Genomic DNA, 288,358 nt, shown 5'->3' with positions numbered 1-288,358 from the left:
ATAGCCGATAGATATGTACGACACTTTAAGGGCTCAGGTGTCGGAAAAGACAGAGGGTGGGAGTCACCCGAAGTGGATTGCTGGGACCCTCCTAGTTCAGTAGAAAGCAGAGCGGCTGCAATAGCAGCAGAAGCAGTATTACCAATATGGGCTGACATTAATGGAGGAGCAGCCAGGCATGAGAAAACAAAAGTAAAAAATCAACGAGAAGAGACGGATGTATTCCCGCCAGGGGCACAAGGAGTTCCGTGGCCATAAGGGATTGGCGAACAAATGGAGAGGGGCAGATGTCCGGCAGGGAAACCTGGGGCTCCGCGGTCAACAATGGCTGCCAATCGGCGCTCCGCACAGGAAACGCCAGAGACCAGCAGGGTTGCAGCAGAGTCACCTTTTCAGGAATTGGCACCCGCGGCACTAGAGTTACATACACAATTCCCCATAACAAAACAAACTTACCGTCAAGATGGTTGTGCAATTGAGCAAGGGAACACAAGCATTCATACTCGAACTCCACAAGGCGAGACACTACGGTGGACTGGGTCAGGGAAAGAAAGGGGCTGGGCTTGGGGAGTTTTTATAACTTTTGTGAAATACTTGATTGTGATTGGCTTATAAGACACCAGCCCCTATTTAAGAGTGAGACCAAGGAAGGACTAACTAACATGTTCTTTTCCCTACCTTTCCAGAGAAGAGAGGAATCCGAAGAGAGAGCACCTGCGCTGTGTTGGGCTTATGAAGACTAGGAAGAAGAGGAGCCCTAGAGTGCACCCTTATACTGGAAAGATCCAGAAGAGACTCTGAGCATTTTCTATTTTTGAACAGGAGTTTATTTTTTAAGACTTGAGTTTTCTTATTCTTAAAGTCCCTGTTTTTTCTTTAATAAAGACAAGAATTCTGCAAAGCATTCAGTGGTCCTGCACCTCCTTACATAATTGATTGAATGTTAACTCCTGTCGATGCTAAGCAAGACCAAACAGATAGGATATTGTTCAAAGAAGGATGAAGAGAGTTCAGAGAGTGCTCCAACATAAAAAACATCAAGGAGTCAATTTGCCTTTATTCTGGGATCTTGTTGACTGTTTCCTTGCAGCTTGCATAATAGCCATGTTATCATTTCACAGGCCCAACCCAGCAAATTCTAACTGCTCAGGTAACAGATGCTAATCTGAGCGATATCAGGAAGGGGCTGGAACACCTTCCCCTCCTTCTTCGACAGTAGGTCCTGAGTCACAGGGAGTAGACACGGGCCGTGAGCATTGAGGAGTAGCATGTCAGAGCACCAAATTCAGGTCACCCAGTTTGGTGCTATCAATATCAATCAATATACTTTCTGTATTTTGAAAGGATTCTCGCAATCAGAGGAATTGGGGGACATGCATAGCACGCTCCATTGTACCAAAGGATTTGGAGAGTATCCCCTAAAGATTCTGGACTCTGATCCAGGAGAGCTGCAAAATGTTTAAAGTTGCGGTTTTAAGAAGTTGCAAAAAGATCTATCCGAGTGTGATGTCATTTTGGGAAAATCTGGTGGAGAACTGAGTCGTTTAGCTCCCATTGTGATTGCAGTGTGAGAGGGCTCAATGTGTCTGATCTCATGTTGAGGTATCCCGCTAAATGAACAGTGTGGGGATATAGCTGTCATACTGCCGGTTTTTATAAGGACTGTGGAGCTCTGAATCAAGGGACTAAAATAATTTAGAGTTTAGAAAATTGCCAGAAGCGCCTGCATATTTATGTGCCATTGGGATTCCTCTGGAGACCAAAGTGCATGAGTTTGGAAGTGCCCCAAAGTGGCTCCCCATCCCGTCATTGAGGAGGAGCGTCCTGAAAGGGAACTCCTAACTGTAGATTCATTTAGTCCATCCACCACAGTAGATCAGGTCTCCAGCTAGGGTGAATTGGAATTATTTTTGATTTTGACTCATTCTTTTGAATCTAGGAGTTTGCTAAATGCAACTGAAGATGCCTCATCTTGAGGCGGGCCAGAGACAGGACCCGAATAGGTGCTTCCATGAAGCAGAGAAGGTGATGAAACCACCACACAGAAGTGGCTTTCCACACTAGAATGTGTGAAATCGACTGCTGTATGTCTTCTATCCTATCTGCCCGCTCTTGTATCCCATCTGAATCCTATACAAGTGATGTTCTGTGTTGGGACCAGACAAGACTTCGTGTGGTTGGCAGAGAGCCCCAGACTGAACAGTAACTGTATTAGCTGCTCCAGGGAGGCTTCTGTTGTCCGGTATGTCTCATGTGGTGAGCCAGTCGTCCAAGTAGTGATAAATGAGTATACCCTTCATCCTTAGATGTGCCGCTATGGGATCCATCAGTTTTGTATATACTCTGGTGGCGGCATTGAGCCCAAACCGGAGAACCCGATACTGAAAATGCTGTTGTTCGAGGGAAATCTGAGGAATTTCTTGTGCGCCTCATATATTGGAACATGAAGATATGTGTCCTTTAGATCCACTGCCCACAACCAATTTCCCTGATTGAGTGTATTCCAAATATGAGCTGGTTTAACCATCTTGAACTTTTCTAGGGGAAGATATTGGTTTAGATTGGACGGGTCCAATACTGTCCGGAGGCCTGCCTTGTCTATCTTGGGTACTGTAAAAAGTGGAAGCCACTGCCTCTTTCCTGGATCACACTGATCGTCAAAAGGTTGGCAATTTCTAGAAGGAGAGTGGCACATCCTATTTGAATTTGAGGAGGAGAGGAAGGAGTACTGGAGGGCATGGGTAATCTGTCTGTACCCTCTCCTGACCACTGACATGGCCCAGGAATTCTCCAAGATGGTGCGCAAGTGTCATGCATGCTGGACGCTACGCTCGTAGAACAGCTAGACCGTTCTATTCCAAATGGAGGTTATTCGATACGTTACCGGGAAAACGACGTTTGCACTTTTCACGTCGCTAACTTCACGTGACTTTTGCTTCGTCACGTGAACTACGGTATTACGTATTTAAGCAGCGTAGAAACTTCACTCACTGCTTCTGATCGAATCTATTGGCGTTGTGTAGCTGAACCTCTGATCTGCATCCTGGCATAATTCTACAGCTACTTTTGGGCCTTCAATAGCGTGTGTTCCGCCACACGCTGATTCCTGGAGCTATTCCTTCGCGTGATAATTCACACGCGTTCTCTGTCTTCAAGCGTGGCTGGTCCGGACTGCGGGAATCCTGCCCGCGTGTACATCCACACGTACACTCTGTCTTCATACGCGGCTGGCCCGGACTGCGTAAATCCTGCCCGCGTGTAATCCCACACGCGCACGTTGTCTCTAAACGCGGCTGTTCCGGACTGCGGGAACACCGCCCGCGTGTAATTCCACACGCGCTCTCTGTCTTCAAACGCGCCTGGCCAAGGCTGCGTAAATCCTGCCCGCGTGTAAAATCCACACGCGCTCTCTGTCTTCAAGTGCGGCTGGCCATGGCTGCGTAAGTCCTGCCCGCGTGTAAAATCCACACGCGCACGTTGTCTTCACTCGCGGCTGGCCCAGACTGCGTGAATCCTGCCCGCGTGTAATATCCACACGCGCTCTCTGTCTTCACACGCGGCTGGCCCAGACTGCGTAAATCCTGCCCGCGTGTAAAATCCACACGCGCACGTTGTCTTCACACGCGGCTGGCCCAGACTGCGCGAATCCTGCCCGCGTGTAAAATCCACACGCGCACGTTGTCTTCAAACGTTATTTTCTTCGCGGCTGTTTATAACCGCGTGTACTTTGTTTTTCCTTAAAAAGTGCGCTATTTCTAACTCCTGCATCTGTGGAATTAACAGAAGGATTGACCCCTATAAGTGGGAAGGAAGCTTTTCAAGGATTATTGGAAGGTGACATTGAACTGAACTTTTGGACGCTATCCTGTGGTGAATTCAACCCGTATCTAGCGTGAGCCTCGTTCCGTTCGGGATAAGTCTCCCTTACTAATTTCCCCTTCCTTGTCGTTTGTTCTTCATTCAAATCCATCAAGAGACTTCTGGATTATTCTACCCTAAACTAAAGGTCAGTGTGAACATTCCTGTCATTATCTAATTCATCATACTCAGGTTGGAGCAGTTATTCATGATACTTTAATTTGTCCTAGGCTGGCTTTCTATACCTTACCCACGCCCTTTCCAGTGATCCATCGCTCTGCCTGTTTTATCAGCCAGAGGGTTGTATCATTTGGAAGGTCTTCAATTGACTTCACAACTATCAAATCGTGTGAACAGGGATCCGGAAGACCCTACCTCCTGTATCCTTTTGAGTATTGTATCCTTTTCAGTTAATACTTTGGTACATTCTGACAGAAAGTCGTGATTAAACTTGAAATTCTGTCCCCGATCGGGAATGAGTGGATCTGAAGGCACAAATCATTTTTTCTTTACATCGGAAGAACATGTTGGGGAGGAAGAGAAAGCTCGGCTCTTGGAGATGTTTTGCTGCTTTCTTCTCTGAAAACTGGGTGACCTATCCGGTTGCCTGCCTTTCCTCTGCTGGTAACCTCGAAACTGACCAAAGCTTTTACTTTTGAACTCAGATTGTGGTTGCCTGGATGTTTGAAAAGGTTTTTGGGGTCCTTTTGTAAGAACGTTGAGGGATTCAGCCGTAGCTGTGGAATTTGTTGTTTTTTTGATAAGCTCCTCATCAACTCATTCTCCTCAAAATGTATGTCCATAATCTTAACTGGAATGTTCTTATTGAAATGGGTAGCTCTCGCACAAGCTGACCGTCTTAGATCGACACCAATAGCTAATGGTCTAGTGGCTTGTATCACTGTGGTGAGCAGCTGACTCTCTAAGGTCTTGTGCAGTGAGCTTAGCTTTAGCCAGTCCAGATTTAAAAGCAGCTATCCCCTCTTGTGGTAAATATTGCTTAGAGTGTGCAATTTCTAGCCATAAGCCGTGATTAGCCGCTGACAACAGTGCATCAGAGTTAGCATGTTGCAGATGAAGAGATGTGTTAGCGTATACCTTTTTGCCATATGTCTCTAAAATGTTGTCTTCTTTAGAGAGTGAGCTGCAGTCTGGAGCAGCAAATGAAGTCGACGCAGACTTTGAGAACATTGTTGCTAATGCCTCCGATGACTGAGGTTGTGGACTTGAAGATAAACTTTGTGAATCTGAATACAATTGCCGTTATTGGTCCTCACAAGGTAGCCGTGACTGAGTGAGGATTGTTCCAGATAAACTTGGCCTCGGCCAACACATCCTTCTGTGAAGGAGTTCCGAATCTGTCAGACTTGGTTAGTGACAGTACACCTGAAAGTACTACGTGTTCTGAATCAGCCTTTTCTAGCACCAGGAACCCTAAAAAGTAATGAACCACTACCATCCTATCATAAAAAGCATTTGCTGATAACAAGGCTTCTTCGTCATTACCTGTGCCTGTGTCTGTTTGTGTATTCAGGTCTTTGAGTGGTTCATGTAACCCTGTTACTCAACCCTAATGCACATCCTGCAAAGGTGTAGGTTGCGATGGATCTGAGACCATGGCAACTGGAGGCGTAACAACTGGAGGAACTAGGGGAGGAACAGGTGGTTGAGGTGCTGGTACAGTTTGAGGGATTACTTCCTTTATCAAGTTTTTGAAATAAGCCTTCAAAGTTGGTTCAGAGTGCCTGATCCTTTGACATTTCTTTTTTTAAACTATCTTCCAAGGATGCCGAAGGTGCCACAGTTGAGGGAGTCCAAGATGAGGAGGCAGATAGAGACCAAGATGAGGGTGGCCTAGGGTACCAAGTTGGCTAGCTGACTGGATGAGGTACCCCGATTCTGAGGGATGAGGATGGCCAGGTTGACCAGGTTGACATCAGAGACCATTCCACTCTTAGAAAATCCTTCCTGCTAACACTTGGAGGAAGAGGGATCTCGGGTGGTCTTGAGGGAACCAAAAGTCCAGACTCTGGTGATGACATTTCTGAAATATCCTCCACTCATCGGGAAACCAGGATAGAGGATTTTGTACATCTGACCTGGTCCATGGAAGTCATTTTTAGGAGAGTTGTTTGCTGATCCTGTGATGGCGTTCCCTCCTTGGAAGGTTGTAATTGTTTTGGAACCTTTAACTGAATGCAGGCTAGAGAAACAGACAGTCTTGCTTAATGTAGAGCTCTGCTTCTTCAGAGGACCTCTCGGACCCTCCGGCGAGCCCCAGTACATTTTAAAGAAAGAGAATCCACAGAGCTTGCTCCGGTAGGTTGATGACCCTCAGGCTTCTGTTTAAGCCTGGTTGATTTTGGACGCTGAGGTGTCACCTTGGATCGCAATGACCCGGTACTAGACCTCAGAAGGTCCAAAGTGCTTGCACCGGTATGAGCCACAAGGGCCTCGGAGACCACTCCGGTCAAAGTTCCTGAAGAAACCTCACTGCTCCTGACACCGGATCGCACTCCAGTAAAGTGGTGGCTAAGCACTCAGCACTCTCGGCCATCCCGCTTGAGCGGTGTGCCTGACTTACGTGATGTCTCGACGAATGTGAAGAAATGCACTCCTCTATATGCCTGGGAGGTGAAGCATTGAATTCTTCCATCCACCACAATAATCTTCGCCGAAGAGCCCTCAGTAAAAGCGTGTGACAAGAGGAACAGACCACCCAGCTGTGTTCGGGGCTAGACACTAAAACAGCGCGCATTGGAATCTGCTGCCACAAAATGCCTGCCGCATGAAGCACACACTGTAAAATCTTTGAGGCCCGTCATGAAAGACCAACTGGAGTTGCCGGGGGGCCAAGTAAACTATTGAAAATGCCTCATAAATGGCCAAGGAAAACCGATGTGCAGTAAAAAACTGCATGCTATGCAAAGCGTTCAGCCCCGTCGATGTGGGAAAAAAAGACTGATGGGAGTTGCCGGTGGGTGCAGTCAGTGAGGCTGGCCACGCCCACACCCTCGCCTCCGAAGCAACACAAACATTTGTTAAAGGGAAATTCATTTTGTGCTATGCCACAAGTGTACTGGTCCCGTCCAATAGGACACCCACCCATAAGTATGGTGGAAAGGGGGCGCGATGTAAGACTACAAGTGTGCAAACAGGCCTGCTTGGGTGGCCGTTTAGACACTGGTGCATTGACACACAGGGCAGTCCGAGTTAAGTGTAGGAAGGACCACAGTGGCAAGGCGAAGCTTGTCTGAAGAGTCTTTTCTGTATTTAATAGCGGCATCAACAGGTTTGTGTGACTGAAGTAAGATCATCCAACTTAATTGAACTTCAAGACTGCATGCAGCACAAGTGGAGGAAGCAGGCGATGATGCTGAGGAAAGTGATGATGAAGGGGAACAACATGAAAGATTAAGGTGTTATCAATGTCTCTATTGCAAATAGACAAGTTGATAGTGCACTATTATTTTTCATGGCAAAGTACAGTTTTTCCATGTCTCGGAAGTGAGACAAAAAAACATCATGCCATGGTCTTACTTCAATGATTTTGTGTTTCTGCGCTGCAATATTTTTAAGGTTGCTTTTGGAGCATCTGTCCTCTTGAATCAGAATGCAATTGGTAAAAGTCTAGTTCAGGGATTCCAACCTGGTTGACTAATACCAAGAGCAGCAACACGGCTAGCCATGTGTATGTGAGCAGGATTAACAGTGGAGTTGCATGCATGGGATATATCCATCAAAACATATAACATATGTGAAGGGACCAAACCATTACTGAAGTCTAAGATGATTTTTTGTAAATATGCAACCACTTAACAGCATAACTATTACATGGCTGAACTGATGCACATTAATGTTTTGTGTCAGATGTCATCTAAATGCCTCTCTCTTCTACCCCATAACCCTCACATTGTAATGAAGTGTTCCAATGATGGCTTATACAATGCTCTCCATCAGAGCAATCACTTCGCAACAAAACCTGAAAAAAATATGTATTTGTATGACAGGTTTGGCTATATTCTTGTCTTTAAACAACATGGCGATCAGCAGGGGACAAACTACTGCAAAGTAGGATCTTGATGAGGCTGATAAAACAACTAGTCTGAGATCAAATTGTGACAGCAACATCATCTCAAAAGCAAATAACTCAGCTGCAATTTTGGTTCTTGCAATAAATGAATGTCTTTACTGATTACGCCTTTTGAAATGTAATCCTCGCAAGCCACCGCAGAATCGATTATAGGAAGAACAGCAATGCCCTTCTCAAAGCATGATAACCTCCGAGGTGCAGGCACCCCAGTTCACCTGATTACTGTTTCACCACGGTCTTCCCCCCAATACAAATGAACTATGGAGGCTATCAATGCTATAGAAACATTTAGGAAACCAGTGGCCCTTTGGTATTGTGAAAGTCTTACACCTCTGAAGCCCAGTGTCACAGCCTCACAGCCTCGGGATGGGTCCAACATGTTCGTTTGTTTTAGCAAGCCAGACAAAATCCGTGGCTCAATGAAGACCAGAAGGGCAAATCAACTCACACCCATCAAAAGGTCCCAAAGGCATTACACTTGCAAACATCCAATATAGCACCTGTGCCTGACTGCATTGCAGTCAATATGTAAAACGACAACCTTACAGAAGGGAATCCATTTTCAATTACAGTCTATATAATTGCATGCTAATGCAAACTTGGAAAATGTACATAAAAGTTCTCAGTTTAAAGAGGAATAGGATGAACCCTATGGCGATTATCTAGATTCTAGACCCATCCTAAAAGGCACAATGAGAAGCCTAGCTGACATTCTGAGATGAACAGGTGGCTTTTTAGGCGGGCACTAGTAAGCCCAGGCAAGATGGCTGCGAGCTTGTGAGCTCCTGTGCACCCAAAGTAATCCAGAACAGATCCGGATGCTTTTCGACCCGTATTTATGTCGGTTAATAGGGCATCTGCTGTGTGAATGCTTCGTGCTCACTCCGCGGCTGAGATATATGTGGGGAAAGCTGTGCGATGCCTGCAGCAGAAAAGTGAGGCGAGGTGGAGAGGGAGCACCTCTGCCAAGAGGAGGCCTGGCCAATGGGGAAATAAGGAGGACGCTAGATGGGAGGTTACTTCTGCAGGACCAATGGTGGCCTACCAAACAACCCATTTTACACCCGGTCTACAGCCTTTCAAATGCAAGCCTGATAGGTGAAAGTGACTTTCCAAAGGTGCCAATCTCCTGGAAAACTCCAGTGTTGTCTATTTGGCAGTCCACCTCTGACAGCAAGATATATGGCTGCCCAGCTGGAAGTACCTTTGGAATGGTGATGCAACAGGCCACATCTCTACCTTGCTCATCACTTGGCCTCTCGATAAACCTAAGTGAAACAGACACACAGCAGAGAGAACAGTGACAGCAGCAGTGTGCCGACATTGCAAAATCATGCACGTCTTTAATGCCTGGCCCTTGTGCGAAAAGTTGGCATATTGTGACCCCACCAGACTGGCGCTAGATTAGTCTATGGAAAAAAAAGAGTAGCCATAATGGAGGGTAATAGTAAATGGGGATTAGATAGAACGGCCCGATTAAGAGGATGAAAACATTTGGAAAGAGGTCGATGGGATACGATTGGTGTGTAATAGGGATGCGTGTTTCATTCCTGTGGTTAGTTATTGGTATGTATGAGTAAAAAGGTCTAAGAAATGTGCCGCTCATTTTAGAGCAGAACTTATTGTGATGGCAATATCCAGACCCGGTGAAGCACGGTACGAGATGTAGTTGATGAGTGGTGGTGTGAAGGACTTAAGAGGTGCTCAAGCTCACATCATCAAAAAAGTTTATTTATAGATTGCAAATCTTAAAGATTTGTTTGTAAAAGTGCTTTGTGGGGGGCATGGCCAAGATGGTGGGCTGAGTGGACGTGCATCGGGGTAGCTCCGCCCAGGCCCGGTGAAATAAATGCAAATCCGACATCAAGCATGACAAAAAACACACAGAGCAGCAGCGACGTAGCGGGAAGGATCACACATGAGAATACTATCAGGGATATAACGCTGGCAAGCGGAGGGAGAGAGGAGCCTCCGGAGCCACGGCAGGGTGGGAGAACTGAAAGCAAAAAATGACGGCTGGCTCCGACTGGGAGTAGAGAGCGCCAACGGTCCCTGGCCTGCAGGTCCAGGAGCAGTGAGGGAGAAGAGATCGGGCAAGGTGCACGCACTGCGGGGAGCGGAACACAGTAAGAGCGAGACAAGCCCTCTTCGGTGAAGCCAAGTGACTGTGCAAAAGTGAGGAGCTGCGCAGTGATCGGCTCGAGAAAGGCGGGAGGATGAGAGGAGCAAAGGACCCAGCACCCCGCAGGAGCCCGGCAAGTGAAGAGCGGGACGGACGAGAACCAAGAAGGTACGGAGCGTTGAAGTGGAGGTTGTGTGGGGACCGCAGAGAAATTGTCCAGCAAGAAGAGCAGGAAGCGGAGCCAGGAGTCGACAGCCCCGGCAGAAGGCGGAGAAGCCGCTGAGGAGAATGGACTGCATGGCAGAGCACGGGAGGAGCGGAGACCCATTTTGCAAGGTACGCAGGTGAGGTCAAGGCAACGAGAGGACCCACGGGACAGAGGGAAAGAGGGAGAGCCACCAGAGCACCAAGAATTGGTTGCCCATGAGAGGAGCGGCCGTGAAGAGTCCCGGTAAGCAAAGGCTGGCTCCCGACTGACCGGGAGAGGCAGAAGCGCTCTAGGAAGCCGCGACACTGCTGAGGCCGACAGGCAGGGAGCTGGGAATCAAAGAGGGGCACGCAAATGAAAGCCCAACTACTCGGGGTGGGGGGACGGTGAAGGGGCCCCAAGGAAGCGGTGGCAATGCTGGCGGGCAGGGGCAAGGGACCTCTGCAGATCATAGCACCCACGGGGAGCAGGCACGCCAGAAAAAAAGCCCAGCCCCAAGTAACAAATAACGTGGGAGAAGCAAGGCGAAACGGAGGCATGAACTTGGGCACCCCCCCAGAAAACCAGAGGAGTGGGGGGGAAACAGGAGAGCAAAACCGGCAGAACTGCACACAAGACCTCCAAGGGGGAGAAGCCTCAGGACCTAGAGAGGGTGAAGGTGATCCAGCACAAAGAGTAAAGGGGTGTCCCCGAGGGCCCCAGACGCAGGCAAAGAAGGCCCCAGGGCACTGAGAGCCACAGAAATACTACATCAGATGCAGTGGTGGGAAAAGGAGCATCGGCCTGTTAAGAGAGGACGGCAGAGGAGGGGGCAACAGCACAGACAGGAAAACAGCGGAGGTACACGAACGGGGAGGGGGGGTGACGTGCTGAGAGGAAGCCAGGACAGTTGGGGCAGAGAGGCAACGTGCAGAGAGAATAGCAGCAGTGGAGTAATGAGAAGCTGATGGGACCAAAAAAGAAGAATCTTAATCTGGGTGAGCAGGAAGGGCGCAGCAAGGGTCAAGTACAAACACAGCTTCCCTTTGGCAATCCAGCAGAACAGAACGCTGGCGCTATGGCACTCACCAAGGAAGTTCTGCTTGCAGCGCTGGCCAAATTCAAAGGCGAGCTAACAGACATTGTTAAGGTGGAGGGCGCGAGCATAAGAGAAGAGCTCTCTCAAGCTATCACTAGCAACAGGATGGATGTTGATTTATTGGGAGAGAGAGTGATGGTGATGAAAGAGCACCTAACAAAGCTAGGTGTAAAAGAGCCCGAATGGTCGCGACAAGCAAAGGAAACAGAGGAGAGGCTAAGGGCACTTGAAGAGAAGTTCGAGGACCTGGAACCTGGAAAACAGGTCAAGAAGGGACAACATTTGGATCAAGAACCTGGGGGAAGGAGCGGAGGACTGCGACCTTGAGGCACGTTTAAGGGAAATATTCAAGGAACTAGTGGATTGAGAGGCAGCTCGAAACATGGGGATAGAGAGAGCCCACAGAGTGGGGAATAGGAGAATGGACCCAAGGGAGAGACTCCGAGACATCTTAGTTAAGATGCACAACTACAAGGACAAGGCACAGTTAATAGAGACGGCCCGAACAAAGGGCAAGATCTGAGTGAGAGGGCACGAAGTGCTGATATATTAAACCCTATCCCAAATCACACTGGAAAGGAGAAGCACCTTCACACCACTGACAGAGGAACTTAAGAGGAAGCTAAGATATAGATGGCTCCTCATGACGCGGATCCAATTCCTCATGGGCAACGAAGAAAGGACAGTCACCCAGGTTGAGGACAGGCTGAGGGCCCTGGGGATGAACTCGAAGGAGATGGGAAGCAATAATATGGAAGCCCATCAAGAAGCATCAACGTCTGTAATTCGACCCGGTCCACAGGGCTGGACTACAAAAAAGGCGAGGAAGACCTGAGGAGGAGCAGTAAAAAAGGAACCAACGCTCACAGTAAAAGTACACACAGACTAGAATATAGCCTGATGTTCGGTAAGAAATGGGGGGGGGGAGGGTGGAGGGGAGTGATACCATACACGGTCCACCAAGGAGGACCACGTTGAGAACCTGGATGAGTATCCAAGGATAGTTACAGGAGGGGAATTCATAACCAGGCCGACGGGCGGGAAGGCGATGGCTCAACAACTCAAATGGAACTGACAGTGCCAGAGTACACAAGGGGGCATTTAATTAAAGCGGGATGTATAAACTGAGAACATGGAATGTGAGGGGACTAAACAGCCCCAACAAGAGGGTAGCAGTCCTGAGAGAACTAGATAAGGAGGGACCGGAAATAGTCTGTCTACAGGAGACGCACCTAGTGAGGGGAGGATGAGGCAAGAACCACGCGAACAGGGGTGGCAATCCTAATCCATAAAAGCATAAAAATTGAAGGAACCAAGGTTAAGCGGGACATGGAAGGGAGGTATGTGATGGTGAAAGGGAAAGTAAGGGGCCAGTTATATACATGGGCATCAGTATACGCCCGCAATAAGGGACAAGAAGCCTTCCTGGGAGGATTCTTGGAGGGGCTTGGCAAATTTGGAGAAGGGGAAATGATTATAGCCGGCTATTTTAACCTAGCAGCACACCCCGTATGGGATAGGTCGGGGGGGGATCAGGGGGCATGCGACGGGGATGATGCCCAGACAACTAGTGGGCAGGCTTCGGGAGGAGGGTCTCTGCGACATGTGGAGGGCAAGGCATCCTCAGGAAAGAGATTACTCTTACTATTCCCATGTTCACAAGACCTATTCCAGAATAGATTATGTAATGGCAATCCAAGGTATAGTCCAGGTGACCAGTAATATAGAAATGGGACACATGACACTCTCAGATCACACGCCGGTCACACTAGAGTGGGAACGAGGTAACACCCGGAGAGGTACGGGGGGCTGGAGACTGAAGGAATACCTGCTCAGGGACCACGAGGTGAGGCAACGAGACTGAATGAAATACGGGAATTTGAGGGGGAGGAGCAAAGGGGGACAGCCCAGGGGAGAGATGGGATGCGTTTAAGCAGCATATAAAGAGGTTCTTCATAGAGGTGTTCAAGAAGATTCGAGAGAAGCGGAGGGAAGTGGGGGAAAACCTGGAGAGAGAGATAAAGGCACTTGAGGAAAGACACAAAGGGAAAGCTACAAATAAAGTGGCCAAGGAATTAGCTCACGTGAGAGGCCAGCTGAGGCAAATAACGAATAAGGCGGTAGAGAGCACTCTATTAAGGAGCAGACAGAGGTTTTACTAACAGGGCAATAAAGTTGGAACAGCGCTAGTGAGTCAACTGCGAGCTAAAGAACAAAAGGCATTTATATACACGCTGGAGGATAAGGATGGAAATCGAGTGGGGGTGGAGGGGACCATGAGAAGCATTGTAAGGGATTTCTATGCAGATTTATATTGGGAGGACCCAGTGGAGAGGGGGAAGCAAGCGGCATACTTGGAGCGCTGGGAAGGGTCGAGGCTAGCACCTGAGCAAAAGGAACAGTTGGAAGAGCCCATAGGGTTGGAAGAGGTGCAAAGGGCAGTATCCCAACTAGAGATGAACAAAAGCCCAGGGGAGGATGGACTAACAGCAATATCTCATACAACATTTATAAACCTATTGGCAGGAACTCTCACAGACCTATTTAACCACTTCAGAGAGACAGGTGAGGTCACGACATCCATGAACATGGCGCATATCACCCTGATTCCAAAAGCGGGGAAGAACCCTTATGCGTGCACCTCATATCGGCCCATAGCACTTATCAGCGTGGATGCAAAGATTTACACAAGTGTGCTAGCGGCAAGGCTAGAGGGGATACTGCCAGGGCTGGAGATGCAGGACCAAACAGGGTATATACAGGGCCGTAAACATTTGATAACATAAGGAGGGTACTACATGTGATAGACAAATCGGGGAGGGGGGCACCCATACATGCCTAATGATGTTAGACACCGAGAAGGCATTTGATTTGGTCAATTGGGCCTTCATGGAACAAATACTACAGAAGGTGGGACTGGGACCAGAATTCGTGAGAATGATAAAGGCTAACTACCAACACCCGCAAGCTAAAGTGAAAGTCAATGGGTGCCTAACCGACCCATTTTCAAAGCAGGGGGATGAAGCAGGGGTGTCCGCTGTCCCCGCTTCTCTTCGCTCTAGTGATGGAGCCCTTTGCGCACCAGATAAGGGGAAATTAGGAGACTCGAGGGGTTAGCTGGGCAGGGACGCAACACATGATAGGGCTGGTTGCAGATGATGTGATCCTAATAATCCCTGGGAAGTCACTGCCAGCGATATTGGGGGAGATAAGAGCATATTCAGAGGTATCAGGGTTTAAAGTCAATCTTGGGAAGTCAGAAATCTTGAACTTGTCCGTAGGGGAATCCGAAAAGACGCAATTGGAAAGAGGTAACCCTTTTAGGTGAGCGTTGGACCAGTTAAATACCTGGGGGTGAATCTAACTGCTTCCATTAAACAAAGAGTAGGGACCAACTACCATCCGCTGCTCAAATAATTTAAAGCAGATCTAGCAAGGTGGAGGAGTCTATACATATCCTGGTTCGGAAGGGTAGCTGCGATTAAGATGAAAATGCTATCTAGATTTCTGTACATATTCCAGGCAATTCCCCTAGCAATACCTGGGAAGCTTAAGAAGGAGATCCAAGAATGCATTAAGAACTTCATATGGGGAGGGAGGAAGCCGAGGATTGGAAGGAAGACGCTGTTCAGGATTAAGGCACCGGGGGGAGTCGCTTGTCCAAGCATAATTAAATATTACCAGGCGACGCAGCTGAGGGCGCTTGCAAAGTGGGGAAGGCTAGAGAACCAGAAGCACTGGGTAGGTATGGAACGAGCAGTGGTGGGAGGGCACCTGTGGAAGGTGATGGGAGAGAGAAAGGGAGACAGGCCGGTGGGTTTATATGGGAATCCAATCACGAGCAATACCCTGAAAATCTGGGGAAAGTTCAATTGTAGGCTTAATCTGTCGCCATGGCCGTCCCCGCAGACACCTGTATTCGGAAACCCTGCCTTCCCACCAGGTAAAGAGTATGGCAGGTCCAGGAAATGGATGGGGGGTGTCAGGGTGATTAGCGACCTCTATGAAGGAATGCGGTTCCGGACATTTGCAGACTGTAAAAGGGAGCTGGGTCTGAAGGACGAGGACCGGTTTGCATTATCAACAGCTGAGGCACTGGGCTGGGACACCCACAGTGATGGAAGGGGCCACGAGGGAAGATACAAAGTAGGAAAAACTGATGACATCTACAGAGAAATATAGGGGGCTGATCTCAGCAATATACACGATCTTAATGAAGGGGGAGAATGAAGAAGGAGGAGCATTGAGGGATAAGTGGGAAAGCATAAAAGGGAAGGCGTTCACTGACCAAGAGTGGGACAGGGTGTTAAGAGGCTGGAAAACCTCATACATGTCGGTACAACACCAGGAATTGCAATACAAGCTCCTCCATCACTGGCATTACACACCAGAAAGGCTTCATAAAATGTTCTCCACAAGGTCAGAGCAGTGCTGGAGGGGTGTGGGGGAAAAGGGTACGATGGTGCACATATGGTGGGGTTGCCAGCGATTGAAACACTTCTGGCATGAGGTAAAGTCCAAGGTGCTGGAGATAATGGAAATAGAAAGGGATTTTGAGGGGTCGGAGATACTCCTGGGCACCTTGTTTGACCAGCAACAATGCGTAGGGAGAAAAGCAGGAAGGCTATGGGCGAATCTCATGATGGCTTCTAAGCGATGCATAGTGAGACAGTGGAATGAGAAGGAACCACCATCCCTCATACAGTGGTACTACGCGATCTGGGACACTATAGATGTGGAGAAAATGACAGTGATAGCACGAGGGGCGTTGAAGACTTTTAGTAAAGTTTGGTCTCCTTTTATACAGTATGCAATCAGGGACACGTTGCATTTATATATCCAGAAGAGACTCCAGACACTGGGAATTTTGGAGGAAGAAGAGGAGTGAGCCAGAACCTGAGCGATACTACTATAAGGCTGCCCGTGAGGACTGGGGAGGAGGGGGGAGAGAGGGGAAGTTATTGACTATTGAAGTTGGAGTTTAAGACTTTGATGGAAATTAAACATACACTGGGGCAAAAGGATGTAAGTTATCCATGTATGTGAACTGAGATGTTAAATAAAGTTTTGGTTGGAAAAAAAGTGCTTTGTGGCAAAATACTACACCACAGTTAACACTATCTTGGCCTCTTCGGTGCAACCTACATGCTTTCATCCAAAGCCTAGATATGTCCCACCACACTATATGCGAGTCAAAGAAGAAAATACCAACATACCACATTGCACTGTCCATCTCACACTATTCCCAGCAGCAGCACAAGACCTTTCCAACCAGGACAAGAAGAACAAGTCAATCACAAGAGCGATCCAGCTGTGATTACCTTCTAGCGCACAGCGATTCCTGCCGGTGAGAGTCATTTGCTTCACAGCCGAGTAAATGCATGCTTTGTGCCCCCAGGAGATCAGGAAAATAAGGCATGGTTCCCATGCCATGAAATTAAATAAAAGGTAGTACAATTTAACAGCCAGCGATTCCTTTATTGTACAATTTCTAATGCCAAACTTCTGAAATAATAGAAGCAGATGTTTACTCATGGGGCAAATGTGTATTGGGCAGAACGACGATAATTGCTGTAATGCTTCATTTGCTATACAATATGCATACTTTCTCTGTTCCATTTATCTGCAAAATCATACATCATGCATAAAACCTCCCCGCTCCATTTCATGTAGAGTGACCGTAACTCCTGCATTCTAGGGACAGAGATGTACTCTTCCTGCAGCCAGTCCTCCTTGGTTTTAAAATAACCCGCCAACACCTTTTGACTTGGAACCGGAAGGAGGAATTCCAGTCGGGGGACTCAGACAGAATTCCAGTCCCAATAGTTACATATTATCTGAGTTAGTCAGTTTAGTTGGTTTCTGGCATCAGGCCTGTAGCAATGTCTTCACATACAGACACAGAGGAATGGATAAATAGTTGGCCTAGCAATAATCATCTGCATTGCAGTTAAGTATATTAAAGCTCCTCATTAAGCCATAGCCTGACTTTAGGGCAGCTTCCGCAGAGGTCACCCCAAAGCCTTATTTCTGCTCTCAGTGGTTTATTTGGGGCGGACCTCTGTAGATTAAACACATTTTCAATTGAATTATGTTCAATTGTTTCCAGCAACCAATTCCTTGCATGGCCCCAGATTGCAGTTCCAGATGAGGCTACTGGTACTGCTGTAGCATTGAGAGGCCGTAGGTCCAACTGTGAAATTGTATGCTTTTCTCTATCTCTGGAGTACCAATAAATGTCAGATAAAAGGCAGACCCCTGGATATTCAAATTATTTGACAAACTATAGTCGATTAACACTTATTTTGAGACGTCTCCATGATGACTTCAATGTTCCCATAATCATAGCCTTTATTTTCTGCTCATCAATCTTCTGAGATGTTCTCTATCGTTCAGGACATGTCAAGTGCCGAGCTAGAATTATGTACATTGCGATTTCAGTTAACATTAGCAATGGGAAGTGCTGCGCTTGCCAACCAAGCTGGGAAGATAATTAGCCTAATCATTTAAAAAGCTTGCCAGATCATTTATGAACAAGATGAATAGGGTTAGTGATAGCATGCCACATTTCCTGACTCGATTTTCTATTGGGGGATTCCTGGGACGACATCTCATTATTCCCTATTCGCACAGCAGAACATCTGTTAGTGTTGGAGTATTCGGGGACTGAAGTATGTGAATTATAGCTCCATCCTGCTCTAGGGGTCTCCACTGTAAAGTGATAGTCGCTACGCTTAACTCTGCCTTGCAGGCAACAAATGCCACATAGAACTTCATCTTCTTTATCAGGCACACTAGTCTACCATCTCTATTTTGAGTCTAACACTAGCTTCTGCATCAGATCTGATGGGCTGCAACGCAATCCAGTCCTTTATACAATTCCAAAGCAGTTTTCAAAGATTTTACCAGTCCAACTAACAAGGAAATTGGTGAACATTTTCCTGGGAGCACTTAGGGGGTCTTATTAAAGGATGGCTAGTATCTCAGCCAGTTTCAAGGAACCTGGTGTATGGCATGGTCTAAGGACGACTGCTATAATAGGAACTAAAATTAATGTTTCTGCCTTGAGCAGATCAATCGTTAATTAATCGGAGGCTGGAGCAAGGGGCATTAAGGTCACACTAAATTGTCCTAGGTCACCTTTTCAAAAATCGAGCAATGAAAACAAACCAGGCAAAATTGCAGTAATGTAGTGCTGTGAATAATCATTGTTTATTGAACTGTAAAAAGAGGATGCACAAGAAAAGGCATGGGCAGGAATGGGTGTGGATCTTAATGAAATGGCGGACAATGGCAGGGAAGCTTCAAAAGAATAGCATTGGATTTAGCAAGGAAGATTGGCAGACCTTACAACAAATAGCACTGGATTTAAGTGAGGAACACTGAGGAGTGAGCAGCTTGACCCATTTGATGGTGTATTAGAGCACGGGACAGCGGCAGACCCATCCCTGCAGATAAGCGGCACATGAGACACTTTAATTTCCTACAAACAATGAAAAATAGGAAACTACGGACATGCAAGAGCTTGCTCAATGAATCCTCCCACACAGATATTTGGATCAGTAGTACCAGAAGAGCAGTGCCATAGGAAAGAGCACTAATGCTATTTTCATGGTGTTAATAATAGTGTTAATCCCTGGGTTCTGTTTTACTGCAACAAAAAAAAAAACTTTCTTGGAGGGAATCCTACGCCAGTAACTGTGGATTAGCTCTTTATAAGCCAATCTAGCTAAGCTTAAAGCTTTAAGGTTTAAAATTCCTCCTTTGTGGACATCATACTTAATACTAAAAGTGTTGTCCTTTGTAGACCTACAGTTTCTAACCAAACCACCCATTGGGTGCTTTTCCCTCTTGTCACACTTGTCTTCTTATTAAAAAATAGGCTTCAACCCAGTAAACAATGTTTCAAAGAGAATTAAGGCAATTTTTATTGATTGAATAACATTCTTTTTATGAACCTGGGAACCCCAATTCAAAAATATTGATATTATGAAAGGGAACTTTTTAAACGTATACATTTGAATTATCCTGAGCACACATCCCCCATGCAATGAACAGTGGATGAGGGCGTAGGATAAAATTATCATTTTATACAAAATCAAATTTAATCAGAACATCCCTAGTTATTTCAATCTCTCTGCTTCGTATTCATGGACAATAAACCCCCCCACCCCGCTCAATGAACCTTTCAGAAACTCAAACTGCGTCGTAGAAAAGTCAATTACAAGACAAGCTATGTAAGATTCATGCATGTGAATCCCTTACAATATGAAATAAACAAATATATGTTTGCTAAATTTCCTTCAGTAGCGTTTCTATTGCATTGCCATGTGAAAGTGTTCATTTGTCATCTTCAATGGAAACTTAAAGACAAGAATATAGGTGACAGTTAATCACCCTTTTCCCATACGCTTGAATGGATCAGCACCAGTAACAGAGCTCTGTATGGTGATGTAACCAGGAAATGACTTAAAATACTTTTTTTTCTATGTATGCACCCAGTGAGATATCCTTTGCTCTTCTGTGCTTCTACATTGTACAGAAAAAGATTAAGGGGATGCCCCAGCATACACACCATAGGCTCCATTACATCAAATCTAGAATTCCAGAAGCACATGCACTTCTGACATGTTTGCTTATTTACCCCTACCCCTCATTAATTATACATGGCAGGGACCAGGGTTTAATCTATTTCCCTTTAGAGTATTGCTTCCCTCAGGATTACTTCCTCTTTATATTATACTTGCATCTGAGTTTCTTTTGGATGTCTCACAGACAGATGGGCACCCCTTAAGGGCTGGTTCAATTCTCCCCCTCTAGAAAGAGGTGGGCATCAGTCAGCAAGATGGGGTAAGCTTCCATCCACAGCCTGTTCTCCCTCTTTCTGTATTGGGACATCGCTGCTGTCTCTTCCACTGAAGAAGGTCTGGGTCTTTAACTCCAAGTGGGCCTCTCTTACCGTGCTCTGCTGGTAATCCATAAAATGGGTCCAAAAAGAAAGGCAATCTATTCCATTATCTTGTCTGTGTTGTCAATTCTCCTTTCTCTACTTCCTTTCCATCAGGCACTGAGTGAGCCAGTGTCCCAGGATCGATGGGTTTGAACTTCTTTAGAGGAGAAATCACACCATTTAAAGGTGTGTCCTCTTTCTCTAATCTAATTGGCCAATGTATGTGATTGGACAATATTCCAAAAGTGACATCACACTGAACCGACCCCTGCATGGTCATGGGGCAAATTAATGAAGGGGGCAGTCTGATGGGAGTAACTTCTAAACCCAGTATCCCTCCCATTTGATGTGATGTAATCTTGGAACATTTGATATGAAACAATAGTAGCTTTCTGAAACAGCATATGCCACATATATAAATCAAGTCACTAATCGGTTCATCAAATTGCTCTCACTCACATGAATTAAATGATGCTAGTCTGATCTCATCACGATATGGGATATGTGTGCTACAAACTTCTGTCTTTTTCATTCTGATACTTTCACACACACATTGTTTTTCCCTCTCAAAGTAAAATGCTCCGGCACGGACGCCAGGATATATGAATTACTGACATGTGCCGCTCCCATGCACATCTATCCACATTTGCCTAATTTGCATAGTTATCATCATATGAAAATAAATTGTTTTTCTATCCACTTGATAGGACTTTTTAATAAAATATTACCTCAATATGACCTTTCGATCAAAGGTTATAAGCAATAAAGTGAATCCAATGTAATTTAAAGGGTTTCTTTTTTTTCTTATTTACAAATCTTGTATGGCAGCTCCATTTAATCTGCCCAGCAACCGAACATCTGGTGACCCATCCTGTTGGTTCAGAGCAGAGAAATGTTAGGACTCCTGTGAATGCTTGGTCATGTTGAAAGTTCTTTGTAGTTAAGCTGGCAGGGCTTTTTTATGGCCCTCCGTTCCGCCTCCTTGGGCAATTCCTGGACCTGGCTTCCCCGCCAAGGTAGACATCCAATGCAGAAAGGTGTTACATTCCTTATTTCAGGAAAGTCCTGGCTGATTGAAATATCAATGTGAGGAGGCTGTGATGAATTCAAGGATGTCATTACTTCTTTCCCTGGGCGATCCCCCTCCTATGTGGCTAAGGGGCAGCAGCCGCTACCTGGTCCTGATCGTGGGGGCTGCTATATGAGAAGGGGCCACCTGGGGGGAGATCGTTCTCAGGTAAACCCGATGACATCAAGTGAGGAAATGAAATATCCTCCTTTTCCCATAAAGGGTGCTTCCCCAGTTCCCCATGCCTTAATAGCATGTTGCTACCCTCACATTTCATCTCGGTGTAAGGATGAAATGTCTGGCCATCATAATCCCAGTAGGGAGACTATGTTGGCCACTGGAATGAGGAAGATGCATGGGGTGCGGAGGATTACTCCTCAGGTAACCCGTTGTTCTTCACCTTCAAGTTATTTAAAACCTGATTTGCCATCTGAGACTATAGGAAATGCTTTTCCCACTCTATAAATAACTTGTCAAATGCCACTTCTAAAATTACTGTAAACATCACTTCAACCCCTAAACATTGAAGGTGAAACTTGCCCTAAGACTCCCAAAAGGCATATGAAAACTCTGCCTGTAACATAACATCAGCTAACTTTCTTTTTTTCTAATACTGAAACCACTGCAACAAGGAAGATGAGCTGAGTAAATAGGATAATGAAAGTCCAGGAATGCACGTTGCATTCTAGTTGTTGTGAGCACCTGACTGCAGGTGGCACATTTAGACTGAGAGATCAGCTGTGTAGGAGAGCTTGCATAGAGGACGAGATTCCACTCAGGACCAACCAAGGGACTACCAGCAAGAAGCAAGGTCTGTGGAGCCAGGCAGCTCAGAAGAGGAACCGGAGGAGGAAGACTGCTCAGCTCAGCAAGCTGCGAGAATGCCAAAGTGAGGAAGTCAGCGTCCCCGATGAGCAGCTGTACTGAAGAGCATCCTCCGTGCTCTGGAGTCCAGGAAGGCAAACAACAAGTGAGCTAGACACACAGGAAGGACAGAAACTGCAGAGCAGAGACGGTGAGCTCCAGACAAGATACTGTGACGACTGCAGGCTATTTGCGGGTTACCTCAAGAGATGCAATGCCCATTGCAAAAACCTCTGGAGTCCGCCCGAGGCAACCGGAGACATCAGTTCATGCAAACAACGGTCTTGAAAGGAAACCAATGTAAATATAATGAATTCAACAGAGAGGAAGGTGCCATATCATTTAAAGAAACCAAAACATATAATATCAAATGACTGTCAAAGTTGCAAGAGTGTGCATTTGTTTAAACAATGGTGCGGAAAGGAACATAAAGCAAATGAGCTGAATGAGATGGAACAAAAGACACCAAAATACTTAAAGAAACCAAACAGTGTTACAACAACAGGTTGGCAAGTTAACAAGTGTGCACAGTACAAGTATAGGAAGTCCTGGCAGGCGAGTATACCAGGCAGTGCAAATCACAAGTGTTTAAGAATATGAGAACAAGTGTATGAGAACATGTGGTTTACATGGAACGAAGCCCTGGCAGGAGAGTATACAAGGCATTTGCAAGCAAGAGGTGTTTAAGCAAAGGCAAGTCCTGTCAAGAGGACTTTCCAGGCAAGGTCAGATTGGACAATGTTATATATGAGAATCCTGACAGAAAGAAGTGTCAATAAAACATATCCCGGAGTAAGAGGAAGTCTGGCAGGAGAGTACACCAGGCAATACTTTGTATACTCATGCTATTGCTATAAAGGCATTCAGTGCTGCGAAATCCAGGGAAAGGTAATTGCCCTTTGGAGTTGTGAGCCATATCTATTTTGTAATTTTTGCATTGGAGTTAACATTCTCTTCTTTTGAAGTTATACAATTTTCAGGGCCAGAGGCATATCCCTTTCACTTTACAGTTAATTTTAGAACGTGAGGGTGAGAATAGTACTTTGGACACATGTCTTATTGTTTTGGATGTTCTGTCAAAGAACCAACCCATTAGTTTTGTGTTGCTAGGGAAAATACCTCTTAGAGCAGGGGCAGAGAGGCATTTTTCCAACCCATTTTGCTTAATAAAAGTTTATAGCCAAAAACATGAATCCATTGTGTCTGAATTTCATTCACAGGAACATTACTGAATGCTGCTCAGAATCAATTCAATGTATATTTAAGGATTTAAGTCCAGGCATAGAGGCAGGTGTAAGTTGTAAATGGGTACCATTTGTTATATTTGTATGACCTGAATCATGTGAAGTAACTCCAGGCACAGTCATGAAATGTTATGGTTGAGACAGGTGTAAGTTGTAAATGGGTACCATTTGTTTTATTTGTAGGGCCTGAATCATGTGAAGCAACTCCAGGCACAGTCATGAAATTGTATGGTTCAGCTTCGTAAGCCTTAAGTTTAATTTCTTTCATCGGAAGGCAAACCTCCACACTCAGTCCTGTTCTTGCTGTGTTTCTATGGGTTGGAAGAAGGAAGGAATACCATTTGGGGGTACAGTCTAGTTTCATTCAGGTTGGTTTCATTCACAATTGCAGCCTTGAAAAGGTCCTTTTATCCTCCATGTTGCAATTGTCACCTTAAAACCAAACATTTGAGCTGTTTCTTTGTAATCAAATTTCTATTAAAAAGTCCCCATTCTCAACAATGACGATTTCAAAATGCACATTCTTAATCCTGTAAAGGAAATCAAAACAAACACCAGTGGAAAATGCAAGATCAATTCTATTTCTCTGTCATTTTAAATGCTGTGCTTTTTATCTCAGATTGGACTGTTTTTCATTTTAATAAACGGTGTTGGATACTTTCTGGTAACTGGTAGGACTTGTTTTCTTGGCGTTATCAGATACTTTGGGCATATAGTCTTTTAGATGGGCTGCTTATGTCACACATTTCCTCACACATGTTTTTCAGATGATGTGCACAGCCTGCAGCTCATATGATTGTCTTTAAAATGGCACTTATTTTTCTTTGCATGAGCTCATTTCTGTGTAGATGTACGGAATCTAGTTTTGTACTGGTACGCTTAACTGTCAAAATTCATGAACAGAGTGCATGCCTTCCACATAAGCGGCGCCGTCCCTCGCATTACACCCTGCACTCCTGGCAGTTGCCATGGCGCTTATACCAATGCCGTGATTTCACGCCGATCATCGCACGTCGGCTTCCGAGCATCTCCCCTGTTGTCATGACTATGCGGCGCAAAGCGAATACACGGCGCACGTCTGTACCAGTATGTGATACAGAAACAACACAGAAGTATAAAGAAGTGAACCTCCATGGCGCCAGTGCTTCTGATCACAGTAAGTCCTCCTTGTCACCTTTTCCTGTAAACTTAAACGTTCCTTGTTTACCTTTGCCGACTCCTGCCTTGTGATTATCTGACTTCCCTTGGATCATGTTTGTTGGTACTTTACTGACATCTCGGATTGCCTACTGGATTTCCCTTGCTGAATTTTTGTTTGCTTTGGACTGGGCTGCACGAGTATTGTGCAACCTACCAGCCTTTTGCTCGACATTGTGCACTGAACTTTGAGTGCTACGCTGTGGCATTAGAGTGCATTTGTCTATCGTTAGTGTCTCCTTGTGCCGCCAGGGAAACAGGTCCCTACTAACCCTATTAAGTTCCTCTCCTTTTGCACCTAGACTTTTTTCCCTTCCTTTCTTTTTTCTGTTTGAAAATCCCCTACATGAATCCTCAACCAAGTTTGGAGTTTTTTTTCCACCAGCCAGTCTCCTTTATATTGAAGTCCATTCCAGTGCGACTCTGGTTAGCGCTATATAATCCGGTGTAATTTTCTCTTCATTGTACTCAAATACTAAACATGGTTCCTCGTTTTCTCATAGCCTGTCGAATACCTGGTGGTATTTGTGCTCTTTCATCTGAACCTTAGTCCTGTCCATAAAATCGAACGGACAGGGCAGTGTTTCACAGGGAAGGTCTCCCTTTCTGAGGAGGCCCAAAGTGGGCTGGCCAGCTGTAGCATTATCAATGACAGGTCTTCCCTTCCCTTTGAGGATTCGCTGTACTCACGCATTAGTCACGCGAGTACTGGCATTGACAAATATACTTTCTACTACTACTACGACTACTAGTGCACCTACTACTTTTCTTTCAAACAGAGCCAAATTTGCCTTGCAAAGGGAAAGAAAGACTTATTACAAGAGTGGGTAACAGTCCGATAGACTGCTATATTGAAGAAATAAGAACCACAATGACATTAAGTATATTTAGGGCAAAGGGCAAATTGGAGGATTTCTGTGAATTTCGTCTAAGGCTTATGCATATTACAGTCACAGGGATTCAGAGCTAGAGGAACACTTTATAGAATTTGTTTATACTCAATCACGAAGGAGAAGAATGAATCATTCTGACATGTTACCAAGGAAGAATTAATATGCTGATTATAGGGTCAGTAAAGACTAATAAGGAATGATATTCCCTTGCCAACCCTCAAAGACAAAGCCCTTTAAAAGGCAGGGAATGTGGCAGAGGAAGGGGGAGGTTAGGAATTAATTTGGATCCACATGGTGGAAGGGGCAGAAGCAGAGACTGACGCTTAACCTGAACAAGGAGACTAAAGACTGGAGGAGATGCCAAGGAGGCTGGGGATCCCGGAGACCCAAAGTTGAGGAAGAGGACCAGGATATCCCATTTGGAAGATTTTATTTTGAAAGTTTGCACTTTAGTCAAACACTTTTGGTCGATTTGCATGGATATGTTATGTAGGAGAAAGGAAGTGGGGCCATGGGGTCAGGATATAGGATAGGGATGGGAGGCATAAGAACAAAAAAAAAAATGGAAGTCGGGTTGACCAAAACTAGTGAACCAAACTGCAGATTTTCAAAACAAAGTCTTTTAAAAACACGTAGAACTAAAGACCAGGAGACTCAGGAAACAAGCAAGCCAGATTTTCACCAAAGGAAAGTGGGGGGATACAGGTGGCTTAAAATGAAGAATAGGGATTTTGAAAGGCTAAGAGAGTGGTTATCAGGAAGAGAAAAAGGGATAAAATTAGGGGGCGGACAGAGGTGATTTTGCGATGGTGGTAGGACATAATTATCAGGAGGCCAAAAGCCGGGAGCATCAGGAAGTAGAAAGGTTAGGTTTCAGGAGATGACGAACAAGAGGTTGAGGGAAGTGAAGATGAGGATTTTGAAGGAGGGAAATATGAGGGGGACGAGGTAAATTGTCTGGAGTAAGAAGAAGTTGAACCAGAGAAGATAGACACTAGCCTGTCAGACAATGGAGATTGGGAAGAAGAAAGTGGCCAGAGGGGTTAAGAATGAGGTGCCCATAGGGGCAAAGAAGGAGTTGTCCAAACATTAGAAGGAGTAAGCATAGAAGGTAGCAAAGTGGGCAAGAACGAAGTGGAGAAGGAAGGAGTGGAAGATCGAGGTGCGTGAGGAAGAATTCATTTAGAACCTGATAAGAGAGGCCTAGACTAGTCAGAAGGGAAAGTGGAGCTAACGGTAAAGCCTAAGGTTATGGACAATCCTGGTAAGAGGTAAGCTAAGCTCAGTTGGTAGCCTCTTATCCTGCCTCCCTCTCATGGCCTGTATCAGAGGTACTAAGAACTGCCCCTACCCTTTCCCATTACCTAAGGTCTGGAACAGTTCTGTTCTTCAAAGAGCCAGGAAAGACACTAGAGCCAGGCCCTGTGAAACCAGAGAGACTTGAGCTATCTTTGAAAGCATGGCAATTGAAGAGATCTATGAAAAAGGGTCTGAGCCATGCTCAAATGAGAGTTGTAGAATACAGGTGAGGCAATCTAACAGAAATGGTGTGGGTAACCCTGAAGCTAGAATCTGTAAATACTTGGTCAGACCCTGATCTAACACAAGGAACCGCAGCCTGTGTGCTGACTTTGCTCACATCCTTCCCAGGGTGGAGAACCCTAAAACAAGCTTGTACAAAGGGAACGCTACCTAGACTTTTAGTTTACTTTGAGTTGGGACCTTTAGTTTTCCTTGTACAGTCAGTTGATCGCAACACTTAGTTGAGTTTATTCTACTCTTGTTTATGTATTGATCATCCCCTGTAACATTTTCCAAATTAACACTTTAAACTCGAGTTCAAGAGTTTGTCTGCTCTGAAAACTGTTGGGACTGGACCTGTGATCACACAGGCTAGCCCAATCAGTGCTGGGGGCACCCAGCGGGTACAGATGGTGTTGTGGTCCCACAGCAGGGGCAATTGCAGGGATTACCCTTATTGCCTTAGTGGCACGCCAAGACATCAGCTATCAGGGACTCCCATGCTCGCAGCTGTCCTGTGGTTACACAGCAAGACAGTCGCCTGAGGGCTACCAGGTTACACATGCTGATCTGGAGGCAACCAGGTCAGCAGGGCTGCAGTACTGTGATCACAAATCCTCAGCCGAAAGGCCAGTGTAGCAGGGCCATGTTCATACGGCATCGGCCTGCAGGCCCAATAATGAGATACAGAGACTAAAGTGCCATTCATGGAGTCTGCCGCTGTTCTGGCGCATGTGCCAGCTGAGGCTTCGTTTAGTGGCTGGCTTATAACTTTGGCACCTAGGATATTTTGGGGAAGGTTTTATGTAACTTCATGCATAAAACAGTTGTTCGCCCATTCATTCTCCTTCCTGAGGTGGGTTTTTGGTCTGACCTACATTGGTTTGGTGCAAAACTATCCAGTGTTGTATATAAATACACTCAAAAGTGGCTAAAAATCAATTACCTGTACCGTGGTTTGTGCAGTACAATCTTCCAACCCAAACAGCTATTTTGGACATCTTCATTGGATACCTGGGTCCAGATCCACGGCCTTCTACCATGAGCCATTCTGGTTGGTGGTCAGGGGTCAACACATTTTATGGTGCCTCCATTGAGGCTTGTGTTTTTTTTTGTGTTGCCGGTCCGACAACTCACATTTCTTTGACAAGAGGCATACTTTAGCACTGTGGGGGTTGCCTTGACTCTAGGGAAGGTAGGTTGGAGGAGGGTCAGAGGGATACAACATACCCCCACATTTAGAATATTGGTCCACCATCCATTGGGTGGTTCACCAGGTTACCACTGGGTCATCAGGCTTTATCCAGATGTCATTCCTCATTACATGAGCCATGCCACACTAGTGGAGTTATTCTGACCACCGGGCATGGACAGGTTCAGGAGGCTACTCACAGAGATTTTGAAAGAACCCTGGCATGAACAAAGGGAGGGCCATTTCTGTACGGTTGGGTGTGCCAGACGCATTGTCAAATGCCATGCCCTGTGTGCAACTGGCTGGGACTGTGGGCCATGACCAGTAGCCACTTCATGGATCAAATTGGCCACTGGTAATGGCTACTGTACCATTTGCTGGTAAATCAATGAAGAGTCACATGGTCGGTTGACAATTTTATGACAAGAGCATTTTGTATGTACATATGTCTGTTTGTCTCCTCTCCATTCTCCTCGAATCCCATAATGGTATGTAGCATTGAGCTTTTTCTACGCTGGCAAACATCCGGTGCATTTTTTCACAATCTATTTCTGTTTAAAAACTAATTGGAAATTACCATATGGTAATCACATGAAATGAAATCAATTGTTGTGCTAACAGCCTTGAAAAGGACAGAAAGTCGAACCAAGTGTTGGCTGTTGAACACATGTCTCGGGAGGATAGCTCAGGGGGGTAACGTGCTCGCCTTGGAAGCAAGATGACACAAAGCAATACAGGCAACACAGGTTCGATCCCTGGGTCTGCGCTTAGAAACCTCTGGGTATTAAGCGCGTTATAAATAACCTATCATATCATATCATGAATTGAGAGTGAATAAAGTCACAGATCAAAAATACCACAAACTTGAACATTTTCTTTTAAAACTAGTTTACAACTGCAATTCTGTACATAATTTGTGGCTATCATTGTATATATGACACCCTTTTCAAGAGTGAGCAATTAGAGTCTTCTAATTTCAGGCTAAGCGCGCAGAGATATTAGTACACACACACTTTTTATATGCTCTAGGGTTTGCCACAGACCATTAGCAACGCGTCTGGCCATTTCTTTTTGAAATTTGCATCTCAGTGCAATTAGACACGGAATACCCCACCTTCCATTAACATAACTTTGTGTCTGGCTTTCATTTCTGGCTCCTCACACAGAGGACCTTGAAGAATTGGGCCTGTGCAAGTTTGTGTAACCTCTCTAACACAGGTCCCTTTCCTACATGATGACAAGCTCTGTCTTTGTTACAACAACTTGCAAAACCGTCCCTTTCAATCCAACTCGCTTGACCCCTTCAGGCACCAATGATGAGAACTCGAACAACAGAACATGTTCGGATCTACTCAGCCTGCTCCCCTTCAGGTTGGTTTTAACTCCACACCTAGCAAGAACCAGCAATAAGCAGATATCAGAAAAATGGGGATGAAAAACAAATCACAGCTAATGATATTTTCAACATCAGACTTTCTGTCCAAGAAAACCTGAATACAATGCCACCTGCTGAACACTCAATTAGAGGTCTACATCCCTAGCTCTACCAGCCCTCAAAATACACCACGCAAATCTTAAGATCAACTCTCAGGGTGAAATAACATTCACTCCTGTGTTCTAAACAGAATCATGACTTTCCAAAACACTAAGGAAAGAACAGAGACTCCTATTATGTTACGTTATGGCAATAGTATGGGCTACACCGGGAAGTAATGGCCAGGCAGCCCGAGTTAAAGGCCAGAGCGAAGCAAGGGAGTAAACACAGTATACGCGAGTGTAACCTTTCAATTGTTAGTAAGACTTTGTATATAACAAACAGCTTTCACTCGTATAAAGCAATACGTGAGTCACTTAGGAGCTGGCTACTGTTAATGGCAAGGCTCGTTCAGTGTATTTGTTTTCGAACACTGCTTCACTCACCGGCTTCACTGACACTGATTTTTTGGTTTCCCCAACTTCCTCTACCACTTCTACTGCATCTGGCTTGCTGGGGACCGACACCCTTCTTGAGGACTGGTGACTTCGGTCCGGCCACTTGATTTGGAGTGCCTTTTCCTGCCGAGACCCTTGGCTTGCCTTCTGCTTCTGGCCTTAGTCTCCAGCACGTTCACAGCTCTAAAATCACAGCAACATTGCTCACATGGGGAAAACACCTGCACTTTTTGCGCTGCACAGCCTCTGCACTTGAGGTTTTGGGAGGACAGGATTCACTCCGAACTTGTAGGTGAGACATGCTGTCTCCATGTTCCAGCATCCCTTCTGTGCTCCCACTTCCTTGTGATTTACCAGCCTTGTTCCAGCTCCTTCTGCCCTTCCTTTCTTGATGGGGCCTTTTATGCCTCACCGGTTTAATTATTGTCTTCAGGTGTGGGCTGTTAGCCTTAATTGCCAGCTACTGCAATGGCTACTAGGCTCAATTGCCTGACTACTACATCGACATGCCTCTTCTGCCCTATTCCTCATCTCAGTGCCCCTAGGATTCTGGCACTTGTAGTTTCTTGTACCAAAGGTAGGTTTTTCAACTTCAGAATTCTTTGTAAGGGTAGATTTAATTCTCTTAAGGTTTTTAACAGAAGGGCTGTGAGCATTAGCTATTTCAGAGGAAGATAGTTTAGTGAAGAGAAGGTTTGCATGATACTTCATATTGTACCCTTGGGATTGAGGAAGGTATTTAGTTTGAGATACCAAAAAGGATCTTTTTTTCGGTATAGGTTGCTCTGATTTTATAATCTTAGGGTTCACACCTCTAGATCTGATATGAGGTTTGGATACATTGAAATCACAATATGCCATATCCTTTTAGGTACATTGGGAATAGTCTTCCTGTCAGAAGAAAAATACTGTGTCTCATCCGATTGGAATCTCCTCACCACCCTGGGCCCCGTCTCCTCCCAGGTGATCCTCCCGCCATACACCACCCCCAGGATTGAAATCAGAAAGCGTCTGCCTTCCCCCAGCCACCTGGGAGGAGACTTTAGGCAGGGTTTCAGTGAGGGATTCGCAGGATTCTTCACAGGATGCATATCTAAGAATGATCCAGGTCCCATCTATGAAGGCATATTTCACATGTTATTCAATCAGAATTGGGTGTGCTGAACACTGATCCCACAAGTGAATAGAAACTATGACCAGGGTATTGAAAAATGACCAATAATCCAGGACACAGATCCCAAGCATTCTTCTGCTGCTGTATTTATAGATGGGATATTTTGGAGGTTTGCACTCTGCCCGAGTCCCATATCTTAAGCCTGATTGAGATGGTATGGGCAAACCTCAAGAAACATCTAAAGCAGGTTTGTACATCCATGAACAAGGCAGGCAGAGCTCATTGAGGCCATCTACATGTTACAGAAGACGATATTAAAAAGGTGCTACCAGTGGCCATCAAAAGAAATGAGGAAGTGGCTAATATGTAATGTTTGTGTGTTTTGTTTATATTTTAATGCATGTCCTATTTATGATTTTTCTCAACCCACAATTTTCAAAAACTAAAAACTAAAACAAATATGTGACACTGTATCATTCTCATTTTGGACATTATTTCTTGGTTTTGCTCCCAAATGTGCACTCCAAACTCAGTTAGATGGGAACAGATGGGGGTCAATGAGTGGAGGTAAGGAAGTGAAGAGAGAGCTGACCTACCCAAAATTGACTTCGAACAAACTGTTGAGATGTCACACAAATCTCTGCCAGCTTAAACATTAAACATTCAATGTCAACTGGTACATTCCCCCTAAATAAGCACATTTAAAGACTACACTACACATTTCACACAACTGTAGTGCAAAATGAACTGAGTCGTGAATTCTGAGAAGAAAAGGGATGAAAGCACTGGAGCCTGATTCCCAAATAATAAAACAAGGATTTACACTGTGTGACGAATCCTTGGATATTGTCCCTTCTCCTCTACGAGGAGCCCCTTCCCATGAGGCCAGGGGTGTGAGGCTGTTACCAGATAGTCCACCTGGGGGTGGTACTCAGCTGGTGGATCTCATGGGGAGCGATCCCCTTTACTGGATTAGGAATGACTATCTGGGGAGAATGCCGTATACCCATACTTTACCACAACTTCGCTCATCCTTTTGCCCTGTGCAGGGTGTCATAATTGCCCATATTTCCATGTATGTATGTAAAGTAGATAATTGAACCTCCTTAAAAAGCACTGAGATGAGGAAGAGTAGGGACTACCTATGTGAGCCATGTAGGAAGACTGGGATGAAGAAGAACCCAAGTAACTCAGTTTAGAATAATAACATCAGCACTAAAACGAAGAAGAGGCACAGAATAATAAAGAACACTCTGCACAACCAAACACAGCATTCTAGTCAATATAGGCAATCTTTGCGTAACTGGAACATAAAAAGGGAAGAAGCACTGAGAGTGGCGTTCAGCCCTCAGCCCTCCATTGAGGAGCCGCAAGCAAGTCAGCGGTGCGGCGAAGGGAAACCTGGGGAGCCGAGACGCAAGGCGAGAAGGTGAAGCCTATGAAAAGGGTCGAAAAGAAAGGACCCTTCACCTGACTGGATGTAGGCTGCCGATGCTGATAGAAGGAAAGGGACCACGCATTCCACATCGGAAAGGCAGGCCAGGGGGTAGCAGCAGCAGCTATGGAGATGCTGCAGCTGTAGCAGACCATGCAGGGAGCGTGGGACGAAAGAGAGAGAGTCCTGGAACTAGCCAGAGCCCGAATGGGAGCTCCCTGGAGGTAGGGGCTTGATGGGCTAGCTGGTGGGGACAGAAGGAGGGCCTGGGGCCATACATAGAAGGGTAGAAGTACCCTAGATAGCAGGGCTGAGAAGGGAGCCTGGGAAATAGATATTGAACGAGTAATTACACCTAAAGTAAGGTTCTGGGACCCCCCCACCCCCAAGTACAGAAAAGAAGGTATAACAGTTATATGAACAATAGCAGTACATGGCAGGATAGTGTACCAGTTCTCCTATACGATCAGCAGAGAAGCCTGGGAAAGACGAAGTAAAGGGAGCAATTACCCCTGGTGTCTCAAGAAGCTGGAGAAAAGCCAGGGGAAAAGGAATTATTTCCTCTGGCACCGTGAGAAGCCTGAGAAAGACCAGGTGAAGGGAGCCATTCCCTCTGGCATTGTGAGAAGCCCCTGAAAAGAGCCAGGGGAAGAGAGGCATACCCCCTGAGATAGATGCAGTCCACCTGGAGAGGGGACAAACTCTCCAGGGATCCAGCAGTTAAGCCTGTGATCATGGTCAATAAGGAGTGCTGATGTTTTGGGACTTTTAGCTTTGAGCTGATGTTTTTGGACTGAGATGAACCAAGAACTTGTAGTTGTGAGGAACTCATGGTGGTAACAGTAAAGAAACACAAGTGATCACAGTTCAAGGGTGTTTATTAAACTGTATATGTAGTTTGGAAAAATGCCTATTCTAGACCTAAATTTAAGATAGGAGCAAGCTAGTGCCATCAAATAACAATAAGGCAGTCCTACTGGCATCTTGTCAAATAAAAGGACATATACTTAAAAAAACAAATGCCAATCCTTGGAGCTAAATACAAAAGAGCGTGGCATAGGGTTCACAAGAAACAAAGAAGTGTTCACAAATGATAAGTCAGGATGTTATAGCCGGGGGTCTCTCTTCCCCACAGGACAAGGCGGGACTCCTGACCAGAGCACACTCTCAGGCTTTCCCAGTATGAGACTACAGTTCTGTTCTCAGGTATCAGGATCTTCGGTGGTTAAATCTCTTTTTCTACAAAAAAGTTTCTTGCCTACGAGGACCTGATGTGTTCAAAATAACAAAACAAAAGTTCCTCTTCCGGATGTACGTTGGGTTATGGCTTTCACCACTGGGTCCCCCTCTTCTGGGCTTAGACCCCTCTCGTATGGCAGCCTCCCTCCATCGGGTTCACTACAGTTTTTATTCAAAAGATTTCACATGTTGCATTCACAAGTCTCAATGTCTTTTTAAACAATCAACTGTGGACATCCCTCCGCCGGGTTCACTCGTGTCAACACAATGTTCATTGGGCCATCATGCTCCACCACGTTCTGCAGGCATCCTTCAGCCGGGTTCACGTTTGCCGGTCACACAGTTCCTTCTACTTTATCACAATATGTGATTTTCCCTTAGCTTTCCAATTACTTGACGGTCAAAGACTTTCGACTGTACAGGGGGTTTTAACCGACCCCTGTAGGACCACTTTGACCTTTTCTTTGCGGCTCTCCTAAGGCCTTCTGGTATCAGTAGTTTCAACAATAAGGGGGATCAGACAGTGTCTTTCAAGAGCACCCATGTGGCGATGGACAACTCTGCAGCTGGTTTTCCCCTGCAGTTTTAACAGTTCTTTGATTTCACTTAATTTGCCATTTGCAACTTTCGCTCAACACAGTTCGGTTTCTTATCGGTTCTCCCTCATGATTCCTTCTACGGAGGCTTCACAGGTCTGGGTCCAAAAAAGACAAGGCCACTTCTCTCCATGTCGCCCCTTCGGGTCACGCTGCTTTTCTCCTTCTCTTGAACTGCTGTCCTGGAATCGCTGTCTTGTCGTGCAGTCTGCCTTGCTCGTAGTGTGCTCTCGTGCTCCACCTTTTATCCCTGTGAGGAAGGGAAAGGGCTGTAGGGTGTGTGTGGTTATTAATTGCCTGACTCTGACTGACCCTTGTGTTGGGACAGATCAGGTAAATGGCTCTGGAGTTAGTCTGTTGTCTTTCATGGTGTAGCAAAGTGTTCATGTCGAAAAGGTGGTGTAGAGTTTCTGAGCATCCTACATGGTAGGATGAGGAAAAGGTGTTGTAAGAAAGGGGATACTGCATCTCAGCCGTCGGTGTCCCACTTCCACTCCTGAGGACACCCCATGCAGGTGATCCTCCCACACTTGTACACCCCCAGGAACTGGATCCAATAGCGATGGCCGTGTCCTGGCTACCTGGGTGACAGATCCCCGGGGACTAGTCAGGGAGACACCTTCAGGTTTCTCACTTACTCTAGATTATTTATTTGGAACTTTGTCTTCACTATGGAAAAGGATTGTGACCTGGGGAATGGAGTCATTCCCTCTGGGAACAGTCCTTGTTTCACTTGAACCATGGTCCACTCTTCAGAAGAAGGGAGCCACTCTTATGCACCAAGAAGACTCACCAGTCCTTTAGCTTAGTTATAAGTGTAAGCGAAGGAAATAGGTTTCTGACTCCGGACGGTGGACTTTTTATTTTCCTGGATATCTTGACAGTCTCCTTAGAGTTTTGGATGAGGCAGGGAAACCCCTTGTAGAAGATAGGGAAGTTAGGGTTTTCTCTTTTATTTTAAACAAATACACGTGTATAGCCAAAAGAAAGCCACCTGTGTGTCAGTCACCTCCTTCCACACCCTTACAACGGGGACAAAGCTACAGTGAGGTTTTACTAAATTAAATGCTCATTAAGGTCTAAAAGGGTGGGAGAGGTGATGGCAGCAAGGAAAGGGCAGGTTCAGGAAAGGTGCTTTTTGAAAGAGATGGAGCTGGTGGTGGCGAGGAGGGAGGTTGATTGCCAAGTGCAGCTTGTGTGTGCGTCACAAAGAAAAAGTTAGGGATTGTCTGATGTGACAGTGGTCTGTGTACTTACTGTCTAAAATAGAGCACCCATTCCCTCCGGCTCAAACTTGAACACAGTATTACAAAGCACAAATTAGTTTCCAAAAATTGATTAGCAGATTTCGCTAATTAAAATGTTCTTGATTAGCAAACAAACCCATTTAAAGAACAACGTTGTACTGATATAATGTCACGATAAGTTACTTGTACCCAAGACACAAAATGAGCAACAAAACATCAGTTCAGTGTACCACTGAAGTAAGACATTAGTAAGAGCAGTCAGGCCAAATTCTCTAAAATTCTGCCAGGATTGCAAATTCAGTAAATTAGTTTACCAACTCAACCTAAGAGAAGTGCACTCGGCCCATGAACATATTTAAATGCGCCTTCTCTAAAACGGTGCATGCCACAACAAACACACTTTATTTCTGCATCACTGCTTCCACCCAGAGACAAGCCATGCACAGTGAAACTTGTATTTTACATTTACTGCCAAGTAAATGGTAATTAAAGGTTTCAAACACCCCCTGCAAATGGAACTCGCTCTTCTTAAAATCTACACAACTATGGAAGTGAGCAAAAAGACTACGAGCGCTGGATGAGTGTCTATAAAACGTAAAAGGTTAGCTGCATGAATGGACACAAATAACCAGCTCTCTCCTGCAGGTGCATTCATAGAGGAAAGTGAGCTCTGGAAGCTAACTACCGTGAATGGTACTGCAGTAGATCTGCATATGTAAAGACTGAATTGAACTACTAATCAATACTTTGCGTAAAAATCTAGTTAGCTTTGTGTATTCATTATGTAAGCAGAAAGAAGGTAAGACTAAGAGTGGCTGGCTTAGCAAGCCGAGAAGTGGGCAAACTAGGGTGAATATTGTAGTTTGCTGACCCTCTCATTTTCAGGATAGCTGGTATAAAACAACAGGGTGATACGACAGAAGGTCAAGGAGTATTGGATCAGCTCATGGGTTGAGCACCAGTTGCACAAAGGCATGCAACCATCAAGGTACAGAATTAGGTTTGCCATCGAAAGCATCTGGCCATGTGATCATGTACAGTTTCAAAAGTGTTCACTCGTCAACATGATGCATCTTCCCCAACAAAATAAAATCTAGTTGGCACCATGGGTTTTGGACACACTAAGCTAAGTTTTACTGTAAAGCATGGATGATGCAGTGTTTTGCAGTATCAATACTGTCATTATGCACAATCTAACAACTTACATTTTAAGGGATGGAATTGCATGCCTGTCAAATTAACACATACCAGACAGGATATAGTTACCTTAATACAATTATCATCCTGATTATTTCTGGTTTGCATACATTCTTGCCTACCACACCCATTGGCACTTAAGAGTGGAGGAAATTATTACTGCTGCACTCTCTCCTCTCTCTCTCTCTCTCTCTCTCTCTCTCTCTCTCTCTCTCTCCCCCCCCATTAGCCCCTTTTACTGCTGCACTCTCTCTCCCCTCTCTCTCTCTCTCTCTCTCTCTCTCTCTCTCCCCATTAGCCCCTTTGAACTTACAGTGAATAGAGAAAAGAAGGTGAAGAGAGCGTCAAGGGCAAAAGAGGAATGCAGGGCAAGCGCTGCTTTCATTGAACAGGGTAACTTAAATATCTAGCTTTGCTACAGAAGTGTCAATTTGATTAACAAACCTACATATTTGCATAGCAAATTGCTATGGGACACTGCTTATTTTATTCCTTGAGTATTTGGTCAGACCTGATCTGGCAATGGCATTGATCTATGAACGGAGACCAAATAGCTGAAGACGAACCAAGTGCACTTAAAGGCCAAGGCTAAAAGTAAGAACAAGGTCCTCTTCATCAGCACAAAATGAACCTTAAAGAGTGTGTGTGTATATATATTTCTCTCTCATCACCAAGCCTCGCAGCAAAACGGCTCCACAGTGAGAATGATAGACAGCATTCTATTCAATGGGCACTGGCAGGAAACGAGGAAACCACAAACGAGTACCAACAAATACTAAACACATTGCTTATGTCACACTCTCGAGAGGATGGTATTGCCATGCCAAAGAGTAGGCCTTGGCACTCATTCAGGAATGAACATGTTGGAGATGTGAGGTATGAATTACACTTTTGAATTGGGGGTTCATCGCGAAGTGGAGCAGGCAAGCTCAGCATGCATATTCTGTGTAGTGCGTACATAGCAATATATTCCATGCATTCTGGGACATGTAGTCATCAAATGGTAAAGAAAATGCATCTGTGAGTCTGCATTACAATAAAGCAAGAAAGAAACCACTAATTCTATGTACTGAAAAAAAAGAAGAAAGAAAAACAAAAACATGTACAAGCAGAAGGCGAATTTAAACACTAAACAAATGAAGAACATGTGTAAATAGTACTGTTTAATAAAACAGTTCAAAATAGTAATACTGGATTAGATCAAAACCTGGGACCCATGTTAATTTAAGGGTCAACCAGTTAACGAGCCATTCGCCTAGTCAATGAGGTGCACACCGTATTTGATCCCCAGTCCTAAATCTATCGCAGGTACATTAGGTAGGCGAACAACTCCGCCTCCACCACAGTTACAAAGAACAGAGGCCTGAACACTTATGTGCTGGAAAGGACAAATACATCACACACCCCCCTTCCTCTTTAAGGGGCATTTGTGGGCAGGATCATCGAACTCAGGTACTAGAGACTTCACCCCCCAATTAATTTGGCGTTCACCCCTTCACCCCTGCTGTTGGGGGGGGATTATATGCATAGACGTCTTTATGGGAGAGCAAAAGGGGCACTTGCCGCGGGCACCCACCTTATAGGGGGGGCCCACAAGGCTGCCTGAGCTAAAGAAGTCAGTTTCCTTTGTTCACCAAACTTAAATAGCACACGTTAGGATATTTTATGGCATGCTGCTGAGGGTCTAAACCTATTGCCTCTCGTGTTGACAAATACATTCTGCTCTTATCAATTCATCCTGTAATGCTTTCTGTGTTCACCTTGGTATACATAGTTTGTGCATTCAACCCCGCTCATTTTCATTTCTATGAGGCAGCATATCAAGCTATGGGTTGTGAAGGTGACGAGGGGGTGTGTGATCAGATATTCTGGATCTCTTCATTCATTCGGTTCGGTGGAGGCCCCAAAAGTGCTTAAGATGGCCCTGATTACATGGCCTTTAACGGCCCTCTGCCCGAACCAAGAAAGCCCTTAAGGTTCTCTGCGAGGGCTGGGGTCGTTAAAGGCCATGTCGCCCCTCACAGCAGTGGTTAAAGCCATTTACACCACAGGTCACATAGTCACCATCATAGGGTAAAGGGAATAAGTCCCCTTTTCCATTACTGTGGCGGTGGCCAGGAGATTGGGGGTGCGTCAGGACCGGAGCACAAAGCTCCAGTCCAGCAGGTAAGTAGGGAGCGAGGGGATGGAGCGAGGGGATGGGGCGAGGGTTTGATTGTTTTTGGGGGTGGGGAGACAACAGGGAGAGGCTCCCTGTTGCCTCCCACATTAAAAAAAGATGGCAACACCAGAGAAAGGGCCTCGGGTGGCTGTAACAGAGGGTGGAGAATGTGTATTCTCCCCCACTGTCCCAGCCACCTGATTGGCTGAGCACCCTTCCCTGGGCGCGAATGGCAAGGAGCGGCCTAGTGGTGTAATGGTAAACAGTGTCTTCTATGTCCAGCAAGTTTTAAAGATACATTGGGCTCAAAATAGTGCTGAGATGTGTAGGTGTGGTGGCGAGTCCCTGGATTACAAAAAACTATATGTGTGGATGTCGCTTTCGAGCACTGTAGATGGGCTAAGTTATTTTATATCGCACAATGGTGTTTGTATAGAGGCTCTAAAATGTTTTGGGATCATCAAAAAAATCATTACACCAGTAATGCATCAACCAGATGTGTGCCCAATGTACAGTGCCGCATTGTGTATGATGAGTAAGGACAGAGATCTCGATTGTGATCTTCTCACAAATGAAAGTGAGATATTATGTAAACAAAACAAACACCATTACGGGTTTGTTTTGTAGAAGCTAAATCCATCTCATATTGGAATAGAAAGTGAATATAATCTTCATCCGATGTGAGGGAGAATGCGCAATGCCGAATCGACGCACAGAAGGATATTATTCTCCAACATGTCGGCGAAAGTTATTTGTCTGCAGTACATTTTTAAGTAGTGATGTCAAAGGTCTACGCAGCTATTATGGAGCGGGCCTGGGAAATAAATGACTACGTGCCTTTGAAAAAGCTCAGGTGCAGAGGTTAGTTGCAGCGAGACATGATTCTCGCAAAACCTCTGCCACAGTCCCTATAATTCAGCACATCTGAACGCCGCTGCGGCGCGCATCTGAGACTGAGCAAGGCAGGAAGAAAAGAGACAAATGTGCCCTGGTTTCCCTTTGCTGTGCTCCCAGGCTGCACAAGCTCTGCTACAGTCCCTATAATTCAGCACATCTGAACGCCGCTTCGGCGCGCATCTGAGACTGAGCAAGGCAGGAAGAAAAGAGACAAATGTGCCCTGGTTTCCCTTTGCTGTGTTCCCAGGCTGCACAAGCTCTGCTACAGTCCCTATAATTCAGCACATCTGAACGCCGCTTCGGCGCGCATCTGAGACTGAGCAAAGCAGGAAGAAAAGAGACAAATGTGCCCTGGTTTCCCTTTGCTGTGTTCCCAGGCTGCACAAGCTCTGCCACAGTCCCTATAATTCAGCACATCTGAGCGCCGCTGCGGCACGCATCTGAGACTGAGCAAGGGAGGAAGAAAAGAGACAAATGTGCACTGGTTTCCCTTTGCTGTGTTCCCAGGCTGCACAAGCTCTGCCACAGTCCCTATAATTCAGCACATCTGAGCGCCGCTGCGGCACGCATCTGAGACTGAGCAAGGGAGGAAGAAAAGAGACAAATGTGCCCTGGTTTCCCTTTGCTGTGTTCCCAGGCTACACAAGCTCTGCTACAGTCCCTATAATTCAGCACATCTTGTTAGGCAGAATCCTGTGCAGTGCCCTTAGGGACCACTACACACAATTAAGACTACAGGTGGCAATACAAGTTTTACCTTTGGTACAAGCCTATACTACTATGTCAGAGTGGTAGCAGTGGCGGAGCAGCCAGGCTTATCTCAAGAGTATATGAGCAGTAGCAGAGATTACACAAAGGGACCACAGTTACTGTGACTCAAGCAAACACTGACTCGAGGTTTCAGGTAGAAAAATATAAGTACATTTATTTTTAAACCATTTGTTATAAACACAACACTTCTATTAAACTTAAACACAAACCACACGTCAATTATACTACAACTAACCAATTCACTTTGTACAGTATGTCTCAAGGTAAGTACCCTGTGTTACGAACAAAACACGTTACCGCGAATACGATTGCAATCACTTTTTGACAGTTCGGTCTACTAATTAACCGCGTATCCGTGACATGAAATGCTACTGGGGCAAAAACACAATTAGCACCTGAGATACGCAGAGGGAGTTGGAGGCAAAAATCACAGGCAATATTTTGGTTAGGCAGACAGAATCGAGAAACACTCAGAGACAGGAGTTCAAGAGTGAAAGGGCCAGAGCCAGGGTCAAGTGACACCGGGGGCCTGTTGCCGAAGATCACACAGTCAGACAGTTCACGATTCAACGTAGCCAAGAGTACTTCGATTTTGTCAATGTTCGTAAGCAAAAGTTATAAGAAGGAGGGAAGACAAGGACAAGCCTTGGAGATGAAGAAAAGGGGTGCACCCAGTTTCCTTGAGCAGAACACAGTACATTATTCTAATGGTGCAGCTGGTGCCCTGGCAGTTGTTCCTGTTGGTTTCCCGCAGACCCACGATTCCTGGAGCTTCGTTGTGAAGGAGGACGTCTGAAGGGGGTCTGCACCACACAGGGATGAAGCCGGCAGCAGCGACAATGAATAAAAGGTGCGCTCCTTAAAAACAGGAGAGGCTCTTCAAATGGCTATCCGGACCACTACAGAGGTGTGCAGCGATTTCGACCAAGGAAGAGGATCCTCTGGCTGTGGAAGATGAGCTGGTTATCCCCACCAGGCTCAAGGGAAGAAGACTCCGGAGTGGATCTTCTCTTAGTCGTTGAAGGGTAGATAGTTCAGGACTGCAGCAGGGCTTCACCAGGACGGGGTAGTTGCAGCAGTCATCGTTCTCTCCGCTTCTCTTCGGTTCCTTGTAGTTCCAGTGGCGACTCTCTGACTTGTAGCCCAAGAGACCTGCCTTTTATGCGCAAAAACCCCCATTCACACAGCCTGGCTGTCAATCACCCAGCAGGGGGGTTGTCCAGCCTGGACAAGCACCTCAGCCAATCATGGCAAAGTGCGACTTGATACCCTGTGCAGGGGGTGACTACACCCCTACCTGGTGGAGGGCTTCTGAGCAGAAGCCCGCCAAAAGACGGTGAACAAAGAAGGCGAACCTAGTTTGCAGCGCAAAGTAAAACACAAGAAGGACTTTAACAAAAAGAAATGGCGAAATAAACCCAACCGCAGCCAAAAGAAAGACCATTTGGTCAAGCCGGTTTATGTTCGAGGCTAATATAATAGCCAAGAACAATACCACGTTTATCTAAGATAATCGCGGTAGAAATGTTAGGGTAGATACCACTGCCACCAGCCAAGCCTAAATGTTAAAAGAGCGAAACAATGCTCTAGGATGTACAGATAAAAAGGGATATGAATTAACCCTTTCCGGTACTCCATGGAAGATGGGGTGTACTGGATCTGTGGTAGATTGACTAAGTAAAGTTAATGGCAACGTTACCCTTTTCTTGGGGACTGTAGTCAGCCTCAGAAATGGAGTTGGGGGGAAGTCTCGAAGACAACCCTGTGCCACGGCACTGAAAGTGCTGGGTGACACACAAAAGAAGGGTGCTACTGAAGTGGTGTACTTCAGAGTCCACAATCACAAAAACAGAAAAATACACATGGCAAAACACAGGTAAGAGTGGGGTAAAAGCTCACACTCTTGCCAAGTGGAAAAAAATAAACTCCAGAAGTCCAGCAAAGCTGCTGGGGGACTCACTAGGTGAGGGAAATTAGCCATAAATGAGAATTCTTCCTAACACATCTGAACGCCGCTGCGGCGCGCATCTGAGACTGAGCAAGGGAGGAAGAAAAGAGACACATGTGGCCTGGTTTCCCTTTGCTGTGTTCCCAGGCTGCACAAGCTCTGCTACAGTCCCTATAATTCAGCACATCTGAAAGCTGCTGCGGTGCGCATCTGAGACTTAGCAAGGGAGGAAGAAAAGAGACAAATGTGGCCTGGTTTCCCTTTGCTGCGTTCCCAGGCTGCACACGCGCGCACTCTCAGTGATCTCCATGTACAGCCCTCTGCAGTGTGCAGTAGACATCTGAGTGATCGCTCTTAAGAACCAAAGAAGAACATGATGTTGTCTACCTAATGCCAGGGTGACTGAGTTTAGCACAAATAATGAGGTGCCACACACCACATGCAGCTTAGTGGATTGTTTGGTTTGATCCACAAGGGACAATCCATTTTGTGGTATTCAGTGCTACATGAGAGGCAAAAGTTCCAAATAAGTGTGTGAGGTGTCAAGCAATGATACAATAGATACCATCCAATCACATCTGGTGATGAACAACTTTCTTATTCAAAGTTTGTGACAAGGGTGGAGTTTAATCAAATGCTTATAGAATCTATGGACTGCTCTCAAAAGCACATGGTCATTTATAGTATTAAACGTGTCAGGGTTAGAGTAACACACACACATATGCTTTACAGGTTTCTAGCTCCTCCAACAAGGATTTTCAAATCATATAACTCTTAATCCTGCAAGTCCTTGTCCTTTCAGGGACAACCTATTGCAAAAAAACAAATCAGAATCTGTGGCCAACAAAAATGTCCGAACCTATTGTTCCCTGGCCTCCTTGCTACACTGCTCTATAACACAACAGTTGAAAGATGTGTCCAACAGAAAAGTCTACAAAATCCGATCTGAAAAGTACAGGCCTAATCGGATGTTATAAAAGGAAGGTTCACCTGGGAAGCCTGTTGCAGGGTCTCTCTAACAGACTGACTCTTCCTCAGTTGTCCTGCTTTCACAGGGCCTTGCCAGACCTCCCTCGGCTCATCTCGTCTCAGTCACTTACCCTCACCAGCTCCAACTAGTGGCTCCAACTGCCGTTTCAGTAGATTCTGTTTTCTCAGGCTTTACCTCAGCTCTCTTTCAATGATTCTCACCAGCTCCACCTGGTGGTGCAACCCCAGCTCCAACTGCCGTTTCAGTAGATTCTGTTTTCTCAGGCTTTACCTCAGCTCTCTTTCAATGATTCTCACCAGCTCCACCTGGTGGTGCAACCCCAGCTCCAACTGCCGTTTCAGTAGATTCTGTTTTCTCAGGCTTTACCTCAGCCTCTGTTCTTAGCAATGGCCACTGGCAGCTTCACAATTGGTCAGCAATGGGTATCCGGTCCCCCTTACAGCGTCCTTTTCAGGCAGACCATATTTTTTTTACTTTCCTGCCAGAGGTATTCTTTCTGTGATTTATCAAGGAACAACCCAACCCATAGGTCTTGATTATTGATGAATCTTTCCAGAAACTCTTGCAAGCGTCTTCTTCCAAAGCGCCACTTTGCCCATTTGTAATATTAGTGGCATTTCTTAACCATACAATCCTCTGTGCCATCTGAAGAATCTGAGCTACCTCTGTCCAGATAGCGGTTTCCCCAGGTATCCAGGAATTGGTATGAAGCACATCTGCTTCTTTCCAGTCTTTACTGCCCCCTTTGAGGTCTTCCCAACCTCATGTATACTTCTGGGCTGGAGAGGGATCGTGTGGGCAGCCCCGGTACTGGTGTTTAAGATCTGTGTTCAGTGTGATTATTTAAACTATTACAGCATTCCTATTCAGACTGCTTAATTTGTTATTGTTGATTCACCCAACTAATGGTCAGTTCTGAGGCCTTAAGGGTCGACCAGTGCTTGGGCACCTTCTTGGTATTCCACTTGGACTTAGGCATGGCCCTGCAGTATTATGTGTTGCTTCATCGGTGAATAAATCACTGGAGCTTGCTGTTGATCTTGACCCCAAATGATTTGCTTTCTCTGTGATAAATAATAACTCTCCCTGGTCCCCCCGCGGTTCACGCTGCATCCACACCTGCTGGTCCTCACTTGCTAGTCCGCGGACCACAATAGGCGAAGGTTCGCCAACTTTCAAGTCAGAAGAGCTTTCTGTTTAACCTGTGCATTCTAAGAGCATTTATTCCTGTTTTGGGTGTTACTTGTATGTGGGATATCATAACTTTGAAAGCATTTATACTTACTTACTCCTTTATTATTAAGAAAAGGGCTTGCTGAGGCATGCCGAGACTGGTTAGGCTTTACCTTTTCTGGTATTGACCTGCTTGGCTGGACCAAACAAACAATGCATATCCATGATTGTCAGACCCCACAGGCAGACCCATGCTGCCTGTTCTCTGTATGCTCATTGGAGATGCAGACCAACAACTGTCATGACCGTCATGCAGATTCCCACTTACTGGCACCCATCACACATTTGTGATTTTACCACAATTGTGATGGCAACCACAGATCAAGTTGCCAGCTCCTCTAGGGAGATTGTACGCATCACCAAACCTTCAATGCCCACTTCTGCTGCTACACCTCTTGCCTTCTTACAAAGGCAACCATTCCAACGAGCCCAACATGGGTGCCCAGTCCAAGAAGAGTTTTGGAGGAGTTCAGAGAGGGGTGGGAGAGGTTGAGGTTAAGTGGATGCTCCTTTTGTTTTTTCGATTCCAAAACAGTGTGCTCTGATGAACAATATTGTGAGCTTCAAACCAAAATGGCTGGCCGTTTTCCAACTTTATGACCCCCCTTTCACTTCCAGGACACTACTCACTATGTAAGAAGCCCTGAGTAACATCCTAGTGAATCTCAAAGAGTTGTGACATACCAAATATTATAGGCAGCTGTGATGAAACCAGTAGGATCCCCCCTAAGGCTCTCCTCCCATGTGGCCAGGGGAAGGCTGCCGCTACCTGATCCTGACCCTGGGGCGGCTTTATGATGAAGGACCCCATGGGAGGAGACGACTATCAGGGAGATGTTATGACTTCATTGGATGAAGTACAGTATCCCCTCTTTCCCCCAAGGAAGACTCTCTGACACCCAACACATTAATGGCCTATTGTAATTTAACAGTTCCCCCTTTTAGAGAAAATAAAGTAACATTACCTTTACAGTGTTCAAGTCAGGCCCCCATCTTTAACCCAAACACCCACTACTCACACATACCACCCTCTGTTTCTAATATGCCCTATTGTAGACATCCTGAGAACGACATTTGAGAAGTAGAAGCCCAAAGACATTCATGGACTCCAACTCCCATAATCACTCTGGTACTGAGATGAGGAGGAGGATGAGGGAGTTTGTGCAAAGTAATATATGCCTAAAGTATAACGTGCAGGCTAGTTGTTTTTCAAAGCCTACATTGCACGAGACATTTAAACTGGCGATGGCACTCAGAAGTCGAGCAGTGCAGGAGAGGACGGTGAACTCCAGGCGGAGGCTTGCAAGCGTGAGACACACGAAGGTTGCAAGGACAGAAGGAGGGAAACTGCAGACGAGCACGAAAAGCCCTGGAGATGCGAAGAGCTGCGCAGAAGTTCCTGCGTGTCAGGCCGCTCATGGAAGCAGTGTTCATCCATCCAGAATGAGAGTAAGCCAGCGTGTGACTGAAGTGCCTGCTGCACAGAACGCAGGAGAGACCTCTGCTGACTCCAGAGTGGAAAGTGAACAAAGCAGCTGCTCCACAAAGGCACGGGCAGAGTCAGAGATGTAGGGAGAGACCAGTAAGTCTTATCAAAGCAGCTGGGGACCCCAGGGCATTCTGACAAGTGTGTCAGCCCATATTTGATAAATATGAGATTGTTAACGATGAAAGGCGCATAAGAAGAATGTTTGAATGCAGTCAAGACACAGTACTATTGCAACACCCAATAAGAAGAATGTTTGTATGCGGACAAGACAGAGTTCAAAGAAAAACCCCAAACCGATCCAGGTGCATGAGAAGCCAGCGTGAGGGAAAGGTTTGAACAGGTGTTACCATAAGCAACTATACCAAGTACCTCATGGTAGAGGCCACTTTGGTATAACCGAGGAACTGTGAATCAATTAAGAGAAGACCTGGCAAACAACTACACCAGGCAGTTGAATTTAGGTAAAGATCCCTGGCGGAGAGTATACCAAGTGATCTGAAATTGACTATATAAGAAACCCTGGAAGGCAAGTATACCAGTTAATTCAGATTGATTGAAGATTCCTGGCAAGCGAATATACCAGGTGGCTGAGATTGATTTAACTATAAAGGAAATCCTGGCAGGCGAATATATCGGATGGATGAGATTGAATAAAAATTCCTGGCAGGGGAGTACACACGGCATTCGACAGATTTAAAGGAAATCATACACAAAGACTGTTGCAAAACTTGTGATTTAAAAAAGAACTTTGTGATTCCAGTGAAGAAACAAAGGAACTGTTAATTAAAGTGAACTTTTGTCATCCTATTTAAGAAACCAGGGGAAGGGGACCATCCTCAGGATCCAATGGTATCTACCTTGGAGAAAATTTTTGTTGGTGTTATTACATTTTGGTTTTGAACACCTTTTGCTAACATCAAGAAAAAGACATTTCCTTGCAACCTTTATTGTTTTGTTTTAGTGTGAGGGTCAGAATACGATGTTTTGGACACAAGGACGGCTTTTCAGTTACAGACTTCCAGACATAGACTGATCATTAGTTTGGATTTTTAGGTAGTTAAAATCTTTTGGGAATAGGGTCAGCTAGGCAGTTTCCCAGCCTGTTTTTGTTTTAATAAATGTCTTTATTTGAGAATATGAATACCTTGCGCCCAACTTATTTCTGACCCCTCACACAGCACCCCCTTGCATTTATGTCCCTTGTTTCTCAACTTTACTGGGTTCGACAGGGTTAGATGTAGGGATTCCTGTGGGGATTCCTGTGTTTGTTTTTTTCCACTGGAAGTGTTTATCTACATATTTTTGTTCACATCATGGGAGACACATTTTTTCCATTGTGGTTTTCTTCTCTGAGATCTTCCCCAAACTGCCAGTGTTCCAGCATTTGTTTACTCCAGTGGCGCGTAGACACTTACTGATGGATAGGTAAACCGCAGTCACATAAGGGAAAGAAGGAGTTAAAGCAGCGTTCAGTTAATCTTTATAACGGATTTCCATCTGCAAGGGTCTGAGTTTTTTTTAATCTTTATTGATATAAAATGATGCAGGTAATTCTGTTTCTGAACGGTGCACTTTCAAAATGATCAATGTCAAAATGACAAAGCACAGAGGTGCCTTGCTGTAGGCAGTCTACTGACAATTAAAGTGCCAGCTTTGCTGTGTAAGAGAATCAAAGGTCACATGTGCATCCCTGACAACTGCTGGGACACAAAGTCACTGCAGGCAGAGGTAGCAATTTAACCTCTTTACCTTTGATCTAAATTATAATAGTTTTCTGCCTTAATCGGTCTAATGGCGGGTAGACCTCTAATTATAAGCCATTCCATCTTATTTTGGCATGGTAATTTATATGAGCACACCATTATAAACCACAGCAACTTGTCCACTCTGATCAGGTCTCAGATCGAACAGGGTTGATGTGTATTGGAGTTTAGGCTAAATGTCTCTACAGCTGCCTTGTAGAACACTAGCCATGATGCTGCTTCCTTTGATTCACAAGTAGGAAGGGAAACACCTTCCCCAGGGTACAGAAACATCTCCAGGAGAACTCCTTTAACCAGTCCTTCAGAGGCATCACTGACATAACAAAACATGCCTCAAACCAGGGTGCTGAACATTGGAATGCCTTTAAACCAAGTAGGCATGGGAAGGAGACACAGAGTAGTCAGAGAGTTAAGGCAGGCCTGGAGAGGGGTCCAACATCTTGGTTTCTGTTAGGGCTCTCTTCCTTGTTCCTGTCCCCTCCAATTCCTACAGCAAACACACTTTGGATGTGATGTGATATGAGGCAAAAAGCACTTGTCACAACACCAGGGTTCGACCCTTTACAGCAGGCTTACTTTGGACCAATCCCATGTGGCATTTCGGCTATAAAAGAAGATCATACCTTCTCATTATTTCATTCATTTTTGGACCATCAAGAGAAGAAGACGGCTATAGTTTTATAGTGTATTCCATTCTAAAGTCCCCTACAATAATGGTGAGGACAAACGGCATTCAGGGAAGAGGAGGGTTGTGTCTCTAACCATCCCCAGGGAACAGTGGGGGTGGCTGCTGGCTACACTGGAACCCAGACTTTGTTTACTGGGGGTGGAAGAAACCCTGTAGCTGCCAGCCAAGCTCCATGAAATAGGAAGGCAGAACAGCAGGACCCCCTTAAGTCTAGATTTTTATAGAACCTAAATGGATATGGTTTCTTTTTGGAACCGTTGTATTTAGGTTGTTTGGTTTGCTACGGTTATGAGCTATAACAGGGCCAGGGGTGTGGCCCTGTCAGGGGGAGGGAATGACCCATGGAGACCGACAGCCATGCCACCAGCACTAACACCACGGGACGTCAGGAGAAGCGGAGTGCATCCTGCTGCAGAGGGCAAGAGCAACACAACACCGGCTGCCCAACGTCGGAGGACGCAGCAATAGGATGGGCATCACTCCTTTCCTGGGCCAACTCTTAAAAAAGATGGCCATATTCCAGCTTAATCTACATACTGAATCTGTTGGTTGCCTCCATGACCACCAGTCTGACTTCAGATCTTCCAGAAGCATAGAAACTGCTCTCCTGAACACCCGTGAAGACTTGCTCTCGAATCTTGACTCTAATCTCCCTTCTGTCCTCATTCTCCTTGATCTATCCTCTGCTTTTGACATGGTCAACCATGCCATCCTGCTCAATTGTCTCCCAGACAAACTTGGTATTGCTGATCAGGCCCTGGCCTGTTTGACCTCCTTTCTCACCGACCTACCCTCCCAGGTCCAACTGGGGTCTTCCCTCTCTTCTATCCCTCTCTCTACTTGTGGTGTTCCCTAGGGGTCTAAGCTCTCTCCCTGGCTCTTCAACCACTACCTGGCACCTCTCGCCCACCACATTGCTACTTTCTGCTCCAATTTTCAATGTTATGCGGATGACACTCAGCTCTCTTTTAGGATCCCCCCAGTCACCTCTGTTTCTTCTCTCATACCAGACTGTCTGGCCACATTCAGGAATGGTGTGCCACCAATGATCTGTGCCTTAATGCCAGTAAGACTGAGATCCTCCTCATTGGGACACCCGCTCCCTCCTTTCTCTCTCTCTGGCCACCCGTTCTGGGCCCTCTTCCTGCTCCTTTCTGTGAGGCTGAGAATCTTGGTGTCATCTTCGACTCCACCCTATCCTTCTCTCCTCACATCTCTGACGTCTCTAAGAAGTCAAACTATCAGCTGCACCTCCTCAGAGGTATTCTTCCTTTTCTCACTTTCACCCAGAAGCTTACTGTCACCAGAGCTCTGCTCCTCTCTAGGCTGGACTATTGCAACAGCCTCTTTCTAAATCTTCCTGCCTCTATTCTTCAGCCTTTACAACTTATCCAGAACAGGCCTGCGAGACTTGTTCTTGGCGTCAAGCCAGGGATCGTATCTTTCCAGCTCTGAATTCTCTTCAATGGCTCCCCGTGACTGCAAGGATCAACTTCAAGACCCTCTGCATTGTCCACAAGGCTTTCTGGGGCCTGGGTCCGCTCTACCTCCAGCTTTCTCTTCCAAAACATCTTCCTTCTCGACCTCTCGGCTCATCACCTCCAACTCTCTGCGGGTCAGACGCTTCTCCACGCAGCCAGTTGGGGGCATATCTACCTACTGGGCTGGGGACTGCATCGGGAACAGCCTCCCTGCCTCCCTCAAACTTGAGCAGAACCACTTCCGTTTCTGCAAGCAACTCAAGACCTTCCTTTTTGCTTCCGCTTTATCTCTTCCTTCTCCCCTGCTGATGCACCCGACTGCTCCGCGCACTGGCCACCTGGTCACCCTCTGAACGTGGGCCCAGGCTGCTGCATGTCCTGTTGCCCTCACACTGTCTCCAGGCTCCCCAGAACTTATGGGTCTGTATCTACAACCCTACAGTACCTTCTCTCTGCACTTATGAGCCACCCGCTGGCTGCACTTGTGAGTTAACTGCACTTCCCCCCTTCCCCTCCCCCTGCCACTTCTCCCCTTCCCTCTTCCTCACACTTGTGCGATCTGAATGACACAAGGGCTAGTAAGTTCGATATTTTGTCCTCCCTTTATTTCCCCCTCCTTGTCTTGTCGTGCCTATAAACGCTTGTGTACAGGCGCGTTATAAATGCCACATCATATCATATAAGGGGTGCCGTGACACCCACAACACCGGCCATGAAAGGAGTGTGGCTCCAGCAGACAATGAAAGCTGAAGCCAGCGCTGGGACAAGTCTCTACTAAACCACCAGGGAAATATTGTTTAAATAAAGGCCCCAATGAAGGCCTTCACCCCACTAAACCATGAGTGATTGTATAATATTAAAAGGCCCCTTGGAAGCCTTTCACACCCCACGTCCATGCACCCAATCAGGCTCCATGTTGGAAAAGGGGTGGGATTTACCAGCCCTTTTGAAGCCTCCCAAGCACCACCCGCGACACAAGCCTGGAGCCAAATAAGCTATTGGTTAGGGAAAGTAATCAATCCTGAGAGGATGTGGGGTATTTAAGTAGGTGCGTGTGAATGATTCAGTGTGGGTTAGTTGGGTGAGGACGTCAAAGAGAACAGAAGCAGTGAGAGTGAAAGGAGGGCAGAGGCTATTAAAAGGAGGGGGTCTGTGGAGTGTCTGTGTATGAGAGTTAGAATAGAGGTAGAGTAGTGGAGTGGTAGTAGTGGCAGAAGTAGTAGTAGTTGGGAGTAGAGATAGTAGGAGTAATGAGTGAGAGAAACCGGCAGTGGAGTGGTAGTTAGTAGTAGAGAGCGATAGTGTGCACTAGTGAGTAGAAAGATAAATAGATTTACAGTAGTAGTAGAAGGAGGAAGTACAGGGATAGTGTTAGTAACAGAGTAAGAACAGTAGTACAGTAAGAGTAGTAGGAGTGACAGGGAATGGAAGAATAGGAGTAGCTAGTCTTAAGAGTAGAGAGAGAAAATAGAAGAATAGCAAGAGGCAAGGAAGTGAAGTGGTAGGATAGGAAAGGAACAATGGTAGTAGCCGTAGGTAGCGACAGTAAGAAAGGATAGAATTGAGAAGTAAGAGGTGAAGTCAGATCAAAGGGTGGAGGTGGAAAGGCACAGTGAGAGATTGGAGGGACAGTAGTGCAGTGGGAGGAGAGTATCTTGGGACATAGTGCAGGAAGGGTCAGGCAAGAATGTGTGTGCAAGACGAGCAGGTGGACCTGGGTGGAAAGAGACACCATTCTATAACACCCATAGACCACTAAGCGGGTCAAGGAGAGGGAGAATTAGAAGATCCCTAGGGAGTCAGGTAGCTAATGCCTTAGGGAAGCCACACTTAGTCTTAAACATGAACAAGAGACATTAGGGGTCACCAGGCACTAGCTATTAACCTCCCGTTACGGATGCATGGGTTAGAGAGGTGGGAAAGATTGGGGAAGCAAAGAGAGAGAAGGATGGCCCTAGCGTCAAACTTCCCCGGAACCTGTTAGGTCCAGAAAGACCTTGGATAAACCGAAGCCACTCTGACTACCTGAAATTTTAATAAACACCCTTAGAATGTGTTCAGTCTGCAGAGTGGTTATTTGGTGGCTGCCCCATCACACACCTCACACCTCTCCTGAAGATTAAGCTGACCAGGGTTTGTTTTACCACATAAGGTGAAGGAGATAAACTTTTTGGACTGTCCATGTTTTGCTTATATGATTGGTATAACTGCTGGTTTAGTAGTATTGTGGGGATGAGTAAGTGGTTTAGCAACCACTCATCCCTAAACTCGTGAAGAGCAGTAATCTTTTTGTCACATATCTGCTATTTACATTGAGGGTTATGTGCAAGTGGGATCACGCTCCTTCCACCCTCTGGGAGACGCATTGGATACCGGCTGGTCAAAACCATTTCATGAGGCTCGATCCCCTTAACAAAAGTAGTGGAGAGTTCCTCCATCTCATCATAGTTGTTAAAGTGTATAAAATAGAGTAGGGGAAAGTGAATTCAAATGTGGGCAGCCTCGATAGAGATTAATGGTGAATGCACAGAAATGTCACTCCCACCCTGCAGGAAACATGCTTCAACTGGATCTGCTGCTTTGTGGAATTGAGAGTTCTCGCTATAATTGTACAGTTGAGGGGCACAGGTTTCCTGTAAACTTTTTAATGTAGTTTGTCACTGGGCACAAATTCAGAAAGCCCATGCTTTCCCTACTGCTAGTGACATTGTACTTCAGATTATAGTTATTGTTAAGATGACGGACAGACGTGGTCAATGCTTCTTCGGTTTCCTCCCAAATAATCTATATGTCATTTATCTAGCGGGCCCATAGTGCACCATCCAAGATGCTGTCTTTCAAAATGCCATTCTAAGCATTATTCAGTTAAAATGCCCACATGAATGAAGTTGGGAACGTGGGAATATGTGGCCTCCACCACAGAGGATGTAGTTGTTTTTGTTGAAGAGAAAGCTTTCTTTGTAGTGTAAACTCTACTATTTCAGTATGCTGGAGAATACTGACAGAATAGGTGAGGAGAAAGAACTTGACTGCCTTAATCCCTTGTACATGGCCTATCCATTTTTACAAATATTTGACATCCAAGGTAATCAATATCAAATCTATATGTCAATGGCTGTGGGAGAGTCTATCCAGCAGGCTCATGATGTCCTGGATGTATGAGGGGAGAACTGTAACATCATATCCTTCTTGAAGTTCATACGTTCTTTCATGTCTCCCATCGGTTTGGAAATCATTCTATTTGCTTGAGAATCACCACTGAAAGCTCACCTTAGTAAATTACATTAGTACTTTCAGAATGGCCTTTGTGGCGTTGCTTCGTAAGTGGAAGGGTTTCGGATGTCTGGTTGCATAATCCATAATAACCATTCTGTACTTGTTCCCAGTGAACATGCTTGGGGGTACACAATATCCATACCAAGGCGATGAATGGGTACCTCTGTAATGGTTAGTGGTTGCAATGGTCATCTTGGTACATCTGGTGACGTTTTGTGGCACAGGGTATAGGTTGCACAGAACTGCCTGATATGTGTGTATACTCTCCCCTGCTCTACTCGCCTCTCTCCAATCTCCCTCTTACATTCACTTCGTTCACTCCCCCAATCACCCTCTTTGCTCTGTCACTCATGTGTCCTGCTTCACTAAACCCAACACGCTCCAACAAACATCTACTCACTCATAGCAACACTCTGAGGTAACACTCTCTCTCACAACTAACACCTGACTTTTAACATGCACCTCCAAAATCTCCAAATCACTCTGCTCCACCATCCTCCAGCATCCTTCCTTGGCTTGGTGGCTTGGTCCACCACTGCTCCACCTGACCTCATCCAAACACCTCTAACCATGTCTAATTCTCGTGGGGTTTCTATACCAGACTGCCTTTGTCTGTTGTGCTTTCCTTTCCCCATTGGTTCCCTAGATCACCTGTTGAATTGAGCTAATCTAGATTACTGGTCACCCCAGGGGTTGTGCCAGAGCAGCGCAAGGTTTCAGAAACGTTTAGTGGGCCACTACCCTTCATGCGCGTAACATGTAATGCAGGCTCTTTGTTACATGTTCCTGGGTGTATGCTGCCAACAGAGAGATGCAGGGAGTCTGGAATAGGTGGTGAAATGCCTCGCTGAACTAGTGAAAATGTTTTTCTTTCCTCTCCTGAGCTTGAGCTTTTGTTCCCCAGAACACAGTTTCTATAGTGTTGCCTGTTGGCAGTACAGATGTAAATACAGGATGTGTTTCAGGTGGTTGCCTAGGCTTCTTCTGGTATCTCTGTACATATCTCTGCAACGTGCCTCCAAACTGGCCTACATTCTGACGGGATGGATTAGTTTCACAAAATGGACGTACTGTAATTCTTGGGTTGTTCATATGAGAAATATCTTATCGTAGTATTTGATTCTTATTTTTAGAATGTCTAGTTGCAAAAATCCAAACTTTTGAAGAGATTGACATCTTTTCTGTGAGGGAGAAGATGAACGATCTTTATTCAGAACTCTATTTTCTAGCTCTCAGAGGTTATACTGGATTATATTTCGAACTATTCTCGGTTGTGGTTTCGTTCCAGGCTAGTGTTTACTCTGAACAGACAACTTTCTTCTCAAAAATGCTTATTGTAGGAGGTGCTGTATCTGAACTGTGGACACTGGAATGCATGTCTGAGCAGGACACATGGGAACTTTCAAAACGTTAGACTTGCTAAAATAATCCTATAGGAAGCGGCATCAAACCTCTTGACAAAACCTTTTTGGTAAACAAGGTCATCTTTCCTAAATTGACCACTGTGGTTGTGTCCACAGGAGGATATTTTGACTTTGCCCTCGTATTAAGTAGCCCTGTTCGCCGTAGACAGGGAGGAAACTTTTTCTTTCTTTCTTGCTTTTGAGCACATGCCGCTGCGAGCGGAGTTGCTGGTTGTCAGGATGTTATAGGACAAGCAGTAGAGTGCCGTGCTGGGGAAAGTTGAACATACATGATGGGAAAGCTGTAGCAGTGCTAAGATGCTGAAGATTTCCAACACCACTCGAGCAACAAAATACCAACATGCTCTAGAATTGCCAATGGAAACGAGCCCAACATGGGTGCCCAGTCCAAGAAGAGTTTTGGAGGAGTTCAGAGAGGGGTGGAAGAGGTTGAGATACTGGTTAGGAGCTGGGGAAGTGGAGCTTTTACAACAGTGAGCCTGAAGGACAGTGCAGGGACTATGCTGACAGAGGCCCAGGAGAAGAATCAGATTTTGACGTGTACTAGTAGTGGCTCTGGTAAAGTCAATTGAACCAGAGAAGAATTGCTTATTGAGAGTTGGGATTGTAACACTCCTTCAACGTAGCACAGGAACACTAATAAAGCCACTAAAACCAAGGAAGAGCTGCACTCTATGCGTTCTGGTTCTTTCACTCCATCATCCAAGTACAGAAGAGCAGATCAACCCAGAATTACCATGGAAGAAATGGACGTGGCTCCCAGAATTATCATGGAAGAAATGGATGTGGCTCCCAGAATTACCATGGAAGAAATGGTTGTGGCTCCGAGAATTACCATGGAAGAAATTGATGTGGCTCCCAGAATTACCATGGAAGAAATGGATGTGGCTCCCAGAATTACCATGGAAGAAAAGGATGTGGCTCTGAGAATTAACATGGAAGAAATGGATGTGGCTCCCAGAATTACCATGGAAGAAATGGATGTGGCTCCCAGAATTACCATGGAAGAAATGGATGTGGCTCGCACATTACAAGTGCCAAACTGAGAGACGCGAACTGCTGAAGAAAAGTAGCATCTGATCTGAGACTAATAGCGCCAAAGTAAACGTTAAAGTGCAAATACAGTAAAGGAAAGGAAGAGTTGAATGTTGAAGTCGTGGTCCCTAATGACACAGACCATGGCCTTAAGAAACCCAGAGGAAACAGGGAGGCCACTGATTTAACACAAGTACAAAGACAAATGTGCAATGGCTCAGATTCAAAAGAGATCAAGGTAGACAGACAATGATTTAAGACTGTTTTCCACAAGGACAACACACAAGACAATGATCCTGGCAAACCTTGAAGATAAAGGTTGAGTTGGCAATCCATGGGACAAAATACAAAAGTTCTTTATAAAGCCTAATAAAAGGTTGACTGCTATATATGATAATACATTGTATTATACACCAAAATTGACACTTTAATACATATATGAATACAAAAACATCAAAAGAACAATAACTACAAATATCTATATAAAATGTACACCCATTACCTACTCCATCACCCCACCTCTGGGGCAGAACGGGCTCTGGCAAGCTACCCTGTTTGTCCTCCTGCCCCACATTGAGTGGGGTCACTATCCCCACTTGACAGAGCCAAGATCCTGTTACAGTAGCTTGACAAATGTGTGCATATGTGTTCATAGTACCGTATTGAAACAGTATCTCATTACACCAAAAAAGCAAGGACATATTAATCTCATGGATTCACCAGAAATCTCATTTAATATGTATAAACTACCGTATAATAAGTCAAATTAACATCTCAAAGATGTGGTGGCCTATCACCCTGAAGAAGGCCCTTTACTTTCTTGAGGTACCCAAACATCTATGCCAGGTCTGTTGTACTGGAAACAGGCTATTTCTATTTGATCATGACCGAATTTTGCACAGTTTGTGGTGTGTTGTGCAAGTAATACATAACAGATTCTGCGTGTTAGAATCTTTTGAAACATTTTTAATACGTTTCTCCTTTGGGGTCTATGTGGTTGCATAAATATTGTAAACGTATTTGTAGTAATTGTTAGTTTAATATTTTTGCATGTGTGTATGAGAGTGTCCATAATGGTGTGTAATATAATTAATTATAATCCATAGCAGCCCATCTGCTTTATGCTTGGTAGAGAGCGTTTATATTTTGTTTGTATATTTGAAGCATAGCTGAAGCCCTCTGCTAACAGATCCCCAGGAATCCCTCTGTGTTGTTGGTGCTGATAATTCATCCACTACACACATCTTTGTGTCCAAGAAACATAAGGAAAGATTTCTTACTTTTTTAAAGTTAAAGTCAACACCTTTATCTGACAAATGTTGCAGCTCTTGAGGCCACTCTTTTCTCGTTTTGTGTCCCCCGGTGAATCAGCAATCACCTTAGCATGTTGAACCCACACGATGCACCTTCCTGTGTGGCAAACACCGGTTGTGCTCCAACTTCCACTTGAAAGGATCTTTGGGTTCTCCTCTCCCACTGTGGCTGACGTCTGGTGCACTTCTGAGCCCCATCCAGTGCGCCAGCATTGTCTTAGGTGGCACCCCCTTCCATGCACCTGGTCAGGTGTTTGGGATCTCCAGTCCCACTGTGGCCGAAGTCTGGTGCACTTCTGAGCCCCATCTAGTGTGCCAGCATTGTCTTAGGTGGCACCCCCTTCCATGCACCTGGTCAGGTGTTTGGGATCTCCAGTCCCACTGTGGCCGAAGTCTGGTGCACTTCTGAGCCCCATCCAGTGCGCCAGCATTGTCTTAGGTGGCACCCCCTTCCATGCACCCGGTCAGGTGTTTGGGATCTCCAGTCCCACTGTGGCCGAAGTCTGGTGCACTTCTGAGCCCCATCTAGTGTGCCAGCATTGTCTTAGGTGGCACCCCCTTCCATGCACCTGGTCAGGTGTTTGGGATCTCCTCTCCCACTGTGGCCGAAGCCTGGTGCACTTCTGAGCCCCATCCAGTGTGCCAGCATTGTCTTAGGTGGCACCCCCTTCCATGCACCTGGTCAGGTGTTTGGGATCTCCTCTCCCACTGTGGCGGTAAATCGGTTGCACTTCGTAGGTGCAGTGCTAGAACTCCCTCCTGCCTTCAAAGCAGCTCACTTACATTTCCCAGTGGTCTAGATTGGTAATGCGATTTCTCTCTCGAGGAGTGTTTTGTGCCCCTTGCCCTTATTTCACTTGGCAGCACTGCAGCAATTCTATCTGGTGTTTAGAATTCAGCCCCTTGCACTGCATCCCATTCTACTCTGGAAGTGCACCCTTTCCCCTCCTTTGAGTGCATTCACCTTTCCTGTCGATCAATAGACCAACGCATATTGGGCCTTGGCATCCTGAAGCAAGGTTGCATGCACGGTTACATGCACATAGAGCGCTCTAAAACTCCAAGTAAATAAACTATTTATGACAACTCATTCGTTTTCACTTACTTCTTTTGACAAATTCACTTCTTACACACAGACATGTTGAGCTATTGGCCCAGAAGATACACCCAATATCAGAAAATTGCATTGGCCTTTAAGGATTATTCAGCCAAAACATCCTTTATTGAAGCTGGGTGCAGTGTGTGGTTCCTTATTACTGCTATTATTTCTCTTGGCAAATCCCGAGCCAGCACCAGGGTTCTCTCCCTGACATGCATTGCTCATCCCGGCAGAGCGGGCACCTGACACTGCTCCTGCTAGTTTATGGGAATGATTGAAATGCAAACCATGGAAGCAGAAATTGGGTGATTTCTTGTTCTTTTTGGAGGCAAATGTGTTCCTTGGTATTTATTCATGTCTTTCAGTTACCCCCATATGGTATAAATAATAGAAAGGCCAAGTAGTTATTAGCCAGGCTGCAAATAACATTGTATTAAAACTATACAAATCATGACTTATTCCATGAATCGTCATGGAAAAAGCGCTTTGTTATTCTGTCCTCTTAGTTTGTACCACACCTTCTATCACCCATTTTCTGGCAGGTGTCTCTTTTGCAGCCAGCCTGGGCCTTTGAAAAGTGGGCTTCGCTTCCTCTTCTACTGACTCCTAATCCTTGAGGTCCTATGCACTTGCGACCCCTTCCCACGTGCATGGCGCAGGATCTGGAGGCTCGTAGCACTTGCGGTATCCGCCAGATGCAGGAGTGGTAGTGGGGCCCCACAGTGCGCCTTCATGGCCACCATCTTGATATCCTTCTGAGCAGTGGCAGTGATCCTACCTAGAGTGTCATCTGGTAAGTGTATCAATGATGTCCAGATTAATACCGTATGATTGTACACTACGTTTCAACAGCTGTTCTTCAAGGGATTGGTTATGCGTCAGGGCTGTTAATGACGGCACGTTGAACATATTAAAAGATAGGACACCAGAAAGGACGCAAAATTAAAATGCTTAGAGCTGAGATATTTGTTTCTTTAAACATTGTTATTTGTATAGCCACAAACAGCCCATGGGCATCGCGGCGCTGTTACATAGATAGGCAAGTTACTTTGTTACAGAGGTGAGACATAACATCGATGATGTACATAGTTCGTAGGGTTACAGAGAACATGCTACATGAAGAGTAACTTAGCATAAAAGGCGTATATAGGTCTTAAGGTTACAGAGAGCGAGCACACCTATATGAGAAAAGAGAGGCGGGTGTGTGCGGTTAAAAAGCCTGGTTTTGAGGGCTTTACGGAATGCAATCTGTGAGGGTTCATTTCTGAGGGTGAGTGGCAATGCGTTCCATTGCCTAGCAGCAATGAAGGGAAAGCTGGTTCCGCCTGCTTTGGCAGCATTAAAGTTGTACCAAAACTTGTATTTTGGATTACGCCATTTCTGATCATATTCAGCATGGCCGATAAGGACCTCAAAAGAGTCGTCAGGCCCTAAAAATATTGCTCAACTTGAAGAAGCAAAAGGAGAGCCTCAGAGCAATGTATGTCCATCGCTGTCAATGGCCAATTAAAATGTATTTGTTACACCAAAAAGCTGCTTCGTCTACTTTAAAAAATATATATTTAACGCATTATCCCAATAGAAGTTATTCTAAACACACTAATAGTATAATTTAAATCATTATAATAAACAAATGAATTACAATCAACCAGAACTACAAACAAAACATCTTTGGGTGGCACCTCTCTCAAACAATAAAGAAAACACATGAATGAAGCCAAACAGTTTTGAATTGAAAAAAAGGTTTTAAAAAAGGGAGTAAAATACAGTTTCTGAAGTGCTGCTTTATTAATTACAATGACTATTGACAACAATACTCAAAATGTATGTGGAACAGTATACATATCACACATTATTTCCATAAACAAATAACATTACCCATCTACAAAACAGATATCAGGACATACAACAAAACATTAATCAAAAATAGATAATCTTTCTTTTTCTCATTAAATTAAGTTTAACCCCCTTTGTAACTAGGTACAATTTTAGACATGATGTATCCACAATTTTAGATAAGAACTCAAGACCCAATCAAAATGTAAGTTTCAGACGAACAAAAGCTTAACGGGTGATGATGCATGTTTCGGCATGATGGAAATAATGATTTAAAAGCCACACCTTCGTCAGGACCAATGTTTGAGCTGCAGAGAATATATACATTAATTCACAATTGCTGCAATTATATCAGTGTCCTTTACTAACGCCACGATAATGGATAGCTTGAATCAACGTAATATAAAGGTGCAATATAATTTAAAGTGCATAGACACAGAGTAACAAGAGTAAGTGTGAGCACTGCTTGAGTTTAGTTCAGCCAAGGGGTGTCAGGAGCGTTTTAAACCCCAGTAATTAAGGATGCATACAGTTTTTCAAAATATTCTTCAGGAATCCATTGGAGGATAATAAACCAAGACAGGTGTGCGTAAGTGTAAAATTGTGCCATTAATCTGGAGCATAGAATGAAAACACTAAAAAGGGGTGTTAACTTTACCATCAGAATAGAAAATCTTTGAAACTTTGCTTCATAATTTGTAAATTTAGAGGACTTTCCTTAATCTTTATGTGGAGGAAGAAGCAGGTCATATAGGGAGACTATACTGATTGACTGTGGTATCATTCCTAAGAATATTATGCACAAAGTTAGCAATTAAAGAGATCGAGGTCAAGTAATCAACTACATAAAAACAGGACTTGCTTAAAACCAAGCCACTTTATCACAACGTATGAAAAGGCAGCCCATGCCTACATTATCAGCAGACACTTAGATGAGTCTCAGGCTTTTCATTTGCCTGTAAAAGGGCACAGTTATAATTTCCTATTTGAGGAGGAAATGCCAACCTGTCACGATCTCTCATCATGTGGTCCCCAAAGCACTCCCCCATCCCCCGTCTCGCCCTTCCCTCTCTTTCCCCCTTCCCAGGGACTCACGTGGACTCTCGCACGTCTTGCGAGCGCACCCGCGCCTGGTCCGTAACAGGACGGCTGTCAGGTTACGGCCGTTCCTACATTGGCAATTGCCTTGGCGCTTTGGATCGCGAAGGGCTAGCCCTGAGCTTCCGCGTCGCGGGACTGTAAGGTCACGTGATGCTCTTGCCGGATCACGTGACTCAGCCGCTCATCACGTGACCAGAAGCGCGAGTACTTAAACTCAGAAACCCGGGTACTCGTTGCTTCACAGCTGTGCTCTGCATTCTGTTTGGCGCTACAAACTTTGAATCATCTTTGAATCACCTTTGGATCACTCACGTGATCGACCTGGCTTGCTGTACTGGACTCCTCTTGGATTTTGCCCCTTTGGATTTGTTTGCACATTGATACACGGCTCTCGACCACAGACTGTTATTGGACTGCCTCTTGGATCACCCTCTTGCACCTTGGCTCTTTGGACTTCTTGCCTCACAGCTCCACAGCTCCTGCTAACAGGTGAACTACTGAGGTTTACTCCTCTTGGGGTACCTCCGTCCACGTGGGTCCCGCACCTCTCCATTAGGTTCACTACCTCTTCCTTGACCCCGATTGGTAAGACCTTTTCTGTTTTATTCGAAACACTGTTGGTACTGTTTCTTGCTTGGTACTTAATCCGCATTTTCTTGCAGCAGTGTGGGGTCCCAGAGGTTCGCGGTCTTGAACATCTTCGCCTGTGGCCTCAACGGCTGCACAGAGAGTGGCTTTAAGTTCTCTCTGTGCGGCATTTGGGGACGGAGGCCTCTTCTGCCTACACGACACTCAAGTCTCAACACAACCAGCAGCAGAGGATTTTATGGGGATTAGGTAGCCAGTGAATAAACAAGCAGTCATCTTTCCATGACCATTAAGGTGCATCAATGCAAAGCGGTTGAGTGGGAGATGCCAATTTGCTCCTTTTACTTGACCAAACAGACAATGAGCAAAGCCTATCAGATGGAATGCTGCACCGAAGTCTGGTAATGCAACCAGTCTGTACTCACAAGGACTGATGCAGAACAGTTTGGTGGCTATGAAAAAAGCCAAACGGAGACCAACAAGTGTTCTAATTCAACTAGTATTCAATCATGGGAAGAAACACAAACAGGTTAGGCATTCATGTGTAAGGTAGGAATGTCAGTAAAAAACAATTATAGACATGTATACTGCACCTCATGGTATCTTGGGGAGACATCTCTAGTTTTCTTCCAGCAGTTGCAGGTATAAAATAAACCCCTCAACAAGGCTTAGGTAGAACTCTGGGGAATTCTGACCCCACTGCCTCAGGCGGCTTCAGTAGAGCTTGTCACCTCCCTTTCCCGGGCCAGAGTCCTGCCCTTTACCTGGCTCACTCCATCTCTGTTCTGTGCCTTTGCCTACACGATGTTTGCCCATTTGCTCGTGCTTCCGTCCACCATGGATCAATCCCCTTCAGAGTGTTGTCTTTCGTGACCACCTCCTTGGGACTCAACTGGCCTCCTTCTACTTATGTATGCGATCCATCAGTTTGCTCCTGCTGTTCTTCTCCCACCTCCTCGTTTTTGTTCTTGATCAACACCTCCAGATGTTCACTCACCTACCTCTCATCTTGTCCTTTCAGCATTTTCTCCTGTTCACCAACCTCCTTCTGTTCACCCACCTCCTCATTTTCGCCTTGTGCCTCCTTATGCTTCTCTAGTCTACCACCTCCTCACTGCACTCCTGTGCTCCAGCACCTTGAAGTGTCTGTGTGCTGGATGGAATTACCAATAAAATATCTCAGACCAAATAACCGCACAGACTCAAAGGAGATTGTAAAATACTGCTTTAATCTCAAAGAGGTAAAGCATGGCAAATACAAACTCATCAAATCGATTCATGCAGGATCACAATGTATTTTTCATTATACTTAATGTATATGATGCTAGATGCGCCATCTGTTATGTCATTCTATGTGACACACTGTAAAACCTTTCGAGGGGTTGGTTAGGGGAACATGTCTACTGGTGGTGTGATATACTGGTCATGGCAGTGGAATAATACTTGCAACATTGTATGTAAAAGTGCATGGCAGGCTTTCGATAGTCTTCATGCCAGTGTCTTTTGTTTGAAGGATGACCTTGCCAGTCTGCACTGTCTCGGAACATCCGAGGGAGTGTAGGCACACCATTATCTTAGCTTCAAGCCTAATGAATAGCACTTGTTTGCAAGCTCTTTCTCACATGTTACAAGACCATGAAATGGTCCATTTCAACAGTGTATTCAACACTATTTGATTCAATTATGCTGGCTGCAGTTGCTCCTCTTGGCCTTTAGAGACTTGCTCACTTTATCCCATATGAACTTCATGCCCTTTTAATTGTCCAATATTTAGCATCCATAAATGTTCTTGTTACTCCTAATCTTTGGGAAATATGTCCTCGCATATGGTCTGCTCGTTAGACTCACCTTGTGTTTTTCTTTCATCTCTCAAAATAGCATCCTTGTTTCCAAGCCAATGTACTCCTCTATTTTCCACTGGAAAACAACTTATTCATCATCTTTCCACTTTAAGATCTTGGGCTCGTATTTTAAGGTAGCTGGGTTGATTGACATAAGCCGTCGTCCATCTTCTAATGGCCATCCTAAACGTTGAATAAATACCTCTTATATAGCAAGCTTCTATGTATTCTTTCTATGTTGCGTTTCAGCGTACTTACAATTATTGACCAGTGAGTCACTTCATTCTTCTTTGTGTTCATAAGTACTGCATCATTGGAGTACAGGTTTCTCTTAGTGCTTCAGTTACATTGCAATTCTGAAGTATTTTCATATCGTTTCAGCACAGATTCTTAAATCTTCTTTGTGATATTTGCTTGCTGTCATCTGACCTTGTTTTAATGCACATCCATTCTGTTCATGTCTGCATTTCAGCAGCTCTGCAAAGTGCATCCTTCTTGGTAACTTTCCTCCAATATGTCAGCTTGTGGGTACACTCTGAAGGGTTGTCAGAGGGCATATCGTCTCTCATATACTGAACGGGGTGCAGGATCATTGCAAGGATTCAGGCATGGGTTCCCCATCGTTACTCTTTGTCTTTCATCCCAATATGATGGTGGCAAGGGGGTGGGGACTAAGCAGAAGACATGTACCTCCTCCTCTGCACTCCTATCACCAACTTTTTCCAATTCTACCAACACCCACCAACCACTTGCCACAACCAGCTCCAAACACTCACTGACTGCCTTGGCTGTGGAGTTTATATAGCAGGGTGATACAGCCCCTGGGCAGGGCTCCGGGCGAAGGTTTGTTCCGGTGTTTGAGAATTAGTGGAAGCTTGTGATCGCCTGCGTCTAAATGCCTCACCTGGGCTTAATGAAATGGCCTGAGGGCTGACCAATCTGTAAATGGCTGGTCTGCCATCTTGGATGATAATTTTGTAATCTTTACATGCTCTACAAACTCTGCAGGTTCTAATAGGCGGTTTCAACATTTCAGAATGCCTGTGGGTAGCTAAGCACAACTGCAGTAATTTTCGCTCCACTGTAGTTCCCTTCCACTGGACAGGGGGCTGGTTGGTGGCTGATAGACCATTCTGCTGACACAGTTGGCCCTTGTTTATTCGACTGTTGTCTCTGCCCCACTTGTGGACTGGGATTAGAGGACAGATTATTTTGCACCAGGATAAAAAGACGGGCTCATTACAGGAAGTGAGGTCATAAAAGTCCAGCAGTTACTGGATTGGTTTGAAAGATCATGCAATATCAAGTGTTCACACATTTGGAAAACACTAGAGGGAAGGTACACTGCCACAATTGCTCGGACATGCAGTTTATATGACAAACAACGCTTTTGCTGCTGAAGGAAAGTAAAAAAAAGTTGCAATGAGAATCTATATTATGCTTAGCTCACCTTCGAGTGATTGTGTCCTCCTGAGGGGCTATCCCATTGACTTGCCTCTTGTGTGCGCGCCACTGGCACTACCAGGAAAGAACAACTCAAACATGTGCAAAAGAAGCAACCTTGCTATATTGGGGAGACTGATGTACGTTTTATTCTGGCATTCCCAATGCAATTCACAGCACACTCTAGGTATGTTTGTGGTTGCAGAATAAAATGTAAGGACGTAAGGCAGCACAGGTGAAACCTGATCTGCACGATGATAGCATCAGACTGTTGGATCAAAACCGAAAGCGCTTTGCAGAGTTGCCAGACAGGTGAGTGTGAAGGGTTAAATCCCCCCCATGCCACTGCACCCACTTCACCCGCCATCTACTCCCCAGCTCATCCTGTTCTCCCTCCCTCTGTATCCTACTGTTTTGTACAGCACACTGTTGCTTTCAAGCTAGGTTTGTGATATATAAACCCCAAAATATAGCTTGCACTATATAATTTTGAATCATTTTCAAACTGTAAATGGTTATAACTACGCTGTCTGTCACCCTTTTAGCTCACTTTAGTCATGTGGCTATTTTTCGCCTACGGCCACCCTGCATCTGTCTTTCCTGCTGCATCTTGAAGCGGTCCGAACTGTTCCGCAGTTGAGCGCAGTACAAGTGAAACACAAATAAATACATACAAGAAACATTGGTGTACCATGAATGCCACAGCAGAGCACAATGCCCTTTCCTCTCCATCACAGTAAAGCCAGAGTAGACCTCCCTTTGAAGAGTTAGTGTAATGTGAGTGCATTTATGCTTGGGTAGAAGCATTTGCCAGGTAAACTAATCACCATACTCGCATACCACAAACCGTGCATAAGGATGCCTACCAACTGAGGAGACCCATGGCCCATGACCCCCCGCATACTACAACACTCGCCTTATTGCACCCGCTCCTTCGGCGCAGCAGCTCAACCTGCTGGTATGGTCACAGAAGTTCACCCCACTGCCAATAGATGATTGGAAAGGACCGATCGGGCCCACTCCTCCTGTGAAATGGTCTCAGTGACCAAGACCAAACCCAAGGAAGACTGGCCTTGCCTTTTGGGAACGTGACTGAATGTCCTTCAAAATCCATGCGGTCCACTACATGATAGAGCACAAAAGCTGGCATAATGGTCTATTCTGCAATGTCTAGTGTGCAGGCAGTACGTTTTCTGCAAAGGTAAGGAGGCATATGGAAAAACTGCAGAACTTCATTATGAGTTAGGGCCTTGAAGGCAGTGTCTTGCTGTAAACAGGAGTGAAATAACCAAATGATTGATTACACCTTGCCATGGTGTTAGAACTGATATAATATTGTTTCGTCCTCATTGTATATGTTGGCCTATGCCCAGTCGCTTTGCGAGGAAATCCGTATTGCAAGGTCGTGACCTTAAGTAAATCAAGCCTCCATTTTAGGTTAAAGCCGCCATTTTAGTTATTTGTGCAAAGTCACCCTGCAGTCTAAAATGCCCGTCTCGTGTGCTCTTGTTCTTGCTTTAACCTCTCCAACCTCTGTAGGGGAGTTAATGTCCAACCTGCCTTCAGGCTACATGTTAGGGTCATGTAGACCTTGTCCTTCGTTGACCTCGGGATCAGGAGATTACTTGAATCAGCAATGTTATCCTACAAGTATACAAGAACAATAATGCTATCCAAATACGACATGCTAAACATTTGTTTGATCTGTATTAAAACGATGTGTAAAGAGTGTAAACGTTAAACTAAAGAATAATAGTGTGTGTTAGTAAATATGTTGAAAAGTAAATCGCATGCATGAGATATGTAAATTAGGAAACGAAACATGCGCGACCCTAGCCCAGTGTATAATTAACTTGTAAGAGGCTGGACATCATTATAACAAACTGTATAAATACGCTGATGTCCAGCTAGCAAACCCTGCTCACTGCTCACATTGAACCCTGCTGGTGGTCTCTGTGATGTATTGACAGCCAAATAGCTATTTGTGTACTTGGTTTGATACTGTTCAGTTTTGTAATAAAGATTCTGGGAATCTTTACAAGCCTGTGTCGGTGTATTTTCCTTTGCATGGTGTAAAAGCCTTAATATTGTATTTTTCTGATTCCACAATGGAAACAAGAACAAGCGAATACAAGGAAACCGGCATAACTAATCCATGCTTTTTGTAGTTTATGAAATAACTTTTTGTTGTTGCTTTATTTAACATCCAGCTCATACTGACCTCTTTGGTAAAAAAAAGAATATGACTGTTGTATTTCCAAAGCAGCAAACTAGGTCCATGCAATATAGACACAGAGATCGGTTTGTTATTCAGGCACACAGCCCCAAAGGGAACTAACCCTTAGAGACTGATGTGCCAATGCGAAGGAAGGGGAGATTAATACTGCTACTTGGCAGCAACAAAACAGGATTATACTAATAGTTTTGCTCAATGTATTGCTGGGATATTTTTACACAAAGGAACTTTCCCAGCAGTGGAGTGGATTTAAGGGTCAGCCTCAGTGGTTTCAGTTCATGTACTTAAGTAATCATGCAGGTCAGTTCTTGCCCCTACAGTTTCACCGTGACGCACGAGGAGAAGCATCACCTAGTTCAGACTACCTCACCTTCTCAAGTCCATGCTGAGTGGCCTTGGGCTTTCTAGGCTTCAGAACTCTGGGTTGAGCATGGTCCCGCTGTTTATTGTTCTGGTGTGGACATGCCATTGTTACGTGGGAAGAAGTGTATTCATTGGAAAGGAGCTTCTCAGGTCTACCAGATAAAACAATGTGAAAATGATAGAGGAACAAGTGTCAAAACAAAATCAAGAGAAGTGGGTCATAGTGATATAAAACATGGTAATGCATTTTATAAAACAAAGTGAGTGGGGGCAGGGGAGGGGGCAGGCTAGGGCCAGAGCACCAAATCAGAGTTGCTTGGATTGTGGACATGCACCAGCAGATACTGTCCGCAATCTGGGCATCACAATTGGGTGACAACCAACTGCTGGGTGCTAATAAAGGTATGGCCAGTTGAAGATCCTGAGAATAAACTCCACAAAGGTTCTAAGATGATCATTTGTAGGCTTGCTGGGAACCTACTGGGGAAGAAGAAATATGATGACCTAATTGAACCCCAGAAGCTGTTGGTACTCTTGTTCAGAGGAGAATTTCCTAGTATTGCAGTGATGGACTGCCCCAGAGCAGGACAAAGACTGATATGTTTTGGATATTTCTCCTCCGTGAAAGATAGTGTGCTAAAGTATCTGGGTAAGGCTCTCGTAACCAGGACTAATGTCTGGCACAGGTGGACAGACAGTGCTTACTAGAAGCATTCCCATATGAAACAGCTCTGAAGTATTTGCCTTCTACCCTATGCACTTGGAGACCTTCACACAGAAGGGTTCTGGGGGAGAAGATAAGCAAACTGCGTCTTCAGAGTACACAACGGCTGAAGTATGTTACACTGAGGGGGTGAAACAAGGGCAGCACATCTTGTTGCGCTTCTTATGTGGTGGGACTTAAGAAACCATAATCTGCTTAGCTGGGCTACTGCAATCTTAGACATGTTGCTTATGAGGGATGAGCCAAGGGATCAATGAAATCGAGCCATTGCTGGATTGAATTCCATCAGGCTTTTCTTTGAATGTTCGAATAAAAAAAATCCCAATCCCGTTTGCACTTTTTGGAGCCATTACACACTTTACACCATGACAAGGCATTTATGCAACCCAAATCCTTTATGACTGGAGAAGGGGTTCTTGCATTGCTGTTCATGAAAGATGTACCTATTTTGATCATTAACACCTGCTCTTATTTGTATCATAGAACGGCTAAGCTTGTGAACAAAAAAAAGAGCCGAGTTCCAGTGCTTGAACTTATGGATTCCTAAAGGAAGAGAGTACAACGAGGGCCACCATGTGGACCAAGCAACGCCCCTATATAGGGACCTGTTAGGGAAGACTGCATGAACCCCAGTGTTCACTAGATGGGCACCTCCCGGCCATGCCTATTTTGGGAACCTCCCCTGGTGTTTGCCCTTGGTCCAACTGATGGATCATTCAATGATTGTGCAATTCCTTCGCTGGAAGATGGATCTGGAAAGTGTAGAACTCTGATACCAAGGGCCTGCATAAGATTACGTATACTTGCCATCAACATCAGCCTGAGATATTCCCGCAGAGTCTGAACTTTGGCTCACCCAGACAACCATTCTTGGGGGATCCAGACACTGCAAACCATACTCATAGAAATCATCCACCATCCGGGCGTGTTCAGGTGAGCGTGGGTGAGACCCCAACCCTCTTGGGCCTCGTGATCCGGGCCTTGTCTTCGTGCTTGAGCCCCCCGGGCCCTGCCTGCAGCGTTGTCCGCCCCGTGTCCCTGCTTCCCCTCTCCTCCCTCCTCCCGCCCCCAGCCGTCCCCCGTGATTGGCTGCTCTAAGGCAGCCGGCGAACCTAGTCGCCGTCCCAGCTCCCGACCGCCTTTCCATCCGGGCGTTTTCAGGTGAGCGTGGGTGAGACCCCGACCCTCTTGGGCCTCGTGATCCGGGCCTTGTCTTCGTGCTTGAGCCCCCCGGGCCCTGCCTGCAGCGTTGTCCGCCCCGTGTCCCTGCTTTCCCCTCTCCTCCCTCCTCCCGCCCCCAGCCGTCCCCCGTGATGTGATTGGCTGCTCTAAGGCAGCCGGCGAACCTAGTCGCCGTCCCAGCTCCCGACCGCCTTTCCATCCGGGCGTGTTCAGGTGAGCGTGGGTGAGACCCCGACCCTCTTGGGCCTCGTGATCCGGGCCTTGTCTTCGTGCTTGAGCCCCCCGGGCCCTGCCTGCAGCGTTGTCCGCCCCGTGTCCCTGCTTCCCCTCTCCTCCCTCCTCCCGCCCCCAGCCGTCCCCCGTGATGTGATTGGCTGCTCTAAGGCAGCCGGCGAACCTAGTCGCCGTCCCAGCTCCCGACCGCCTTTCCATCCGGGCGTGTTCAGGTGAGCGTGGGTGAGACCCCGACCCTCTTGGGCCTCGTGATCCGGGCCTTGTCTTCGTGCTTGAGCCCCCCGGGCCCTGCCTGCAGCGTTGTGCGCCCCGTGTCCCTGCTTCCCCTCACCTCCCTCCTCCCGCCCCCAGCCGTCCCCCATGATGTGATTGGCTGCTCTAAGGCAGCCGGCGAACCTAGTCGCCGTCCCAGCTCCCGACCGCCTTTCCATCCGGGCGTGTTCAGGTGAGCGTGGGTGAGACCCCGACCCTCTTGGGCCTCGTGATCCGGGCCTTGTCTTCGTGCTTGAGCCCCCCGGGCCCTGCCTGCAGCGTTGTCCGCCCCGTGTCCCTGCTTCCCCTCTCCTCCCTCCTCCCGCCCCCAGCCGTCCCTCGTGATGTGATTGGCTGCTCTAAGGCAGCCGGCGAACCTAGTCGCCGTCCCAGCTCCCGACCGCCTTTCCATCCGGGCGTGTTCAGGTGAGCGTGGGTGAGACCCCGACCCTCTTGGGCCTCGTGATCCGGGCCTTGTCTTCGTGCTTGAGCCCCCCGGGCCCTGCCTGCAGTGTTGTCCGCCCCGTGTCCCTGCTTCCCCTCTCCTCCCTCCTCCCGCCCCCAGCCGTCCCCCGTGATGTGATTGGCTGCTCTAAGGCAGCCGGCGAACCTAGTCGCCGTCCCAGCTCCCGACCGCCTTTCCATCCGGGTGTGTTCAGGTGAGCGTGGGTGAGACCCCGACCCTCTTGGGCCTCGTGATCCGGGCCTTGTCTTCGTGCTTGAGCCCCCCGGGCCCTGCCTGCAGCGTTGTCCGCCCCGTGTCCCTGCTTCCCCTCTCCTCCCTCCTCCCGCCCCCAGCCGTCCCCCGTGGACTGATTGGCTTGCTGGCCCCTTTTGTCTGACCCTTCCAGGGCAGCCCCCTGCCCGGGAGCCCTTGCGGCTAAGGGCCCGGGGCAAAGGGCGGCTCCTACATTGGCGGCTCCAGGACGTGTCTGCAGGTGTCCGCAGGGGAAGCTAAGGAAGCCAGACACCAACAAAACTGTGAGTATGGCATGGGTGGGGTGTAGAGCAATCACTCTACTCCAGAAAGCCCCGGTCACTCTACCTTACCTTCCATAGCATAGACTGCCATAGACTTAAATCAAGACATACCTTGGAAGACTTGCGACCACTGTAAATGGATTGTAAATACTGCCTTACGATGCACATGAACTTACTTGCCAACTTTAGCTAGTGCCACACGTGTAGGGAACTGAGCTTTAGCTTGCACCGCATCTAGATAAAAATTGGTATTCTTAACATGCACCACACCTAGAATTCTTAACTCTAGCTTGCGTCGCATCTAGATAGAAATAGGATCATTAGCATGTTAGAAGTGTCCTCAATAGCCTCTGTGAAAAGTCGATTTTAGAAGTGTGCCCAATAGCCTCTCTGCTAAAGTTGAACCTAGAAGTGTCCCCAATAGCCTTCTGTGAAAACCGAATTTAGAAGTGTCCTCAATAGCCTCTTTGTTAAAGTTGAATCTAGAAGTGTCCTCTATAGCCTCTTTGTTAAAGTTGAATTTAGAAGTGTCCCCAATAGCCTCTCCGAGAAAGCAGAATTTAGAAGTGTCCCCAATAGCCTTTTGTGAAAACTGAATTTAGAAGTGTCCTCTATAGCCTCTTTGTTAAAGTTGAAGTGAGAAGTGTGCCCAATAGCCTCTGTGAAAGTAGAATTTAGAAGTGTCCCCAATAGCCTCTTTGTTAAAGTTGAAGTTAGAAGTGTGCCCAATAGCCTTTGTGAAAAGTTGAATTTAGAAGTGTGCCCAATAGCGTCTGTGAAAAGTAGAATTTAGAAGTGCGCCCAATAGCCTCTCTGAGAAAGTTGAATTTAGTTGTGTGCCCAATACCCCCTGTGAAAGTAGAATTTAGAAGTGTCCCCAATAGCCTTTTGTGAAAACTGAATTTAGAAGTGTCCTCAATAGCATCTTTGTTAAAGTTGGATTTAGAAGTGTCCCCAATAGCCTCTCCGAGAAAGTAGAATTTAGAAGTGTCCCCAATAGCCTTTTGTGAAAACTGAATTTAGAAGTGTCCTCAATAGCCTCTTTGTTAAAGTTGAATTTAGAAGTGTCCCCAATAGCCTCTCCGAGAAAGTAGAATTTAGAAGTGTCCCCAATAGCCTTTTGTGAAAACTGAATTTAGAAGTGTCCTCAATAGCCTCTTTGTTAAAGTTGAATTTAGAAGTGTCCCCAATAGCCTCTCTGTGAAAGTAGAATTTAGAAGTGTCCCCAATAGCCTTTTGTGAAAACTGAATTTAGAAGTGTCCTCAATAGCCTCTTTGTTAAAGCTGAATTTAGAAGTGTCCCCAATAGCCTCTGTGAAAGTAGAATTTAGAAGTGTCCCCAATAGCCTCTTTGTTAAAGTTGAAGTTAGAAGTGTGCCCAATAGCCTTTGTGAAAAGTTGAATTTAGAAGTGTGCCCAATAGCGTCTGTGAAAAGTAGAATTTAGAAGTGCGCCCAATAGCCTCTCTGAGAAAGTTGAATTTAGATGTGTGCCCAATACCCCCTGTGAAAGTAGAATTTAGAAGTGTGCCCAATAGCCTCTGTGAAAGTTGAATTTGGAAGTGTGCCCAATAGCCTCTGTGAAAGTTGAATTTAGAAGTGTCCTCAATAGCCGCTGTGAAAAGTCGATTTTAGAAGTGTACCCAATAGCCTCTCTGTTAAAGTTAAATTTAGAAATGTGCCCAATAGCCTCTGTGAAAAGTTGAACCTAGAAGTGTTCCCAATAGCCTCCCTGTGAAAAGTAGAATTTAGAAGTGTCCCCTATAGCCTCTCTGTGAAAGTAGAATTTAGAAATGTGCCCAATAGCCTCTGTGAAAAGTTGAACCTAGAAGTGTTCCCAATAGCCTCTCTGTGAAAAGTAGAATTTAGAAGTGTCCCCAATAGCTTCTCTGTGAAAGTAGAATTTAGAAATGTGCCCAATAGCCTCTGTGGAAAGTTGAACCTAGAAGTGTCCCCAATAGCCTTTTGTGAAAACTGACTATAGAAGTGTGCCCAATAGCCTCATAGTGAAAGTTGAATTTAGAAGTGTTCCCAATAGCCTCCTTAGAACATTTTAGAAAACACTTGAATGACCATATAACCCACCATATGCTTACTCTCTCCTTTACACCACCACTCAACTAGAACACAGAGATACTATGACACCATTCGGTATAACTGTTCTCATACCAACATTCCGTCTCATACTCCACATCACTCTATGTAAACACTGCTGGTTACACACCCCCAGCCAGGCGTTCTCCTCAGGCCTAACGCAGCCACATCCGGTCTGGATTAATCCTGCCAGAACGAACACATACTCCTGACCCCTCAACCACCACACCTACCGCTAAGAAGCAGCTATTACACGAATACCGCACAAGCTGCACACATACATGGTGCCCACACGCACCTTTGACTCTCTACTCCCTCTACTGATCTGAACTTCGGTTCCCCAAGGGCGTTCAACCTACCAGCGCCTTCAGACCATACCAATGGTATATAAGGCGCTATATAAATGCAAAATAACAACAAAATAACAATAAAAATGGGAGGGGAAGAATTTACATTGATTAAAGCCTTGGACATATGTCATAAGCAGGAAAACCTGAGGCGAAGGAAGTCAATGGAAGGATTGAACTCCAGGTTGTCAAATCTAAGTGCTAAATGTTTGAAAGCGTGAGTGATATTGCCTGTGAACCAGGATTAATTGAGGGTGTCTTCGTATTACCTGGCTAGAGTGTCTAACATGGGTCACGAGCGTATGTGATGTCCGATCGAGCATGCAAATATAAACTGAAAAGAAGCAGTGGGAGGGGTCCCCGGGCTACTTGAAACTTTGTTGTTGGATAATTAAAAAAAAAGATTCTTTCTTGATCCCAATAGGACTCTCCTTATAAAAGACTCCAAGGATTGTGGGAGCTCAATGCTAAATGCTGAACCTCTGCCATATAATTTAAGATGCTTTGATCGCATTAAATGGTTCTAATGGATCCAAAAAATTATAACGCTGTGTCTACCATCATCCACGCTCATGAGAAGTTAATCTGGAGTATCCATTATGGCCGTTTTGATATCGTAAGCCAATTGAACTCGTATTGTCTCTTGTTTAACAGACAGTGATATGCAGGAGAGCTATGCATGTGGGCTAACACTACCAGTACAATCATCTCAGTTAGCAAGGGAAGATTAGACATTGGGTAAAACTGCTCGATTTATTCAAGTCCTACTTTGAGTTGTTCACAATCCCAACACACTAATAGACGGCTGGAATAATATGATCAATGAGATCCCTGCTAATTATCTCAGTAAACATCAGCCAAGCTATACCATTTCCTAACTTGAAGAGAATGGTTTCCACTGATCCTGGGAGGAAATGGATAGATGTAGTGTGTTCATTATCCGAATTACGGTTCCCAATGTTAACAGCTCAAAATGCGGCTTCCGTGTCCTATTTTGAGTTGGCAGAAAAAGACAGAGATGGTATCAGGTGCTTTAAGTGTGAGCAATTTACTGCAGACTGGAAACTACTACAAAAGTCGATTTGGTAACTGCTTGTATTCAGTGCTTCAATTAAACGTGTGGGACACAAGCTGGAAAATCCCAGTGGCATTCAAGGACCTATGCATCGTTTTGAAAGCTATATTCTGAATAGTGATACTGATTTCTGAAGCTGGGCCCAATTTGTGGTGGGGTTGGAGGTCTACTGAATACAAAGCGTCTAATGACCATTCTCTAAAAAATGACCACCACTGTTTTGAAATAATTATCAGCCAATTATAATAGCAGCATCTCTACTTCAAGAGTTTGTTGAGTGAAATGTCCCATTGATTCCAACGCTACCTGTCACAATGGCCTTAATTTACAAAAAAAGGAGTTACAGGAATACAACATGATAATGTGGCCCTGGATGAATATATTTGTCAGAGGGCATCATGCGGTTGTGCCAAAGAACCTTAGCAGGAAGATAGACATTTATGTTTCCTATGACATTCATTGTTGGTTTTGGGCACGTTTCCATGGCAACCTAAAATCCTACCATCTGTGAGAGTAATTTTTTAGAATGGCCGCAGTAGAGTAATCATCGGATGAATATGAAGTACATCAAAAAAAATAAAGAAACCTCTCTCGTTAATGCACAACACGACTGCCATGAATATCTTTTTGTCCGCCTCGCTCTAATTATCAGACGATAATCTTACCTCTTTGTGCACTGCCTGTACCCTGTGACCATCTCTATAGACCGACGCAATTAGATGATCCCCTTCAAGTGTAACAAGGTCCACGTTGTCAGAACACCTGATGGGAAACTCATATAGTGCTCCTTCCTTCTGCCGCAGCGTTTCCTCTGCTTGGAAAGATTGAGACTATCCCAGCGCCATCGAGTCTGCCAATTGCCAATCTTTTCTTAAGACACAGACCAACATGGCAGCCAGCGTAACCCTTCATTGCGCAGTATTAATGCTTCCCCGTGTCTTTCCATTCAGTGTAGAGCCACTGAATCATATTGCCAACCCCGTTTGAGAGAACATATTTGTATATCTAATGCCCTGGCCCATGAGTGACAGCTAACAGCAAGGTATGTATGCCTTGATAAGAGGGAAAGACAGTGAATGCATAATCACAATGAGAAATACAGCGGCCACAGGGAGAGATACCCAACTGAGTGGGGTTACTCGCGAGAGGTGAAGCGAGGGACTACGAATGCACATACAGAGACAACGTAGAACAATCAGAAAAGGAGCACTACAATGACTCATGGTAAACGTGGTGGAACAATTAGCCGATTGTTCAGTCGCCAAGGTGTTCAGAAGTGACCCGAAAAAGATTGCACCCCTCAAACCCTTTCTGTAGTCATTTTGATCTTGAACGCTGGGTGAAATACTAACATCCGGAAAGTGTATGTGAGTTCAAATCAACCTCCTCATCCAGGTCTGAACCGACGTGGCCACCATTTTATCACACTACCAAGCCCACATGTCACCTGCTCGTCCAACCGGGACTCCTGAACACTCCCTCTGACTCTTCACACAGCCCTAGACCCGCTCTCCAAAACCACCCATTGCAGCACCAAACTTCTCCACGGAACTGCAATGGATATACCTGTACCGGTAACAGCACTGATGTTGCTATTTATAGCGCTACTGAAGAAGTTATCAAATAAAAATAGTATAGGCTATTCAAGTCACTGTTGAAAGTTAGGTTGCATCCTTTTGTTATCTTCTTGTTATTCTTTTGTTAATAAATCTCACTGTACCCTCCTTGCATTCTACTTTCTAATGTGACATAGTAAAGTTCTCTGATATAACGCGCAGGAAATATGTTGGTAGACTGTTAGAGGAGCACCTGTATACAAAAGGCGAAATATATATATATAAATATATATATATATATATATATATATATATACACAGACATGTATATATATACACATATGGAAGGACAATTGTTAGGAAAGATTTCATAATTGTATGTAAGTTTCCCTCATATGTACACCCCCAAACTACTTGCTGCAGTTCAGACACCAATGACTGACTTTGCCAAAGAAGCACAGCCTTCAGCTGCACTCCTCTGGGCATTCGCTAAATTTTGTGGGGAAACTGACATGCCCTTATAACAGTCAGTACTGGGAGACTTTGTTTACCTTAGTCCTTTTCCCATGTTGCAACTTTTGTGCAACATGTAACATGTGTGCAATGTATTTTACCATACAGCACACTTGGCTTCTATAGACATTTTCCCAAGGCCCTGGAGGCCTAGATAATCTCGGTGGACTTTTTATGAACTGTGTAGATGTGTCATGGACAGGAATGGTGGCAGCTATCTTTTCACATTATATTTAACCCTTTCCTGCCATGTTAACCATGTTTGGCACAAACCGGTGGTCTGGCTCCAAAATGGCCATGCCACGAGGTTCTGTGTCCTGTCCTTTGGCCATCTTGCCCCTTCAGCTTCCCCAGGTCGAGTCGACCCGGGTGAGTCCTTATTTGGTCATGCACTTTTCGGTCCTTATTTGGTCATGCACTTTTTCCCACGAAACCCAATGCTTTTGCGGGCTTCTGCATGCCTTGTGTGTGTGCCTCCAGAATGTGGGCTGGAACCTCTGAGTCCAATACACATCCTGGGTGCCAGAGAGTCTGGTGTGCCCTGAATGACTGGGACCACCGTGGTCCGCGATTGCTCCAAGTATGGAGTGTGTGTTTGTGAGCAGATCTCCCATTGGGTCCTCTTCGTTTTGGCACAAAGGGAACTTTGGATAAGAGGAGGCCAAATACACCTCTACCATGTCGATCTCCTGAGTTCTCACTGAAAAAAAAAACAGGATCCAAGTATCCTGCAACTATGAAGCCGAGTCGAGGAACCGCTGGTGACCCGCTGGAAGGTTTGGCACCCTAAGCCTGCTCTCGTCCCGTGGGACCCCTCTGCATCTGGTCGTCCTAGAAGGTCTGCGAAGACGCTTCAACCCATTGGAATAGTGGGACCAACTATTCTCGCACCTTCATCAAAACCTGCAAGTAAGCTTTGTCGGCAGTGTCCCTGGGCCAACCAGTGGGCTGACCATCTTATGCAGGACCTTTGCTCTGTCTCAGCCACCGTTTCGAGGAGGCCCTCGAAACTTGGTATACTGCTAGCTCTGCTAGCACCCTCACACCGAATTTCATACACTTGGCATTCCCAGGTCTGAAGTCAGATGAGTGCGCCAGGACCAGAGTAAACGCGTGTTGCCCTGCCACGGCAACGTCTTTTGCAAGTACGCTGCATTTGTGACCCTCGTGCCCCTGAAGCCTTCTGCAGTGAAACTGGGTCGATTCATCCACCCGGAGTGGAGAAATCGCCACTGTCCCATTTGGGAATCAGCACTGTATCTCAGGAACTGAAAGCCACAGAGACGTCATTTTTGCCGCATTCGAACCTGCAACCCGAGTGGACTGAACGGGCGAAGTTTGGGTCCAAGTGTGCCTGGGACCGGTGAGTACTTACAACACTAACAGGTGGTCCCTGGCACCAAGGGCCCCTTTTACGCATGAGTGGCCCCTGGGGGCCCCTCTCCTTTCCACTGCTAGTGCGACCTAGCGACTCCATCCCGCACTCTGGAATGGCCTCTGCCTTCAAGTGGAGGTCCTGCCTGAATAGTGGGAATTTGTTCTTCATCGCCTCATCCACCTTCCCGAGCTGCTAGAGATCCCTAAAGAGACCCTCTTTTGCCCATTGGAACAACCGCGTGCGCTTGCATTGCATGTACTATTGAGCACAAGGCTCCTCTCTTCTTAGGGCTTGGACTGCCTCTTAGGTGTGTTGTTAATATCGAAGGGGCCTAAAGACTATCTGCATTGCCCGCTTCCTTCCCATCTAGGTTGTTGACATATTTTGCGCATTTAACCCTTTAGACCCCAATGGTCTTGTATATACATTGTATTGATAGTGTTGTGTTGGTTTACTTAGTGTTACTGTGATTCTTTTGCTATGGTCTATGTTACAAAGGCCTTGTAATAAATTGTCTATATTTTTGATATAACACCTGTCTGGAGTAATTTGTAAGTGTCCTTGCTTTACATGCTCATTGAGGTCCTTCAGTGACCCTCACCCCTCTCCTGAGACCTAGTCTTGACTGCCTGCCATAGCTACCCTGATTGATCTGACTTGTCCAGAGGTTACCCTGTTCCAAGAAACTAGGCTGGCCTTCTAAACCTCTGCCCTCCAGGTCAGAGTTCAGAAATCCATCTTAACAACAATCAAAATTATGAATGCATAAGGCTGTGGACACTAGCACCTTCAGTGTACTTTTTATTTATTTATTTATTTTTTTATTTGTATTTAATCAATTTAGATTTTTACAAATGAAGGAATCTTTCTTTACTAACTTGAGAAACAGAGAAGGGTCATTTCCTAAGTACACGATACTTTCACAAACAAGTGCTTGGCGGAATATCATTTTGCTGGGTTTGAAGAGTTTTTTCCATAGCAATGGTTATTAGTTTGGTAGCCGCTATTAGCCATCTTGTTTTGGCACCGTAATCAGGCGATTCCACCAGATGTTTTTGTCGACTATGTAGGAAGACTCTTATACAGGGCCGAGAAAGGCCTTTCTTTCATGATCGAGTGACGGGCGTATCATCAGAAGATGTCTAATGGTTTCTGTGGCTTGCGGGTCTCTACAGAGTCTGCAAGATTTTTCTTTCGAAGCGTCCCGGATTGCCAAGACTTCCTGGGTGGGTAGGAGGTTTAGGCGGGCTTTCAGGAGAGTTCTCATGAGGCACTTGTTTGGATATTTCGTGCAATATTCCATCGGTTGCTTTAGTTTGTTGAACACAGGTGGAAGGTGGGTTAATAGCTTGTTCAAGACAGAGTTATCGTTTGTTTTTATCCAGTCAAGCCATTCCATTTTTGTTTTTATTCATGTGGGGTTCTGGATTAGTTCCTCTTCTGAGCAGGCTATTTCTTGCAACGTAAGCTTTTGTTTCCCCGCCCAGTTGTTTAGGGACTTGTTATTCCCCTTAGATATTTCTTCGGAGATCATCTTATATATTTCCAAGCTGTCTTGATTGCATATTTTCCCGTATAATTGGATCGAGCTCTGCGCAATCACTGCCTCCATTGACAGAAGCCCAAGTTCGCGTCTTATAGGTGCCACAGCTGTCGATTTAGGCAAGCCTAATGTTGACCTCCAGATGAAGCCTTCTAGTTTAGGCCATACGGTCGTTGGAATTGAAAGATTGGCATCCGTGCCGTATGTCAGTGCTGGGATTATTTTGGACTTGTAGAACTGAATTGCAGGAAGAATTCTGAATTTGCCGTATTTTCTATCTACTGCACGTAGCTGGGCTGTTAGGTTTTTTGTTTTGGACCATAGAAATTTCTGCATGCTTAAAGATTTTTTTGTGCTATCAATTTCGACTCCCAAGTATTTGAATGATGAGACGATTTCAATTTTTGATTGGTCCAGATGCCACTTCAGCACTTCTTTTTTTACTTTTTCCCCTTGCTTTTGGAGAATTAGTATTTTCGTTTTAGAGTGATTGATCTCCAAATTGTTCTCCTTTGTGTAATTCTGCAGATTGTCCAGCTGACATTGCAGACCCACTTGGGTGTGGTCCAGAATAATGAGATCGTCTGCGTATAGGAGTCTTTTAACTGTTGTGGCTCCAATTTTGGGAGGGAACGATCTTATCAGTTCTTGGGAGGCTTTGAAATCGCCGAGAAAGGAAATAAAAAGAGCTGGAGCCAAAGGGCAGCCTTGTTTGACTCCTCGGTGAGACGGAATAGGTTTGGAGAGTAGACCATTGTTGTTTAGTCTAACTGATATCTGTGTGTCCGTATGGAGAGCAATGATTGGGTCGAGAATCTGATTTGGACAGTTCCAGTTTTTCAGCTTGGTCCATAGTTTCGATCTGTCCACTTTATCAAAAGCTTGGGATAGATCCACGAAGGCGAGGAAGATTCGAGGAGCCCCAAGTAATGCCTTTTCTTTTAAGATGTTTAGGATCATTATGTTGGCAGTAGTGCCAGCGTTTTTTTGGAAACCTGATTGGAGAGGATCCCTGGCTGGAGAAGTAGTAAACCAGTTCCGGAAATGGGTCAGGAGTAAAGTAGCAAAAACTTTGCCAATAACGTCCAGTACGGCAATGGGACGATAGTTGGAGGGGTCTTCTCTCATGCCTTTTTTAAAAATTGGGACGATAATGGCTTGGCTCCAGGAGCTCGGGATTATCATTCGTTCCTTGCAATGTTTGAAAATCAGATTCAAGGTTGCTGACCAGGCCTCTGGATGTTCCTGCAAGTCAGTATTTGCTAGGCCGTCAGGTCCAGGTGCACGTGAGAGCTTCAATTTCATGATAATGGACTTTATGCCCTATGTGTCAGATAGATCAATCCAGGAGGATTTAGTTGGTAGGTTTACCCTCTCGTTGTCTGTGGTAGGGTGATCAAATAGTTTAGAAAAGTGATTGAACCAGCATTCTTCAGAAACTGCATTTATCATCACTGATTTTGGATGAGACTTCATGTCGTTGATCAGTTTCCAGAATTCTCTGGTTTTTTTGTTGGCTATAGTTTTAATCATGTTTTCTGCATCTGCTTGGTAAAGCGCCGATCTATTGTTTCTAAGCCACTGTTTGTATGAAGTGAGTTCCAGACGGTAGGATTCCCATATGTTTGCGGAGTTCACAATAGTTGCCTCTTTTTTTAGTTTTCTTAGATGGCGGCATCTGATCACTAGGTTCCAGTTATAAGAATAATTAGGGTTATCTGTCTTCATGTCAGGCCCCTTTCGAGGATTTTTATATTTGAGGAGCAGTGGAATGTAACTGGTCCTAAATATTTCATCATTCACTTCTGTATCCGTAATGAGGTTATTGTATTCTTCTGTTAGAGACTTGATGTCTTTAGCACTCAAACGCAAGCGGGAAAGCTGAGTGTTCACCTTAACTGCAACGTTGTAGAATTGTTGATCACGTCTATTGGTTCTGCATGTGAGGTTTAACAAGTTGTGATCGCTGAATTCCGTTCTGATTACCTCAAAAGAGGCTATGCTCAAGTAGATTGTTTCCGCGACAAAGATATAATCGAGGTTTGCTGTTGATTGGTCTCGCTCCCAAGTAGGGATAGTCGGATTATTGTTGGATTTAGCGGCGTTATGAAGGTTCTTAGAGTTCATTAGTGAAACCCACTGTTTTCCTCTTTCTGTCGCTGGAGCATTATCTGTTGGCTGCAGGCAGTTACAATTCAAATCTCCACAGATGAGAATATTTGAAGTTTTGTGTTTGATCATTATTTCGTCGATGATGTTGGCTGCTTCCTCACAGAATTTGTCGGATGAGATTCTTTGAGGGTTCCAGTAAGTGTTAATAATAGCCCAAACTTCGGAGTCTTTTTCATCGCTTGTTCTTATAAGCACTGCCAGGAAAGCATAGGTGGCTACAATTGTTTTGATGGTATGTAAATTCGTCCCTGTTCGAATGGCAATCAGTAGGCCAGAAGACGGTCTGCTGAAAGGACCCTTAATTGCTGGAGAGATCTCGACGGTGTAACCGTCAAGTGCAGGTTTCTTCACTAGCCACGTTTCCTGAAGACATAGAATGTCATGTGTTCCAAGATTGTAGCTGCCAGTTTTGGTTAAATGTACATGGCCTCTAGTGTTCCATGACGTTATGGATATTGTGGCATCTCGTTGGACTACTTTTTTTTGTTCGGGTCGCCGTGATGGAGAGTTGGCTCCCCTAGTTTGCTGCTATCTCTTAAATCCCAGAGTGAAGGCATCTCTCAGCCAGGACCATGTGTCCTTTGTTGTTTTAAGATGAACGCTGGTCGTCGGCTGGTCCGCATTTTGTTTTGGTCGTATGTGGTGTAGTGGGGACAGAGATCTACGTTCAAAACGGCGCGCTGTTGGAGGAGTTCATCTGAGGATGTTGGAGTTTCTCAAATCGTTTCTATCTTCATATTTATCATTAATGTCCCGATAATATTTTGAGTGAGACTTTCCCTGAGATTCTGGAGTCGTGATAGATGGGTTTTTCCCATCGGTACGGTGATCTTCCCCGTCTTCTCGATCTATTCAGGGCTTCCGTCTGTGATTTAAATCTGTAATTCTTCACTGCCGGAATTTTGTTGTTTTCCATCCGAGTCTTGGTGTTTTTCTGTATCTGGATCTCCGTCAGGATGAAGCCCTCACGGGCGACTTTTGCGTAAGCATCTTGAGGGATCTCCCGAAGCACCGAATTTTTGATATGGAGATATGCCTTAGCTTGGTTATTTCTGTGGTATGGCTCTATGAGCGTGAAGTCGTCAGATTTTAGTGTGTTGAGTAGATCGACCTGTTTGAGTATTTTGAGAACTGTTCTTATATTCAGGATCATGTAATGGTCTTCTGGAGATTTTTGTTTGATCTTGAATAAGCGCACTGCATCGGTCGTTTTGTCAAAGGTTCTTGTCGTAGATTCGTGCAGCTGTTTAGGTTCAGCCCTTTTTTCTTTATTAGGTGAAGATTTACTTTGAGCAGTTGATCTGGAGGTTTTTAGTTTTTTGTATAGTTGTTCAATACTCAGGTCATCTGACCGGTCTGAGTTAGAGAGATCCTTGCTCTGGTTAGTTGGTAGAAATTTACTAGCAGCTTCTTTAGGCGTCTGTAATTGAGCTTCAGTTTAGTTTGCAAGGCTGTCTCCCATTTTGCTATCAAGATCGATGATTTCTGCTGAGTCCTCGTATTGTGATATATCGATCAGCGAGCTTTGACAGATAAATTCGTCGGCCGATCGTGGTGATTGAGTTGTCTGATTGGTGACGATAGTACCATTTTCTTGTTCTGTCGCTTCACCCGCGAGGGGTAATCTGGTTTCTTTAAGGTTTCCCTTTGCAGAGGGCAATAAGTCTGCTATAGGTTCTTTGCACCTTGTGCTCGATCCGTGTTGAGGGCTTCTTGTTAGCTTTAGTAAGGGTTGTTTTGGCGTTGGAATTGATGGTTTTTTCAAAGTGGTTTTTGTAGGTGTCGTTTTCGCAGATTCTATCGTTTGAGAGAGTAATTTGTTTTTTTGGGTGGCAAAGAGCGGCGCCGTTTTTGTAGGTTGTGTTTGAGGTGTGGTTTGAGTTTCTTTGTCGCCTGTAGATTTTTTTTTCCAGACTTACGCTTTGTATCAGCCGTAGTTTTTCTTCCAGTACCGATAGTTTCAGATCCCAGGCTTCTCTGTGTTTCTTGTTTGTTTGTTCTAGAGCAGTGATGAAACCTTCAACAAATATCAACTTGGTATGCATCATTGCCGTTACTGTGATGCTGTCCTTTATTGAGTCATTGATGCTTTCGTAAAGCTTTCCAAACGGTGCTAGAGATATTGTAATTGCCGACATGATGGGGGTCAAGTCGTTTTTTTTATGGAGAGTCCCTTGGATCTGGAGGAGCTATTTCACTTAGCCTCCTGTTCTTTGGTGGTGAACGTGAGCGTGGTGTTGAATTCATCAAATGTTCTGGGAGATGCAGACTATCATCTGTTTGAGTTGGTCGGTCTTGATTTATAGCTTTCCCCGTTTGTTGATCCTGGGGAAGTTGGATCGAAGGTTGAGTCCCAAATGATTGTTGATTATTCGGGACTGGGGAAGATATTGTTACGTTTTTGTCAACATGTTTCTCTATGTGGTGCAGTTCAGCGCTTTGAGGCAGCGGTATGTCAATTTGATCTTCCACTTGTGGAAGTTTTGAAAGTCCGATGTTGGTTGCAGGCTCTGTTGTTCCCAGACTACTAGCTTTAGATGTAAGGAAAAGCACGGGATTCAAGGCGGTGGGGTTAGAGTCTGTAACACTTTCTTTCACGGTTGGTGAAGTTGTTTCGGGTAAAGTTTTCATAGAAGGTCTTCCTCTTTTTAGAGCAGCGTTTGGTTCAGGTTCATTTTTGTCTGTGGTTGATGGTTCCAGTAGTTTTTTAACGAACAAAGACGTTTTCCTTGCTTTGGTGGCGGGTGGGAGATACTGGATTGCTTCCAGAATTTCCGCATCCGGAAGTTCATTAACCTCGTCCAACTTTCTTTTGCATTGTTTTTTAAAGAAATCTTTTAGTGCTGATGAAAGCAAAGGGCACGGGAGGTTTTGTTTTCCTGTGTCTTTTTTCTTATATTTTCTTTTAGTATTTTGCGATTTTTTTGGTTGAGTATTTTGTTGTACGTTCTTTGCCAATTTTTGGGGAGCAGCAGATTCCGGGGCCGGATCTTCCGATAGTTCTTCAATGAGTTCGCAGGATGTATTGGCATTGCAGAGTTTGCTTGTTCTTGGGATGGAAGAGTCTTTCGTACTTAGAAGGTTTCCATAATTTAATTCCAAGGAGTCTTGCCGAGCCTGTTCGCCTGTTTGAGATTCCTCGCTGGTTAGTCTACTCGCCGATTTTACCAGCACTGTGTGTTAGGCAGAGTTTTGATGTGAATACTGGCATTTTTTTTTGTTTGCAGACATGTTGAATCGGGTTGTTCTTTGTCTACGTGAATTTGGGCCAGAGTTGTAGATGGCACTGTTAGTGAATTTTCTTTTTTTAAACTTGTTTTTATTGTTTGACTTGACAACACACTTGGGAAGACAGAGCAAGGGGCGGCCACATGGCTGCTAAAACAACAAAAGTAAATATGCATACATATACATCAACAGCAACACACGACTGTTCGATTGTGGGACAGTGGAGCGGGAACTCATAGATCCAACTAGATATCAGCATTTGAAACAATCAGACGTAACAGATGAACTTGTTAAACACTTCGTTATACATTTTAAGGGGAGACATCTGCTGAGCATGAAGGAGAAGGCAAGGAGGCCATGTAATCACGGAAGCTTTGCCAGACATCCATTGGCCGACAGTGCGGATGTTGCATTGCACTCCAGGTTTCCTCAGTGTCATGAGCCCAAGTAACTGATCTAAGCCATTGTGAATATACAGGCGGTCTGGCACGGAGCCAGCATAGCAGAATGCAGCGGACCGCCAGCAGCATACAGAGACCCGCCAGCCTCCTAGACTTCCGGCCCAGCCGGGGGAATTCATGAAAGAGACAATGTAGTGGGGTAGGGGCAATGGGGTGTTGCAGTATGTCTGATAGCGTGGAGCATACCTCGGTCCAGAATTGAGATAGGCGTGGGCAGTGCCAAAGCATATGGATGTAGGTTGCCTGCTCCGTGCCGCATCTGGGGCAACTGGAGGGGGAATCTGGGAACATGCGGTGCAGTCTCTTAGGTGTATGATGGTATCTATGCAGGATCTTAAACTGTATAAGCTTAAATTTTGAGTTATAGGAGACATCTTGGGTGCGGGCACACATTCGAGACCACCTCTCCTCATTGATCTCCACCCCAAGGTCGACCTCCCAGCTGTGCTTCAGCCCAGTGAAGGCCGGGGCTGCTCTAGATTGTACCAGTGCATATAGTCTTGACACTTTACCCCTAAAGGATAGGTAAGAGCAGAGTTCCGCAACTATGGAGTCATCAGGCGGTATTGTGGGGAAATCAGGGTATCTGAATTTAAGATTCCTACGAAGGGAGGAAAATTGTAGCCATGCAGTGGGCCGGCGCTTGAGGGATGGGGGGAGGTCCGCCCACTCAACGAAGTTGCCCTGTTCGTAAATATCGCGGAGCGACAGGAAGCCGGCTTCAGCCCAACGGGTCACAGTGGATAGCGGGGTAGGTGAGACATCCGGGAGGAAGTTCCAAAGCGGTAGGTCTCCATGGAATGGTCGTGGTGTAGTAACCAGGGCCCAAAGTTTAGTAAGCGCTAGAGAGGTGCATGTCACTGGGTCTGCCGAGTCGGAGTCAGGTGGTATAGGCTTAAGAATGAGGGAACCCAGCACTCGGTCAGCAGCAGATAGCCTCTCGAGTCGGACATGCGGGGGGGGGGTCGGTTGCATTAAACCAATGGGAGGCGAATTGTGATTGAGCCACCACCCAATACCTCAAGAAATCCGGTGCGCCAAAACCCCCAAGTTCTTTCGGGGTGGTGAGCGTGGAAAGTTTAAACCGAACCGCCCCAGAGTGCCAAAGGAAGGAATTCGTAATGTGACGTAGTGACTTAAAGAATGTATCGCCTGGCCATACGGGTAGATTGGTGAAGCGGTATAAAAGTTGGGGTAATACTACCATTTTAAGGATGCTGATCCTACCTGCTAATGAAATGGGGAGCTTGGTCCAGTTAGACGTCTTACCGGACAGGGCCGTTAGATAATTCGAGTAGTTGTCCTCGCGCAGTCTTTTTACGGATCGGGACACCTCAACCCCCAAGTATGTGAAACTAGTTTGAGACCAGGAGAAACCCAACAGGTCCGGGGGGGGGACACGTGCAATCAGTGAGTGGGAACAGTGTGGATTTGGAACAGTTCACTTTTAATCCTGATATGTCACCAAATCTGGCGACGTCAGCAAGGATGGGAGCGAGGTTAATTTCTGGCGAACGAATGTACAGCAGAGCCTCGTCTGCGTACAGAGAAACTATGTCAGCCTGACCGGCCGTGCGTAATCCCCTATGGGCATGTGCCTGGCGAATCATGTCAGCAAATGGTTTGATGGCGATGGCAAAAATTAGTGGAGAGAAAGGACATCCCTGGCGAGTTCCTCTGGCTATCTGGAATGGGGCGGAGCATCTGTCCTCCGTACGGACTCTAGCTGAAGGGGAAGTGTAAAGCAGCTTAACCCAAGTTCGGAAATTGTGACCAAACTTGCATCTCACAAGGACTCGCCACAAGTATTTCCAAGAGACCGAGTCGAAGGCCTTCTGCATGTCCAGAGTGGCTGCTACCGCCTGCGTGGTGGGCCTGACCCAGCTAATCACATTAAAGAGTCTTCTTAAATTTAAGGATGTGGACCTTCCTGGGACAAACCCTGCCTGATCAGGATGAATAATGTGGGGCAGAATAGGGGCTAGACGGTTGGCTAACATTTTAGCGTAAATTTTAACATCGCTGTTAATCAAGGAGAGGGGGCAGTATGAGCCGTATTGGGAGGGGGGCTTGCCCGGTTTGGGGAGAACCATTATCAATGCCTCCTGAAGCGAGGGGGGGAGTATACCCTGTTCGCAAGATTCCCCCCAGAGGCATAACATATGCGGGACCAATAGTGTCTTGTATTGCTTATAAAATTCAATGGGCAATCCATCCGGGCCAGGGGCCTTACCAGACGCCAGTGATTCGATTGCCTTGGTAATCTCCTCAGACGTGATCGGTCTCTCCAGAGAGGCACCAGCCTCGGAAGATAAAACGGACAGAGGGAGAGAGTCTAGGAAGGAATCCATTTCCGAAATGGGGGGGTCATTGGTCTCGGAGTATAGAGATGTGTAGAATGCTAGAAATTCGGAGTTGATGTCCTGTGGGGACAGAGCCATGGAACCGTCCGATCTTGCTATGGCCGGAATATTGGGAGCACCGAGTTCGCGACGGAGCAGCCTGGCTAGCATACGGCCGGGGCGTTCACCTTCGCCGTATCTCCTCGCCAAACATGGGGACTCTAGGAATACGACCTCTCGCTCTGCCAGGGCACGAAAGTTATCTAGTTCCGATCCCAAGGCCGAAAGAGTGCTTGAAGAGTGATTAAACGCGTATTGAGCCTCGAGACCGGCAAGGGTTGATTCGCTAACGGAGAGATCAGCGCGGATCCCCTTAAGAATGCCACTTCCCTTGGATATAACCACACCCCTCGTATATGCCTTGAATGATTCCCAGAGCACGGCGTAAGTTGTCACCGACCCAGTGTTGATTTCAAAGAACTCTTCAATGGACGTTTCGAGTTCGGCTGCAAAGGTCTGGTCAAGGAGCGTGCGGGAGCTTAACCTCCACTGCCTAGGTCTGTTGGCGTCAGGACCCCAATCCAGGGAGATGACGACAGGTGAGTGATCAGATAATGTTCTAGGAAGGATAACCTGGTGAGACAGTGCCCTAACTAACCTGTCGGTAATGAGCCATCTATCTATTCTAGAGTGGGAATCATGGACTGTGGAATAGAATGAGTATTCTCGGGCATCAGGGTTTGTTAACCGCCAAGAATCTACCAGTGTCAGACGTGGGAGAATAATAAGTATAGCGTTGGCCGCTCTGGAGAGTTGGCGAGGCCTCGTGCCCGATCTGTCCAGGGTAACATCCAATATAGTATTAAAGTCTCCTCCCCATATGATCGGGATCAAGGGATATCCTTCCAGGAGTGAGGCTAGGTGTAAATAGAAGTCCGGATCGTCAACGTTGGGACCGTAGACGTTCAGGATGGCTACCTCTTGGCACTGTAGTGTGCCAATGAGCAAGACATATCTGCCAAGGTGGTCTATATGTGAGTGGTTGCACACAAATTTCAAACTACTGTGTATCAGAGTGAGTGTGCCCCGGATCTGGGTAGAATAGTTAGTATAATATCTTTGGGGACCCCACTGTTTTGCGAACCAGTCACATTGTTCAGATCGGGCGTGGGTTTCTTGTAAACAGAGAATTTTGACCCCATGGCGTTCTGCGTATAATTGTATCTGGCGCATTTTTTTATGATTGCCTAATCCACGAACGTTCCAGCTCATGAACGTCAGGACTTCACTTGCCATTTAATTGGGAATATTGATTCAGTAACAGGAGTGTGTCATCTAAAAGGGGATAGTCCGTGGATCCAGACGTGGAGGGATCTCCAGACGTGTGTGTGTGATGTAGTGCTGTACAGCATGTGGTGCCCCTGGTGGCTGCCAAGTCATTTTCAACAATAACTACCCCTCCCCCCAATTCCCCCTCCCACATCCCTCCCAGAACACGAGGGAAGAAACCCAAACCCGTTAACAACAATACCAACAAAATACTAGGCATCTACACCTGGGGGGCTGCCAGTCAGCCTAGCGATGTCATGCTAATCCGGAGAGAGCATAAGGATATTACACAGTGCAATAGTGATAGGTAAGAAAACATAGTGGTGGCTCACGGAAGCCGTATGGGTACAACATATCAGGATCGGAACGGTTAAAGGACTACAGTGCCGAGTAAACAAGCGGATCAAACAGCAAATCAAGGCAAATGCAACAGTTAAGGGTCCCCAGCAGCCAGACCGAGGTCACCCGAGCAAAGCAAAAGCCGTTTATAAACAAATGATGGACCCTCAAGGGGGGGCACTGGAGACAGCAAGAGCAAACCCGGTGGTCAAGGGTTAGCTGAGGTCATGAATGTCATAGGGGATCTGGCGGTGGTGACCCCCCAATTGCCAACGTCTTGTGCCGGGGGGGGCCGCCCCGGGGCGCACCATGCCACAAGAGTAAAAAAAAAAAACAATCATCAACCGGGAAAGTGTTCATCAATGAATTTCGATGCCTCCTCTGGGATGGTAAAGAAGAAGGTCTGATTCGAGTGTTCAATCCTTAATTTCGCCGGGAAGAGCATGGAGTATTTGCCCCCCAGGTCGCGCAGTCTCTTTTTTACAGCAAGAAAGGTTCTTCGCTCCTGTTGAACTGTGACCGAGAAGTCGGGGTAGAGATGAATTCTTGCCGGGCCAAAGCGCAGCTCACCCTTGGCCCTGGCTGCACGAAGCAATGTGTCTCGATCCCGAAAGTTTAGGATCCTGGCGATGATGGGGCGGGGAGGCGCGCCCGGCTTAGGCTTAGCAATGAGAGAGCGGTGTGCCCTCTCGACCGCAGAGTGTGAGGAGAGCTGCGGGGCATCAAGTACAGTTAAAAGGATACGCTCTACATAGTCCTCCATGGGCTCTTTAACATTATCCTCCGGAATGCCAATGATACGCAGGTTATTACGCCTAGAGCGAGATTCTAGGTCATCATTCTTCCTCTCTACCGCTGTGACACGATTAGTAAGTGTAGATACCGCCGCCCGCAGCGACAGCAGGTCATCCTCCGCGACCCCCACCCTGGTCTCAACCTCGGCGACCCGGCCGCCCGTTCTTTCCATGTGAGCTTTAATACACGAGATGGTACCACTCATATCGTCCAGTTTGGTGTGCAGTGCGGTAAATCCCTCCTTCATGTACTCAAGCATCCTCTGTGAGTCATCCGAGGTTGAGGGTGTCGAGACCATGGGTGTCTCCTCAGGCGGATCGGGGGAAGCCTTGGACGGGGTTTTTGCAAACATGTTGAGCGAAATTTGTTTCTTTCCAGCTCCAGCCCCCTTGGTCATGGTGATGACAGAACCACAAGTAGCGCCACCAGGGGAGCGCGTGTCCGTACCCGCAAGGACTGGGGGGGGGGGGGCCCTGCGTGGGAGGAAGTTACAACGGGAGATGTAGAATGGAGTTGGGACCGGTCCACCCAGACAGGGCCGGCTACTATGGGTCGGGTCCGTGTCACTATCCAGAAGGGAGGCGCAGCCCGTCGGCGATAAGGATATTTACGTGGGTGTGCAGGGGGGGGTCAGAGGGTCCCAAGTAACCGGCTGTAGTATTAAAACCTCAGGCACCGGCGGAGAACAGCTGCCAGAATGATAAGTCTGAACTTGTAGAGTCCCGCATGCACACCATCACTGCAGGTATATGAGCCAGGGTCCGGGCCTCCAAGATTTATGTTAATCCCAGGGACAGCTGAATTGATGCAAATATGGGGGAGCTCAGGGGCAAGGGATCATCATCCCCTGGACGGGTGATGCGTGACCAAGCAGGGGGGTGGATGCCAAGTGTGCCCTCACCGAGTCACGAGGAGGAGGAGGGGCAGCATGTGAGGAGATTCCACAACGCCGGGTTATAGTGCAAGACTAGGTCAGTGCAATCCGGCCACCAAAGGTCCAGCTCCAATGTCACTGAATAAGGCAAGTGCCTCACATATACCTCGGGGAGATGAATTTGCTGAAAGTGTAATCACTGCAGGTTCATGTGTTCCCTTGTCGCATGAAAGCCGGGACGGCAGAGCCGAGTTAGGCCCCGCAGCCGCGCCGCCGGCGCGGCCCAAGTGGAGTCAGGAGAGGAAAACAGAGGAGGTGGGCGAGCCAGCCAGGGTGACTCACGGGGCCAACGACGGCACATGGAAGTCCTCAGGGGCCGGCCACGAAGGGCCGCTGCAACACCAGGGCCCGGCTCAATAGGCCCTCCACAGCAGGGCAACGGGCGGACCAGCAGAGCCGGCCGCCGCAGCACCTTGCCCCTAGCCAGAGAGGAGAGCCGGGCCAGGAAGATCAGGCACCCGGTGGGTCACAGTGTAGAGCCCCCCCCGTGCCCCCCTACCTGGTCCTCGAAGCAGCCAGCGTGGCGTTAGGAGGGGGGCAGCAGAGGAAGGGTGGTCATGCGGCGGCAGCACCGGGATCAACAGCGGCGGCAGGAGCTCCACTAGAGGCCGGGACCAGAGGTCCCGACGCCGCCCGGCATCTCAGAGTTCCGCAGATGGAAGGCGCGGCGGTAGCAGCCGGACGAAGCGACCGAGGGGTCCAGAGAGACTGTCCGTGGCCGCGCAGGGCCCGATCCCAGAGGAGGACAGAGGAAACCACAGCGCCCCTCCCCCCGCAGGGGCCCATCGCGTCGCGCTCAAAGTTACGTGAGCGAGTCGGAGGCGCCGGAGCCGCGGGCCGGGGAGACCAAGCGCCGGCGGCCGCCTTCGTTGCCGGGCGCCGCGTCAGGATCAAGCCGCAACGCCAGGGCACCAGACTCAGCCAAGGGATAGCGGAAGGTTTCACACGTCCGCTCCGCGAGCGTGGGTTTGCACAGTTGCACTGGAAGGGTGCTGGGACGGGATCTTCAACTCTCTCGGCTCAGAGCTCTGACATCAGGCGGCCATCTTCGTTCGGCGCAACAGCGCCCCCCCTGTTAGTGAATTTTCGAAGTGGCTGCTAGGCTCCTGAACGGGTGGCGGTACGTCAGCCAAGCACTCTTCTGGTGCGGAAATTGATCCTTTCGCAGGACTTGGAGCCTTGTTAGGAGCGGCATCCCCCCTGCCAAGAGAGCCGAGCTCCAGCGCCAATGGACGCTGCTGCGTCTTTACGCTTGCACGGACTCCTCCCTCGCCGACCGGGGCGTCCGGTATGTCCGCCGGTGCTTCCTCCTCAACCCAGGTTTCCGCCCAGGCTGCCGGCGCAGGGGCAGACGCCGACAGTCCTCCGATGGGCAAATCGGCCGCACCTCTCGCCACCATAGGGGCCTGGCGGGAAGGCTGTGTAGACTGGGCGTAAGTGCAGGGAGAAGAGTTGGTCAAAGATTTCAGTGCATATTCCATTGCGGCGGGCTGAAGTGTTGACGGGGGCTCCGCCACAGCTTTGGAGTTCGATAAGTCCGGTTGATCCTTTGCACTCCGGCCCTCTCCGATGCTGGGGGCGAGAGATTCCAAGGTAAGAGAATTTATGATATTTGTGGTTTTTGCAGCGCATGGAGAGTCGAGTGGAATGTCCTCCGTGTCTGTGTCACCAAGTGGCGGCTCCATAGGGGTCGAACAAGACACAGAGGGCGTGCGCTGGTTTCTGTCAAAAGGATTCTCAAAGTCAAAGCGGCTTGCTGTTGTCAAGGCACTATCACAGACCACAGGGGTCAGGGAGACCAACCTTGGAGCCTTCATTTTATGTGTTGATGTTTTCATTTGTGCCACATCTACAGGTTTAAAGTTGCTTCTTAGGAAACGTTGCTCTGCGGCGCGTTCAGCACATTCTGCTTGAAGTTCTTGCGGGCCAGGAGAAGTCGCTCTGCTTTCAGGCATGGGGGTTTGACAAAGTCCACGAGGTTTCATTGTAAGGGGTCGCAGACCACGGGAGCCGCGGACTGCCGTAGACTGCCTCAATTTAGCCTCAAGCTCCGCTCACCGCTCCGCGGTACACAGTGGTTTTTCAGTAGTTCAGTGACGATAGAAAGGGTAGAGAGACTGCCGTAGACTGCCTCAACATCGCCTCAAGCTCCGCTCACCGCTCTTTCAATTCCTAGAAGCAGCTTTGGATTTGCTAAAAGGCACACAGAGGTTTCTGCAAAGCTTTGGCAAACTTAGATATGAAAATAATTAGTGTCCACCAATGATAGGTGGAGGGGCAATGATCTGCCAATATAGAAAGTCTGTCGCAGTCTGTCATGAAGAGCATGCCCATCAGTAAACCTACCTGCTGCATGACAGCACCACCTAACATAGTGCATACAGAGACAGGAACACTGAAGGCCCCTAAATACGACTGTGTGCTGTCCTACACTAGGTCCTGTGTGTGTAGCTGCAGGGTGGGTGTGTGTGTTGTAAGGGAGGCATGGTATTACAAGTATAACACTGACACAATGGGTACAATTTGTAAAACTTTTATTGAAATGGTTGGGGTTGGAGAAACTCCTACTCTGCCCTATTGCTAAGATGGTAGCAGTCTTGATCATCCAATAATAAATAACACAGTCCTAGTGGAGTCTGTCAAATCAAAATGGCCTATGGTAACAAAACTTAATTCCTGCCATATCTCTTGTACAAAAAAGTGTAAAAAGGAGAAATGTATGCAAAAGGAAAGATCAGTGTTCAAATGAGAAAGTGTGGTTGAACCAGCTCTCCGCCGCACATTACACCTCGCAGAGTAAGGCATTTGCAGGCAGGATGACACACTCTGGTTCGGCTTCCAACACAATAGACAGTTCCTAGAACGTGAATAGAGGTCCGTCTGGCCTTCCATGTTTAAGTCTCTTTTCTCGACTTCCAAAAATAATGTTTTAAACAAAAAGTTCAAAAAGGTCCCCCTCTGTTGGGCTCAGACCTTTCACCACTTTTCACCACACAGTTCCACACAGTTCTCGTAGGTCTCCCTCTGCCAGGCTCAGCCCCTTCACGATAAAGTTCACCACAAACTTGCAAGGGGGGACTCCCTTCCCCAAGCTTACTTCACTTCAGGTCTCCCTCTGTTGGGCTCGGACAACTTTCGGATGTCGAAGGCTTTCGAATGTGCATGGCTTACTTTTCAGACCACTGCAGGACCACTTTGACTCAAAATGCACAATTCAACTTCGACTTATCCCTTCGCTAGGAGTTAAGCTCCTTTTTATCACTTCTGCTCTAGATTCGCTTTCTTACTTCGAACAATTCACCTTTCACAGAGACTTTTGAGTGGGCTACTTCCTTTTGCCGGACTACTCCGTTACTTAGTATATCTGAACTTACCTTTCCTGACATCTTATTCACACGCATGCAGCCTTCATTCATGATAAAATGTTGCTATTTCAAACGATAATGCACACCGGTCTTTCAGGTCGCTTGCCAACTCACCGGCTGTATGTGTCTTTTCTTTGCCTTACAATTTCCAATTCACGAGTCAAGGTTAGTACCACAGGCTTGGCCTCGCCTCCACAACTCTTCCGTTCAACCGGGAGGGTCTCTTGCATCCATGGAACACAATGCCATTTTCACTTGTGGGATCTGGCCTTCTCTACGGGTCTCTTGTGGCCTGTCGGAGGCTAGGGTTTTCCGACCCACTGCTCTCGTCCCTTGGTCCATCACTCTGCTCCAATATGTTTGCCTTCGTCCCGGAAGCCCTGCCTGTTCTCATGTGTCTCTTTGGGTTGTGCCTTCCATTCATGTGAGGAGAGCTAATTGGTATCAGCTGAATGCACATGACTTTGCCTGGCCCGATTAGTGGGGCATGGCCAGTACGATGTGTGAAAGTTAATGTTGTTACTCTTAGTCACCCTCTTCGTGGGACCAGTTTTGTGGAAACCGGGGTGGGGTGGGTTGGGGGGTGAATTGGGACCTCGGAGCATCCTAAAACAAAGGATGGTTTGGATAAACAAAAAAGGCGGCAATACTGCATCTCACCATCAGCTGTCTCACCCCCATTACCCGAAGAGCCCTCAGCCAGGTGATCCTCCTGCACTGGTTCACCCCAAGGGTCTGCATCCAAAGGCAATGGCCGTGCCCTGACGACCCGAGAGAGAGATCCCCGGGGACTAGAGGTTGAGACACGCTCTGGTTTCCCACAGTGTGTAGACTGAGAGAGGCAGTTCCTCAGGGCTCAATTATTAGATATACACGGACAGCATCCACCCACTTTTTTCAGAGGGTGGATGGCGTCGTCCCTGGGTATTTTAAAAGCTGCAGGAAAAATGAGATCCTTTGCACTGTGTTCTAGGTATTTTAAGAGAGTAATAATTTGAACCATGCTTGGTGTCCAAGGTTGGGCACTTCAACACTACACCATAGGACCAGATGATAGAACAGAAACCTGTATTGGGTTATATTTGTGTGTTTTTTTCGGAAAGGAAAATGCTTATTAACTTTGTTCCGTTATGCAAAGCCAATTAAGTTAAATGTGCATATTTCACGTATATGCTAATTTCTGGTGACATCACTCCCCATTTGTCATATTAAAGAGTCCTGCCACTTTCATTTTTTTAAAGACTTGAGCACTGGGCTGTGTACAGATGGGAAGATTGCATAGGGCAAATTCCAGGGTGGGGCAGCACGTCTGAGGGCAGTAAAGACTGCAAGGGGCAGAGGTTTGGAACTAAGAGCAGAACTTGGCGCCACATGAGAGAGCCACATAGCGGGCAGACGTGAGAGCCAAGAGCTAAGTGTAAAACAAATTGAGCGCCGAGAACCACACGAGGGAAGACCTCGGTCCTGAGAGCCACAGGCGGACACAACATGGCACTGAGGGTCGCAAAGGGAGACAGACGTGGGAGCTGCACAACATGGCAAATATATCCACTTGCTGGTCAGAATTGTGCACTAAGAGCAGCATGAGTACAGAAATGGGGGCGGAGAGCCACATGGGGCAGAACTGGGTGCTTTGAAACAGAATTGACTTACTGTATAAGCGCCTAAGAAATGCAAAATAAATAAATAAGCAACAAGCAGCATGCAGATGGGCTTTATAATGCACCGCTGGCAGATGTTGTGGGGGAAGGCCATGTGAATATTAAATTTCCACCTCGCAGAACCGATTGCAAAATCTATGCCTTTTTACCCACTTTTTCTGAAATCGGTTTTCATAAAAATTACCATTTCAATGCAATATTTTCAAAAGAATATTCTTGCTGGTGATCATGCCTGAACGCCCCTTAAGTTTGGGGCACTCGGGCGATTTCGGGGAAAACATGAATGCATCCCCACTTTTAAAATTCACCAGGTGCCCCTGAGGAAACGCAGACAATACTGTGTCCATTACATATGACGACATTTGTTTAAAGGGCCTACATGTGTCCTTGTGTTCCTTTATACACATTTAGAAACACACAGTTAAAGCCTGTATGTAATAGGCCTGTGTGTATGGAAGCAGATGGCCTGGCAAATCAAAGGTAGCTTCGGGTAATTGCTAGTGTCAAGCTTACCAGCCTAGCCCAGGATGAAAACATTTTAGAGCCCTGCTTTGTCCAAGTTAAACATCCTACCAGACCATTATGTTGACTGCCACCAACAGATTTCTGCTCAGGTGCAAAGAGCCGGTGAAGTCGCACTTGCTCCTCTCATTTTTAATATCGGTTTGTTCACTGCAATCTCATATCACCAAGTATACAATCGTTATCATGCCCAAGAGACTCTGACGCGTGTTCATCTATCTGTGCCTGTCCAAATATGAAGGTCTTCAATCAAATAAGGCAAATATACAAGTACAGAAAATGCACCCGATATCCACTGCCTCCCATTTTACTGGTCAATATCTCCATTGTGGCACAGATCACAAATGTGGGGATCCTCTTTAATTTGGACCTAAAGCTTACAACCCCAAAATCAACACACTCGTCAAGGGTGCCTTTTTCTAACAGCATCTGTTAAAAAGCATCCTAATGTATTCATATTGTGATGGGGCATAGAGTAATTCTTGCATACATTCTTCCTACTCAGTAAATGCCGGCCTTCTGGAGAAATAAAATCGTAGCTCGTCTTGAAAATGCACAGAGTGCATCTGCGTGCCTCGCCCTAGGTGTGTCACCATCACCATTGTGGCCACTCACCACGCAAGTGAACATTTCAATTCTTACGTTTTGAATACAAGCTGTCTACAGAACATTCCACACATCCTGACATGGCCACGGTCACATTAAAAATGCACAGCTTGTGGAGGACCTTTCTTTGAAACCAGAATGAGCCACACGCAGTAATTACTTGAGTAGCTACATATCCTACCAATTCTTGATTTGATGAGGCCTTTTGTCTGGCAAAACCTTAAGATCCACTACTAAAAAATTGCTGTCTATTGTTTCCTTATGTAGGAAATCAGTGGGAGAAAAGCTCATCATTGGGGGAGATAAAATGTGAAACAACCTCCCTGAATAGAAGAGACATCAAATGTCTTCCCTGCAATTCCAAAAACATCTTCCATTTGATATTTTCTGTTACTGATCCAGCGCCAAGAGGCGGCCCAGGGAGCGATCAGTGCTATAGAAAGGATGTCACTTGTAAGACAGAAATCTAGGCATCGAGTTCCCATTCCAGGAAAGCAGAGGCTCCGATCTGCTTTTCATCTACATGATGCGTAATCTTGAGAGGTTTGATTGAAATGAGCAGCAGGTTTTTCCAGGAGGCGGTTGCTTGCGAGCAGATTTTCAGCGCAGCATGATCGCCTTTATTTATTTACATCAGATGGCTTCAGAAACTGTTCAGATGATGAACGCGTGGGCAAGTACGTGTGTGTTATCGTGGTCCTCTTTTTCCCACTCCAGGCTTGATCACTCCTGACTGTGAAGGTAGGTAGGCAGCCCGCCTGCTCGTTAGTATTCTGCGAGTGCTTTCTGAGGCCATGGCGTTCCAGAACAAGAGGAGGCGAGTCGGACAGTGGAGGCAGGGTGTTGAGTTTATTATGGGTGCCTGCTTGTTGTGTTGCTTCCTTAAGTGATCCCTGAAGAAGGGGCATCAGATGTGAAACTAGAGTTGGAGCAAGCTCCCGCACCCTCCACCATGGCTCTTTCCGTGTAATCTTCCCACAAATTGCCTTTTGTATGCAGACCTGCCACTTGTCACGCATCTAGAGTGCCACTCAGGTATTTTAATGCACTCCAGCACATTCCAGCAAACCAAGACAAATGTGCCACATAGGAGCAGTTGGGTGCCCGGGCATTAACTCGTAAAATAAGCTGTACATCTGTGAGTGCTGCGTGGCACCATGCCAAAGTCTGGTTGGCGCAGTCCAATATTTTGAAGGGTTTTCTTTAACGAGTCACCATTTATTGTGTCACTTGAGTGGTTTTCAACCACAGACCTCCCGCTGCTCTTGGGACATATTCCAATGAGACTCATTTCAGTGACAAGTTTTCTTTGGGCGTGTCGGAGCATGATGGTAAAGTGGGAGGAAGGCAGAGCACACATGTGGTTATTTCATACCAAGTATGTCCAAGATCTGCATGTGTGATGCAACCTGCAGCCCTGTGAGGATTAGCCAGGGAAGGTGAAGGAGCTGGAGGGAAAAGTGCGGGAGAAGTAGAAAAGTCATGGGTGTACTGCCCTGCAGAACTGGGGAGGTCAGCTGTGGAGAGGCAGACTGGGTTGACTATGAGGCGGAAAATTGCCACATGGCTGCCACACAAGTCCTGTGCAATACAGAGAGGAAGAGCTGGCACAGAGAGAAACAAAATGGAATGCCATGGGAAAAGGGTCAAATACGAGAAGTGTTGAGGGAACGCCAGACGCGGGATCCCTGTGCTGCCAGCAACAGATTGTTGACGTGAGATTGGCTAAGAGACTGGGGAGGACATAATGCTGTACCAGGAGAGAAGCTACTGGAGTAAAGGAACTGGCAGAGGCCCCAACATGGGGAGGAAAGCCCAAGGCCGGACGCCAGCAGGACACAAGGAGAGAGAAAGAAGTCTACAGCAGAGAAGCAAGACACAGCTCATGGAGCCATTATAAAGCAGCACAATAAGAAGTGTGGCTGCTGGACCTTGATTTCTGAAATTCCCCGAGATGACATATAAAGAGATGTGCTGAATGATGGAACTTGAGGTACATGTGTCTAAGAGTAAAGGGAAACAGGTTGCAGATTGGCACTTCGTTGTAAGTGCCAAGATTTATTGCGAAATTGAGCACACATGGAACTTGACACAGCGGGACTTAAGGTCCAAAGTGCCAAGGGAGATTGAGGTATTGAAATCCCCATATGCCGGGAGTGTAAGTCAAACGCTCCCAAAGACAGGAATATATCTATGACAATCAGGGGACAGGATTAGAGTTCCAGGCCCCCTGACAAACCCTTCAAACTACTGATGAATACAATTTGTTTAAGTCTATCCTGTGCTAACTCGCCCTTTGTCAAAACCATCACAACAGGCAGATGTAATGCAATGATCAAAGATGGTCTTGTTTCTTTCCAGTACCCACCTTGAGTACACATATTTCTTATGCTTTAGTTTTTATGTTACCGTCATAGACCCAAAACATCTGAGTATCCCTCTTGCACGTACTACTCTTTCCACAAACCTACAACACTCAAAGTGACAACAGGGATATACGCTTTCAATCCCAAATCCCCTCTCAAAATGCATGCACGTCTCTGGCATTAATGAGGCACAAAACGTTAACACAGGTAAAGGGAGCAATGTGTCATCCCATGGAGAGGCACTCTTGGTAGGTAGACTTTTCCCTGTGGCGCGACAACCAAATGCGCAAGAGCTGCTCCAGTTTACCACCCGTGCTGGCATGGCACGTGGTCTGCTACGGACCACGGGCAAGCTCACAGCTCTGGGATACAGCTTGACCTCTACTTGCCTGTGCTCCCTGCACCAAGCCTGACAAAATAACAGGAGTGGACCCCAGCAAAAGGATCACCCATGACTTCCCTTGGAGGCGGCCATCTGCAGAAGAGATTCTTTTTTCATACCACATTCAAAGCCTATCAAGTAACGCTGACAGCCATACATTTACATTACCTGGAGCCTTTGTATCATAATGATTGCGCAATCATACGATATGTTATCTTATAATCACATTATACATCAGTGATAAGACATTGGCTTTATATGAACATGTATGGACGACCCGTGTGTCACGTTACCCCAATGCATGTGCCGACTTGAAATCTGCTGCTGCAAAAAGGACCAGAAAACAAGCCTTCTCTGCCTACGCCCCAAGACTATGGAACCTCCTCCCCGTCAGCATCAGACTCGTGCCCACCCCCCTAAAATTCAGAAACGAACTGAAGACCCACCTCTCCAAGGAATCTCTCCTACTCAACAGCTAGGCCAACACGTTACCCGCACGCGCCTCCTGACTCGCTAGACATGTCCCCCCCTCTTCTCCCTGCCACCCTGCACAGCTGTACCCCTCCTCTTTGTCCCTCTGTATCCTACCTCCGCTGTATATCTTTTCTATTGTTACCTCTGTAAAGTGCTCCGTTGCTTCTGGAAGCTCGGTCCACACTCAATAAATAGCATAATAATAATAATTGCACTGAATGGGAGAATTCTCTCCTTACTAGGTAACCTTTGAGAGTTCCTATTTTGTTTAAATTGCCTGAAAACCTTTGTTCTTCACTTCCCTTTGGGCTGCCTATTTTAGCATGAGAGTATTGGTGATGTATAAAAGTTGGTCCTCTAGAAAAGACCACTCATGAGACAACGCCTTGCTGGCATATTGGGTACAGTGAAGGTGGATTAGGAATTAGGAAGAGGAAGCATGTAATCTTAGAGGGCAGGGATGGAAGGGCAGATGCCCAGCCCAGATGAAATATGCAGGTTTGCCCCGAACTGCTGTGCCCATGTGATTTCTGCCTCCGAGTGCCCACCAGGAACCCGCTGTATATTCTCCAGTCGCCCTGTTGTGCCTGGCAATGAATTTGGGGTCTGCAGGCTGCTTTTCTGCTCCTACACTGTTCCTGGGAACCAGCCAGTGCTCCCTACCTTTCCAGGTCCCTACGTTGAAGCATGCATGCAAATGTGGCCCTCTTGGTTCTCCTGATAGCATTTGGACCGAGGAATGATGGCCTGCCATGCCTTTGTGCGCATACGCTTGGAGCTTGAGGTTAGACCGAGGTTGCAGTGCCCATTTGGTGGTGTTTGTGCAAGACTGGATAAAAATCAGTCGGTGGCTGATGACTGCATTAGGATGACGGAATCAAATTTCAAGCGAATGCCTTAAAGTTACACCATTATACTGAGCTTTTGGTTGGAATCACCAATTGTAATGTTTCAGCGTGCCAGGCTCCAAAGGGTCCTAAACATTGTGAAAGAGAGAGTGAAAATACGATTGGAGCTGGGGTGAGAGGCAAATATAATGGGATACAAATAGATCATGAACCATAAAGAGCATGAGACACATAGAAAGTGAGATGTATAGAGAACTATGTGGCTGGATGGGCAGACTGGGCAAATTGAGGGGGGAAAAAGTGTAAATCTTTCATGGTTTTTAACACCTTATTTACTGATCTAGGAGATAAGAAAATGACCACCTAAATCTGATGTATTGTTAGGGGGGATTTTTTCTCGGGACACTGAATGCTTTCAGGTAATGCACATTGACATTAATTGATTGGCCCAGGATCACACACTTACCTTAAGTAGTGAAACCAGGATTTCTGCCCAATCTGCAATTCAAGTCCACCTCTTCCCCATCCATAGTTCATATAAATATTTGTTAAGGGTTGAGTTTGAAAAGAATCTAATCGTTTTATAGCAATGCATTTAAAGGTACAGAAATTACATAAAACACTAACCTAGCATATACATCGTTTTAGAAACATGGTCATGCAAAAATAGGACTATGGGCCTCATTACAAGTCTGGCGGTAACCCTGCCGGTGCTGCCGGCGGGTTGCCGCCAGACTTGCAATATTTACCGGCACCTAGATTGCTGGAAACACCGGGGGATTATGACCCCGGCGTTCTGGGAAGTCAGACACTGGTAAATGTTAATCCCCATTCCTGTCATGATCCGTCGATTACGCCCTTTCTGGTCTTCCTGGTTCCTGGCACATCAAGGGTTACTTGCTGCATTACACCCAACATGGCCGTATACACGGAACGCGGTCTATCAACCTTTACGTCCTATGTAGCACGTTCTATAAATTAGCCACTCCCCTGCGGTTCCGCGCGTCTCAACGCTACTGATAGCTGTGGCCTGACATGCTCTGTAGTTCGTTCTCCTGAACTGTGTTGTTTCCTGGTTCCCGGACCTTCATCCTTCTCCTTTCCTTCCACTTTCCTTGATCCTCTTCTTCCGCGTTCCACGCAGACCACCTCCGCGTGTTGCCTCCATTCCTAGCTTCCTGGAGTTTCTTATATCCCGGACGAAGAAGCTGAACGAATCCTGGAATCCGAAGAAGGCCGAGCGGGCTTGTACAAGACCCGAACTGCTCGGAAGAAAACCCTGACAAAGGACTCCGCAAAACAGAGAAAACAGGTGAGAAAAGGGGAAACCTGTGACAGATTGAGACGCCACCTGACCGATCTCGATACAGACATGGAGGGCCGTCCAGGATCTTATGGGTGGCATGCAAGAGCTGACGACCAAAGTGCAAAACTTAAAGGCGGAAAACGCTGCGTTAAAACAATTGGTGTTATCCCGTGATTCCGCCACAAAGGAGAGTATAATTCTGGGCAGCATCGTTGACAAGTACGACGGTTCAGCCAAGAGCCTTCGTGGATTCCTAGATTCTTGTTTGGTCCACTTTACATTTAAGCCTTATTATTTTTCTACGCCCAGGGCTAAAGTGGTCTTTATTATTTCGCATCTTTCCGGGAATGCCTCGACCTGGGCCACCCCATTGGTTAACACTGGTGATGCTCTCCTGGATGACTATGACGGCTTTATAGAGGCCCTCAAGACCATGTTCGAATGCCCAGAACAAGTTTACAGTGCCCAGGAACGTTTACTCGACTTTCATCAAGGTACCCAGGACTTACTCACGTATGTCACACGCTTCAAACAGCTGGCTAAGGAAGCGGATTGGTCCTCTGAAGCTCGTTTTACTTTATTTCGAAGAGGGCTAAACGAAGAGATCAAGGTCGAACTAGCCAGAGTGGCACGCCCGGGTTCCTTTGAAGCCCTAATGGATCTCGCTCTACAGATTGACTTTCGCATTCAGGAGAGAAAGGCAGAAAAAAAGAAGACCAAGTTACCACTCCAGAAAAACCCCATTGGAACCCCTTTGAGTTCAGAAGGCATTTCTACTCCAAGCAATGAGCCTGAACCTATCCAATTAGGGGACTTCCATGGACCCATTACACCTCAAGAGAGGATGCGAAGGATTCATACTGGATTATGTATGTATTGTGCATCTGACAAACATTTAGTAGGAGAACGTCCGATTGCCCCCCCACGTCGCTCGGGAAATGCCAGCTCCCGATCCTAAACAGAGCGCAGGTTCGGGAGAGAGATGTCTGCTCCACCTCTATTCGATCCTTGAACTCTCCTGTACAAAATTCCTTGGTAATCTTACAGGCCTTCTTGACAACATCCAAGAATGAAATATACCCCATCATGGCAATGGTCGATTGTGGAGCTATGGGGGTATTCATAGATCATGAATGGGTCTTAAAACATCTTATTCCTTACGAATCCCGGACTATCATGCAACCTGTGGAAGCAATTGATGGAAAACCCCTTTCTTCTGGACCTATAACCCTGCAGACCAAGGAGATCGAGCTTGCTATAAATCAACATCGAGAAAGGATAAGATTTGACATCATCAAGTCAGCCCATTACCCCATGGTTTTGGGAATGCCCCGGCTTCAAAGAGACAACCCCTATATCAATTGGGCAGTGGGATCCTTGTTCCTGGGTTCTGAGTTTTGTATGTCCCACTGCTTACATCCAGACCTTGATTCTAACCCATCGAAGGGATTTTCTACAACTCATCAGAACACAATCTCAGTCTCAAACATCATCCCGGTCCCGGAGGCTTACCAGGAATATTCCGATGTTTTCTCCTCTCCCATTGTTCAGGCCTTACCTCCCCACAGACCTGAAGATTGTGCTATTGAAACGGAACCTTCCGCGGTGATTCCCTTTGGAAGGATGTTCATCCTATCAGAACCTGAAAAGAAAGCCCTTCGTGAATACCTGGATACAAATCTCGCAAATGGCACCATACGACCATCTAAATCTCCTTCAGGGGCCTCCCTGTTCTTCGTTCCTAAAAAAGACACTAAAGAACTCAGACCGTGTCTGGATTATCGAGGTCTAAATCAATGTACTCTCAAGGACCGCTATCTGTTTCCCTTAATCTCAGACATCCTGGAAGCAGTAAGAGGTGCAGTTGTGTTCACCAAGCTGGATCTCAGGGGCGCCTATCATTTGATTCGTATCAGGGCAGGTGACGAGTGGAAGACAGCCTTTAGAACACCCTTTGGGCATTTTGTATACTTAGTCATGCCCTTTGGACTTGCTAATGCCCCAGCAATGTTCCAACGTTTCATGGATCGAGTGTTCTCGGACATGCTGTTCCTTTTTGTGATTGTCTATCTGGACAATATTCTAATATTTTCGAAGGACCCTCTCAAGCACGAAGAACATGTGAAAGCAGTATTACAACACTTACGTGAAAATAAACTCCTGGCAAAGCCTGAGAAATGCATCTTCCATACTTCTACTGTTCACTACCTAGGGTTTGTCCTTACTCCCGATGGTATCGGTATGGATCAATCCAAGGTTAAGGCTATTTTATCCTGGCCTAGCCCTGCCTCGGTGAAACAGATACAATCCTTCCTGGGCTTGGCTAATTTCTATAGGAAATTCATACCTTCCTTTTCCGAGATTGTCCAACCAATAATTGCCTTATTGAAAAAAGACGTTCCGTTTCGTTGGACCTTGACCCAAGAGAAAGCCTTCCAACAGCTAACGTCTGCATTTACACAAGCTCCCATTCTTGCTCGGCCTGATGTTAATCGACCATTCATAGTGGAGACAGACGCCTCCAATTACGCCATTGGAGCCGTCCTAAAACAGCAATTCGAGGACAACTTGGAACATCCCATCGCCTTTCTTTCTCTGACATTAACCCCTAGTGAAACCCATTACTCTGTCCTAGAGAAAGAGCTGCTAGCCATCCGTCAAGCCTTCACAGAATGGCGTCATTTACTTCTAGGAGCCAAATTTCCGGTCCATGTCGGCATGGACCATCGAAACCTACAAGTATTGCAAGCCCTGGAATGTAGGGATAGTCGCCAAGCTCGGTGGGCCTTCTTTTTTGCCCAATATCAGTTTCAGATTCACCACGTCCCTGGAACCCAAAATGTAATAGCTGATGCACTTTCTCGTCGTCCAGACTATGAACCTCCGGAGGATCGGACGTATCCCAAGATGTTTCCTCATACCATATTCGTAGCTCAAGCAAACAACCTCCTGGAAGAGATTTGTATGCAAACTCAGACTTCGGAGCTTTTAAAAGGAATTTCAGAAAGAGCCAAGGACGGATACTTGTTCAAAGATACCAAACTGGTTATCCCTACTCAAAAATTACAACAAAGAATAATAAACCTCTGCCATGATACTCTTCATTCCGGACATCGTGGTATTTCCAACACCCTCCGTCTAATACAAAGACAATTTTGGTGGCCCAAGATGAAGACCGATGTACAACTGTATATTCAGTCTTGCTCCGTCTGTAATCAGAACAAACATGATAACCAGAAACCAGCAGGTCTCTTATTACAGCCTACACCACCAACCAGACCTTGGGAGATCATTGCTACAGACTTCATTGTGGAATTGCCGCCTTCTAGAGGTTATACCACTATCATGGTCACCATTGATCTATTCACGCATATGGCTCACTTTACCCCTCTGTATAAATTACCATCCTCCTCAGAACTTGCTGGTATTTTCCTAGAACACGTCTTCTGACTGCATGGACTCCCTTCCAAGATCATATCGGACAGAGGACCCCAGTATATATCTCAATTCTGGAAATACCTCTGCAGGATACTAGGGATTCAACGAGCTCTCTCCTCGGGATATCCTCCCCAAACCAACGGTGTCACAGAACAGGTAAACCAAACCCTTGAACAATATCTTCGTTGTTTCTCTACTAAAGTCCAGGATGATTGGTCACTTTTAGTACCAGTAGCCGAACCGAATTCGCTTACAATAATTCAGACCATTTGGCTGTTAAGACCAGCCCCTTTTTCTGCAGCCAAGGATTTCACCCTTCAGTCTTACCCTCTATTCTTCCACACCCTACACCTGTTCCTACTGTCGATTCCTGGATCGAAACACTCATTAATGTGCAGAGAGAAGCCAAGGAACATCTCGAAAGAGCGCAAATCCAAACCAAACACTATGCAGATTCAAGGAGAAGACCAGGGCCTTCATACTCCATTGGGGATAAAGTATGGCTATCCTCGAAACTTCTACCCCGACATCTCAGACTGAATAAGTTGGCTCCCCGGTATTATGGACCCTTCTCTATAAAAGAGATCATCAATCCTGTGGCCTTTCGACTTCAACTCCTGGATTCCTGGAAGAAGATACATCCAGTTTTTCACAAATCCCTGTTGAAGCCCTTCATCCAAACTACCCGGACTACTCTTAGACCTAGTCCTGTGCTTGTCAATGACCAGCTGGAATACGAAATTTCTCGTATTCGTGATTCCCGATATAGACGAGGCAAACTTCAATACCTGGTGGAATGGAAATGTTATCCACCCAGCGAACGTACCTGGGAACCAGGGAACCAAATTTGAACTCCCCCAGATTGCTCAGAAGGTTCCACCGAATTCATCCAGGTAAACCTGGTGGAACGGGTTTTAGAAGGGGCCATGCTGTCATGAGGATCATGCCCTTTCTGGTCTTCCTGGTCCCTGCCACATCGGGGGTTACTCGCTGCAGTACACCCAACATGGCCGTATACACAGAACGCGGTCTATCGACCTTTACGTCCTATGCAGCACGTTCTATAAATTAGCCACTCCCCTGAGGTTCCACGCATCTCAACGCTACCGATAGCTGTGGCCTGACGTGCTCTGTAGTTTGTTCTCCTGAACTGTGTTGTTTCCTGGTTCCCGGACCTTCCTACTTCTCCTTTCCTTCTACCTTCCTTGATCCTGTTATTCCGCGTTCCGCGCAGACCGCCTCCGCGTGCTGCCTCCATTCCTAGCTTCCTGGAGTTTCCTAGATCCCGGACGAAGAAGCTGAACGAATCCTGGAATTCGAAGACGGCCGAGCGGGCTTGTACAAGACCCGAACTGCTCGGAAGAAAACCCTGATAAAGGACTCCGCAAAACAGAGAAAACAGGTGAGAAAAGGGGAAACCTGTGACAATTCCCATTTGAGTCCCAATGCTAACAGTGCCTCCATGAAACTCTGCGGGCGGGTGCCGTTCTGCCCGCCAGGTCAGACCCTGGCGGGCGGGTTGGCACCCGCCCGCAGAGTCGTACTATGCCAGTCTGGTAACAACAGTGCCGGTAGGCTTACCGGCACAGATGTTACTGGACCGGCATGGTCGTAATGAGGCCTCATTTCTTTATTTTACCCATCATGACTAGGAGATCCCCTAAACAGCCTACAAAAGTGTGTATTTCAAAAATTGTTTTCACAGTGAAAGAAAATGCAACGACATGTCGTCTGCTTGAGTCTTTATTTCATACAACATGCAGCGTTATACCCACATATTTATTTTCACCCACCATCCACACCCCTTAACCGACAATAGTCCTTACCCAGATACCACTGTGTCTAGGCCAGCAACCTATCTCACCAATAATTTTGCTTGTTGACAGAAAGAAAACCATCTGGGCGAGCAGCTGGGCTTTTCAAAACATCTGGCCGAGCAGCTGGGCTTTTCTGACAGAAAGCAAAACATCTGGGCGAGCAGCTGGGCTTTTCTGCACTTTGACTTTTCACAGGAAAAAGTGTGAAGGCTGAGCTGGAAAGGGTTCAGACAGCTTGTACAGATTGGCAACGTGATTGAGTACCGGTACTCATCTCAGGCTTGGAGAAGGCCCGGCCCTCAATAAGGCCAAACAAACGAAGTTCCGTTCCTGACGGAAGGTTTGAGCAGGCCCATTTAAATCTTCACAGTCATTATGGACCCTCAAGCCCTCACGAGCATCCATGGACATGGAAAGGCTAAGGATGCTTCCGCAGAGAGCCAGAATGGGTCTGTGCTTTCAAGAACACATATTATAAAAGATTGGAAAGGAAGAACATCTTGCTGAGCAAACTGGTCATTGCTGGCAAATGAAACAAAAACATCACTTGTGGGAACAGCATGTGGAGTTCCTCGTATCATTAAAACTGACAATGGACGACCTTTCTGTGTAGTAAAGACTTCAGACTGTTTTCAGGAAATATCGTTTTTCACCATCGTTGGAAAAGTCCCAAGTGGCCTCAGGCAAATGGCTCAGTCAAATGCTTAACAGGCAACCGCTAGAGATCCCTCCAAGAATGTCACATCACTAGAGGTTCAGTGGAACCAGACTCATGTCATTTATTCAGAGATTATTGAAATACACCAGAGTGCATGGCGAGGTGCCCGTCAGAACTAATGCTTGGTATAGTTATGAGAACTTGAATCCCTTGCATCAGGGTGCCAAATGTGTACTCTTGGCGAGTAAGAAATGGTGTGCTGTCTGTATGTATAGAATTGAGGTGGCAAGTGACTTTTTTTTTTTTTATAGCTGGCTAGTCGCTTGAAACCCTGATCCTATCACACGCGAGAGGGTCTCAGAACAGAGACAGGCTCCTCAAGAAGAAAGACACATAGCGTAAAAGCAACATCAAGTATGCAGATCGATACAGGGCTGAACTTCCAGACTTCAAAATTGAGATTTGGTGCTCATTAGGTAGCAACAAGATCATGGCAGCGTTCGACCCTGAACTCTTGATGATCACTGAAGGAAAAGGCTCTATGCTCTCCGCACAGTAACAAGAGAACAGCATTACTCAAGACTCGTCATATTTTAGAACGGCAAATCAAGTCAATGACATTCCACAGGACGCTCCCACTACTGACATGACTACCAGAAGACACACATGCATTAGTGGATAACCAACGGTGTGAATCAGGAATAAGTGAGGTGTGCTGATGGACGGTGCAGGATCATGATAATCTGGACTTCAGAGATATGCACTAGCAATACTGCTATGGTATCAGAGTGCATTTAGTATAATGTAGTGAAATACATAATGTACATATGAATTGTGTGTTAATATATACTGTGCCATAGCGTGTCCCTTAGCACATAGGCATCTGTGACCTGTGTCGAACATTGGTGCAAGCGTCCTCCCTGTCTGCCAAGTGTCGCAAAGTTGCATTGGGGGAGCCCCCAAATGTAGTCTGGGGAACTATGTTGGCCTGGAGAAGCCACAGGCCACCTGATGCAACCCCTGGAGTTGGTATCCCCCACATTGTTCCCTCAGGCGCCCCATGAGTGCCCCATTGCAGACCCTACAGACAGCCCTTCAGATAAAGTTCCAATTTGTATCCCACCCGGGAACACACTTCATGAGAAATAAGGGAAAATACCCATTACCACAGCAATCTGGGGGATGGGTGCGGGAGGGGGGGTATTATCGGGAAGAACCCTGGAGATAATCAGCCTCAGGAAGGGTTTTCACTTTATATATTAGGCACTGGAACTCTGCTGCTTGCTCCAGGCTCCATGGGCAAACACAGCGAGCAATTTCTTAACCAGCAAATCTCAGACGCACAATCCCAGAGTGGAGAACCAGGTTGAACTCATAGTGAAGCGGGCACCAGCCAAAAACGGATAACAGATAAAGCCTTAGCTACATGACTACTCTGGTAGGTAGCAAGCAAGCACACTTACTGAGAGTCTCAGCAGCCTGTGCCTGATCCCAAGCGGGCTATTATAGCCCTTGCCGCAGAGCCCAGGGCATTAGCTGACCTGTATTATTGTTTGGGTAGGTGGAGGATGAGTCTGGTTGCTGCCTTCTGTATGGCTGGCTAGAGGGAAAGGCTGCTGTTGTGGAGTCCATGGAGGCGAGTGTAGCCGTATTCCAGCATGGAGAGAACCAGTGCTTGGACTGCAGTGCGGAAGTCAACAGGAGGAAGGATGCACCTGATCTTTCATTAGGAGGTGAAGTTGTAGATTGCATGTTTTGGTGATAGCAGCTATGTGGTGTGTGAAGGAAAGGGAGGTGGTGAAGCCACGGAATTGACAGGTATGGAGAGGTGTATGTGTGGGTTGTCTGTGGCGAGTTCTTTCATCCACGAGGGAGAGGGTTTGAGTATGTGTCGAGGAGGGGGGGCAGAAGAGGAGGTATTCCGTTTTTGAAGGGATGAGCTTGAGGAAGTGGATGGCCATCCAGCTGGTGATGGTGGAGAGAAATCTTTAAAGGATATGTAGTTGTTAGGGGGATGAGATTTGGCAGTGTATTTGTGTTCCATCTGCATATTTGTGGAAATGGATGTGGTGTTTGCTAAGGGTCTGTCTAAGGGATTAAACTTAAAGGTTGAAGAGGAGTGGAGATAGGGAACTGCCTTGTGGGACGCCGCACTTGACTGGGGTCCGATCGAAAAGGGGCGATGGAGGTAAAGTGTCTATTGTCAGTAAGGAATGAGGAGAACCAGTTGAGGATGGTACCTGGGAGTTTCCTTGTGGGACAGGATGTTGGCTATAGTGGTATGGTTGATGGTGTCAAATGATGCAGAGAGAGGGAGGAATAGGAGTAGTGCTCTGTGTCCTTTGTCAGAGATGTTATGGAGGTCATCAAGGATGTGAAGTGTAGTGGTCTCTGTGCTGTGTCCAGTTCGAAAGCCAGATTGGAAGAGGGTGAGTAGGTTGAAATGGTGATGTGTTGTTGCAGTTGGGTAGTGAGAAAGCAATTCATGATTCTGGTGAGGTATGGCAGGATAGTGATGTAGTGGTGATTTTCAGGGAGTGTGAGGTTGAGGGCTGGATTTTTGAGAAGGGGTGAGATTTGTACAGTTTTGAGAGCAGAGGGGAGTGCATCGACAAGGAAGGAACATGGTGCCTGTCACCAAGAAATTGTTTGTTGCAGTGACAAAGAGTATATTTGCCTTTGGCGCTTTATCCGAAAGAACATTGTCGGGCTAGTTCACCCACTTGTAAGTTTAGGGAAAAGTCAGCATCTCCAATGATCCTCTGGCCCCTAACCTTTGACTTTAAAGTAAGGAAGAATGAGGTTTCTGGCCAGAACATGTCTGATTTCTTTCAGCATTTGAGTGGGGACTGTGATGAGGTTGTCTCCTTGTCTTCAGCCATGAAGGGCTCGGAGGTGCTGTGGACTAGGAAAGTTGACACAGGAGAATCTCTCATCAGTGCTGTAAGATCAAGAAGTGGCTAGAACTCCATCACATGACCCAGCCCCATCATTTTGGAGACCTTTCTCCTTCTATACTTGACTTATGGACACTTGGTTTGTGGTGCCGCAGGAAGCATCAGCATGGAACATGTACAGAAAAAGAGAATGGTATATATGGAAACCGAGTGGTCTGTGAATGCTCTGCCAGAAGGATCCCCACTCATCAAGCTTGGGGGACAGTTTAAGTGTCCCAGACATGGAGCCCACATACTGCAGCGTGGAACGCCGGAGGATGGCCAGACCGTCTGCTTGACTTTAAAATGGCTGGCAGGCTTTACGATGCCACAGGAGCAACACAGAACCAACAGCTGCAGGTAATGCCAATCAGGAAATGCAGGTAAAGCCCCACGTATCAGAGAGGAAAAGGAAGAAATGGTGAAGGAGAAGAAAACAGGTTAAGGGAAAGGACTGAGAGCACTCAAGACTTGAGAGGAGAAAGCTGCAGAGTGAACTGAGCCCTATATCCCTGGAGGTACTTTACAAGCTCAACAGTGAGATGGGCACTATATCCCTTCAGGCTAGTAGAAGGACGCTGGGTGCCATATCACTGGAGTCAGGAACATCTGGGTGCGATAGCCCTGGAGGCAGAGTGCTAGTTGTAGCACCTGCAGGGCACAATGAGGAGTGGGCTAGGTGCTATATCAATGGATGCAGAGGAAGGAGCGCACTGGGCACTATATCCCTGCAGGTATCTTTTGGAGCATTTTGGTCACTACGCCCCTGGTGGCATAGCGAGCATGGTGGTGTACAAATGGATGCAGATCAAGAAGTCCTATATTCTAGCAAAAGAGCTGTGGGTCACTAAGGTAGAAGGGAATTAGCACAGAAATGAGAATCCTCTCTAACAGGCTGTCTTGGCAGTCAGTAAGCAGTTGTCAGAAAAATGCAACCATTGTGTGTCATCTGTTTGACTCATGAGAGATTATTTTCTGATGAAGAGCGTCAGCTTTTGTATCTTCTCCACTTCCCCTGTTTGCAGCCAACTGTTGATTGTTGCTATTTCAGGTTTTGACAGGATCTCTTCAAACATTGCGATGACGACTGCCCCAGAGTCGTGTCTTGTCGGAGGACTTTGAGAAGAGGTAGTGCCACTTATGAGAAGCTGAACTGAAGGTTTGATGTTTGGGGATGGTCTGAGGGTACATGTAGCAGTAAACGAGTGACAACATGAATAGGACACAAACTCTTATGAAACCACCTCTCTCTGAAAGCCTACATCAATCACACTCATAACCGCATTAGCAGAGAGGAACAATGGGTCAAAGGAACCGCATTTCTAGAAACTGTGTCTCTGGAGGTGATTTCTGAAGGTAAAGGGGTTTGTTTTAAGATGCAGTTGAAGCTGTAGTCTATTCCACAGTCTCGTATCTTGCCCATGAAAGTCTCTGAACCCTAGCATGGCTTTGTTTTAGGGGTGGAGAAAGGCAACAGGCCCGCCATCAGTATACAGAGAACTCAAACCTGGTGATATTTACTAAGTTTAGCCAAAAGGTATTTGGAAGCCTTTCCTCTCATGATTTTCTATGTAAGACAACCACTAGTGGATTACTAGGCCCAGAAACACTGCACGTTTATGTTCTCCGTCCAGGACAGACTGATGGTGCCGTTCACAGGACGTTGTAGTTAAATGGGAGTCCTGTTGGGAGGGAAGCATAGAGGCTGTTGCAAAGGCCCAGCCAGGAAGTGTCTTCCTCCTGCACCAACACCCTGGCTCTATCTTTTCTGATATTACAATGAAGAAAGCCTTTTAACCAGCAGAGATGAAATAAAGCACACTTTACCATAGTGTGATCCGGTATATTGTAAAGCGCTTTGGTGTAAAGTGCTATATAAACCCAATAAACATAAACATATTATAGCAACATCTTCGAATCTCAACAAAGTAGAAAGGTGTTCACCGTAGTTTAAAATGAGTAGTGAGATGCAAAGCAAATTGTAAGATTCTGGCTTGAAAGGCAGAAAGGACCAGGCACCCTTTAAGGCATGGAGGAGATAAGACATGTCTGTATTTCCCATTTTGAAATCTAAAGCAAACGGGATCAACATGCATCACAAGAAAACATGAGGGCCAACAGCCAAGCAGTATGTAATGTCACTGGCACACACTTGTGCCAACGGGTACAGACGTGCACATTGTTCTCCTTTCTCTCTGTGCACTTCCTGGGTGAGCCTGACACGAATGCAGCAAGAGGGTGACCTTCCATTGTGTGTCACAGTGTCGTAAACCCTCTACCTGATGCAAGGCTGCCTGAATGAGGAGTGCAGGTCCTGGTAGCACCTAATGACTGCTTGGAAATTGCATTTGCCATGTCAGTAGCCTTTTATACACTTAAAAAGAAGGCTGAATTGGATTCCAGACTGATAAATGTGGATGTGTGACATGTCCAGTGTAGCCAACGACAGAACCTCACTTTTCTGCGCTGTGATGCCCGCTCCCCTACAGAGATTGAACCAAAGGATGTGAGGGTGGGTGGGTGTTCCTGAAGGTTAAGGGGGAGGAGTCTCACCAGCATCTCAAACATGCAGTTGGCTGTGGCCGCAGTCTTAATATGCCTATCGGGGACAACTCATCCCATGAAAGATTTATCGACGGAGTAGCTATAACTCTGCAAAATGGCTAGCTACAAAGACCAAAAAGGGATCCTCTGACCTACAAGGAGGCCACAGAGCTTTAAGCAGAGGAAGTGTATCCATCGCAGAGACCCATTTAAAATAAGAAGAGGAAGAACGAGCAGGAGGACTATGTCTAATCTAATGTGACCGTCCAGATTCAGTTTGCGACTGGAAATCTGTTGCAAAAACAGAGCCATTTATTTTAAAGAGAAATGAGCTCACAGTATCGGCATGCTCAAGAGATGAGGCGAGCAGTGATTGTCCCCATAACGGATTAAGAAAAGAATGAACATTTGACACTAGTTTCACAAGGTTTCTTGATGGCTTGTTCAAGCTTTGAATGCAAAAAAGATTTCTTGGCATTCAAAATTGCTATTTTGTAAGCCTTTATAGATACGTTAGATACGGCCAGGTTTTCTACGGATTTTGATGTTCTCTGAATACCACTTGAGCGACGATTTCTCAGCTTAGGTATTCCTCAAAGTGGCTACAGTGTTACTCAAGTTTAGAAACTATGCTTGAAGAATGTTTAGAGAAGCTTCACAAGTTAGAGCATCATTAAGGATCAGGCAATCGGATACATTATAAACTATTTTTAAATTCAGAAGACAAACGTTTCTTCTGGCTTGTACTCCTCGCCTGCTTCTGTTTTTTTTGCTAGCTGCCCTCAAGCTTGTGGCAGTTCTGGTTGAGCTGTTTGAGAATGTCCATGAACCAGCAACTGACCTTGTCTTTCGTCTCTTGGCAGGGCTGTAGAATGCTATGGTATAAAAATATGCCAGTTGTCACTCCCTTTTCGTCCGCAGCGTGTCATTACAAATGTTTCAGAGGGGTCCGTTACACAGAGCTGGAGGCTAATGGGTGGTAGTGGGGTGACCTTGGGAACTGCGGACAGCCATATGCTCTCGGATGCAGGCACCGGAGGAGGTATAAGACTGATAGCGTGAGTTCCCTAGTCCATCCCTAACCTTGTGGATCCACCTAGCTATGTTGTCCCTAGAAGCCCTGTGATGTATAGGAAGCAGCCACGCTGTGGGCGGTGTAGCTGAAGTTGGGTAAAGAAACATGCAGTTTGCAGAGCTGCTAGACCAGCCCTCTGCGAGCCCCAGGGTAGAGAGAATAAGCGCTGGTCCAATGAAAAACCAAGGCTTATGAGGAAGGCTCACCTTGCGGTTCTGGGACGCTCCCACTCGTTCAAAACCAGATGTGTCAGAAACCTCAAACTTCACCCAAAGGCCTGAGACACCAATCTGCACAACCCACGGTAAAATCAGCTACTGGGGAATGAATCTAAGATAGGACCAGATTTATTATAATGGCAGCTAGCAGCACCACGGCATGGGCTGCTTACCGATCACTAACATCTGACAAATCTGCAGTGCCCCCAACAGTGCACAGTCGTCAAGCACACACACACACATGACAATCAGACCAGAAAACATTTGAGCAATAAAATATCTCAAGCCCAATCCCGCGTGGGGATAAAAGGAGGGTGGTGTCGAGTCTGTGGAAGTCAGAGAGAAAAGTGCAGGATAGAGGGTTGTTACAAATTGTTCGAACTACAATTGTTCGAATCACAATTGACCTTTGCACAATTGACAGAATTGTGAAGGTCAATTGTTACATATATGTGGGGGGAAACCCCCGCAACTCCCCATTATATTTATATTTATAAAACCAATGTATATATATATATATATATATGTAAAGAAAAAGAGGAGAGGGGAGGGACCGCACTCTCCGTGCACCCAACAAAGTTTGAAAAAGTTCCAACAAAGTTTCCAAAAAAAGGGAAAGCGCAGCTCACACAAGGTAGAAAAAAAGGTAAATATTTAATTAATTCTTAGCTGTACAAAATGCACAGAACAAAAGGCTGGGGAAACAGCATAAACAAACAGAGGCAGGACGCCTGTGGGCACGGCCCGCTTACAACGCGTTTCACGCTCAACTGAGCGCTTGATCACGTGAATATATATATACACACACACACACACACACACACACACACACATATATATATATATGCAGTCAATTGTGCAAAGGTCAATTCGGACCCTTGACTTTCGGTCAATTAGGTCATTCGAACAATTGTGTTTGAACAATTTGGGTAATACCGGATAGAGCAAGGTGGTGTGGTGAGGAGGAGAGGAAGGAGAAGGAGAATGGAGAGGCTAGGGATGAGTGAGAAAGGAGAGCAGAGGGGAAGGAGAATGAATCAAGGACGAGAGAAAGTGAGGAGGTGGTTGAAAGGGGACAGGAGAATGGAAGAGGTGGAGGAGAGTGCAAGAGGAATGGAGGAGAGAAAGGAGAGTGGAGGTAGAAGGGAGAAATATAAAGAGGTAGAGGGGAAATAGCAGAAAGGAGGAGGAGTGGCCAAAAATAAGCACCACAAAGAGAACAGCTCAAAGCTTGGGGCCCTGTGGAAACCCAGAGTGGGCCAAGGGTGAGCCAGACCAGACTTTAATGGATGGTTAAACTTGACAACCCTCAGTGTCTAACCTTTGTGAAAGAGTATGATGCCAGACACCCGTACAGATGACCAGGGCACATTATTGTGATGACCTTTTTGTGCCCTTGTGCTGAGGCAGCATTACTATGTCCTCCAGTTTTACAATTGCAAGGTATGTTGCACTTCACTCATTTTGACCAATCTTTTTCTAGCCCTTTTTCTGTACTTATGTGATATTTTACTTTTGTCCTTTTTCCAGAATTGATGCTTTTTGATTGTGGATACTCACTTGCAGGCCAGGTGTGGCTATTTTGTGTTCACCCAATAGCTCCTCTGCACTTTACATCTTTTTGCTTCTTTCACTCTGAGGGTCATTCTTGTTATTCTTCTATTTTTTTGCAGACATTGCCCTGAAGAAGGATCCTGTGCGATACGAAAGCATTGGCCATTGGTGTCTGCCCGATTATGGATTAAATATTACCACCTCATATCTTTTCTCATAGGCTGTTTGGATGAATCTTGCAATTGTTATGAGACTTTACATTTAATACGCTGAATTAACTATTTCAGTTTACACAAGAGAGCAGCCATCGCTCTGGATTTCCTCTGCAGTATTCTTTTAGTGGTTGTTCAGTTCCACCCAAGTGTGTGGGTGGTTTGTGGGCTTGCCCTTGAAGTATTTTATCATTATATTTGATTTTTTGTATTTTCTGTGTCTGAAAGTGGTGCCCACTCTTAACTTGGTTCTTGCAAGCATTAGGCTAAACATTCTTTACTTCCTGTTTTCAGAAGCAATGAAAAACAAGCATTTATCTCAAAGCACTATGGAGGTGGGCCCCTCCCCCAGTGGAGGGGCCCCAGGGTGGGCAGGGAGGCAGGCACCAATAGGTCTGGGGAGTCAAGCAGCTGCATTGGCAGCCACCGGAAACTGGCCGAGGGACACACGCCCTCAGCAAGAACAATGTGACGAGCCACGGGGGCCACAGCGCCAATTGACGCCGTTAAGAAGGGTCGGAAGAGTGGGTAAAAAGCAGCAGCTCTTCCACTTTGCATACCGACCCTGCCGGAGTACATTGTGGATCTCCTTGGTCCCTTTGCCTGTGGACGTCACTGGGGGAACTGACGTCGCTGGGGGAACTTCTGACGCTCTCCTTGGTTTTTGTGTTTTACTTTGCCTATCATTGCCGTGCAGCCGCCGTTGGAGGATTGCTGCCAGGAGGGGGCCACACTACTGAGCCGCTTTGTCTGCGCCGGGTGACTCCTATGGGTCGGGAGTGGATCTACGAGACATACAGTAAGCTTTGATTCTGGCTGTGGGCTCGTCAGACGGCTCAAGGGCAGTTAAGGAGCTGGGTGCGTTCGAGTTGGCTCTCTCTCGGTTTAGTGGTGGTCCTGCGGGGTCAGGCGGTGGGGGTAGCAGAGGAGGGCAGAGGATTCTCCCGGGATGCAGCAGGCAGGGGAAGAGGAGGCGAAGGGAGCGGATAGTGTGCCGGTTATCTTCTCATGGGGATAAGGAGAGCGAGTGGATGGCTGTTGGCAGGATTAAGGGGAATGGGTCCGCCCGGGTGAAAACGTATTCTAAAAACAGAAATGAAGTGAATGGCCAAGGCGAGCAATAAAGTTTGTTAAGGCGAGCATATAGCAGGCCGCCTAGACTGAGTGTTAAAGTTGGGGGTCTGGCAGCACGGCGAGAAGAAAAGTGATTCTTGAGGGGCGAGCAGATAGCAGGCCTTGGATTAAGAGCAAAGCTACACAAAATAAAAAGCACACATATAGCGGGCGGCCTGGGTGAAAGAGTACAAAATAAATATCGAATACAAGGTGAAGGTTGGAAGGAGCAAAAACGAGGGGCCACGAGTAAGGAAAAAGAGACTATTGCAAGTCATAAAATAGGATGGACCCTACAAAAGTGGCGGCACTGTTTGCATTACTGCAAGATAAGGGGATTGACTCTGTGATGGCACAACTGAATGGGAGCAACTCAGGAAACACAAAGGATCAGCAGCTGAGAGCAGAGGGTGGTGACAGTGGGAAAGGCAGACCCAGGAGAATTAATGTAGCCCCAAGGACTGCATTTCCACCAGCAAAGAAGAGGAGGGGAGCAAAGCAGCCAGGGAAGACGTGGCAGTGAATAGCACAGAGCAGCTGCAAGCACAGGATCAAGGGGTAGCAAGTGCCTCCATTGGAGAGAGCACAACAACAGTGGACCCCACAAGGATCACAGCGGGAACAGTAGCAAGTAGCAGAGGAGCAGTAATGGCACTGGAGATATCAGTGAACCGGCAGGATGGAAATGGGGGGGCATAGACAATGGGTGGAGAGGACCAGAGGGGTTGGGGATCTGCAAGCTCCAGCGCAGACAGAGCACAGGCACCTAACCAGCCCAAATTATTGGGGGGCCTCAGTCAGGGGAGCCTATCTGTACCAGTTCAGGCGTACCAGGGGGTACAAGCCAGGAATGATTTGAGTGCATGGGTGTGCCCCTGTGCAAAGGTCAAGGGACCTCAGGGGTACAAAAGGAGCAAGGGTTCATAGGCAGGAAAATGGGCATCAGGATTCGGGAGTGTCCGCCTGGCAGTGGGACTAGGGTCCAGCCACCTGGAGGACAGCAGGGGCAAACACAGTCCCCAGACAATATCGGTGGGCAGCACAGGGCATGGGACCAGCAGTGAGCAAGACAGGCCAAGGGGAGGCACAAAGTATTACAAGGATGATGCCAACATGCACAGCGGTAGGAGATGTGACTTCACAAGCAGCCCCCATCAATTACCCGTCAGGTGTGCTCACTTGGCACGTAACACCCAAATTAAAAAGATTTGGAACATTTATAGATATGTTTTCCTTTCAAATTATACTGGATCGGATGAAGTAAGTGTAGCAAAAGGGGAAGGAAAAGAGAAAAAGATACAGGTGGAAAGACCAATTGTGAGTTAGACAACAGGGTTTGCAATATTCACGGCAGTAAATGCAGAGAAGTAACCGGAGTTGCATCACATGTTTTTCTCATATTTACACCTAATAATGATCATGTATCGCAAATGTGCATTTGGGACTTGGTTAAACTATGACGAGAGGTTAAGGGCCTAGAAGGCAGGGAGCGTACAGCTGGACTGGCGGACCAGGTTTATGGATTTGTGGGCCAGTTGCACTATGGCCCACCAACAAGGGGGAAGGTCCTAGGGGGGGTTGGTCACAAAGGCCTGGGCACCAAGGCAGGGACAGTTCTTTCGGACCCCTCCCCCACAAGAGGGGTTAAAAAGGGAACATGTTGGGCATTCAACACAAAAAATGCACCACGGCAGTATTCAGGTTTAATCATGCATGCTCATGCTGCGGGTTACCACGACACCCGGAACAGAGATGTGCAAAGTACAGAGAGTACAAAAAGAACGAGTAGAGGGACAGCACACATGTCCCAGTTGCCCACACCAGTCAGAGTAGATATACTCCGAGTATGGGCAAACAGTTACCCCAGAAAGGCAGAGGTGCAACTGTTAGTGGGGGTCTTCTCTGAGGGGTTTTGCATTACAGTGAAAGGGATGGTGCCATCTGAAGTGCCAAAGAACCTGTCAGGTGTAACAAGCAACAATGCATTAATGAGGGACAGAACTGCCACAGAGATGAGATTGGCGAGAATAGGGTGACCATTTGCACCCCTCCATTCCTGCTGTTTTTTTGCTACCCTGTGGGCATTGTGCCCCAAAAGGAGGAAGGAAAGTTCAGAATGATTCACAATCTGTTATGTTATCTCCAAAAGAGGCCTCAGTAAACGATGTAATCGAGGATGAAATATTCTCTGTAAAGTACGCATCTTTTGATGACGCTGTGGGCCAGGGAACTGGGAAAGGGTGCTTTGCTAGCAAAAGCGGATATTGAGTCAGCATTCAGACTACTACCGGTCCACCCAACTGATTACCGACTACTGGGTTTCCAGGTGCAGGGAAAAACTTTACTTTGACAAGTGCATGCCAATGGGGTGCTCTATTTCATGCAGCTCCTTTGAGCCATTTTGCTCATTCTTAGAATCGGTCATGAAGAGGAAAATAAATGGGCAAGAGTGGTGCACTATCTGGATGACCTCCCCAATCAGGGCAGTGTGCAGACACATTGGGGGCATTTCAGGGGATAACAAGGGATTTGGGGGTGCCGTGGGCACTAGAGAAAACGGAGGGTCCAGTGACCGTCATTTCATTTTTGGGTATTGAAATAGATTCAGTGCACGGAACATACCGCCTTCCGGCCAGGAAGGTTGCAGAGTTACGAGAAACAGTGTACATATGCCTGCAGTCCCAGAAAGTGACCTTGGCTCAGTTGCAGCACTTGGTGGGACAACTCAACTTTGCTCTGAGGATCATCCCGATGGGGCGCCCATTCTCACGAGCCATAGCGATGGCAATGTCGGGTCTCACAGAGAAACATCACCGCACTAGACTGTCTGCCTCAATTAAAGGGGATCTCAGGGTCTGGGACAATTTCTTGACACATTTTAATGGGCCTCAGTGTTGCCCAGAAAAGGCACGGCCCAACCAGGAGATCGGGCTATAAACAGATGCCGCAGGCAGTGTGAGGTTTGGGGCAATTTGGGAAAACAACTGGTGTGGTGAAAGGTAGCCAAAAGAGTGGGCCAGCAAGGGGCTGCCCAGGAACATTACATTTTTGGAACTATTCCCTGTTGTGGTAGCATTGACAGTCTGGGGGGAGGTTCTGCGGGGGAAGCACGTGGTATTTTGGTCGGACAGCATGTCAGTGGTGATGACAATTAACACCAGAGAGCATCATGCCCCATGGTACTCAGATTGTTGAAGCATATGGTCTTGATTTGTTTAAGAAAAGGAGTGCTTTTTTAATCTAAACACGTCTCAGGAGATCTCAATAACACTGCTGATGCATTACCTCGTCTTTAGATGCAGGAGTTCTACAGATGGTTGCAGCAGGAAGAAATAAAGATGGAGTTTTGGTGCCCCTAATTAGCACACCTGATCACTGGATCGCTAACCAGGAAGACCAAGGGAGCTTATAAGAAAGCATTTCAGAAATATTGGGAATTGTGTGGACAAAGGGAGATATTCCATAGAGACACTTTCATGGCCTCCTTGGGGCATTTAAATAGCACAGGAGTGTCCGCTGGGGTGGCAAAAGGAAAAGTGGCGGCTATCAGGTTTGTGACAGGGTTGCAGGGGGTAGTAAATTCTGACTTTGCAGTAAAAAAGGCTTTGGCAGGTTGGCAAAGGATGGGGGTAAAGCGAACAAAGGCAAGGCGGTGGCTGGACCCTAAAAAAATGGGAAAATATTTTACTATCTCTGGAAGGGATGTGCAGGGAAGGTTACGAGTGTTCTCTTTTTAGGGCCCCGTTCGTCACGGCTTTCTTTGGGGCTTTCGCATTGGGGGAAGTAGTGGGGGGTCGCCAAGATGGACTTGACAGGGGGACTAGCCTTCACCGACATATGTTTTAGGGGACTTCTCGGTGTGCAAATATATGTGAGAAAAACTAAGACAAATCAAGAGGGGAAAGGGGTGATAGTGGACTGAGCCAGCAACCTGAACAGGATAATAATTTTTCCGGTAGCAACTCTGGGGGATTTCATCAAATTCAGAGGGAACTAAGGGGGGTACGGGTTGCGTTGTTCAGACACCAGGATGGTTCCAGTACATCAAAATTCCAATTCAGCGTGATTTTTCAGAGGTGTATTGTGGCAGCAGGTTTCGAGGGGCTATGATTTGCCCCACATTCCTTCCAGATCGGAGCGCCCACCACGGCATCAGGCTAGAGGATGAAGGAGGCGGATATCATGAAGCTGGGGAGATGAAAATCTGGGGCATACAAGGGGTACATAAGGCACCACTTGGCCTGCCAAAGGCCAGGGGAATGCAGTGACAAGACAAAAAGATGATGGGGAAGAAGAGAGTATGGGGGCAGAAAAAAGAGGAACTTCAATGCGGTTGATGAAAAGCAAATGTCAGTGGTACCATGAATAATATATCCATCTATTCCGTTATCCATAGAGGATGCCACTGATGTGGGTAGTATGGGTGATCGGCCACTCTTTCATTGGACAGTTGGAAAGGAGAGTAAGAGATCGGCATAGGGTGCACAAGCACACAGAGGCAGCGATACACTGGATCGGAAAGGGGGGGATTGGTAATAGGACAGTTGTGCAACACCATGACCAAGCATAAGGAGAAACATTGTCTGGCCGAGTTGGATCTGGTGATCTTGCACATTGAGGGAAATTACTTGGTGCCTATTGGGCGGACGGAACTTCGACTGTCACTGGTCTCACTGTTCGGTTGGTTGGGCAACTTTTTCCCACAGATGGTGATTGACTGGTCTCAAATCATCCCAAGGACAAGGTGGGGTATTCTAGGGTCAGTAAGGCCCCTCAACATCTCGGGAAGCAAATTGAACTATGAGCTAGCCTGGCTAGCTGGAGGGTGACTGTGGTTAGTGGGCAATGGATTGGTAAGGGGATGAGAAAATGTGCATCTCGATGGAGTACATTTGTCAGACCAAGGAACATACTTGCTTTTTGAAAACATTTTGGCTGTGATACGCACAAACCAAGTGGGGTTGGGGGAGTTCCCCCGACCGGTTGGCCGAAAGTCCTGTGGCAGGTGGCGTTGGACAACGTGGTCAGTGATTTCCCCCTCCGGGGGAGGCCCTGAGGCTGTTAGGTGCAGTGGCGCGGGCACAGCCTCCCTCTCACTGGAATGGCTTTGGCCCAGCGGGGGCGAGAGTTCAGATGAGCCAGGAGGCAGAAAGTGTAGGACAAGGAAGGGTGCCTTCTGGGCTCACCCCCAACATAAAGTATGGCAGGGAAGTCCGCAACAGCATAGGGGGAACCTCACTACTGTACAATGACAAAAGGGGCGGAGTTAGCAGTTCCACCTGGTCTGCCTGTCACAAGGAGGAACCATTGTAAATATATGTGTATGATGTTGTTTGAAATGTACCTAGTATGGTTATGCTTTTTTGTGTATTCTTAGGGTTATGTTTAATAATTGGATGAATTGAAAGAAAAACCTGGTTTGTCTCCGGTTGACTACTTAACAGTGCCTAGCGCATATTCTTCGTGGGTGACACCAATGGGACTACTTGTCAGAGCAAGGCTGGGCAGAGAGGCTGTGCACTAAGGTACGCAGCAACACGTCTTCGCTTTGGTATATCATTGTGGACCTGTCTGATGCATGGACCCGAGCGGCTTAACGCAGGCGGAGGCTACTCCGGCAGCAGAGTGAGGCCTAGTGACGTTGAGAGGCAAAGTATCAGTACTTGGTTATGTTGTGTCCCATTAATTGAATATTTATTTATTTAATTGCCCCGCTCCGACAAGTAGGAAAACTGAAGCAGCTCATTTCATTTTAATCCGATGACCGTTTACAATAAATTGCTTGTAACTGACAGCTAATTAACTCTTTTGGCCTGTACTTAAACATTCAATACAAACTATTTAAAAGAAACAAGTCACTAGCGTTCTATACAATTAACTCGAAGCGGCATAGAGTCAAACTGTTTAAATAGGATAGTCAATGTTCCTAATAATTGGCTCGCACTTGACACAATCTGCCAAACGGTGCATATTTTTCATCAAACAGTCCCTTGTTAAAAGGATTTTTAAAAGTATGTCAGGCAATTTTTTTTAAATAAATGTAAATCTATTCTCAAAGGATGGCGGTGGTTTCTATCATAAAAGGCATGTTCTATTATTTGCATAGGTCCCAGTGGTCAATGAAGTCTAGGCTAGAAAGACGTGTATGCAGTTCCGCTCCTTTTTCGATGCTATTTAACAGAGTGTGCACTTGCTCCTGGATTTTTGCGTTCAGTTTAGTCACAAATTCGATGGCGCACATTAGACATACTGCATTGGACATAAAAGCCGAGCCAAATATTCGTACACAGGCTAGACGATTAATTATTTCCACGGATAAATCCATTACCTCAAGGCGCAAAAGAATAATTAAGCAAGAAATAACACACTGGGTCAGTGGCATGGCTTATTATTCTTGATCAATTTTGAAGCTTGACGGAACTCTGAACGTTAACCGTTTAGGAGCGACCAACAGCAAGATCTCCGAAAGCTTGACTAGCACATTTGTAATCAATCACTCAATCGTCCATGATAAACACTATCATTTATTACTTACAAATATCCAGCATGATATCTGGAAGGATCTCAATGCCCCTTTATGAAACCTTGTGGAGCTTAAAGAGCCAGTGTGGTCATATCCATTCTTTCACAAATCATTTGAAAGGTCCTGACGCGTGTGCGTGCGTCTGCGCGCGTGTGTGTGTGTGTGCGCGCAAGTGTGTGCACGTGTGTGTGTGCACGCGTGTGTGTGCACGCATGCGTGTGCGTGTGTGTGTGTGTGTGTGTGTGTGTGTCTTGGACATTTACTGAATCCCCCTCAGCAATTTATGGTACTGAAGGGCTGCTTCATATATCTTAAGAGAAAGAAGCACTGCACCCCTTATCTGGAAATGCTATCTTCAAGCATCTGTCCCTTTGGGTTTTTAAGAACCTTTGAAGACATTTCCAAAATGTATGCCACAGCCACGTTTATCCTACAACATGGTTACTTGCTGATTGATGGTTGTCAAGAGTCATGCATGCCCATAAATCAGTTACAGCATAGTAACAAGAAATGTTCGTGGAGCCAAGGCGTCCGGGCATGACAGAGCCAATTTCCCAGCTCTGCAGCACCGGGGTCAGAATGGTGCTAGGGGGAAAGTTCTCAGCAGGCTGCCATTAGGAATCATGGCAATGCCAATGATCCCCACCATAACAATAAAGACACTTACTGGTGGTGAACGTGGTCCATGTTATACTGGGCTTTGTTAGGTGGCAAATAGGGACTTGGCTCTTTATGTTTCAAGATGTTTGCCAATTTTCTTTTCTATTCGACATTTTCAGATGGCCAACTTGGGGAATATTCCTTACACTTAAAGGTCCCACTATGATTTCCTGTACATGACCTCTGTGAGGAATCAAGTGGTTCAGTCATTTTCCCCAAGAGGGGACCCTTCCTGTGAGGCTAGGGAGGTGAGCCTGTTACGCATGATTCCCCCTAGGGGTGGCGGTAAGCAGAACCTCACAGGGAGAGACTGCCTTCTTGGGGATAGGTACTCCCTTTCCGCTGATGAACTCCCTTCCCGTTATCCTCCAGAACCTAATGTAGCATCATTCCTTTTTCATATGTTATTGTGATATAATGACAGAAGAAAAGTATTAGTTCAGTACTGTGAAGAGTAAGAACCAAGGAGTCAAGAATACATATTTCACAAATACTGAGACGAAGAAGCCAAGAGTAGTTATGAAGAACGTGGCCCAAACACAAAGGAAAGACTTTCCTGAGAAGACGAAAAAGCCCCAACACTGCGTCACAAAAAGAGGCGGACCAGGAGAACTAGGTAGTGAGGCACAGAGATTCAAACCGGCTGGTACAAGGAAGCTGGGAAACCTTGGAAGATGCTGCTTCACACGTCGAGGAACAGCAGCCAAAGAGGAGCCAGCATTATGTGACACATCAGACAGACTGGAGGAAGCCTGTCAAAGTCCCAGGAGGAACGGGCAAAGAGGGCTGGAACGGAGCCCAGGAGTTGGTGTGCTAAACCGGTGAGATGCCCAGAACAAACAGAAGGCGGCTGGTGGTGGCCTAGAAGGGAAGCAAGTGAAGAACCCCTCCATTGCCGATACCATCATCAGGCACAGTAGAGTGTCAGAAGAAAGCCAGAGAGCAGCTATGACGGAGCATAAAGAGGAAAACGAGAACAATGACCCAGTGGTGCAGACCCCTTACACAGAAGGTAACAGGGAGAGCGGGAGACCCAGAAAAGAGGGCTTATATGTAAAAAGGGACAGAGATTTCACAAGCTATAAGCAAACTGAACATAATGATTGGAGACGGCCCCCTCGTCCCAGTGAGAAGTACAACGACCAAAAGGGGAAGAATCGCTTAAGGGTTAATCATACTCATCCCAGTGAGGGAAAGAACTGAGTAGTTTATTGCAAGAAATAGAAAAAGACTATTTAAGAATCTCACATTGAGCAAAACTTTGCCGAGAAGCAATCCAGGAGAAGGGAGTCATTCTTCTGGTACTTTTAAATGTAGCAAGAGTGGTAGGGTCAGTTAGACTAGATTCAGATGGACGACTACTTTACATTTGGACTTTAATTCTGATGATGAGCACCCTAGTTTAGTTGTGTTGGGTAGGGAAACCCTTAGAATAGGGAAAGTTAGGCCTTTCCATATTATTTTGAAATAAAAGCATTGAAAATGCACCACCTATTGGTCTTTCTTCTCCTTCTGCCCTACCACACCTCTCTCCCATTCTTGTCTACACTCTGTTCTTAATTTGAGGTGGTTTCCCTGAATGCAGGCTTGCTAACTCGCTCAGGGACTTCCTAACTGTCCATGCTCCAACGAAGGTTAGTATTTTTGAAGCTTGGGAAAAAGTGTTTGCGCTCTCACTCTGTCGGATTCACCTACGTCACTCCCAAATACTCTTGCTCTTCTTCTACTCTTACTGTCTTCCCACCATCTTAGTCCTACTTCGCCCCCTCTAATCTTACCACAGTTCACTCTTACCTCTGCCCTTGGATGTTACCACTCCTCCCCCTCTCCTCTCCTTGTCCTCACACTACTAGCCTCTCCTCCCACTAGTATACCCCTCCTTTCACTACTGCACCCCTCTCTTCTCACTGCTACACCACTCTTCCCACTACTATAGTACATAGTGTAAGGGTGCAGAAGTAGACGCGGGACGCAGAGGTGACATTCCTCTGGTCATGAACTTTTATTGAAAGGAAATAAAGTGGAAACCCTATCTGTCTCTATAACTAAGAGAAGTTTCCATGCCTCAAACAAAAATAAGGATAGTGTCAGAATGTCAGTCAAAAGAAACCTAATTCCGTCCCTCACACTTCAAAAGACTAGCTTCACCCTGATTGCAGAAAGGTGGTTCCTTCCTTCTGGATGTGTTTGGGCAGTTTGTGACAATTGGGGAGATCTCCTTCTTCCCTTAGCCGTCACTAGGCCTTCCAAAGTAGTTTCACACAGAAGGAAGGAGAGGTCTCCCTTCCTCAGGTCTTAGACAACCCTTTACAGTTCCACTAAAATGGGGGAATATGTCTCTCTTCCACAAACCTTTTTCTCAGATACTCTTTTAGTATTCCCAATGATGTGCATGGTTTTGGGAAAGGATATCTTCCTCCTCCTCTGGTCTTCTCTTGTCTTTTACAAAAGGGTATCTCTTTCCCTTTGGTCTTCTCCTCAACTTTTGGGGTCCCAGACTCCTTTCTCAGGCTATAATGCCAATCACTCAGGCCTGGTTCACACTACTGCCAGGCATTGTTTTGCAGATACAATTCAGTAATCCTTTCAACATTCGGGTACCAGACCCCTCTCTCAGGGTTATAATGTCTCTCATTCAGGCCCGGGTCACTAGCCTGGCAGAAGCTGTTTGACACACAACGTTCTCTGGGATTTGTCCAAGTACTGGTACAAGGAAGATGACGACTGTTGTACTCAGCTTGATTGTTTCAACAGTTGGTTTTATCCCAGGGATCTCTCTTTACCCCAACTTGGATCAACTCCACCTCTCAGGGTCTCAATAGAGTTGAAAAGACAGTTCTCTTTATAGTTTCTTTCAACCCCAGGGGCTTGCTCCTTACCCCTGCTCTGTGGGCTGCCTCTCTCCCTGGCTCTCACCGTCTAGGGGTTTCTGTCACCAGCTCTCGGCTTCTCCAGGCTTCTCTTGCCCCTGAAAGTTGTGCAGCGGTTCCACAGCCCTGGGTCCCTCACAGGTACAGCGGTCCCTTCTCCCGCTCTCTGGTTCGCCGCTGCATACCTGCTTATCCCGCTGTGGTCTGCTTCTGTCAGCGGCATGCTCTGCTGGGACACGTATGCTGGCTGATCAGCATCCCAGTCTCCTTCGGTCCCTGTTCCCCTCACAGCAGCTCCCTACAGCTCGCGGTTCCTCCAGGGAGGGCCAGACCACAAGAGAAGCCCGTCCTCTCTTTTTATCTTTGGCCGGCTTGTGTGAGAGATAGTATATTCGCTTTGGTTCCGCGAAGGACTCCTCATCCGTATTTTCTTCTTCCACAGGTTAGTATCTACAGTATGGTTTTCCTCATACTTTATGCAGAATAGACCTCCCTATGAGTAACTAGGAGCAGAAAGAGGGGGTACAGAGGATGGGAGTGTTGTGCCCTAACAGTGTGTGGGGATGTGGTTTTGGGGGTAGAGTGGTAATTGTCATACCATGCGCTCCCTCGATAGACTTCATCACTCCCACAGAGGGGGTCCCCTCCCATGGGATACTCCCACTGAGTAACACCCTAGGTGGACTATCGGGTAGCAGCCTCCCCCCCTGGCTCCATGGGAAGGATCCCCCTCTGGGGGAGAAGTGACGATACCGAGAAATTCGTCACAACAGCCACTCTGCTTTCACTCAGTACTATTTGCATCATAGTCACTCCCTATATAGATCGCTCTTCAGCACCCACCACAAAATCACGCTCACACCTTCTGCAGAACACTCTTCACTCTTAATAAACACCTCACCTCTTTTAACAAACTCCTCCATGAACCGCCATTTCCTTCTTCCGCGGGTTGGTGTCTTGGTCCTCCTCCTCCACTGCTGACCTCACCTGGATAACCCACGCCTTCCTGTTTACTGTCTCCTCCTTTATACTTCCCCTCTTCCTGCCATTGGCCAGCTTTCCCTACCCAATCTGCTTCCTTCTTTTCTTCTCAGGGCATGTGTGTGTGTGATGCAAATATTTAAAAGAGTTCCCAGCATCGTCCACGTCTTCTGTGTGGCTTTGTCGTGTCAGTTATCCGACGGCGGTGCAAGTTCTTTCGTAGTGTGGCTTCTTCTTGCCTCTGCTGGGGACGCTTCTGCTCTTGGCGGTATCAGATTTTCTCTTTGGTGATTAGCTGTAGCGAATGTTTCTGGCGATGCCGAGAGTGAAGGAGACTTGCTTTTCATTTTCATCACGATCTGACATGCCAAATGAAGACTGGCAAGTCACTGTACATTAAGGCATGGAAAGAGTGACAGTTCTGCCTTCAGAAATACAGGGACATAGGATGGTGGTCACCTTCCCCTTGAGGGCTAGGGTTGGTACTGGCTTTCCCCCTGGGTAAACCCCCTCACCCTGCTGTGAGGGGTCCCTACCCACTCATTACATGGTCAGATTACTGGCCCTGTTACAGTGACTATAGGTGTGGGGTGTTTTTATGTGCTCAGAAAAGAAGCCTTTGATGGGAAAAAAGGACCAATAGTACAGTACCCTTCTTGATTTGACGTGACCAGGACTCTAACAAGTGGAGGCGTATATAAGGAACTGAATAACAAAAAGAATCGAAAAGCGAGAAAAAAGTGCTGCTTGCTGTGTTATATATGTTGTCTTATATATGTTACTATGTGCACTTCATAAATTGTTGTCAACCTATGTATTTAATGGCTTAGGCTTATTAAAATGTTCGACTATTTATTGATGTCAGCTTGCCTTTCTCTTACTGCAAAGCATCGGTTGCATTCGATTTACTCCATTTACAGTTATTTGCAGTAAAACGTGTTGCTTAAGTGCCCCTATATTACTGCTTGTTTTCACTTTCATCTATGAAGAAAAAAAGGTACGTGGGTTCATATGTTTCACATTTCAACTGCTTCTCTGTTTATTGCCATGTTGGTACCAAAATACGCAATTTGAACATGTGTTGAGATTATGAATGTAAACCTGAGGCAATGCATCAAAAAGGACCCAGTGCATCCCTGCTCTCCTTGCCCCCGTCCCAGCCCTCGAGCGAGACCCCAGAGGGTGTCTCATAGCGGTTCTATGTGATTTCATCGATGGACTTTTCATCGCGGGGTTTTTTGCTGCGGATTTTTTTCGGAAAAAAAACATGGATTTTTTTTGGGGGGGGGTTACCCCCCCAACCCCTCATCCATTTAATTATTTTAATATTCCCCTAGACACACACCAAATGTAAACCCCCAAAAAAATCAATGTTTTTTTTCGAAAAAAAAAAAATTGCGGCAAAAAACCCCGCGATGAAAAGCCCGTCGATGAAATGACGGTATACCCTCATAGCTACTGGTAAAATGCACTGTGCACCATATTTTAAAATGTGTAATAAGAATGGGGTAATATCCTGGTGGATTTTGAGGAGAGCAGGACACAGTTTATTTACATTGTAACAAGTCTACACTGTTGTACAGTTGTTTGACTATGGTTTGTTCCAATGCTGTATGGGAAAGGGCTCAAGCCAGGGTTTATACCTTCAAAATTGTCATTAATGGAATATTCCAAACTGTCTGATAGGAAAAGTGACTGGAGGAGAGGACAACAGATGGCGAGGGAGGATGTCTGAATGTGAGAGCGGGCACTGGCAAACCCTTTTAGGATTCTAATCTCCCTACTGGGCTCCCAATCTGAGCTAGCCACCATCTGCCATACACCCTCTCGAAGTAGATCTTTGAGGAGTCACGGGCGGTATGGCGGGTGAGTTACTTGTGTGGTGGTGAGAGAATGCTGCACCTGAAGTGAAGCTCAAGGAGCTGACACCAGCGAGCTGTGCCTGCCTGAGTTAATCCACAATGTGCAATCACTTCGGTCCACCTGAGGAGGACAGACCTGGCGTGTGGTAAAGCTAGAGTAAAGACCAAAACTTCTACTAAGTCAAGTAAGATGAAATGGGTCACCTCTTTATGTAACACAAATCAACTGAAACTGCGCGCCACTATTTTAAGACTGCCTGGATGCCTGAATAACTGTATCGCCTTAGGCTGAAGCTGAGTACCCGCTTTACTTGTATGGGCAGAGACCTCAGTTTTATTTCTCACTTCCTTGCCATCAGTTTCTTGATGCAGGTTGGAGTGAGAAAGTCCTCCTGATATAAGGATCCAAACCCTCATTCCCCTCACTGGATTTAAAACTCAAAGGAACTAAAGGATCTGTAGCACTGGAAGTGGTCTGTAAAAAGCAGAATCTGAGTGTAGCTTGAGGGATGGGGCTTTCCAGACGCAATGTCGTAGTAAAGGGAACCATGTAGCTGCCATAGTAATTCCCCACCTTGCCTATTGTTTGTGGTTGTGATAAAAAATAAGCAAATAAGAAAAGGTTTTAATACCATCATACTGTGTGAGTGTTTGTGAGTCACGGTGTCTTGAAGAAGGAATGCTTGGAGAGCACCTTGCTAATCCAAGAAGAGGCAGACAGTACATAAACCATCAGGTTTCTGATGTACCAAAAGGATTCAGGTGGTATACCATAATTGGTAACAATGGACCCCTCACCTGTACAGGTTCGTTCTCTCTCTCATATATATATATATATATATATATATACACACACACAAGAGGTTGGGGTGCAAATATATTCTTGCTTTGTACACAGGAGGATTTTAGCGTTTGATCCTTATTTCACTCTGCGTGGAGGCAACATGATGTTACAGGTACCAATTGTAATCCCTAATTTGTCAACAACTAGGGACACTCCTGCCCGTTAATCATAGAGGTTGCTTTTATTCTACACTTGCAGGTGGAGCAGACCCTTCATCCTCTCTCCCCCAGGTTCCACATCACACCTGACACTAGGTGCCCACCTTACTTAGCATACCACAAACCAAGAACTAAACAACAAGAAGGGGGTTTTAAGACTGTAATAAGGTATCTTCTCTTCCTACTGATCATCAATAGCTGTTACAAAATGAGTGCTCCCTGATGTGCCATCTTAACATGACCACGTAATTGAATTGCGACCACATTATTAATGTAAATTCCACCAGTTTTTCGTTAGTGTCCCATATCATGTTATGATTATATTGAGTGAGCATTCGGATGAATTAGCATAAAATGAATATTCAAAGCATGTGTCACATGGGAAGTCACATTGGCTCCCACAAGGTCCAACCCCCAAAAAAACATGTATTAACTAGACCATGAAACATTGCAGATGAGCACAGAGAAAAGGTACAGCCTTCCACAGCTGCAGCCATCAATCCAGGGACACGGGTGCCCCATTTGGCAGGGGCAGCAGGGAGTATTTGCAAGATTTTCGGACTCATCACATGGACGTCAAGCACTGCAGTACTATTAAGTAACCTAATTCTTTCCCCATTTATTAGCCACGGATAGGTCCATTCTTGTTTGGGGTTAGACATATAGAAAGGGGGAGACAAGGGCGTGGGATCTTCCACCACTTTTGGCGGTAGATAAAATAGGCAAAAAAGCAGTAAAACAATAACTCAACCAGTTTAAATGTAAGCAAATCCCATAGAAACCTTAGCAGCAGGAAAAGTTCACAACACACAGTCCAGGTTTATATAGTACAATTAATAGTATCCTTTGGTTGGACAAGAGAATATATATTGTTTAAAGGGTCACACATACGAGACATTTTCCTAAAACAATACTTAAGTTTTCTTAGAACAAGAATGACTCAATTTAGGAGGATGGTTTCAGGTGGCTCTCAAAAATAAAAAGGGAGTATATTGTGCTGCCTTGGAAGAGCACACCTGGTTGCTAGCTCAAACAAAAGAATCAAAATAATTTCTCAATAGTGTCACTTCTGTATCTGCCTCCCTCCCAGTGCTTTGCATTGATGTGGTAGTATGTGTTAATGATCAGCGTAGGGAGAAGTTAGGAGTCTTCATTTGACACACTTAAAAGGGAGACTCATTTTTTGAGGCCCTGGCCTTTTTATTTTTTAGGTTTATTGCATTTTTCATAGCAAAAAAAGGCAATTGATACAAGATGAAAGGGCCCTATAACACAGAATCTCCAGAATCAAATGTGGCCTCCCTTACTCCATCTTCCGATTCTGTCCATATGAAGTCTCTCATGGAAGTCTACTTTATCCTACATATTCCTCTGTATATTATTGGATATTCTGAAGCTGTTACACTAATGTCGCCTGAATGCTTGAAAATCACTCTTTAATTCCGTGGCCTAAAGACAGAACAAAGTGGACGGGAACTAAAGGGTACACTATTCTCTTACTATTCAGAGAAACACGCTATTGTTCCCTTACTTTAGGTCACATTGTGAGAAATGCGACCATCCGCATGGCGGGTGTGTGCTCACCTGGCCTTTTTTTGAAATATTTAAATGATGGAAGATCACCCTCCGGAAAATGTATCGGGCTAATCCACACACATTTTCCTATGTTCACTGCATCGACATGTGCGTAGACCTGTGTACTCTGGGTGGACACAGTCTACATGCGCAGTCCCCCTATCATATTTAGTTGGGATATGACAGGAAGAGTACATGATGCATCTCCAGAAGGAGGAGGCCAGCCTGATTAACTAACAAAGGCTTCATGGAGCTGCCCTGTCTTTTTGTTGGGCGCTGCAGATGGTGACAGCGATTCACATACCATCCATAGGGTAATTCAAACAGGCCCACATAGGGCCTGGCTGCAGAGGCTAACAAAGGATACAGGAAACCCCCAACAACCTTTCATATGCAACTGCATCCACCTGAAGCCAGCTTCCGCCCTCAGTAGCAATTGACAGTGAATTATCATGTCTGGGACTGTGTGTTTACAGTAGTCCTCCCTGCAGGGGGACCCCATTCATAAAGGTACGAGAATGTGGTTTGCCAGAGAGTCTGGTCTCACCGCAGCTTCAGGGGGTATCTGCGGAGACCAGAGCCCCATTAACCAGAGAAACTCTTTGATGCACAACAGACAGGAAGATAGGTGGGACTTAGTAATACACATTTTTTTTACCCCTTTACTTTTTCTGTTACAAAGCACTCTGGTTATGACCTCACAAATACAGGAGATTGTTGGTGGGGACCCAGGATTGGTTAATTTAGGCTTAGTCTACACCAATCACTGTGGCCCATTTGGCTTTAAAAGAGGGCTGAGCACCTCTTTTGGCAGATCATCTGAAGGCTTTGCAAGGAGTAGCAAAAATAACTCCTCATTGGACCCTGGCTGAAGGTACAGTCTGCCTTACATCTTCTACCAGTGAAGGAAGGCCCATACCCCCAAAGAGGGAAGCAAAATCCCTCCCCTAAACATCACCCTTGGAATAGTGGGAGATAAAGACCTCAGAGGACCATCTGGCCACTCCAGACCCAGTACCCAGCCAGCACACAGTATGCCCTGCTAGGCCCTGTAGCAAGCAATCTAGGTGGGAAGAGCCCCAACGTCTCCGAACCTACAACAAAGGACAAGGCAGCTGCCTGCAACACAATCCTCAGCTTTGGGCCGTCCACCTTAAAGGATGACATCAGCCCATTGAAGAAGCTGGGAGAAGTGCCTGGACGAGCATGCACTGACTTCTGCCTTAAAGGACATTTTCGAGCCAGTCGAGTTCCTCGAGCTGCAACTGACTGCAATGCTGACCGTTGGTAATCCGCAATTGCTTAAAGACATCTGAGATGTCTTGACCAGTGCAACAGAACCGCCGACCAGCACTGAGACAATGATTCCTGACCATGAGTTGCTATGTAGGGGCGCCTGCAGCCATTCATCCAGCTTTGCTTGCCGAACCGTCTTGCCGCCCGATACCCGCAGCTGACTCCCATCTTGAACTCTGTCACAGAAGCCTGCAAAGCGCTCTGAAGCCGACTCGTATCTGTCAAGCATCAAGAACTACAGCCCAAGGTACATTGTGTTTGTCCCCCGGTTCTTCCGAGAAGGCCCCTAGAAACATTTTAAGACCCATTGCTCCCTCTGTGCTAAAGCCAAGAAATCTTAAACTGTTGTGGTTATTAACTATACTGACTACCCTGCAAATCAGTATCCAGAGTGCATACCTTTTCCTTCTTTGAAACAGTCTGTCCTCCGCATTCCTTTACAGGGTGGGTTATATTTTGTAGTGTTGCTAGAACTGTCTGTTGTGATAAAAATAAAGTAGATAGGTTTTGTACAACCTTGACTGGACAGTCCCTTTTATCATTTGGTAATAACTGTATTTTCTCTGTTGCAACCAACCAGCAATCCACAACCTTTCGGAGATAATCCCGCCGTTCCATCCACGTTACCAAAATCGGACACAGAGGTTTAAAATGTGCTTGTCTTTCCAATCTGTTCGGATTCCTTCTGGTGTATTAGAGGAGTAGGGCTGATTAATGGTTTAGAAACCGATATTCCTCCCTGGACCACTGATGCCCCGGAGGTCGATTTGTCACACACAGAGAACTGTTCCCGGACGGGCATATTTTTCTTTTTGTATACATCTGCCCTACTGGAGATTTGAACCAGGAACCTGCCAGTAGCAATTGTGATGAATTGCTGGATTCACTCACTTCTCCCCAGGCTGGAGCCTTTCCCTATGAGTCTAGAGGGGTGAGCCCACTACGAGATACCCTCTCTAGGAGTAGAGGCAAGGCAGGACCTCACCAGGAAACACTCACCCCTTGGGGTCAAGGACTCCCATTTCGAAGAGGAGTTCCCTAAATTACTCACTCACAACCCACCATTAACAGCTACAACACAAAGGAAACAAGAAGAATGAGCTACTGTTTGTTACTGAGAAGAAGAAGAACAACAAGAACAAGAAGAAGAACAAGAACAGGAAGAAGAGGGGGAGGAGGAGGAGCAGAAGGAGGAGGAGGAAAAGAAGAAAAAGAGTGCCGAGTAATACAGAACACTCTGACAACAAAGAGAAAGGACTATGCAGCTCCGTTGGGGGAAGACCCAGCAATTTGTCATGAAAGCAGAAGGGGGAGTCCTATTGGAGAGAGAAGCCCAGGGGTTTTGAGCTGAGAGAGACCGGGATGCGCAGCGTTTGAGCATCGATGAAGGCTGGCGTATGAAGCCGACACGAGAAAAGCTGGAAGCAAAAGAAGCTGGGCAAAGGGAACCCCACCAAAGATGCCGATCCTTAAGTGGTGTCCGAGAGTCGGTGGACTGTTGAGTCTTGCAATGACGCCAAGACAACAGACCTGTTTTTAATCATGGAGCAGACACCGAGCAAGAGAAAGAGAAACCGAGAAACGCAAAGCCAACCTGATGAATCTTCCTGCCCTGAGTGCAGGCCCGGTGAGGCTAACCCCAGTGAAAGGAGGTAACAGGGATAATGTATATAACAAGTGTATGCATCATGCTAGTCTCAGTGCAAATGAGATGACAGATAACATTGAGAAATGCTATGTGGACCCTGATACAAGTATTGATGGGTAGAGAGCCGTAAAGAATCATGGGAATCATTACTGGAACATTCATATTCGTCCCAGTAAGAATAAAAAGTGGAAAACAAGTGAAAATCACTAATGGAAGATTCATACTTATCCCAGTGAAACCAAAGAAACTGAGAAAAGTGAGAATCCATTTGAGAGGGTTTTTAACTGGCCCAGCCAGGGAAAACAGACATTGTGTCAAGAGAAAGTAAGAAATCTAATAAATCAAGTGAGCGAGAAGAACCTCAGAATGGGAAAGCAAGGTGTCAAGGTCATGAAAAAGAAGCTGAAGAGTCCCATTTCTGAACTGTATGAACTGACAAAAGTGGTTATTAAGAACTACCTGTGAATAAGTTACTAAAGTGACGGGTGCTGGCAAGCAGATGGATCTATTTGATTACTGCGACTCAAACACTGCAAAGCCGAAAATGTTGACTTTTCTTTTTTCTTTACACCCATTTCTCTGAATATATATGCAGGTGGAGACCCCCGCACCCCAGCAACTTGCCCATGCTCCCCCACTATTATTCTCACCCTAAACTCCCACATATATATATATATATATGCAGTGAAATGCGGAATGAAATATGTGAAATGTTCGGCTTTGCAGTGTTTGTATGCGCAGTAATTGGGGTATCCCCAAGTAGACCACAGGAGAAGGGAGTCAATTCTGCTGTGCCTTAGTTTCTTTTGATAGTGGTAGGGACAAAATAGCTTATTTTTGGACAGAGGACAGATCTTCCCTTTGGACGCACCGACGATTGACAAGCACTCTGGTTAGTTGTGTGTTAGGCATGGAAAACCCATAGCTTAGAGAAATGGAGGATTTTGCACCATTTAGTTTAATCAATAAAATACTTGTAAATGGAAGATATCAGTCTCTGTCCTTTTTCTGACCTGCCACATAATCCAGTGGTCACCTCACTATCTCGCAGAGGCTGGTTTGAGTTGGTTTATGTGAAAAGACTGCTAGGGCCATAACGCCCATTGCCAAACGAAAAGCCCTGCTTGGCACTGATATTCCTTTGTCTTCTGCAGTTACGCATTAATTGTTCCACACAGGGGTCTGTGCAGCTAAGGGGAGGGGGTGTGTGGATATAGTCCTGGGCATGTCCCTTTAGTAGTGCGAATGGTGGTTGATTGGAAACAGAAGGGTGCCCAAATCTGCATGCTGTGGGGACAATGACTGACACTAATGGTGGACATTTAAATGGCTTTTATTTCACTGTGTGGAATATAGAGAAGGTAGGAACTAAGTATAGGGTTTGAGCTGAGGGGTTAGGGTGTGTATGGGGACGGTGTGGAGCAGTGAAGGGACCGGGGCAGATGGGAACATAGTTCCACTACATTTTTATTTACACTTTGACCACTGCCTAAAGGGTTAATTACAACCAAGCTTTTACCACGGTCTGTTTTACATGACCCACTTCCCTTGTAACAAATAACTGGAATAACTTTGGTCACCAATGATTTCATTCTCCCATGAAAAATAAAATGCTGGTAATCCCGCTCATCAAAGGTAAGGTGCATACAGTCATCAAAAGGGTTCTGCTCGTGCAATGTGGAAAGCCCCAAAACTTACAATTGATGAAAAACCTTGAATAACTTAGTGGAACCATTTACAGAAACATTAAAAAGAAGCTGAACGGCCTATTTCAGCACATATCACTGGCATACAATATGTGTCCTTGACTTAAGGTACTGCAGCGAAGTCATTTTGCAAATGAAGTTGACAAAACGGAAGAAGGCAGACAATGTGAGAGAACGGACAGAAAAACTGCAAAGCATTGCTTTAATCAAGTTGATCTGTCTCTTAGAAAATATCCATATCTTAAAGCATAATTTCACAAGTGTGAGAAGAAGACTTGTTCATACAGGATAGAGATGAACATTGGTGTTTAGAAGAAATGTGCACATGAAAACGGGTTTAGAATTTCAAACATTAAGTTTGATACAATGATGTAAGTTGACCGTAATGGAATGTACCGATCAATTTGCTGCTAAACCTCTATTCTCTTAGGGGCGATTCACCAAGAACAACCTATTGGTGTAAGGTGAGCTTGTCATAATGTATGCTAATGACTGGTTGGAGCCTGCAAGAACAGGGAGAGTGGTATGAGGGGCCAGCAATGCAAGGCGGGCAACTGTTTGATGATTGTTCAAAACATGCCATTTTATTTGAACAGAAATTATACCAAAATGCCTTCCTAACCAAACTAAAGGGAAACCCTCTAACACAGGGAATCCGTCCCTCCACTAAGCATTAAATATAAACAAAAATATATGGAATTTCAATTCAACATCAATAATAATGTTCGCAGTCGTGCCAACATTCAAACCAACTGGGTGAACTCCCTTCCCAGGTTTCAAGGAATGTTCAGTTTCAATGTCCATACGTAATTCCATATGGGAAGCAACGTCTTAGTTCAGTTCTGAAAAGTCTCAATGTTAAGGTAAAGATCTGTCAACCACAGTTCCGACAAAAGTTCCTCTTCGTGGTGAAATATAGACTTTCCACTTCATTCAAATAGCATCAATGTTATTCTCTTCCACAATGCCCTTTTACCACTTCCAGTTATCCAAGAAGACTTGGCACAATTCAAAAAGGAAAACGTCTCGAATGTCAGTAGAACACAAACCTTGGTTACTAGTGATTATTTGTCTATTCAGGTTAATTTTCAGAATAGGTATATTTGTTAGGATGACTTCACAGTTCTGCTGCTTCTACTTTAAAGACTACACTTCTATTAAAGATTACCATGAGGACATTCTCCTTGCCTCCATCTTCCACTTCAATTGAACCACTGAAGTCTTGCAATCTACTGACAACCAAATATACAACAGTACTTTGTATTTCAAGACAGTTTTGGACAGGAGTCACGTTAAGGCGCTGCAACACCTTCAACCAGGCAAGGCACTCTTCCTCTGAATATATCTGTTCAAAAGGGGAAGCCTCTTTGCCTCTCTTGTATGTATGCCACCACAATAATAACCCAAGACTGCCTTTTGGACCCACCTCCTCTTTCTACACCAGTCTCTGGCAATAAAGGTTCTGTCAAATTCAAATAATGCTCCTACACCACAAGGTTTCCCTTCCCCAGTTTAGCCTTCACCTCTGTGCCAATTGTAAGCCAATAAGTTACCCAGAAGCCTTGGTGCCACTCTCTTGGCTTCAGGTAATGCGTGCACATGTGTAACTTGGACAAGGTTGAACTTCTATTGGGCTGACTGTTTGTTTATTTATAATGCACTCCTCACCCGAAAGTATCTGGGCGCAACAAGGTTATGCACATTTTTATATACAGTACCAGGTAATTACAGATAAGATACTATTTACAGTACAGGCAAATTACAGGTAAGGTGCAAATACAAAAGTAGTACAAAGAAGAGAATTTATAGAACAACCAGTTACATTTAGGTGTCGTTAGAGATGAGCCAGGTTTTCATATTTTTTTTATTTATACAGTATTTGTTATATTGTTTTCTGGTTCTTTGAAAAGTGGTTTTGGATCTAAATGAAGGAACACTCTTGGCTTGGGCAATGCTTGCGCTCTCTCCCACGGAAGTAACATTATTTAAACACTTAGCTTCTGTTGAGAGTAATGATTGTTCTTAATAAAGACACTCTCCACTCACTCAGTTCACTCTCCACTCAGAATTAGGCACACACAACCACTTCTTGTCAAGATTTTTAAGCTTAAAGTGTTTCAATAATGCTTCTGCAATGTTCGTTTGCTTTAATGAGAGTCAGGCGACCACTTCTGCACAGTTTAAGGGGCATTAACAAAGGTTTTTTAGCAGCGTTTGTTCTTACGCGAGTAGAAGTAATGCTTCTGCTTACACATGAGTGCTACTTTCCATTGTCCCCTTGATATAAACTTACACTCGCTTCTACTTCTCTGCGACTTACATTTAAGCTGGATACCGTTACCGGCAGTGCTTGCGCAAGGAACTGGAACACCAGGTTTGACTCACCGGCTTCTGCAATCCTGTTCCCACGTGTGGCATAACTTCTACTGCTTCTGGTTCACTCATTACCCGCTCCTTTCCTCTGCCAAGCTGTTTTTGGTCCTGCCACTCTAATAAGTAGGCCCTTTCGCTCCTTGGCTCAGTCTCCGACACGGCTCCTACACAGCAATCACAGCAATCAGGCTCACATGGGGTAAGACAGCCACTCTGCATGTCTTGTGCAGCGCAGTCTCTGCACTTCAGATTTTAGAGGAAAAGTACCCTCTCAGAACAAGCAGGTGAAATCTGCTGTATCCCCATTCCGGCATTCTTCTGGTTCTCCCACTTCTGCTTGATTTGCCAGCACTGTTTCTTCTGCTTTTTACGTCTGCTGCTACTGCACGCACTCCATTTCACAGTTCCAGATCCTTCTCACTGACTGCACCTGAGGGGGCCTTTTATGCCTCCAAGGTTCCTTTAGGTGCGAGCTGTTAGTCATGATTGGCTGACTGTTACAACATGCTTCTTCAGCCATCTTCCTTGTCCCCGTACTCATGGGATTATGGGAATTGTAGTTCCTATTAACAAAATTAGTTATTTTATTAATTAGTTTGATTTCAAGGGTAGCTTTTTTCCCCTTACAATCATTTAAAGATGGAGTTGTACAATTTGTTATAATAGAGGAAGAAATTTGACTGAAGGCAATTTTTCTAGATCCCTTTAACATAATACCTTTGGGAGGAAGGAGGGTTTTTATCCTGAATTACCTCGAAGGGTCTTTTCTGTGGGTAAGGCTTGCTCAGAATCACATTACTTGTACCCAGAATCACAGATTGTATATGTAGGTTAGGCAGAATGTGTGGTGGTGTTACTTGTGGCCAGGATTCTGCGAGCTGAACTGTGCTTGTGACTAAGGATATCTTCTCTTTCCATTGGAAAAGCTCGAACGCTTAAAATACCACCTCTGGATGCGGAGCATTACGGAGTGTGTGGCAGTGTTCGTTGTGTTCGCTGTGTCTGCGGTGGGAGCCCGGAAACGAGGAACAGTATGTCGGACATGAAGCATGTCTCCTGGAAATACACGAGATGAAGAAGAAGATGATAAGAGCCATTTTTTTTTAGCTTTACTTTAAGTTTCTTTTGGACAGTCCGACTGTACCCGTTGCATTCCACCAACTAAGACCTACGGGCACAAATAAACATGTTTGCACTTAGTTTGGAATCCACAGAGTAAACAAGGTCCCCAGGTTGCCCACATGCAGAAATGCCTGTGACAGAATCTAATCCCCAGTTCTGTCATTTGTTGCAACAGCCAGTCATATATGTTCTGAATTATTGTTACAGTGTTCGAACAGGTCCATGCCACCACTTTAGAAGATTAGGGACAGTTCTCTCTTCTATCCCTCTTAGATAGGCGTTGCACCACATGCCACCTACGGTGAGGCACCCCCAATAGGGTCTAGGGTGTTCTTTCCCAGGGCTAGCTGTTAGCTTGGTTGTCTCTCCCGTTTGCATTACTATGTGACTATGTAAGATTATGCTATACACTGTATTTTTCAAATAACTATTGTCCTACTGAACCGTTGTTTTGTGCTACCACATTGTACCAGGTTAACGGTCAAGGACGGGAACGGCTTGTCCGTCCCGCCTCATGTTTTTCCCACGAACTTACCATGTTTGTTCATACACTTATTACAAATAGAGACAGGCAAAGTGGCGCCGATGAAACAAGTGGTAAAGAAGATTCACTCACAAGTTGCGGAAAATAGTACAGCAATTGAGAAAATGGAGAAATCAAAGACAACAGTTGAACAAAATGAAGAAGACATGAGAGTAATTGAGCTTTTTGCGAATCTATCAACACATGAACCAGACGCATGAGGAAGTGGAAGATTGGGCGAGTATAGCGGAAGAAGGAGACCAAAATCTTCCCGTTTTGGAATCAGAATCTACATCTAAACGAGTTGTGGAAAAGAAAACTTTGAACAAAAAATTTCCCAAAAGAATATGTGTAATTATGAACACATCGAAAAAGGCAACACATGAGTCCTCCGGACAAGAGGAAGAAAATGCGAAACATAGCAGATTTCTTACGTTGGATGAACGTAGAACCCTACTGGAAAATAAAATGGCTCCAACAAAGAAAAAGATGAGTGAAACCCTGAAACGAACCACTCTTGATACTGACAGTTATAAAGAGGTGAATGTTCGTAATATAATTGAGAGCTGTAGGAACCCAAAGAGGAAAGCAGGCTATCAACAAATAGCGGAGGATGAAGCCAAAGAAGACAGGAGAAAATAATTCATGTCAAATACAAAAATCTCGACAAAAAGACAGAAAATTGGTTCGAATTACTGTCTAATGCTGGAAAGAATCTCCCGATCTAAAGACGTCTTAATACTGAATAGGCACAGTGTGCTACAACTCTTTAAACATTTGCCACAATTTCGTTCTATAGCAACCAAGGACATGAAAATGGTTGAATTTCTAAATGAAAATGCCACTGATAGAGAATTGCTACACATATAGTCCAGAATCGTTAGAGACCTTATATTAAATAATAGTTCAGACCTGAACTCATTTCGATACGGCTGAGCAGGGTGAGTGCAGCTCCACTTTATTGAATTTACTGGCTGCCCTCCTGGGCTTTGTGTGCATCTGGTGCCCGGCAAATTGCTTTTTGTGAATTATTACTACTGTTGTTGTGTCCCGTGTGTCCCGTGTCCCTGCCTCCCTCCTCCTGCTCTTGTTCCTCTTTCCCGCCCACCTCCCAAGATTGGGCTTCCCCTCCCTCATCACTAGCCCTCCCCGGGCAGCCTCTGCCCGGCAGCCCCTCGGCTAAGGGCCCCAGGCAAAGGGTGACTCCCCTGTTGGTGTCTGCAGGTGTCCGCTGGGGACGCCACCGCCAGTCACCACCCCTCTGACCTCCTGTGTACCCTCCTTCCACTCACTCCTCTGCAGTTCTTCTTGCTTAAACCGCTTGCCTTAGTACCGCACTGTGATACGCAGGCCTTCTCTCCCTCTTTAGGATTCTCAAAGCTATGTGGCTTTCCACTGGTTTAAATTTTCCTGTATCTGCCACACCAAAATTTGCATTGTTTATATTGCTGTACCTGCCCCACTAAAATAGCATTGTGAAACCTAGGCCTTTTCTCCCTCTTTAAGATTCTCAAATTTAGGTATCTCTTCTCTCCTGTCTTAGAATGTCCTGTGTTGTTCTGCGCTTGCATCCTGTGTGCCGTCATCTTGTCCCATAGCTCTTCTCACTTGCCTCCCACTTTCTTGTCTGTCTACCCCTGGTACCGCCTCTCCTACCTACTCTATGGTGCTCTCTGTCTCCCCTATCTTTTCTAACTGCTTCTCTATTGACTATCCTGCTCTCCTCACTAAGTCTGGTAGGAAGAAGTTTAAAAAGGGCATCCTGGTCTCCAACCCAGGCCTCCCTTTCGCCGACACCTACACCAGCCACCTCCAAGGAAACTCTCACCGACATCCTCTTTGTCGTTCCTTCACCAGCTCTCTGGACCCCTCATATGGTCTCTGTACTCTCTCCTTTCTCGCCTTCTCCCATTAATGGTGGCACCCATTGGGATGCCCTCTTGGCCTCCTTCCTATCCTCTAAGGTAATCATTAATGTCTACTCCAATGGGACCGTCTTGGTCCAAGGCCCTCAGGCCAACCTTCATCTCTTTGATAGACGCTGTCCGCTCCTCATCAACCTCCTTTCTTCTCCTGCTATCCCCTCTCCCCTTTCCCTGGCTCCCTTGCCTTCCCCCTCCCTCTCTGCCCCATCTCGGGCACTTTCTACACTTCCGCAGGGTGTACCTCTGATCTGTACCCCTCCCCAGAAGTCCTTCAAGGAGGGCAACCTTCTCCACATTGCCACTCTTAAGTCCCGCTCCTCTGTCAAACACTCCTCTGATATCTGCCGCCTTCTTGAAGAACTTGACCTTGATGTCCTTGGACTCACTGAGACATGGTTCACGGCCAGCTCTGTCACCAGCTTTGACTCGCTCCTACCCAATGGCTACAAGATCCTCTCCGCGCCCAGGCCCAACCGCTCTGGTGGGGGTGTAGACCTCATCTTCCCTGAGTGGATTCCTGCCTCTGTCACTCCTACGCAGGCTTACTCCTCTTTTGAATGCCTTGTCTGCAGGCTCTCTCTCTCCCCTAGCTATTCCCTTACTGTGGCTACTATCTATCAGCCACCTGGTCAGATTTCTTCCTTCCTCTCTGAGTGGGCCAACCTCTCCTCCTCACTCCTGGCCTCAACCACTCAACTCCTCCTTCTTGGAGACTTCACCATCCACCTGGATGCCTCCTGTCCCCCCCGGACTCTTTTGCGACCTCTGCGACTCTCTCTCACTCACTATTCTCCCCTCTGGCCCAACTCATTCTGCAGGGCACACTCTTGATGCTCTGATCTCTTCAGACCTTGCCCTGTCTGTCCCTCTCTCCACTCCTCTCTCCTGGAGTGACCACTTTCTCCTATCCTCCCACCTCACCCTCCCTACCCCACAGGCCAAGCCACCTCTGTCACTGCCACCCACCTTCTCGGTCATCCGACCCATGAAGCGCGTGTCAGTTGAGGCTTTCACTGCCACCTTCTCACCCCTTCCTCCCCCCCCTGGCAGACTCTCACCCTGACACAGCCCTCTCCACGCTCCACTCTTCTATCTCCAATACTCTTGATATCCTTGCCCCTGTCATGAGGTTCCGCCTGAAACCCAAAGTCAAGTGTAACTCCTGGTATGACTCTGATCTTGTCACCCTTAAACGCAAGTGTAGGATGGCCGAGCGGAAATGGCGTGTTTCAAGCTCATCCTCTGACAAACTGCTGCAAAGGCAATACTGGCTCTCCGTCCTCACCAAGAAGAGAGCTCATATCCAAGCCTGTGTCTCTGCGGCATCTAATAACTCGGCTGAACTCTTTAAAATCTGCAAGGAACTGGCCAATCCTGCTGCAGTCTCTACCTCTCCTGTCCCTTCCCAGGCCCTCTGCAGGGCACTGGCTTCTCACTTCACTTCTAAAACTCAGGACATCCTGTCCTCACTCTCCTCCTTTCGCCCCCCTCCCGCTATTCTCTGTTTTTCCTCTGGCCCCTCTGCAGCCACTCCTTCTCCCCCCTTCTCTGCCTTTCCCCTTTTCTCTCCTGATGAGGTTTCTAGACAAGTCCGATCTATGAAAGTCTCGTCGAAACAGGTTCACCTCTGTTCCTCCAAAACTATCAAGGACCACATCGACTCCCTGGCTCCTGCCCTGGCTGTTTTCTGCAATCACTCCTTCGCCACTGGAGTCTTCCCTTCCCCCCTAAGCACTTCCTTGTGCATCCTCTTCTGACCCCTCCTGCCCGGCTAACTATCACCCAATCTCCATCACTCCATTCCTGGGCAAGCTCCTGGAGAAACTGCCCATCTCCCAGCTCAATCTCCACACTGAATCTGTTGGCTGTCTTTATGACCATCAGTCTGGCTTTAGAGATGCCAGAAGCACGGAAACTGCTCTCCTGAACATCCGTGAAGACCTGCTCACCAACCTTGATTCTAACACCCCGTCCATTCTTATCCTGCTTGATCTCTCTTCTGCCTTTGAAACTTTCAACCATGCCATCCTGCTCATGATCACCGTCTCCGTGATAACCTGGGCATTACTGGTCAGGCGCTGGCCTGGCTGACTTATTTCCTCTCCGACTGACCCTCCCAGGTCCAAGTTGGGTCCTTCCTCTCCTACAACTTTTTCTCTACCTGTGGTGTCCCCCAGGGATCCAACCTCTTGCCCTGGCTGTTCAACCATATCTGGCACTCCTTGCCCACTGCATCGCCGCTCTCTGTCCCAACTTTCAGTGCTATGTGGATGATACCCAGCTCATTTTCAGGCTACCCTCGGCCTCCTCCTCCTCTCCTTCCCTCATCTCTGACTGTCTGCCATCCAGGAATGGTGCGCCGTCAACAACCTCTGCCTTAATGCCAGTAAGACTGAGATTCTACTTATCAGCACACCCACTCCTTCCTTCCCTGCAGCTCTCTGGCCGGCCTCTCTTGGCCCTCCTCCCACTCCCACCTGCAAGGCTAAATACCTCGGGGTCATCTTCGACTCTGCACTCTCCTTCTCCTCTCACATCTCTGACGTCTCTAAGAAGTCACACTACCAGCTGCACCTCCTTAAAGGTATTCTTTCTTTCCTCTCCCTCCCCCAGAAGCTCACTGTCTCCAGAGCCCTGGTCCTCTCTAAGCTGGACTATTGTAACAGCCTCTATCTAAATCTGCCTGCCTCCACTCTCTGCCCTCTGCAACTTATCCAGAACAGGACTGCGAGACTTGTCCTTGGCCTCAAGCCCAGGGACCGTATCTCTCCAGGACTGAAATCCCTGCACTGGCTCCCAGTGGCTGCGAGGATTAAGTTCAAAACCCTCTGCATTGTACACAAGGCCTTCTGGGGTCTGGGACTGCAATACCTTCAACTCTCTCTTCCGAAATATCTTCCTTCTCGTGCTCTTCGCTCATCTGCCTCCAACTCCCTCAGGGTCAGTCGCTTCTCCAAGCACCGAGTTGGTGGCAGATCACTCTCTTCGGCAGGGGCCTCTCTCTAGTACAGCCTTCCTGCCTCCCTCAAACTCGAGGAGAACCATCTCCGGTTCCGGAAGCACCTCAAAACCTTCCTCTTTGCTTCTGCTTTCTCTCCTCCCCTCCCCTGCTGAATTCCTGTCTGAATTTGCACTGGTTACCTCGCCAACCTTTTTCTGATCTCTGGCCCAGGCCCCATCAATCGCCCACCTGCACTGCCTCCCTGGCAACCCCTGCACTTGTGGACCGTTTTTCTGTATTCGTACAGTCCCCCTACCAGCACTTCTGTCTGCACTTCCTTGCACTTGCCACTAGCTGGCTGTTTTATTTGTTTTATTTATCTTATTTATTCCACTTTCCCATGTACTGCACTTTCCCCTCTCCCTTCCCCCTGGCACTTTCCTCTCCCCTCTTCCCATGCACTTGCGCGATCTGAATGACACCTGGCCTAGTAAGATTGTTGTCTGTCCTCCCTTGTTTCCCCTCCCTTGCCTCGTCGCGCCTTGAAACACTTGTGTATAGGTGCATTATAAATGCGAAATCATATCATTGGGATTTGATATAATAGAATTATCTGAGGAAGATCTCCGATACAAAGAAGGCCATGAGACAACTCCACCCAACGAAGAACTATCTGTCAGGAGAGAAGCCAAATTGAAATGAGATCAAATACACGGAGGTGACTTTAGTAAAAGGCACATAGACCACATGAAGAGAAATACTGAAAAATGTACATGGTCAGAGAGAACACCTTTACCAATAGAGTCCCCAAAGGACGAAATTAAGATCACAATTCACTGTACAGAGAAATCAAGAAATGTCATCAAGAAGGATAATATAGGTGACAAGGATACGAATGAACAAGAGAGATGGAGCTGGCTAGCTGGGTCCTTGAATACTAGCTCGCAAAGTTAATGCCAAAACAACGAGAGAAGAAAGTATAAGGATGGGGTCGTGGAACACAAGAGTATTTACTCATTTGTTTAGTAAGGCCCCGGAAGAGATGAAAAACAGACATTATTTGGCAAAAGGAAGACCCATGGCAGGAATATTAACTATGGTAAAAACCAAAAAAACAAGCACATAGTAACGTCAACAAATCCATCGCTGTACATTCAAGTCACAACGATAGAACAGAGAGATGAAATCGATCGGATCACAAAATGGATCTATATTATTAATATCTACTGGCAGCATAAGGCTACTGATGAAGCAGATTTCTTAGACTTGATTTGTGAGACAATAGACTCAATTAAGGCAAATGGTAAAGACGCAGAAATTATACTATGTGGGGACTGTGATGCTGGAAATGCATCGGAGGGACAGGGCCTCCGTATCCTTGTCCTTTACTGCTATTTATTGTGTGTTCTGTCGTGTTTTCCGTGCAGGAGTTCATGTGGGACTGCTGGTGGTGCAGCTCTCTCTTTTGGTTTGGTGTACAGACCCATGGGATACCCTTATGGCACCCATGGGTGGGGGTACAACCCTGTGCCACTAGTGTATGTTTTTGGGCACCTGTGGGTGGCCCACAGAGCAGGGTATGGGCTGGTGGCAGCTCCATGCTGAATTTGACAGGTGCTCTGAGTATCCTCCATTTTGGGATACCCAGGCCCTGCCATTGGAATCAGTTGATTCCTGATAGGAAACAAGATGGCCCCCGTGGCCTCTTGCTTTCTATTGCCTGTTACCTTGTTTTCCTATAGTCCTGAGAAGCCCTGACTCTGTCCCTTCCCCCTGGCCTGCTGTTGAGTGGAAGTTCCATATATGGTGTTGTTTTGAAGTCCAGGCCAGAATGGCTGGAGCCTTCCCAGTGACTGTATGTTGTGGGTACACCCTCTGGGTGGGACCTGGGTGAATGGAGTGTGTAATGAATACGCATTCTGTGTTGTGGGTGTCTAGTATCTGGTGTTTGACAGTGACTGAGACAGCCCTGCCCGAAACTGGTATAAATGCAGTGTGGAGTGTTGAATGGCTGGGTACTTGTCCCAATACACATAACTTGTTGTGAGTGTCTGGAGAGGAGTGAATGGCCTGAATGCACTATGCACCTGATTGGATGCCTGCCTGCATGAATACCCTTCTGACCGATTGGTTGCCTGAGTGTGACCCAGCAGAATGAATGGGAGATCAACTAGTATATCTGGGGGCCTCTCACTGCTAGAATTCGTGTTGAGAAGCTGAAGTCCACTACGACGAGTAACTGGAGTAACTGAAGCTTGACCTTGAAGCCCTGCTGGATGAGAAGAATTGCTGTTGCTCTCCTTCACAATCTGAAAGCTGCTGTGCCTCCAAGGACTGACCCAGAGAGGACCTGGTAAGGCACCCTCTTCCCGAGCTACGAGGGACCATCGTGCACCAGCTGATCTTTGCCAAAGCTCCCTGATACACAGACCTTTGACAGGCTGCCGACCCGAGATGGGGACTGCTGAGGAATCCCAAGGAGAAGCGGCCGGTGTCAGGCTTCAGCTCCACCTCCCCCTTCTCCTCACGTGATTCTTCGGATGTTAGGTACTTGAGAGCAGCCTTAGCCCTTAGACGGTTCTTCTCCTTGTTGGAAGTATTGTCCTTATGAGTCCAGACCTTCCGCTCGTGTAAATAAGGTCTGGCCCCTCCGGAGGCCACCTTGACAGTGATCTGAACCTGCCCTCGGGGGCTCCCAGGGGGCCAGCCTCAACTCCCAGGGAAAAAGCCGGAAGGCAGAAAAAACCCTGGAGATCTTGTTTGAAGGAGATGTGGTAAGAGGATTTTCAGAACCAATGAGTAGTGAAAAAACTCTTCAAATCAGCTGAGTTGCCAAAGGAACACTGGGTGGATGGCTGATGGTTGCTCAGTCAGAGGCACAGATAAAGTGGAAGAGGCAGTCTCCTCTACAAAACAAGAAGCACTAAAAGGATATACAGAAGAACTGGACACAGTAGGATGAACATCCACAAAGAGAGGAAGTATTCGGAATGCTGGTAAGTCTCAACAGATAGAAAGATTATATATAGAGGCAACAGGTCAAAGGAAAAAGAAAGGAGGAAAGTCCAAGAAAAAGGGTGACAACTAGCAGAAGGCAGAATCCGAGGCGGAAGAGAGGAACGGCCAGACGCCGCAGTACAGTAAGTAAGAATAAGTAGAAGGAGAAGGGTAGCGCCGCACGCAGTCAAGACGACCGCAGGCGGCGGAGCCTGGAACGGCGAGAGACGCCGAAGCGAGAGGTAAGCTACCCGGTTCCAGGAGCCGAAGCAGAGAAAAGTAAACAAACAAAGGTAGGAGCGAACAGATGAGGAGAAATAACAGACAGGCTCTAAGTAGATAAAGAAAAATACACAACAAAAACGACTACAAGGAGCCGAAGGAGAGAAGCGAGTACTATGGAGTAAACGGAGCGTCGGAATGAAGGTACACAGATACAGCGCACCGAACCAGGGGGCGGAGTCGGATCTTTTAGGACACTCCGCCATGTTTGGTGAGGACTAGAGCGTACCTATGCAGTACGCTAGTGCCTCCAGTGATTCCAAATCTTCCACCCTCGGTTCCCGCACCCAGACTGTTTTCCGCCACTGTCGACAACCGCCGTCACCAACCGGAGCCGCCGTGCTCCCGTTTGCCTAAGAACATTCGAATCCAAGGACACTCTCGTCCGCATCGCCGCCGTTTCATCCCGCTGGAGAAGGCCTGACCGTCAACGCGCCGAGGAGCATCCACCGGTGGGTTTCCCGCCACCCAAAGACCACAGAGATGCCGACGACTCAATGCCCTTGCCGGGCCACAGTTCTTCAAATTCTTTGCCACCCAGAACTATCAACACCGAGGTGCCCTGCACGCATCTTCCTTGCAGGACGTTTACGCTTCCCCACCAACGAGCACCGCTAGGAACGAAGCTGCCACTTCACCGTCGTAGTTCGCGCAGTTCTCCCTCGGACGTTCGATGACCCGTGACTTCTGCCTTAAAGGGAGGACATTCAAGAAGGGCTGTCTATTCCCCGACGAGGAATGCTACAATGCCAGGTACTTTGGGGTTGCAGAGCTATTGGGAAATTTCTTGTGAACAATTTATGGACTGGGCTTGTATCTTTATTCTACAGGTTGCCCAGGTGATGGGATCTCCACACAGAGCTGTGTTTAACGGTAGTGACCAGTATTCCTGCCAATTGTTCTTATCAACTGCTTTCCTCTTTTCTCTACTATTGGTTTCCTTTACAACTTGATTTGTGTGCCATTTTAACCGTACAGTTGATGCACTTTAAAGAGATCTAATAGTAATTGTGGTACCACATTGAACTGTATATATTTGCCATTATAGATAACCGAGTACAAAGTGTGTTATCGTGATATTGTATATAACCTTGAATATTAATTATATAAAGACTGTGTTTTAACTAATACAGTGTGTGGACATTTCTTTGTGGGGGCTTGGGGACTACACTGTACTTAAGAACCAGCCTGCATCACCTCCTGAGAAGCTAGGCCTTGATTGCTCGACCACATACCAATAATAGAGAATCTTGGCTGTGGTCCTCTGTGCCTCTCCTCTACCATATAGAGAGCAGACATACAGACACCCACTCCAGTCTTTACAGGGACCTCAAAATGGAATGGATCCAATTGAATAAAGAAGTTAAGAAAAAAAACGAAGAAACCCGCAGAGACCCATACCAAATAAAATAGGCTTGGGCCAAAGAGATGGAAGTAAGAGAAATGACGCGATTAAATGAAAACACCAGAGGAGACATCCCTCCTAAACAAACATGGGAACGGGGATTGAGTAAATCTATATTAGACTACTTCTATGTCTCTGAAGCGGTTGTGGGTCAAATAACAAAACCTAGTGTGCTACCAATGACTCAGTGACCATAATCTAGTTGAAATACAAATGACGAACCCAAGAGCCATTGAGAAAGAGTCATGGAGGGTCAGAATAAATGTCATGCCGAGGAGAAATAGAATACGGATGGAGGATGAAAACATATATGATATAGCAAAACTGCTTGAAGAGACCAGGTACAATGAAACAAGAGATGCAATCGAATACGCCACACTCTTCAAACAATACACTGAACACCAAAAGGGGAGTAACAAACTAGTGTTCAAACATCAACACGTGTATGACCCCAGGGTAGTGGCTAAGAAACAAGAATTAAGAAGAGCAATTAGGGTGATCAAGAAAAGCGGAAACTTGGAACATTGGGCAGAAATTAAGAGATGTAAATCCCGCTATAAATCTTGGTTATCATCCCACAAACATAACATCTTACAACAAGATGTAGAGGCAATGCTAAAAATCATGATGAATAGAAATCTGAGGAGATTCTGCACAATCATAAATTATGCAGATGCTCGCCAAGGAGCTTTCCAATCTAGTATGGTAACGGAAAATCAATGGATTAAACATTATACCGACCTATTTAAGAAACATGGCCAAGTAAAATATGAGAATATAGACGTCCTGGCTACATGGGATCTTGAAATCACAAAGGACGATATATTGAATAACATCAAGAAAATAAGTTCTTCTAGGGCCTCCGGTCCTGATGGCCTGACTAATGCGACCCTGAAACAGCACCCGGAAGCATGGGCGAAGTTCTGTTATATATTATTTCAAAATATACAGAAAGAAAAGAGGGTGCCACGATCCTGGAAAACCACATTGATTGTACCAGTGTTTAAAAAGGGTGAAAGATCAGACCCAAAGAATTTCGGACCTATGGCATTGCTTGATGTTGTCGGGAAGATCTTCGCAACTCAGCTGCTAAATCGATTACTCAGATGGAGTAAGGAAGTGGAAATAATTGATATCCACCAAACGGGTTTCATAAAAGGAATAGTCTGTGCCCTCAATCTACTCATGATTAATTTATTAAAAATGGAGGCGATAAGAAGAAAAACGCAAAAATATACTCAGCCTTCTGCGATTTGGCACAAGCCTTCGACAGTGTTGACCAGGAACAACTTTGGATCAAGATGACTACAAGAAATGGTCCAAAAAATCTAATGAGGGCAATACAGGAGTTCTACTGGGACACTGAAATTAAAATCAGGTTGAGCCAAACAGGCTCCATATCCTCTGCAATAAAAACAGCAAGAGGAGTCGAGCAGGGGTGTCCCTTGAGAGCAATGCTATTCAACCTATTCATCTCCGGTGTAGGAACCGAGTTGGACGAAGTAAGAGCGTTCCCTCCCAAGATAAATTGGAACCAGCTGGGGCATATGCTATATGCGGATGGTATGGTGTTGCTCGATGTGACTCCAGTAGGTTTGCAGCGCAAATTGACGGCATTAAAGGCATATACTGACAGAAACGGTCTGGTGATCAATGCTGATAAAACAGAAATCTTGGTCTTACAAAATCTAGCCGGATCCAAACTGAGTAAAAAGAAGAAGTTCAAATGGTCAATTGGTGGAGAACCAATCACCAGAACAAATCAGACACAATATCTAGGAGTGCTGATAAACTCGCACATAACGGATGAACCCATGGTACAGATAATCAAAAGAAAATGTAAGCTCCTAGCAGCGCAAGGCGCTATAATAAATAAGAAATACAGAACATTCAGTTTAAATTCCGTTATGGAATTTTACAGAGCAATGGTGATTCCATCCTTGATGTTTCGCAGCGAAACCATGTTGGGCTGTCCATATAAAACCTGGTCCTGATGTGAGAGCACATACTGGTGCAAAGTCCTACAACTACCTAAAGGTATTCCTACTGCTTCAATACAATATGAATTAGGGCTGCTATCGATCAATGCAAGGGTGTTGTGGAACACCTTGTAGCTATACAGAAAAGTAAGTGGGGCTGAGAAACTTGTACAATTCAAGATACTGAATACACCGGTAGGAGCAAGATCAGACTCCATTCTTGACCAATGGAAACAAAACTGCGAGAATTTGCTTGTACAATTGTACACGAACAAAGAGAATCTGATCCAAAACCCAAATAAGATGAAGAAAAAATTGTGGGAACTGGATTGGTGTGAAACATCGGAAGAAAGAGCTAAACATAGGTGTATGATTCAAGCACTGCCAGAAGCAAGAGCTCAAAACACCTTACCTAAATACCTGGAACTATTTCCTTGTAATAACAAAAAGAAATTATTCATGAAATTTCGATTTAACTTATTGCAAACAAAAGAAGTTGTAAACTTCAGAAAGAGAGGAATCGTAAAAAAAAGATGAGCTATGTAGATTTTGTGGAACGACAAAGGAAACATTGAAACCTCACCTTATACTGTGACAAATTGAGAGAATTAAGAACTGTCTACCTGGGGAAAGTGAAGATAGTAATCATCGCTAAGTGGAGAAGAGTTGTGGTGCTTGATGAGCGAAGGAACTGATAAGAAACAAACATTTGCTTTATTATTCTATCTAGATGAATTAGGAAAGAGACTAATTGACAAGGTTTGAGTGATGAATCAGTAAGAGATCCTCTAAAAATAATAGAAAAATTAAGATGTAGAGGTAGAATAATGAATGTTTGTTTAGAAATTACTGTATAGAAATAATTTGTGAAACTGTTTTGAAATATTTTAAAAGTTTGTAATGAACTGATAAAATTAAATAAAATAAATAAATAAAAAATACGTACGTTAGGGACATCATAATGACAAAACACCATTACCTGTATTTCTTTCAAGGGACAAATATTGTGTCTCATCTCACGGGATCTCCTCACCACCCTGGGCATTGTCTCCTCCCAGTTGGTCCTCTGGCAGTACACCACCCCCAAGGTCATGATCAGGAAGTGTCTGCATTTCCCTGGCCACCTGGCAGGAGACTTTAGACAGGATTTCAGTGCGCACTACAAATAATTAGTAGCGATTAAATTGAGTATAGTCATTATGTGGTCCTGTCCTGTAGCCAAAAGTAACCCTTCTCGCACTACGTGCCAAAAACACAGATTTTGACAATGTAGTCAAGAAGTTTGGAAGCACCTAACGTGCGTAAGTCATATAATTCGTAAAATAGTTTCACGTGATTCTCCAGTCCTAAATTTGAAGCTATTCAAAGCCCATAGTTATTATGTGTAACAATAGATTTCCATGAATGTAAAAAACACTGATTAATTTATTGAAAAGACAGAGGCAAATAGTCAGGTCCAAGGCATTATCGGACTAGTGTCCATCCTCAGGGACCCAAATTTAAAAGGATATATAAACACAGAACAAGTAACCAAGTCTAAGCACAAGAACCATATGCCAGTAAATGTAAAAATAATTAATAAAATATGCCTGTCTATAGTCATCTAAAAGTGTATCTTCATGGCAAACTATGGATATGCAGCATTATAATAAATATGTCCAAGACTATAGTGTCACAAAATAATTAAAACAAAGCATCATAATTGAGTGCATACCTGCAGTTGCAGTCTTGCTCCCTAATCCAGTAAAGCCCAGTGTTGCCAAAGAACAATGTGTAGATCTGAAATACGTGAGGATGTCATTTCCTTTTTTCCTCACATCTCTGACGTCTCTAAGAAGTCAAACTACCAGCTGCACCTCCTCAGATGTATTCTTCCTTTCCTCTTCTTCCCCCAGAAGCTCACTGTCTCTAGAGCTCTGGTTCTCTCTAGGCCGGACTACTTCAACAGCCTCTTTTTAAATCTGCCTGCTTCTACTCTCTGCCCTCTGCAACTCCTCCAGAACAGGACTGCGAGACTTGTCCTTGGCCTCAAGCCCTGGGATCGTATCTCTCCAGCCCTGAAATCTCTTCATTGGTTCGCAGTGGCTGCAAGGATTACATTGAAGACCCTTTTCATTATCCACAAGGCTTTCCGGGGCCTGGGACCTCAATACCTTCAACTCTCCCTCTGTAAATACCTTCCTACTCAAGCTCTTCACTCCTCCAAATCCCTCGGGTTCAGTCGCTTCTCCAAGCAACGAGTTGGGGGTAGATCTCTTTCCTTGGCTGGGGCCTCCCTCTGGAGCAGCCTCCCTGAAACTTGAGTACCACCATCTTCGGTTCTGGAAGCACCTTAAGGCCTTCCTCTTTGCTTCTGCTTCCTCTCCCCTGCTGATATGTCTGCTTCAGCACCGGGCACCTGGTTACCCTCTGATTTCCGGAACCAGGTCACTGCCCAGCTAGCTATACACCTGCACTGCCTCCGGGCAACCCTTGCCCTTGGTCTGTATCTGTAACCCTACAATCCCCTTACCTGCACTCATCAGACACCCCTTGTCTGTGCTTTAACCTTGCACTTGACCTTGCTGGCAGCACTACCAGTTGTTGCTTTATCCCTTTCTCAGCACTTTCCACTCCTCCCCTCTCCCTTGCATTCTCCCCCTTCCCTCTCCCCTGCACTTGCATGTTCTCAATGTCACTGGGCCTAATAAGATCGTTATTATTGTCCTCCCTTGTTCCCCTCCCTTGCCACGTAGCGCTCTGAAACACTTGTGTATGAGCGCTAAACAAATAAAATATCATATCATATCATACCCATTAGTCGTCACCCTCAGCGGTTCGAGAACATAAACAATGTAAATCGGCCCGTGGGCAAATTCAAAATGACTTTCTTATCAACAACATTTAAATCTAGTAAAGATGGAGCGTAAGAACGCCAAAGAACTTAATGCATGAAGTGCTGCTAAAACAGAGTTAATGGCATGTGTCCTAGGTGCAAATTATCCGTCCCTTCAGATGCCACACATTGCCTTACCACACAAGGCACCCTCCAGCGATGGGTCTGACTGGGCGGTCCACTCGACCCACCTGGGATTGGAGGAGAGAGCGCACAGACATCTTGCTATGAAATAAATACCTTTTTACAACTCTCCTCCCACAATTGCTCCTATTAGAACCGGTGCAACTGCCTTTACATAATTTTTAAAACAACAAAGTTTTGTGAATACGTGTTGAGTTACGCTTTTGTAAGCGCATGCCGCTTTCCAATTGACACACCCTCTTCGCACATACACAATTCCCAAAGAGGCCAGGCTTATGCTAAATGCACGCCTGTACGAGGGGGGAGAGGGGGGTGTTTGGTGAATCCGGAGTGAACTTTGTGTCGAGTGGTGATTTCTCAGTGAGATACATGGATACCTTTGCAGGCCGAGTCTTACTTAATTCTGAAAAAAAGCTTTGTGAATGGGCCTCATCAAGCATTGCAGCGCCACCCAATACGTTACCGCGTGGCCACATTGCTTCACAAAAACCTCCTTCCTTGTTCCACGGATCTCCGAGGCCTTTAAACGCGAGATTATCCTCACAAAGGTCAAGCACCAGTTTGGGATGAAAGAATAATAATAATTACCAATGACAATACGGAAATGAAAAGGACATTTTCATGGAGAATTCTAGGGCTTGCGTATCGGGATACACCAGAGCCCCGTCTCGGAATGGTGATTTCGAAGATTACGTGGTGGTATATTTGATGGGTATTGCTAGTAAGAAGGTCATATTTTCCATTCCACAATCTTTACCCAGGGAAACAGTATAATCTAAAAAGAAGACATGGCGACGAAGCTACGCACCACTCAACACATCTACAATCCATTCACGTGCCGCCCCAGGCTCCTTCAGTGAACCCCGCACTCTTTCCAGGACACTCTACAGCGCTGCGTATGGCAGGAGCGCCTGAAGTACCCAGGCTCCTTCGGTGAACCCTGCACTCTTTCCAGGACACTCTACAGCGCTGCGTATGGCAGGAGCGCCTGAAGTACCCAGGCTCCTTCGGTGAACCCTGCACTCTTTCCAGGCCATTCTACACCGCTGCGTATGGCCTGAGCGCCTGAAGTACCCAGGCTCCTTCAGTGAACCCTGCACTCTTTCCAGGCCATTCTACAGTGCTGCGTATGGCCTGAGCGCTTTCCAGGCCATTCTACAGTGCTGCATATGGCCTGAGCGGCTGAAGTACCCAGGCTCCTTCAGTGAACCCCGCACTCTTTCCAGGCCATTCTACACCGCTGCGTATGGCCTGAGCGCCTGAAGTACCCAGGCTCCTTCAGTGTACACTGCACTCTTTCTAGGCCATTCTACAGCTCTGCGTACAGCCTGAGCGCCTGAAGTACCCAGGCTCCTTCAGTGAACCCTGCAATCTTTCCAGGCCATGCTACAGACTGCGTATGGCCTGAGGGCCTGAAGTACCGGGGCTCCTTCAGTGAACCCCGCACACTTTCCGGGCCATTCTACACCGCTGCGTATGGCCTGAGCGCCTGAAGTACCTGGGCTCCTTCAGTGAACCCCGCACTCTTTCTAGGCCATTCTACAGTGCTGCGTATGGCCTGAGCGCCTGAAGGAATCGCATCCATGTTAAAGAATATACACAAAACATCCCAAATACTATTTTAAAGAGATTCCATAGGCTCAATTGTTTTAGGTTAGAACACACTATAGATACAGAAACAGAAAAGGAACTTCTGCTGGCAATCACTATCTGAATTTAAGTTTCTTAATTAAACATTGTTTTATGAATGTACGTTGTATTTCACTGGGCGCTTGTGAATGAGATTACCTATGCACTAGGGAGTTGTAAACATCACTGAGATCAGTGCAAAATTGCCTTAATTATTTATCACATAAGCTGATTACATACTGCATAACAGAAAAACGCACTGGTGTCAGGTTAACAAAATTAAAAGGGTACCAGCAGTGGCATTACACGGCCTTTGACACCTGTGACGTGTCAGGAAGCCCACTAGATTACTTTGGATCATGATAACGTCATAGAAGGACGTGGCGTCATCCAAGCAGATGACACATCTTACAATAAGTGTACAGTTAATGTAAGCCAACTCCAAAAATCCCTCAGTTATACTCCGCTGTTTTGCTTCATCCCTAACCATGTGTTATGTTTCACCCACATCACCCCCACACACATCAAAGTGCACCTGCTTCTGCTGCATGTATGCATCACTTTCAAATCCTGCTGCATCATCTACAAGGCCATTGCACTCAAGTCCCTAAGCTACCTCGCTGAGAGGTTCAGCATCTCCAGGGGCCTACAATCCACCAGAAGTAAGGACATGTGCAGGCGTGAACTCCGCCGTTGCAGCAAAAGAAGAACCAGAAGACAGGACTCATCTATCTATATCCAGAGACTCCGGAACCTCTGCACTGTCAATACCAGACTCGCCCCCCACTCCTACATTTCAGGAAGGCGCTCAAGTCCCCTCGTCAAGCTATGGATCCTCTCGCGCGCCAAGGCCCACACACCCTCCACTACGTACCTAACTTGCGGCTAGGCAATCTGCTCCCCTGGTAACTCGTCGATCGCTTGCTGCCAAATTGTCTGCTCTTCCCATCCCCCGTTGTTTGCTCCCCACTCCACTGCATTGATCCCTTGCTAGCTGCTTCTCTCACTGTGTACTTGCCCCTATGATTTGTTAAAGTGCTCCATTGCTTCACAAAGCTAGGCCCACACTCAATAAATAGTTAAAAGAATAACAATAATTATACTGTTAACTAGGGTAACTACTAGCCAACTACTAAACCAGGGTACTGCCAGCAAAGGCCTGAGTGCGAAAAAAATAATAATGACCATATAGTGCTCCTCACAAACTGATTTGATGATACTGAGGCGGCCCCGAAATGGCACTGGGCCAAGTGAAATATTGTACCACCTATCATGTGCCAGGATACTGGAATCACATAAATGGATAGGTGCAGCAGGACATGCCAGAGTGTGCCACCAGACGCTATCACATGCCACGGGTGCACTGATAGACAGCTGAGGTGCGCGGCCATCACCAGTCATAGGAGTGCTATCATCACAAAACAGGGGGCAATGCCATCTTCCAGTGATGTGCTGTTATCTCCTGCAAGGAACACACTGCCCTCACATGACAGATCTGTCCCATCATATATATTGAGTGTAATGACATTTAATGGTAGGCAAGGTAGGAAACACATTCCGTGCGGTGCACTTCAGTCAATGCCAGCCCTGCAAATACTGCATTCTAGGAGTCAACACGTGCCAGAGGTGTCTGTGAAAATATGCCAGGGGTGCAGTCATGGGAATAGCCTTCAGGCACCAGGACTGTTCTGCAATGTAAGGCCAGAGAGATTTAACAACCTTGCAAATGGAAGCCCAGTTTACAGCGTTTCAAGTGCTGATTACTAAAAAGCGGTAGACTGCAGAATTCAAGGGGCTTCAAGAAAATAAGAGGGGAAGACATGCTTGAAAGGTATGCAAGGCTTGAAGCCACTTAGATAATAACTTGGTGCCACTCAAGAAGAGCTCATTGCGGGTGACAGGTTTCCAGATTCAAGAAATGCAGATGTTAAGTCTTCCTCCTACTCGAGAGGGAGAATGGAAGGGACAACTGTAAGAAGGAACAGTGCGATTACAATTGGCGAATAAACAGCACTGTATTGCTTACTTTTAATTCCTAAATGGCAACTCGAACAGAGTGGCCTTCAGAACTGCCACTTTCATCTGCGGCAGCAGCAGCCATCTTGGAATGAGATATACATACGACAATGCTTGTGGTCTTGTGCATTCAAACAGGAAATTCAGATAGGAATCAGTAGCGCTGGTGAGCTGCTGAAGCTCGTCTACCGCCCCCTCCACTCCACTGGCCAATGAAAAGTGTAGTGCGTAAACCATTTGCAGGCTAAGTTCTCTTGTGACCACTGCCATTCCTGAGAATTGATTACGAGGTACCAGGTAAATGTGTCAAAGCTACACAGAAACTAAGTAGAAAACTATGAGGTAAAGCCTTCACAACAAGAGTACTTTTTACTGGGCCCCTGAAATGCAATGACGGAAAAAGAGATAGTCGATGTGTCCATGTGGGAGCAACCCACCGTCGTACGGAATGTGTGTAATTGGTGGGGCGACATCACAGAGACGGTACATCCAGCACATGTACTATTCCGAAAAGCTTTCCTTCTCTGGCAGCAGAGTCCCCTGCTAATACCATTAGTCCGCCAGTGTCTCCTAGAGGCCTGCAGTTGTCGGTTTACAAATGGGGGCCCTCAAACTCTGTATATCGGAGAGGGACCGGGCCTGTTGATCTTAGGCAATTTCTGCATTTCTTGACTGGCCCAGACGTTGGTGGATCCTAACTTGTGATGGACATATCAGCTAGACAATTTAGGTACTAACTCTTAGCTTTCGTTCTCCAATTAGGTGTTTATTGAACATGTTATCAAACATTTGTACTTCCCATCTCAATTCCGACCTCTCCCCTCTCTGAAGCAAACCCTAGTCATTCCGAGTCTGGCCCATCGCAATCCTTCTGTACTTTATTTGTTCCTGAAGGCATACCACTCGCATTCAGCATCACTAGTCCCATCATGCAGGCTCGCTTCGAGTACCTCCATATCCATAATGTCTCCCCTCTTCAGTGCACATTCTTTTTCAGTTGGCAGCCTCTTCTCTTCCAATAAGTAGCTAAGCTTGCCCTCGCCGCCAAGAGTAGAAAATGGACTATGTGTGGTACCCGGGCCCATTCTTCCTCCGTCTTCTGGATCCTGAACAGTACCAACACCGGGTCAAGGTCTCTACAGACTTTCTCTATGTTCTTAATCCAACCCAGCACTTCTTTCAGTACTCCTGAATCTTTTCACATGACCACCACGTGTGCCAATAGGGGCCTATATCTCCACAATTCTTCCAACACCCCGTGCTAACACTGGGGAACATCCTAGCAAGCGTCTGGCTATTGCCACCTGTGTAGCAGCTTTATCCCATCTAACTTGGGTTGACACACTATCAAAGTTTTAAAAGCGTTTTTAGCAAAGCCCATATGGCATCCGTTATCTCAACCCCGAGATCATCCCTTTTCCCACCTCTTTCTCAGGCCGCTCATCTCTACATCAGTATTCTCTATTACAGCTCTGTATAACCAGGAAATCAGCCCCTTTTATGTGGATTGGATGTCCAGCACTTTTTCAAAAGGGGGGAGAAGCCGCTGAATCTCCTTCTCCCACTTGGGGTCCAGCAGTACCCGTTTTAGTTGTACATACATACCGAGACTCACCCCACCTGCATGTCTTCCTCCAGATGTTCAAGGGTTTTAAATGCCCCGTCTTTGCATAAATTGCCGACCTGCTCCAGTCTGCCTCAAACCATCCCTGGAACCTTAAGGGTTTAACAATCACACCTTTGATTGAGGCGCCAATATATGGCTGAGAGGGTAGAGACGGGTCATGATTCCCCTCTTCCCTTTCTCCACCTCTCCCACAGCTGTCCCAGAATGCACTGGTTCCTAATCCTCCTTGGTAGAGATTCCCTCAGCACGCATGCTCATTCCCCCAACGTTGCCAACACCAATTATTGATTACCCAGGAACACCCATTTTTTTCCTTATCGTTCCTAACGTGTGGCAACTAAGATCTCAGTTGCAAAATCATATAGTATTTCCCCATATCTGGGAAGCCTACCCTCCCACTCTTTTCTTTAGGGAGGATCAGGGTTTGGTACCTGATTCGTGGCCTTATACCATGCCACTGAAAGTTCAGCAATCTCTCCTTGAGCTCTTTGAGCATCGTGGGTGGCACCGCCATTGGCAGCATCTGGAGTAGGAATCGAATTTTGGGCAATTATATTAATTTTATTTGGAGATGATTTGCCCCAGCCAGGTGAGCTTCAACGTGGACCACACTATGGAGTCCTTATATATTTTGTATAGGAGAGGTGGGTAATTCACTGTAAAAAGTTCACTTCTTTTCCTAGTGAGGTTAAACCCCTGGTACCTCAGGCCTTTCCTTTGCATTGTAAAATGTGTGGCCTCAAGGTCCTCCACGCATTCCTCCGGAGCGCTCCTTTATGGGAATATAACCGATTTGTGGGTGTTTACTTGCCATACTCCTCCATTTCCAACACCACTGCCCTAATGGCAGATATCGGATTTATCAAATAAAGAAGTATGTTGTCTGCAAATAGACTCATCTTAAATTCCCTGCTGCAATTCGGTTTGTCTGCTTCCTGTTCACCACCACCCAGGTCCCAGGAGAGATCTATACCACCTCAAGGGCACCCCTTAAGTACTGACTGAATTCCACATGCTCTAGGACCGCAAACAAGAACCTCCAATTCATCCGCTCAAAATCCTTCTCGGCATCCAGAGACAAGAGCACCAATTATTCCCCTCCATCCTTCCCCAGGGCCATTATGTATGATCATATCATAACTGCGTTCAACCCGTGACACTCCATCATGAATCCCACTTGGTCCGTACTGATCCACTTTGGAAGCACTGATTCGATTCTGGATGCTAGGACCCTAGGAAAGATCTTTGCGTCCACATTTACTAGGGATATCGGACGGTTAGAGGCACACTCTTGGGACTCTTTGGAATCCTTCGGATTTCACTTCTATTATATTATCGCACTACGGAACGAAGCAAGGGTATCCTTTTTAGTCAGTATTTTGTTGAATAGAGGTGGGCGACCAGAGTGTCCCCAAAATGCTTGTAAAACGTGATCGTAAAGTCATCCGCCCCCGTGGCTTTCCCAGTCATACCCTTTATTGCCCTTGTCACTCCCTCAGTTGTGATTGGTTCCTTAAGCCACAACTTCTCTTCCTGTCTTAGTGTGGGGAGTCCCAAGTCAGGTAGATATGCCAAGGTTGCCTCCTTCAAGGAGATAGCCTCATCCCTATAGAGGTTCCTGTACAATTCAGCGAAGCATTCTGTTATTTAATATTGTACATTTTTAATGGTATTCGTATGGTTTTGCGCTTCTTACTGTCTATTGCCCATCTGATAATATTGTCAAAATGAACGCACATTCTCTCAGTTCCATGATGCTTCTGAGCAAACGTGAGCTCCAACTAAAAATAAAATGGAAATTCACTAAGAAAAACAGAAACACATCCTTCCACTACTTAAGGTGATTCATGTTAAAGTTATTTTTAGGATAAATTCAGAGATACAAAAAGGGAAAGGAGAGTTGGGTCCCAAGCAATAATGTATATTTCATTGTGCAGCAGAACCCTGCCAGTATAGGAGAATCCTGTTTTTTTCTCTACACCATTTCCCTCATTTTAACTCCTTTCTTTCCGAAGAATATATTAAAACAAAGGGAAAAAAGATTATTACTGGTCTCACATAAAGCAGTAAGGTAATATAAAATACTTCAAAGGAAATTCTTCCATTTCATACAATAAATACACACATCAACTAAGACACAGAACATTCGATATGTTGTACATTGACTCTAGTATACCAAATCATGAAGTATTAGTTGTACAAAGAATGAATTTGGTTATTAATCCAGACAAACAAACAAATTGCCTTAAGAGTAGAAATAACTTTCTCGACAGGGAGTTATTAAGTAAATTAGTGTAGGCTAACAATGTACAAAGTGCACACGTTTCAACATTAAATTGCCTAAGGGACAAGCACAAGTAATTCAGAAAGTAGCAAGGATACTGTTCAAGATTACATATATCATCTACAAAGCAGTTACGAATAGCACACCAGCGTACCTTGCGGCTAAGCTACACATATCTGGTGGCACGCGCTACTCGCAAAGCAAATTGACCAACCGGCTTGAATCACAACTCGTCTGCAAAGAGAGGACCCATAATCAATTCTTCTCTTATCATGCATCACCCTCTGGAACTCAATTCTGGTCTCAGCTCGGAAAGCACCCAAAATTCTCCAATTTTCGCAAATCTCTCAAAACATGGCTTTTTAAACAACACCTGACCAAGGACTAATTACAATCAGCGCACATACGGATGCACAGTCCTCAACTCACAATGCTGTGCTATTGTTAATAGATGCGAGCCCAAATACTGGCTACCCAGAATCTGTACAGCGCTTCGCTACTTTCGGGCTCGGTCTGCTTTAACAAAAAAATTACAAATAAAAGCATTACAAATAAATATGACTGATAAAGAGCCTGGGTTGTGCTACAGCTTAAAGGGAAGAGGGATGTGGAAGTCTGCACTGACTGGACAAGGCAATATGGGTACTTTGAAAAAGAATTAACCAACGAGGCAGAGTACACATACCTGCATAATACGCTTGCAGGCAATCCTATGTCCTGTATGCTGATTGGCCTTCATTTAGAACTGGTGGAGAGTGTCCTTAGAAGCTGGTTAGAAGCAAAACATTTGAACATTTGCTCGCTGCCAAAAGATGACCTTAATTTTACATCAAGAATTAGACGGCATTCTACTAGAAAAATGGTTTAATCTTTGCTTTAAACATAGAAAATACATCTAAAAATAGATCAGGTAAAATATATCAAGACCTCTTCACATTTGTTTTCTTACGCTGTAGTAGCTGGGCTCGCTGTGCTTGTGCGTAGGGGTTGCTGGAGAGCCATGCACACAGAGATAATGGCTGAGGTTAAAGTGGCGACTCTCAATGCCAAAGGCCTGACGTCCCAACGTAAGAGATCCCCGTTAGGCAATATGTTCCACAAGGCCGGCCTGTCAGTTCTTTTGCTCCAAGAGACCCATTATAGGCGGGGCGAGAAACGATGGTTGAAAAGTAAGGGACTGGGTCAGTTTTTTTTTAGCTTTGCACAAGAAGACCAAAAAACAAGGGGTTGGAATAGTGCTTGTGCAGCTGTTCTGCATGTAAATGCCTCTTCCCTAGAGACATGTGCCGGCCCCAAGGGTATCTGAGGGTCAGGTGGTGAGACCCTGACCTCAACCCAAATCCATTTCACTTGCTTGTCGGCAGCACACATGGTGAGTTTCACGAGACAGAGAGAAACTCAGTAGTGTATGGGTGGCTGGAGTGGGAGCAGGAGCATTGTTGAAAGAAGAGCCCGGTGAACGAAAGCAGGACGAGAGCGAAGCAAGAGAAAGGTAAAAGCAAAGCGAAGCAAGCAAAAGATGGAAAGCAGTTAACAAAAGCAATTTGGAATGACAGAAAAGTGCGCTAGAGGCATTGAAGTAATGAAAGAGAGCGGGTTGCGCTGGCGTGTGGAAACAGTCAAGAGTGGGTGCGAGAGAGACCTGAAAGTACGGAGAGGAGTGAAAGCGACCCAAAACCGAGAGAGACAGCTGAGACAGTGAGAAGGCAAACGGACAGTCAAGAGAGGGTGCAAGCAACCCATAAGTGAGAAAGAGGGTACAAGTGACCCGCAGGAAATACAGAGTGCATCAGGCACGTTACATAAGTGTGAAAGTGGCACAGAAAGGTGGAAAGAAGGTGCAAGTGTGCACAACACAAAAAGAAGGTGTGCATGAAGCACAGTAAAGTGGAAAAGGACATCGTGAAAGAGGCACAGAAGAGGGAAAGATGCCAGAGAATAAGGAGAGGGGTTAGAGGTCAGAGTGGTCACGCCTGGGAGGAGCAAAGAACCCAGCGTTCTCGAAAGTCTCTGATACTACCCGCATGAAAGAACTGTTCAATGAAAGGTACATCCTGACAAGAGGAATGTTTTGTATCCTGATAAGAGGAACATTTTGTTTGTATGTTGAACTTCATAAAGAGGGGCCAAGACTTGGTGAAGGGAACCCAACAGGAACTGTGTCTTTTTGTTTGGAACTGGAAGAATAAAAGCTTGGGGAAGTGAATCCCAAGAGGCCCCGAGACATTGTGAACTCTATTGACTTACGGCAAGTACCCTGTGTGGAAGGTTCCAAGGGCAACCCTTTTCAGTTGAACTATTTTGAACTGGCAGAACTACACCTATTGGTAAGACTACCTGAAACCAGCTGTAGTTTACATTTCCTTTGAGTCATAATTTTCCTTTTAAGAAGATTCCCCATCACATTTGGTTTAAGAGTGAGGGCAAGCATAGTTTGGACACAGACAAACTTTGGTTTTGGACTTAGGGGCATTGACAGGCCTTAGAAGCATCAGTTGAGGGAACAATCCCCTTAGAGTTAGGGCCAGATGGGCATTACAGCAACCCCACAACGTTTGATAATAAAGGTTTTCAAACTGTTATTTTTGAGTCTGTGTCTCTCATGATACGATGCCTGCCACACATTTGCAAGAAAGGTGTTTGAGTTGCTAAAGCAGTGTGGAGAGGGGCAGATGCTACTAGGTGGGGACTAAAACATGATTGCAGACCCTGGGGTTGATTGGTGGTCTTTGAGGGTGGGGACCTGACAAAGACCCTACAGCTGAAAACAGAGCCTTTACAAGCTGATGTGTGAAGGGTGCAAATTGCACAAGCCAGGGGTTATACCTTTTTCCTCCCCTCTTCATGGCACGAATATGTGGATAGATTTGTTGCTGGCGCCCCAGGAAGAGGGCCACAATGCCTCTGAGCCTATGGGCCAGGCTATCACCTGGTTGGACCATGACATGGATGCGATGAAGTGCATTTGGAGGCCCCTTGAAGAGGTCGCCCACAGTGGCAGTCTAACAATACCCCCCTCAGGGATCCGTTGTTTAAGGAACTTCTTGGCAAAGAATTGTGCACTTATTCTGACACCAATGACATGGGGGAAGTGCATCAAAAATATGTCTGGGAAGCGGCCAAAGCCATGATAAGGGGTCATCTGATCACGAAAAGGGGCACGGAAGTAGAGGGAAGCTAATATCGCAGTGGCGGAGGTGGCCCAAGTTAAAAGGTGCTTAAAGGTGGGGAAGGCCCGGGTGGGGGTGGCTACACAGCGTATTTGTATAAACAGTCTGAGACGCAGTTGGCGGGCCGATTGGCTAAAGTTTATAATGAGATTAATAAGGGGGTGACAACCCGGCCACTTTTTTAGAAGCACTTATAGCCGTCATACTGAAACCAGGGAGGGACCCCACGCAGTGCTCGGACTGTAGACCGATTTCACTACTAAATGTGGACGCAAAGCTTTTTGCTAGAGACCTAGCGACTAGGCTGGAGGTGTACCTGCAGAGGTTGGTCCACCATGACCAGACAGGATTTGTCAAAAATAGGCAGGGTGCAGACAACCTTTGGAAGATCCTGCCTGTAGTGGCATAGGAGAAGGTTATGCAGATAGGGGCTTTATTGCTCTCTCTGGACAAGGAAAAGGGCTTTGACAGGGTCAGGGTCAGTTGGGGGGGGGTTCATGAGACAGGGTCTCCTGGAGATGGGTATGGGACAGAAGTGATTGGGTGGATGGGTGGATTTATTTATTTATTTATTTATTTTTAAATGTTATAGTTTTATTCAAAACTTTTCATTTATCCATACAGCCATACAATTCCAAAAGTTACAATAAAAAAAAAATCAACACAAGCATTCTTTCATTAACCATACTCTCCATACCATCTTATTTCATTTTCCTTACTACTTTAAATACTGCTCTAAGTCCACCATTTCAAATGCTTATGTGCTCTTCATCATAATAATATGATTCCAAAATTGAATTATGACAGTAGTAAGACTCCGATTATTCCCTGACAGTATTAGATTCCATCTGTCCTGGCAATTGAGTTCATGCCCGGATGTTGATATCATTTCTCGAAACCAGTCAACTAATGCAGGGCAAATCATGATGATATGATAGATAGTTTCGAGCATCTGTTTGTTCTCACAGAATCGACAAAAATGCTTCCTCTTTCAAGATTTGCCTGTTATTTGCCATGAGTTCCCGTGTTGGCAGTTGATTCAATCGTAGTCTATTAAATTGATCCCTGATCTGCCTATCCGGAAATTGCTTCAGATACGCAGCTAAATCATTGAGTGCACGGCTGTCCAATTCACAGTTCAGGTTAATCTGGTATCGCGATTTATCTGTTAGAGTACATATCCAATCATTTCGCTGTAGTCTTCGTTTAGCGCATTGAGGGCGATTCACAAGCATCTCTGTTGTTATGCCATTTGCTGCCATCATGCCTTTCATTACGTTCTTCCATAGTGCTAATGCCGTTTTAGCCAATGTATTATTTCTTTGTTAGAATAGTTTATATGCTGGGATTTCGTTCTCATTAATCATCTTTCTATACAAGGCGATTTTTTTCCACTCGACTATTGATCTTAATGATTGGGTCGCAATCTCATGTCCGATTCTTTTGATCGGGAATGATTTCGATTACCCAAGGATTTTCCTCCAAAAGAGGCCTTCCAAGATATCCCAAATTGATTGGTCGAGATTTATCATAGTCTCACTCCCGTAACTAAGGATCGCAGTCACTTTTTGTCGATGAAATATGAGGATCAGTTGTAAAATGTATTTTCCAAATTTTCTATGTATAAATAGCCCTTGTCTCGCCAGTGAAGCTGTTTTTGTTCTCAAGTGATTTATCCAGGGTGTTTCTACTTCTGATTGATTCACTAGGACTCCCAGGTATTTGATTACTGTTACCGTGGTCAATTTTTGTTCATTCATGTAGAATCGAAAGGGTTGTTGATTTCTTTTTTGTCCTTTCTTTGCTGAGAATGGCATGATTCTTGTTTTGGCAGTGTTTAGCTCTAAGCCATTTTCCAACATGTAAGTTTCCAACTCCCGTAGACTTCTTTGTAGCCCTAACTCTGTTTTATCTAAAATGACAAAGTCATCTGCATACATCAAGTGCTGAATCTGCTGGTTGTTTATTTTAGGTGGATTTGCCTTCTGAAAACGAGGAGGCTCAGGGAGATCCATGGTATACAACTTAAACAACGTTGCTGCAAGAGGACAGCCCTGTTTAAGACCATTTTCCGCTTCAATAGGTGCTGACAATTGACCTGGTTGTGAGAGTCTAATTCTGAGAGTGGTATTGCTATATAGTTACTTGATTGGTTCCAATAGCGTCAATGGAAAATTCCACTTCTTTAGTTTTCCCCACAGTGTTGTCCTATTTACCATATCAAAGGCCATATATGCAGGTCTATAAATGCTGCACATGTGGTATGTTTATTAACCAATGCCTCCTGTTTCAATAGATTCAAGATCATAAGATTTACATGAGTACCAGTACTCTTTGTAAATCCAGTCTGCCTGATATCAAATTGCTTGTTTTCTTTGATCCATATATTAAGTTTGTTAAGTAGAAGTATTGCGGAAATCTCCCCAATCGGATCCAAGAGTGCGATTGGTCTGTAGTTTATATGCAGTTGCGTATCACCTGCTTTATATATTGGGATCAAAATTGCTGTTGTCGAGGTAATCCAGATTTATTTCCCTTCCTCAATCGCAGCAAACAGATGGGACGCACATTTTAGCCCAATCCTCTGGATGTTTCTTTATGAGCATATTACTTAGGCCATCTGGACCTGGTGCCCTTGATGAATTGAGCTTCTTTATGATTGTTAAGATGTCCTCCAATGTCCAGGAATTTGTCCAAACAGTCGATTCATTCTGCTCCATTCTGATGGGTTGATTTTTCGCTGCGCGTTTATAGATGGCCTTAAAATGTTTAATCCATACAGATTCTGCAATCCCTTGGATTAGTTTATGTTGGTTATCCATTTGCGGATTTAATAGGTGCCACAATCCTCGCGTATTGTTGTTTTTCAAGAGAGCTAGGATTGCTTCTGCATCTTGTTGTGAGAGCAGTGCTTTTGTATTCTTTGTCCAATTTCTGTAACTTTGTTTTGCTTGTCGAATAACGTTCCATGAATTGGCCTCAGTCTTTCTTTTTATTTCCATGACCGTTCTCCGCAGTTCTTTTTTTTTGTTTACTACTTGTTAGTTGTATGCGTGGGTATGGCTTTTCTTAGAGGACTCTTGTTTATGGATCTTTCGTAGAAATGGTGAGAGTATCCATTCATAGTTTATTTGTTCCATGCCAGATACCTCCGGACTGGTGTATGTACTTACTAGTTTCTTCATTTGATTGTCGTTGATACGCAGTCGGTGACTGCAGTATTGGTTTCCATATGAGGTAAATGAACTTTGCTACTTTCACTATACGGTGCTTTCCATGTAATGCTGATAATATGATGATCACTATTATCTGATCTTGTATTGTCTTGGGCCGTTACTTTGGAGATTAGAGTTGGCGACATATAGATGTAGTCTAAAGTCGCTGAGACTTTTCCATTTGTTCAAGTAGTACTTTTTGGACTGTGGTTCATTTGATTGGTAAAGTAGAACTGTCGCCATGTGGTTTCTGTAATCCATATTTTCGCCCTTGCTGAGAGTTGCGTTTTCTCGATCGCTTGTCCTTGTTGGTCGAATAAATGAATATTAAGGTCGCCACATAAAATTATTTCAGTGTCGTTTGAATCCAGCACAACTTTAGTCTACTCTCGTTAATTGAATCCACAGTGATATGTTAGTAAAGTCTGCCACTTGGATATTCTCTTCCATTTTAATCAAAGTTAAGAGTCCTGCTGATGGACGTCCTTTTTTACGGGATATTGCAGGATACATGACCACTGTGTATCCGTCACATCCGGGCATGATGTCAATCCATGTTTCTTGTAAACATATAAACTTCTATTTATAGAGATCATCCATATTTAAACGAAAGAGATGAGAAAATCCTCTGGTGTTCCAAGTACACAGAGTCAGTGTAGTATTAGATCTTTTGATTGATGGTTATGAATTGTTTTTGCTCATTGATGTCATCGTCCTATTTGAGGTTTCCTCCTCTCTCCCGAATGGCATGTTAGTAAAGTTTACTCGCGTATATTTATTTATCACTCTTTCTGCTGAGCTCACCATTCTGCTTTTTATAGTGATCCCCGGAGAATGTGAACCATCATTCCCCCCTATCTCCTGTTTTATTGATCTCTTCACATAATGCTGATGTTCCCGTATTGGTTTCCTCGTATTTGTTGTTACAGCGATACATGAAAACCCCAATTTCAAAAAGAGGTGTGCCTCATTAATAATCTTTCCAATATTCTCTGTATTATAAAAATGTACGAGAATCACATCTGGATTCCATCATCCATGAATTTCACCACTTTTATGTGTCCTGTTTTGACCCATCTCAGAGCAGGGATTGCGTGTATCAGTCGCAAAGTATTTGTTCGATTTAAGATCAGCTCAAGTTGGTAGTTATCACTTTCCACTTGCTCAATTTTTAATTTTATATTTTGAAGAGTGTCCATAGGATTAATAAACAAAGGTTGCCGCAATTTAGATCTAGTACCTGTGTCTACACTATTTTCTGATTTTTGGTTCTTTGACTCCTCTCCGAATATAGTGATGTAAAATCTTCGCTGTCTGAAATTGATTCCACACCAAGTCCCGACGTCTCCAGCTCTAAATCAGAAATGTCTTCACAGCTAAGGTCTGTGTAGATGGACTCTATGGTGTAGCCTTCTTCATAACAGTCAACAATAATTAAGGATTGATCATTGGTTGAAGCTTGCGAGTCCCAGTTGCTGTCTTGCTCTTCTTTAGAATAAGTAGAGAGGTTCAACAATGCTTCTTGACTAGGTGCATCTCTTCGCTGTCTATCTATGTTTGGTTCAGGTGTCACATCATCCATCATAGTAATATCTATTTGTATAATTTCGGTTGTATTAGATCTTTGTGACTCCACTGTCCTACTTTCCATTGCAACTTTTTTTCCTCCTTATTGTGTAGTTTTGTTCTCTTTAGGAGTTGTCAAATTGCGTAGGAAGGCTCCAGAACCATTTATTTTCTTTTTCTTTGTTGATTTATTGTTTTTTTTCTGTGTTTGTTGTGGAATATTGGCGATGTTCTTATTGTTGTCAGAAATAGCAAAGTTTTCCATTAGCTTTTCGGTTAAAGAGGCTAGAACCTCAGTGACTTTGGTCTCATTCCCACCTTGTTGGGTAGTGTCCAAGGTCAATGTATCAATTATACCCTGCACAATTTCTAACTGTGCATGCGCTATTGCTTGTGACATGGGTTCCTTTTGTCCAATTTCATTTTGCAATTTTACACTCGGCGGCTGGTGCCCCTTTGCTATGATTTCCATCATACCTGCTGTCAATGTTGCCTTCTCTTCATGTTCTCTTCTCGCTATTTCAAATAGCCTGGACTGCCATGGGGCACTTGTTTCAGCCTCTTGATTAAGTCGGTTGTGTATCGTATTTGTAAAAGACTCCACAAAGATCTGTTTCGAGTGGATGAGAGCCAGCAAAGTAGCTTGATCTTTTTGCGCATCGCGATTACTTTCTAATAGCTTCATGAATGGTATCATCGCCTGTGAGGTTACAGCTAACAGCAAGTTTTGTAAGTCTAACATTGTTGTAGGTATCGCTTCTGTTATTTTAGTCGATGGTGCATTTGGTTGACATTGACAGAAGTACTTGTTATTCGGGGTATGATCTTTTGTTGGGGAGATGTCTCCAGGTTGCCTGCTGTTATTTACTGTGGTATATGTTTGATACTCCTTTGTCATCACGGGAGGGATTAGGACTCGTTGAGGCTAACCAGGACGGCTCTCCCTTTATGTTTGTCTGCAGGTTAAATACTTGCTTTCTTTTAACCTGGTTCGTCATCAAGTCCTCAATTTCTGTAATATCCATCGAAAGTTGAGCTTGCCTGTTTTTCCTCTGGAGGCTCATGTGTCCGACATCTTCCATCATCTTGGCATTTTTTTGCCGCAATAGCTTTTTCCTTTCGTGATAGTAACGGCTCGCGTATCTCTGTCTGGATCCTGTGTACGTGAATTGGGAGCAGGCCTATCATTGATGGGTCTTTATCTAGGTATATCAGATCCTTACTAGTCTCGGATTGATTATTACTTTCTTGATTATAGTCATCCAAGGTATTCACTGGTATCGCTGTATCTCCTTTCATAATCAGTACTTGTGAGGTCTCGCCTGGTATGGTTTCACCAGGATGACTGATTCCAGGGGACAACGGTTCAACCGTAGTACCAAGTTTATTCTTAGATCTAATTGCAAGTCTCGTTCCAGTCGCCATCAATGAGGGTGTTTACAAGCAAGTTGTGTCAATTTCAAGTGTAACTTTTCACTCAGCTTGGCTACCACCAAGTTGAACTGTTGTAACGGGCTTTGCTAAACACCGTTCCCAGACGCACTCTGCAAATAGTTGATAGCACACAGCAGCAGAGTGCCTGTTGTGATATAATATGGACCAACTCACCCGCAGGATCAAAGGATCAAAGGACAAGGTCCCGCAGTCTCCTGCTTCTGATGCCCCACTCCCACCACAGTTAATCCACTGAATTTTGTCAATCAAACACTGGTAGAGTTAAGGAGTCCACTCCCACAATCTCCTCCTTTCTTTGATGCGTATCAAAAGGTTGCTACTATTTACCTCGGCTCATTTTTCAAATCAAGTGTGGCAACAAAAAAAAATAAATAAATAAGTTACCCCTTTTTCGTATTCCAGGAAATGAACGTTTCCTGAAATGCTCTTGATGAGCGAAGAATCTCACACTTTCAGCCTGGTTGCACCATAAGGGGTCTCACACAGTCAGTTTCCCACAGGCAGGAGCAGGGGGAGCGACCGCGGAGTAATCAGAGGCGGGACACAGCTCCCGTGTCTGCAGTCTCCTCGGCGTCTCCTCAGTGTGCCCGTCCTGCAAGCTGCAAACTCCGCGTGTGTCCCGGACGAAGAAAAGGTAGGAGAGGGGAGTCTGGGATGGGAGGGGGGTGTACTCACGTTGCACCGCAGCGGTCCGGCGGCGAAAGTCGCAACAGATGTACCGGATGCCGATACCTGAAGCAAAATTTAGTGTACTGGTACCAGGTGGGCGATTTCTCATGGACTTCCCATGGAATCGTGCCTCTCACGGGCAGAAACAAGCGATCGCACTTGCAATACCAACACCCAGCTTGATCACGCTGTAAATGTTTAACAGTTTACAGTTGCTCACTGCAACAAGCAATTGTTAGACAACAACAATTGGTTTCCTGGGTTCCACCATCAATGCAGTTTTGAATAGCGTTTTACCATCAGCCCAGAAGACCAGAGACAAGAGACTCTGCAACCCAACTCCGCAGCCCGCTCCGCGGCCAACTCAGGGTTTTAAAGAGTCAGCTGGTGCTGTGGAGAATAGTAAACAGACTGCAGCTCCTCTCAGGAAACAGGAATCCAATGCAGACAAGAAACTCTGCAACCCGACTCTGCATTTTTAAAGTGCTCATCGGCCCTTGGGCATCGTGGCGCTGTTACAGGATACTTGCTTCGACGAACAACAGTTAGTGTGCATTTCACATATAGTTCACAGCAGTTTACAGAGTGCGTTCTTACTCATACAAAGGTGAGATGCGTTGCAAATCAGCCACATTGAGGTGCTGTATTCCTAACCTAGTGTCAGGGTGGCAGTAAATGGGGAAGAGTCTGATAGAATCCCCTTCAGAGGGGTACAAGGCAGGGCAGTCCTCTTCCCCACCCCCTTTACGTCATGGTTACGGAGTCCTGGATGGCAGAGGTTCGGAAATATAAGGAAATCCAAGGGGTGCGGCTTGGACGCCATAAATACAAACTGAGCCTATTTGAGTACGATGCACTTATCTATATTTCAGCACCCAGGGTCACCATCCTGTGACTGGTTGAGGGGGTTGCCAGGTATGGTGAGATGTCTGGGTTTAAGATAAACCTTGGTGTTTTCAGTCGGGTGGTTGGGTCAGGTGGACCTGGAGTATGTGGAGAAACTACCATTCAGGGTACAGTGGGATGGGCTCAGGTACTTGGGAGTCTGAATACCCCACAATTTGGACATACTCTACCAGGCCAATTTTCCCACCCTTATGGGCACAGATACAGTTGAATTTTAAATCTGGTGGGGCAGGTTGACATCTCGTGGATGGACAGACTTAACTGTATTAAATAAAATGATGGTGCTCCTGAGGCTTCTTTTTCTATTTCAGATGGTGCCGGTGGTGGTCACCCAAGCCTTCTTTAAAATAGCCCAGTGGGCTGTGTTACGGTTTTTGTGGGTGGGGGCCAGGGCCAGAATTGCATACAGGTTTCTGACATGGCCCAGGGCAGAGGGGGATGTGGTCCAATTTTGAGTTATATTATAAGGCTGTGCAGCTCTGCATTATGGTTGACCACTTTGACCCGAGGTTAGAAAAGCAGTGGGTGGAGTTGGACAATGTGTTTATGGCACCGGTTCCACTGGCAGAGCAGTTCTGGGTTCCTGTGACACAGGTATGGGATCAAGAGAGACACATACTCAAAAGGGTTAGTTTGCAAAACTTTATTTACTAAGGTTCTTGGCTTGGTGTAATGCCTGACTGGCCCTAACTCTAAAGGTGTAATTCCCTTAACTGATGTGCCGAAAGGCTGTCATTGTCTAAGAGTCCAAAATAAAAGTCTGCCTGTGTCTAAACATATGCTTGCCCTCACTCTGTACAAAAATCTGATAGGAAGACTTTTCAAAATAAAGAAAAATAATGGTTCAACAATGGAAACCAGAGTTGGTTTCAGGTGGTCTTCTTACCAGTTGCTGCTTCGTCAGTATCAAACAAATAAATTCAATGCACAGGGTTACTCGTAGGACCTTCTCCACAGCTCCCTTGTAGTTATTCAAACTACCTGCAGTGTCATTGCGTTCCTTGGGGTTCCCTTTTCCCCAAGCTTCAGCTTAATCAAGTTTTAAAAACAGCAGGACAAATTGTAACAGAGTTCCTTTTGCAAGCTTGTCGGAGTTCCCTTCGCCATGCTTCAATCCTTTCAACAGTACTAAAAAAAAGAACATGTCTCTTAAATTGGCTAGGCCTCTTAGGGTTCCCTTCCCCAAGCTCAGGCCCCTTTCAGCCTTTAAACACAAAGTCTTTTATCAGGATGCTTTCTTTGATAGGCTTCTCAGGGTCCTTTTCTTCCGCCAAGCCTTAGACCTCCTCCAGCTTTCAGAGTTCACAGGGTGCACTTCCCAAGGTTTAGGCTCCTTCAATGCACAACACAAAATAATTCTGCTGGTCAGGATGCACCTTTTCTGACTAACAGGTCTTTTCCACATACCATCCTTTCATGGGGTAGAATCAGAGGCTTTTGAAAATGCCAGGCTCCTTCCTTTTCCTAGGCGTGACCACTTGAACCCTTTTGCCCCTCGCCTTGGTTTCTTACTCTCACTTTTCTGACACTTCTTTATTTCTTTCAGATGCCTCTTGCACCCCTTTTCCTCTGCTTTCCTTCCGTGCACACTGTCACTGTCTGCTTCCAGATCCGTGTACACTTGCATCCTTTTTAACATGCCCCTGTCACCTTTCTTTATCCTTTTGTCTGCTTTCCTTTTCGTGCACACCTGCACCCTCTTTAGTGTGGCCCTGGCACCCTTCCTTGCCTTTTCATCTGTGCCCCTCTCGTTTTGCAGGCCACTCACTGTTTCTCTTCACTTTCTCTCGCTTTCTACCCAGATCTGTCTTTTCCTTGTTTTTTGCTCCGATCAGCTTTTCGGGCTGCTTTTCTGGCTGGTATTCTTCTGGTTTCCGCAATGCTTTTAGTCTTTTCTGTTTTCTGCTTCACCCCTGCTTCTTAGCCGTGCTTTCTTTGCTGCGCTTTCATGCTTTTTGCTTCTTACTTTCAACTTTCACACGTTCCTTTTCTTTCCTATTCTGTGCCTCTTTCCTGTCCGTGCCTTTCTCCCGCTTCGCTCTCATTTAAACGCACGCGCCCGAGTTTCTCTCACATTCGCTAGAAACTCACCAGGCAGCGTCCTGTTGAGAGGTGATTGCTCCTGGTATTGCTGGATTGAGGTCAGGGTCTCACCACCTGCCCCTCGAGCACCCTGTGGGGTCGGCACTGGTCCAAAGGGCACAAGCAATTTGCTGGTCCAAACCTGCAGGATGCAGGAAGCGCTTCTCTTTCTCTGGCTCCCTGGAGGCATGGCTCCCTCACCACGCTGCAGCCCACACACACCTGGCCAGTGTTTCTGCACACCATCTTCCTCCTGTCTGCAGCTCCTGCTTCTCTCTGCTCCTGGGCTCCATCGGTCCGGACTGCATCCCCAACTCGTTCCTCTGTTTGTGAATGACCACACCTTTTATAGCTGAACAGAGAGTCAAATTGAGTCAGGTGTGAATGGCTACCTAAAAATACTTGGCTCTATTCGTGGGACAGTAGTTTTCTCTAAAGTGGGTTGCCCTTAATTTCCCCATGTTATTCCTATGGGTAATCTGTATTGATCTTAGTGGTGGTCTCCTCGTCTCAGTATTTTTTGGAAATGGGGAGGAGGAGATGAGATGAGATAGTAAGCACCCCACAAATGCTGCAGGACAGTAGTGTAGGGTGTTTTCAGGATTGGGGAAATACCATGTCTTGCCCTCGGGTATCCTCCTCCCAATCCACCTGTGACCCTCCACTCAGGTGATTCTCCCTTGCTTGTCCAGCCCCAGGGTCGGGATCGAAAAGCGATGGGCCTTCCCAGGCCACCTGCATGGAAGATCCCGAGGGGGGAGGGTCAGATAATATCGTCAGGTTTCTCACAGTTCCCCAGAAGGCAATCCCAGGAAGTGTCTTTCAGCAACCGGTCTTGAAAGTTTTTTGGTCTATATGGAAGGAGGGTGGTGGCACTCGCTGGTTGACATCCTGGCACTCCCTCTTTAGCTGCGTTTGGACCCTCCCCCATTGAGAAACTTAGTTGTAGAAACGCTTCAATTCCAGAGTTGGTATGAGGCTGGTCTTTGTAGAGCGGGACAGATGTGGGAGGAGGGCAGATGCATAACGCTGGAGAGGCTCGACGAATGCCTGGCGATAGGGAAGATCTCACCATTCCGATACCTACAGCTCAAAGTGGTCCTCACGGACTGTAGGTGGGGAGAGAACCTGGGCAGAACCCTGACAACGTTTGAGCAGTTGTTAATCAGGAATGTGGGGACTAAGGGGCTTGTTGTGAGGCTATACAGGGAAATGAGGATGGTGGAGCCCACAGACCAGTTAGCAGCTAGGGACAGATGGGCCAAGAATATAGGCATGGAGATTATGGAGGGGGTCTGGGCAAAAATATTCAGGAAGGTATCCCACTTAACACTCTCACTACAACACAGGATGCAAGCACTGAAGTTGTTGCACAGGTGGCACCTTTCACCAGATAAGCTAGCAAAGATGTATCCAGGGATCAACCCTAGGTGTTGGAAGTGTCAAGCAGTAGAGGGGGTTTACTACCATATGTGGTGAGAATGCCCACACACTCAGCGCTATTGGAGCGAGGTATTTTCGTGGATGAGGGAGATAGACGGCATCGATAAGAAACCCACACTCGTGGCCATTTATGGGGTGAAAGATGAGGGAGATGGAGGGGAGGGTCTGGGCCACATGGGGAGGGTTCTACTGGCAGTTGCCAGGAGCTGGCTTGCCCGGTTTTGGTAGCAGCCCAGAGCCCCCATGGAAAAACAGTGGGTTCAGAAAGTTCAGGCAATATATGAGATGAAATTCTTGACACATGTCCTGGACGATTCCCGGACGAATATTGAAGGAGCATGGATTTCATTCTTTGACAAGTATGGGAAGTAACTTCTCAAGTGTCAATTGGAATGTGGTGGATTGTTACTACAAACATTGGGCTGTTAATACTGTTTGGGAGGTGTGGGTGTGTTGGGGGAGGGGTTGGGTTTGGAGGGTGGCGAGGGAATTAATGCAAACTGGTTGCTTTCTTTTTGTTCCAAATGCTGTTATGTCCTACTTTTGCAAAAATGACAATAAAACTTTGATTATCAAAAAATAGATCCGTTGATTGAATATGATAGAAAAAATTACTTGTTCATCTTGAAAAACAGACGTGTAGCTGGCCATAATTCCATAATTACTGATATGCATTGGTTAAAAAGAAGAGGCATATATGGCTATTTATGCTAACGTTCATCAAGAACAGTATTGAAGTACATTTAGTCCACATGCCAGGAAGTAAGAGTGCAGCAGCCACCCCTCCCCACACACACACACAAAACAGACTGTTTTCATTTGTCGTGAAGATGAAGAGTGCTCCTAGCGTGGAGCCATTAATCAGAACAGTAACTGCAAGGCAAAGAGAAACGCAGCAGAGGGACTGCAGCATCCCGGTGGCAGAACCCCCGAGTGACTCTCAGAGAAAGCAAACTAATGCACAGGTCGCCACCGGCTTCCCCTACTCATCTGCTCTTCTCCAGATTTATTTACGTGTCAAAAGACGGTATTCAAGGAACAGCTGAAAAAGTAGTGGGGTTTGCAAAGAACTAGTAAGACCTTCAAGCTCATCATATTGAAGTTATTAGACAAGATACACCACCAGACAATAGGGACTTAAACATTGTGAAGGGCCTGGAGGTGTATGTATGAGCTCTAAAAAGCAACTTTGATTCACCACGGGATTTAGACATACGTCCCAAATAGTAATCGAAGTCCTGTGGCCCAAGTTTGGGAACCCCAGGCAAAACTGGGTTTTTTACTTTGACACTTTCAGTCGCCCTCACAAGGGTCGGGACTCAAAAAGGTTACATACCATTTAGTACAGTGCTGAGTTATGTTTTTATATAGAGCTTCGTGACAGACTGCCCCAGCATCTAAGCACCGTACTGCCAGGTGTACTTATCACACCTAAGTTACAAGAGTAATCCAGACGTGGAACCCTTGCTCACTGTTCTTAGAGGGGCGCAGCTCCACCTCACTGACAAGGCCCAACCAGGCCGAAACAAGTGTCTGGGGTTGCTGTTGGTACTCTTGTGCAGTAGAGAATTGCCAGGCATTTCAGTGCTGGACTGCCCTGGGGCAGGACAAAGACTGATATGTAGTGGAAATTTCTCTTCTGTTAAAGGATGGTGAGCTAAAGAGACTGGTTGAGACTCTAACCCGGCATATAGGCTGGTAGTAGAGAAACTCCCAGAACCCCCCTCCTTATTTGTACTTATTACCCGACTTTGAATGGTACTTTATTTATTGACCTCAAAAGTACAAAAGAGCTCAATCGTCCCTCTAACGTCAGAAACCAATGCCAGTGAATCTACTCTTTGCTTTTAGAAGAAGCAACACTACAGGGTGTATTTTCTGACACCTTTAGCCATGCTTCTGCACCGTCAAGAGAACCACTCGGTGCTCTAGTATTGTCGTTATGCCCCTTTCCTTGTTAACAGGGTGTCCCTGCTCCCCACCATACACCTCCACATGGGAGACTGGTTTCCTGCTCTTGTTCTAATTAGAGAAAGGAACATTAAACTCAACAGTCCGTAGTGATAACAAAAACAGACCCCTACTTCTCCATATCTGAAATAAAGGGCACTTGGTCTGCCTGCCCACCTCTCTACTGTTTCCTTTCTTCCCTCCATCCCACAATCTACTCTCTATCTCGCTTCTCTCTGACATTACCCACTGAACCTTTACCCATCCTTTGCTTTGCAAACCCTGCTCTACATTTGACCCCTTTGTACCACAAATTAAAAAAGGTGTGCCTGTCACCCCCACACACCTTCCCGCCTTACTCAACCTATCACTCTCAGTTGTTAGCATCCCAACTTGTTACAAATGAGCCACCCTCCCAGTCAGACCTCCCTAAAAGAAACCAACCGCTGTACCCAACAACCCCGCATTTTAGGTACCTGTCCCTCTCAATTACTACCACTCTAAACTGCATAGTGAAATATTTTAAGATCAATTCACTTGCTGACTCCCTCTGGATTCCTGTCCAAACACTCTACCAAGGCTGTACCCATCCGTGCCACCAATTATTTAACCTCCCTCCACTCTCACTTCTCCATTCTCAGTCTTGTAGAACTTTCAGCTGCGTTTGACACTGTGGTTCATCCCTCTCTCCTTCAAATACTTGCCCTAATTGGCTTCATGGATACCGCACGCAACTGTGTGTCCTCCTATCTCTCGGACCGTTCGTTAATTCATGTCTCCAAACCATCAGAACTAGGCCCACTTCTCTTCCCCTTACAAACACACACATTTTCTTCTTTGGCTTTATCTATCAGCGCTTCGCTGGCAATATTCAGATATTCTACTCCTCTCCCACCTTCACCCTTTACATTTCTGAAGGCATAACCAGCTGCTTAGCCCCCATCCGCCACTGGATGGCTCTGTGCTGCCTCATGCAAAACTCTTCAAAGACAAAAGCCATTACTCTCTGCCTCTGATGCCAACCCACTATTCCCTATGCTTCCTCCTAACCTCCTCCACACACTCGCCCATGTCTCGCAACCTTTAGGTTTTCTTTGACAGCGACCTGAAAACCTACCAGGCTCAGCCTCATGAACATTAGAAAAATCTGCTCACACCTCATACACCACTCAACTGAAACCCTAAACGTTATCTTGTACTCATCAGACTGGTCTACAGAGACTACTCTTTTCTCCCCTCAACAAAGTCCTTAACTTTGTAACACATCCAGATCCTCCCCCCACTGTACCTATCATCCCCATGCTGCATGGAACTCCAAGCAAAACCACTCGCTCTTCACATTTCTGTCCTCTTCTATAAATCACCCATGGTCTTTCCCCTCACTATCTCACTGAATACAACTTGCTGTACTCGTCCCCTCAAAATCACCACTCCTCTACTCTTCACAACCCATCAGACCCCTGCCTGTGTCACCTCCCGCTTTTGCTCCTTTTACCCACTTGCCTCACCCCATTGGACTGCTCTTCCCCCAACCACCAACGCCATTTCTTACGTGGGATTCCTCAAAACGAGGCTCAAACTCTTCCACCTTCCTATCCAGACCCCCCTCATACATTCTGCAATTATATTGTATGTAATTTGTAAATATGTATATACGAGTATCAGGCTCGCGATGTTAAAAGTGTTGTAATGTCCTCCAGTCCCTGTTCCGGGTTTATGTTTATATTTAACCCCTTCACGACCCTGGTATAAGTCATTAAATCCAGCGCTGCTCTTATGCAACTGGTACCTTACTCTAAAACTGCCTCTGATCTCGTTGACTGCCTACTTATAGGGTATTTCTGTTCGAAATTACACCCAGTTCTGAAAAAATACAAATATGTATGGCATCAGAAAAGAAAAGGTTAAAACAAAAACTTGACAGGGTGAAATCCATGAAAGTATTGTTGGAAGCTGACTGGAGACAACTCAAGCTTGCAGGAGAGATGTTTCTTGGAATACAGGCAGTTTTCTACCTGTGTGCCTTTCATGGAAAGCCTCCTTGTCAAACAGGCTCCAAGTCCACAATGGTTGAATGGCATGGAAAGCTGTATAATATGCCTGGGGCAACGGACCCATTACAGTCACGTGTGGGCTGTGTGCACCACGAGCATCTACGTAACTCTCCACAAAGGAAGACATTTGGTAAAGACCTACAGCAAGACCAAGCTTATTTCATGGTCACCTTAGCCTCTAATTTACTATAGGAATTAGAATGTGGGGACAATGAAATCAAAGACTTGACCAAAACGGATGGAATGCTGTAAAAGAAATGAACATCCCATTCAATGTCTAAGCATAGAAAATGTTGGGAATCGTACATTTCTTCCTTTAATTAAATTGCACAAGAGTAATGTCTTTCAAATGTTTTAGGCAGCACTTGGAAAACGTCTCGCGGGCACCGTTATCCTCTTGTCACGTGAGAGGTAAATGGTCTGTTTTATATTTAAGAGCACTATGACAATTAGCATCTCAGGTAAATGATTCGCTTGTTGATGAAGAGAAGCATAAACCATAACCGAAATCATAGGCGAAGTGACATCCACGACCACTGGCCTGTGAGGATATTTCAGGAAATGACATCACATGCACTCTGTCCTCCAATGACAGCAACCATTTAAAAGAGAAGTCGGATTCGTTATATTGCAGAGGTTGCAGATGCATCTAGAGAGGCTGCAAGCATCCACTCAGGGGCAGCAATTCACCCAAATAATATCATGAAAAGTGAGAAAAGTGTCAACATCAATATGGCGTAAAGAGGGAACCCAGTCCATTTGTATCTTTATACCCTCGCAGGACACTTTCCTCGGTTACATGTGATTTTATTGAATCCAGAATAACTAATCCCATTACAACTAATACCAAAATAACGAATTCCAAAATAAATTACTTTTATGTTGTTTTTAGGGGTTCTCCTCCCGAATCTCCCCCTTTTTTCCCCCATTACTTTTCTCCCACCCCAAAAACCACTATTCCCATTCCCAACCCCTTTTTTTCGTTTTTTCCAAATTCGTTATTTTGGAATTAGTTAGTTTTGATGTGTTGTAATGGGATTAGTTATTTTTTTTACTTTGTGATTCGTTATATTCACTGCATAACCTTTCCTCACATGGGTCATTTAGTGGCCGACTCGGGAGGATAGCTCAGGGGCAACGTGCTCGACTTGGAAGCAAGACGGCACAGAGCAACACAGGTTCGAACCCCAGGTCCGCACTTATAAACCTCTGGGTATTAAGCGTGTTATAAATAACCTATCATATCATACACTGATAAATGTTCAGGTCATGGAGATACTCGCCACATTTCTCCTTTGGGTGGTACCTGTTGCCTGACCGCCACAACAGGAATGCACTGAATGAAGCAATACCCCCTGCTAGAAGCCTACCCACTAAATTAGGGATCATTTTATTACAGGCATGTACGTTGCCACTCCGAGGGTGAGTGCAGTCTGGAATGTTACATTATGTTAGGCGATATTTGTATGACACAATGCTTGCATGGCTACTTGATGCGGACAGGAGTCTGATAGAGCTGGACATTAACCTGCCCAGATCCCGCAGGCGAAAGTTCCACGAGACGGGGCCAGCCCTACGTCTACCACCAACACCCTCAGGGGGTTTGTGAGTGTAGGTTTCATTATATTACCCTAGGGCTACTACACACAATGGAAACTAGGTGCTAGGGAAAGTAGTGGTGGGCAAGGACAGTTGAAGCAACCATGTGTTAACTTTGTGCCAGTCAGCTAGCATGGCGGTTGTTTGGCAAACCGTTACAGAAAAAGTTCAGTAGGGTAGTCACTTGAACTTGAAGGGACCTTCCAATCAGGTGCTGGAGTGCACTTTAAACCCAACCATAGCCTTTCCCTAGGGTTCCAGACGTTCCACAATACCCAAGTGCCGCTGTCTGTTTGCATCTGATTCCCCATTAATTGTCAGGTGTTTCCAACATTCCACGAAAAGCGGGTGTGATGTCAGTGTGCGTCTCTTCCCCACAGTGGCTGGGTTTTGAAACCATCCACCGCACCGGAATGTGGTTATCAGCATGGGGTAGCAGGAGGGTCGACAGATGGATATCCATGAATCCTGAGCGTAACTGTGTGTCCAGCAGTTTCTCAGGATGGCTGGGCATGTAGTCGTCTGAGCCCCCTTGTGTGGGGTTGTCAGGGGGGTATGTGCTAACTCAAGGAGCCACAGCTATAAATATGTTCAAAGATCATCATGACAGACACTATGATGCTTAAGTTCCCACTAAAGGATACACTTCTGGTGCATGGTTCCTTAGATGCGCACAGGTGCAAAAACACATTGCAGCTAATAAATCGTATATTGCAAAATAAAGAGTAACTAAAAAATGGGACCATTTGGCTTTTTTTTTAATTTAAATCAAAAGCATTATTATTTTTATTTTTCAAGAACCACAATAAACAGCAAGATCTCTTTTCTTCTTTTCCCAAAAGTATATTGCTTAGAGCCGGATAAATTAACTTTTACATTGCAACTTTAACTCACTTTAAGACAAAATCAACAGTATTTAAATACATTCAGGGTATAGAAAAAAACGAAAAAAGAGACGCGAACAACAAAATGTCAGACAGTTCTGTCAATAAAAGGCATAATTGCAGTCCATCTTCCTATCGCACTGTATGAAGCTATATAAATTGACCAAATGTTCAAATATGAGGGAAATTTGCCCTCAGCTCAGGCAGTAACTTGCTATTAATGTGAAACATTTCTGATTTCAACCACTGAAAAATAACCAAATGTCAACGTTACTCTCCAATGCCTTTAATTTGCATGTTTATGATTGTGCATTCCAAATGTCATATGTAGTCAGCCACAGTCCGGTTGTTGTCTTTAAAAAAATAGGAAGGGTGAGTTGCTGAATGATATATATGATAGGACATATGGCATTTATAACGCGCCTATACACATGTGTTTCAAGGGTAACAAAGCATTAGCCTGCCCTAATTCAGAGACCTATGAGTGTGACATCACGCCTTCCTGGGCTTCTTATTTGTAGCTGGCAGTGGTGGGCTAACAGGGAAAGGACCCCTTGCTGGGAGACAGAGGAGTGACAGCAAATAGGAACAATGACTGGTCTGATGGACTTGACAGCTGAGAACTGATAGTTGGTGACTGGAGATTGAAGGGAGTTGTTTTAGCAAAGGCGATTTTAACAGGTGTTAGCGCTAGATGGTCCTCATTGATTGACTGGGTATCCTATCCACACACAACTGATTAGCTGACCTGCGTAGCTTCCAGGCCCTCTAAACTAAGCCACTACCTATGAGCTAGCCAGGCTTGAGCCCAGAGGCCTGTAGGTTGCTGCCGGACAGACTTTCCAGCAGGATGATACGTAGTGCATATTTCATGAAAAGCACTGCTAAAAAGCCCACAAAACAGGTAGCCAGATGTGAAAACCAGTATTGCGTAACTCAGCCACACCAGAGATTGCCTCCTTGTTCAGGGGAATTTTTTTAAAAAGTGTCACAATAGTCTGCTGTCCTTTCAATTAATGTGGGCGCCCCACAGGTGTTTTTACACGGTGGCCACGTAGCATTATTAGGTGCATCTGCAAAGCGCTTGCCTAGTAACTTAGAAGAGGTGGGGAGCAAGTGTTGCTCAGCTTTTCATACATTAATTCAAGTTGTGCCTGCCTCTCCCATATTTGAGAACCTAGTGGTAGTGGGTTCACATTAAGAGAAACTAAATGAATACATTATGCTAATTTTTATTTGGACCAATATACATAGATAGTAGCATGCAATATTTTTCGAAAGACCCTGCCTAGTCTACATATGCAAAAGTAAAAAAAATAATGGTTTGTGGCTTGGCAAAGCGTTGGCGTATGGGAGGCGAAGGCGTATGAGAGGCGAAAGGCGAAGGCATATGGGAGTCGAATGGACCTAAGAGGCGAAGGCACAGGCAGGCAGCTTTCCAGAGGTTTCCAAATTGTTTCTATATAAAGAGGTGCAACAGGCATTCCTGTTACTCTCTTACGAATAGTGCTGAAGTGCAATTGGAGCCTCTGTTGAACATTTAAATAGTGCTTTGAGATTCAGTGTTGAGTATATTGTAGTAGTGCTTAGTGATTCAGTCTGTTGCATTTTTAGTAGTGTTTTTTATCCGCACATGGCTGTGCGTTAAAAATGTGCTGTTCAACGTAATTGAAGTGACAGTGTTGACCAGGAAGGAAAAGGAGACGATGTATTCATCTCCCGGAATTCCGCTCATTCTGGAGACATGGCGTTCAGTTTCAAGAGCCTACAGTTCCCGGTGAGGCTGGCATTCAGTATCACGATCAACAAGGCACAGGGCCAGTCAATTCTGTGCACTGGTATCAACTTGTAGTCTCCATGTTTCTCCCACGGTCAGTTATATGTTTTCTAGAGTGGGTTCCTCGAATCAGTTTTATATTTTTGCTCAGACTGGAAAAACACAATTTTTTGTTTATAAACAAGCCTTACACTGAACATGTACTTTGGTAATATTTAACTTTAGGTCCATATTTGTTGGCACCGTCGGCATCATGTCACCCATCATGCTGCTCAGAAATATCCATGTTGTTCTCACATATGGTTATAAGTTTCAGAATTCGTTTTTAAGAAGAACAAAAAATGGTGTTGTGTAATCTTAATGAGAAAACATTTTTTAAATATTAAATATTCGAAAAATGTTGTGAATCTTTCTTTTCACCTTTCCTGTGAAGCCTTTCCGAAAAGCGTAAAGCCACCTTAAGGTATTTCTAACAAATAGTGCCTATCAGAAAATGAAATCCTGGGCAACGCCGGGTATACAAGCTAGTAAATTATAATTTCTGACATGCAGAAGAATATTACAATTTGTATTTACTGTTTACTCCTGATGTTACTATCATGGAAGGCTTTATTATACAGTTCCTTAAGTGGAGTGACTGACTCCACCCTCTCCATGACACGCCAAGTTCGCATCATTGCATCCTCGGCTGCTTTCACAACAAAACTGATTAATGCAGTCAAACCCTACCTATCCACACAAAATTGCCTCTCCACAGCCAGAGCCACCATTGGGGCAAAATTGGACTACTGTAACGTCCTCTTTCCTGGTACCTCAGCAATAAAATCTCAACAGACTGCAGATCATTCAAAATAATGCTCTCAGGGCAGCGTTTAGCATTCCCAAAAGGGAGCACATCTCCCACGCAAGGCGTGATGCCCACTGGCTCCCGGTCAAAGAATGTATCCTGTTCAAGACCCTAGCCATAACCCATAAGTGCCTCTCACTCTCAGCCCCCTCATATCTCTCTGAAAAGATAGTCCGAGCCACTTCATCCAGACCCAAACGCTCCAACCACTCTAATAAGCTGAACATCACTACCTTCAAAAAGGGCCAAACCCAGAGGTTCCAGCTTCCTATTCCTAGCTCCCAAACACTGGAATGCCCTCCCTACGACCATCAGGAATGAGACCTCTCACGTTTCTTACCATAAAACACTCAAAACAAAGCTCTTCAACTAGCTCACCCTACTGCATAAGGCAAACGCAGACAGCGGCTCCAGGAATTGGAGAGATCACTGTGTTCCCCCATAACCATGGAACAGTCAAGACCATTGGGTTTCTCCTTGCCTTGTAAACTCTACCACTATGTCAATGTCAATTTAACCATCAGCTGCCTCTTATCTGGTTCACTGCAACTAAGAACCACAGACAGGTGATACTGCTGTTTTCATATAACTAAGTAAGCTTGCTGTAACAGCACCACGATGCCCCCAGGCCGCTTCATAAATGTAAAAAAATTAAATAAAAAAATTAAATGGACATATGGTTTGTTCTTCTCCAACACAACCAGCAATTCTGTTCCATGAACTGCAGAATATGTCAATCCTAGAACTCTGCAATGGTCTCACTGTTCAATTGGGAATCAGAGGGTGGGAATGAATTGGGGGATACATGTTCATGCTTGGAGAGTCATCATGCAGACAAACATATTCTGGGTCAGTTGCAACTGTCACATTGAGCACATTGTTAAACAGACGGAACCATTCTAGATGTAAAGTTCATGTCATGCTAAAGACACAGTTCACTATTTCCAGATGGCACCTGCTTAACTGGTCCAGGGTTGGTACTTCTATTGTTGCTCCACCTACTGAGAAGATAAGGGCACATGTTGATCAGACTTCCTTCTGAATTCTTCTTCAGGTTCAAAATGTATAAACCACCAACTCTTCATCGAGATTTTAAAAGTTTATGTACATCATATTTATATTTACTATGAATTTCATCAATGTGTACAGATGATGTTGTAATACATTATAATCAACATACATACATGTAGACATAGTAGTAATTTTGCTAAACCTCTTGAGAATTACCTTTTCATCTTTAGCAGATTTCCAAAAAACACTGATACCAATATTTCGACCTTTACTAATATATACTCACACAATATTACCCTTAAAAAGGAGGAACATACTTTTTTCCTAAACTCGTTTTAATTTGCAGCACAGTTAAAGGTCAACATTCTCAGCACAAAACGATAATTCTGTGGACTGATGGATACAGGGAGGGTCCCGCAAGTGTATCTCAAATGTTGCTTCATTTCTGGCAGGAAGAACTACTAATAGGTGGTGGCGGACTACTCCACGTGCAAAGCACCATCTTTGTAGTTCCAAGATGGAAATATGGAGTACACTGTTTTGGAGATTCGTAACCTAGTACTAAACAAAGAAGAAAAACTATGGGTGAGAACAAGTTGTGATTGGTGTGGCCAGCAACATCTTTGTAGTTTTCTCTTTCTGTTGTAGCTTCCTAACTAACCAATAACCCATAATGTGCATCATTCACTACGAAGACACAAAAGAAGCTAGAGCAAAAACATGTTTATAGCACATTACACACCTCTACGCTTTGTGAGGGGTCAGTAATGCGAGGCGGATAACTGTTTGAGGATTTGTCAAAACATGCCATTTTATTCTTAAAATAAATATGATCAAACTGTCTCCATATCCCTACTCTGCTGAAGATTTCCCTGCCTAACCAAAACTAAGGGGAAACACTAACAGAGGCTAACTGGCCCTCACACTAAGTAACAAATATATTTAAAAAAACATATGGGAATATAACATAACAAGAACAACATTCACAGATTCTGAATACATTTCTAATGTCCTGGTTAATGCCCCTTCCCCAGGATTCAAGGTAAATTCTGCTAATGTTCAACCAAAGAAAGACAGCCTCAAAACAGTTCTTGATGTTTCAAAGTCAAAGTACAAGTTTGATAACCAAGGTTCCAATGATAGGAAGTCTCTTCCTATGGTGAAATATCCACTTTCCAATTCACCAAATAGTACCAATGGTAATTCTAACCACAATGACTTCTCACCTCTTCAAGAAGACTTGCCACAATTCAGAAGAGATGATATCCACAAATGTCAGCGATACACAGTTCTTGGTTAACAGTTAGTATTTTCTTAGGTACAATTTTAGAGTTCACAATGGTATATTTGTCGGGATGGCTTCTCACTGCTGCTGCTTCCACTTCAACAACTTAACTTCTACTTGATTCACCATGAGAACAGTCACCTTTGTCTCACGGTACTGCACTTTGTTTAGACTACTACAATGTTGTATCTACTGACCACCACAGCTTGAGTACTTTGGTCTACTGCCACAGCATCAGTGATGTGTACTGGCAGACAAGCTTCGACAAGATATACTTTAAAGTACTTCAACAACTTCAAGTAAGCAAGGCACTCTGCCTCTGAATAGCTCTCTTCAAAAGGGGCTGCCTCTTTGCCTTGTTTGTTTGTTAGCCATAATAACAACCTAGGTTTGCCTTTAAGACTCATTTCTCACTGTCCTCCACAGTCTTTGGCACTAGAGATTGTGTCAACTTCAAAATAATGTTTACAAGCAGCCAGTTTCCCATCCCCATCCCCAACTTTACCTGCACCTTTCCAGTTAATAGCCCAAGTAATTACGTAATTACCTAGAAGCATTGACAGCACTCGCTTAGCTTCAGGCAATGCTTACACACTTGTATCTTAGGCCAATTAATTTCACAGTACAGTTATATTGCGTTTTAACTCTGAGAAGGGCTAGTTTCACTGTTAATATGGGGAGACTGCCTGGCCAATGCTTGTTCTTGAATTCAATAGTATATACACTTTGACTTCATACATAAGAAAGGTATGTCAGATTAAAGTAAATAATAGAGTTCAGTCCTCCTTTGGGAATCACAATTAGGAACACACGACCACTTCTTGAGGTAGTTTTCACAAGTTCAAGGTTCCAATAGTTTTATTATCAGTGTAAGGTATTTGGTAATGGTCTTAGCAGCGTTCACGCTTCTTAATTAGTGACACACAACCACTCCTTAAGACAGTAACAGAGATTTAAAGGTTGAACAATGGATTTAAGCAGTGTTAGCTTTGTACACGAGTAAAAGGACTTTAATTTAACATGAGAGTGCTAGATTTCCATTATTCAGGTATTTCATCTTCAACTAACAACTTCTACTTGCTTTAAACCATACCCAAGTGAATAGGGAACTGGATACTGTTGCCGGCAATGCTCGCACAAGGTATTAGAACGCTGTGCTTCACTCATCGCCTTCTTTATATTTACCCTGTGGTTCGAAGTGCTTCTACGACTTTTGCTACAACTTCTGCTGCTTCTGGCTTCTTAGGGACCTACACCCTTCCTCAGTCCGGCCACACGTTTATGGAGCCCCTCTCAATTCTGAGACCCATGTCTGGACAACTGCTCCTCGCCTCGTTCTGCAGCACATTCGCTGCACAGCATCTACAGCAATCAGGCTCACACTGGGAAAGACATCTCTCCTGCAAGCCTTCCCCTGCACAGCCTCTGCACTTCAGAGTTTGGGGGAACAGGACCTTCACAAAACAAGCAGGGGAAATCTGCTGTCTTCACGTTCCAGCGTCCCTCATGTTCTTCCACTTCTGCTTGGTTTGCCAGCCTTGTGCCTTCTCCCTTCTGCTATATCTTGCATTCCAGTCACAGTTCCTGCTCCTTCCAATTGTCTGCACCCGAGAGGGCCTTTTATGCCTCAGGGGTTCCTTCAGGTGTGGGCTGTTAGGCTTAATTGCCTGACTAATGCAACTGAATGCCACTTCAGCCCTCTTCCTTGTCCCAGTATTCCTGGGATTATGGGATTTGTAGTTCCCTTCAGCAAAGTTAACTCTTTCAACTTCTGTAATTTGGCAAACAGCCATCAAAGGTTTGGGATTATGGGGAAAGTTAAACAGGGGTGTTTCCCAGTCCTCCTGGTCTGTTTCCCCCCACCCCCCATGAGATCCTCCCATAGTACACCACCATGAGGAGGGCCCCAGACCAGATTTATGGGAGGAATCATTACTGATTCATCACAGCTTGTAGTAAGATATGTACAGTACCCGCCATTGTTATGACAACACCTACATGCCAATGTAAAGAAAATGTGCACTATGAGACTATCAGTCATTAAATAGTCAAAAATACAGTAAAGAAAGTTTTCTGAACTATATTTTCCAACTGTCACTAGTATGACTAGCCAACACCTGCAATTGGCACTTAATTATCACTGATGTGTGTATGGCATTTATATGTCTGGTACACAGCTGGTACCACCTTTGTGCAAGATAAGCACATCAGAACCATTATTGATTTGTGAGAAACCAAAGGGTGTCTCACCTGCTAGTCCCTGTGGATCTCTCTCACTCAGGTGGCCAGGGAATGGCCATCGCCTTTGGATCCAGATACTGCGGGTGGACCAGTGCAAGAGGATCACCTGGATGAGGGGTCTTCGGGGAGTGGGGGTGCGGCAGCCGGTGGCAAGACGCTGTATTCCTCCCTTTCCATACCCATGATCCCTCCTATTTCATGGGATTCTCTGATGTCCCAATTCCACCCCCCTTTTCCACACAAAGACTGGACTGAGGAAGAGAACGACACAGTAAACATGCTAACTTCTACACATCATATCAGGAGTCCGGGGGTATTCCGGAGCAATTTTCGCAGGGTGCTAATAGCGTTACCAAAGGGTCGTGTAGCGGTATTAACTCCACATCACAACCTGGCATGAACACACCTCCAACACCGGCGCCAACGCTATTAGCGCCTGGCGGAAACTGCACCAAAATAAGGGTTACATCCGGAAAAGCAGCGCTAATAGCGCTATTAACGCCAGTGGAAATTGCTTCATTGCGGGAATGGGAAGCATTGCAGCAAGCATTTTGGAACACACAATCCATTATATATCTTCACTTCCTTCAGCCATCGGGGCCTGGAAGTCATCAAAAATGTCACAGGAGAGGAACCGAGGCAAGATGGCAGAAAATCGACTCAGTAAACCCAAGTTCAGTGAGAGAGAATTGGTGGCCCTGATGAGGTTGTGGCACACTGCGACGAACTGTACGGCAGCAGGCAGTGGAAGACACCAGCCAAGCGCAGAACAGCCATCTGACCTACCATTAGCCAGAAGGTGACTGCGGTGTCTAGCGTTCCCTTTGATGGCGAGTACTGCAGGAAGCGCTGGGACTGGCAACTGGAGGTGGTAATGTCGAACCACTGGTCCTGCCTACCTGGGAGGAGAAGTGCAGCAGGGTCCTTGGCATGGAGGGCATTGAGGGAGTCGAAGGTGCGGAGGTGGGGGCCAGCAGCCAGGAAGCATTAGTGTGTCAACCCCCACATACACCCCACTCCTCCCCCACCCAGCACAAGTCCATGCACAAATGTCAGCCTAGCACAAGACGCCCCAGTGGACAGGGACACATGTCAGCAGAACCAGCAGCTGGTCAGGCCAATCCGGGTGAAGTGACAGGGTGCCACATCAGCCACTCTCCACAGCAGTCATGGGGCAGGGCACGAAAGGCACCCCTGAGTGTCACAGCAGTGTGAAGGGGTGCCAAGTGACCAATCCAAGTGCCATGCTCACTCACCCCTGCTGTTGCACCCTGTGCCGGAGGGAATGCGGTGCGTGAGTAACCATGACACAGTGCAGCAGTCACACCAACATGTTGTGGTCCCAGTTGGCCTGCCCCATGTTGGTATGACAGAGGAGCCACATGGAAGTACATGTCCCCCTACACTGACATGGGCAGAGCTAGCCAATCACTGTACACCACAGCACAACACAGATGGCTGCACAGCAGCACCCCATAGAGCTATGGCAACACCCCACACCCACAAGGTGTGTGCCATCCCGGGGGGAGGATGAGGGGGCATGAAGTGAATGCCTGCAAGGGGCCACCCGCAGGATTGTGCAAGCCATGGGAGGAAACCGTTAAGAGGCAGCTGCCAGTACTGCCGCCCTGACTGTGTATGGGCAGAGAGTCAGGGAGAGGACGGAAGGGGTCTCAGTCCTTGCAGAGGTCATCCGCCAGAGCACAGAGGTCACACTGTAGCTGACTTAGCACAATGACACAGAGATGAAACAGCCTTATCATGCTGAAACCTGACCACCGAAAGGAAGACAACCTTGCTAAATCACGAAGACAGAATAGGAGTGTGCATTTCTACTAACAACAAGGCTACTAACCAACCCCAAAAACTACAAAGAAAACCCTCCACTCATCACACACCTCTCACACTCTAACCAAACCCAACCACACCTCTTAAAATTGCAGCACCCGCACGCACTTCACCTCACCGCAACAACGAACACAGCACACAGACCAACACACGATGGACTTGGAACCAAATACCACATCATGATAGTGCGCGGTCCAAAAAAATATCCTTTAACATTAACATAAAATAACATTGGGCAAGTCCCGCTAATTGGGCCAGGAAAAGTCAGGCACTTGACTCGAAGTGCATACATCTGATACCAATTAGCTCACCTCACATGGCGGAACATAGAGACACACTCTGAGCAAGGTGGAACACGAATAGGAGCAGAACTACCGGGGCAAAGGCAAACCTACTGGAGCAGAGCAATGGACAGAGGAACAAGAGCCAAGGGTGGAGAACCCCAGGAGTTCCCTGCAGGAGGTTGTTGCCTCCAAAAGGCCATGAAAGGCACGTGGAGAAGGCAGAGTTCCAAACAAGAAAGCTGCATTGTGTTTCAAGGATGCTAGCGACCCTCCCGAGTGAATGGCAGAGTTGGGGAGGCAAGGTCAAGCCTGTGGTACTAACCTTTACTCGAGAATCAAAGCAGCACAGAACAGAAAAGAAACACACACAACCGTTGAGATGGCAAGCATTGTGATAGACCAGTGTGTGCTAAAGAAAGATTGAAATAGCAACATATCGCACAATTGAAGGCTGCATGGATGTAGATGAGACGTGAAGAAAGGCAGACCTGCGAGTGAACCTTGAAGTAACGATAGCTGTAAAGTCAGCAATACTGAGTAAGGGAGTGGTCTGGTGAAAGGAAGTAGCCCACTCGAAAGTCTCAGTGAAAGGTGAAAACCTTTGTAGCAATAAAGTGAATGAACTGTAAAAGCAAGGTGATTGAAGTTGAACCCGAGAAAAGGGGAGAGTAAAAAGTTGAACTTTGGTACATAATACAGTCAACTATCCAGACCCGGAAGCACTGGGTCAAATTATATAGAAGTGTGAGTTACAAGTTGGAAAGTCAAAGTGGTCCAACAGAGGTCTGAAGAAAAAGGCACGCACATTAGAAAGTCTTTGACTTCAGGAAACGGTCTGAGCCTGACAGAGGGAGACCAAAGGTGTAATAAGTTAGGGGAAGGGAACCCCTAAAGGAAGTGAATGAAGCTTGGTGAAGGGAACCCCAGCAAGTATTTTGTTTTGCTGTGAATGGTCTGAGCCCAATTGAGGGAGACCAATGTTAACTTTGCTCTAAGAGGTCTGAACCTGACAGAGGGGTAATGACGTGCATTGTTTGGGTAATTGTGTTTGAAAATTGAAAAGAAAGACTTTAACGTGGAAGGCCATGCAGGCCTCGATCCACGTATTGAAATACCTTTGTGTTAAGAGCCTGAGCCAGAGTGTATCAAATTGTCTATAGCGACCGCCTTACTCTGTGCTGTCCAACGTGGAGAGGAGAGCTGACTCAGCCACATTTATTCTTTATATTTGAACACTGACTTCCCTTTTCACACTTTTTGTACAAGATATAGGGCAGGCATTAGTTTTTGTTATTATAGGCCATTTTGGTTTGACAGACTCAACTAGGACTGTTTTGTTTATTATTTGATGGTCGAGACTACTCCCATTTTAGCTATAGGGCAAAGTCGAAGTTTCTCCAATCCCATTGAAACTGTAATAAAGGTTTTACAACTTGTATCTTTTCTCTCTGTGTCATACTTGTGATACCATGCCTTCCTTACAGAGTAACGCTGACGATCACAATTATTAATTTCATTCCGACTGGCATGAATGCGTTAAAATAAGAGTCTCTCTATTATAATCTATTTTCCATATCTCTGCCCTGTGAAGTCTTTATTGCCTTAGGTTCAGGTGATATTATATTTGCTGTCGATATGTTTTGCCCACTTAGTGAGTGTCAAGTTGCATTAGTATGGTCACATTTGTTCGTAGTTATAAAGGTCTGACTTTATATGGATGTATTTTACTTAACTGATAATGCTATTGTAGTGCATCGTGTTCCCTCTATCCATCTAGATAGGAGGTTCTGGGTCTGTGGTATCTGTCTTAACATATCTCTTAGATTAACCTTTCATTTGTAAACATATATTGGCTGCTTAGAAATTGATTTTTCATTTTGTTTGGCTCAGAATAAAAATCCAGATTTGATAGTCATCACAGCATGCTCTCAACAATTCTCAAGTTAACGAAATCATGGAAAATAATTGCCGTACGGATTTCTAACAAAATAAAGATGGGAATAACTCAAAGTTACAGAAAATGGTCACCAGAATGCTGATTAGGCCTCTAGCGACTTGAAAGTTTAGAAAGCCTCTGGTGCGCCTGGAGGAGATGTGAAGATCAAGTGAAGATGAGGACAGGCCCTGTCATTCAGCTGATGGGGCTCGAGTCTCTGATGTCTGGTGATCAGCAAGATGGGTTTGGAGCCTAGTTACCTGCTCACAAGCAACAGCGCGCCATTTGTTTCAGAGTCTCAGCAAAGCAGCAGACACCAGAGCCCATGTTACGGAATTGCCGGAATTGCCAGTTACTTCTTCAGACATTTCAACTGAAATGTGTTTGTTCACCGTGCTGGTAGGGTTCTCTTACATAATGAAAACTCTGAAGATCCAGGTCTATACTTTAAAAAAACAACCTGTATCTTAAAATTGCATCTGACTACCATATTCAATTTAACACCAGACCGCTAAAACGTACCCAAGAACACATCTTTAAGTGTAGACTTCTAAGGAAATCAAGCTACACTGACCACTGAATAACTCATCCTTCCGTTGCCTCTTGCATGGCATGGCAGCTCAAATACATTAGCTCGAAGACCTGTAAATTGAAGCCTAAAGTAAGTAATAAAGCCCGGGTGGGGATAGGCCAGTCTTCAGCATTTTCTCCTCTGCTCTACTACCGGGTTTCCTTATTCCTCATTTAACAGCGGTTCTGCTCCTAAGTCTTATTAATGCACCAAAATGTAAAGGTATCCCTATGCTTGGAGCACACAAATAATGATCAGTTCATACATGACCAGCTTATGGTAGCCGCCATTGCCACCCCGTTTCCAGCACTTCATTTAATAAGTAAAATAGCATATTACATTGTTGTTGTTCTAAAAGCAATGCACCTCTGCACTGCACTACCAACCTGCAAAGGCAGGTTTATGGTTGCTCTTATCACAGCTATGCTCAGATTCCAGCAATGCACATCACTGGTGCTAAATACACATCATGTGGACTTCACAAGACGCATCAAAACACACTGTCATATACAAGGGCCTAAGAGCAACAACTTCTGCCTGATGCTCACAGTTTTTAACACAACACAGGCACAAGATATTCTATTCTTTGTTTCTACATCTATAGTGGTTTGCAGCTCACTAAATTTCCCTGTTGGAAAGTCTAACTGCCCCCAGGTGATGATAACTCTCCCTAGTTCACGCTGAAGACAACCATTTTAGAGAGCTCCCTGCGTTCCCAACACTTTCCACTTCTTTGCAGCAAAGCAGTGCCCATTACAAGCAACAGTCCAGAGTGATTACTTCGAATAACAGCAGACAGGAAATACTGGAACCCCAACCAACGAACAACCACCTGAGACATGATCCCGACGGGTGACTTTCTAAGTAAACTCCTATGCATGCTTATCCCCATCAGGGGATATGGACATATAATCCGCATGAAGGCATAGCAAAGTGTGGCTATCCCTGTCCTTGCTGAAATTGATGCTTGCAACTGATGTAGTAACTGATGGCGGGCAACTGGAGGTCAACATAATTAGACAATTATATCCTCTGACGGTTTTGCAACCTGGGGGTGGCGTTTTGCTGTAACATCATTATGCAATTTTCTGAATTATAACCTTTGCCAATTTACAGTATTATCACTGCTTTACAAAATATTGAAAGGTTTAGCCAGCTATCTTTCTGAAGAACCTACTTTCCTTTCAAACCTCAGGTCAATGCAACACATATTCCTAAGGATCGGTAACACACCTCTGGTCCTGCACACGAAGTAATGGGTTCCTGCTTCTACTGCCATCAATACATGTAAGGCATACCCACACCTCACCAGCCCTCTAACCTACACAAGCACCATCTACCCTTCCCACCCCACCGCCTTACACTGAACTATTATCCCACCTTGTCAACACTGCTTCCCCTTCACACACTTGCACATATCACCACTCCCATCGTGTTCAGCACCTCTGAACACTACCTCCACCCTCTCACACACCCCCTTGCCTACCCCCTTCATTCCAACTCTACCCACCCACCTTACTTCTCATCTCAAATAAGCTGCACAACCTAACCCAGATGAATCAGCTATCTTGATCTCAAACTACATCTCAACTAACTCCCAACTACTCTGTCATTGCCTATCACTCCTAATTGCTCCACCCACTCATTTACCTCTGCCACTACCTCTCCGCCCCACCTCCTTCCACCCCCCAGCCCTCCTACTGACAAATCGTACACCATGCACCAATCTCACCTACCTCTTCATACCTTCTCCCTATCATCTGCTTTACTTTCCCTCACCCCTACCCCTCTGACTTACATCTGCCCCTATGTTTACTCCTGCCGCCCACACTAACATCTTTCCCACCCCTACTCTATCCACTCCCACAAGTCCCGCTCACCTACATTTCCCACTCCCTCTCCCCATAGCCTCTTTTCTACCTGGATCTGCCCTACCTCCCCCTACCACCCCCACACCTGCTCTTATACAGACTCCATCTCCAACCTCAATCCTCACCTCCCCAACCCTTCTATTCAAAGCCCACCCACACCTAAACCATAAGCCACTGTCACCAACTCTGTGACATATCCCACCTTTACCGCTAACACCTACCCATCCCTCTTACCCACTCATCTTCCCATTCATGACCAACCTCCTCTTTATACCTCTCAGCAATCCTAAAGCTCACCCCTTTGTCGAAGAGTCACAACCCATAGCTCAAATTCTGCCCTGAAGGCAATAAAGAATAAGCCAGATAACTACTTTATCCTTGCTGAAATCAGATTAGTTTTAAAAAAAGTGGCATTTCAAGGGCAACCACAGAAATCCATGCTGAGGGTACTTGTGTTCTAACATAGCTGGCAACCTCAGCAAAGGTGTACATGCTCATGTATGGATGCAGGTGGACTCAGATCAGTAATCCTAGTAAAAAAAGTAAGCATCATCCAGCATAGGTACAGAACACAGACTAAACACCACGAGGAAGGCAAAAATACCAAACCATATGTTTGAGTTTCCATATTAGAAGCCATGTGAAAGGTATATGTTCCATTGAGTGGACTATGGGCACAGATTTCGCCCCATGTCAAAGATACACAAAGACCTATCATAAATGCAGGACACACATTAGCAGCAGTCTCAAGCATTGCTACAGGAGAAGGATAGGAAACAGCGAGGAAGGTACACATACCATACAACAGACAGGGGGCACAGATTAGAAGTTACCAGGTTGGTGAAAGTAACTTAACATAGACTGAGTTTAGAAGATGGCCATTGTTTTACAGTGATGTTGCCATGGGAGGGCCAAGAAATAAATTACTTGGTAGTGTGTAATATATGAATGGTCACTATTATTACTTATAAAGGCACATATTTAACACTTAATCCATATGCAAGACTTTTTTGAGGATCGTACTTTGAGAACACAATCACTCTTAGCTGTTCAAAATCTTGACATATGTTGGGACTGGAGGTGTTAAGAGATTAGGCATTATGAGTTGAAATACATTGCCCAAGATCACGCACTTTAGCTAAGTAGTGAAGCTGGGATCTGAGCCTGGTTAATTTCAGCACGTGACCACGTTGTTTCCCAGTTCCCATCACTTAGCTAGGTGCAATGATTTGTGGATGTTTTATTTTTAATAACTTATATTTCATAGGTTATTTCAATATTTCAACTTTTTCATAGACATGACTTGGAAAGATCACAAATCACATGATAAACTAACATCTCCTGTGTAGTGCCCCATCTATTTACATCGTCTACATAAAAGGACAGAGCAGGCAATGTGCTAAGGAATGACTCCAGAAAATGAGACGGCAAAATGTGTCACCAAACACAGCACTGGACAGCAGGATAAGAGCATCACAGTATCGCCCAGTGACAAAGCCGGGATATGAGCCTCAATACTCTTGGTTCCACTGCATCCAATATCGATATCTTAGCAGCTCTCCCGAATAGCGCTTTATGCTCGTCATTAGGGCGGTAAATTTTTACAATCCTTGCTTGGTGGGAATGAGCTCTGTCAACCCCCCTTTCACGTTTGTTGTTCACTGGGTTAAACACCACTGTGGCACACTTTGAAGGTAGCACCCACGTTTCTACACACTAACACTTTAAGACTATGTCTTTCTCGCGGATCAAGAAACTCACAGACAAACGCGCCACAACACTAGCATTTGGTGCTGATGAAGCAAAGCGCATACTGTCCCCGATTAAGGACAGAGAAATCTCTACAGATTTCAACTAGAAAAGCTTATTAGGAGAGAAAGTTCACAAAAAGTACATGCCACCACATTGGTGGAATATATATATATCACAAAAAATACCTAGAGGTCTAAGGGTATACTTGCGACCCACATTGTGCAGTGAAAATAAACAAACAATTTGTGGAAAAATTGGATCAGATTTTGACTAAATGTTCCCTAGATTTAATTTAATTGAAAATTGAAGAACTCTCGAAGTCCTTAACATCAATAGACACAGAAATCACTGCCCTCAAGACACAACTGAGTGAGTTCAAAACATTAGAAGAACTCTCTGATCTGCTATTAGATATCAACTCGAAACTAACAGGATATAAGTCAGAAACTGAGCAAAGGAAACTCAGGAAGTTTAAAAGAGATACTTTCGATTGCCTGAATGAAATTGCGAAAACATGGCAAGAGTACTGCCATCACCGCAACTTGAATAAGAGCAAATCTCACCACCCAAATGCAGCTAATTCGGGTAGCGACAGTAGCAACAGCAGCATTGGGGATCTCATTCAACCAGTGGAAAAACGCAGATAAGAGCAGTGAAAACACTGAAACAACAGACTCTATTCCAAGCAGCCCAGTGGCTCCACCATCAACAACAAGTCCAAGTTCAACAGGTGTTTTTTTAGGAACACGGGACAAACCAAGAGAAAAACTAGGAGAGGGAACAGGAACGCAGAAAAGAAAAAACAAATGATTGAAAATTTGGTAGTCAATATATCTAGGAAAAACCTCACAAGTGGCCAACTTGATATGCTAAACCGATGATCATCTTTTGTACCAACAGGTAACACAACACTGTTTGAAGAAAAGGTCTGTCTCCACAGACTATTGAGGAAATTAAGACTTCAAATCTTTTTTGAAACAGAAACAGACATGGAACTGACATCGTCAGGCAATGGGTCTCTACAATTTCGCCCTAAGAGTAATTTTGACCCTTACACACAGAACTCAATGCTTAACTTGTTCTTAGAAACGGTCATATCCGACTTAGGTCGAATCAATTTCCAGAAGACTACGCCACTCAATGTGAAGAAATGCCAGCTAGAGCACATAAAGACGCTAGCTAAAGATGAGGAACTGACCATTAAACCCGCGGACAAGGGCGGTGCAATTGTAGTCATGGACACAAAGGACTATGTAAAGAAATGTCTTGAACTCCTCAATGAAGAAACCACCTATACCAAATTGGACAGTGATCCAATACATAAAATCAAGTCACTGATCAAAAGGACTATCGAAGAAGCTTTGGATCACAATTGGATCAATGAAAAAACAAGTGAATTTCTTACAAACAACCGCCCCATTAACCCAATCTTTTACGGTCTCCCCAAGAGCCACAAAAATCCCACCCCCCTCCGTTGAGACCTATAGTGGCTGGTTCTAATAGCATTTTTGAACATCTATCAGTTTATGTTAACAGATCACTACAACCACTAGTCCAAGATACCCCTATATATCTCAGAGACACAACTGATTTCTTGAACTGCATCAAAGATGTCACAGCTCTTAGTACTGAGTGTATTCTGTTCAGTATGGATGTGTGTAGTCTATATATGTCCATACCACACAAGGAAGGCATCAATGCAGTAGAATGGCTACTTTCCAATTCATCAGCCACAAGGGACAATACAAATTGAATCTTAACATTTCTTGATCTTATACTCTTCAATAGCTATTTCAGGTTCCAAGGCAAATATCTGCAAATCACTGGAACATCTATTGACTCCTCCATGGCTCCAGCATATGCGAATACATTTATGTATAGATTTGAGCATCAACATGTCTTGGACCATCCCAAATGGTCCTGCAGGATACTAATGTGGAAACGCTACATAGATGATATTTTGGCATCTGGTGTGGCACCAGTGAGGAACTTGTTTCATTTTTCAACTATCTAAACTCAGTGCATGACAACATCAAATTAACCATGGACATTGGAGAACCATCACTACATTTCCTAGACATCAGTCTAGAGATTCAAGACAACCAGATCACCACTACTGTATATCATAAACCGACCGACGTGAACAATTTGTTACACTTTACAAGTTTCCACCCTAAATCAATGTTAAGGAGTCTTCCGTTCAGTCAAATTCTAAACGTTAGACGCATCATTTCAGATCCAGCGGGATTAGACACATAATGCTCTATACTACTGGACAAGTTTGAGTCAAGCCACAGTTCTCCAGGAAGATAAACAAAGATCAAATTTGATCAGTAAAGAGCACCTCTTAACCCCAAGAGAGAAAGCTAAAGACACACCTTTACTGTATGTATCAAAATACTCTAGACAAAGAAGTGGGAAAAACCATCAGAAAACACTGGAAAGTCTTGCAGAATGATCCTATTCTACACAAATTATTTCCAAGAGCACCCATGATGACCTTTAGACGCGGTCGTAACCTTAGAGATACACTCGTTGAAGCTGAGAGACCACCTAAAGATAAAAGTTTTGGAAAACAAGGAAAACTAGGACATTCCCCTGGTTATGTTGCACACATTGCAACAATGTGATGAAAGGAGAAACAATCTCACACCCACGGACAGGGAAGAAAACCAAACTTAGAGAGTATGCAACCTGTATGTCCACAGGAGTAATCTATGCCATCAAATGCCCCTGCGGTAAACTCTATGTGGGCCAAACTATGAGATCAGTTAAAGAAAGACTAACTGAGCATAAAACTAACATCAGATGCAAGAATACGAAATCAACACTAGCAAGACAGTTTGCTGAAAACAACCACACTGTGGCACAATTCAAATTTCTGGTCCTATAAGTAGTTAAAAAAAACCATAGGGGTGGTAACTATCAAGCTATTTTATCCTGTAGAGAAAAGTACTGGATATATTATCTTGATACATTGATCCCGAGAGGGCTCAACGAATAATTTTCACTAAAATGCTTTGTGTGAAGTGTATCTAGGGCATCAATAGATGCTTGATCAACTCGCATCCCCAAATCGCTTAGTCTTTTGACACTTCACTTAACCACGTCCACTGTGATAATGAAAAGATGTGTGTGGTTGTTCGTACCCGACATCAACATTAGACTGACATCTGGTCATTGGTGTGATTCCTTGATTTTATTTGCATTATGTTTGAAACAGATGGGACTATCCACTGTATTACCACTACCCTTGGCTCTGTAGAGTGAGCGAGTGATCACAGACCAATGCCAATATTTCTTTTGAGATGTAGATCTTTCTGCATCAATGTACATAATATGTATTTTTGACATTTGTTTTTTATCGTAGTCTGGTGACGACTATGCATCTTTCCCTAATGTGGACTTTATGTAAATTCTAGGCCACTATTAACACATAACGGGTTCCTCACAGGATGACTGGTCAATTTTTTCAGTACTCAATCACTTAAGGAATAGCAGCACCTCAATCAAGTACAATAATTGGTTCTTCCCGTTTATTTGTTTATTTTAATACAATCATTCTCTTCATTGCACTTCATACATTCACCTTCCGTACAATCTTTTATCCGCATTGGAATGCTCATTTGCCAATCTTCCTTGAGCACTTTCATGTACTCCATTGAGTCACCCTCCACTTCTATTCATTCCAACATGGATGACGCTGTCTACAGATATGGAGCAACCCATGACCTCTTATCCATGTAGTCCGTCTTCTACCTCCACTGACCTCGAGGTCTCTGATGCACTGAAAGACAGGGTCGTGCACCGTGAGCTTGGCGTCCTTCCTGTACCAACTGTCTCCAGCAGCAAACTATACGGCAGGCTCTAGACACAGCCCACCTCACCGGAACTACTGTCCATGTCATTTTGGACCACACGTACAACAAGTGAGCATTGGTAACCGCTCACCTTCTAATAACATTTACTGCTCTTAAATACTATTTCACTTACTCCTTACACAAATTATCATTTCATTTGCAGTTCTAACATTCTGATATGAAATGATCTTTGATTCACTCAGCTTTTACAGCCCTTCCACGGCACCCATGCACTCACCATAAAAGATTAGGCTTTGGTTATTGCGTGCAAACAGTATAGGCGAAGAGATTAAACATGTTGCTTTATAGTGAATGGGCAAACTGGATGTTCTGCAGTGAACCAAGAATGCATTACATGATTATTTAATCAGATCAGTTAATAGTTGTCACCGACGGCCAAGCCACAGGCCCAGAGCCTCAACAGTGCACTATACAATATTATCACATGTATTATTTATATTTTATAAAAATGTGCATAGATGTAGTTGCATCAGGTAGCCGGGTGGGAACTTCTCCCATTGTGGGGGGCCGGGGCATGTGCCCTGTTTTCTCACGCATTACATGCTTCTGTCCTGCCATATCTTTCCCACTTATGGGGGTCCTGTCACTGCCCCCATCTGACCCACCTTCGCGCCGGCTCTCCAACATTTCACCCCTCATCTCCCTCATCCTTCTCATTATCCTCACCAAACATTTTCATCGGTCTCATTGACCTATCTAACTTTTGTTGACATCTCTTGCACAGTTATCACCTACCAGCACACTCCTGACTAATACACAAAACACTCCCTGAAGCCCAGCATCAACTAACCCCACAATCACTGACTTAAACTCGTAGCCAACATTCCACTTGTCCTCACTTCAACCACACTTCTTAATAAAATCCAGAAGTCTCCCCATACCCACTCTGCCCAACAGTGGTGGACTGGCCTATAGGGAACTCTGGAGATTTTCTGGTAGGCCTCTGCACCATGGGCATCTTTTGTGTGGCATTTCCACACTCAAAGAAAAGGTGTTGGGCTTGCTGAAATGGTGTAATTTGGGGGCACTTTGAAAATTATTTCCAGGGCCTCTTTTGTTATACAGTCCACCCCTGCTGCCCAAACTCCCTTTAAATACCAAAAGGGGAACAGATCCAGACCACCTTCAGACAAACACACAGAGCATCACCTAATCTGCCGGATTGGTCCAAAGAGCAATCTCTCCACTTTGATGCAAAATACCAAACACACTGCAAAAGACCATGCCTTGCACAGACCCAGTATCTGGGCTCACATCCCTCCATGCCAACCTCTCACAAACCACTTGCAAGAGATCACCTCTTACAAGCAGGCATGCTAAGCTTAACCAACTATATTCACACATCACTCACTTTGGGAGGATATCAGCCCCCTTAAAACACAACATGGAGACATTCCCCTCTGCCTCGAATACACTATGTTCACTGACACAACCTTAGCATAAACTCAACATGGACCACATTGCTCTTATCACAACCCCCACACGTTAAGTTGTCACTGACAAGAAACCCATACCTGCATCACATTACCCTCAAATTGATCTTCACCTACCCTAGCTATACCCCACTCAAAGCCACACTACAGATGTGGCAGCCTCCAGGAAGCCTGCTGGGACAAGATATATCACCAAGAATCCCACCGTCCATATTGACAAAACTCTGCACACGTAAAGCATCCCGCTATGCACAACATCCGCCCACAAGACACCAGGATTACACCCCAAACAGACAACACACATAGCACGTCTGCCAACAAAGATTTCACCACCTCAATGCACCAAATCCCAGCTGCATTACAGATATAAAATGAGTAGGCACAACTAGCAGTTTCAATGCAGAATATGCTCATTCCCCCACCAACCTCCAGAGCCAGGGTTTAAAACTTGTCAAGACCCAACAATTCTGCTCCATCATTCTCAGACCATCCTGCACAACAGAAGAGGAACACCCATGAAGCACATGTTTCCCACCTACAGCACACCATCACAACTATTCTCTCCTTACACCACAACCCTCTGATCCCTTCTCTGCAAAATCATCCACACTATTTACACCCTTAATCCTAACATCCTCCTAGAATCAATAGGCCACAAACTCATTTGGAGAACACTCTGGCCCACTGCTAATGTCTTCCATACATCTCGGCCCACCCTTTCAAGAAGGCCACACGTCGTCCGTCATCAGCCCTGGCCAAGAACATGTGCCCAGCAATATCCTTTACAGCCCTTGGGTCTCCACAATCTACCCGATGCACGCCCAAATCCTCACACTAATCCACGCACTCCGCCCCAATTGCCCGTCTGATATTTAACATGCCCATCAACTCCACATTAAGAATGCCCCACCAAGACCCATAGATCACATTACACCTTGCAATAACCTTCCCAAACATAGAGACCAGCAACATTGTGAAAACACTGGTCAACGCCAACAATCTGCAACACCCTACAATTCAGCCAGCCCATTTCTCTCCGACACCCCCCAGTACCCAGATTAAAGACCATAGCAGGTTAACATCCTGTAACAAGCCCATTTATTGAAGTAGCATATAACACTAGCCTCCCTCTATCCCACTTGTAGTCCTTGAGACCATCAAGACTCCTTGCATACTCCCCATTACCACCATGTGTCTCTCATTCACCAAACTGAACCATGCCCCACATTCACCTATGCCTAAAACCATATCCTACCCCTCAAGCACCCAATTATAACAACCCCACTCCAGATTAAACAAAAACAGACACATCTACCTCACCCCTCCTCCAGCTCCCAAAACTATCCTCGCTGACTGCTACTAAATCTCAGACCATCGTTCCCCAGTGCTATCTTGCAACGCATCTGGTGACTTCTTGCAATCCCTCAGGACCGCTTCTGTTTCCTGATCCCCACACACACACTTATCCAGTCACCACATCTCACTTCTCTTCTCCTTCTCCACAACCAGCTTAACCCCCTCCCTCTCCAACCTCGTACACTACCAAACCAAAAATTCCAACAAATTCACCATCACACCTCACTCTCACACACAGCCTGGCCAACCCAATTCCCCCCATCCCTGCCCTCAACCTGTATCCCCCTCTTTACCTCATGAATCTCCGGCAGCTGCTTCCTGGTTGCTCTGCAAATTGCGCAGGTGCTAAACCCAACAGGCCACTGTTCAGCAAAGGCAGCCTCTCGGAGAAAATATATGTGCATATACTGGGCAAAATGAAAAAGATGAATTTCAAACGCCGTCAGGATTAGGAAGATGGGTTTCTCACTCATCTGTAGTGTTCAGAAAAGCTACAAGTCCACCATCTAATCTACTGTCATCTGTGGAAGACATGGTGAAGGTGAAGGATGAGAGACACATCTTATGTTCAGACCCCACACAGGCATTCAGCCGGATGAAAAACAACACAGCAATGTTTTTTCAAGTCCAACATTAGCAAATGAAGTGTTCAAAGAGAGAAAATGGTGTTCGTCAGGGGGACCGAGGATATCAGGCATAGAGTGAAGTGTGACATTGCTTCCATGATGGGGAAAAACCAATATAGTATTTCCTCTGTCTTGTCTTTAAATCTCTCCATGATCTTACTCCCCCTAATCTCTCCTCTCTCCTCTCTTTCTACACCCCTGCCCGCTCCCTTCATTCTGCTGATATCTTCCTTCTCACCGTCCCCCCCTTACCCATGTGCCTCCTCCCGTTTCTGCTCCTTTCAGCTCCTAGCCCCTCTGCACTGGAACTCCCTACCTCTCTCTATCCACTCCATACCTACCCTTTCCTCCTTCCGTGCTTCCCTGAAATCTCTCATTCTCCATCCCCCCACCCTGATACCTTTACCTTCTCCCATTTCTCTCTCCTTCCCTCACATCTCCCCCTATGCACCTCTCCCTGCCTGCCCCTTTCCCGCTACCCTCCTTGCATCTTCACCCTAATGCCCTTTCTGTTCCCCCCTCCTTTCCCTTCCTCACCCCCTTTCCCTCTTACCCTCACAAATTAATTGCTCTACTTACTGTTTTATTGGTTTGATTCAGGTTTGTAAATTGCTTCTACTGTTATAAATGTTTCTGTACCTTGTTGTTATAATGTAAAGTGCTTTGGATTAAAGCGCTATATAAACACAATAAATACAAATACAATGCAAAAAAAACATTTTTCAGAGAATGGGGGAAGGGCTCGGATGGGAATGGGGGTTTGACACTCTATTTGCTACCTAACAACAAAACTGTAAATGGCAATGGCCACCATCTAATCTTCTGAAAGACACCAATGTGCAAGGGCCATGCAAGAGTAGAGACCCATGAAACAACACACTTATAATTTCCTGTGAAAAGTAAGATCAGTGGATAATGGTATTCGTGAGGAGCACAGAGGAGAACATCAGTAAGTACTAAACACCAGAAAGTGCGACTGGGTTGCTGGATTGGGCATTCAAAAGGACTATAGATCAATGTTCTGTAACTAATGGTAAACACACTGCTGCAGATACACTTTCAAGCATTACTAAATGTGCTTCAGTAATTGCTCGCCTCGGACCAGATTTTGTGCAAATAATGATCAACAGATTAAACAAGCAGACGGCATCAAATAAATAATAGCAGCTGCCTGATAAGATATACATTTTGGGCAAGAATTTACACGTTGAAACCTAAAGTGTTTAATCATGCAGCATGAGCTGCTACAAATCCTGTTGTCTTTAATCTTCGTTTGATCACGGGATAAGCTTTGACTGGCTCCTTAACACTTACATTAAATTGGAGCAAATCCCTTCGATGCTGTTGCACTGAATATGATATATGGTATTTATAATGCGCCTGTACACACATGTTTCTAGGCGCCACAAGACAAGGAAGGGAGACAGTGGGATGACGAGTCGAATGATCTTACTAGGCCTCGTATCATTTGGATTGTGCAAGTGTGACAAAGAGAAGTGCATAGGGAAGGAAGTGCAGGGACGAGGGAAGTGTGGTCAGAGCAACATGGCTCTGGGTAAGTGCAAGGAGGCAAGGCGGCTGTAGGAGTTGCAGTTCCAGCCCCTAAATATGCATGGTGGGCCAGGAAGAAGTGCAAGGATGACTGGTCATGGAGGAGCCTGGTACCCAGTGAGGCTCTGAGGGTACCAAGCAACCAGTCATGGCAGCAGACAGGTAGGTTGGCAAGGCAGCGAGAAAGAGAAGGCAGAGGAGAAAAGTAAGGTCTTGAGCAGCTTCCGTAATTTCAGGTGGTCCGGCTCAAGTCTGAGAAAGGCAGGGAGGTCGTTCCAGAGGGAGGCACTTGCAGAGGGGAGAGATTTACCCCTAACTTTCTGCTTGGAGAAGCGCCTGGCCCTCAGAGGGTTGGAGGTAGCTGAGCAAAAGGCTCTGGAGGGAAGTTATTTAGGCAGAGAAAGATGCATATAGTGAGGACCCCAGCCCCAGAAAGCTTTGTGGACGATGCAGAGGGTCTTGAACTTGATGCCAGCAGCCACCAGGAGCCAATGGAGAGATTTCAGGGCTGGAGAGATGCGGTCCCTGGGCTTGAGGCCAAGGATAAGTCTTGCAGTCCTGTTCTGGTTTAATTGCAGGGGGTGAAGAGTAGGGTTAGGTAGATTGAGAAAGAGGCTGTTGCAGTAGTGCAGCCTGGAGAGAAGCAGAGCTATGGAGACAGCGATCATCTGGGGGAAGGTGAGAAAAGATAGAATGCCTTTGAGGAGGTGCGCTGGAAGTCGCCCTTCTTGGCAAGGTCTGTAATATGAGGAGAGAAGGAAAGAGTGGAGTCGAAGGTGACACCAAGGTTTTTTGCCTTATCGGAAGGTGAGGGTAGAGGGCCCAAGGAAGGTAGCCAGAGCGAGAGATGGAGAGCAGGAGCAGGGGTCCCAATGAGAAGGATCTCAGTCTTACTGGCATTGAGGCAGAGATCGCTGGAGGTGCACCATTCCTGAATTGCGGATAGACAGTCAGGAATGAGCGAGGAAGGAGAAGAGGCTGAGGAAAGCCTGAAGGAGAGCAGAGTGTCCTCCTCATAACACTGAAAGTTAAGAGAGAAAGTGGAGATCAGGTGGGTCAAAGGAGCCAGATAGATATTGAAATGCCAGGGTGAGAGGATAGAGCCCTGAGGGACACCACATGTGGAGTGGGGGGTGGTGGAGAGAAAGGACCCAAGTTGGACATGGGATGGTCGGTCCAGGAGGAAGGTCATCAGCCATGCCAGGGCCTGATCCGTGATGCATGGGGTTGACTGATCAGGATGGCATGATTTGCCGTGTCAAAAGCAGAGCAAAGGTCAAGGAGGATAAGGACAGAGGGAGAGCTGGAATCAAGATTAGAGAGCAGATCTTTACGGGTGTTCAGACGAGCTGTTCCTGTGCCTCTGGCTACTCTGAAGCAAGACTGGTGGTCATGAAGACAACCAACAGATTCTTTGTGGTTTTAAATTGGGAGCTGGCCAGCTTTTCCATGAGTTTGCCCAGGAATGGAGTGATAGAAATTGGACGATAGTTTGCTGGAGAGGTAGTATCAGCAGAAGGCTTTTTTTTAGGGGGGGGGGTGCACAAGGGAGTGCTTGAGGAGAGAGGAGAAAGATCCAGTGGCAAAAGAATAATTACAGAAATCAGCCAAGGCTGGAGCAAGGGTGGCAATGTGGTCCTTAATTGTTCTGGAAGAGCAACAGAGCACCTGTTTGAACGACACTTTCATAGATTGGACTTGCCTAGAAACATTGTCAGGTGTTATCGGAGAGTGGGAGGAAAGAGGTAGACGAGAGGGAGAGGTGGGCAGAGGGGGTCTGGGAGGGGTAAAGGGAGAGAGAGAAAAAGGAAAGCAAGGTTTTTGTGTTGAAATATCAAGCCAGAGGCGTACAGAGGGCCTGGGAGGGAACAGGAGACTGCAGTAGGATTGGCCAGTACCTTGCAGATTTTAAAGAGTTTGGCCATGTTATTAGAAGCCGCAGAGGCGTGGGCTTCAATATGGACACTCTTCTTGGAAAAGACAGAGTCTGTATTGCCTTTGGAGCAGGCCAGTTTGTCAGAGGATGCGCCTGATGCCCTCCACTTTCTCTCAGCCACTATGCACTTAAGTTTCAGGGCAGCAAGGTCGGAGTCATACCAAGAGTTGCACTTGGAGGTAGGCTTCAGATAGATCCTCATGACAGGGGCAAGGATGTCCATGGTGTCGGAGATAGAAAGATGTAGTTTAGAGAGGGCTGTGTCAGAATGGGTGTCAGCCCTAGGAGTAGGAGGCACAGAGAAAGTAGAGGCAAAGGCAGCCACTGACACTCACTTCAAGGGCCGAATAACCGAGAATGGAAGGTGGAAGTGCTGGGGTGGGTTTGCCTGAGGGACAAGGAGTTTCAGGTGGGAGGAGAGCAGAAAATGGTCAGTCCAAAAGAGAGGAGTAGTAGGAGGGTAAGAGAGGGGGGGTGTCTGAGGAGATGAGAACATCCAAAGCGTGTATGTTGAGATTTCTGAGGAGAAGGAGTTGAGAGGTAGAGGCAAGGAGAGAAGAGGAGAGGTCAGCCCATTCTGAGAAGAAGGCGGCGACCTGGCCAGGTGGCCTATAGATGGTGGCCACAGTCAGAGAGAGGCCAGGAGAGACAGAGAGCCTGAAGACCAGGCATTCAAAGGAGGAATAGTCTTGCATAGGAATGACAGAAGCAGGGACCCACTCTGGAAAGATCAGGGCCACTCCACCCACAGGTTGGATGGTTCTGGGCTCGGAGAGTGTCTTTTAGCCCTCAGGGAGGAGAGTTTCAAAACATGTGACAGAGCTGGCTGTGAACTATGTCTCAGTGAGAGCGAGGACATCCAGGTCAAGGTTTTCGAGGAGGTGGCAGATGTCTGAAGAGTGTTTGACAGCAGAGCAAGAGTTGAGAGGACCTACGTGGAGCAGATTGTCACATTTGAAAGACTTCCGCAGTGAGGTACAGGAGTGAGGTACACCCAACAGAAGCCGCAGAGGGGCCCGAGAGTGGGCAGAGGCAGTAGATGGAGCTGGAATAGGGGCCAGAGAGGAGGAGGAGGAGGCAGAGGATGGAGGTGGAAGAGGAGCCAGAGAGGTGGTAGAAGGGGTAGCAAAAGAAGAGAGGAAGTTGATAAGATGTGGTAGATGCCTATAAAGAAGGGGGAGATTGGGCTGAGAGCCCTGGACCATCAGTGTACCATTAAGGTAGATATTTATGATGGATTTGGAGGAATGGAAGGAGGCCAAGAGGACCTTTCATCGCGTGCCACCATTAATGGGAGAGGAGGAGAAAGGAGAGAGAACCGAGACCATATGAGGGGTCCATCGGTTTGGAGAGGGAACGCTGGCTGCATTCACTAAGGAAAGCCTGTGTTCCGAGCAGTTTCATTGGTGTCATGTATTTTTCATGTGAAGCCTATTATTTATTTTAATAACTTTCATCTTGCTATCACTGTTCAAGGCCCTTTTTAATGATATGTGCATTTTAGCAAGGGAACATTTTTCTCCTTGTCTATATTTCCCACTCTCGAAATGCACATGCAATGCCCTTTTGAATCAGCTTCTCTTGCATGCAGCATGTGTTTCCTAATGGGGCAACTGAAAGTGAAACACTGCTGTTCGTTTTGTCATTCACAATGTGCATTCTCAGTTCCTTTCAGCAGTCTGGTTTTACTTTTCAGCCTACTCCTTGTTTAAACTCCAGAAAACACACTATCTGCATTCACTAGGCACCTTGGCTGGCTTTTCATTCTGCCAGTGTGCCTTTCCATAAGGAGAATGTATTTCGCATTAGAGGTCTAACCTAGCTTTTCTGTTCATTTTCCTGGGCTGAAAATACCTCACTGATATGCCTCTCGGTGGTGGGCCAGCCCTGAAGGTAACAGCCCGTCACCCTCGTTAAGGGACCCTCACTGTGCTTGGGCCCTTAACTTTGGCAGCAGGACATTACCTACAGGGTCAGCCTGCCACCCCAGGGCATATTGTCTCAATATGCAAAGTAATGTAAGCCTACAATAATTACCTTTGGGTTTTACAATTGTACTATTGAGACAGAGAAAAAATGTGAAAGAACATGCATGATAAGCACAGCAAGCAGCTTTATGCACCCCTCCCATCTCTACTCAACCATAATTCACACATCTGGGGGACATACCACAGACTACAGCCACTCACTAGTACCTGTTCACAAACCATGTCAAACCTTTTTACACACTTCAAAGTTAGCCAATGAGCATTGGGAACACCTGATCACTTTGGGTGCAATGTGCTATGGCAGGCCGGGCCTTTGCTTTTGGTTTCCCTGGGTCCACGATCTAGGTAATCAATTTTTGCAGATTCCAGGTGGAATCAGCGTCCCAAAGACAGAAACCGTAAGAGTGCCGGATAAAGCACTAGATACTACCTCCACAGTTACTGATATATACGTGTAATGTTTGAAATGATACAACACTAGCTCGAAAAAGGCTCCCCAAGAACTGCGAAAACTGTGAACAGAAATTAAATAGTGACTTTACTGCCACACAGAGTGAAATGGAGCGCTGCAAGAAGACATGGACATTAGTTGGCAGAGCAGACCACATAGTGTGTGGAACTTGAGGTTGTCCTTACTTCCTTCTCCCCGATATCCTCTACTCAAATGGCTAGGGAAGGGCCATCGCTTTAGGATCCCGACCCTGGGGGTGGATATGCAAGGGAGGATCACCTGGGTAGAGGAGACTTGGGGAATGGAAGGGGTAAGTCCTTGCGTGAGGCACAGTATCCCCCATTTCCATTCCATGATGAACTCTCAATCCGAGCAGCCTTTATGGGATATGGTCATCCTCTTCCCTTTTCTTCCTTCCAGGATAACCCTGGAAAACGCCATGAAGGTAGTGACAACAGGACAAGGTTTAATAGGAGGATGTGTTTAGGCGAGACATTGTATCCCCCTTTCCGTTGTCAGAGCACACCTTACCCCCCCCCCCCACTTATATAGGTTGTTGCCAATCACTTCTTTTTATTTCCCCTCAGTCATACCATTCTAGTACTGGGACAAGGAAGAGGAGACTAGGAGTTGTACACCCTAACATACAGTTACGAGGAAGGGGCCTGGAACTTATTGTGAGGGTCAGGCATGTCCAGAGAACACCAGTAATTGTAGTCAGGCAATTAAACACAAGGGCTTGCACCTGCAACCTGTGAATAGGTCACAGATGCATAAAAGGTGGAGCCAACAACAAGGAAGGGGAAACCAGCAGGCGAGACACCGGGCGGGGTGAGATGGGCTCGAGAGGGGTGAATTCCTGCAACAAAGGGGGCTGCCGAGGAGGGTCAGGACGCTGGCTTTTGTCAGAAAGAAACTGACAGCAGGGCCTGAGCAGGCTATGAAAGGATCAAGGTTGACAGAGTCCCCTCTGCCCGGTGCCCACAGCCGGCGCAGTGGGACGCAGAGGACTCACAGGTTCTGCAAGCTACTGGCAACCCACAGTGGGATTCAGATCAGGCGAGCGCTGCTCACAGACACGCAGAGAAGTGCATACTGAGCCAAGAAGAGAGAAAGAGACCGCCCGGAGGAGCCACCGAGTACCGATGAGTGAATCCGAGGGAACACTCATACCAGGCGCTCCTGGGGCTACTGCAAGGCATATGGTGATGCTGGTTGAACGGAAACGAATGTGCAAGTGACCCTGAACCCAAACAAAGAGGTGTTTTTTTTAATACTACGAACAAACGCTGAATTTAAAAAGTGAAGGAACTTAAAAGAGAAGCGTGTATTACTGATTACCAAATTAAAGGAACGCTTTACAAGCATTATTGAATACCGAACTGAAGGAATGCTTTAAGAAGTGCATGAATTAAATGAGAAGAGGTGTGAAACACACGTAATGAAGGTTGGTTTAAATGCAAAGAATGAAACGCTGTGAATAAAATGAAAATCAAATGATGAACACTTATGAAGTTTGTGAAAGCAAGGTGTTGGAAGAAAGTGAGCATCAGAGAGTACGTGTGTAGAAGAACACACTGTGGCACAGCCAAAAGACTGGCCAGAAGAATTCAGAGTGAATGCAAACTACAGGACAGATGTGATGAAAGAATAACCTGTGTGTGCAAGAAACCTAGGGCTATCAGTTGAGTGGCCTGTAATGGGAAGACTGTGTGGTCCGACAACTGCGCCTAGACCGAGGATACTCTGTCTGGAAAAGCCAAGTAAAGTCCAGATAAAGAATCTTCACTTGTCACTAAGATTGCGGAAGTTAATGGGAAAGATAGCAATCTGTATCAACTGAACCTGAAGAATTACAAAGGTGACCTAGAACTGGCCATGAGAAGCAAGAGACTCGAACTGATTGTTCATTGGCAAGCCGGAATAGCTGATTTCTTGGGGAAAAGAACACTAAAAGGTTGCTTTAATCTTGGGGAAGGGAACCCTGAGGCTTTTTAGAACTGCTTTGAACTTGGGCAAGGGGAGCTGAAAAGTAAGCCTAGAGCTGGACGAAGCTCAGAACTTTATTTGAAACACAATATTGTTTGTTGCTGACATCCCCACACATTGTTTAGCTTTAGTTGTGAGGGCAAGTATAGGTTTTGGACACAGACAGATCTTTAAGTTGAACTTACTGCCTCAGACTGTTCTTAGTTTCTTTAGGTAGGGAAATCACATCTTAGAATAGGGCAAGTTACGCCTTACACCATCCTGACATTTATGTTAATAAGCCTACTTTGTTTGAACTTTAAATCTGTCGTCTGTGTCTTACTTCATGATGTCTTCGCAAAGGGAAGGACAAGTATTGAAAAAGATAATATTTTTGGTTGTTGGTTGATGAAAACATTTTCTGAGTTCAAGCAAACAGACATACATAAGGAGATAGGGGCATATTGAGAGGAAATCAGACAAAGAAGGGGGACAGGGCACAGAATGGGTGTTTAAATTAACATAAATGTGTGGTTTGGTGAATAAACAAGATGGAGGACATGCATATTAATGTTTATGAGGATACACAAATGTGGAAAGGCACGGTGCTGAAGTGATGAATGAAAGATTCTGAAGATAGATTTTGAATAAAGGTTTAAGGGCATGCGATAGCATGAGGATGGGTGAATGATAGAGTGAGGATAACAGTGTGAAGCCCAGAGCAAGGCCGTATCACGTGCCACCATTGTTTACTATGCAGAAGCCAGGATGTTTGAGAGAATGCAACAAAGCACAGAAGCCCAGAATTCAACAGGATGCATATAGGTCCTTCAGCAGCAGCCTGCCTTCCCTCTTTACACAGTTTGAATATGTGGGAGAGTGATGCGGGGGTGGGCACTTCAGCGGCTCATTCTACCAGCAGATCATTTTTAGGATGTACAAAGCTAACACTATAGCGTCTTACCCACACCGTGGCATAGGCAGTTTTGGTGCCGGGAGTGCTTGGGAGGCATCAGCATTCTTAACAATTACAGGTACTTATGGCTGGAAAATATTTGCAGTGGAGGGTCATTAATATTTCCCCCAAATGAATGTGAGTGACCAGGCGTAGCGGGCGAGTTCTAATAAAAGTTGGGGGTTTTCGGGACAGATCGTTCTTATATTTTTTCTTAAACAAATGGATTGGAATGGTGCATTATAGAGCACAATGTTTGGAAAAAGGGGAAAACATAATTTATAATCATTTTAGTAGGGTAACATGAAAAATTCAATAGATGCCAGGTCATCAACAGTATGAAGGTGCTTTTTACAATATTTTTCATGATGCCTGTGCTCGAAATAAATGCAAGCATTGCTATTGTCAAGCATGTTTTGTTATCAAACCACAATAAATGCAGCATTCCCAGTGCAAAACTCCCACAAATGTGCACACGCTCAAATATTGTGCACACACAGACAATCTGTTAAGGATTTCAATCAGGCAATACACCCTGGTCTCAGCCTAATATGCAGTGTGCAAATGAAATACTTATTTTATTGTGTCTATAGGTTCAATATTCTGAGTGATATACCACTCATAACAAAACTCTTCTCAAAATACCCCCAGGTCACAATGGACCAGGAATCAGGCTAGTTGGTAAAGGTAATATTTAATGATTTATTTATTCAAATCAAACATATGTTTTAATATATGGGGCAGCAATCACCAATGTGGTGACAATACAAATAGGCAAGTAGGTAAAGCAGTTGAATTCACTTGTAGCAACACAGAATATAAACACAGAGAAAAGAACAGTTTTGGCTTGTTTGAAAGATAGCGCTTAAATTAAGATTTCCTCCTGCAACTTTCTCAACTCACAAATAAGCCATTCTACACAGATGTAAGTAAGCAGCAGGTATTCAGGAATAAAGAACGGTGTACAGGATTTAGATACAGCCTTCCCTTCCCAAACAAGACAGAAAACCGTTTTGGAAATCTGACACTTTTAAAATGACATTCGAAAATGGCCATGTGAAACAATGAAAAGTGTGCAAAAGTCCTTAAATTAATATAAAACTCTATGGGACCAACAGGGGAAAGATGCTAACAATCATACGCTATAGTATGAGGAACAGCAAACACTTTGAATCTTTATGGAAGTTTGGAAATAATTGAAATTGAAAATCACATGTGTAAAACTTTGCAGAAATGCGAATTCCTGCCTAAATTTCACTAAACGGTTTTTAAGAACAACGGGTGTGGTTTTTGTGTTGGGATGTAGCTACAGGTCTTATGTTTAAGTCCGAGTTGAAATGAAGTCTCTAGCTATTACATTGAGGAAGTTATGCAAGGTTGAATGAGAGGTGTTTTTAGAAAAATCGGGCAGTGAAAACAGAAAAGAACTCGATTTGGACAAGAAAATATTTACTATAGTTTACTCTATGACTAGAGCATTCAGGCTAGAATACCAAGGAGGGACAAAGTAAGCTCTGGAGTCGATTCATGACTTGAACCCCAAATCCCTAGCGTCCTCTCCCAGCGGAACCTGTCGGATCACTTGAAGTAGGATGGATGGGTTAAGATTTACACAAGATGAAAATGACTAAAGAAATGGCGCTTAGCAAGATAGATCAAAGACAGGATTGCAATAATGGTTCTGACAGTATTATAGGTTCTGAAGGTAAAGATAGGATGGTTGTGAGATTGGGATAGGACAAGGCAAAATATGTTGTGGTTTACTATGATTCCTATTGATACTTACAGTCCACTTTAAGATTTGGACCGTCAAGGGCTCTGGTCATCCATGGATCGGGTCTAAAGGACAGCAGGGCACCTCTGGCAGAATTGGGTCAGCTTGGTGGTTCTGGTCACCTGGACTGGCACCTCAGACTGGACTGGATTGGATTGGCCCTTCTGGTCACTGGACACTGTAGATCAGTGGGTTGGCGAGTTTGGAGCAGGCAAGCATTTATGGTAGCAAGCCAGACTGGATGAAATTGCTTCCCTTAAGTTTTGGGATGGTTTCAGAATTTGGGCCTAGCTGAAAAGGAGTTCAGCAATGCAGAGGCCTTGGCTTTGCAAAGAAATCTGGAATCAGGAACAAAGATGGAGAATTCAGGAACAGGGTGCCACACAGAAATCAGGATGGAGTGAGGAATCAGTGTGTTTGCGTGCTATGAGGTTCCCTTATTTATCATGCCAAATGACACCACTAAGGTTTATGGTAGGGGCAGACATACAACCCACACTTACAATGCTGTGATTCGTCAAAGGCATAGTTTCTGCCTTGTTTCTTTTCAGATTGGATGACCGAAAGGGATGTCATGGTTTATGATTTGACCAGGAAACCTCCCATAGCTATTGGGACCAAAATCTAACTTTCCCACAAATACATATTTATGCACTTATGCCCTCTAAGAAAATCGCATACATAAATTACATATTTTGGGGGTCACATTCTAATCCAACTCACAGGTCGGAGGGACTTGGCTTAGTCTTTTTGTGGAATTTTGGCAGTTTTGACAATGAAAGGTTTGGCCTAACATTTCCCAATTCTGTACATATAGGCGCAATCACCCTAGAATATGGGTACACAATATTATATTTGCAACATTAATAGTTTCTGCGCAATTGGTCATTCTTTGTAACTTCTGTTCCTTACGCAGTAAGACATTCTACCAAGTTTTCAATGAGTAGCAGAAATTCAGATTTAGATGTATGTACTTTTTACTCTTTTTCTTATTCTTGCTGTCTTGAAGTTCAGTGGCAAAATAAGCATTTTAAACCCAAAAATCACATGTCCGTTTTTTTCTTTCTTCCCAAGTGTGAGCAAATGGCAAATCCTTTGAAGTTGAATAGGGGTCTCTCCCTGGGGAATGGAGCTTCCTGCCCCTCCCCTGGAAGGGTGAGTGTCCAGGCCTGCCATTGTCTTGCTTGGGGCCCAGACGAATATCTAAAGGTCCTTTGTCATGAGTATGCAAGGCCCCCCAGCAGTGGAGGTGTCAACCTTTCCCAGGCTAAGAACTATATATATATTTCATTAACTCAAACTAGGCTTAGCTTTAAGTTTCACCTAACTGTTTCATTTAAACATATACAATTAACACAGTTTATAGGTGGATTTTTAAGCAATCCTTTGACATTCTTAAAGAACATACTTTAAAACAGCGATTTTGCCTTTCATTCATGAAAAAGCTCATTAAACTGATCTCTTTAAATCCGATTTTCCTCTGCAGCAAATACACCTTTTAGTCAGCATTATTTCTTCCCTTGAGTGCTGGGATTGTTTGCAGCCTGGATACATGTATCATGCTTTGGTTTAGAGTTTCTCTCTGCACAGCTGATTCTGATGCTTGTTGCAAAGTTTAGCCGCTTTTTCCTGTGGAAAATTAAAACAAGGGCTCCTGGGTTGCTTTTTCAAAGATACATTTTGTAGCAGCTGTCATTAAATGAGGCCGGGTTCCTCTGGCCACACTGGATGGTCCTGGGCATTGTCAGTCCCTTTTAATCTCAATGATTCAGTAGAAATGAATGGATCTAGCACCAAAACCAACACTTTTTAAGGTTGAAAAGCTAACATTTTAAAAGGCATTTTCGGTTTTCAGCACCATTCATTCCCTTTGCTCCATGTTAAATGTGGCAGAGCCCACTGGCATGCGCCTGCATTGAGGACTCTGTTTTCACCCCCCTGAATATGTGTGGCAGGGTGTGCAGACTTTTTCTGGTTGTGCCACAAATGCAGTTTTGAAGATTTGGGTGCGCACAGGAGCGAGCGCGGTCATTTTGGGCTATTTCCTTCACCAATTCAGTACAGTGATGTAGTGGGGCGCATTGGAATGGGTCAAAATATCCCACAACACGCAGCATAAAATTCAAAACATACACGTACAAAAACATTACTTTTTTAAAGTAAATAATGTACCCTTCTATGCGATGATCAGACTGAGTTTTATGCTAGTCGTATGAACGTTACAGAGTTCAATTCTAAATACACAGTAAACATGGACATGTTTGCTTTGTCTTTAGAATTGAAAAGACCAACTGTAGTGTTATAACTTTCAGAAGACTGATGTGTCTTTAGAATAGTAGACTAAAGACATGCATGCCTTCTGAACGTTAGAACACTTCAGTTGTTCTTTACGATTCAATTCTAAAGACACATCAGTCTTCTGAAAGTTTTAATACTTGTGAGTAACCCGAGGGCGTCCTCCCTTCTTTTCCCCCCAGGGGCATCCTCTAAGGTGGCCAGGGAAAGGGCATCACTTTTGGGTCCTGACCCTGGGGTGGATATGCGAGTGAGGATCACCTTGGTGATGGGAATTTGGGGAGTGGGAAGAGGACGACCTTAGGTGACACATGGTATCCCCCATTTCATTTTCATAATGAACCCTCTATTCCTCAAGCCTTTGTGGGATACTGTCAGCCTTTTCCCTTTTCTCCCCCCCCACAATGTCCCCCAGAAACACCATCTCAACACTGGGATGAGGAAGAGAGCAACTACGGAGACACATCCTCATTTGGGTGAGACGAACACATATCAGCCCTATATTTATCTGTTGGTTATTTATAATGAGCCTATACACAAGTGTTTTGAGGCGCAACAAGGCAAATGGGAGGGGAGACAGGGAAGACAAAACAGGGTTAGCAATCTACTAGGCCTTGTGACATTCAGATTGTGCAAGGACAGAAGGGCTTGTGAGAAGGAGAGTGCGAGGGGAGACCAGGTGGACAGAGAAAGGGGGGTCCAGAAGCTAATTGCGAGGTAAAGGGCTGGTTGGGCTCAAAGGGAGCAGGCCAGCCAGACAAATGCAGGGGGACATAAGGGCAAGTGTAGGGTGAGTGGGTTAGGGGATGGTGGGGAAGACTGGACAAAGGGGGGGGCAGGTGCCCTGTAAGACTCTTGGAGGAACCAGGCCACCAGTCTAGGGCAATGGAGGACATTACAAGTGGAGTGGGAGAGGGAAGAGAAAGGTCTTGAGGAGTTTATGGAACTTAAGGAGATCCGGCTCAGGTCCGAGAGGGGCAGGGACCCCATCCCAGATGGAGGCACCTGCGAAGGAGAGAAATCTACCCCCACTCTCTGCATGGCAAAGCATCTGATCTGCAGGGAGTTAGAGCTAGAAGACTGAAGGGCTCTAGCAGGGAGATATTTAGGGAGAGTGTGTTGAATGTAGCTGGGTCCCAGCCCCCAAAAGGCCTTTTGGATGATGCAGAGGGTCTTCAAGTTGATCCTCGCAGCAACTGGGATTCAATGGAGAGATTTAAGGGCTGTAGAGATGCATACCCTGGGCTTGCTGCCAATTATATGTCTTGCAGTCCTATTCTCGATTAGTTGAAGGGACGAAGGGAGGGGTTAGGCAGATTGAGGAAGAGGTTGTTGCAGTAGTCCAGCCTGGAAAGAACCAGAGCTCTGGAGACATTGCGTTTAAGGGGAAGGTGATGAAAGGGAGAATGCCTCTGAGAAGGTTCAGCTGAAAGTGGGCCCTCTTGGCCAGGTCCATGATGTGAGGAGAGAATGAGAGAGAGGAATCAAAGATGACACCAAGGTTTTTTACTTCATAGGAGGGTGAGGGAAGGGGGCCCATGGAGGGTGGCCAGAGTGTGGGAGGGAAAGAGGGAGCAGGGTTCCTGATGAGAAGGATCACTGTCTAACTGGCATTAAGGCAGAGATCATTAGTAGTGCACCATGCCTGAATAGCGGATAGGCAGACAGTAATGAGAGAGGAAGAACAGGAGGCTGAGGACGGTAGTTTGAATGAGAGCTGCGCATCAACTGCATAACACTGGAAGTTAGGAGAGATGGTAGAGATCAAATGGCCTAGACGGACCAGGTAAATATTGAAAAGCTGGGCGAGGGGATAGAGCCCTGAGGGACGCCACAGGTGCAGAGTGAGATGGCGGAGAGAAAAGGGCCCGGATGCAACTGGGAAGGACGGTCCGAGAGGAAGGAGGTCAACCGATCTAGAGCCAGGTCTGTGATGCCAAGGGTGTCCCTGAGCTTCTTTAGGGTGGCATGATTGACTGTATCGAAAACAGAGGAAAGGTCACAAAGGATGAGAATGTAAGGAGAGATGTAATCAAGATTAGATAGCAAGTCTTTACAGGTGTTCAGGAGAGCAGTTTCCATGCTGCTGGCAGCTGTGAAGCTAGACTGGTGGTCCTGGAGGCAACCATCAAATTCAGTGTGGCGGGTAAGCTGGGAGATGGCCAGCTTCTCTAAGAGTTTGCCCAGAAAGGGGGTAATGGAGATAGGGTGGTAGTTAGCTGGACAGGAAGGGTCGGCACAAGGCTCTTTTAGGAGAGGGTGTACACGGGTGTGCTCGAGGAGTGAGGGGGAAGGATCCAGCGACAACAGAGTGATTGCAGAAATCGGGCAAGGCTGGAGCAAAGGAGACAATGTTGTCCTTTATAGTTCTGAAGGAGCAAAGGAGCACCTGTTGTGATGAAACTTTCATAGAGTGGACTAGTCTAGAAACCTCATCAGGTATGATGGGAGAGAAGGAGGGGAGTAGGCGGGGAGGGGATGGGGGCCAAGGTAGGCCAGAGAGAAGGTGAGTGGGATGGGTGTTGAGTAGAGGAGAGGGAGGAGAGGATGCAGGAGTCTTGGAAATGAAGTGAGAGGCCAGAGAAGACAGAGGGGCAGGCAGGTCAGGGGGGGAAGTGGAGACTGCAGTATGGTTGGCGAGTTCCTTGCAGTTTTTGAAAAGGTCAGCCATGTTTTTAGTGGCTGCAGAGATGCAGGGTTGGATACAGGCCCTCTTCTTTGAGCAGATGGAGAGTCTGTATTGCCTTTGGAGGGTTCCATGTGATATAATCGCAGCAAAAATTGCTGTGGTAACAAATATCACGGCAAAAATGCTGCCGTTTTTGCGCCGCAGTCCATGTAAAACATGCGGGGGACACCCCCGCAACCCCTGGACCAATTATGCCATTTAAGGGGAACAGGGGACACCCACGCAACCCTAGCTCTCCTTAAATGGTATAATGGGGCACACTTTTACCGGGTCAAACGGCAGCATTTTTGCCTCAATATTTTTTTACCGCAACATTTTTGCCGCAATTATATTACCTGATACCCTTTGCAGCAGGCGGCAGGCCAGTTTGTCAGAGGATGTGCTTGAGCCTGCCACTTCTGCTCAGTTTCTCTGCACTTGTGTTTCAGAGTGGTCAAGTCGAAGTCAAACAAACAGTTGGACTTGGAGGCAGGTTTCATGCGGATCCTCATAGCAGGGGAAAGGATGCCCCGAGTGTTGGAATTGGAGAGTTGAAGGTTAGTGAAGGCTGTGTCAGGGTGAGAGCCAGTGGCAGGAGTAGGAATGGGTCTTCAGAGGAGGGGTACAGGAGTGTGGTACACCTGTTGGTGGGGGAAGAGGAGCCAGAGGGAAGACAGCAGGAGGAGCGGCAGGGTAGGAGGTTGATGAGAGACAAAGAGGCGCCTTTCAAAAAGGAGGAGGTTGGGTTGAGAGCCTTGGGCCATGGCATGGTCATTTAAGTAGACATTAATGATGAACCAAGAGGAAGGATGCCAAGAGTACCTTCCAACGGGTGCCACCATTAATGGGAGAGAAAGAGAAAGGGGAGAGTGCAGGGACCATGTGGGGAGTCCAAAGGTCCGGAGAGGGAACGACAAAGAGGATGTCGGTGACAGTGTACCTGGAAGAAGCATTGACATAGGTGTCAGCGATGGGGAGACCAGGAGATCCCTCTTGGCCTTTTTCCTTCCCTACCTAGACAGAGGAATAGGATAGATGATAGAATAGCAATTAGAGAAGATAGGGGAGATTGAAAGCACTATTGAGGAGAATGCAGAGAGAAGGTTGGGGAGAGGAAGGAACTGCAGAGCACGACCCAGCTAGCACACAGCAATGCATGATCAAGCCAGTGGGAAAGGAAGAGGCCTAGATTACAGTATACAGCAGAACAACATGACAACTAGAGGCGAGTAACAAGGAAATGGGACAAGAAAGAGGGATAAAAAGTAAGAGGTAAGCACAGCCAGCAATTACAATCAGATTTGGCTTTCCCAGAGAGGAGGGAACATTCCAACTTTTTAGCACTGCCAACAATTACAAAACAAGCAGCTTTGAATTTCATAGGGAAGAAGGAAAAGCTACCTTTTAAGCACAGCCAGCAAATACAAAACAAGCAGATTTGAATTTCACAGGGAAGAAGGAAAAGGACAACTTTTAGGCAAAGCCAGCAATTACAAAACAAGTAGATTTGGCTATCCTAGAGAGGAGGGAAAAGGCCAACATTTTAGCACAGACAGCAATTACAAAACAAGCAGATGTGAATTTCATAGGTGTGAGAAACCTAGGAGTATTCTCCCATGTGGAACCCGGAATCCTCTATTCCGGTGGCCAAGGGAGGGCCATCACTTCTGGATCCCAACCCTGTGGGTGGACAAGTGAGGGAGAATCACCTAGGTAGGGGACACCATGGTTGCACTGAGGGGAAAACCCCAGGCAAGACACAGTAACCCAACGAGATAGTAAGCGAATGAGAAGAAGTCCCAGAATCCTTTGTGGGATAAACAGGTCCCTAACCCAAGAGAGAGGCAAACATATCACCTCAGAAAACCACACTCGGCAAGGGGAGGAAACAATATGACAAAGACATAACTCTAATCCCAACACTTCTTTGACTTCCCCTGGGTTAGATCATGGGAAGTACTATGAAGACCAGTACCATCATGTCAGGGTGTTTGGGGTAGAGAGTAATCTAACACAAAGAGAATCACATGTATTATATAAAAACAGGGCCAGGGGATTCCCCTCTCTCTTTTGTCAATGGCCTTATAATAATGTCATCTAAAGACACAAATCCCCACCTTGTCTTGTATCCCCCTCCCCATTTCCAACATGTACTGGGACAAGGAAGAGGCAACCAAGAGCAATAAAGATTTCTCCTAAGGTTAACACAGGAAGGCAGGGAGAGGCCTACTACTATAGTCCACTGGTAGACGGTCCCACTGATAGAGTCAGGCATGGTCAGGCAATCAACCCAAACCATTTACACCTGACTCCTCTTGACAATTACTTCAGGCATACAATGTGTGATTCTGTCAAGAAATAAGAGCGAGCTGGGATTTTTGGCTGGAATGTGAAGGCAGCAACACATGGAGCCTGGGAGGACCGGAGGAGAACGGGATGCCGAGATGCTTGGCCGGTGTACCAGAGGGGTCGCAGCATGGTGAAGGAGCCATGTCTCTGTGAAGCTGGAGGAAGGCGAGGTGCTGCTTATTGGCCCTGTCCAGGCCAGTGTTCGTTCCCCTGGGGCATGCCTCGGTCCCAGGGGTATCTGAGGGGCAGGAGGTGAGACCCGGACCTCACGCCTTGTATCCGGCGTCGCGCTCTCTGGGTGAGTCTCGCTAGGTGAATGAGAGGAACCCAGGCACGTGAGGATGGCGGGAGCAGCAGCTTCAACACAGAAAGTAAAGCAGTAAGCGGAAAGGAAAAGAAAGCAAAGAAAAAACATTGATTTTTTATTTTTTATTTGGGGGGGTTCCCCCTGAAAGTATCTTACCTATTATCTAGTCCCTATTCCCCATGACCCCTACCCCTTATGTCGCCATATTTTTCAGCCTACTCAGCAAAATAAAGCCTAGCGATGTAATATCGTACCTCAATGACTATCCACAGAGCCAGCTAAAGAAATTCCAGATGCCTCTGCAAACATCCTGGGATTGAATCTTAAGTTCCTCCAGGCTCCCTTCACAATCAGTTTGTAGGAAATGCCAGTCAAGATCCTGTTTCCAAGACAATGCTGCAGTCCGTGCTAAGCTGAAAGACTATGTATGATCTGAGTCACTAAATACTGTTCGCATAAGCAGAAGATGTTAATTTCCACTTTGAAGATGTTAAGTGCAAAGGTTGCTGTACTCTGTGACCCCCATGAATGTACCCATACAATTTCTTATAAATTTTCTTATAAGGATCTTAACAGAATCTTGTACGATCTTACATAAATCCTACTTCAAACGTATACGATTTCTAATAATTCAATAAGTATTTGGGTGTTATATAAGTTCTTATAATATTATTAATGTTTCCACAATCCCACTGGTTTCCCACAAGTTCTTATAAACTGCTTTTAAGAATCATCGCATAAGGCATATTTGTATTGGAACTACACTGGGGGTGTGACATGGCCATCACAGGTGAGTCCAAGTGCCTGTCTTCACGCTCTAGTGGTTGATGCAGAGTGGGAAGCGACAATAATCAATGCCTGTGTAGCATGCAATTTTCTTCAGAGACCGGTACAGAGAGACAACACCCACCATTTTGACTGCTTCATACATTGCACTGTTTTTATTACTTAATCTTCTCTGTTGCTGCACTGCTGTATGTGATGATGTCCCCTTTAAGAGTGAGTCATAACTGTGTCATGACTGACTCCCAATAAAAGAAGACTCAGTAAGCACGTGCATTAGTAGGGCGTCAGACTCCATGACTGGCACTGCTATCTCTGTGTCTCATTTGGCCTGCAGGCTGACGCCCTGTAATCATGGTACTGCAGCCCCCCTGCCGATCTGGGTGATCCCAGATCTGCGTGTGTAGTCTGGGTACCCCCAGGCCGCTATCCAGTCATGTGGTCACAGCCACATTGGAAGTCTGGGTGCCCCGGCGACTTTGCACGCCGTGTGAACCCAGCAACTGAAGAACCTGCTGGGTGCCACCAGCATTGATTGGGATGCCCGTGCATCCACGGAACCACCCCAAAACACTGCACTTCTGCATTGCCCCAATGCTAATGTGGGATGATTCAACCCACTTGTTGCTCTGCCATGCGCAATCACTGTGTTCTGATGGTGCCAGAAAATCCCAAAATGGCCGCAAAACCCTTGTGCGTGCCAAAACCTCTGAAAACCGCGTTTTGCAAAGCACAAAAAGATGGCTGCCCAATCTGCTATGCATGTTGTCAGTGGTGGAACAGAGATCTCACTCCTGAAACATGTCACAGGGCTCCACAACATGTGAAGATGGAGTACAAAAGGAAAAGCAGTGCTTTGCTAGATGAAACCCAAAATCTTGCTTTAAATCTTTTTTCTTTGTTGCTGAAACTGCAGAATATCGGTAAAAAACACCCTCAAACATCCAAAATTCTTGCTGGGTGCTACAATTCACTTAGTGCAAGAATCCATTGTGAACTTACAATGTCCTGAAAAGCTGAAAGCATCAAGGGATTTCCACAGCAAAAGTGGCTCTGTGGATCTGTCAAAATCTGGGCGCAGTACCCTCGGCCGCCTGAATGACAGCTGTCAGGGGCCTGCAGGATTAAAACTTTAAACATGTCTAAACTAAAATCAAATGTTTGTAAGCTAAGAGGCCTGTTATTGAGAGTAACCCATCTTCTAATTGTTTAAAATCTTGAAGTATTTAGCTGTGATTTGATCCCACAAGTTTGTTGTATGCTAAGGGAAAATTCAACAGAATTAGCAATTAAAATAAAGCTTGACTAAAGTTACCAAACCAGAATAACAGCTTTCCTCACAGAGGCAAGGCCTCTCCCTCCACCAGGAAATCACACCTAAATTAAGTGATAAATATAAGGTGGGGGAAGAACCTGGTCTGCAGTGGGGAAGGAAACAATGCAGGAAAGGCTAGGTGTGAGGACCGTCGTAAAATGGCCTCTGCCAAGAGAACAGGGAGGAGACTGCCCCTGAACTGCAGGAAGACAGAAGGAGGCGGAGACAAACAGCCATCTGTGGCTGGACATTCACAAAGAACATTTTGTTTAAATACATATAACTTGCCACTGTAAATTGTCAAAAACACAAAAGTAACAATTGGTGGACTCTAAGCCTCATAAACCCACACCATAAAGGGGACACCCTGTTTTTCTCCTATCAGGGCAGAGAGGAGATTCTGACCAATCCCTGTCAAAGGGAAAGCTTAGGATAAACCAGCACACACACACCCTGCATCATAGCATAAATAGAGACTGCAGAGGGCAGAAAAAGACAGACAGATTCACCCACTCTCCGAATGCTGGCGGAGCACCCTGTTGCAGACCTCCCCATATTCCTTGCTCCAGACTCCAGAAACGTGGCAAAGCAGAACCCATTGCATAGCTGAACCACTTTCGACTAGGCCTCAATTTCCAGAACCAGAACCAACCCCACAAACCTAAGGGGAACTAAAATACAGCCAGGCTGCGCTGTACTGCTTGCCTGCTGAAATAATTATCAGAACAAAAAGGGCAGATCCAATCCAGTCCTGTGCCGTGCTGTGACCAGAGTGCCTTGCAGATCCAATCCAGTCCTGTGCCGTGCGGTGTCCAGAGCGCCTTGACACTGCCCAAATCCGATGTGCCCAGCAGTCTGTCCTGACCCGAATCCCTGACGGTTCCGTTTGAAACATATCTAGTGAGTATCTATAGATAGAACTGTGTCATATCATATGTAACTTGCTTAGTCCAATCCCCATCTTAAATCCATCCTATCTTGTCTTCAGAACCTGCATTGTTAGAAATAGTTTTTTAATGCCTGAACTCTCTATCCTATCCCTCCTATCTTCCTCCGGTGCTAGTTTTGTTAAAACTATCTCTGCGCTGATCTTTTCTCATCTGAAGAAGGCGGGACCGCTGCAGGCAGTTGTCCTGATCAAGTGGCTGTGTTCCGGTGTGGTATTCGTTGTCTTCATAGTTATCCTCTAGTGTAAGAAATCCTTTTTGTCATTTTAAAAGTGCATTCCTGTTCTCCATTCTTGAAAAAAAACCGACCTCCACTAAAATGTCCATAACTTTCTTTGTTTTGGTGCTAGAAACAAAATCCCAAATCCTTACAGTTATCCCGTTATCGCGATTATCGCGCAGTGAAAAGTTTGCTGTGAATTTCATTTTAGGCAAATTCTTACATGTGTAAAACAGCTGATTGCTCCCGATCTTAATTTTAGGATTTCAAATTGTTTCTTGGTATTAAATCATGGCTAGTGTTTGTGTGCAACTATTCAAAGTGGCTCCCACAAGAATTATAACCATTTCAGCAATTTAAACCATAATTGGTGTTTCTGCCCCATCCATTCTCAAGATAACTTTAAAAGCCATTCAGACAGCTTGACAGTCAATTCTGTTTTCTCTTGTGTTTGCTGGGGGAACGTGGGATTGTTATGTTGTTTGAATTCTGCCATTCCTGAATACCTGATTTCTCTTCCTATCTCTTTACATTGCCTATTGGGGGGTTGAGGGGTGTGCAGGGGCAATCTTTAACCACAGTGCTATTTGATCTGCTCACACACACAAAAATATTATTTCTGTGCTGAATTGTTTTGATCATTATTACTCCTTGTGTATTAAAGAGATCATTCTGTGTTACATCACCCCATTGGTGATTATTGTATACCCATTAAAACATAGTGTGATTAAATTGTAAATACATAAATACATATTTTAACTTTGAAAACCAGCCTGATTCCTGGTTCAGTGTGATCCAGGTGAGGGGCGTCATATGAGTGGTACAACGTTCAGAATAAAAGAACTTTTAGACAAAAATAAATAAGGATTTCAGTTGTGCATTACACGCTAGGCATTTGACTTGGCTGTGTGCCGTATTGAAATCACTTACACTAATTACTGCAAAGTATTGTAGGGCCTTGTGACGAATCAATTCCCGGGGCACCATCAATTAGCCCCACACCTCTAGTATACCGGAGGGATCTGAACAGATTGGAATAACAAGCAAATTATTATATATTTTTTTTAATTATTTGTATTTGGTTAAAAAAACATTTACAAAAGAGATACATAAATACACAATCAAAGAATTTCATTCATAGTAAAACAATACAATATCTAATTAATTACTTTACATAAAATAATGTCAAACATCCTTTACAAATTCATTCAGTTTATCTAAATGGGACAAAGAGATAAAAGTAAACATCTAATGCACAATGTGTATACATTCCCATCATTGCAATCTCCAGAATGTGTTGGATTAACATCTTTCCTATACTTAATTTTTTTAAACATGTTGCTTCTTTTATATTCACCAGTAATTGTTAGTATGTCACAGAATCAATTCATACAGTTGTCAAAATGAAACCTGCATGATTAAATGTTACTTCTTTTACATTCATCCGTTGTTACGGATACAATGCCAAATCACATTCAATGATTCTTAATAAGCGTCCTAGGGCAAAAGTTAGTGGATTGTAATTACCAGGCATCATCCTTTCCCAAAGGAATTCTATACAATCCACAAATTTAGGGTCAACAAATTGTATCAGAAGATTAGTGTGAGCTGTTTTAAAATGAGGACATTCAAGAACCAAATGTTTAAGGGTTTCAATTGGCTCTTTGCAAGAAGAAAATCTGCAGGTCATAAATTGCAGACTAAATGGGCAAACAGCCCAATGTTTACAGCGTTCCCTCGTTCGAAACTGATTTTGAAGCACATAAAATACATTCTTATATGCATGCAAGGAAAAATACGGATGTACTGACAACAAGGCAATTTATAAACCTCCTTGTGCAATTTTGGTAACGAGGACGGAACGGCAGGCTTATCTCCAAAAGGTTAATGATCGTTGGTTAGTTGCAACACAGCGAAAATACAAGTACCAAATGATAAAAGGGGCTGTCCAGTCAAGGTTGTATCAAAAATATCCACTTTATTTATATCATACCAGACAGTTCTAGCAACACTACGAGATACAACCCACCCTGTAAAGGAACGCAGAGGACAGACAGTTTAAAAGAAGGAAAAGGGATGCACTCTGGATACTGACAGGAGGGTAGTAGGTATGGTTAATAACCACAACAGTTTAAGGTTACTTGGCTTCAGCACAAAGGGAGGAACGGGTCGTAATAGATCTCTAGGGGCCTTTTGTGAAGGACCAGTGGGACAGAACCATAATGTACCTTGTGCCGTAGGTGTTCCAGATGCTCGACAGGGTTGAGTTGGCTTCATGGTGCTCTGCTGGCCTCTGTGAAAGAGCTGAAGATAGGAGTCAGCTGCGGGTATTAGGCAGCAGGACGGTTTATTAAAAGAAGTTGGATGAACCGCTGCAAGCTAGCCTACACAGCGGTTTGGTGTCAGGAATAGTCTCAGTGCTGATCGGCAGAGCTGAAGCACTGGTGGATACGTTTCGGATGTCTTTAGGTGACAGCAGCTTGACAACGGTCAGTGCTGCAGTCGGTTGCAGCTTGAGGAACTCTACTGGCTCGAAAATGTTCTTTAGGGCAGACGTTGGAAGATGCTTGCTGAGGCACTTCTCCCAGCTTCTTCTATGGACTTGTGTCCTTTAAGGAGGATTGCCCAAAGCTGAGGAGTTTGTTGCTGGCAGCTGCCTTTTCCTTTGTTGTAGGTTCAGAGACCTTCTGGTGCTTCCTATCTAGGAAACTCGCTGAGAGTCTAGCAGGGGACGCCGTGTGCTGGCTTGCTACTGGTTCTGGAGCGACTGGATGATCCTCTGAGGTCTTTATCTACCTCTGTTCCCTGGCAGATGTTTAGTGGAGGGATCTTCCTTTCCTCTTTGGAGGTCCTGGCCTTCCTTCACTGACGGAAGATGTAAGGCAGACTATACCTTCAGCCAGAGTCTAATGATGAGTTCTTCTTGCTAGTCCTTGCAAACTCTTCAGATGGTCTGCCAAAAGAGGGGATCAGCCATCTTAAGTCAAGTGGCCCACAGTGATTGGTGTAGGCCATGCCTATCTTAATTAACCATTCCTGGAGTCCCTACCAACAATCTCCTTTATGTATGAGGTCATAACCAGAGTGCTTTGCAACAGGAAAGGTAAAGGGGTGAAAACGTGTGATACTAAATCCCATCTTCCTTTATGTTTCTGATCAAAGAGTCTCTCTGGTTAATAAATCTCTCTGTGGTTCCTGATTAAAGCGGCAGGTCTCGCTTGAAGCTGCGGCAAGACTCTCTGGCTTCTGCAACCAACATTTTCATACCATATGAATGTGGTCCCCCTACTGGAGTGGACTACTGTAAACACAGAGACCCAGACATGATAGCTCACCATCAGTGATACTGAGGGTGGGAGCTGGCGTCAGGTTGACACTGACACATATAAAAGATTGTTGGGATTGACTGTCTCCTTTGTTAACCTCTGCAGCCAGGACCAGTGTGAGCCAGTTTGAAGTACACTCTATTGGTATGTGAATTGCTGCCACCAGCTGCATGACCAACCCAAATAGCAGGGCGGATCCATGGAGCCTTTGTTAATCAGGTTGGCCATGCAGTGGGAAGCTTGGTCCTCATCATTCTTGGAGAGTACAGAGTGTACTCCTGCCTGTCACATTCCAACTAAATATGATAGGGCAGACTGTGCCTGTAGTCTGTGTCCACCCAAAGCACACAGGTCTATGCATTTGCCGTGGTGTGAGCATAGGAAAATGTGTGTGTATTAGCCCCACACATTTTCCAGAGGTTGGTCTACCATCATTACATTTAATTAAACATTTAAAAAGAGCCCAGGCGAGCGCTCACCCACCTTTGGGATGGTCGAATTCCTCACAAGCTTCAACCGCATGTCTGAGAAAAAACCTACAATGTGGTTGCAACGCAGTCTTCGAAGGCGTAGGCATTAAAATATATGTAGGTGTGCTTGGGCATAATGCTAATTAGCTCTCCGACTTCTCATCAGCAATATTCTTAATCCTTTACCACTGTTACGAATGCTCATTTCCCTCCCAAATATATACCCAAAGATTGACTCGCGTGTGATTTGCTGGAAGGGAAATGTTTCATCTCGTACGACACGAGACGATAAACAGGCTCCCTTGGTTCGACATGGTCACCGGCATTCTCTTTCTGGGAAAACACGCCGTAAAGCTTTACGGCTACGCATAAAACTCCTCCGCCGTCGCAGCCGCGCTTTACTGCTAAAGCTACAGCCATCAATATCGCCCACAAGCCCGCGTTCACAGGAGGCGCCCAGCCCGCACGAGCCACTGCCTGGGCAGCAGGGGTCGCTCGGGTCACTGTACCCAATTAGACCACATTAAAACACAATAATGCTCTTGCGGTATTTCATTTCAGCCAGGTCGTAAAACACATACACTATTTGCATAAAACAGGTTTACAGCTGCCTATAAATCAAAAGGAAGCACACTTAATTAAACAAGAATAATTATGCATTGGTTTTATTGGCTGTAAAATGTTTGCGGTGCCTTGTGAATCCTACACATTAAATAATATTCAGAAAAAGGTGATTCTGAAAACTTGCTCCCGTTAGTACTTTTTTGTGTGCTTTATTTAAATGGATGCATTATGATGTATGCCAAGGTATAGCGGGGAGTTTATTTAAAGTTCACTAACCTTCACCCTTTTACCACTGCCGACCTGCAGCGCGTCACAGGGGTGCTTTAATTCCAGCACTAGCTTTTTAGTACACACTGCTTTGCATGCTGGGACATGTTTTTCGTTTATCCATTGAAAGCATGGGGCCTCCCAAGTCAACTAAAGTGCTGCTGGCTAAAATGCCACACCTCTCTGGAGGCGACCCGCATGACACAGGGCCATGGCCATTGCACAACAATGCTGTTTGGCCCTGGCAGTACAGTCGATAGGTTACAGTTCACAGGTGTGGGCACGCCAGGAGTGCTGAATATGCAAGGCTAATGCTGGAAGGAACAAAACAGAAACCAGACCTAATAAGCGCCTTCTCGTTCACGTGTAGGATCGGTACTGCAGGGACGTCATTTCACCAAAATGCTAGGACTAGTATAAGTGACATCACACGGATCTCGACCTCTGATGACATCACAGAAAGTGATGTTATTTGACCCCACCCAGAAGCGACCTCACAGGAAGTGATGAAACGCAACCTTTGATTCCTTGGAAAAAAAAACAGGAAGTGGCATCACATAGCATTGTACCTAAGTACACTACGAAAAATATGCTTACAATATCAGTCTAATGTGATATACATTTCATACAAGAACCGATCACCATATGTACAGTTAATATCAGTGTGTATAGGCGCATATTACCAAATTACTTTGAATGCAAGCAGATGTCCAAGGCCAAATGATAATAATATGTTATTATAACACTTAGACTTAAGCACTTTATAGAACAAATATACATACAATATCACCCACCCGTGTTGGTACTCAACTCATTTCTCAACGTCAGAAGGATGAAAGGCTGTTGGCCTTGCCAGGATTTGAACCTGCAACCTGTAGCTATCACACACATCACAGCAGCAAGCGCTCAACCCACTGAGCTATCTTACTGGTTATAGCTATTTTACCGGCTATAGTAAAATGAGCAATTACATGTCTGAATGTTCTCAAAGCCAGAAAGCAAATTACACTCTGTAGTGGATACCATTAAACTGGTAATTGAGATTTAACAGCAGGCCAGTTCATCTGCAGATCTGGAGTAAAGTTGGCCACATGTCAAGCCTGCGTGGATCTACTTTTCAGGCTTCAGAGGTTGGCAAAATACATACCATTGGGAGGGTTCATAACTGTGTATTAAAGAATTTAGAGTAGCGCAGGGAAAGCAGCACACTCACGGCATCCCGTACTCTGGGCACCCGTTACCTTATACATGCAAACAAACCTCCTGAACAGCATGGCATGGAGATAGGAGACACATTACAACAAAGCAGTAATTATGGCACAATGAAATCAAGGGCCACTTTATGTGCTATGGTTAAACATTTTTCTACACTTTACAGAAGCTTTTAGGCACAAGGATTCTGTGCAGTGACCAAGGACATTGAGATGGAATATCTTGTGATGATCATAACGGAGACAATAGCAGAAAAAACATGCTATAACTGCAACTTGCGAACAGCAAAATACATAGTCTGACATTAATGCTTATTCTACTCTAAAAGTGTGTCTGCCTTGTGAATTTGAGGTGTTTAAGAAGAATTTGGACTATTTGTCCGTAACGGAAAAGATTGCGGCCGAAAAGACCGTAGCTAACTTGACTGTTATGGTCAAACAACCCAAAGTAAATCCCCCCCAAGCATCCTCTACAAATACACCCCCCTTACCTTTTTGCGGCACACGTGTGCCGCCGACTCCCTGTGACTCCGGTTCCCTTCACTTACATGCTTGGCAACCAGCACCGCAGGGTCCTTTCCTTTTTTCCCCTTAACTTTATTCCTCTTTGCGGGGGACAAACCCGCAATCCCTGTTGCCATTATAGCGAGCAAGTGGAGCTGGGTACAACCCCGCAACCCCCGTTCCTCTTGTTAGCTATAATAGTTATGTATGGCATAGTTGATTGAATTGTTGGTTGTATAGGATTTTCGTACAGCCTAAATTCGGTCAAATTTACCATAGAGGTTTTTTTCTCAATCTTTTCTGGTATTTCCGTTTAAGAATAGACTAAAATCAGTGACTCACCCCGTGAAGTAATGAGTCTAGCAATTAGTGTATTGCATTCCAAAAAGAGACATTTTTTGTTATTTCTCTTCTTTCTTGTTTAGGGTCACTGCTCAAAGTGTTACACTTGTGGAACCCCCTGTTATTTTTTAAGAGGCCTGCACAAGAAAGCCAGCCACTCCAGAAACAAAGAGGTGCATGGCTCTGGCGACAGCCCCGGAGCGTTTCAAAAAAGGCATTTTATTTTATTAGGGGGTAGCAAGGGAGAGCACAGGGGTAGTGAGGGAGAACTCAGGGGCGACCCCCAAATGACGTCCCTGTGTACTGAAAAGGGAACTAGTGGTATTCAGTTAAATTATTTTTCTGGAGTAGCTCATGTGTTACTTGACAACACGAGTTTCATGTTGTAACGCTTTTTTTTTTTTAAGGGTGCACACAGAAACCTGCATTACTCGATACTGCTCCTGGAATTGGCTGTCAGGTCTTATGACGCCTGTACCCTCCTCATCACCCGGTGTGTATTATCTGGTTGACAGGTTATGTAACGAGGTGCAAACATGGCAGGGTGGTCTTTTACAGGGTTCTAAAAAGTAATTAAAAAAATGTAGCATTCTTGTTATATAAAATATCATTTGTACAAACCCCAACTACCCTTTCATTTGACGACTATTTTTAGGTTTTACGTCAAAGTGGCACCTAATGATGCAGAAACATTTAGTGTGGTATGTGGCAAATGTGGGTGCCTAATCCACACTAGTGCTCTCCTGAGAGATTGCTATCTTAAGCAAGGTCCTTAATATATTCAGCTGAAGTCCTCAGAGTATCCAAGAGAAAGGACCTCAGGCCTCAAGGGGAATTGCCAAGGCCAAAGATCAGGATGGCAACTGACAGAAACCTGCAGAAGAGATCCTTCACCATTCAGAGATGTTCACCATTCACCATGCATGTGTTTACACATTCGTGCTTAAAGATGGATAATATAACACATGTATGTATACACTATAATCAGACGATTCGATCTTCGAGTCGCAGACAAGGAACTTAGCTGAAATAGTGAACAACAGGGGTGTAACACAAAATAAAGGGGACTCCCCTGCAAACTCTGCTGAGGTGTTCCCCCGCCCCAAGCACCTTAAAGAGGCGCAGGCTGCACCACAAACTCTTGGGCCTGCTTGGCCCGCCTCTCGTGCCTAATGATTATGATGATCACACTTCTGCTGCGGCGTGGCGCAGACTGCACTAGACGAAAGATGGAATCTTTGGCCATGGCACCAAAAGGTTCCATCCGCCATTGTGTTAAACCAGAAACATTGTTATGCAAATGCTAGTAGAGGAGGCAGCCTTTCTTGCCAGGGAGTCAGGTGTCTGATGAGTGGGCACTGGCATTGTCAATGATTCAAGGTCTGTGGTGGTAGTTAAATATCTTTAGTGCAGTGGCATTAACATCTTACTCAAATTAGCGTAAGCGAGTAAGCACAGCAAGTGAGCCCTACGTAATCTTGGGAAAATTGGGTGTTTCTATTCAGAGCATTTTAAAAATATTTTGTTGAAATTGTACTTTAAAGCTTTTTTCGATAAACCATTTTTATAAAATCATACAATTTACAAAGCGTTCTCTATTGTAATGCCAGAATAAAATTAGTATATCCCATGTCACCAACAGTACACAGAAGCATTTGACAACATTTTCATGATGCCTGAGCTCACAATTTACGGGAGCATTGCAATTCTAAGTATATTTTATGCAGTTGAGCTCATGGCATATGCCAGCATTACCGGTGTAAATGATTTCATGAAGCTGAGTCCATACACAATGGCAGCATTCCTAGTGTAAAGACCTTTAATTTATTTTTGTGGCCATTGTTGTCACTGTAAATAACTTGTATGAAGTGCAGAACACAATCTAGGCTTGTATGGTCACGGCAAATAACGTTGAAGAAGTTTCAGCCACAATCTGTTCCAAAATTCTCAATATACAAATTGGATGATGTGGTACAAACACTAAAAACCAGCATGTCACTATCAATAACGTCCACGGTGCAGCCCACTGCTGCCAAACATATGGGCCAAGCATTGTACACACCCACACATCACCCACACCCCCAACACACAAACATCACTCGCCCCAAAAATCAGAAGAAACAAGCAAGGACATGTGCAGACTTGAACTCTGCCAGTGCAGGAAAGAAAGAACCACAAGCCAGGCCTTCTCTGTCTAGGCCTGAGACTCTGTAACCTCCTCCCGTCAACACCAGATGTGCCCCCTCGCTTTTACATATCAGGGCAGAGCTCAAGACCCTCCTCTTCAAGCAATGGCTTCTCCTTAAAGCCTAGGTCCACATCCTCTCCACTCTCCGCCTAACCGGAGAATGGGAGATCTGCTCCCTTCTGTTTCCTCCCCTGGTTACTTGTAGATTCCTTGGTGCCAAATTGCCTGCACTCCGCTCCCGTTGTTAGCTCCCCACTGCGTTGCATTGAACCCCAGTGATCTGCTTCCCTCACCATGTACTCCCCCTCCTATGACTTGTAAAGCGTTCTGTTGCTTCCTGAAGCCAAGTCCAATGAATATGCTCAAATAAGTAGTTTCATAATAACAATAGAAATAATACAAATAATATTAATAAAAAACATGAGACACTGCAATTGTATTTTGGGTCATCCAGCATGGTTGTGGGTGGTCTTTGCATCAAGATTGCACATTGTAAAGACATTTCTCAGGCTCAGTTTGTAAATAAAATCACTGTTTCAAAATAAAACGTTCTCTCTTTCAGTATATAATCAATTCATTAAGTGAGTACATCTCCCTCCTTCTGTAAATGAATCTCCTATTGGACAGGGCATAGGTATAAATGGCACAACCGCTCCTGGAGGCTTTGCATACAATCAAAGAGCATTTTGGGAACATAAAAATGGACATAGATTTTTATATTTAACACATACGTCTATAATAATGACTGCATGCAACTATTTTGACCACACAATGCAGAGTGGGCTTGGTGTTCATTTGTCGCAATACTCACTCTAACAGTAAAATGTCTGCAAAGTCCAAGTCATCTATACCAAATTGGACATGTTTTTCTTTTCGGCGCAAGGCTTTCAATGAGCAGAGAACGAATTTTCGTTTCGCTCACTGAATCCACTTTATATGGACGATTAGTTGGTGCAAAATAATTTCTGCAGCACCGGGGGGGCATCAAGACGCAAATAAAGGACTACAAAATTATGTAAACAGCAATGGGAAAATGCTCAGAACAAATATGACAAATTGATAACTTATCTTGGATTCACACAGCTGGGCACCAAATCTCCTTATCTTCTGGAACGGGGAAGAAAACAAGCATGGCGCCATTTTCCGGTTTGCTCTCAGAGCCATTCATCGCATCTATCAAAATTGCACCAACGCTAATTCCTACGTAATTATCTTTCAGTTAGTAACGCAAGCGATCTAAAAGCTGATACGTGCAAGATTTTAAATGATCACCCGATGCCCTTATCTATGGTGCCCTCCACCATCGTCTATAAAATTCAGCAAATTATGCTGCCTGCACAACAGTGGCACACACTTTAATCATGGCAGATAATTCTGATTAAACAAATTCGCAGTCTGATTACATCCTGCGCGGTTAATGCTAGTGTTGCTTGCAACTGCCACATGCACAGCGGGAGTCGCCTGAGAGAAGATTTACATTAGTGCTCCCGATTGAGTTAAACCCTTATTTCGGAATTATCAGACCAAGTGCAGTCTTAGATCGAACATTTGGGTAAGGGGCTTGATTGTGGTTAGAGAGCAATCAGGAATAAATATTGTTTTAAAAACTGGATTTAATTAACATATATTATCACTGGATAGATACCCTTGGAAAGATTCTTGGGAATGAAAAATGACCAGCGGGAAAATAAAGCATTGCTTATCCGAAATCAGATGATTATTGAACTGGATACTTGCAGGCAATAATTCCGAATGGACACGAGCGCAAACGCGTCCCTAAGTAAGGACATTGCTGCGAGAATGAGGCCTCAAGAAATCAATGGGGCTCGTTACGAGCCCGGCGGTAGCTTTCTGGTAAAACCGGCAGGCTGCCGCCAGACACATAGGGATTTACCGGCGCCGAACTTCCCGGATTTACTGGATCATTACAGCCCTGGTGGTCCGGTACATCCGGCACCGGCAATTCTGTTAATCCCCATTCCCATGGAGTCCCATAGCACTCCACAGGAATGGGGATCCACAGAAGCACCGGCAGCGTTACTAACTGACATCCGCCCGCCGAACTCAGTTTGTCGGTCCGGAAACAACGGTGGAGAGCCAGTGAAGAGCCACAGGAGAAGGAGAGGTGTGTGTGAGGGGTGTACAAGACAGAGAAGGTGAATAGCAGACTTAAAAGGTACACTGAGGAGCGGAATAGAGCATATGCTGTTAGGGTGTGTGGACAGTAAAACTTTAACAGACTCCCCCTATAATCCACCCCTCAATGTTCAATCATTTATGATTGGCTTGTGCCTGCGGTGAGTTTTACTCTATTGATGGGTGGGAGAGGAGCGAGGAAGGTGACGAAAGAGATAGAGAATGAGAGAGCTTGTGTGGGAGAGCGAGAGAGACCAGCCCAAATAGAGACACAGGCAGGTCGTCCTGTGTACACTTAAACACTAGAGCGCCAACCAACAACTACACACTGCCAACCTCGAGTGCAATCAACTTCAGGGGCATATTTAAAGGTGTATCTATGGGGGAGGGGGAAATGAGTAGCCACAATAAACTACAGATTTGCAATTAATGTTTCTACTGAGTATTCTCCTATTGGAGCATCACTCAAGGAAGGAACCTGTAAATGCAATAATGAAGCACATTTGTCACTAGAGGGAGCATATCATGAACTCTGATGCAAGCAATGGGGATGCCCACAAGATGAATTATTCTTAAAGCACCAAGTTTAAATACTGCATCAGGATCTTGGAAAGTAGCTGGGTTGTTCAAGCTAAGACTAAGAGAAAAGAAACCAGATGCATAAAGAAAGTGACAGCCTTTCCTCTTCACTGAGCAAGGGAATTTGTGTACGTCCAAGCCCAAAATGACCATTAAACCACGAGTCTCATTCCTTCGTCACTGGGAGGTTTAATAAGCAAACAGACATGTTTAGATAAAGACATTAAAGTGCAATTTCTGAAATGAGTTGAGGAACTCCAGTATTATTTTGAGAAAGGCTAGGCGTCCTGTTTTTTGCATGGGATTTGGAAACCCAGTACTGCACTGGGTTCTCCAACTGGCCCTCCAACAGGAATCAACTCGCCCCAACAGGCACTTGCAAATCCTAGTGCCTCTCACTTCCTGGCAAGTATACAAAGGATCCATCAACCTCCCCACCCCCACACCCCCATTATCTTCAGCACATGCTTTCAACAACTCAGGGGAGTCATCTCTAACCATGGGGTCTAGAGTCATCAGTGTGCCCACAACACTCAACTATATTCAAAAATTATCCCTAGAAACAAAATAAGGTGAATTAAAGAATGCCCGATACACTCATCCAAACACGGATGTCAAGTGCCTCCCTAAAGCTGAACCCTACAAAGAAACAGTGCATTGTCATCATCATCATCACCATCAATCGTTCCAGAAAAACAAAGACTTAGAACTGGCTTGCCCACATGAAGCTCAAAAGACCAGCACCCCAACTCTCTGCAAATACACAATGTCACTCTGATTCATGCCGCGAAGACCAACAGCCTGTTAACAGTGGCCTCTCCTAAAGTCCCACCTTTCAGACTTGGACTTCAGAAAATAGTTCAAGCGCTAAGGGTCTAGCAAACACTTGGTAGGTGCAATGTCCTTCTTACCAGAGTCCGCAACACCATCTTGACCTAACTAAAGAGCAGCCTGCACAGTGCCACCAGATTCATCAAGGCAATGAACAAGTACAACCTCCGTCTGACAGTCTGACATCCTCCCTGACAGACCTGCACTGTCTGCTCCATGAAGATTGTATCATCTTTAAGACTTGCTAAATATCCTGTAGGGCTATGACAGCTGACACACCTTCCTAGCTGACTATTAAACTGAACATTTTTGGAGGCAAATGCAATACAAGATGACACAATATCACCAGTGAATCTTTCCACTAAAACTGCTACTAGTGACTGTTACATGATTTTATAATTATAATAGTTACAGAATTATTTAGCTCGACTCGTTTATGGATTTTTATTATGTTGTATTTTCTAGATCAACTCTTAACTGATTTACCTGGTTTTTATACTTATTTGAGGGGCTTTCTTGATTATGTATTAATGTTTTTATTCATTTCTTTATCTTTTTCTTTCTTTGATGATCATTTTGCTTGCATTTTAGCTCATATAGTAAATCTTGATTATATACTTATGAATGTTTTAAACACTTTCTTTCCCCTGTCAATTTACTTTTGAATGGATTTACCATGCACAAAAAGTTTTTAGAAAACTGTAATGTACTTTTAATTAAATAAATATATAAAATATCGCCAGAACCCAAATCAAAAATTGTGAAAAGGAAAAGACCAGGAAATAAGAATCCTCAAGCCACACACACAGATTACGGAACAACATTACACCCCATTTCAGATTAGCCCCACCAGTCATGCACTCAGAATGGCAGTGAAAATGTACTACTTCACTGAAAACCTTGCCAGTGTCAGATAGGAGACTATCCAACCACAGCATACTATATCTACCACTTGCATACAGAATCACCCCAAGAACACAATGTTGAATCTTGATTTGTAATCTATTAATACCAATACATGCATACATTGCCAATGCATACATTGTTTATTTTATATTCATTATATTTCATGGATTTGTGTAGAACTATATGCCACCAGGTGGTAGACCTTAAACATTGTAAGGTGTTGGCAATGGCAGAAACACAGAAGACAGAATGATCTGAGTTTAGATCGGAGTTGACATTCTTCAAAAAGGAGATGGTTGGATCTTTGAGGTGGGTCATTTCACCCATAACCAACACCTGCACTTGTGGTGTTGGAGCCAGTCTCTGGTGTCTGGACTGTGGGAAACATTTACCCACTCAGCAGTACTTCCCCACATCACCAAGCTGCACTTCAGCAGTTAACAGCAGAATGGCTGTGCTGGCTCCTTTAAGCACCATTGCCCCGCATCAACACTGCGTTTGCAGCTACAAAATTATGGATGCACTGTCTTGCCAAGCACTTATTGGGCAGGATGGAACAAGGGGGCACACTGAGAAAGCTTGGCAGTGTGTTTCTTACATGCACCAAGAAGAAAATTGAGAAGAAGCACTGCTTTGCTGCTAGATCCACATTTCCCCTTGAAAAAGGAAATATTTGGCCTTTATTAATATGGCGCACTGATGCTCTTTCTCATCTGTTCAACCTTACACAGTTCCCGGGAGATCTAGCTGTGCCCATCCACATTCAGATTGTGCCAGCAAAAGAGAGCACTGTCACAGAATGGCAGGCTGCGTCAGGCATGGTCTGGGAAGTCACCAGAAACTTTACTTACAGCCGTACCGAAATGTGCGTGACTTTTGGCTACAAACTGACACAAATAAATCCTGCAAAAAGAAACCCTAGCTCTCTGTGCATATGTCAATTTAAAGGGACCTTTGCCTTGTACAGACTGTTGTGTAGAGAAAATGGCTAGGGCTGCAAACAATGTTGAAGTTCAGACGGGAGAGAAAACTGAATTTGAAAGGGAAATCCCAGCAGCATTCGCCACGTGTCAAAATGTGTTTTTGCAAAACAAGAAAAATGCCTGTTTTAAAAGTGTAATGTTGAAAGAAGGCCCTGTCTTGGCCTAGCAATGTGCATACTGACCTTTATATCCAAGCGTTAGTGCCACTTTTCTCCTCATTTCTGTCTTGCATAGATCATGAGTCCTTACCAATATTTTTATTAACTATTAACTATTATTTTTCTAGCCATTAAATCTAGTGTAAGTGAAATTTGTCTTTTCTTTAAAACTGATTTTCTCTCCTTAATTGCTTTCTTTTACCAAAACCGAACCTCCTTTCACCTTGAAAATCTCATCCAATTATCCAGCTATAGTCACTCTTTCACTTCCATATTGTCCCTGTGATCACCCACCCTAAAAACCGCATTCCGATTTTATGTATTTCACTGTTTAAAAAAAAAAAAACATTTGTACATTTAAAACTGTAAACGTGTAAATTGCAACTTTTCAACGTGTGAATTTGGCTGCACTGTGTTTTCATTTCAAGTTGTTTTTTTGAACTGTATGCCTTTTGTGATCCCTTACCTTATAGTTGCTAGTGATATAACATCAGTGATACTGTAATAAAACATGTGTACATCATTATTTAAACACACATATAATACATTATTTGTCAAACTCTGAGTGTCATTTATGCCATTGCAAAGGGTTTTTGCCTCGTCTTTTGTGAGGGAAGGTTTTTGATTCTGTTTGCTGCCTCATATCCCTGATTCCATGCTGCTTCTTTCTATCCACTCAGAATTCGATTTGAACTTCGATTTGAACTTGAACTTGGGTTTGAACATTGCAGGGGGAAATCTTAACTCGGGTGCTATCTATCCTAATTGAAAAAGTGCTCCAATTCATTTGTGCTTTGGATATGTTCTTGTAGATGTTTACCCAAGTGTGTTTCAGTAGTTTTAATTGTAATTATCACCCCATTGGTGATTGCTGCCCAATATCAAAATTGTGTGACTTCCTTTGAAATTAAAATAAATAAATATTGCATTCCCACCAACGGGCCTGGTTCATGGTCCATTGTGACCCAGGGTATTTGTAAAGGGGGGTGTAAGACGGGTTGGCTATTGACTCCATTCAAATTCGTAGAAACTAAAGAGAAAGTATTCTAAGTAAACGCTACATCTTAGGCTAAGGGCAAGAGTCCTGATCCGGTGTGTGACGCCCAGTTAGAATCCTTCACAGGACAGATGGTAGCAGCTGTGAGGATGTGGTAGACACAAGTTAGAACAGATGCAATGGTCAGTGTGGGACATTAGATAGGGGTTTTGGCACCATACGCCACTCTGAAAAGTATGGTCTTTAATGCCTCTCTGGAATTTGAGTAAAGTAGTCTCACCTTTCAGATATGTCGCGAGGAAATGCCAAAGGACATAGTTCTACACAGAGCTCTACGTCGAGGTTTTTGTACCTGGTAGAGCAGATTCAGTTTTGTTGATCTCAGAGCCACACACCCTAGAGCTCTACCGTAGGAAGATTGACAACTTGTTTTATATATTCTCTTATTGAAAAAGGACAAAAGTATGTATGCTTTCCTAAAAGAGACTACAGCTTCTCATCACACAAATATATTTAAGAACCTTTGAGAATTAACACTTCAATGGAGTCTTAGGACCTCATCATGGGTTGCGCCTTAGCCCTTAAATGCGGCTCTAACGCTATTTAAGCTTTATCTGCTGGAGGTAAAAAGGACCCCTTTCCGGCTGTTTTCGGTGCTATTGCCGCCAGCGCAATTACTGCTGGTGGTAATAGTGCCCCCAACCCCTTTCCTTTGGGTCCATTGGACCCAATGGAGAATGGGAACTTACCGCTGTAACGCTACTCGTGATCCAGCACTATTATGGCCGGACCAAGTAGCAGTAACGGTATTTTGCGCTGGCGGTTTCCTGCCGGTATTACCGCCAGGATACCGCCAGACTCCTGATGAGGCCCTTAGTCTTTTACATCAAGAAATGTCCAGCCTCCTTCTTGTACACCAGGGGACTAGAATCAGATTGTTGGGCAAGAGAAGGATTGCCTAAGAGCACCCAATTGAAGTAAGAAGTAGTAGTAAACTCCCTGTCTTCTGTGGTCCGAGATCCATGCACTTCAGGCAATAGTAACGCAATATGCGGTCAGTGAAACTCTGGCCACAGCAAATCCAATTTAAAGACAGCACAACATGCATTAAAAGTCTAGAGAAACCATGTAGTCAGTATTTATTATCAGAAGCCTTCAAACTACAAAGGCAATGCATAGCTCAATCAAACCCACCCATACAAAACATTTTGATATAATTCACAGGACCACAGCAAACGTAAGTGAGTGAATCTGAGTTTTGCAAGTCTGATCTTTTTAGAGCAAACTGAACAAGCCATTACTTATGAATGCCAAATGCAAACCGTATCATTTGGCGTTTGTTTCACAATTTCTAGTCAAATTTTTACAGCCGAATCCAGGAGAATGGGTGCTTGCAGAGACTAGTTTTTATGGTCCACTCACACCGAAAGCTATGTTGATGACAGTGTGTAGAGCAGGTGATATAACGGGTCCTATAACTAAGAATAAAAGGATTGCTTGGGAAAAACGGAATACTTACCTTGGAAAAGATGTGATGAGAGACCCAGGTACATCAATCTGAAAGAATCCAAAAATCAAAATTGAGGGTAAGGTTATTTTCTGGCATGAGCGGTTCCTTAGTGGTGTGAAATGGCTCAGTGACCTTTACAAGAATGGACGATGGATGACAGGCAAAGAAATTCAAGCTATATGTAGCATTCCCATTTTCAGGGTATCAGATTATCGAAAAATTTGAAATGCCATTGGAGAGATTGAGATGAAAGATGGATTGAACTTGGATCTATTCAAGAAAACTCAAAAAATGCGAGAGGGTGGATTGGCCAGCCGTGTGTATGGAACGGTTGTGGCTGCATATAAAAGAAATGATTTATTAAGAGAAGAATGGAGCAGAAGAATCGGAAGTGAGATCAATGAGAGTGAATGATCTCGAATGTGTGAAAATATCAAACTGTGTTCGCTGGGGTTAACAGAGAGATCGCATCAGATCAAGATCTTGAACTGGGTTTTTTGGACGCCAGAGCGATTGCAAAAGAGAGGTATGAGTGATAATTCAGACTGTTGGGCCTGTGCACAGGAACCCGGAACCCTATGACATATGTTATGGGACTGCACTCGTGTTAGAGGTTTTTGGTCAGAATATGATAGCATATGTGCAAAGGTTATAGGAGAGGGACTACAATATGATTTCAAAACTCTGATATTGGGTAGTGATTTGATTTTAGAAGAGCTAACTACAAGTCAGAAAAAATGGATTTTCCGAAGCGCAATGATAGCCAAAAAAACTACTTTGAGAGGGTGGGAGACAACAGAAGCTGTTGACATTGCAGTGCGGCTTGCAGAGATGTATAATCTGGCTGAGATTGAAAGAGTTCTATATCGCAGGGAAAAAGGTGACACTGTTTGAAAAGATTTGGGGTAGATTTCTTACTATATATTAGCTGAAAGAATACAAATGTGAACTCTGAGTTTGGGGGGATGGATTTTATTGTATGTATGTGTTTGTTTAATGTATAGCACTTTGTATATAGTTCAAAATAAATTTTTAAAAAAATTTAAAAAAAGGAAAAAATGTTTTAAAATGTAATATCTACATTAATAGGTGAATCGTACCATTCAAGACATCATAGATTGAGGGTAAAGGAAACACAAAACTCTGCTTGACTGTCTTACTAATATAATGCAGTGTGTGGTTCAAATCTATGTCATTACTGCGACCCCCCCATTACTGTGACCTCGAAAATGCTGACTTTTTTTTAATCTTGACCCCTTTTACACCACATATAAATGCAGGGGAGACCCCCGCAGCCACCCCTACTTGTATTATATACCAACCCCCCCTCCCATATATATAGGTGGTGTAAAGTGGGGGTCAGCATTTTCGGCAGTCGCAGTTCTGGGGGCGCAGTAATAGTATTATTCTGTGTGGTTCTAGCCATATGTGGAAATGCTGATGTTAGGGTACATACACTCATCCAAATGAATGATTTCACTAATACAGAGTGATTCTGCAACAAAGTCAACCTCATCTCCCCATAGAGCATTACCTCACAACTCTCCCTTTCCCTGTAGTAGTGGTGGTACTCCTTTATGGTATTGAATAAAGCGAGTGTTGTGAAGTAGTCGGACAGAGCGAGTTATGGTTTCATTTGTAGTGAGATGGACTTTGCATTAGGAAAGTGTTTGTGTAATATGACTGCCACACGTAACGTTTGTAGACTTTAATTTATATAGTTATTAACCTTAATCCCTTGCAAAAGTGTGTTTTTCTACACCTTCTGTGTCAACGGGAACACGTTTCACCCATTTTCCACGTGTGTTTTTCATGGGCTTTCGTGGGCGACATTAAGAGATGGAAGTATTTTCTTCATGTTTTCCTGTGTGGAGGCGTCCTGTTATCTGAACTCTTTTCTTTTCGACGTCAAGATTGTCACCTCCTCCACCAAGGCTTCTAGGATTAACATAAGGAAGATTTGTCCCAATCTTACTTAACACTCCACTAAAACCCTGATTTCTACCTTTGTTCTCAGCTGGTGCTCAACTATTGTTCTAGCCTCGTCCTCCTCAGCCTCCCCCCTTTACTCTTTTGCTCTGCTCCTAAAAGTCCTGAACTTTGCTACTCGCAACGTCTTCATCCTTTGTCAATCCTTTCCCCGTCGCCCCTATCCCGGATAGCTGTCCATGTGCAAAAGGTCAGTTTCAACTCCTGGTCTATAATTCCATTCGAAGATTTCACCACTGCCTGCTATGGAACCTTGCTAGTCTCTTTTAAATGTGTAGTGTACCCTAGTAATATTTAATCTCTCTATACCTATCTGTCAGTGCCTCTGGTTTCGGATCCTTTCCTCCTGGCACTCTACCAGTGCAACTTAATACCCATAAAAAAATCAATAAAAAAAAGAAATTCAGCACAGTCCAGGCATTAAATTGTCTCTAAAGAAACCACTGCCTGGCAGGGCCTCCCCTGCTGCCATGTGGCATCACTAACCACCCCGTTGATCCCAATGGCACATCACTGTGAATATTGCACATAAATCTAAATACTACTTAATGTATCCGTTTGTCTCTATTATCCCACCCAATTCAATGGGCCAATGTATCTCCTTCCTCCCCAGGTATTCCTTCGGAAAATAAAATCATTTTTAGAAATTAATTTGGCCCAAGAGTACATTTGGTTTGGTCTGTGTGACATGGAGGCCTGGTCACTTCTAGTAGATGACTGTGTGACAGCCTGGAAGATCAAGGCCGCACCAGGCTCCCTTTCTATTTTGATACATAAACTGAGAACAGGCACAGAGCGAGAGAGGCATTGAACAAAAAGAGTTTGTTTTGTGTAGGAGACTTTATCAGGGTAAAGAAAGTGCCCCTGCAAAATGCGAAAAGTCGTCTGTGCACCCGAGAGACATTTTCGACAAAGTAAAAGAATTCCACATGCTGCAACCATGTCTTATGCCCTTTTAAAATACATGGATTCCAGAAACTGGGTTGTTGATGCTAAGGACATACAGCGAAATATCCCTATGGAAGTTGGAACTGATGCTACATGTAAAAAGATACCAGACATTTGGACATTCCTTCAAATAATAAAATCTTTTTTCTAAATTAATTTGACCGAAGAGTACATTTGGTTTGGTCTGTGTGACATGGAGGCCTTGGCCATTTTCTACTCTAGGGGAAATGTCTTTTGTTCCACTGTAAATCCATGGAATAAAAGGGGCTAGGAGCACAAGGGGATACTAGTTTGAACAGGGTTACAGAGGCAGTGTAAGATAGTAAGGCACTGTGATGTCTATTGGAAATTTAATGAAAGCGACATGCAATTTCCTTAAAGCCCAATGCATGTTTTTATTGAGATTTTAAAACGGACAGCATTATATGCAACTTAAATGCAGATTGTTTTTGTAAAATGAAGCACCATTTAAAACAGAATCTGCAAATCCTATCTGCTTAGAATGAAGAGGATCGCAGTGTTGTCATGAAACTCTCATCTTTGATGGACTATCATTTGTCGCTGGTGGGAGACGTAGTAAAAAAGGTGTTGGGTGTGAGAGGTAGCTTTTAGATTTCATTCTCTTCACAGAAAATCATGCAAAGTGTAAAGCCCATGCAATCCCGTATCCTGAAATGCAGAGGCAAACCTGTGTAATGGAATCAAAGTTGATTGAAAGCTACACACTCACACATATATTAAATGTTTCCCACCAATATGAATTGAAAGCTACAGATACATTATATAATATTTTCCTAATTCAGACCTGTAGGAGTCGGATGCAGTTTACTCTAGTCTACATTGAAATCACCTACACGTAGCTTATTCATTCACAAACGTGCAGTCATATAGCGGCACAGAGTGAAGTAAATATGTGCATATAAATGTCATTTATCCAAGTACCTTTTCTCTAATACCAGACTTGTTGATACTGTAGAAAATCAAGTGTTTGTGAAAATGATTGCATATAAATACATGTGACCACACTGGCTGATAAGTGGCGATGCTACCAATGATGTATTCTGTGTTGCTTAGTCTAAGGATGTAGAAGTAGGAGATTGACACACAGGTGGCATGCTTTTGGCTATAGACCTTTATTAATGAGGAAATAGAACAGAAAACCCTGTCTGACTGTTAGGGAGAATTCTCCAGAATGGCTAATCCCCCTTACCTACTGAGTCCCTCAGCAGCTTTGCTGGATTTCTAGTATTTATTTTTTCACCTGGTAAGAGTGTGAGCCTTTTTTCACACATGTGTTTTGCTGTGTGTGTTTAATAGGCACAAGTTGTTGTTCTGTGCTTCCCCTGGGTTCACGTTGTCAGGGACGCCTATCCTGGATTACACATTGCTGTGTGTGTTTAACATTTTTGTGTTCTTAGACGGTGGAGCTTCACCTACTCCATAGTTATTTTTTTACTGTGTGTTACACAGCACCTTTAGTGCAGTGACACAGGGTTCCCACTTTAAACTCCATTTTCTGGGCTGACTACTGTCTCCCAGAACATGTAAAGTTGCCATTGACTTTATTAGTCTTTTTAAACTCACATACCCAGTACAAACTATCTTACATAAAGTTCTGGAATGGGTTAATAGTTATCACTTTTTGTCCGTTTCTCGCAGAACATTATTTCGTTCCCCTTTCTTTAAGATTTGGCTGGTGGCAGTGGTATCTACCCTATTTATCCTACCGCAGTCTATTTAAATAGCCCTCATACTGTTTTAGGCTAAGTTAGTAGCCTCGAACTTAAATCTGCTGGACCCCATTTACTTTTATTTGGTTCCGGCTGGGTTTATTCGCCATTTCTTTTTGTAAAGGGCTTTTTCGTGTTTTACTCTGCGTGCCAAACCAGGTTTGGTTCCTTTTTTCGCCGTCCTTTGGCGGGCTTCTGCACAGAAGCCCTCCTTAGGCGCCTGAATGTCTGAGGGGGACAGGATGTGAGGGAGGGGTTTGGGACTCCCTGCACAGGGTCTCCTTGGAGACCCATGTCGCACTCTGTATGATTGGCTGTGGTGACTGACCCGCGGGGACAGCCGCGCTGCTGTGTGATTGACTGCCAGGCTGTGCAAATGGGGGAAAACTGCTTAAAAAGCAGGTCTCTGGGACTGAGAAGGCAGAGCCGCCACTGGATCAAAAGAGCCGAAGAGAAGCTGACAGAAGAGGACCTCTACCACGACTGAACCTCCGGGTGAAGCCCTGCTGCGGGTCCGGATCTGCACTCTACGACGACATGGAAGATCTGCAAGGAATCTTCTCCCCTTGAGCTGGTGGGGCCAACCAGTTTGCCAAACTGCAAGCCAGGTCTCCCTCCTCTGGTAGAATTTGCTGTGCACAGCTACGGTGAACGGGATAGCCAAGAGGACCAGACCCTGCTTGGGGTTTAAGGAGCGCACCTTTTATTTGTTGCTTTGCTCTGCTGCTGGTTTCTTCCCTGGGCAGTGCAGGACCCTCCAGTCTTCCTACTTCGTGTGAGTCCAACAGTCACTTCAGGAACCGTGAGCCTGCAGGACCTGCCAGGAAACGTGTGCCTCAGCTACAGCCTTTCTCTTCACTTACGGTACTGTTCAAACCCGGTTGTTCGTTCCGTCCGATCGCAGTGAAAGTGTTCGAAATCTTTCACCAATCCGAGGGCTTGTCCTTCTCTATTCTTTAAAGTAACTTTTCTTTCAATCAACTTCGTTCCGAACTCTTGGCTAAGACTTAACCACGAACTACTATGAACTGTGTGATCCTCTGCAAAGACTCTGGTCCACTGACTTTGGCTCCGGCCTCTTGATTCGATTTCCTCACCGTAGTTGCCTTTTCTAGATTGCCCTGCTTACTTACTTGTTGGTGCTGCTCAACTTTTGTCTAACGTTGTCTTTCCCTCCCTTTTAAATTGCTGGAGTGCCATTTTGCTCACACTTCATTTTGAGCTTAACTTGTCCAGAATCTATTGGGTGATGTGTAGTGTATTAAGAGTGTGATTTTTCTACTGCTTTACTTTGTTGAATTGTTTTACAACCTTTGTGTAAATAAATGTATATTCTTTTACTCAGAAACCTTGAGTCAGTGTTTGTTTGAACCATAATAATTGCTGTCCTTTGTGTAACTATTTGATACTGCTCACTTTACTCTTGAGATAAGTCTGGCTGCTCAGCCATCGCTAGCACTTTACTGTGTAGTACAGGCTTGTACCAAAGGTGAATTTCTACTGTCACTTGTAGTCTTAATTGTGTGTGGTGTTCCTAAAGGGTACTGCATACGATTCTGCCCAACACTGACCCTGGTTCTAAAAGGGGTTTCCCTGCCTCAATCCATACTAAGGAATCTGTCGGGTGTGTTAGGGTTAGATGGGCTATGTGGATACCATGTTCTCCCCAGGTTATCACTTATCCCATAGGGGGTGTCCTGCCCCATGAGATCCATCCACTGAGTATCAGCCCCAGGGAGACTATCGGGTAGCGGCCTCACCTCCCTGGCCTCATTTGAAGGGGCTCCCCTAAGGGGAGAAGTGACGAACTCTGGGGATTCGTCACATCATATAGAAGCAATCATAGTAAGCGTGCATTTAAAATGCCCAGTATCTTAAGAACATAATATATAATGTTGAATTATCTTTGGATACGGTTATTTCTGAATTCTGATAGGGCAACATACGTGAATTGAATACCCCTTGGTGTTCAATCTCACCCGACAATTCTGGGAAAGAAGAACAGACTGTGTATCTCAAAATTCTAAATGTATTTAAAAGAGTGAATTAACTTCAGCTAAGATGGTATCTAGATTTAAACCCTGTTATAGGCTCAATTATAATGTGTCATACAAACTTATTTTAGCTGCCTTTAAGAACCTCACTACTGGCTCTCACGCAAGCATTCAAAGCCACTTCATATAAATATATATAAAAGGGTACTAGCCATTCTATAGATTTCTATTGCTTCCATCTAAACAACACTATACATTTCAATGGTATCATTGCCGCCTTTCAGCCAGTGTGTTCACGTATTTTAACCTCTTGAAAACATAGTTTTCTCAAGTATCAAAATAAGTATAGCATCAGAGAAAATGTACTTGAACATTCAACTTGCCCCCCCTGTACAAGCGTGAGGTAGTGGATGTAGGCTATGTGCAGCTCATATGATTGTAGACAATGGCCAGCCTGCATTTGGCTGCTGCATGTTTATGTTGAGACAAAATACCCTCTGGGATACTTGCACTCTGATCTAAACACATCTAAACATATCTGTGCAATCTTCTCAGAATATGGATGTACAACTTTCTCTGAACACATGTGTGGGAAATTTCCAATAAACATGTGGGTGCTGCTTTCAATTTATAGATGTCTTATGTCTGCCTGCACAGCCATCAATGTGCATGTGTGTAGTTTTCAAAATGCATTAGATATTGAACTGGAGTTCTAAGTTTCTCAAGTAAAAAGTACAGTATTACCTTCCACCTGCCCTTTCACATTACACAATGTCTGCATGTGCATACAAACAAAAAGGGACTGCAGAGGTTTTAACACTTTCACCCTTTTCAGTTTATAGAACAAATTCTCTATATACATTTCTGTTGCACAAACATCGAATTTATGGCTAAGCCTCCCCTGGCTGCTTAAATGCATGCGATCCCTTAGACAATAGTGTGTCAAGAATACACTACGATGCAAATGATTCCACACCAGCGTAAGCCACATATTCTAATTTGAATAGTGCTTAATTTTACAAAAGCAATTTTGCATTTTAGTGGCCTCTCAATATAAAATGCATTGGGCTTTAAGGAAATGACAAGTTACATTATAGTCAATGGAAAAGAGAAAACACAGGGCATTATATTCAACACCTGTGTTATTGTAATCAAATAGCATTCCCCTGAACTCCCAGGGACTGTTTGGAGTTACATGGGGTTTTGTTTACCTTTCTAGATGTGGCTTCTCATTTGCGGAGAAGCAACAATGAGCCAGTCGATCTGCAATCACTCCAATCATCAAGCCCTAACTCAGTAGACTATATAGAAATCAATGTCCAAGATGAGCTTGTTTTCTCTCTCTCTCTCGCTCCCTCTCTCTCTGTCTCTCTCTCCACCCCCCACCCCCTCTCTCCAGTTGTATCCCCCAATTGTCAATGTTCATCTCCCCATATAAATCTTCTGTCTCCTCTAGCTTTTATGAGGATGTTCATTACACATTGTTCAACTCCTCTCAGATCTTGTGACAGAGGTGTGGTTTCTACCAGTCTCATGTCACAGAAAAGAAGGGTAAGCTAACTAAAAATGAAAAATTGCACTTTCTTTCTTTTATATAACTTTGGAATTCAATGTGCAAGCTTAATTAAATAAAATAATATCATCTGATTCTGTTTATCAGTGTACCATCACATGTGTGAACGATTGTGCTCTAATAAACACTGGAGGAGATAAGTGTTTTTCATAATTATCTCCTATCTTTACATGACACCCTATATAATTTCTAGCAACAAAATGTAATTTGCTTTGTGTTGATCGGACATCACATTACAGATATAACATTTTTTAAATAATTTAAGTTTAGGGTTTGAGCAGGTAACATGTATTTTCCTATCCATTGTGGAAATGAGAACTGTTGGCTTCACTCTATAGAGGGCACCATTGATGCATCTCCTGCAAACTCCTTTTTCATGATCTCAATATGTGTCCAGTCAGAATTTTTCTGGCCTCTGTGACGAACCCAGGGACTATATCCCCTCTCCCCAAGGCGGAGCCACCTCCTTTAGGACTAGGAAGGCGAGGCTGCCAAGTTCAACACCCCCTAGCGGACACGGTTAGCAGGATCTCACTCGGTGACCCTCTAAACCTCTTGGATGACAGACCATCATTTGACAGAGTAATGTGTTATCCTCTTTTGTCCCAGGAAGCTAGTGTTTTTATTGGCTATATGGGGGTTACACCAGACAACTATGGGAATGTTCTTAAAGACGTAGCTGGGATGGTTTGACCATTTATTGGTGTCCTCATTCAATGAAATGTTGAACCAATTGGCTGTTCTGTCTCCTCCCAAGAAAGAACATAAGGGGCCTGTAAAACTGATGAAAAGAGGGAGAGCAGGCCAGAGGCAAGTAAGCCTGCAGAGCTGAGGCAGCACACAGAAGGTTGTTACCCGGAACCAGGCGTGGAGCTGGAGAAACTCAGCCGCAGCCTATGCCAAAGTCCCGTCACGAACCAGCGGGAAGCCAAAACTGACGCGGAAGACCTTAGAGAAGCTGGAACCACACTGCTAAGGAACGCCACTGCAGAAATCCAGGTATGCGATGCATTTGGGGAGTCAGGCAGGTGGGCCCACGAATAGTCCAAGAGAGGCTAGAATGTGAGAATCCACATACCCCAAAGCAGAGTGGGAAGGCGAATATCCCAAGTGGGGCTGTGGCACCAGAGAGGTTGAAACAGGGCAGGATTCCATATACCACTGGCTGAGTTAAGAAAGAGAACAACCCAAGAAGGGCTTAGAGACCTAACAGCCCAAGCGTAGTTGAGCGACCACAAGGGTGTGAAACCTGAAATCTCTGGGTAGGGAGAGAATCCATCCGGCCCAGAGTAAGCTGCCATCATATTAACCCAAAGAGGGTGTGTGCAACCTGAAACCCTATGGAGGGTAGGAACTAGATGAGTTCCAAACCAAGCTCGACGAGGCATGCTATTTAAGCAAATTTGAGAGGTCTTTGCTTTGTACAAAACTGGATAGCAGGCTAGGAGGCCTAGAGGCATTCACTACTTCATTGTATACTGAGGAGTAAGCCCCAAGAAGACTTATTGAACATTTGTGCTGGAACTGTGGATTCCGTGAAAGACCCAGAAACGTTGGCTAGTGATAATATTGGAATCCTGCGTAGGGCATGACACCCTTGTCTAATCCTGAAACCAGCCAACCTTATACTATTTCTGCAAATTTGTGTTCTAAATTGAATTATTTTCCTTTGTAGTGGTAACACCAGGGGTGAGGATAGTTGGGTTTCTATATGGCGGACAGACGTTATTTTGTACGACAGCCTTATGTGCACCCTTTTAACTCTTTTCCTTAGCATAGGGGCCTGAGATGTTGGGCTAGTACAGGGTTTTGGGATTGAAATAAAACTAATCATTTTAACCACAGTGAGTTGTCTCCAAATTCTAACTTACCACACCTCTGATAAAGATCAGTTAAACTGCTGCATGGAATCTGCTAATGGATCTTTATGAGGCCTATGTTTTGACAAATGGTGACAGGTCTCTTTGAAGCTCAAGCCCATTAGCCGGCATCTGGCAGTGGGTTTATTGGGCTGTCTCCTTCGAAACCATATTCAGCATAATAGTTCATGGTTCTGTGTGGGCTCAAGTCTCGTGATATTACATTCCTTAACAGGGGTTTCTAGTGTGATGTGTATTTTCCGACAGTCCCCCCCAAACCCCAAGGTCCAACGCAAATATATCTTGGCAAGGTTTTTCGAGTTTTAAATACACAAAGTGATTCCAAGTGAAATGAAATATAAACAATGCAGAATAAAAATGGACTTTAAATGCCGATTTTTCTTTATGACCTTTTATGCTACTTTATTTTAGTTAAAATTCAAAACAAGCAAAATATGATCATTGGAACACAAGACATATTTATAACAGAAGTGGTTTTTGAGCTCCAAACTTGTGTCCTTAGGCCTTCTGAATTCTGTTGGGATGCAAATACATACACTCCTAAGTACTGGGCCTTGTCTTTTGAACATATTTTTAACATTGATTCAGGCAATAGTTTAAGAAGTGTGCAAATTCCAGTTGTGCATTTGAAGAATAAAATCAGGCCTCAGAAATTATTGCAATCCAAAAGTCACTTTCACACTATTAAAACGTTGTTGGGGTATGCATTTGTTCACACCTCACACTTTATACAGGCATACTTTTTACCACGACAGCAGGTAAGATGCACATTACAATAGGGAGTGTACTTTCACGAATGGCGCCTCTCTCGCTCTTTCAGAAAGGCTTTTCTTTGTTCACTTTATTTTTACCCATCATCCTTTGCTGTATTCTCCCTTGCAATACATAGAATTGATTATGGAAATGAATGTTTCTGTGTGAAATAGGTAGATTCATGCAGGCAGGCGCAATTTCGTGTTGCGGACAAATGTATTTTGTATCTATATCGTTGTGATTGCCTTCGTATAAGGCTGGAGACCACATTTGTTAAGAATGTATTTTAAATTTTGATTAAATAAATACGAGTTTTGTGAAAACTGTGTTTTCTTACCCAGAATTCTGGGATGGGACTGTATAGGTGATACCGCACTTGTGAAACCTATGAATCATTTCAAATATATTTCGACATGGTAAAAGGGTCAGCCCAAAAGCCCTATTGGCTAATCACAGGAGGGAGACCTCCCACCTACATGCATCCCTTTGACATCTATGGTGATCGGAACAACTAGGAGACCCCAAGTGGCAGACACCATTGTACAGGCAGTCAGGAAGACACTCACAGTTCAGCCACCCCCACTGACCACAAAGGATGGAGCAACAACCTTGACCCACTTGTGGACTGCTGTAAAAAATAGTTCTGGTAAGTCTATTCCAGAAACAAACCAGACCCAAAACATCCACATAGGAGTCCAAGCCTCTCTCTTTAAGTTAATGAAAATTCATTATCCGGAGTTCCCCAAAGGGTGTTGTGGACCATTGCTCCCCTTGACAGCTCTGCAAAGAGAACCCTTTATTAAAATTCGAGACTCCTACAGCACGCTCGAGAAGCCAAACACAGACAGAGGCTCATCATACAAGAGAACCATCAAACATAAAATGCTGCGTGCACGCCACGTGAAATACAGAAGTGCAATTTCCCTGAAACAAACATGCACTGGTAACTGCTGGATTTCCAAAGAGTTTCCGGATCATAGTATCACATGCTGAGGCGACAGACAGACATGATTCATTACATCATACACTGCAAGACACGTCAGCAAACCTCCAGAGGGGAGGGGCATAGAAGGTCCAGAAGCTCAAGGTCAGTATGCAATCCAAAATGGTGGTCGGTCTAAACTACCGTTAGCTCTTACCACCCTCAGCCCACATGATCTCTGCCACATGGCCCAATTCTAGCAATTCTAGGCTAATTCAGCCCATACTACACAGCTGCAACTCGTTATTCAAAACATAGCCCAGAGGGAAGAGGGCATTCCATACAAAGCAGTCTGTTCCGTCTGGTTCAGTTTGGCAAGGGTGCTGGAGGAAGGGGTTTTGGTGGACAAGGCATTGGTTGAGGAGAGAAGAAGTTGGTGAAGAAACTTTGAGGCTGGGAGAAGAGTTTTTCTGGTGAATATGGGCCAATATCTCAATAGAAAAGTTGTATTGGTGGAGGAAAGGGGTCAGGAGTGAGGGGGAACTGTGTGGATAGGAGGGTTGGCTTGAGGGAAGATACCAAGACAGAGACCAAAGGCAGTGGTTCACAGACCGGTCCTGCCAGTCTTAGAGAGACAGATCAGCTAGAGGGAGAGTGGGAGACGGAGACATTGTCTGGCCAAGACTATCAAGTGCTGGAAGCAAGAGGGAGCCTACAGGAGGAGCTGAAATGAATTCTTAATAATCAGAGGTCTCTGGCAGGTAGGACGGCGTAAAGGTTGGAGGAGAATTTTGTGAGGAGGCTGCAGGGAAGAAATGTTTGGAAGGATCCTCTGGCATCGAGAAATTATGGGTGGTAGGCTGGGAGGGGGCGATATCCACACTCAGCATAAACATAAATTAATGTAAAGTGTACAGAACACTAGAAATGGCAACATTCAGCTTCCTTCAATCATTGCAAAAGATCAATTTCCAAAATGTGGACACAATCCATTGGGCTTCAAATCAAACAGCTCATGGTACACCGCTGTTGTTCTTCACAACACTAACATTACATATATTACTGAAGTAAGCTATCTAATATTTAAAGTGCATATTGCTATTTAGTGCGAGTTAAAATATGATTTGCATATGGATGGTCACCTTTTATGTTGGGGAAACAACTTCAATTTGGACTGTTTGTAGTACCTTATCCTTACCATTTTCAATGTTTGCAGGCTTTCCTTTTTACAGTTTGTAGCCTTAACTACATTTTAGGTTGTTTTGTGTGTGTGTAATACTGTAGATACAATGCTTAAACATTTCACTTCTTTTATGTATATCGTGTCACTAAAGATGTAAATGTCACTCTTTCCGTGGAAAGTGAAATTAGGCACACACACGATCACTTCTTCATACAGTTCTCAAAGATTAAATAAATTAATAATGGGTTTCTGCAGCATTTGCTCTTCACGCAACTGAAGGAGAAATTACTGATCACATGCAAGTGCTACTTTCCCATTGTCCAATTGTCAAAAGTTCAACTAACAACTTCAGCTCATGCTGGTTATACGGGAGTGAAGATTGGACTGGATTATGTTGCCGGCATTGCTTGCGCAACGAATAGGAACGCCAGGTTTGACTCACCGGCCTCTGTTATCCTTGTTCTGTGGGATGCACAACTTTCAATGCTTCTGACACAGCTTCCACTGCTTCTGGTTTCACAGGGACCCACACCCTTTCTCGCTAAAAGGTGTCTCTGGTCCGGCCACGCAATTAAGGAGCACCTCTTGCTCCCGAGACCCACGGCTTTACAGCAGCTCCTTGCCTCAGTCTTTAACACACTTCTCCCTGCACACAATTAGGCTCACATGGGGAAAGGAAGTCTTCCTGCATGCCTTCTGCTGCACAGCCTCTGCAACTCAGAGTTTCAGGAGACAGGACCCACTCAGAACAAGCAGGTGAAATCTGCTGCATCAATGTTCTGGCGTCCCTCTAGTTCTCACACTTCTGCCTGACTTGCCAATGTGTCGTCTTCTTTCTAGTTTTGCTACTACAGCACAACACCAGCCAGTTTTAGCTCCTTCATATTGCCTCACCTAAGGGGGCCTTTTATGCCTCTCAGGTACCTTCAGGTGTGGGCTGTTCGGCTTAATTGCATGACTACTGATACATTATGCCTTTTAGCCCTCTTCCTCATCCCACTGCTTATGGGATTTGTATTTTATATAGCGCTTTAAGACAAGGCGCTGTACAGAGAATTAAAATGGTACAATAAAAATGAAAACCGATAAAAAGTAATCTGTCATGTTAACCAGGGTGAAGAAAATGGGACATCAGTGACTTACGAAATAAGGGATAGACAGAGATAGAGTGAAGAGAATAAGATAATTGCCATTTGGTCATACCTATGTTAGCTTGTACTTGTATGTAACTATGTCTGTATCACACTAGCTTGACTAGTACTTTATACCTGCAACAGCGCCTCAATAACTACAGGTTGTATGCACACTATATAAATGAAATAAATAAATAAGGATGAGCATTCCAATGTAGGGGAGCCAAGAGACCAAAGGACTGAAAGCGGGACCGGGCACAGGGAGGACCTGGAACTATGAGAAGAAACTGTGAAGAAGAATGGAGAGATTGGGAAGGAGCATCAAATGAAACCAGGGAGGAAAGGTAGTCAGGTGCAGGACCATAGAGAGACTTGAAAACAAGACATAAAAAGTTATATTTAAGTTGCGATTGGAACGATAGCCAGCCAAGAGAAGAAAGGGAAGAAAAAATATAGTCAGGAAAGGAAAGAAGACAGATGGAGCATTAAAAACAGATTTCAGGGGTGCAAGACGAGTAAGTGACAGACCAAAGAGAGCAGTAGAGCAATAGAAGAGTTGGGAGAAGATCAGAGAGGATATCAACAATTGGGTAGCTTGAAAAGTCAGAAAGGGGCAAGCTTTTAGCAAGTATTCTGATAGGTCAACACAAACCGACCATATTTGCAGTGCTACTATTCTGGGTGGACTTATCTAGACTTTGGAAGGATTCGTCTTTATGGATATTGGATAAATGGAAGTGACAGTCACGCAGGACAGTGAGATGTGGTGGGTAAAGGATAAAGCAGAATCAAGGTAGAGCCCCGGATTGCGAGCAGTGGAAGAAATAAGAAGCTGGGGTGGGGGAAATGAAAAAAAAAAAGAAATAGGAGAAGGAAGAGTGTTGGCAGGAAATATAAGAACCTCCGTTTTAGCAGCGTTAAGTGCAAGAGAATGAGCCGACATCCAAGATTAGAGAGCAAATATAGTCTGTGTTGGTTATCGGAAGAAAAAGAAGAAAAAGACAGGAATAGCTGAGTATCATTAGCGTAAAAAGGATGTGATAGACCAAACAAAGAAATAACCACAGTAAAATGAGAAGTATAAAGGGAAAACAGAAAAGGACCCAGAACAGACCCTTGTGGGACACCATGGACAAGCGAGAAAGTGTCAGATGTGTGACCAGCCCAAAAAACAGAAAAGGTTCTTTGGGACAGGTATGAGTGAAACCAAGATAGGACAGAGCCGGAAAAACCGAAGGGGAAGAGAGAGGCCAGTAGAAGAGAGTGATCAATAGTGTCGAATGCAGCTGAGAGATCCAACAGAACAGAAAGAGATGAGCGTTTAGTATAGCGCTCAGTGAGTAAAGAATTCAGAACAGAGAGGAGGGTTGTTTCAGTAGAGGGACACAGGTGAATGCTTGACTGAAATCACAGAAGAATAGAAGAATTAAAAACAAAAGTAGAAACTTGAGAATACACTAGCCGTTCAAGTAGTTTAGAGAGATAAGGCAATAAAGAAGTAGGACGTACATTAGAAACAGGCTAGGGGATCAGTAGTGGGTTTCTTTATAATTGGAATAATTGAAGTGTGTTTAAAGGTTGAAGGAAAAGTTGATTTCAAGAGGCAGATGTGAATTTAGGAATAAGTGCTGAAGGAATAGGATCAGTAGGGTAGGTAGTTGAATGGGCTTGAGCCAATAGGAAAGAAGACTCTTCATTGGTAGTAGGATTTGAAACAGGAAATAGAAGCTGACGGTACTGGAATAGAAAAGAAAGGTGGTGTTGGCAAGGAGGAGGCTTCCATATCAGAGCGAAGAGAAGCCACCTTTGGAGAAAAGAAATGAGCCAAGTCAGAAGTGGAAAGAGTGGAGCTAACTGAATAGTCAGGAGTAGGAAGAGAGCTGAGTCATGAGAGAATTTGAAAGAGACGCCTAGGTTGGGTTGATTGCATATGTAGAAAATCCACACTTGTAATCCCCAACAACAAAGTTAGCTCTTTTTAACTTCTGCTGTTTGGCAAACAGCCTTCAAAAGTGTGGGATTGCGGGGAAATTTAAACAGGGCGGTTCCAGTCCTGTTCACCCCCACACCCCTGCATGTGATCCTCCCGCAATACACCACCCCCAGGGTCGGGATCAGGAAGTGTCTACCTTTCCCTGGCCACATTAGAAGGGTCCCAGGCCAGGCTCCAGGGAGAAATCATTACTGATTCATCACAGTGCCCATAAGGAGAGCATTGCAGTACTCCATTTTGCAGAGGATAAGAGCATGTGCGAGCTTGAGGCAATTGTTTGTAGGTAGGAATTGCCTACTCAAGGAGATGGGCCCAGCTGTGTAGCCGTGGATGATGCTAAGACATGAATGTCTCTAGTCATGGTTAGCTCTACTTCCAGGTGGACACCCAGAGTTTTGACTTGTTTCAGGACCAGGATGGAGGTGTCATTGATGCAGAAGGTGGCGAGAGCAGAGCCCACGTTTTTGAGCCGGTATGGGGAGCCAAGAATGAACAGTTCCATTTTGTCGTCATTTAGGAATAGGTTATGGGTGGCAATCCGGTTTTGTATGGTGCTGTATACTAATTAGATTGTGGCAGTGTCCCGGAAGTAGTCAACAGTGATAGGGATGAGTATTTGGGTGTCATCTGCAAAGTTGGAATATATGATCCCCAGTGAGTCAAGGTCGTCAAATAACAGCTTGGTATATGTATCGTAGAGTGTGAATGATAGGCAGGAGCCTTGTGGAACTACTAGTGGGACTGAGACGGGGTCAGCCGCTGCTTCACCAATGAATACTCTTGTGGTACGTTCACTGAGGAAAGATTTTATCCATGAAGAGGCCCCACGAGAGAAGTGGAAGTGCTGGCTGAGGTGTTGGCAAAGGGTGGCATTGTTTACTAGGTCAAACGCTGCAGAAAGATCTAGTAGGAGGAGGATAGCGAGGTTGCCTGAATCATGGATATTATCCATCTGGATTTCCAAGTCAAGCAGTGCAGTTTCTGTGCTATGTTTTGGGCAGAAGCCTGATTGTATCTTGCCGAGCAAATGGTTTTGCTCTAGGAATTATTGGACTTGTGCGTAGGGTAGGCGGTCTACAATTTTTTAGCAGGAAAGGGACTGTGGTAATGGGGTGGTAATTTGTGGGGATGGAAGTATCTAGGGAGGTTTTGTTTTTTTAGGAGTGGTGTGATCCCTGCTGCTTTGATACTGGAGGGCACATTGCTGGGCATGAAGGATGTGTTGGTAAAGTCACTAATGACAGGAGCTAGTGTTAATGGGGCATAAATGCCCTGGGCAATTAGAGGGTTTTAGTGATAGGATGGTAGCTAGAACCTGCTGTTGTGAGACTTGGCAGAATGGGATGGAGGGGTTGACTGAAACCCACTGGAGTGGTCGCATTTGTCCTGCGTGAGGGCTTTGACTACAAGCAGGGCTTTTTTGCATACATTTTATTAAAAAGTGTCTCCATTTTGTGTGATAGTGCATCTTGTATAGTGGTACACCAGGCTTTGTCCGAATGAGTAGCAACACTGATAGGAATGGGGGTTTCAAGTTCTCTCAGGATGTAGAATAGCTCTTTAGTGTAGGGGCACACATTGGAAATGACTGAAATTGGCTTTGCAGGAGACTACTGCTTTCTAAGTGGTGGTGGTGAGGGCTGAGCAGTTGCTTGAGGAAGGGCGCTTTTCATATAGGTGTTGGAGGGCCCTTTTATTCCTTCGTAAGGTGACAAGTTCCTCAATAAACCAAATGTTGTTAGATTTGTGAGGTTTGAGTGTTTTGGTTTTAATCGGGGCATGCAAGTCCAGAGTGTGGCACAGACAGGCATGCTAGTGATTGGCCAGGTCCTGTGGATTCTTATTTATGGCCTGGGAGCATGAACTAAGGGAGTCCAGGAGTGTGCACTTCAGTGCTTAATGTGTCAATTTGCGGGTATTGCGGAATCGTTTTGGAGTAGTAACAAATGTATATGCTATGTGGCGATTGGCTATGGAGAGATGGAACAGTATGAGGTGGTGGTCTTACCGCTGATCAGTACTGATGGCTGTAATATCAATTGGAGCATTGGCTGTGAGGATCCAGTCCAGTGTGCAGCCTTTGGCGTGGGTAGGAGCTTTTATCAATTGGGCAAAGTTCATGTCTTTTAGTGTTAGAGCTAGTGCAGTGATTTTGGGATGCGTCATAGTATCGGAGATTGAGGTCACCCAAGAAAATGAATTTGGTCATAGGTTTCATGAGGAGAGTGATCAATCAGGGGGATGACGTGGTTTGGGCAGCCAGGTCTGTTGGGTTTTTCGATAGATCAGGAGCAAGTTATACGTGGTTTGGGGATTAGTAGTAAGCTTGAGTAGCAGCATTGCAAACACAGAGGTGGTGATTGGGGGAGGATCTAGTCTGTAAAGAGAATTTGGCTATGACGGCTACACCCCATCCTATGGCATTAAGGCAGCCAGCCCTAATAATTGCATGGTTAGGCGGGGTGGCTAAGGAGAGCAGTGGGCCTGAAACATTGTGAAGTCAAGACTCTGTGATGGCTAGGATAGCAAGGTGGTGTTCCAGTATGAGATCATGAACCTCAATAGCGTGTGCTCCGAGGGAGCGTACGCTAATTAGCACACAATATATAGTAGATGACTGCTTGGCTGGAGATGCAGGACTAGTGAGTGTGGGTGTCTGTTGATCATCATTGGTGGGCAGAGGGGGGAGGTGGTGCAAGAGCTAGGTTTTGCCAATCGAGAAGCCCCTAAGAGTAGATTCAGGGAGTGGGAGTACCTAGGAGGAAGCAGACGGGGTGAGCCCTTGCAGGGCTGGGTCACTTCTATTTTGTGAGGTGGCTATTGTAGGGTAGGCAGCTGGCTAGTGGCGTATATATCTGGTAATCAGATCACAGCGATGTCCAAAGGTTGCATGCTGAATGAGGATCCAGGGCCATAGTGTGCTGGGTGTTGTATCTTTGGCTGGTGGCGCCTCAGGGCTGACCTGAGGTGTTTGGGATTGTTCCCCTTGGCAAGGGGAGAGCTAGCCCTTGGAATGGAGTGAAGCAGTGGCATCCTAGGAGAGCAGGTCACTGCTGGGATAGCCATCAGGCGGCATGAGGGCTGATGCTTGGCTGGAATGAAAGTGCTGGGCAGAGGGACGGATCTGCCAATAGCCTACCTCTCTTTCTACCTTACGCTAGGATTCATGGGGGTGGAGTTATTCTTTTATTAAGGCATTTCCAAAAGGTAATCCTTCATTTTTCCTGCAGTTTTCTTATTTACCCTTGGACTTAGAACCTGAACTGTCTTCCTCGTGTCCCCACATACCATACATTTTAGCACTACCCCCACAGAAAGCAAATACACAACAAGAAATGGGCAACCATTTGCACATGCTATTTAAGTGCAAAGCGCCACGTTTGTATAAAGAAGTGAAACGTTCACAAATCTAAAATATAAAGAATAGAATGTCACATAGCAGGACTCTGCAACTTTATTCAGCCTTATTTGATTTAATCAATGAACAAAACAGTGAATATAGATCAAGCGTTTGTGAATTATTGATGGGTCGAATCAGCTGGTTCTTTCAAAATATGAAACTAGGCTGAAACTGCTCCCCTGTTTTGCAAAGCACTACTATAGTTTAAGGAAACCGCTGATCCACGAAGATATTATCAGTCTGTGCTGTAACTGGATGAGGGGCACAGGCATTCCAGCTTGGCTGCAGTGCAGGTGGGAGCAGCCACGTGACCCAAGCTGAATTTAGAAACTCGGGATATTTACAGGACAAAGAGTCACTTGGAAGCCAAAACGCCTGCTAGACTTCGATTTCATCTGACGAATTCGGAAAATAACTATTAAAACCCATTCCCATAAATGTGAAGTGAAGCCACATTAGAACACCCAACACAACTAATTAAGACATTATTGGGAAAAAGGGAATACATCGTGAAAGTGGGATGAGTACATGATCACGGGGAATTGTCTAACTTTCTAATGCAAAGATCTTGGCCAACCCCCTGTCCCGATTCAGTTGTCTCGTCAACTTCAGAATTAAAAGAAACTGGGAGCTCGATTCTCAACGAGGTGTTAATTACCGAAAAAGTGATGTAAAGGCTTTCCGACATTTTCGGTAATTAACACCTATGCTGCCGTATGCGCATTTTGAAGAGGGGGCACAGAAAGCGCCACTTTTGGAACCTTTGCGCCGGTTGCTAGGATTGGCTGGAAATCAACCTAGCAACCGTCATTTTCGGCAAATGTTTCTTTGCATGGCTATTCTGGTGGCATTCCTCCACAACAGCGACAGGATGAGACTAGCGCAGAAATATAGTACCTCTTTGGTGCCGGTCTGCATCGCTGTTGTGGAGGAAGGACACCGGAGGACTGCATTAACCATTAAAGTTATGGAGGGTTTAAAAAAGGTTTGTAAAAAAGAAAAAACGTTCTCCTGAAATGTGAAAGTAAGAAAGTCCATTTAAGCCAAGTCACACATTCCAAATTCACCTCCACTTCTGAGCCACATCAGCAAGGCATTGTGGGTATACAAATTAGCTACATACTTGGAGAATGTGGGGCTTGGCTCACATTGGCTTTCCTACTTTCACATTTCAGGTGAAAGGTTTTTTTTCAAACCTTTTTAAACCCATTATAACAACCACACGGCTGTCAGGACTATACTGCACTGATGATCCCCAGTTAGGGTGAAACCAGGTATGTAGTTGTCCTGGCAGCCTTGCAAATGTCTGTCTTGTGTTGAATAAGCTATGTATAAAGTAACACTGCCCTCTAGACAAAGACAATTTCCAGGAGAAAAAGGTGTGCATTTGAGCTAATTTGCATACCCACCCACAATGCCTTGCTGTTGTGGCTCAGAAATGGAGGTGAACTTCCAGCGATGGCTACTAAGTGGCATTGTGGAATGTGTGACTTGGCTCAATCGGACTTTCCCACATACATATATATATACCAAGGAAACATATTATGTTACGAGGCACTACTGGTGTCATGGTATTACTGTACCAATGACAGACATGATCGTTTATTTCATTGTTAGAGTTGGAAACGTTTTTTCTCAGCCCATAACCAATAGGAGGCATTCGGTGTTGTGCAATATTACTCTCAAGTGCCTCTGGAAATACTGGCCTGTTTGACATCTCAAGTTGCCGAATGGGAGCAGTTCATGCAGCTTTTCCATTGCTATACATCCTATTACGTTCACTCTCGCATTTATACATGTGGAAAAACAAAACCACAATTTGTAACGGAAAGTATGCACACCATGACTGAACCAATGCTGTGGACTTTTCCATAGTGAATCTTTTTCGTTTAAATTCTTTACACTCCTTAAGTTATACCATCAATATACAAAAACGTATTAGGGCGAGGGCGACAACTTCCCCACAGCAGAGCCGGGGCATTACTGACGACCCCCCAGCCCCCTGCACTACTGAAATGATTTCAAACAGGCAATATAGAAATTTAAGATGCAGGTAATCTTAACCCACTGATGGCCATGCTAATCCCTATGGCCATTCCGTTCTCGGCAGCACTTTCGTTAAATTGCTATTGCCGTGCAATTTAACGAAAATGCTGCCGACACCGCAATCCGCCCGTTTTCTCAGAATAAGGGGGGTGCCTGGGTGTCAGGAAAAGGTGCAGTGGAGCATGTTCATTAGCATGCTCACTGCGCCCCAATGAGAATCAGGACCCCAGAGGCACCAACACGTTCCTTGGTTAATACTGACACTTTAGTACAAAATCTTGTCTGAATAACATATCTAAAATGTGTATTCTTAAATTTCAGATCCTTCAAACTCCACTTCCCTTCAAAGGAACTATCCACAAAGGGATGTCACCCACGCAGGATTGTGACTGTGACTAAGCTGTACTGTACCCAAGCTCCTGCTGCCGAAGGGCTGCCTCTATCTGGACAAGGAACTTGACTCTCTCATGAGGAGCGTTTCTTCATGCCAGGTGGGGGTATAATATGCCATGAACTAGGATCAGTGCTTTGAGACTACTATGTGGCGATTCGCCGCAATACATAACATGGGTATAACTTTAGCGGGGGCAAGGGTGTTTGTCCGCCCCAACTTTTGTGGCACACCATTTTGTCCCACTCATTTGGCAGGGGCCCCCTTCATTTAGATGTCATGTCCCCCCCAACATTTTCAGCAAAGTTGCTCCACTGGTACCTAACATAACTTGCAACTGCTTCAGCCAGTGAATTTCGATTTATCGCAGTGAAGAGCGGAACGATGCAGACTAGTCACAAAGCCCCCAGACAGTAGAGGCAGCAGTAGCAGTGTCAGATTGCCTCTCACAGTGTACGCTAGGTAGCACAGGCTAAGCGTGCTCGTAAAACAGCGCACAGCAAACGTATCTGCTGGACACAAAATGAAAAACAGCCATGCGAAGGAGAGGACCAGGAGAAAGAAAGTGCATGGGGTACCCGCCACATAACCATATCTTCCCTATAGTACAGCGATCTCTCTCATTGGTGAAAAGAAAGGATCATGAAAGAGTTAAAAACATGCTATAGGAAATATACAACAGTGGCTTTTTGGCATGTATGTAGGATACAACGTTTATTTTGCTCTGCACACAGTTATGATGTGATCCGGGTGTTCAGTCCAGACGGTTGGGAAATCCTTTCCGATTTCTATGGTTTCTGAGGGGCCACCTTTTTTGTTTCCACCCTCTTTCTTTTAAATATATCTGGAATAGCAGAGCTGGACTGGGGTGATGAGGATGTTTAAGTCCAGTTTAGATTGCTCAGAGTAATGGGTCCCAAGTCTCATCACACTGCCTGCCATTACATGCCGTGGAGTGTAAAGGCATGTCTTGTGTTGATTCACTTTGAGCTGTGCCCTCAGGGATTTCTCCAGTACCAAATTCATGACATTTGGGGCTGTTTTGGAATTGTTGAGTGCAATATGCTGGTACTGACACAATTGTAGTATACAGTAAATAGCTTGATTATCTGGCACAATTGGTAACCCAGTGGTACTGGATAATCAAAAACTGACCGAATGCTGATTGTCCTAGCCAGATGATAAAGCAAACAAGCGGGATAAGCAAGCTTCTAGGCCGGTTTACTCTGTTTCCTGGGACCGAAACGGTTAGCCAGCATTTTCTTAACCAGAATTGTAACTACAACTGGTAAAGGAGGTGCCGCTTCACTGAGCATTCGGGCTAATAGGGTGCCGGATAACAAAGAGTTAACTCTACTTCAGGTTTACCCAAACCACGTATATTCCCACTTGTCTCGGAAGTAGATTAGGATTGTCAAAACTGCATCATAATGGATTGCAGCAGAATTGGAAAAATACTACTGGCATTTAGCAAATTGGAATGATGATGGAATTGTTTAAGATGGTAATAGCTATATACTGTCAGCCCTACAGATAAGGGGTCTATTAGCCACTTGTACTCCCTAAAATATGCAAATACCCACAAAGAAGGAGTACAAATACGCACTACAAAAAATAGGAAAGAGATACAAAGGAGATTGTACCCCTGCTGTCACCCACCCACACACCACCAAGGATATGTTTGGACCAATAGTACAAGTAGTGCCAGAGGAAGAAATACTAAAATGATTACTTCCTGATCTGAAGAAGGCACAATATATCTTTTAATGTGCATAAATAATTTGGTGTAAACAAATAGTTATTTCAACGTTATTTTTGTTTTACCGTTAAAACATTTGTACCGACTTATAAAATACACCAATTGGGAATGGGATTTACTGTTTTACTCCCTAAATAATTATTTTACTCCTGAATTTGAAAAGTAAAAAGTAAACTACTCCCACTTCAAAATACTGTCTGGAGCACTGCAAATAGTAATTGAATAATCCAGCAATAAACTGGGATCCTGAAAACTGAATTGTAAAATTGGAAATACCCCAGAATTTGCAATCTTGGGAGTAGACCCAGATTGTTAAAGTGGAACTATACTGGGATTGTAAAAGGTAATTTTCTGAATTTGTCAAACTGGGGTATATTGGGTTAGTTAAACTGTAATTATAATGTTATTGTGGAAACCGAGTTTGCAAACTGAAAGTATATTACTACTGTGCCGACTGGGGATATGTAACTTGGAATATAGTGTTCTTGTCAAACTGTGTGTATTGGGAATTGTCAAAATGAACACACTTTGGTTACACAAGCTGGGAAATAATGAGATTGTCAAACTGGGAATATGTTCGGATTGTGACCACTGGAAATAATCTGGAATTATGTGCACTGAGATACTATGCACAAGTTGTTACCATGCAAAAATTCAGCTAACTATAAACATACTGACGCAGTGGCTAGTAAAACTAGGAATATATGGGATTGGTGCAAATGTTTTACAGTGGTCGACGTGAGTGGGAGCGGCGCTCCTCTACTTTTTTAAATTACGTTTTATGGCTCCTATACTTTTATTTTAAAAAGAAACCGTTCCGGAATGGTTTCGTTTTAAAATAAAAGTGTAGGAAGAAGTTGAAACTTGCACTTTCATTGCACTGCACTGAACGTTCCCTTAAACAGCAGGTGCACGTGTTTGGGTGTGTGTATTGTGTGTGGTAGGGGGCGTGGTGATGGGGTTTGTGGGGAGTGGGTGCAGGCCAGCAGGAAACATAGTTCGACTACTTCTTTTCGTACACTTTGACCACTTTTTGAGTATAATGAGACTTGCCAACTGGGAATATACCAAATTTTTTTAATTGGATTATTACCAGATGGGAACCTTAAGAAAACACAGAAAATCTGCAAACTGGGAGTTTATTGGAATGTTTAACCTTTGAATATACTGCAATTATCGCACTGGGATTGCATTAGAATTATCAAAAAAACTGGGTTTATACTGGGTTGTCAATATGAAGGTGTACTAGGTTAGTCAAGCAGGGAGTATAATTGTTTTGTCTAAGAGGAAGTGCACCGATTAGTCAAATTTGGAACTTGGAAAATTGTGTTTGTAGCAGGACTGCCAGAATGGCAATATACTAAACTTTGAGTATGAAATGAGTGCCAAATTGGGAGAATAATTGGGTTGAGAAACACAAACTAATGGTATTGTAAAAATTCGAAGTGACAATATGGAAGTGTGCAGTGACTGGTCAGTCATGACAGACTAACTGTAAATATACATACGTTGCAAAACTGGGAGTTTACTGGTATTGGCAAAATGGAAATATATACCAGTTTGTACATAAAAGTCTGACAGTGGACTGAAGGTTCTTCTGTTGGGTAAACTAGAAAAATATAGGGATTGTCACATTGAGAGTATAATTCAAGTACGTAAACCAGGGGCATGCTTTAATTGCGAGTACTTGCGTTGTTGGTTTTGTGAACACTGGGCTACTGTTCAAAATGTGAACACTCTGGAATAGGAACAGCTGATATATATTTGCATTCCGTTAATTGGAAACATGTCCAGACTGCAAAACAAAAGATTTTGTAAAAGTGGTAATATATTGGAAGTGCAACCCTTGGATTAGACTGGGATTGTTCATTTTGAGTGTGTTGAGATTACCTCGTTTTGAGTTTACCGGGAATGTGGTATGTAGGAATATCCTGGGGTTATCAGACTGGAAGTCCACTGGTGTAGCCAAACATGGAGGATATGGGGATTGTACAATAAGAGGTACACTGGTGCAGTGCAATCTGGGATTATACCGAGATTGTTAAATGAGGCGGACACAGGGATAGCGCATACTGAGATTATACTGAATTGTCAAATAAGGTACATATTTGTATTGTAAAAAGTAAGATTACACCAGGGTTGTTAAGAGGGGAAAATACATGGGTTTTGCATACTAGTATGTTGAACTGGGAATGTATGTTTCATTGTGCAAACTGGGGTTGTCAAACTGGGATAATATTGTGGCTGTCTACAGGGTTTGTCAGACGAGGACTACACTGCTATTCTGCACACTGGGATTATACTGGAGTTGTCAAACTGGTAATATACAGGGGAGTTCAAACTGGGCACTGTGCAAACTGGCTTTATGATGGAGCATTTAAACTGGAATTATACTGGCACTGTCAAACTGGGATTTACTAAGTGGATGTAAAATGGGATTGTCAAAGTTGTAATATATTGGGTTTGTGCAAACAAGGAATATACTGGTTTAGTCAAACTGGAAATATGGTGGGATTGTAAAAACTGGGAATGTCAATCTGGAAGCATGCTGGGTTTGTGCAGACGAACACAAATTGTACAAGGGTTATAAAGATGGGATTACATTTTGATTTGAAACCTCAGCATGTACTGGGATTCTCAAGAAAGGAATGTACTGACATTATTTAAAATGTAAAAATACTGGAGGATTCTAAACTATGAGTGTGCTGGGTTTGTCAGTGTGGTATCTTACTGGGGTACTGGAAATAAGACAAGGGATATACTGAGAATGTCAAACTTGCAATAGAATGGGTTTACAGAGGTTTTGCCGACAGGTTTTGTTTAGATTACTTTTTTAATGAAAAATTATCATCGAAAAACTCGTTGAAAAACAAAGTGGGTGTGGGTAAGGGGATAAAAAGGGTGGGGGGCTGGGATATGGATCAAATAATAGGTAAAGGGACTTGGGTGACCCACCCAAATCTAAAAAGAAACTCAATGGGGCTCATGCCAAGTATGCCGGTCCCGAAACAACAGTGGCTGTAAGCTTACCAGCAACATTGTTGCCGGACCGGCATACTACGAGTTTGCGTGCCGGAGCCGCTGTGCCCCACGGGGCAGACCCTGTCAGACACAGCGGCCACGGTAGGCAGACCGTCATGGATGTACTGGCACAGTTAAGAACGGTGCCGGTGCTTCCGTGGTCCCCATTCCCATGGAGTCCAATGGGACAATATAGGAATGGGTACTTACAATTTACCAGCGCCTGACTTTCCGGAACGCTGGGGTTGTAATACTCTGGTGTTTCCGGCAAGTCCGGCACTGGTAAATATTTAGGGGTCTGGCGGCAACCTGCCGGTAGTATCGGCATGGTTACCGCCGGACTTGTAATGAGCCCCAATTAGTTTTTTCGATTCAACATTTTTGTTAAAACATAAAACCATATCATGAGACTGTCAAACTGGAAATATGCCAAGACTGAAAAACCAGTATACTGAGGAATTACAAATTGGGAAGCTACTCAACATGACAGACAAAGAATGTAATGACATTATGCAAACTAGGATGTCACATTGGAGTTCTAAAAATTTGGAGTTGACTGGGATTTTACAATCTGATGGAATACTGGTATTCTTAATCTGAGACTATACTTGGAGTGTGCAATCAGGGATCTATCATGTTTGTCAAATAAGAGTATAGCAGAGTTTAGTTTTATGGCAACCTGGTCCCTGGAGAATGAAGTTATCAGCCATGAATACACCTTTTGACCAGGAAGCACTGATGTGCCACATTTCGAATTGTAATATGTCGTCTCCCAAGCTCACTTTTGGCTTTGAGGCATGAGCCAGCTTCGATCCTTCCACATCTAAAAAGGTAGAAAAATGTGGATCTTGCCTCCCACAGGATCTGAGAACAGTAACTAGTGCCCAAAACAAATGCACGTGCCCATGATTACTCTACTAGAGCTCTCGGAGCTACTTGCACGGCGGACATCACACTCTGGGAATGTCCTGGTTGATCACAAACCAACAATGGACTCTGTAATATAAACTATATGGAAATATGTAGGGCTCAAGACTGTGGGTAATATGTTCCCAGAAGGGAGATGTGTGTTGCTTTCTGAATTGTGTCCTGTAGCGGGTCTAATGAGCATAACAGACTTTTAATAATGCCATAGCCTCAGAGAGGCTTTTAAAACTAAAGGCCACACATCTCATTGAACCTTAAACACATGTGTTTATCCAATACATTGCACTTCATGCAGACTGCAGGCATGTTGTTTCTTCTTTGCAAATTCGAGATCAGCAACACAGACATGTTAAACCATCGAAAATCCATGATAAATCAAGTGTACATTTCAGCTGCAAATTTCTTAATGAGCAAAATTCTCTGGTCATGTGCTACACGGCGCACGTCTAAAGTGTATGATAAACGTTGTGCTTATGACAAGTATTGTGTTGCACTTTGAACCTGTGAAATATCTTAGTAAAATGGCAGTACATACATGTAGATATATCAATCTTGCTTTTTTGGTCCAAGGGGCCGGTTGCTACCCCAAGTAAGTGGATGCAAGAGCAGGAAATTGTGTTTGGGTGTTCTCTAGACCACCCTGACTCAGTCCCTGCCCTAAGGCGGGGGGCAGTTAGAGGAGCCTTCACACCTTACCCACCCAATGAGTTATCTAAAAGAATGGAACAGACCAAACCCTCTTGGAGAGTTCTATTACCCCTACTGTCCAGACCCACAAAGACCATCAGAACTGCCAATGCTGTGCCTTTGTGGCACTGGTGGAATGCTGCTGACCTTGGCACCATGGCGGGAAGAGATTTTTGTTTAGGTTTGCTAGGATCATGGAGCACGAGAAACACCAGCAGATGACATGCAGATCAATGATAAAGCTACACAAGCCCCTCGCATGCGGAGACAACCTACAGACAGGGCACACAAGCTTGTACTCACATTGCAGTGAAGCCATGACTCTCGATTCCCCACAACCAAATGCCTGCATACTTCCATACCTTTCTGCAAACTTCCTGAGACACACAAACACATGCAGGGAAGCTGGGAGTACCTAGGATTGGACAACTGTATGATAAGGATCCCCGGAAGGGGGGATGAGAAGACCTCCATCAAAGCAGGAATCATATGCAATCCAAAATGATGACCAGCCCTCAAATAGCCCTACGTTATTCCCACAACAGCCCCCGTGACTAAAGACACAGAGTCCAACAAGTAGAACCAGTGAGAACAAGTACCAGCCAAGTTGAAGAGAACCAACATATCAGTTTAGTGGTGTGGAGGGGTTTGAAGACAAAATGGACGAAGGAGTTGAAGCGATTGGCAAGCAAGAGGAGTTTTATGAGTTTTGAAAGGGGATTGTTAAAGGTAGTAAAGGGAAGATTGTAGGAGGTGGGGTGTTATTGAAGGGAAGAGTTATTGGTGAAGAGAGAGTGGAGGAGGGATACCGTCTGGTAGAAGAGTTGGTGAGCGAGGAGGAAGGATGCCTTCAGGAAAAGAACACTGGGGCTGATGGAATAGATACCCAGCAAGAAAGAGCAGAGGATCCACAGCCTAATGAGAAGATGCACCCACTTGCGCTGAGCATGGGGGCAGAGAGCAAGGGCCAACCCTTATACCAGTGCCTAGGAAGGTTCCAGTGGGCCATAGTAGGTGGTAGAGGGGAGTGGAGGTTTGAGTCAGTGCTTCAGCACTGAGGGTCAAGGAGCCTATTGCAGGGATGGCTTTGTGGAGAGTGTCCCATGGAACAAGCCTCTAGTACTGGGAGGACCCCTACAACTCTGATATCACCTAGACTGACCCTGGCTCCTTGGCTCAGTGACTCCATTATCGATAAACTCCTGCAACACCTGGCTCACTTGGAGAAGGGTCTCAGCCTGTGGACATCACTAAAAGTGCGAAGAGGATTTGTTAACTCCTTGGCCTGCAGCCCAAAGACAAAGACCAGGATTACCTCTGTGGTTTGTGAACCAGGTCCACGATGCGCCCAATCCTAAAACACTCTTATTATTTGATTTGGTTTGGAGGGTTTTCCTTGCTTTTTGGTTTTGATTAAGAATTAATCCTAAACCCTTCAGGAATGCATCTCTGTATTAACCTCGTCTGTGTATCCCACTTAGACCTACATGCAACACACTGTATCTTGAAACTGTGACCCGTGAGCCAAAGCCCTCCCTTGGAATAGCAGATGGAATGGTAGCTCTGGGATAATGTCTGTAAGGAACTGTAATTTACATGTCCATGATTGCCTCTAAGCAGCATCCAAAGAATATTTGGGCTGATTTCAGAGTGCATCTCCTGACCTAATCCAACTATCAATGATTGGATCATGTCAGGACAAGCGCTACAATAGCATGTATTTCTCTACCATAACCTGTATTAACATACATACTAAAGAGTAAACAAGATTCCAGTAATTCATTTGATTGATGAGTGCCGCCATTGTATCCTGGTTATATCACCACCATGTGTACTGGTCTCCTATTCTATCTTCACAATGCAGTCAGTGCCATGCTAGCTAAGACACTTCATTTCCAACAACGAGTCTTTAAAGGTTTAAAAAACTAACAACAAAAAACAGGCGCCTACCAGGGTTGTCAAACTGATAGCGTATTGACTTTGTCAAAGTGAGAAGGTACTGGGTTTCTTCAGGCAGTGGTTGTCAAAATAGAAAATGCTAAGGGTGTCATACTGGGAGTATACATATACATAGTCAAATGGTCCAACTGTGGATATGCTGGAATTCGAAATCTATAAACTCGGAAATCTGCTGACTGGAAATAAATAACAGGATTTTCCAAAGTGGGAATTTACTAGAACATTTTAATGGAACTGCGTAATAGCACAACAAGTAGAGTATGCCAAAAAGCATAAATTGGAAAACTGAGGCTATGCTGGAACTTTGCTGGAAATACTATATAATATGCACAATATGTCTGATTCTCCAAACCGAAAAAAACAGAATTGCAAATTTGGAATTATACTTGGGCAGAGCAAACTAGAGATATACTCGGGGTAAACGGGGCTATTCTGGGGCTGCACAAACTTGGATTATACAGGGTTGGTCTACCTCAGAATATACTAGTATTATGCAAACTGGGAGTTTTAAATTATCGTCAAGTTGGGAATTTGCTAGGACTGAAGAAATTGCTATCTCCTTGGGATGAGATAACTGGAAATGTATAAGGATGATCAAATTAGAAACATACTGGAATGTTCATAACTGGGCATTTTAAACTCTAAATATACTGGGATTTTGCAAAATACCACTAAACAGGCTTCTGTCAAAATGGAACTACAAAGGGACTGTAAATCACCAGCCCCCATTGAGTACTGTCTGCGTTTGGTTTGCTGGCTAGCTTGTGCAGGCTTACTTTCGCAGTCTAGTTTATCCTCAATGGCCTACAAGCCAATAGCAGACACTGCCTGTGGGCAGAGACTTTTCTGCAGTTTTCAAAGCTTGCTGTAGTTTTGCTGCATGTCCCTGCCTTAAGCTGCTGCCAAGAAAATTAACCGCCTTTTGGCACATGCAATAGAAGGTAAAGACTGTTGGGAGCGGGCATTCAAGGTCAGATAATGACAGTTTGACTTAACATAATAAAACGCACCAGGATATGCTAACGGGGCATAACAGAAACAGACAATATACATAAATATTTTTTATAACTACTAGTTTAAATCAAAAAATTATACAACCAACAGATTTATAAAATACATTATAATACAATTAGAAACCATTTCATAAAACACCTAAAAATAAACATATCATTAGATTTCATTTACCATCTTCCACTCATAACACAAATTGGAAAAAGAAAAAAGCAATTTTGGCCTAAATGTATAAAAATTCATCAGTCAATTTCAAAACATTTAAAAAGGAGACAACCTTGATTAATAAGGATGATGGTTGGCCACTTGGTTTCCGGGACCAAAATGTTGATTTGTTCAGATACATCAGAACCCACACAGATAATTCACACTTACCCCTCTAACAAATATAATTTCTCTAGTGTTAATGAGATTTAATCTGATGCTTGAAAAAGTCCTCAGAACTCGACCATCTGGACACTGGATAATGTAAAGAGGCAGAGTTCCTCTCCATTTATGTTCTGTGGACAGCTGTCTAAACAGTTATTTAAACATCTCCTATCACACTTTTCAATCCAGTCCAAGTCGTACATTTAATTCTTTACTTCAACTGGGTTGTTAATAAGAGGTTCCATAGTGATTTCCCTTTTAGCCAAAGCATCAAGACATGTTCCTTTCAAATTAGCAAAACACTGTGGATTGATATTGTCCATTTGCTTACCCATCAAATAATACAGAGTATTAGAAGGAGCCATTATAATTTTCCTGTACAATGAACAACTTTCCAGGTGATTACAGCAGACATGGAGGTTAGTCCCAACTCCTATCTTATAAGTGCAGTGGGAATACAATTTGGAAGCTCCACTGCTTTATGCCATATACTCCCCTCAAGTTTCCCAAAAATAAAACTCTTCTGAAAACGAGGACGCTTCATGGCCATACAAGGCAGCTAGCTAGTAGCACTTTCAAATTATAATAAGAAACGAGGAGAGTAAGAGTAAACCGACAATACTTCTTGGCGATAAGGAGCCTCTGTAGTCCAAATTGTGTTCCTTTCTCCATCAGCCTATTCAATGTAGACTGATGTGACACTATCGTTAGATTATAACCCAAGTATTTACTAGACTCCACCCCACACAAAAAATGTCCCCCTAAAGACCAAGTACATTTCCATGGTTCATTCTCACGCCATTAAAACATTATATATTTGACTTTGTAGGACTTGCTTTTAATGTATTTGGAATGGTATACTCAAAATCGTGTAAGGAGGCGTTGGAATCCTATTTGAGTTCTGCCCATGAGAAGGACCTCTGCATGGCTCAGCCATGAACATTTTTCATTGCCAATCAACAAATGAGGCCAACTCTATATTAGATCCTAAATCTGATATATAATAATTAAAAAGGCAGGGGGCCAAGACGCATCCCTGCCTAAGTCCTCTTGCAGTAGAAATCGCTTCCAACACCGATCTCCGAGCATTCAATCTTTAGGTTTAGTGTTAGAATGCATATGTACTAGAATATCCAGAAGATACTCTGGAAAATTCTAACTCTTAAGTTTTGACCAGAGCCTGGTTCTATCCAACATATCGAATGCCAGGCTCAGATCTACACAAGCAACGTCCAAGGGCTCTGCACCCTTCCTTCCTGCGCCTTCTATTAGCGCATTAATTACAAACCCACTTGCACCAGTCTCGAGCCCCCGCCTAAAACCGGTCTGGAACTTTGATAGCTTGTTCATTTTTAACATCTAATCTTCAATTTATTTTACTAGGCAAGCCGAAAAATCCTTACAATCAGCATCGAGCAGGGCGATCGGATGAAAACTTCTGGGGCTAAGTCGATCACCTCTCTTAATAATAGGAACGATAATTGATATCTTCAAGAATACAAAATGATCCTGGTCTCTACGATATCTTCAAACAATAGGAGCAAAATCAAGGCCCAAATCCTAGTTACTGATTTCATAACTCTGTTACAGAGACCATTGGGCCCTGTGGCTCATGAGTCAGAGGAAGCTCGAAGGATTTTATAATGTGTTCTTCTGAAACCTTCAAATCCCAGGAGGGTTCACTGTCTGACTCAAATGCTGCTACGGAGTTGTCTCTATATAGTTCTAAGAAATTACTACTACGTTGATTCTCTACAACAGGATTGATTAGTGACTCCATACTACTAGACCCCCCTACTCTGCAAAAGGGAGCAAACATGTTTAGCATTGTGTTCCAATACTGCCTAAAGCATATATTCTCTGTCCTGTTGGGCTAATCGATATCTATGAGCCTTTAGCCAGTGTTCATAGCAATGTTTCACTTTCTTAATCTTATCTACTTTAGTCCTAAGACAAAGTTTAGCAACTTGTATTATGTTAATATCTGGCCTCATTTGATTTTTCTTCATTTGAACACAATGGCTGTATTTATGTACACTACTCAAGGGAGGCCAAGTCGGTTTCCTTCCACACACATCTGTAATTTGTTGTGTGATAAATGTGGAAAATGCATCTGCAGGCAATACTGTGCTAAGTGGTCATTATGTAAATTAGCCATGATGTGTTCAGTGGGTATGGTGGAAAGCGGCCAGGATATGCCAACTATGCAGAATAGCTGGCAATGGTCTGCTAAGTGGACGCAATATCATTTGAGTACTGGGCATAATGTAAACTGGCAATGATGTACTGGTAAGATATTTTACCAATTAGTATTGTAAATGAAAAAGATCAAACAAAAATATGTTGTTGCATATAATATATAAAATAATTAGACATATTTGCACCGTTTAGAAAAACGTGAACCTAAATACAACCTTAGAAACATATATACGAATGTTGACCTAAAATCAGGATAGTAAAACATTAAACTCCATTTTGTTCTGGTGCATTAGATTTGGAGTACTAACATGCTACAGCATCCAAAGTGCATCGATTAATACTTCCGATCAGTGCAGATCGATAATCTCAAAGCATACAGGGTGGCCATGTCTTACAAGGATCTGTCAAACACATTGGCTAATTTCAGGTTGCTTGTTCCATGGTTTTTTAACTGTGTTTTCACCTCGGCTGCCCCAATATTTCTACAATAAATACATAACAAAACAAAAAGGATCATCATTTCCGGCTGGGCCAGAGCACAGAGACAGCCTCTGCCTTTCACCACTTGTTCTGCAGGGCCAGCACGGGCATAATCTGAAACCGGAAGTTCAAATACAGAGACCATACTTAAACAGTATACATTCTTTCGGAATATGGCACAACTTCATACTAAGATAGTCTAAAATTGATCTGTAACACGTTATCCATCATTAGCCCCTGATGAATGGAAGGGTTCGTAGCATGTGACGCTGAATACTGTTTTATTACTGTGCTGTTCGTACTGGTGAAATTCTGTGTTTGGTTGATTTCGCCTACAGATCATTATTTGTAGGCCTAATATTTTAGTTGAACTACACCTTCTAGTGTCATTAGGAATTTTGACCAGTGGGTGAAAGCCAGGGTTCATCTTCGTGGAAAAAAGAAAACGTACTTCTGTGGGTATTGTTAGAATTACTGAGCTATTCCCGCAGTGGGACTTTGTTTAGCAGCCTACGGTGAGCGGTGCCTGTATGAAGCGTCATCTTTTATCATCCGCATAGCAGGAAAGACTTGCATCAGTTCCTGTTTATGCCGGTTCGTGCCAGTACAGGGCTGGACTCCCTACGAGAATGTACACAGTAAGTCCCCTAGCTAGATGTGATGTGGCAAGATTCGCCACATACATTAACAAATACTTGGTGCACTCGCTTGCAGATCTTGCCGGTGTTTCCAATGGCGGTGAATTGAGCTAGTCTACAGACCCATCATCATTGGGCAAGGCTCGTGACCTAGGAAGTATAACTCCAGTACAGAGCCACATCAGCAAGGCAAATTAGCCCAAATGCATGCAAATTAGCCCAAATGCATAGACCTGGAAGAACCAGGGAATGTATGGCTAGTGCTGAGCCAGAGCTGAGTCTAGCTGGAGGGTCTGGCCTGGCTCTTCATGGCAAACACAAGCTGAGCTAGGGAAATAGAGGAGTGAAATGGGGGAGGGACCTGTGTCGGGGGGCGGGGGATAAAAAGAGCTAAAGTGGTATGCAAAGGGGCTGGAAGGCCTGATTGGGGCAAGTGCAAAGGCTAGGGCCAATAAAAGGGTCTAAAAGAGACTGGGGGCAAGGAAAGAAGATAAAACTCTCGAGGGGCAAAGAGGCTAAACAAGGCCAGGGGGCAAGAAAAGGTGCTAAACCGGCTTGGGAGCAAAAGAGCATGGGGCAAGAAAATGAGCTAAAGGGAGCTGGGGCAACAGAAGGGGATGGAGGGCAACAAAGGGGCTGAGGGCGAGAAAAGGGGTAGTGGTACGTGGGGGGATAGGGGTCACTGGTATTTAGTGGATAGAGAAACAGTAAAGGGGACTGGCGGCACTCGGGTGAGTTATGAATGATGGCGCTGGGATGTGTTTTTTCTCAGGAAAGGGGGATTCAGATGCTGGGAGAGCGGATTGGGCGCAGTATAAAATCAGATTAACATAACATAATATAAGGACAACACCAGTGGGGGTGATGGGTTAGTTCTACAAATGCAAGCCTTTTGCTCCAGAAAATTGCTTTATATTCGCACACCTGATCAAGCTCCCATCATTCTTCACTACACTGCCCACCTTACCTTTTCTTTCATCTCACTCCATTTTCTGGTAACTGCCTGCAAAAAGATCAAGATCCTTTGAACCTTGGGGCAGGAACACAATATGCCTTGTAAAGCGCTTATACACAAGCGCAGTGCTTCACTTTACTAGTGTTGGACTGTCGTCTAACAAAGAAATGTATTCTGGTAGCCGTACCCGTGATGAAGAAATTGGACTGAGGCACCTGAAATCAATTATTTGTAAACAAATAAAAAAAATAAAAAGGCAAAGTTGTGTTCAGGTGCATATCTGGCCAGCACATTTAAATTTAAATATTGAAAGTTTCAAATACGGTAAAAGTAGTTTAAAGTCCAAGCATCGTAAAAAAACAACATGAAATGTCAAATATCTTAAAGCGTTTTCTTGCTTGTATGTTGAAATGTAAGACTTATAAACACGTGCCACTAGTACCGGACAGAAAATGGATACAAGTCAAACAACTCGAGAAAGTCACTTACGCTAGACAACGTTATAAAGTCTGAGAATCACTTTGACTAGTGCAGGCTGCATTATGTTTTCTGCTACCGAAACATGATTTTCCTCAATCAATGGCCACGCACCAGAACACACCCAGGAACCATTACGTTCCGTCCAGCCCACATTCCCGATAATACCCCGGCCGCTTCTTAATACAATTAGACTCGAAAATGCAGCGCTCTGGCTGAAAATCCGCGCGCGCTCATCTTTGCTTTCACTTCAATAATTAGGAGCGATAATTGCCCGGCGGCAGCGCGGGCTTGAAAGGCCCCCTAAGTGCACGCGCCTTCCAGCCACTGCCAGAGACGTTATCTCAGCCTTTGCTAACGCCACCCCTAATTGATTTGCAAGTGTCCCTGCGATGGCACAGCGCTGGGCGGGCTACTGACAGGCACGGCGGAAGGTGTGCGCGTGACATATCACCGGTGCCTGCCGCCTCGCGAGGCTGCACCGATGAAGACGTCAACTGCAAGCCTCCTCGCCGCCATTGCAACGAAGTTAAACATTGGAACTATTCTGGGAGACGCAACACATTCCAGTCCCAGAAAAATGTCCAGCCCCTTTCACTAAAAGCTAAAGTGTGACAGATGCCTTCACAGTAATTGGCAATCAGCCCTTGCCCAGCAGCTGAAAACACAATACATCACTCTGATCTCCCGTGGGCCTGCAATTCATTCGCAATCCCGAAATCTGCATGGAAAAGACGGAACAACTCGCCTTTCACAACAAGTGCCCGCGCGGCCCTCGCCCGCCACAGAGGGCATATTGTTCAGGCAGCGGCCATATTATGTCAGGGCGCAGGCATCTCCGCGCCAGTGAAACACAGGGCAGTAGAAAGTGACGCCCTAAGTTACTCATGTTCAATTCTGCAATTGGCCTTGTACTTACATTTCGCTGGCAGATCATAGCCACACGTGATCTTGGCTTCGCCGGTCTCGCAGCCACTCAGGCTGCGACACTCTGCGAGGAGACACGCCCCAGCCGCTCTGTGTATACAGCCATCCACTGCAAGGAAGCATAAAAAAAGGGTCAACTATTAGTTCAGAACCATATCACGTGCACATAGAATTTTATTAAACGCCTGGAATGTGAGCCTGCCATTCGTCTATTCATGAAACTAGAGCATATTTGCTATTTGCCAGTTGTGCACTGGGCACTCTGTCCCTACAGTACAATGGTGGGAAGCAGTTGTGATGGGCCACACATGGAACAGGGACTTGACATGCGGTGGCTTGAGGGAAGGGAATGATTTTGGGGAAGACTGGCCTTGAGGAAGCGATGTGCCTCGAAGCAGGATGGCAGTGACAACAATAATGGCCATAATGCAGGAAATCACCCCTTGATTCATAGCTACAAATACATGCCAACATTCTATGACCAAAAATCAGTAGGAATCTTAAAGTTTCAAAAATATTGGAAAAAAATCGCTATTTGTTGCCACTAAATCGGTAGGTGGTAGGACTGCTTAAAAAGCAGTATCCTACCGCCTAAATCGGTAAGGTTGGCAAGTATGTAGCAGGTGCCAGAGAGGGGCGCTGCGTTGTGCAGCTACGCTGAAGATATAGCATTTTGCACTTGCGGGCGGGGCTGAAACGTGCGGTTCCCCCCAGCTCCTGGCGCAAGCTCACACCTGCTAGAACTCATTAGGAGGAATGGCTCGCCATTGCTTCAGCGGCTTGCCACAGCATGTAGATGACTGGCACCGGGGAGCTGAGGTACGGTGAACCATGTGGCTGTTGATATCCAGAAGTGCTGGAGGATCTCACAGGCGTCTCTGACAGTCTCGGGAGGTTGCACTAACGCACTGGTCTGTTAACTGCTGCCAGTAAGAACACACCATTATAAAAGCAGCAGCTTGGACACATCCCCACTGAAGAAGGTTCCTCGGATTCTGTGCACTTGCGCAACCATGGCTGAACAGGCTGCTACATGCAGCCCCAAAAAAAAGAAGAAAAAAAAAGTCGGTATTTGTTGCCACTAAATCGGTAGGCGGTAGGACTGCTTAAAAAGCGGTATCCTACCACCTAAATCAGTACGGTTGGCAAGTATGGCTACAGAGCTTTTATTAATCACATCTTGATTACGGTTTCAGTCTTTGACCCCCCCTAGGGAGTTCACTGTGAGAACACGCCCTGGGAACACACATCTAGGGTTTGTTTGTTTGTTTGTTTATTTATTTATATAGCGCTCTTGACCCGGGGGTATATATGCGCTTTGAGCATCAGGTTACAGGTAAAAGACAATAGTACAGTATTAATAGGGCATAGATAATAGTATTCAAACAATATACATACAATTGGACATTCAGGGTGCATACATATGTAGTAGGACGGTTATTTGTTGGTTAACCAGGAGATGACCTTAGTTCTGAAGGGTTGGAAAGTAGGTGTAGATTTAATATCCAGTGGGATGGAGTTCCAGAGTTGTGATGCCAAAGTTGGGAAGCTGGATCCTCCGGCTCTTTTAAGGGAGAATTTGGGAACTGTTAGTTGTAATGAGTTGGACGATCTGGTGGTTCTAGTGTTCTGTCTTAGTGTAAATTTGTTCGAGAGGTAGGGTGGGGCAAGATGATTAAGGGCTTTGTAAGTAAGGCATATGGTTTTCAAGTCTATTTTCTGTTGGATGGACAACCATTTGCAGGCAGTTCTGGTGGCGGAGATGTGTTCCCTTCTAGGAATATTGAGGGCGGCACGTAGTGCGTTGTTTTGTAGAACTTGCAATTTATTGATTACTGTTTTGTTGGCACCTACATAGAGGCTATTACAGTAATCCAGTTTAGATTGGATGAGTGCTCTGGCTAGGATGAGACAGTTGCTAGGGGAGATCAGTGGTCTGCAGGCCCTGATTAGTTTACCAGTGTAGGCAGTGGCTGAGGCGGTCATATTGATTTGTTTAATTAGGTTAATGTTCGTGTCTAGGTAGAAACCGAGGGTTTTTACACTCTTGGCGATGGGTATGGTGTTACCGTCAATAGTGAAGCTAGTGTAGCCGGGACAGAGTTTACTGATAGTGTTAGGTGAGCCGACAAGAAGCAATTCAGTCTTGTCATCATTCAGGCATAGGCCATGTGTGGCCATCCATGCCTGAATGATGGAAAAGACTTCATTGATCCATTTGGCGTCCTTGTTGTAGTTGCCTGATAGGGTGAGGAGTATCTGGGTGTCATCTGCATAGTTAGTGTAGGTGACACCCAGATTGTCCAGCTTGTCGAATAAAGGCTTGGTGAAAATATTGTAAAGGGTGGGTGAGACACAGGATCCTTGTGGGACACCGCAGGTGATGGGGATGGGGTCAGCCGCTGCTAGGGGGGAGAAGACCCGCATGGTTCTGTTGTCCAGGAAAGATTGGATCCATGTGACTGCAGAGTGGGAGAAGTGTGCTGCCAGAGACAAATGGTTGCACATGATTTTATGGTCGACCAGGTCAAAGGCAGCGGAGAGGTCAAGGAGAAGAAGGATGGCTGCCTTATTTTTGTCTTTGAGTTCGTCTATCTGGCATTTGAGATCAACAAGGGCCGTTTCTGTCCCGTGTTGTGGTCGAAAGCCAGATTGGCGAGTTCCTAGTAGGTGATTGGCCTCGAGGTAGTCCTGAATTTGTAAATAAGCCACTCTATCCAAGATTTTTAGTAGGAATGGGACGGTGGTAATAGGTCTGTAATTCGTGGGGATGTCAGGGTTGAGAGTAGTTTTTTTTAGTAGAGGTAGGACCCAGGACTGTTTCAGATTGCTGGGGACCATGTTGTTGGCGAAGGACAGGTTTATTAATTTAGTGATAAATGGGGAGAGATCCCTAGCTGCATCTTTTATGATTTGTGCGGGGCAGCTGTCCCCCTTGCAATTCGATGGTTTAAGGGATGCTATAATTTTCTGAACCTCCAATATAGATACCTTTTTGAAGGTGAAGCCTGAACTAGTGGCAGTAGGTGGAAGGGGTGTGGGGATGGAGGTGGGATCGAGAGTAAGTTGTTGTCGTTTGTTGTTGATTTTGGTTTGGAGCCCTGAGATTTTGTTGGCTAGGGCATTCTGGATCCCTGTGCACCAAGGTTTATCCTTAGTGCAAGAGTCAGTGGGGGTAATGGGGGTTACCATGTTTGTTTGAATATTGTACTTGAAGACCTGCCCACAATTGTCGAAGCCATGCCCCTTTCATAGTTTTGAAATCTCTAATACAATAGCAGGAGGAGGGAAAAAAATCATGCTTGCAGGTTTTTTGAAACATACTATATTCGGTTTTTTTTAACAATCTGCATTAGCTCCCAGTGGCTAAGTGTGTTTTTGAAATCCCTTTGTTTAGTGCATAGGGCTTTCTATGCTGCTGGTCCGGAATATCTGCAGTTGAAATTTCGACCCTATGGTCCTGCTCGCGCACTGTGCTTTGTGGACCGCTCCCTCCTGGCTGTCCCTAGAGTCCGTCGGGCAAGAATGGGAGGCCGCTCTTTCTTGATCAGAGCTGCCATGTTGTGGAATGCCCTTCAGATTGCCCTTTGTGCCTGTCCGATTCATATACACCTTAGGAAAGCTTTGAAAACTCTACTCTTCTAGTCCCTCGCTTCTGCTGTATTTCTGTTTCCAGTCATAGCGCAAGGTTGCCTTTTTGGTGTTGGTTGCGCTGTACCTCGGTACGAAAAACTTTAATATAACAACATTATTCAAATAAAAATAATTATGTAAGGTTGAACATGACATTTTAACTAAATATTATAACATACATTTGTTTGCCCATGGAGCAAGAAAAAGCTGACCTAATTCTGTCAAAATTCTATCCAGTGACTGTCCAGATGCTTATATTTTAACAACATGTGAATTAACCAACTTGGCCCATCATGCCAGATGAATAAATTACACTGATCATTTAATTTCTGAAAATGTTACTAGT

Source organism: Ambystoma mexicanum, chromosome 4q (genome assembly GCF_040938575.1).
Source record: "Ambystoma mexicanum isolate Mex_15411 chromosome 4q, UKY_AmexF1_1, whole genome shotgun sequence".
Lineage (NCBI taxonomy): Eukaryota > Metazoa > Chordata > Amphibia > Caudata > Ambystomatidae > Ambystoma > Ambystoma mexicanum.
This window is presented reverse-complemented; position numbering follows the sequence as displayed.